Source organism: Solenopsis invicta, chromosome 3, assembly GCF_016802725.1.
Source record: "Solenopsis invicta isolate M01_SB chromosome 3, UNIL_Sinv_3.0, whole genome shotgun sequence".
Taxonomy (NCBI): Eukaryota; Metazoa; Arthropoda; class Insecta; order Hymenoptera; family Formicidae; genus Solenopsis; species Solenopsis invicta.
The window spans coordinates 28176997-28388334 of NC_052666.1; the positions used below are offsets into that span (position 1 = coordinate 28176997).

Consider the following 211338-nt stretch of genomic DNA (forward strand, 5'->3'; position numbering starts at 1 on the left):
ATATGTTCATTTAATAATGACCGAAACAAAAGATCTGCCAAGTACGTCAACATTTTTAATAATTACTGAGCGACAAAATAAAATATTAAAGTGCAGATTTGATATTTGTTACACAAAGAGAATGTACCCTCATGATAGTATTGGGACAATTTAAATTTCGAAAAATTTTGTTATACTTAAGGTAAAATTTAACTAAATTCAATTTATAATATTAACTAGTTTGGTAAAATTTCACTAAAATTATAAAATTCTTCAAAGGTCACGTTGCTCCATGACTACCATAATTTTGAAGATAATTTCTGAAAGAAAATTCTTTCCATGTACATTGAAAAAAATTGGTCGAAAAACTGAAAAAATTTAGTTCGATACATTCAATTAAATATTGAGTTAGTTTAGTTAATTCTTGATTAAAAAATAATTAATAGTTGACATAAATAAACTATACTTTTTTGTGCAACAATTGTTAAATCAATCTAATGTGTAATTGAACGCATCAAACAAAATATTTTGTCATTTCTCTCAACAAATTCTTTTTTGAGCGTTTACAATTAAGATAAAGCGCGAGATAAGATAAAAAAGTAAGAGACGTTGAATTATTAGTAGCCATCATATTTAAGCTCTACGTGAAAAATACGTTGAAGATAGAGGCATCGTTCACCAATTTACAAATCTAGTTGTAGTGATTACAGTAAGCGCTTGTAAAGACTGCAATTCTCAGGGTGATTCCGCACAAAAAAAGACATTGTTGCACGCAACATTGAATATATACATCTGTTCGATGCATCCAGCAGCGAGAACAAAATGTATTCCGAAACAAGAACGATACATTTTACGACAAAAAAGAACAAAAAAAAAAAAAAATGAGAACGCATCTCCTTCCCGCGTAAAATTACTCCAAGAAAGCTTTTGTGCGGAGATACTTTTTTCCAGCCACTGTATATCTGAATATATTCCTCCAGCCTCCGTCCGGACGGAACTGGTCAATCCTGTCTTGCGGGGCGAAACACCGGGAGGACGAAGGACGAAGGACCTTCGTTCGAGGCGAGTATCGAGCCGCGCTGCGCTGCGCCGCGCAGCGCCGCATGATGCAGTTGCACCTCGTAGTGCAGCGCAGCGCAGTGCAGCGCAATGCAGCGGCAGGAGGGGCGACACGTTGGCGAGCAATCGGCATGCGGGAGCCACAGAGAGAGACAGAGAGAGAGAGAGAGAGAGAGAATGAAGGAGAGCGAGGGAGAGAGACGAAGGGGGGGAAAAGGGACACTATACCCTGCGATTCACGCACTACACACCCATGAAGCCTATCCCCGCCCATCGCCTAGACCATACCGGCCAATGACTGGCATGCGCTCGTTCTATTAGAGAGGTCGTAGGCACGGCCTAGGCCCGGCAGCCGGCACATACGCACGCACGCACGCACGCACACGCACCGGCGGCACGCGTTCTTCCCTCTGCCGTCCCGATGATTCGCGCCGCGATCTACGATTTACCAGCTCGCGACCGCCGATTTAACCTGCCCTTGCCTGCTAGATCGCCACGTATAATTCCCTCGGTCCTTGCTCGAACGAGCTGCTCGCAGGGCCGATCTGCGTTGCTCGGCCCTGCGCCAGCTGCATGATGCATCTACTGCTAAATACCGATAGCTCGGGCTTCTACGATTTCGTCGATATCGAAGCCAGGTCAGGGCACGTATTGTGGAATTCTTTGGAATGGATTCCGATAAGAATTATTTCGTTTCCCTTAGAAGACACAATAGATAGTCAGGGAATAATTGAATAATTTCGATCGAAATTCATTCCGAACAATCTCATAATACGTATCCCGAAGGCATCTTGGGATTAACTCTCGTCTCCTCACCGCGCTCTCATGGCATTAGAATGTGAACTTTTTCTCCAGCACGTCGAAGTGAATTGCTTTATGCAATGTCAATTCATGTTTAATACACTGAGAAAAAAAATCTTAAATTTTAATATTTATTTGAATAATACTAATAAAATATTTATTTATTATACAGTACATAAATATTAATTCTATAAGAAAAAAATGATACTTAAACCAGTGATTCTTGTACTAAATAAATATATATTTACATTTAATAAATATTTCATTAATACTATTCGAATAAATATTTATTTAAATTTCGCAATTTTTTTCTCAGCGTACTTGTATCGCTAAAATGCACCGGCGACTCCCTTCTTTAATTGTCTTCTATGTTAACGGATGCACGTACGTAATTCGATCTGCGCGAGTTCCATGTGTAACGGAAATAGTATTCGTAAGCTTGATAACGCGGACAGTGCGAGAGCGCGCGAGACGGAATCGCCAAACTTTCAATGCGAAGGAATATATTCGGACAAGCCACTCTGGCTGAAAAAAATTATCTCCGTACAAAGGCTCCGCTTTCCTCGGAGTATTTTATACATGGGAAGAAGCTGACTTTTTTCCATTACAAAGAGTTTCGGAATATATTTTGTTCTCGTTGCTGGTGACACATAGAGTAAATGTTTATTTAATGATACGCGTAACAAATCTTTTTTCCCGTGCTAAACAAAACGCACAAGAATATTTAAGACTGCAAGTTAACGTTCTTTTTTTTTTCAACTGACGTGTGTGTGGTGCTAACTTTATACAAAAGGTCTGTTCTTTATAGCCGCATTACGTTGCTGTTCTCGCATTAAAAATGAAATAGTCGTACAATTAGCCGTTGGAGAGAAAATGAGAAGAGCGGTAAAAAATGCAAAAAGTTCAGCTGTAAAGAACAGTTCTAAGATTGGAGTTGCGCAAACAAAAGAGGTAATTGGTGTACGATGAAACGACCGTTAATAAAACAAAACAAAAAATAAATAAATGCGCACGATGGAACTGATAGCTGGAATGGTTCCGAGGACGCGAGATCCCAATTGTTTTATTATCACGCTCTTCTCGGAAGTTCGAGAACGCTTCGCGACCACGGTGTCAATGCTCGGCGCGTTTTGATGGTCACAATAATAGCCACAGATGTTCAGTGCCGACATGCAGAGATTTTACAAGCGAGAGTTATTGATCGTCATCGTTTCTCTGTCTCATAAGTTTGTCAAAGATGAGTGGTTCCTAAGAGGGAGCACCGAGACAATTGAAAATCGAGAGAACAGTCAACTCCGTTTGACAGGGGCTATGAACTGCTAAATGATTAGCACCTAATGAACTTTGAATTTCGAAAAATAGGCTTTATAGTAAATAATAATAAGTGAAACTAGATCGATATGTGAATAACATAAGTTGTACACGATCAGAGTTGAATTTTAGTATCTAATTCCATTATATTATGAATTATTAGTGTGTAATAATATTTCTATGTAAATTTTATATATTCATTTCCCATTTTTGCGAACTGCGTGCCGAACATAACCGATCTTGAAAGGCAGTCAGCTCCTAAATTGTAGCTGGAATAGCAATACCACTAATGAAATTGATAATTTAATAATAATGATTCTAATGAACATTTTGAAACGCGAGAAAAACGCGAGAAGAATCTATTGCGAGTAATATTATTTTATTCAAGGTTCGAATCTGGAGTTTTAAAATTAGCTTTATAACCATTTGACTGAGATCTTTTTATTCAATCGCATACCGAGAAAAAAGCGTCACCGATATATTTCAGTAATTTACACGGTCGGAGGTGCGTGTACCGACATGCGAATTAATTTATTTCGACGTGTATTGCAAGGGAAAAGTTCACCTTTCTCGTTTCCAACGTCATAATTCAATGCGACTGCAGCGAGGAAATAGAAGTCTTAAGACTTTGCGATTTACGACCGCGGGAGAAGGCGCATTCTCGACTTGAGTTAACAGTCAGACGCGTTACCGCAATTCTGAATTATATTCCTGCAAATATTCTGTCGAGTATCGGATGACGGCGACGTCAACGGAAAGTAAAATCGCAAGCTGCGCCTTCTAGCATTTTATTATTTACATTTGACCGCTATAAATAGCGTTCTGATAAATCAGCGATATGAAACATACTTGGAAAGAACGATTTTTCGAAAGTATCTAAAAATTTAACTGCACTGAGAAAAAATTTCTTTAGTTGAAAAACTATTAGTTTCTTCAAATTATACAATTTGATGCAAGCATCTGTTTTTTCTGTTTAAGTAAAAATATTTACCTTTAAGTAAATAGACATATCCTCAAGTATATAATTTTGTATTTTTTATTTTTTAAATAATGATTTTACAAATAAACTAATAATAGTAAATATTTTCTAGAACTACAAAAAAAAATTACTTGATTAAAAATTCTTCATTTTAGTCACATAAATACTTTAGTTAAGAAATTTGTAACTTGACTGCAAGTAAATAAGTTATTAGGGCTCGAGTAAACAATTTCTCCTGTTAAGTAAAATTATTTTGTTTTAGGATATTTTTCTCTCAATGTACATATAAAACTGTAAAAGAGAAAGAAAATTATTTTACTGGTCTATCGAAATAATTATGTGGAAAACTCAAGCAATGATGAGTAATGTCAACAAAAAGTTTTGACATTCGACACTCAAAAAAATGTTCTTTCAAGCACAGGCGCAATTTTTTGGCTGCAAGAAATTAATTAAGGTAGATAAATGATAAACAAATATTGTGATGTCGCATATGTTTGATACTTGACCAATCTAACAATAAGTAAGAGATAGAGTTTATATCTGTTTGTGGAATTTAGAAAGGAAATTTTTCTGTGGCACCTGTTCGTATTAAGGTCAAGCATATTTGATATAAAATTTGATTATGTAATTGACAATAAGACCTACTACATTTTCTATATAGGATTGCTATAATAAATTCTATATGTAACAAATATTTTAGCAGATACAAAAAGTAGCGATACATTTTTTGTTGTAATACAGAAATCTATCTACACCAGCAAAACATTTCTCGAGTATTCAAGCTAAGATTTATCTAACAATAAAAAAAGAATTTAATATTATTAGCTTATTTATTTAAGTATAAAAACATTATTTAAGTATAAAAAAAATGTAAAGATATACAATTATATATTTAAGCTAATATGTCTATTTAAAAGTGAATGTTTTCTGAGCTTAAGCGTTTGACATAATTATTTTTACATTTGTATCTACGTAAGTTCTTAGATACTTTAGCAACAGCCGTTTTTTCACATAGAAGAAACGCGCACCAAGTTTTCGTATCGTATCGTATCGTATGTATATTTATAATCCGTAACTTTTCACGAAAGCCTCAGAGAAATAACAACTATAATTCGCAGCAAAAGTCACGAAACTTTTCGTCGGCGTGCCACCAGCCCGACTTTCGTAGAAATAAATCCTGTTCCAAATACATATTTTTACCGTATCTTATAAATATATTATACATGTAAACGAACAGCCTTTCGAATCTTATAAATATATTATACATGTAAACGAATATTTCATTGTACCTATCGTTCCTAAACGATCACGATCGCGCGATCTGCGGGTGATCGAAAGCGATCGAAGCTTCATCGAAAGAGAAACAATCGCCGGAAAAGCGACCGCGTCACCGCGACTTCCATGTGACGTTCGCGTTCACGTTTACAAATTCGCGGGATGACTCACAATCAGACGAAACGTCGACGGTTCTCCTCCGGAGGACTGTCGCCCGCCCGCCCGTCCGTCCGTCCGTCCAGATACGTACATCGTTATCCGTGGGCCCTCCTTTATCGCGCGACGACGATGAGGAACGACCACGAAATATCTGCGATACGCAGGGGGATCATTAGCGGGCGCGACCCGATGACACTCGACGACAAGTTATGCAAATGCGATCGCGCATACGAAATGCCAATGTCTCGGACCCGGGCTCGACGATAACGAGCGCGATAGTGCGATATCCGAGACGATGCGAAGCGGGAAGACCGCGCCGGCACGTACATACATACGCGTTGTACCGATCTCACTGACCTAGGCAACGCGAGCACGGTCGGTCGGTCGGTCGGTCGGTCGGTCGGTCGGTCGATCGACCGACCGGTCGGTCGGTCGCGGCCACGCCGGCCGGCCGGCGCGGCATGGCGCGGCGCGGCGCGAGGCGAATCGCGCGGCCGAGCGTCATGCGCCGTGCCCGTGACACAGGGCGATATCGGTGGCATTGCACGTTGCGTTGCGCGGAGTCGTTGCACCGAGCGCGGTGGGTATACCTACGATCGCACACGCGAGCGATTCGTCTCGCGCCGGCCGCCGCGGTGCCCCGGTCTTGTTTGCACAACTTGAGTATTGATCTTAAGCGAGCGCGCGGAACTAGTTTCCGTCTCCGTCCTCGTCCCTCCCGCGCGCCTAACTCCTTCCCCGCGAACCGCCTGCCACTCTCTGTTTTCGCGATCGAATTTCGCAAATAAGCGCGTGGCGGCCTCGCGTCTCCTCCTCCTCCTTCTCTTACACCCCTTTGCCGCCTCGCCCTATTTAAAGAGAAACGTCAGCGGAATGCAGCGAGAGAGCGAGAGGGACAATTCGCGCGAATCACGAATCCAATTTCGGGGCGACGCGGGGAGGAGAGATCTTCTGGATGCGTGATAATTTTTCCTTATCTGCCATTTATCCTAAGCCAAGTTGAATCTTCGACCTTTTACAATATCGTCCTCGGTGAGACCTTCGAGCGAGCGAAGCGAGAGAGGGAGCGGCGACGGGGAGGAGGGGGTGGCGACGACGGGGAGGGTTCACGCGCGATAAAAGAACGAAAAAGGCGAAACCTCTATATTTAGAGCTGGCTTGCAATTTATTGCGGGTGTTTGTCCTTTTCGCTCCTCGCAATCGCCACCGATAGCTTATCGACGTGCACAGTTAGTGACAATGTGTGCGACGCGCAGTACGTTCTGTGCGAGAGCCCCGGTGATAAATCCCGAATTTTCGAACGTTCCTCTCTTTCTGCGAATTCACAGTCGAATTACACGGGTCTTCTCGTCCCCTCCTCGCACTTTTCTCGCTTACGATCGATCGATCCAACCGCGCGTCCTACGCGCTACTCTCTCGCGCGTTTCCGATAAAATACTGAGGATTCTCGTCACCTCCTTCCCCCTCCTGCCTTACGTGCGATTATTTTTCTCCTAATTTACATGATAAATGACATGTGACTCTTAAGGAACATCTCGCTGTACCACGTAATATATCACCCATTATCTTTCGCCTCTTCCTCTTCTCCGCTCTCCTGGTCTTTCTTTCTTTCTTTCTTTTCTCTTTTCTCATTCTCCGCGATATGTTGCCGAGAGCATTATGCTTTTCATTGGGTGAAATGTCGAACAAAACAGTGGTAGAGTGCCGCTGCTCGGCAAGGCGCGCGCGGTCCAAGTTCAATGATTATTTACGCATGCGTTATCGAGCCGGAGAAAGAAAAGAATGTGCGTGTTAATTTGCGTACAAAGATCTGCGCAGTATTGTGGAACGTATAAAAGAATTTCCCGATTAACGACACGGCAACCGCTATGAATCACGATAGGCACATTTATCGCTATTCGATAATATCGAATGTTTGAAATTTTTTCTTGATCGATATAAAAGATAGAGAACAAAAAAGCTTTGATAGAAAATCAAATAGATATTTTGCGACTAATCATGCTCATTTTCAATTTTGATGAATATTTTTAATAAATGCTTATTTTATTAGATTACAAATAAGTGATGATTATAAGTTGTTGTTTTGTAAATTTTATATATACAATATGTAATGTATATTATACACTGAGAGAAAAAAATTCTAAATTATAATAAATATTTATTCGAATATTAGTATTAATAAAATATTTACTTACGATATATAAAGCGTTTACTCTATAAGAAAAAATGGTACTTAAAACCAGTAGTTCTTGTACTAAATAAATACATGTTTATATTTAGTGTAAATATTTTATTAGTACTATTCGAATAAATATTTTTTAAAATTCAGTAATTTTTCCCTCAATGTATGATAAACACTTTATAATTTTTAATTTAATTAATTTTATTTTCAATAATAAATAATTACATTTTGAAGTTTTACTATTATTTTAGATTTTTTAATTAATGGCCGTATTTAAACTGTTGCAAATATATATTGTAAAACAGTGTCTTATTCAGTTAGAGAATCAAACGTAAAAGATTTGCTACTTTATTATAATTTTAGTTTTTTAAAACTTTACTGTTCCATATACATTCGATATAATTAATGCCTATTCATTCAAGGTAAATATAAATCGTTTTTTAATTGATGAACGTATTCATACTCGATATACTATTTTGCTCGATATCGACAAGTCTAAATCGAGGTAGTTTACTCCACATACGTTTTCAAGATCACGATAAACGATCGGTCGGCTCGACACCTTCGGCGAATGTTATCGAGATGTAATTTTGCCTAAACTGTCATTCACGTATCTCTTCGAATGACCAGCTCGATCGATCTGCTCACGGCTATTCGTCTTTCTTCCGTTTTAATACATTCGTCCGTATAATTTTACCGTTCTCCGTCTCTCTCTCTCTCTCTCTCTTTCCCTTTGCCTAATCGTACCTTGGATCAGGTCCACGTACGACGATACGAAGAGCACACAGGGATGCTAAACTAAAATCCAGCAACGTCAACGTCTCTCGTTCCTGTCTTCTTTCCCCTCATCCTCCTCGGGGAATGTCTCACTGAACGTAACGTCTCTCTCGCACTCTCCCGCACTCCGGAGCCGCGCACACCGGAAACCGATCATTGTTCCGTATTAACGAGCAAAACAGCATCGTCGCGTCGGCGAGCGTGTCCTATGCTCCTAGAATCCTCCTTTCGCTCCGCGAAACTGTCAAAACCATGCGCATGCGCGAGAGGGGAAACGAGACAACAGGGTGTCATTGACCCCGGACGTATGTATTCACCGAGGTTAAGGGTAATTTTATCGTCCGTCTCTCTCTCTCTCTCTTTCTCCTAGCAGCGAAAAATCCTTCCTTCCTTTCGTGCTCTCCTCGAGACAAAGGCTTCGATTGAAGTCACCTTCGACTACAATCCGTCGATACATTTCGCCATACCGTAGAGAAAATAGGAAAATATCGTTTCGGATATACGCGCTCCCAGGTCAAAGTCGACAACTCTCGGAATAGACACGTCCCTAACTAAATGTTCTCCCCGCGGACAGCCCGATTTCCATGCATGTCTGATCGCAACACAGCTGGCAAATATGATCGCGAGATAAATCGCGAAGACGGACGCGCAGAAAGCTCGAGCCAGTAGCGCGTATATGCCGCTCGTTAACTCGAACTGAATGGGATAGAGCGTGATGCGAGAACGACGCGATAACGTGGCGGATCGAACGCGAGCTCCAAATCGTCCAAAGTAAAATAAAAAAGGAAGAAGAAAAAAAAATATCGTCCCGCGATATTTTTTACGATCGCTCTCCGACGACGCGAGACGGCGTAAACTGCAACGTCGCTGCGTGAGCCTTAAACCCAATGCACATTCGAAAAATGCGTTCTCGCCTACCTTCGGTCGACGAGCGAGATCCGTTCTCGTCTGGACGCGATCGCCTCGCGGCGCGACACTCGATATTTCCCCGGCGTAGCGTCGGATTCTATCAGGCAGGATCGGCTCGGAGAAGATTCCTCAAATTCGCGAGTCAAACGACGTCTCGTCTCGTATAGCGGAACTCAATCGACCGTACGGGCAACGCGATACGTTTGCGAGACGTTCGAGCGCGAACGTATCTGACGCCTGTCTTTTCCTTCTTCACTATCGAACTCTGCCGTCCACGCCGAGTCATCGTCACCTCGCACCACGTGCGTCGCGGAGCTCTGAGAATAGAAGCGCGAGAAGCACTAATCTAATTTTCGTCGACCGGCCAAATTAAATTGCGATCGTCGATCGCCGGGAGGCGAAGGAGTAGGAGAGAGGAGAGAGGAGGAGGCGGAGGAGGAGGAGCAGGAGAAGGAGAAGTAGGAGGGGGAGGGGGAGTAAAGAGAGAGAGAGAGAGAGAGAGAGAGTGCTGTAGTCGGGCGCGACCGCGGAATGCGAAAAATGATTTTCGCGAAACATCGACGCGGGTGACCGCGGAAAACGCACGCCAGCCATATGCGAGAAACGTCGAAAAGGGGGAGGAGGGTGGGTTCGATCGCTCGGTGAGTAGAGCTAGCCAGACAAGAGAGAGATAGAGAGCGAGAGGGAGATAGATAGATAAAGAGAAGCGCAAGCATCATCGATAATGCAGCGCGCGGTCACCGAGACCTCTCTCTCTCTCTCTCTCTTCCTGTATTTCTCTTTCTTCTCGTTTTACTCGCATTTTCGTTCCTCTCTCGCCGAGTCGAGTTCAACACAACACGATCCCACGTATCGACGCGCGTAACTCCCAAAGTGCGCACATTCCCACTGGTTCACGCACTTCGCGGAAACGGAGGCCCCCCGCCCGGCGCGCGAGCGCGCGGGGGAGGAAGAAAGATGCACTCGCGCACTCGCACTTGAGAGGAAAAGAACACTCTTTTCTCGTTTCACACGGCTCGCACGGCGGGGCTCCTCGTCCGTTCATAATGCGATGACGCGTAAGACGACGCATCCGCCGTCCGTCGCATCGATGCGTCGTACGTCGTTTGATGCACACAACGCGACGTCGTCGTCGTCGTCATCGTCATCGCCGCCGCGGCCATTCAGCCAGCCAGCCAGCCAGCCAGCCACTGAGTAAGACGTATGACTCTCGTTCTCCCTCGCGTTCTCCGCCGCGCGGATGCATATGTCGCTCGGTCGTCGCACGGTGCACACGTATCATCTGGGGGGGAGTGGAACCGCGCGCGCGGTGGAGGAGCATCGATTGGGCGGACGACGTCGGCACACTTTGCGTCGCGAAATCTCCGCATCTTTCTCTCTCTCTCTCTCTCTCTCTTTCTCTCTCGCGGAAACGCACGACGCAATTTTATTTAGACGGGGGAGGAGAACGGAAAATCGGTGGAAGAAAGAGAGAGGAAGCAGCCTTCGGCGGTGACAGCGACGGACTGTGCGCGCCCGGGCGCACCACTCGCGGACGAACGAACGAATGAACGAACGAACGAACGAACGAACGAACGGACGGACACAGACGCCGCCGCTGCGCTGCACTGCGATGGACGGGAGGAACGCGACGACTGAGGGGAACGGAGGAACTGGCAAAACTGTCGCGGCGCGTTGCGTTTCTCGCCGCGCCGTTCTATCCTTCGCTCGTCTAGCTTAATACGCGAGCGGAGTGGAGCTCTCTCCTCGATGGTCACCTTGTCCGTGGCGACGCGCCGCACGGCCGCTCGCTCGCATTCGACGCATCTGTGTGCCTCGGTGTCACGGACGAGGATCCGTCCGTCCGTCCGTTCATCGCCGCGCCGTGCCTTCTCGAGGGTTTTCCTCGCGGGGGGAGAGTAGGGGTGGCGCGAGACGCGCGAGAGGGGGTAAGCGAAAGCGGAAAGAGCGGGAGAGTGTCGCTTACCCGATAGAGAGAGGGATTTTATTGGCTCCCGCCGAGGCCAATGTCCCGCGAGGCCTTCCTCGCGGTCGCGAGGTGCGCGACGGCCAAACGAGAGAGCGCCGATAATCTCGAACGGTCGGCGAAGGGCCGACCGTCGACCGTTCGAGGGTGGCCTTTTGTGGAGCACCGACGGTCCAGAGTCAACCCATAGGTACGAGCGATCGACGAGAACGCGAGTGATCTGTACAGTGGGACGTCGACGGCGAAGATGTCGCTATTCAAGTTCCCAAGTTTCTCGAGTGGACTCGAGGAAACGATCGCCAAGTGTGCGGGGGGTGGGGGAAGGGGGGAACATCGTCATCTAGCTCGCATGTCTTTCGCATGTCACGCGACTTGAAAGCCGCGACGTTAACAGTATTGCGTTGCAGAAGTTTGGACGCGTCACGTCAGAGATACACTACATAATACATACATAATATAGCCTAATGGCCTCACGGAAGAAACGTTCGCACCTTTGCTCTTCGCGACGACTCAATTCGATTTATCGGCACAGCGATACGTGGCACGAGGTCGAAAGAGTGGAAGAGAAAGAGAGAGAAAGAAAGGCAACTCCATTCCACCACATTCGTCGAGGAGGGACGAGGTCGAGGCGCGCACCTTGTGCGGAAAAACGACGGGGTCAGACGACCAGCGAGTTCAGTGACACGGAAGAGAATTTGCTTTTCCGCGGACTTGAAGGAGCGAAAGAGAAACAGAGGAAGAGAGAGAGAGAGAGAGAGAGAGAAAGGGAGGGAGGGAAAGAGAGGACGATCGCAACGAATTCCGCGTGAAGGCGAGCCGAAGAGAACGCATTCGGAGTAGTTTCGCGCACATGGCCTGCCTTCCGCCCCTCGCTCCTCCTCCCCTCTGCCGATCCCGCTGCTTTCGCTTCCTTCGACCCTACCTCTCCGCATAGCCCTTTTTCGACGGTGCGAAATTCAGTGCCAGCGGCGTAGGGAACGAGGGACCCTAGGCAGGCGAGGTACCGAACGGAACGAGACGATTCCCCACTCCGCCGCGCGCGCCGTGTACCTTCCCCGTTTATCCCTCCTACGATCGAACGGCCAGCGTTGCCGTTTGCCAATGGCGTTGCCAGCTCCGTTGCAACGAGTGGGAGAGAGGATAGCCCGTTATCCCGCCTAAGGTCTTTCGCTCTTCGAAAATCGACCGGCGCGTTACGGTGATCGAAAATCCCTGTCGTCGTAGGCGACGACGTACGTCGCTGGTACATGTCGAGGCAGCAGGCGTCATTGATGCGATTTCGGGGTCGCAGTCGCGCGTCCTGCCGCGCGTCTCGCGCCGACCCGTTCGCGTCGATCGGACCCTCCGATCGTTAACGTTAATCGCGATACTCGCGTTTCTCAACTCGCACTTCCGCGGATCCGATTATAACCCCGCTGTAATTTGCAGCGACCGCTCGAAGCTGAGCCCAGCTGATCGAATCAAATCCGCGCTACTGCGCTGCTCCATCGTCGTCTCGTCGTCGTCGTCGATCAAAGGTCGCGAACGAGAGCGAGTGGTGCGAAGGCCGCGTCTCTCTCTCTCTCTCTCTCTCTCTCTCTCTCTTTCGGTCGGTCGTCTCGTAGCCCTCGTTCGCGACAACATCGCACAACGGGATGAGCGTCGCTTAACGATTTTGTTTTCCCTCGCGCGCCGGACGGACCATGGCTTTCTATCCTCCCTTTCCTCTCTTTCTCCTTCTTTCGTTGCACCTCTCGCCAATTCTCTCTTCGCTCCTTCCTCCTTCTACGCACTCGTGCGCGAGCTTGAAAAGTGCAACGGACGATATCTCGTGATGGCGCGGTGCATACAGTCGGTGGCATTGACGGAGAAAAGGGAGCAGGGAGAGAGGGATGGAGAGGGAGAGGAAGAGAGACGGGAGTCGACATGGCGACCAGTTTTCTGGAACGTGCACCGGCAACCTCCCTCCCCATCGGTTTTCTCCTCTCCGCTGCGCGCGTCTTCCTCGCGCACTTCACTTCCTCTTTCTCCTTCGTCCCACCCGTCTTCCTTGGTCTTCGAAAGAAAAAGGGAAACGCTCGAGGTCGCGCGCAAGAGTGGTGAGTCAAAATCGTCATTGTTCCGAAATTATACAATTAAACTCGATTAATAAACAATTAATAAACCCGTTCTCAGTTCTTCCTCTGCCCACTTTCTTGCCGCAGCGATTGAATATATCGTCGTCGCAATTGCATTCGCGGGGTTTCGATATCACGATGTTTCTACAGAGCTACAGAGAAATTGAGAAAATCAAAATTGCCAATAACTATTTTGATCTCGAATCGACATTGAATTGGCTCACATTTTTTACAAAGTATCACGAATAATATACTGAAAAAAATTATTTCATTGTATTATCAAATAAATATTTTTATTTTCTAGTATTTCATTTCTTTAATTTTTTAATAAAATATTTATAAATTTGTAAATAAATTATGTTATACCTGCTACTAAAATTTAGAAAATGATGGTACAGTAAATATATTTATTTTGTTAACAAAAATATTTTTTTTCCAAGTACCTACACGTGTAAAAAGAGAGCAACAGAGACACATCGAATGAATGAAAGAGATAAATACATATTTCGTTTATTAGTGCGGGCAGAGAAATTAAATCGCTTGCGTTTCGCTTCATTTTTAATCGTGCTCGTGTCGATATCAGATTAATCGGACATGACGCGCGTTCCGAGTTTCGACAGAAATAATCAGAGTGTAAATATTGAACTCGGTTTGGTAGCACTTTGTACTTATTCGCGTGAGAGTAAGAGAAAGAGATGTACAGCACGCGTGTCATCGTTTAATTTCTTTCGCGGATTTCTACGCAAATAGCGTGTACGCTGAAACATCCCTCCGCGCGGGAGGAGGGGGGGGGGTGGAAGGTGGGGGTTAAGGGGCAGGTCTAACTTCGCAGAAATGAAATTACAGTTGCATCCTTTATCCTCCGTTTTATGTATAATGTAATTTCAGGTTGGGAGAGCAAAATAAGATCTCACGCTTTTATCGTGATGAATGAAATTTCGTTTAGGTATGCGAGAGGCGAGGATTCGCTAACGCGCGCGTCGAGGAATTTCAAAGCCCAGCTCGAGTGTCTCGCGAACCTTTACGTGTAGTAGGGTTCGAACGAAGATTGTTACGTCCGCCGCCGTCGATCGAGTGCGGATCGAGCGAGGACAGTGGCGCGATCCTTAATACCGTTTAGACGATCCTCGACAGATTATGCATTCATTCCTCCCAGCTCCCTGCGCTTTACAGCGGATTCACTCTCCCTCCCGGCTTTCATTGTCATGGATAATCGAGGGAGAATTTGAGAGAGAGGGGGGAAGAGAAGAGAGAGAGAGAGAAAGAGGGAGATGCGGTTTTCTCGTGCGTTGCGATCCGGCGTGCGTTGCACTCCTCGTGAAAAAAGCACCGGTAGAGAGGAGCGGGCGGCTGCTCCGAGAAGGAAGGAAGAGGAGGAGGAAGAAGAGGAGGATGAGGATGAGGAGGTGGTGGGTCTTCGTGCATCTCCGGCTCGCGTCGGGGCTTATATCGATCACGAGAGAGTGTACGATATTCGAGAATACATTATACGCGGACTCTAGCCTCTAGCCGGACCGCCTATAGTCACGCGGAATATAGACGGCCAGGCCGCTGCACTCGCTCTCCCTCCCCCCCTTCCCTCCGGCCTCCCTCCCCGCCGAGCTCCCTCTCTTCCTTCGGAAGTCCCCCCCTCCCCTTCTCTCTTTCTCTCTCGCTCCGACGGCTGCGAGCTGCTTCCTCCGCAACCGATGCCACCCCCGCCAACGTCGTGGGATGCTGCGGCTGCATCCGCTACTCCTCTTCTTCTTCGTCTCCTTCTCTTCTATTTATCGCGGCACGCAGAATGTAGTCGATTTACCGGAAAATAGCGAGGGATGTTTCGCGTGTAGGATAAGGTACCGATGCTTTGAGATGCATATGCAATAACGCGTGGTAGGCACCGAAAAGAAATAGGTACGTATCCCCAGTCCGGAAACATCCCCATTACAGAACGGAACGTCGACGCGACTGAGCGAGAGGTCCCCCCCTTGTCCCCTTCGTAATCGGGATCTTAAATCGCGAGTCTCGTCGCGCTCGTAAGAAAGCCGTTCGTCTGGTTTCGCCGTCGCCGGGAGTAAATCTCCGCTGTGATAAATGGCAGCGACGACGAGAGACACACACAGAGCCACGGTCGCTCTGTCACGCGATGCTCCCCGGGGGACCGCGGGATCTTCTCCGGGATCCGATCGAAACGTACGTACTCTTCTCTCTCTCTCGCTAGGCGCGGGGACATTAATCCAGAAGCGTCCCCGTAACATCCCTCGGGATCCAACTCGTGGGACTGTCGCCGTCGCCGTCGCCGTCGTCGTCGTCGTCGTCGTCGTCGACGTCGTCGTCGTTGGGGCGCCGTGAGCGCGACCGAAGGGGGCTACTACTACTCGCCGGCGCGACGGAAGGCTGAAAGGCTGAGAGACTGCGAGACTGAGAGAGGCTGGGAACAGGGAGCAGGGAGGGGCCCCCCTTGAGTACGCACGGTAGGGGCAAGAGAGGACCTTGGCCTTTTCGCGGGGCAAAAATAAAACCTGTTGACACCGAAGCCCCGCGGACGCAAGGGACTCTCTCTCTTTCTCTCTCTCTCTCTCTCGTTCGTTCGTTCTCTTTCTCCCTTTCTTTCTCTTTCGCTCTCTTTCTCTGCCCCTCGGAGGCGCATATATTCGTAAAAGCGCGTACGGTGCGCGCGCAAGTTGACGATTGGAGAGAGAGAGAGAGAGAGAGAGAGAGAGAGAGAGAGAGAGAGAGAGAATAGAGAAAGGGAGAGAATAGAAAAGACGCACGCAGCGTATGAATTTTCGCATTCTCCAGCGGGATGCGCAAACGATATTTGTTAAAGATCGCAAATCTACCCTTTTAGTTTCACACGATTACTTGATCAATTCAATAATTCGAGATATGCAATTGCGATCACGAATGACGATCGTTTTACGTCTGTCACGTTATGGCCGTATCACACAAGCGACTCGCGGCTGCGACTGCGACTGCGATCGCGACTGGCTGTTTCCCAATCACGCTTTCGATTTCCGAATTATTCTTGTTCCGATTTGGGATAAAATGTAACAGAGCTGAGGAAAGTTGTAATAACCCAGTGAAAAATGGTAAATCAAATCGATATCGAATCAATGTTGATTCAATGATTTCGATATCGATTTGACGTTAATTCAAACAGTTATTTAAATATTAATATGGATACAAATTTCCAACGATTGAGAAATCAAAAGAAAATATTTGTACTTTGGCTTTATAATTATTCATAATGGAATTCTCGATTTACTTTATTAAGAAATTTTAGAAAATTAGGATACATCAAAATAATTTAAATTAAAGATCAGCACGTAACGTATAGAGCTCATTGTCAGTTAGGCAGAGATATAAAAAGATAATTACGAAACGTATTGTTTTTAAACATAGCAACGACACATTTTCCTCAATTCATACAGAACAAACTCTTTAACTTTATACTTACTAGATTATACTAATCCTAACAATTCAGAAATATTACTTTCTATATACTTTACTTTTTTAAATATAATAAAATTGAAAAATTAGTATATCATAGTATCGTACATTTTATTTTATCCTGTGTTATAAAGAATTAATTGTACTAGATATGAATTAAAGCCATTTATCATCAAGTGAGATATACCTATAAAATTTGGGCACAACTGCTTCGCTATTTCGTCCCATGCTGCAATCTTTCTTTAAATCATTTCATCTATAAATTTTACTCGTACAATTCCAAAGAAAGGGTTTGGATTCCACGAAATCAATTTCTTTAGTAAAAAATGTTTCGATTCATTTTGTATATTTATTTCAATCGCTACTTCCAAACACCGCATGACCAATATAATTGGCTGCGATTGCGCGACTCGGAAAAATGAATGGTCGGCCAAATATAGCAGTCGCAAGTCGCCGTTTTCTGATTGGCCGAGAAGGAATCGCAATCGCAGCCGCAAGTCGCTAGTGTGATACGGCCATTACACGAAACGTCGTGCATTCTGCAGCGCGGAATGCAGGGCGAGACAGGACACGCGTTGCGTAGACGAGGCGCAGACAACAAGAAGCAGCCTCCGGTGATCTTACTCCGATGATTGCACACGTGCGCGCGCATCGAGCAGGCGGCACACACACACACACACACACACACACACACACACACACACACACACACACACACACGCACGCACGCACGCACGCACGCACGCACGCACGCACGCACGCACGCACGCACGCACACGCACGCACGCACGCACACGCACGCACACATACGTGCGTTCACATCGTGCACATGCGTATGCACATATACGTGCGCATCCTTTCTGCGATCGAACGGATAGCCCGCGCACATACTCCCACGCTACACGATAACCTCTTCTCGCTTGTTTATTAAGATCCTCCTCTTAGCGAGCTAAGGATACGCGTAAGTCATCCCCGCAATTATTTCAACTTTGACTTGAAATATCTCGTCATTAACGGCAGAGTGCCCGCGCGTGTGTACGTGTCTGTGTGCAGACGCTGATAAATCGGATATTATACAATGTACCGCAAGTGCATAAAGAAAGTAATCTTATCCAAGTTTTATCCAATCTTAGAGAAAAGAAAAAGAGAAAGAGAGAGAGAGAGAAAGAGAGAGATGAAATATGTGCGTGCAATGCGTTACACACGCAGGCTTTTTGAACTCTAGTAATTGCACACAGGGAGAGTTCCTACACTGTTAAATTCATCACATTGTATCACATTGCATCCATATCGAGTTATTTTTAATTATTTCTATAGGTCATCATTCCAAGTATTCAACAAGTCGTTAATTTAACTAAAAAAAAAAAGTTAATTTGACTCTTTAAAATTTAATTTAAAAGAACAATTTTACTGCAGTATCTAAACATTTAGCTAAATTCAAATTAAAAAATAATTTTATATTGGGCCAAAATAATTACTCAGACGAGTACTTCGAGTAAAGTTGCGTTTAAACTGAAGAAATTGTTTCTTTAACTTCGTTTTTTAAGTTGAAGTGAAAATATTTTGTAGAAAATAAAAATTTATTTAATTTCCAGAAATGACGTTATTAGTCTTTTTAAAATAAATAAATTATTTGTTTAATTTAAACAAATAATTTTTTTAATTATTTAAAGAGAATATACTGACAGAAATGTAAGAAATAATTTAGAATTGTTTTGATTTTGAAAGTATATTTTTTCATTTAAAGAAAAGATTTGCGTTATATAACCAAACTATTTCCTTAATTCTAATAAAAGGAAAACCAAAAAATGTCTTCAAATCAAAGAAACTTTTCTTTAACCGTATATATAACAATGCACAAGTTTCTTTGATTCAAACAAATATTTTTTGATTCGAAGAAAGTTTTCTCTGAATGATGTATAATGTATAGGACATCCAAGCATGATAATGTTGCTGGCAAATTGATATTTTAGTAACTATAAGTTAAACATCCGATACAATGTTTTAAATGGTTCAATTTAATTGTTTTCAGATCTGTATTTTAGCAAAATTGGTCTTTCTGTATAGATACGTTAATTATGGATACCGCTTATTATACTTTGAAACTAAGCAGCTCAACAACAAATTGATTATATTATAAAATTGTTCTTTTAATTACACGTTTTGTGTAAAAATGATAGATTTCGACACATATAAAAGTTAAAAATATTATTTAACTCGAGGAATTGGTTTGAATTTGATTCTTTAATATTCAATAGTGTAGATTTTTAATAATTTGCGAAAGTGCGTATACGCAAAGTTACCAGTGATCGGAATACTACCGCTCTTGTTCTTGGCGGCGAAGGCGCACGCTTTAAGCGCGGAAGACGGATGGACGGACGTACGGACGGACAAACGAACGATTTGTATGCAACGTGCGTATGGGAAGAAGAATCGCGCACACCTGCACACGCGATCGGCCGACCAATCTCACACGCACTCTCACGTACGGGTGAACACGCGCAGATGTGCACGCATCGTGTCGTCGTTGTCATCGTCGTTGTCGCCGCCGCGACGCGTACCTAACTCACGCACGCGTGCGTCCGAGCGTGCATGCGTGCGCGCACCGCTTGTGCGGAAAGGATCGCGCCGTGGCACGCGGGGACACGGGATATTCCGTGCGTCCCTGGTCTGTCTCGTCCTCGGCTAGACAGCCCATAGACGGAGAATGGCTTTCGCGTCGACTTTCGCGCCTTGGATTCCGACCGCGCCGCGCCGGTGAGGTAAGGTAACGAGAGACGTCATTCTCGAGCGATATGAAAAGATCATGATCGCGATCGGTTTGAGCGCACGGTGCGCGGAATAGGAAAACGGGGGACTCTGAAAGAGCGCGCCGATCAAGTGGCGAGAAGCGTCGTTCTCGGGTGATATGAAAGATCGCGATCATCCTCCGGAGTGTGTTATCGGAAGTCCGAACGACCGAATATCCCTTCGGCGACAAATCTTGGCGAGTTCGAATTTCTCCTCGGCGGAAATGAAACGCCGCTAATTTCCAAGATGAATGGTAGTAAAGAATTTTTAGTAAATTAAATATCAGAGATTAAAATGGGTACACTGTAAAAAAATTTTCTGAAAATTACCCACTATAATAGATGTAAAGTTACACTAAACAGTTGTAAATTTCCACGCATAAATTTCCATTTGTAAATTTGCAATATACAGGATAAGATTGATTTTGTAATTTGTAATTAAGCAGAAATAAATTTACAACGTGTATGGAAAGTTGTAAAAATGATAAGATCAATACGTATTGCAATTATGTTACATATTATACATTCAAATATTGTTTCTCTATCATACATGTTGTAAACAATAGAATGACTATTTACTATGCCCGCACAGTGATATATAGGAATATTGTTGTAGTACGTAATGTTACAAAAATTTAGATAATTACATTTAAATATCCTATTGTATATGTAATTTTCTGTATAAAATAAGATATATTTACTGAATAAAAGCAAATTACATATTTTTGTGAAATTACATAATTTCTATAAAATTACATGATTTTTTTTATATTTACGAGACTAATCGTGTAATTCCTACATCTATTATATGTAAATTTACTGAATTTTGAACAGTGTATACAAGAAGAATCACACAGTTTTCAGCCGATTTTAGGGAACTTCGCTTTAACGTAATTTCAATGTGAAATTCATATGTATGGAAGAACGTTTTTTTTGTAATGTTAAAGTATTTAAAAATTTAGTTGAATACAGATCTGAAAATAATTTTGTTGGACCATCAAAATAATTATGAAAAAGATTAAGCATGATGAGTAATGTTGCGAAACAATTTGATACTGATTCATTAGTAATCAGTTTGAGCGTTCAACATTTTGATGATCCGGCACAATTATTTTCAGATTTGCAACCAGCTAATTTTTAGATGCTTCAGCAAAACCATTTCTATTAGTGTAAATATGATAGAAATTGAAAATTGATACATATCTGTTACAACAACGACATAACTCAACTTATCATTTCTGAGTTATCTGCAAAAAAAAAGAATTCTGATACATAGTAAGAACAGTTTGGTGAAATGCAGATCTAAAAATAATTATGTTGAACCATTAAAAAAATTATATTGAACGTTTAAGAACAGGTTGTTAGAATATTAAAACTTTCTGTAGTTGTGTCATCACGTTTGAACATCTTAATTTTGATATAACATAAAATTATCCACACAACATAAAATTATTTACTGATCTGTATACAAGTAGTTAAATTTTTAACTACTGCAATAAAATTTCTCTTTCCGTGTGAGAATTCAATATACTGAATAAAGAGCTAGTGATATTTTTATTAATCTATAACTAGTAAATGAAATTGTTACACCAAAGTTGCATTTAAAAATAATATTATAAAATTTTGCTGATTTAAAACATTTAAACTAGAAAATTATTTTTTGGCATTATGCCGTTGTTGCAAATGAGCGATCTGACGATTAAGTTTTCTTTGTGATATTTTTTATATTAATTAAAAATTGGAGTCTTTAAATCTTTTTAGAGCATTTCTTGTAAGAAATATTTGAGAATCGTCATTTGTGTAAATTGTGAAAAAAGATGAACGTTAATTTCAGAATATTATTACGTATTGTATCCTATGCAATGTTCAATTCTATTGACATATATGTCAATGTCTTAAGAAATATTGGAAGAATTCGACATTTACTCAACATATATGTCTATAAATTTGTCAAAAAATTAAATTTAATGGTTGACAGGAGTGAGATATACCTTTATTTTACTTTTTTAATTGTTGAATTAAGCCAGTGTTTAATTTAATGGTTGACAGGAGATATACCTTTATTTTACTTTTTTAATTGTTGAATTAAGCCAGTGTTTAATTGAATGTATCGGACCTAGATGCATCGATGTTATTTTGACTCTATATAACCGAGACTTAAATACGTCTGTCTTTACTTATTTATAAAGAAAGATAAAGACAGATATACATGTTTAAATTTTGCTTAAAGCGAAAGTAACGTTGGTGCAACCTAAATATTTTAATTTTTCAACAAATTTTTTTCTGACAATGAATGTATTTGATAAATTCATTATTTATAGATATTTTTTACTTATTTATATTTTTAGATTGCGTTAATATTTCTTATAAGTACTCTATAATATAAAATATAACAGAATACTTATAATATTATATTACTATAAGAAATAAATTTATAATATGATATAATTGTACGAATGTATTATAAGAAATATATAAGTTAGTAATATGATATTTCTAGATATAATTTTTACATAGATATCCCTTAATAATTCCAAGTATTGTATTCACTCTTTTAAAATAAAGTCACAAGCATACACATAAAGTTACTTAGTCATTTTCTTTCGGGAGTGCAGCCACATACTCCAGATGATTGCCGAGCGTGGCGGGAAAGGGAGACAAGGGAAAAGAAAGAAAGACGGTGGACCGGGGGAGATCAAAGCGAAAAGTGCTTGTTGCACCGCGTTTCGGCGGACGTTGCGGCACCATCGGTGCATCGGTGCATCGGTGCCGCCATTTGGAAAGGAAACGCTGTTGGCTCGAAGGGGGCAGGGCCAAACGGTCGGGTCGGAAAAATTCTCATTTGGGTCCCGACCAATGGTGGGACACTCGGGGCAAGGGTCGAACGAGGGTAAGAGGACTCGTGTCGAAGAGACGGGACGTGGTTGCATCCGATGCATCACGCCGGCTGTTAGATTTGGAAGAGAGAGAGAGAGAGAGAGAGAGAGAGAGGAAGGGAGACCCTTCTTTCCGGAAAAGTTGCCTGTGGTCGCCTGTTCATCGAGGCTCCGCCTCGACGATCAGCTTGGAAACGCGATGAGAGGCTGATGCTCGCTCAAGACGGTAGTAAAAGGAAGATGAAGGATTGAATGAAGGATTCGTGCGGTTCATGGAAATTGAAGTACGAGGGCTCCATTATCGCGGCGATAAATATTACGTCTCAATTAGTGCAATCGCGAGGTCGTCCCAGCATAAACCCGCGCGAGCTGTTTACAATAGAAACTGGGGAACGGGATTGACTGATATTCTTCCCGGCTCTCGACTGCCGGAGCTCCACCCCGCGGAATGCAAGGGCACGCGAGGGAGGGGTTACGATGGAACGCAGTCAGATTAATTCGGGAATCACTGATTGACGCTGACGTTGCGAACGGCAATTCGCCGAGTGAACTGTCCGATTTTTCATCACTTGGTTAACCTGTAATTAAACTTAATCGTAAGTTAATTAGGTAATGAAAAACCGAACTTCAATGGGCTTCACCTGGGATGACGCTATTTAATTATCTAAGTTAACCAGATGATGAAAAATCGGACTTAAGAGAAGGCTCGGAGGCAGACCGAGATCGCTAATATTAGCAAGATGATATTTAAGATCTGGTTAGACCTAAAACACGCAGGATCCTGCTCTTCGAATTTCTCTAGTCTCTAAATAGGATCCAGACGACAGTATCCTATACTTACAAGGGGAACCCGCCGGTACATCACCGATTTTAATAAAATTTTATGGACGCGTAGTATTCACTCGAACATTTACTACAATATGCCGTAAGTTGCGATATTTAGGCATTTTTGAGAAAATGACGATTAAATATTTTCAGCACTCCCCTAAGTACCGTTACAGAAGAAATGCTCGTTCCTCTTCTTCATTCGCACTAGTGCTCATTGACGGAATATCCATGTTATCAATAACTGAACAATGATATCTTTTGCAAAATACACGTTCGTGGAAACACGTCTAACTCGAACGACGACTGTGTCGAGACTGTATCGTTATTATCGATTTCTCCGTTAGACAAGGAGTTTCGTGTACAGTATAAGCTAACAATAAAGTCTTATAGAAAAAAACCAATAAAACCGTTTTACTTGGAGATCATTGCAGATATAACGATTTATAGAAGCACTTATTTTTACTTAACGGTAAAGTCTTATAGTATACCGTTTTTCCGTAACGGTATTATAGACGTACGCTGAAAATATTTATCATTTCTTGAAAATGCCTAATTATCGCAACTTACGGCTTTGCTGTAATGAACGTTTGAGTGAACACTACACATCCATAAAATTTGATCAAAATCGTTGATGCACTGATGGCGGGTTTCCCTTACGACGACAAAATATTCTGACTCGAGTTGCTCATCGACACAATACTTTTTTTTTCTAATGTTTTCAATATCATTATTTTTCTCATCTTAATCAGGCTCGCGCCAAGATTTCAGGTCGCACTTTCCTGTGACTGGAAATAAATGGACCCGCATTTCCCTCTGCTTCGCAGGTGGCTCTCCGAACGAGCGGACGATTAATTTGAATTAAAGCGAGTAAGTGCCGGAGAGATCGCGTGAGTCGAGGATCGCATCAACGAAATCGGTAACTCGAATCGGGCTTAACTCGGATTTCCGGACTACCGGAGATCCGAGCTTGTCACCTTGGCGCTCTTCACCCCGCTGATCTCGCGGGTTCGCGTAATTTCGCAAATTTCACCCCGGATTTCACGCTGTAAATCGCGCGAGCGCTTGGGTCTCGCGGAGAGACAGATTGTGAGTAATTTCCTTTACCTCGGCACGCGTCCACCGTCCTCGGGATGGAACGTTCCGCCTCGACGATGGCACCTACGTCGCTCCAAATCCGCAGGGCAAATCCGCGAGCGGACACAAGGCCGAGGGAAGACAGCGTCGTCGACGTATATATATATCCATATATATATATATAATATGATATATATATATATATATATATATAATATGTGTATACACGTACATATATATATATATATATTTCTATCGGGCACCGTCGGTTCCACTCGTACCGTCGTCAGGTCGCCGCTCTCCGAGAGAGATCACTGCCCTCACGCACACCCGACGAGGCTTTCTCTCGTTCCTCCGTGCCAGACCGCCGGGGGCCAGTAACGTATCGCGAAACGACCGAACCACTAACCGATTCGTGCGCTTGACGACGACGACGACAGCGGCGACGAGACGGCACACGTAATCAGTTCGCCGGCCGAAGATGACAGTCCGTGCGGCCGTACGCGCGATTTCCGGTCTACCGCGAGTCTCGCGCTCGGCAACAGAGAAAGGAAAAAAGAGAGAGAGAGCGAGAGAGAGAGAAAGAGTGGGGGGAGAGAGAAAGAGAACTCGGAGCAATGGACGAGATCGTGTTGAACGGGTTGAACGGAGACGTCGGGCAAAGAACGAGGGAGAACGAGGGAGAACGACGACGTAGTGGAGGAGGAGACAGGGGGATGGAAGGGGGAAAGAGAGAGAGAGAGAGAGAGAGGAGAGAAACGCGCGCGACGCAGCGTCCGGGAAAAGTAGTCGCGCACAGCGACGGCAGCCTCCTCCGTCCGACGAATTTCTTTTTGCGAACCCTTTTGGCGTACCGCGTTGTCACACGGGATTTCCGGCGGCGTGTAACGTGCGCGATTCGCATGCATGGAGACCGGACACAGGGGCAGTCGCGACTACTACTACTACTATTACTACTACTACTCGGCAACGGCGGCGACGTTCTTCCGCGGGTGGTCGCCCTCACCGATGGCCGCCGGCGACCACGCACTGGAAATGTTTTACGCGAATATATCTCGCGACGCTCTTAACACGCGAGAAAAGAGACGCACGAAACACGACGTCGTCGACGACGACGACGACGACGACGACGACGACGACGACAACGACGACGACAGCGATGACGACGACGACGACGACGACGACGGCGACAGCGACGGTGACGGCGACGACGACGGCGGCGGTGGCGGCGGCAGCACGTCGACTCAGGCCGACTCCGACCGACTCGGCTTTGCTGGCCGTCCATTCCCGTCCGTCTCCTCTTCCACCTCCTCCTCCTCCTCCTCCTCCCGATCCCCTCCCAACGATTCTCGGCACGTGTGTTCGTAAGTGCACCGCGCGCGTGTGTGCCGTTGCGAATTCGCCGGTAGGCCGATTCACGACTCGTTCGCGTTACTCCGGATTTCTCCGGTGGAGCGAGGAGAAGGAAAGAAGATGGAACGAAGGAAAACAGAAGTTATGTCGGAACTCGAACCGCGTATGCACGCACATACATACGTATATACGCGCATATGTGTGCATGCTGCATAAGCCTACCTTCGCGGCAGCCCGAAATTCGCAAGGATGTTCGAACGACAGCGAACGATTCGCGACTTGTGTGCGCGGCCGGCTGCCGCCATCTGTACGATCGCGCGAGAACGCGGTTTCGCGAATCGATTGAACCGCGACGGCGCGTGCGTGGCATAGCGAATCGAAGGACGGAGGATTCTAGTTTCCTCTCAGATTTTGTGGTATTTTTGCGCGAAATTTTATCTCGTGCAAGAATATAAAATCTTTCTTTACTTTATCGTAAACCCCGGTGAAAATTTTTCTTAACATTTTTTTTTCAATTTCTGGATAACCTTTTAGAAAATTTCTCATAAGTATTCAGAAGCCGAGAACGCTTGTATCTTTTCTAGATTTCTTTGCATGTGAATTCTGCAACATTTTCAACTTTTTCATCCTTATGATTTCTAATAGGTTTAAAAAAAATTTTTTTTTTATTTTAGGATAAAAAACCTTGTAATGTTTCAGAATTCAGATATATGGAAAATTTCAAAAAAAAAGAAAGATGCAGACTTTCTTAGTATTTCTAAAGTGTTCCAATTTATATGATGGTTCCAAAAAAAAGTTTTTACCAGGAAAGCTCATACAATATTTCGTTCATTTGATGTATTTTTGTCGTCTATTTTTATTGGAATATAATATATATGTATAATAATATATATATTATATCTGTGTCAATATCGAATATATTATTTTATTTTCTCTTTTCATAAATTATAATAAATAACTCTTGACTGTGATTATATATATTAAACAAAATATTTTACAAAAGTAAATAGCTGTATGTCGCCATGTGTTCAATGAAGTGTGAGAGAAAGAGACAGAGAGATGTGTTACTACTTGTCTATTCAAAAGTAACTAGACATCTGAAGCAATTGCGTGTGTGTGATCTTTGGCGACCCCGTACCTTCGTATTCTCTTCTAGATAAAAACATTCCCAATGTACATTTCAAATAATAAAGAAATAGATCGTCTTCTATTTTAAATACGATTACAACATATAAAAATTAGGTCTCGCAAAAACATTACGTAAAAAAATAATTTTCATATAGATCAAACATGATTCGCGGAAATAATTTTCCACTCTGAAAGCACGTGTACATATTAATTACGTTTAATCAATTATGTCGATTTACGTATGCGTAATCTCTTTATGAAGGGGCATATGCCACGCTATGTCAAGACGCGTATTTTGCGGGAAGAGACACGATTATCGCCAATAAGGTCACATTGGACTCACCTAGGAGGATGGGTCATGAAACGATCCCCTCCTCTAGTTTCTTTCAGTGTTTAGTCGCTTTTCAATACATCAGAAGACAGAGTTTTACTAGGCTGAGCTGAGGTATCGAGAGAGGCAAGATGGTTGTTTACTCTCTAGGTATGGCGTAAGGTTACAAGTGAGAACTATGAGACTGTTGTTCGTAAAACAGTACGTAGGCTTCACTGGAAACGACCGATCGTGATGACACGACTGACACTCGGCTGTCGTTATACTCATGCCATTCCCCCGAGTACGGATGCTTGCAATATGCGGTGTAGTGACCGGAATACGTGGTGCCCGAGTGATTGGCGACCCCGTATAGATTGTACGTGCAGCCCGGAACTCTCGGGGCGGCAAAGGCACTGAGATCCAAACCCGTCAATGGAAAGTCCACCATCACGTTAAGCTTGCCGCGAAAGCGCTCCATTGGAGAGAAACGTTTCAAATCTAGCGGATGGTATTAAGAAAAATATCCCTTTTCTTCTAATTCTAACTACATTTATGTACTAATTAATAATATTTTGAGTTATACCAATAAGATTCGTTGGAAGTACCACATAGCGATGTAACTCTTGGCTAGTTTTATATGTAAATGTACGCGCTAGATTGATGAAAAAAAGGATACGAATAACCAAAATTTTCGGAAATTTCTGTATGCTGAAGCTTTTGGTGCACTTTCTTCTCATCTGACATTTGGAACATGTTGGTTTTTCGTCGCCGTCCAACACCTCCTCTCGAGTGAAGTGCTCCAAGCATTGGCTCAGCTTTACCGTGCCACTTCTAGCTGGTATTGGCAAGCTCAGATCCCAGAACGGATCGAGGGTGACCGACACGTGGTCGCAGGAAGTGCAACGTAAAGACGAACGTAACTGTCCGACGAAAACATCGACTATCGTACTGTCTTCGCTGCGAAGATACCGTTTCCAACTCTCCACCGCTTTTTGCATATCCCTGTATGAAGTAATAATATAAATATATGTGTTGCAAACTAAATGCGCGTTTATCTTTTGAACAGCTTCCTCACGTGTAACTGTCAGGTATGTCACCATGTATGGGTGGTAGCTTTGTGGTGACTCTGTTGACATCCTCGTGCAAACCCTCCAGTAAGTATCTGAGAAACTCTTGAGCGTCCTGTTGACTGTAGCCCATGAAACGCGGCGCGAATCTCTGTATCTGAGACTTGAGTGCGGTCGTGTTCACCACATGATCACCGCCCACCTCCCACAATTCGTGAATCACTTGGCTGAACGCTTTGATCAGGGCGCCTTTCATGCTGGATGTCGTAGTATTTATGTCGGCTAAATATTGTTCGTTCAGCAGATACTCTAACAGAGGTCTCGTGTTGCTCAAGCATTGAATCACGCTGTTCATAAAACACTAAAAGTCGCGCAAAATTAATGTGAGGCCATACGTAAAAATTTCTGAGGAACAAGTGTCTTAAAGATGTACTCACTGTATTTCCAATATTCCGTAAGCCGTTCAGACCACATCGTTCATCGCGTAAAGCTTGCAGACGGCTACGCGCCGACCTGTTAGTCGGGCTCCCTTCCTGAAAATCATTAGACATATTAAATTAAATTTCTACATAGATAAATAGCTATTATTAATTAAATGGTTTTGCTTAGAGTTTGTAACATCGTTGCAAATACTGTGTCGTCTTTGTCTGTTAAAGTATTCCGAGCATACATTCATTCATTCTGATCGGCGAAGGTATCGCAAGTCGCTCGATGAGAGGGGGAGGGGGGAGTGGAGGACTTAAGCGTCTCGCGATAGCAAACAAACTTGCGTTATACAAACTATGCAAACTAATAACGCGTTAGATTTAGTGACACTTTGTACTTAATTGTTAGGCACACATGTAGATTTAATAAACACGGTTTTCGTCAGGATGTGTTTATTAAAATACACACATTTAAGTGGATAGATAAATGCTGCGGTGCTTAATTTAGGCGATTGACGAGGACAAAACTGACTGTGATCGACAATCGAGAATCTGCAGGAAAGCATCGCAATTGCACGGGTACTCACCTGTGAATAGGTAAACGAGGAACGGACGACACGTGGCACGGCGGGTGTGATTGACGCCGAATTATTGACGCGTATCGAACTGATTCTCGAGGAGATACGTTTGGGAGATGTCAAGGGTGCCGCGATACCGAGGAAGAAGGCGTAAGCGAGCACGAGGGCTGTCACCGTCCACAGACACCACAAAGCCCATCCTATCGCTTGAGCGTGAGCCAGTTTACACACGACTTTTGTCTTAACGGAATTCGCGAGTGATACGACGCTGAATTAAAACTTGTGTGCGTTATGCATACAATCTATCGCTTGCGCAACACGTTCAAGTGAAAAAAAAGCAACGTCATTTATCTACGTCACGCTCGTCAACGTGCATGTTAATTATACAACGACCGTGATATCTTGCGATATCATTTTCGGCCGAACGCCAAAAGTAGAGGATTCTTAGAGAAGTGTTTCTTGTCGTCAAGATATGACGTGAGAAATTTCGATTCTTTTCCTCCAAAATGCGGAGATAAACTTGCAAGCTCCATTCTATCAGAGATAATTCGAGTATACAGTTTACAAGGAGAACGCGAATATTCGTCCGAATCGATGCATTCCTGACGAAGTCATCGGAGAATTTTCGCGCGAAGAAGAAGCGGGCAAAGTCGGTCGGTTACCGTAAATCACCACGGCACACTGTGGCGCGAGTCGACAACGTGTGCCTCTATCTCCCGGAAAGTTCGAGAAGGAGAAAGAGAGAGAGAGAGAGAGAAAGAGCTCTGAACTATTAATAAAATGCAAGCGCGACCGACTCCAAAGTGGCTCTAGTTGGAGACGACGAGAGGGCAAAGAGAAGATTTCGCAATGAGACTGGGTGGGAAGTAAACGAATCGCGTGGGGCAACGGCACAGATCCTCTTCTCTCATGACGTACGCTCTGTGCATCAATAAATGTACAATGAACATCCTTGTAGAATCTCTTCCTTCTACCGAAGATCACTCTTCTTTTACCGTAACGTAAGCACTTTGTACGCCGATTCGATCGAAACATGTGCGCTTCTTATGAGGATCTCTTTTCACGCGACATTGCAATTACAAATGTATAAGCTCACACGTACATACGTAGAGGAACGCGTAGAAGAACGTGCCCTGTTCACTCTAACTATATTCGACAGTGTTTACTTCTCAAGTAATTTGATAGTATATGTTGATCCATGCGAATGTTATACTCACGTCTTGATACTACCTTCGTAAAGTGGTAGTCAATTTAGAAAATCCTTTCAAAAATGTAGTCACGGCACAGCAATGATTGAACAATTACGAAAATAACTGACGGCAAAGAAACAGAGAGACAGAGAAAGAGAAAGAGAGAGAAATTGTCGTAGACGTAGAGATTACGGGGACGTTTGTTAACTAACGATCGATTAATAAACACCGAGAGGTAAACGCAGTCTATGCTGCTCCGCGTCAGAGCATATTACTTTCTTTGTAAGCGCACTCACGTATTGCTCGTTGACTCCGCGATAGATACTTTGATGCGCCGTGGATGGATTCGTCGGCGACGAAGTCAGATTGCCGCTCGCGGTACTCGAAGAGAAGATACCGGGCTGATCCATTCTCCTCGACGTCGACGGGACGGACGGGTCGTCGCCGTGCGTGATGGATGGCCTACCCGCAACGCTGTCAATCGTTCCGCCAAAGCCGCTCTCGTCCGGTGTGCTGCTAGACACGTGGTTCTCTTCCTCGCCATCTTCGGGAATGTCGCGATCGTTGATGCGATCGCGTTGCAGAAATGTGACAATCGACGTGACATTGTCGGTGCCGCGCGTTACCTCGTCGTCGCTCGTCGCAATGTCGGCCTCTTCCTTCCCACCTGTCACCTTGTTCTGAGCGTTGTTATTGATCAGCAGCTCGGTGTTACGAGGATTAGTAGCGAGGTTAGTCAACAGGTCAAGGCTACTAACACCGATCAAACCACTACCACCACCAGCGGTAGCAACGGGTGAGAGAACTTTATGCTTAGCGGGCGAGACCTTGTCTGGCCGGTGGCGACGCTGCTGGTGGAAGCGGTGATGACAATTGTTGAGATTATCGTCGTCGTTCGCGTCGTCGCCGTTTCTGTCCTCGTCCCCGTCGCCGTTTTCGTCCACGTCGTTGTCGTCGTCGCGCTCGTCGTCGTTGTTGTTAACACCGTATCCACAAACAATATCCTCGTCGTTGCCGTCACGCCTCGTATTGTTGCCGTTGTTGTTATGCCGATCGTCGACGTCGTCGTCGTCGTCGTTGTCCCTGATGTCGTCGTTTTCGTCGTCGTCGTCGCCGTCGTCGTTGTTCAGTTTACGGATAACGTGATCGTCGACGATGGATGTTACCTCGACGAGAGACTCCGGCGTGCGCGCATGTCCGACGGTGGTGAGCACCGTCGTGCTGTTCGTAGGTGGTCTTCTCTTGCCGGACTTGGACCATAGACCGGCCGCGGTGGGCGCGGACGAGGAAGAGGAGGAGGAGGGCGAGGATAGCGAGGACTCCAGACGGAGATCCTTGCGCTCGACCTCGCGCTCGTCACCGCCGAACAACTCGCTCACGGACGACGTCGACGAACGGTGCCTCCAGTGATGCGCGCTGCCACCGCTCGCTGCCTGTTGTTGACGTTGAATACTGGGCACGTAGCCGGCTGGCGAGTACTTGCTGATAATGTCGGCGGCCGCGGCGGACGCGTCGGGGACGCTGCCGCGTTCCCTCGAGGACGTGGAGCTGACCGTGGCGCTCGACGTCGGCGAAACGTATCTGCCACTACCGCTGCCGCTGGTGCCGTTAACGATCGTTGTCGCTAATGCAACGCCGCTGCTGCTGCTGCTGCTGCCGCCCGTTTCGCCGTACGACGACGACGAGACTGACCTGCAAAATTCGCCCGACATGAGAATATTGCGGTCATCGCGTTTCGCCGGACCGGGCCTGTGGCCAAGGTCCTCTGCTCCCCTACCGCGCGATCGCGTTACGCAACAACAACCGTTCCTCGCTACGTATCTGGCGGAGGGATTCGCGCGCGCGTGCTGCTGAGGTTGCACGCCCACAAGCGTTTCCGTCGCTAGCAACCGGGCGAGTAACTACTTCTACTTCGAGGTTTGGAGGTCACTAAATCGGACACCGTTCGCGAAGGCGCGCGTGACAGCAGCCTCGAAACGCCGCCGACGCGCTCGTACCAGATATTTAAATATACATAAACGCGGCCGCGAGAGCGAAAATCTATGGTGGGAGTGATAAGTGTCGTCGTCGTCGTCGGAGCCTGAGAGAAGAGAGAAATTCTGCAGCAAGGATATCCGAAACGCGAACGCGCGCGCACACACAAGTTGGATAATCTCGCGAGGTCAAGGTCCACGACTACATTCCGTAGCGCGAGCGTGCTTATTTAAAATCGATAAATGCGGCTATGTGCTCTCTCTCTTTCTCTCCCCCTTGACATAACACGCGCGAATTTCAATGATGCTTTATACCCCACGCCGCTTCGACGGGAAATCGGAACGACGCGGCAAGACGCTTTGATTAACGACACCGAGATAGGGACAGAGCTATCCGAGCCGGAATAACAGGTAGCCAGACCTAGCGCGACCAGTTTACGCGCGACCTCGACCTTTAACGTCGGACTAATACCAGTTACCCAGGTCACGTACGAGCCAGGGGGATGTACATATCGCGTCTGCCTTCGTAATTGAATTATAGTGACGTGAACATGAGGGTAAGTAACGCGCGAAACTTTCGGACGTAGGTACGCAGCAGCAAACAGGTGCGACGTCCGTCGTTTAGAAAAGATACGGTAGAATGCATTACCACGCACCATCATTAAGGGAATAAAAAATGAAACGACATATTCACTTTACGCAATTAGAAAGTTATCTCAAGGATACGAGCGGTTCGATATCGATTAACGTCACGCGGCTATTGTGAATGTTCGACGTGCCCGTTGTCCGTACGTGGGACGATGTCGCTATCTCCCTCTAAGGTCTACATCCTACTCCTAAGATCGCTCACCTTGCGGGTGAGCAGTTGGATCGACTGTACTCCGATGAGTAGTTCCTGCGGACGCTCGTGCCGGTAGAGGCCGACGAGTAGTAGCTGCGGGGCCGATTGAATGTATAAAACACCTTGATAAATTCTAGTTTAACTCGATTCTAGTCTACATTTGTCTATCAGAGCTACTGTACCGAAAAAAAGAACAAACGTTTCAGCCTCCTGCATTTAACTTTTCACTGCGACGTTCAAGTCCAACGAGATCCGTCGAGCCGAGAAGGAGAGCATTACGACAACGCTCGCGTGATGCTTCATCTCTTGCGTATCTAATTGAAGACTTTAATCACTGGGATTTCATGTAGATCACGGTAGGGAGGAAAAAGCATTTAGCGTGATTGCAAGGTACGCTCCTCGGCTCGGCGGAACCTGCCGTTCAAGCGTGTCTACTTTCTCTACTTGCTGTTAACTCGCGCGATAAATACTGCAAACGATTATACAGCTAAACGAGAGATGCACTCTCTTCCCGATCAGCATGAGAATACGAAAGTTTAATTTTAGACGTCAAAACAAGAATCACGTGTGCACATTGTAATCTCGAATATAATCAGTTTCATGTCTACATTAGATTCTATCAAAGTTACATGTTGCACGTTGCTCTGCAAACAATTTTGTACGTTCAAGTCGCGATATATAAAGGTGGCAAACTGACTCGCTGACTCGCGCACACCTCTCTTTACTGTCGAGCCGTCTCTGAGATTTCACCGATAATTGTCAATACGCACGAGAAAATATTAACGAGATAGTGTTCTCTAACCATCTCGTTAATGTTTCCTCTTGTGTATCGATATTAACCTTCCTGGCGCGCAATAGGACCGCCTGTACTCCGAGGAGATGTAGTTGGAGCGCAAGCCCGAGCTCGTGGACGACGTGTAGAAGCTGGTGGGCCGGTCCAGGAGCGAGGACGTGCCGGTGGAACGGTAGGCGTTGAACTTGGATGTCGTGCTGCCGATCCCAGAGGTGGTGGTGCTACCGCTGCTGGTGCCGCTCGAGTACCTCCGGCTGGGCGAGTGCGGTGCCATCGGGCTGGTGCTGTACGAGACCGCTACGGCGCCCGCCTGTCCGCTACGATGATACGACATGCTGCGCTGCGGGTCGTCGATCTCCTCGAGCTTCTCCGTCGAGTGCCTGAAAGTCATTTTACTGCACTATTCTCTCACGCGAACTCTAAAAAAAAAGAATAAATATAAAAGTAAAAATGGATATTTGCGTATAAAAAGAGCGAGAGAAAGAAAAAAAAGAGAGAGAAAGAGACAGAGACGAGAACTTCGTTAATAATGTTAATTCGACTTTGAAGAGGAACTCGGATCTAACACTGTTAAATTCGTAGTGTTGAATTATATATCTAACTCAAATTATTTTTAATCATTTCTATAGATTGCCATTACTCCTATCGACATTTCACCAATTTAACTAAAACAATAAAATTAAATAATTTAATAACAAACATATTAAATTTGATTCAAATTTAATTTGTTATTTACTAGATGCATACATTAATATGAATATTGTTTGTTTCAAAACCAAATAATTTAATCATAGAAACAATTAACTTGTCCTTTTAATTACATGTTTTGTATCAAAGTTTTATCAATAAACAATTTGCCAGTTTGTTAACTAAATTCAGAATTATTTATTACACGTTTTGTGTTAAAACAACAAATTTCGACACACATAAAAGTTAAAAATATATGTTATTTAATTAAAAAGTCACAATAACGTCAAAAAGACATAAAAATAAATCGTAATTGATTAAAAGGTGACTTTTAATAGGATTGTCACCAAGTCTTTGTCATCAATTCTCTTAGAGTTACAATTAGAGAACCTAAAGAAATTTCGGAGGTAAATATTGTAAACATAAATATTAGAATTTTTCTCTCAAGTCGGTCACAGAAGCCCCCGGACTGCGGTGCGCATAATAGACCTTTCTCGAGAAACGAAACGAAGATAATCATGACAAACCATTTATACTCCTCAATTCTATTGCTAAGAAAAGTATTTACTCAATTTATTTCTTTTCAAGTGTAAGCAACGATTATTTTTAACGAAGAATATTTTCTTGACAATTTCTCGAAATATACTCATCATAAATTTGAAAAAATTCATTATATATTAAAAAGAATTTATACTGTTTTAAAGAATATTATAAAATTATATCGAAGAAAAGTCGGAATAACAAGCAAATCGAATTTTTATTTCAACTAATATTCTTAATTGAAGTAATAAATTATTAAGATTCAGAATATACTCTGAATTTTGATGATTATGATGAATTTATGAAGTATTCGAAATAAATATCTAATATTTACTTAATTCAAATATATATTTTTCTATATGTACACCAAAATCTATTTTAAATAAATATTACTTCCTTTAAGAAACTGACAAGTGTATTTCAAGATTATTATTAGTAGTAAAAAGAATAATCTTTGCAAAGATAATTTAAAAGAATGAAACTAAAAATTGAGTAAACACTTTTCTTTGCAGGAAAATGATATTTTTCTTGTGTGTACGTCGAAGAAGCGACATCCTCGAAGATCGACGACTTCTCAAAGAACGACAAGATGAACTCGATGAACGGAGCACGTGCGACGTTTTCTCGCCAATGCGATTCTGATTAAATCACTGGAACTTGCGCGCATCGTTTCGCGCGGGTCAGGAGACTCATTATCAGTCAGCGAGTACGTGCGTTAACGTAACGAGTGCCATTATCGATAATTGCCACGCGCGGTGATATAACGTGACCTTCGTGGCGCGATTGAAAATCATGCGTGTCCGTGTAACGAACAAGAGTATCGCTCTCGGTGCGACGCGCGGCGGGCTTAATTCGGGCTTCACCTCCGACCTCGTCCCTATCGCGTTACCTTGCCCTCCTTTTCCACTTCTCCGGATTTCTCCGGAGATTGCTGTATCCAGCAAGGAGAGCCTCGACGAACGGTCCATCGAGAGCTAATCGCGTCCTCCTCTCGGTGGCTGTTTTCCAACACGAGATACGCAGGTGACACAGTGTTACATTGCGCGACACTGTAAAAAGCTAACCACGAGCGTCTAAAATATGCCAGTGTCATCAACTTCTCAAGATATTTCGTTTCACTCGCGGTACACTGAGAAAACAAATTTATTTAAAAAATTAAAATATTTAGTCCGATACGATAAACTAAACATTGGATTGATTCAACAATTATTTAGTTGCACAAAAAAGATACACTATTGTTTATGTCAACTATTCAAATTTTTTTAACCAATAATCAATTAAATCAACTGAATGTTTAATTGCACGTATCGAACTAAATATTTTAGTTTTTCAACAAACTTTTTTCTTAGTGTAATTACGTTCATTTATAATATAAACGTGATTCAAGTTGTTTAAAGGATGAAGATTATTGTATAGTCATTGGCGTATCAGAAATTAAGTCTAAAGGTTCTAATTGTATTACAATAGAAACCTTACACAACGGAACACGGTCAGTGTAGGATCAGTGTATCACATATTCAAAAAAACTATTTTGCTTCTATTGTGATTCTGGAAAATCTACGAATAAAATATAAATTCTTAAAGAAATGCATTCTTTAATTCGAGAATATATTTTATGCTTAGAATAGCGCCAAGAATAAATAATTTCCGATAAAGAATAAATTATTCTTAAGTCAAGGTGAAAAGATATTCTTATTGAAAACAAATTTTACTTTATTTAAAGTTTTAAAGAATAGGAGTTGCGCCCGCGTTCAACGTTAAACATGCTTGTATTTAGTAGATCCGCTGCGGCAGATATTGCTGTACTCGCAAGACCATTTTTTGAATGTAAGCTGGAAAACAGCCGGTAAATTGTTTCTTAATAAAAAGACGTCTGCGTTTATGACCGCGGTTCACCGATCATACGTCGTCTTCGTGAGTAATCGTAGTTGGAGGGGACGAGGAAGCGTTTTTTGACATTGCAAACGCAAGAGACGCGCTCTCTCGCGAAATCCTCGCCAAACGACGGCGTCGATAGGACGCGGATCTGACGCCCGGGACGATTTTTCTCCTCGCGATCTGGCAACCGTCCCGCTTTTCCGCCGGAGTCCGACGCGCAATTTAGAACGCCGGAGAATCCAATATAAACCGCGTAGTTTCGGATTTCGTTGCGAAGCGCCAACGCGCGTCCGCTCCGCGACTCCGGAGCGACGGAGAACTATCGCAGCACGTGCAGGGTATGGTATGACGTGAGATATCGCGCATGGGGTATCGAGAAGTGAATTCGATGTCGAGGGGAGGAGGAGAGAGATGTATTGATACACAGAACAATTCATTGTTTCATATATAAGCAAGAATATAAAATCTTGAAACAATTTGGATTAAGAATAAAATAAAAATAATAATAATAATAAATATGAGCAAGAATATAAAATCTTGAAAGGATTTGATCATCTTAAACAGACATAATTTGCTTACACAAAGAAATTTTGTTCAAATTTTTTCAAGCAGATTTCATATTCTTGCTTATATTTATTATTAATATTAATATTTATTATTATTGTATTTTATTCTTAATCCATGTGCTTCGCGACTTAAGATGATTCCCGGTTACAATCTCCTTTCCATTTACACTTATTCCGTTTTATATTACTTGTTCTATATAGTGTCACGTACGTGTCACGTGAAGTATGATTCAACAAAGTTGATATACTTATATTCTTGCTTATATACGAAACGATGAATTGTTCATTTGATACTAATTTTTTTTTCTCTCTGTATACGCTACCGCTTATAAGTTTGCAGCATTTTAGAAACTTTTAAAAGAAGTTTATGTACTGATATTGCAAATGTGTGAAATTTAATGTTGTTCCAATCATAAGTTTTATTCATATTTACTCAAAAATTTTGGGAAAGAATTGTCGGATTTTCCAGGAATTTTATTCCAGATAAGAATGCAGAATTTTTTAACGCAGCCTTGAAATAAATTTATTTTATTCCAAGCACTTTTTAATGCTACTTGCACATACGATCGTAAAGAACAATCGTTTAAGCTTTAAATATTAAATTTGAGAAGATCCTAGAAAAAAATATGAGCACGTAACAATCTGTTAACAATAACTCATCGAAAGTACAAAAATCGAAAGGCAGTTAAACACACAATGTCAATTTAGAACGATGCATCGTCTTCTATCGCCACTCATTTTTTTATAAAAACTCACAAGTCGTAGAGAATGTAATGGACGTGGATGTGTACGTCATATTGACTGCCAATCGATTATCGACATTTTGCATTATTAAATAACAAATGAGCAAGAGGCAATTTTTTCAGACAAAGAGAGAGGGAGAGATATAAAATTTAAATATAAAAGTGAAATTCTAAAAAATTACCCGAGTACTAATAAAATCCCATGAAAATCCATACAATTTTGTCAGGTATATTAAAAAATAATCTTCTGAAAATTCCAGGCTTCCTCGATTTTCCCCGGGCATAAACGTTCTCTTTGTTCCAACTACTGTGCACAAAAATGAAAATTGATATTTTCAATAAAATAATAGTATCTGTAAAGAATCGTGATTTTAAATTACAAGATAGACGCTGAACTTATAAGCGGTAATCGTTTGAATCCATGTATCATGAGCGATGAACACTCCAAAGCCTCGAAAGATTAATATCTCTTGGGTGACTACACAACAATTACGGGAATCGCGTTAATGTGTTTCGCAACGAGACCCGAACAGACCGTGGCCTTCTTCTTCCGTGTAAATTGTGTCATCCGAGGATTAAACGGGATATTAACGAAGGATGGAAGCGGCGCGGTGCAGGGGGAGCGGCGAATCCGCGCGAGCGGATTCCACGCCTCGGATGGATTACGATTCAATTAGCTTACGTAAGACGCGGCACGCGGGTCGTGACATAACTCGGGGCGGAGTACGTCGGCGCATTATTAATTAATTTCAACGGCGAGCCACCGCGACCGGACGAAGAGCCGCTGGTCAGCCGCGCGTCCGTTTACCGCGAGGAAAATCGCTGATGGGAAAGAGCGGCGCGATCGCGACGTGTGTACCTTCGTATTTAGATACGTTCTTTCGATACGTATCTCCAAGGATTTAGCTTTGCTCTCGCGCAGATGCCGAGCAATGTCACGCGAATTATCGAAAACCGTATGACGCACGAAGGCTCACACGTACCGTCCAAGGTTCAATATATCTTTAATGCCCAATTTCTTCACCTCTAGATAACCTTTTCCACGAGATATCTCCCACGGAATACAATTTCTAGTAAAACTCTAGTACCTCGTGCAACAACAATATTTGTGATTTTGTATACATTTTCTGGGTTTTTTTGAACTATGCGCCTATTACTTCTTTGGAACGCTATTCTTGAATTAAATTATATTATCTAATTATATTAATGCTAATAAATATCTTAAAATACTGCAAAGAACTCAATACAGTATTATATTATTGGGCCATTAAGTATGAAACTTTACACATGTGAATATCAAGATATTCACATGTGTAAAGTTTCATATTTAATGACCCAATATTATAATACTTATGTTAGTAGTACGCGCGAAGAATAGTCATCTATCAGACACGTAACCAGAGATTCCAGTGAAAAAACGAATTTTTAGTTAATCGACAAATATCTTTATCTGGAAGATAGCTATCGAGAGCTATAAAAAAATCTCATAAGGAAAAAAAAAAAAACGACTCGCTCCGATACGAGAACGATAACGCCGAAGACCGAAACTCGATTTACGTTTTACAAGATAGATTCGCGCGCGCACGTGATGTGCGTATTGATGACCTTAAGGTTTCATCGAGAGAGTGTACGTAGACACAGCTAATCGATATCCATCCTCCGAGGGCATAAAAAAAAAAAACGGAAAAACCTTCGCTCGCGTATCCATTACTGCTATCTATTTTTGCCAAAGTAGATTAACTTGAATCTCGACCTAACTTGTTTTTTATCTTACTCTAACTCTTACGAGTAGAGAAAGATGAAGAATAAATTAAAGATTAAATCGAAAGAAAAGATTCTAATAGTATTTTGGTATTCAATAATATTTCTGATGTGATTTTATGTGAATTTTCTAGTTCTTTAAACTGCTTGTCGTTATTTTCTTGAAACGTAATTCTTGAACTGAATCAGAACAGTAATATCACAATATTAAATTAATAATTCATTTAATAATGCTGAAGTTCATAGGCATCTCTAATTATATTAATAAGTATCTTAAAATACTGTGCAGAGAACTTATTCTGACAAATATTCGTAAAAGGTATACTTCAGTCAGGATTTTTCGCAACAAGTTCTTTGTAATTTCTTAAGCTATTTATCAACGTCAGTACAATTACAGATGCTTATTAGCAGCAATATTAATTTAATTACTTTATAACCATTCTGATTTAATTCAAGAATGGCATTTCTAAAAAGTAATGGTGTTGTGTTTGAAGAACTATGTACAAAATTACAAATATCATTGTTGCAATAAGATCTTGCTGATCATTCGTTAGCCTTCCTCCAACTTTAAAATTGCATTATACAGATCTTACATTAATTACTGTTGAAGATTAAAGTTAGTCTACATGAGTCTGGTACAAGCAAACTCGGAAGAGTTCTTTTCTTTTTTTTCTTTTCTCTTTTTTTTCGAGAAAGAGCGATGCTATGCGGATCGATAGTCTTGCGCAACGGTCGTATTGAAAAGGCAAACAAAGCCGACAAATGCACGCACAAACGGCGTTTCCGTTTTCCCCCGTGGCCCTCGAGGTCGCGAGTCGTACAATGCGTTAAAATTTAAGTACGCGGTCCAGCGCGCCGGCCCGCGATACGTAAATAACTTTACGGCAACACGCGTCTCTCCCACGTGTACACCTCTCTCCGCTTTCTTTTTATATCTCCTCCTGCGATCTCGGAAAGGGTGTATTAATAGTGCGCAGGAACTATGAAAATTTTTGGCCATCGTCATCATCGTCGTCGTCGTCGTCGTCGTTGTTTGGACATTATTTCGCCTTGATGAGAATTCTCGTGCACGTACGTCGCTGCATAACAAGAAATCGCGCGGTCACGATCCGGCCTTCGGCCTCGCCGAAGCCCGTGCGGTGCGGATCGTCGCGGCGAGAAGGCAGTCCGGCGATTTGCTGCGCGTCACGATCGCGAATCCCTGAGAGATTTTTCCGATCTGCTTTCTCTTCCTGGGAATCCCTCCTGGCTACATGGGGAAGAGTTCCTCTCATCTCTGGCGCCAGGAATTCCGCACGCCTGCGCGAAAAACACTCTGGTTTTGTAAATTGAAATTCTGGTAGATCCAACTATTGTAGAAGGAAAACAAATCAGATACTTATTGTTTTATCGTTCATTGTTAAATTTATTATCGAACGTACTAGCTGAAGAACCGATTACAGTAACAAAAAATTCTGAATGGTATGATTGGAATTTTTGTGTGTGTTGTGCTTGGTGTAATCAAAACATGTTATTCAGCGCGCATTAGAAAAATAAATTTACTGTCTTTGATAAGACAGCTGCTTAAGGATTTTTTTAACAGTAACTAAATATTTTGTTATATATAATAAAAAATTTAATCGCCTCTGCAAAATACATGTAAATAAAAAAAAAACATTTGTTTGCACTGCTCGTACTAATATATTGAAAAAAGATCACTGAAATGAGATACATTTGACAGAAATGACAAGTTTTTTTAAAACTAATAAAATTAATTTCTAATTTAACTCTTATTAAATTAATTTAATCTTAACGTTAATTTTTAATTTAATTATTTGTTCATATAATTTTTACACGTAACTAAATTAATTTTCTAATATTTATTTTATTAACGTCAACTTAATTTACTAAAAAATATATATATTAACTTACTCATTCCTGCAAATTACATAGTTTTCGGAGAAAGCACTGCATTGTTTAAAGGAATGACTTATATGCAAGTGTACGAAAGTCTATTGACAGTTTTCACAAACGTTCCAACAGTAGGTACACCCAAGGACTTTGATTCTGTCCATGGGGAAATTTTCCAAACTGAGAAGTCACCACTTTCTACATACTTGCAGTTCATGATTAATAAAATGACTAGAGCTTATTGGTCGTTACGTTAATCAAGAACTGTAAGTATGTAGAAAGATAGCGACTTCTCAGTTTGGAAAATTTCCCCATGGACAGAATCAAAGTCCTTGGGTGTACATACAAAATGCGTTCTGCGTCTCTAATCATACCGATTAGAATTTTTCGTTATTGAAATTGAATCTCTCTGGTTATTTCGATATTTCAGCTAGATTGTTTAATAAATTTAACACTAAGGCCCGGTTTTTCATTATCTGGTTAACTTGTAGTTAAACTTAACCCGGTGTTTCAACCAATGAGCTTCACTTATGGCATCATCATGAGTGAAGCTCATTGGATAAAACATCGGGTTAAGTTTAACCACAAGTTAACCGGATAATGAAAAATCGGGCCTAGGTCTGATTTGTACCTTTCAGGTTGAATCTACCAGAACTCCAATTTATGCATCCAGATTCTTTCCAGTGTATGCACGCGGCGTCACGTTGACATCGGGCCGATTACCCTCGCGGGCGTGCGAACCTTGCTTCCGTGATCTCGTTATCCTCTTCCCTCTTACGCAGCGTGATAATTAATTGTGTAAAGTCCGATGATGGGTTCTCCCGTCTCTTCCCTTTCTCCTTTCTGACGTGCGAAATCACGTCGAGTGTTCTCGACGACGAGTATTCACTTCCCTTTTTTTTTATAACTAATTCGTTTCGGACGCACTTTAGGGATGAGAGGGGGAGGGCGAGGTGGCCGTCGCGCGCGCGTATCGATATCCATGAATATTTTTATCGAACGCACCGACGAACGCCTGGGTAACCTAACCCTCCGTCGGGGTCGAGGAGAGCGATGTAGCTCGCCTCCACGGGGTCAAAAAAAAAAAGAGGAGAGCAAGAGCAAACGTGAAAATCATGCGATTTACATACAAACACATATACATCGCGCGAATTGTCTCGCTAACCCTCGCTACCGATGTTCCTCGCAAGGCGCGAGCACCTATGCGGCAAAAGTCAATCAGTCGAAGAGGTCGAAGATAAAGGGAGAGACGGGGGAGGGGGAGTAGAAGGAGGGTAATTCGACGGGGAGATACTCACGACGAGGCCGGCGGTGACGTAGAGCGACGACGAAGGGGAAGGTGCGGCGAGTTCCTCTCGGCAGCCTGGCGGGAGGGGAAGAAGATTCGCGCGATAAGGCCGGCTCTGTCGCGGTTCTCACCAGTCTCACCACCACCCGTGACCGTGACTCCTAGCAACCGCTCGTCGCGTTATTTCGCTCATGTTCGTCGCGAGTGAGCGCACGACTCCAGCGAGAAAGCGGGAGGAACGGGAGGCCAACGGAAAAGAAGGCGGAAAAAAAAATGGAAAAGAAACGTACTGCCGGGAGGCGGAGCGCGGCTGATGACGAGCGACTCGGGACGCGGATCGGAGTGGCGAGACTGGCACACATCGTCTCGAGGTCGGACGGGGAGAAGAAGAAGAGGGTACGGGGAAGGGCGCGAGACGCGCGCGCGCCCGTTTGAGCGGGTCATCCCGACGGTGGTGCCGACGCGGTGACGTCACCCCTCCGGGAACGTACATACACGCTCCGCTCCGAATTCCAACGTAAGGTCGGTAAGGCGCGGGAGAGACGGCGAGACGACGACGACGCGGCGATCGATTCTCCGGGGCGCGAACACGCCTCGAATCGCTCCTGTCTCGCCGTTTCGCTCGCGATCGCTCTCGGGTGTGCGTGGGCGTTACGTGTAAAAGGGAACGGTGACGTCGTCGTCGTCGTCGTCGTTGTCGTTGTCGTGGTCGTGGTCGTGGTCGTAGTCACGCGTCACGTCACACTCCGCTCGTGATGTCTTCTTGTCGCTCGCGACGATGGCACGAAGGGGGTTCCGGCGTATTTACCTTTCGTCGACACTTCCTGGCGCGATGCACACTTCGATGCTCGTCGTACCGCGAGATTATCGGCACTGATACGCCAACAATGCACGCGCGAACAAAATGGCGATACGTGGTTGCCGATTTCCGCGTTGACAGTCATCGGCATCCTTCGCGCGTGCGACAGCGGCGACGACGGCGGCGCGACGGCGACGACAGCAGCAGTGGCGGACGGCGGCGGCGGCGGCGGCAGCGGCGACGTCGGTGACCAGCGACCAAGCGACTGCCAGCGACGTCTGACGGTGGCGGTAGTGGCGCGGAACCATAGAACTTATAGTATATATATATAAGTTCTATGCGCGGAACACACTCGCCTCTTGCGATAGCGCACGAGCAGAGACGCAGAGAGCGACTTGAGTTCTGAGAGTGGCCATCCTGGCCATGCCGGCCTTTTTCTTATAACGTTAAAATTTTCGGCGCACTAACGACGCACATCCATTTAGGCCGGAATATGAACTAAAATTACATCCATTTTGCGACACTGTCGATAAAATGGTTCAAGTCTATGCTAAAATTATCTACGGGAGGGGTGGTATGTACTAACAAATTCGACAATGTTGCAAAATGGATGTAATTTTAGTTCATATTCCGGCCTAAATAGATGTGCGTCGTTAGTGCGCCGGAAATTTTAGCGTTATAAGAAAAAAGCCGACACGGCCGCTCTCAGGTTCCTATCTGATAGTACTTACCTCGTTTTAGTCACTTTCTACTTTACCGATTCGCGATGACGGCGCCGTAAATAATCATAACATAGGCTACGGTCCACTTAACGCTACAAATGCTTCTAAGTATTTTTCGATTGGTCAATTTGCAAAATTCATTGTTCCGATTGGTTAATCAAACGCTTCGAAGCATTTGTAGCGTCAAGTGGACCGCAGCCACACGCGATATATTGCAATGCCCGGAGAATGATTGCACAAACGATAGGCCGTGATCAATAAAACAGTAAATCACTTTACCGACTATAGACAACTGATGGTGCCTATTAACGACATCTACTTTGCGATCGTAGTTGTCATCCGGCTTGTCGATGGTGTGAGAATTGTGAGATAGAAGCAAATGTCAACGAAAACAAAACTGGGAAAGATGTGTGATCGTAACGCGACGTTTGTCGTGCTCTCGTTATTTCTTCTGATAATGTTCTGTGACACAACGTCGTCGGAGTGCACGCAGCTGGCACCATGCATCTGCTCGTTACCGGACGGCCACTATTACAATTTGACCGGCCTCGCTGATGCAGAGTTGGTAGATCATGAGCTATTAACCTCCGTCCTTCGGCTTCTCTTTGTTTTTTTGCGCCGTTAAATGTCCGTTGTTTCAATCCTAGAAAGAAAAGAAGAGTATTAGTATAAATTTATCTTTTTGTTGCAAGAAGACTCGTGAAGAATTGATGAAGCAAACAATGAACAATGCATTTCATTTTTAAAAGGTCGGTTTGCATCAATGAATAGAAATAGATTAATTTTAGTCTCTATTTAATTTTCTTTTTCTAATTTTTAAAACTAGAAAAAGGTAGAAAGTTAAATCGAGAACTGAAGTTAATCTACATTGGTGCAAACAAACCTAAATCTATGTTCAATATTGTAAAATTTTGTTTGAGTGTTTCTTTTTTATTTCTGTACACATGGCAATTTTCTGCATCTTTGATATTTAAATATCAAATATTCACATTTATCATACACCTAAATATGTACGATATCTATTTGAAGTAATCTAATATTTTAGAACAATCCATTATGAGTCATTGATTACTTAATTTGCAGGCCATTTATGGATGCTAAATTTAATTGGACTGTGTATTTTCATCCATGTACAAATCGACCAATAGTGATAGGCAATGATAATAAAACGTGTACTGCTGGAAATGGAGTATCAGTAAGTTTTAAAGCAGTTTGGATCAATTAAAAAAGTGCAATGTTCCATTACTTACATTGTGTATTGATACTCTTGCAATATCTAAGTTAAATATTATATCTTTGCAGCTTTGTATGAGCAATAACAATAAAAAAGTATTAGTAGGAGGCAAAATAGAAAATACACACATGAAATTGTCAACGGAGGGCAACTTTCCAATTTTTGAAATATATAATAATGGTATTAGGTCAACGATAAATATTGTATGTTTCTCGGACAACAAAACAAATTTTGCATTAGATCCTCCGAGTTCTGACTCTAAAAATTTTGTAAGTATAAACAGCAATTATTATTGTGCTTATTATGATTATCAAATTGTTTATTATCATGATGGATGCATGTAAAAATTAATTTATTACTAATATTTGCAGTATTTTAAGCTAGTAACGCCATACGGGTGTAAGATACAACCAGAAAAGGGATTGTCTACGGGTTCAGTTTTGGTTATTCTATTCTTTGTCTGCTTTGGAGTATATTTCATCGGCGGCATTATTGCGCTGAAAACATTGAGGGGGGCGACAGGCTGGGAAATGGTGCCAAACCATGATATTTGGTTCATGCTTCCTTCGTTAGTCAGAGTAAGTGGCTGTGATGTTTCTTTGAAAATGGTAACAGCTGTTTTATCTGATCAAGAATATTATCCTTCCATCTTTTTGCAGGATGGCGTCGTCTTCACTTTCAACTGTTGCCGAGCAGACAGTTACGAAAGAATTTAATGCGATATCTTTCTGTTAAACCAGTTTTATTTGATATTTATTAAGTGTGTGATTTAGTGTACTATAAATAGTCTATTTGTATTCAAAATTTTTTTTTATTCCCACTCTCGTTTGTATTATTGCAATGCTTTCTATAATTTATCCAGTAGATTTTATAACAAGTATATTCTTCCGTCATGTACATTATTTTTGTAAATTGCTTTCAGTTAATTTAGTCATACCGTATCTTTAATGTTGGTATTACTATTTTTTTCATTATTCGTTTGCCATGTTAAAGAGCACAATGTATATATGTTGAAAAATGTGATATTCCATTACACTATGTCACGTGCCAATGTTATTTTTTTCTTTTTCACAAGACAGACATTTCAATTAATTTGAACAATTTACATAACTGCAAGCTGTAATGGACACCTGAAAACATGATTACATACCAAAGAAAATGATTGTTTCGAACATTGTGTGGCTTGTTTCAAGTCGATTTATATTGGGCTAACAAAAAACAACAGTAAAAGCATGAATCATGTAAGTTACTATAATAAACGATGTATGTTTGTAGGATAACATATTTTAACATTGCAAGGGTCTAGACGCTGAAATCGGCTATTCTCTTGCGGATATGCTATTTTTTTCTCCATAGATATATTTTTTTACAAAACTTTACCAAGATTAATGAAGACACATGAGACTCTTTCTACAATTAGAGTAGCTTTTGTCTCTTTTATATAGCAAACTATTCATTTATATCCAGGCGCTTAGACCCTTACAGTGGATACAATAACGACAGGAATGGTGATTTGATAATGTGATGTTTTATTAACAAAGTTCTCTAATAATACAAAAATATAAATACCTATATAGACATTTTATATACCTTTTTTACATTTCTACGTGCGTTACGTGTGTAAGAAATGCGACTTGTTAATGATTAATACGTCGCTACATTTAACGAGAATATTTTGCTATCTATATTTTTCCTAGCTTCCAGCCTAAAAAAAATACTTATTGTAATGTATATTAATAATATTGATTTACCTTGTTTTCCTTATCTTCTACTTTGACAATCAGATAATAAATAATGATATAACAAATGCGATTTATATAATTTAAAAAAATTCGTATTTCTATAGTAGCACAAGAACTCCTTGCATATTCGTAACAATCAGACAATACTGGATTTTTCAAAATTCAAGCCTCCGCATTCCCATCTCTTTCGCTTATTGTCAATGACGTTTCTCTCTTTGAAAGCATGCGGATCAACGCGCTCAAAAGCTCTCAATCTCGTCCACTTGGATCGAGACTTCCCGATCGGTTTGAATGATGACCCAGCTGCCGTTGGCGTTCAAATTATGGATGTTGATGCTCTTTGACGAAAAAACGTTCACGATGCTTGCGAGATCTTGCACTCGGTTTGCGCGATACAAGCAAATGTAATCCCTCAGTACGATACCGTTTGTAAAGACGGCGTCGTCCAAAGCGAGCAACAACGACTGATTGTCACGCACGGTACCTGTAATTTACACAAAGTATTAGTAACGTAATGTTCAATTGTAAATATATTAGAACATATATATATTTGTAACTTTTCAATGGATACTATAATGCAAATATTTAATATACAATAAATACAGATTTTGTTAACATTTTTAATCTACAGGAATTTGAAAAAAATTTTACCTCGACTGAAATTCTAGATAGCTCTTCAAGAATTCTAACGAATTATGCTTAACATTTTAAATAATACAATAAAAAAATACAATGTAATAAAAACAATAGTTAACAAATAATAATCGCGTTTTAAAAATGCGGCATATTCGTAACTTAATATATTCGTGAGTTTGAAATTCAATTTATACATGATATTAAATTATAATAATACCTTTAATGACATGTTCTCCAACTTTCACGACGACTGCTCTGTTATCATCCTCGATGTGACCCTCTTGCAACTCCACGCCGATATCTTGCGCCAGGGTGGGAGCATTAACTAGATTCAAACCATTCTTTGTCTGGCCGGTTAATATGCCGACCAGAACGGCCGTGTGTATAAACTGTTTGTCCTGCATGCCGTTTCCTACGGTGTGACTGTGTACGACGGTGTTTAGCTTGCCCTTGAGGAAGCGACCGGCTAATTGACCCAATTTCTTCGACAATTCTATCCAAGGTTCATTTTCACTCGTCATAGCGGCAGATAAGACCGGAGCGTTTACGATACCGGTGACGTCGAATTCCGTCGATTTGCCGGACAAGGCCAAGAATTGCTGGGCAATTTCTACCGCTACTCGTTGTTGAGCTTCCGCCGTGCTGGCACCTGTAATCGAATAAAGTAAAACGTTATCTCCATAATTGAGACGTTCAAAGTTGAAAGCTACAAGAAAGAATATGTTCAGTTATTTCACTGTAATATTTGAACAAGCTAGCGAAATATAAAGGACGAAATACTATACAAATTAATTTTGAAATAATAGTTACAACTGTAAACTTTATTTTAATTTAATATTCGATATGACATATAAATTGAATAAAGTTTAAGACATACCGAGATGAGGTGTCGGGACGACTTTTGGATGTTTAATGAGCTCTAAAGTAATCGGATTCTTCGGCGGCTCCTCCACGAAGACGTCCAAAGCTGCTCCGCCGCAATGGCCGGATTTCAACGAGTTTAAGAGAGCCTCCTCATCAACAATACCACCACGTGCGACATTAACGATGTATACTCCTTTTTTGCATTTTGCCAAGGTCGTTGCGTTGATCAAATCTACAAACAATGCGCTATTAAGCAAGCGTTCTTCATTCCATCCGATTGCGTAATGCAACTCTATAAAGCTATTATTGAATTGAAATTGCAACTAAAAAATTCATATAATTTAAAATTATTAATTCAAAAAATATAGTGAAAATATATAAAATTGTTTTCTACTAAATGGTAATAATTTTTAATAACTTTCTTTGTTTGGCGCAAAAGATTTGTCGTCTTTTTTCAATTAAACATTTATCTATCCCACTCTCTTTGAAATAAAGTTTCTGAATTTCTTTTAGGAAGGCATTTGAGGAACTTTTTTTCAGATAGAAAAAATGTGTCGAAACTTTGTATAATTTTCTTTTCCGCTTCGACAAATCTGTTGCGCCCAATCAATAGATTCAGACCGAACGATTCGTACTTCTGGTTTGAGGTATGAGCGGCGTGTGCACGGTGATATAGTCGGCGATGGGCCATATCTCCGCCAAATTAAGCTTCCTGATGCCGAGCTCGGCGGCGGTCTCGGCCTTCAAGATTGGATCAAAGGCAACGATGTTCATGCCGAAGCTCTGCATTCTGTGGGCGACCTCGCGGCCTATGCGGCCCATTCCGAGGATCGCGAGGGTCTTGCCGGACAACTCGTATCCGGAGTACAGTTTCCGGTCCCATCGTCCCTCCTTCAGCGATTGTGCGGCCTGTGCGACGTTGCGTGCGAGCGAGGAGATCAGAGCGCACGTTAGCTCGCAAGCGCTGATGCTGTTGCCTCCCGGGGTGCTGCAATTATCAAAAGAAACGATTAAATTACGTGGCAAATAATGTAATTGTTATCTGTGGGCGCTCAATCACGAAATACATTGCGAAATACAATAAATCTTTTTATAGTCGTTTTATAGTCACTCATTTTTTTGCTATTCGAGCCTCGATTAGAGACACAATTCAAGATTCCATTAATTAAACAATTCCAGTGACATTAATTAAGTAAAATTGATCGTAAAGTGAAAGAAAATTTCTTTTATTCATGCTTGACTAAATTCTAGCAAACCCGTTATATCATTAAATTTTGGAGAGCCGTTCTGAAAGTCTTTCAGGCGAGAAAGAAGTAGCTTCGATTAAAAAGAAATTTTGAACCATAGGTCTTCTCACATCGACTTTCGTCGTTTTTCGAGTAAAACGCCTAATGAAAACTCTTCGCTCAAGATTAATACGCTTGAGAAGAGCTGTTACGTCAAACTGCCTCGTAATAAAAAATCCAATCTACTTTTCAACTTCTTTATGGACAAGATAGAAGTATATGTGATCGCGCATACGTACTTCAATACGATTACTCCTTTTCGTGTGGCAGCTTGAAGATCTATGTTGTCGACGCCGGTACCAGCTCGTCCGACCACGCGGAGATTTGGGCAAGCGGCAAAAACGTCCGCCGTAACTTTGGTCTCGGATCGGACGATGAGAGCATCGTGATTCTGTTGAACAGAGAAAGAGAGAATATACACATTTTTCATCTTCTCTTCAAGAATCATTAAAAAGTTGATCAAATTTTATTTTTTATTAAAATTAAATTGTAATTTAGTTTAATGAATATACTTGACAAGCCAGAAGTGATAAATTCGGAATTATCACTTTGACAATACACATACGCATATCTACTCTATTATGTCATCATTTTTTAAAATTCGATAACAAATTCTGTAATTTATTTACGTGTTATTTAATCTGAGTTCAAATTTCAAGTCGCAATCATTTAAAAATATTAATGGCACAAAAATGCAGCCTGCAAATCAGGATGGAAAGTCATCTTGCATATTTTTTAAAAGGAAATATTCATATAAATATTATGTCACATATGCACGGAAAAAATATTAGTATCAAATTAACAATTTTTGTTTCATATATAAGCAAGAATATAAAATCTTCTTAGACAAATTTATAATCTTAAACAGACATAATTTGCTTACATGAAAAGGAAAATTTTTTTCATGTAAGTAAATTATGTCTGTTTAAGATTATAAATTCTTTCAAGAAGCTTTTATATTCTTGCTTACACATAAAACAATAATTGTTGATTTGATACAAATTTTTTTTCTGTGTAAGTTCTGATCGAATTAACTTATCCCTTTCGATATATATTACGAAAGTAAAATTATGTTACAAATTATCTTGTCCTAGATCTTTCTGGGTTTCTTGAAAAATAAAATTCTGAATTCATGTGCTTCTATTTATATCGAGTGCCGAGTAAGTGAAAAGTGATGCATAAATGCGAGTTACACATCTGCGGCTCTATGATTAAGAAATATGATTCAGCTCATTGCCTACGGAGACTACTGTTTGTGAACTTGTGCAAACTGGTTACTACGCAAAGTGGAGCGAAATGTACTTCATGCCTAATCAGTTCAGGCTTCAGTTTAATTATCCGCGTAAAAATGCACAGATAACGATAATGCGCGATTGCATGGGCGCCTATCGAAGTTATTTTCTTCGAATCGCCTCACATCGGTTCTATCGTACGAATTCGTAGATCCGACGTGAGCTACAACGTACAAAAACAAAGTATCGAAACGATGTTATGTAATGTACGTAGAACTCGTTTAAATGACACTTCACGCACTGATTAACGTTTGCGACATCAAGAAAATTTTTCTTCAATTCTCGTCTATCTCCCACGAGAAAAAATTAGTTCCAACAAATAGAAAATATAGATTCGAGGAAATGAAAACGAGGAAAAATGTCGGCAATCGCATAACGCTGCGTTCTCCAATTTCAATATTTTAATAATCAAACATTCACAGCTTAGAAAAATAAATTTCTATCAGTCTCTTTCAATCGATTGATTTTTCATGTTTTTTCATGTTCGTTGTCATGTTTTCTCTTTGAGAAGCTATCGAAACACGTCTAGAAAATTTCCTTTCCTTTTCCATCTGCATAGCACGTATCTTGGAGAAACCACTCTCTGTAATCTCCAATTTCCTCGCCTCTAATTATCGACGCGGCTCCTGCATGCGCAAGAGTTCTTTTTATCTTTGTAAGCTTACGTTACAACGAATGAGTTTGCGATGCCGAAGCGACACAGGGACTTTTTAATTTTTTTACAATCGCGTTTGGATTTTTAGTAAAATGAAAACGTGGGCGGCAACGTGGTTCAGGCCAGAGAGAAGAAAGTGAAGTAGAAGGCGCGCGTAAATCTAACAGTTCTATCCAGAAATGCGAATGGGCGAAAGGACAGAGCAAATCTTCGTGTACGGGCGCCTATGCGTGTGCAGCGAACCGGTGGTACAACGACCCGTCGCAGCTAACCGGTATCCGAGCCAGCCAAGTTAACTGGATACAACCGGATCGCCGACTCGAGCGCGGGTAATTAAGAGGAAAAAAAAAACAAATTGACAGAAACGGCATGGAAAGAAACTGGCAGGAGCGAGACAGAGAGGGAGAGGAAAAGAGAGCAAGACGCGCACGTCCCACATGCTGCTTGCACACACATTAACGCCCGTACAAAACGGTTGCATTACGTCGAGAATGTCCCGCTTTAAGATGGATTGGGAGATACCGAGCGACACAGAGCGAAATTCGCTCGACCTAGGAGAATGGAAATATTCTCTACGTGATTATTCTTACTTTGGACGGATTAATCTAAAATTCTGATTTTGATCGCCAGAAAATTTACGTATGTGCATCTCATGTATACGCACGGAATTAGAAAATCATTAGAAAATCTGGAAGATGAGGATGAGACCGAGTTATTTGGAAAGGAATTCACATGAGAGGCCACTTCGATCCTTTCGACCCGTTCTCCAAATTCCACAACGCTCCGATTCTAAATTCTTAAAAACTAGAAAAATATGGTCTTCCTGTCTTAAGTTAATGTTTAAAATATTAATTTCCTATTATTAACTTTTTTAAGCACACAATATTCATAGAATGTGTTATTAAAAATGAAAATAATATAGTACTATCAATATTCCGAGAATATTATTCAATATTTTTTAATATTATAAAACATTGCGTTTAACGTCTGTTTTTACATAATATTCGTGATGTATTTTAGGAGTAATATTGTGGTAAAAAAGTAATGTGAATTATTACGTGTAAAGCAAACTAATTATAAACATTATAATTATTATATTTAAAAGTTATAATATCCTCGATAATTTGAAATACTAATAAATAATATTATGTACTTTTTCATGTAATATAATCAAGATTGGACATATAACCATGTTTATTAATATTACGCGCTTATTGAGTATGTTTTATAAAGTGTAAACTGTTTATATAAACTTATCATTTAAAAAAAAAAATAATTTTTTAAATTTAATATGGATTTGCCAATCTGAAAACGAAATTTTATTTAATACTTTTTTGGCACTCAAAAGTAAGATGATTGTGTTAATTTGTTGAAAAAGATTTAAAATTCCGTTATTATGTAAGTTTAATCGACTTATCAAGATTAATGCGTAAACTACAAAAAAAAAATGTTTGCAGATATTATTTAATTGGCAGAATCGGCTTAGCGCACAAAAATAGTCTATTTATTTATCTATGATAAAAGCATATTTTTTTTCAGCATTTGTTTCTCCGTAAAAATATATAATTTGCGTATCTGTCTCTATAACCATAAAAAAAAAACAAATTATCTGGTTCATACACAGAGACTTGCGTTTAAAAAGCATCTCCGTATTTATCGGAGATTCCTTTTTAAAGTTCTTTTAAAAGTCGTTTAAAAAGAATGACTACGTATCTTTCTCGTATAACTTCTTGACGGGGGGTCCCGCTGTCGTAACTGTGTTTATCTTCCGCGCGAATTCCAACGTTATCTAATATTATCGATGATACGCGCTCCTCTCATCTGACACGTGATATTTTTTATTTGATAGATCACATCGATAACAACATCGATTTCAATTGTCGGCAAACTCCTACTCTCGTGGCGAGGGCTAAATCACACGATCTTTTGCCGATTAAATCGTCATTGTCCATAATTTTATCCGCAAATGTGGATACACTTTACCTATCGATATCTGATAATGAGATGAAAAGCACAATGGATCGTCTTGTAGCGATTGCATCCTCATCGTACTGTTGATTCTGATGTTTATCCATTTTGTTTCTGCTTATCATTCTATCACGTTAAACTGTGCCCCTTATCATTCTATCACGAAACGAATAAATATTGAGAAAGCTCTTCAGATTATTATTCGATAATAAATGGATACAAGTGACAACAAATTTTCCTTAATTTACGCAGATTAATTATTCCTTCGATCGCTACGATTCAATAAATCATTGAAATAGAATGATCATTGCGAGCCCACGAAATCAATGACTCGAAAAAGCCCGCTTCTGAAATAAATTCGACATAAAATTGAATTCACAAGTTCCGAAATATTACCAAAGAAAACTTATGATAGGAGCGATATCTCCAAATGAAAACAATCAATGCTGTCTCACGATTAAAATTCAGAATAGTTTTTAAGAATTTAGAATCGGAGCGTTGTGGAATTTGGAGAACGGGTCGAAAGGATCGAAGTAGCCTCTCAAGTGAATTCCTTTCCAAGTTTCAGACTTTAAATCACCGTTCTCTTTCCACACAGCGGGCGGCTTCCCGGGTTTTTTTTTTGTTTTTTTTTTTACAACCGGTCTACGACGTCGGATATTGAGCGGAATTTATAACTTCGCAAGATGAACTCCCATCAGGATTCGCTTTGGCTCGGTAAAGCACGGAAATTGCTCGCAATCTTACAGCAATTCTGCCATTCTGGCATTAAAGCCCACCTACCTGCAGCTCGTTGATCAGCTCATCCTTCGGTAGCTTGTATTTCGTGGTAACTGGAATACCGTACTCGGCGAGCAGCGCCCCACAGGACTCGTCCACGGGATCGCTTATGAGAACGCTCCTGAAGTTGACCGACATGTTATCCTTGAACAAACGGAGCCCTTGAACACCTTGTTTATCCGAATGGAAAGAGAGACTTGCTGCTCGCGAACATATTTCCGCGCGGCATAAATCGTTCGATTGAATTGTTATTTTTGTTATCGATTGCTAATAATGACTATGTTTTCCAAAGATTCTACACGTGTTTCATTTTTTTTTTTTTTTTCTGGAAAATTACAGAGGGAGAGCGCTTACGATCGATCGACAATCAATATACACGTATAACAAGCGACAAGCATCGCAAATATATTCTTTGACTTTTGTCAGATATAAATCGATATTGATAGCAAATAAATATCGATTAGGCCGAATACATCATAAATATGATTGCCGACATGAATGCGACAGTCACTATTCATGTGAATCTCGATAATTAATTACTTAACTAATTATCAATTTAAATCTTGGTAAATTCTTAGTCTCGCCGATCTCTAATATGATAATAACAAAAAAGTGATTGCATCTCTATTCAAAGAGCACATCACGGAGAATTGATAGGCAAAATTAATGTGTCATGAAAAAGCTTCTTCAGCTTCTTAAGTTACAGTTTCTATTTTCAAAGTTTTAACATTTAATAAATTAGTAAAAAAAAGAGTAAAATAAAAAAACATTCATAAAAATTCTTATGAAAACCTCTCCAATAAAATACTAAATAATACTCATAATTTATCTTGAAGACTTGATTGATGAGAGGTCTGATGTTTTCAACAATTTACGTTAAATAATCATTAGCACAGCGAGATTTTCGTTAATAGAAATTCTATTTAAATTTCATCAAGAATAATTCTGCGCTTGAATTTCCATCATCAAAATATCATTTGTAGAACAGCCAATATTTTTCATTGCGAAAATAATATTCGTATACTTTGCTTTACAAACGGAAATAATTTTATATACTTTAAGAACGCGGTGAGAAAATACTGTATTTGCGGAACGTAATTAATCGCCATTAAAGATTTTGATTTCGTCATCTAACATCTTGATAAAGTGTTATTCAAAGAGATAACTCGAAATTGCCGATTTATTCGTTCAGGAAGTATTCACAGTTGGCGTGCTCATTGTCGCAACAGAAACAGGACGTGGCTAGTCAGTGAAAGTTATATAAGCGGAGTAGGTAGGTAGATGCCATACTTGATTCCAGCTTGGCATAATAATCAATCCTCCGCGTCAGCGAATCCATTTTAATCGAATTTTTCGCGTTAAATATCAATCCAAATGAATATTATAAATTACAATGTAACGTCTTTAGAGAGCGACGCTTGTCAGATCGTCAAGTCTACCAAAGTCCGAGGGATTACCTCGAGTTTCTACTTTTCAAAGCCTTCTGTACAATTTTAATGTAAAGATAAAAAGACGCGCGCTTGACAGCGATGCCCGCAATTTCGACGGGCAATAAGATTTTCAAAAACATCACGAAAAACTCGAAGAGCTCCATCTCGAAAATTGAATCGAATATTGCGTTACACGTTGTTTCGCGAAGATACGAGCACCGGCTCACGGTCTCCCGCAATTCGCTTCGTGAATTCCTATTATTCGACGCGTCGCGCAACGGCGAAGAAAACTCGAGGTCAGCAACAAGTGTCAGATTTCCCGCGTAGAAGACTTTTCGGGCGCGGCATGATCGACGGATCGAAATTTAAGACCTACCTCTTCGATGCTGTCTCTGCTCCTGTTCGTCGAGAAATTCGCAATATGCCGCGGCGTGGTAGCTCTCGTAGATTGATCGCGGACAAGAGGAAAACCCCTGCGATATCGTGCGTACGGTGGTCCAACCGTAAACTGACTCGTTGCACTGTCATTTATCTTCTTATAGCGGAGTCCCCACTCACTCTCTTTCTCTCTCGGGCGATCAAGTGCCGTGAGTGAATTGTTGACGGGGCTGGCGTCGTCGTCCCTCTTCCCGGCCGTCCTCTCGCCGGCGAAAACCGTTCGGGTGCGAATGTATACGCGGCATTCGCGGTGTCGCGAACGCCCTCCTCACCTTGCTTGGATAGGCATTTTCAGACCGCGTTCAGATAATTATTACATCTGTTTATGATTTAACCCTGTTGTCGACCCGGCACTTCAGCCGCAAACTTTCCGTCAACAATGTTCAGTTTAGAGAATTCCGACACTTCGAACGTAACGGAACGTCGTGCGTCATTCTTATCGAATGTTTTCGCAGATATTTGAAAATAGGTGGAAATTGAAGTGGAGCGAGATAAATTGAAATTGAATTGCGAAATAAACTGGAGTAAACGGAAATTGAAATGAAAATGTCGGGAGATGAAATTTTGCAATGACAATTAGGCGATCAATTATAAACGTGAAAAACGTATGTATCACGTACGTAAGAAAAATTAAAGATGAAGAGCATTATTTTATTATTCGTTTTACCGTTTTATACTCTCATCGTTTCAGATTATTGTTTCAAATATCGATTTAATAGCTATCACTTTGATTAAAAAATTTATTCGAATCCAACATAATTTACAGTTACATAAACCGTGATTAAGAAAATCGTTTTATTAGATTTTATTTAATCGCTGCGATTATTAATAAATAGATTGAAATATAAAAAAAATATATATATATAGTATTATAAATACAATACATATATATATATATATATATATATATATATATATATATATATATATATATATATATATATTTTTTTAATATTCTTCTGTTACCAAAAGTTTTATCGGTCATGAATAGTACTTGACAATGACCTGATAATACTTATTTTGAAGAAATTACCTTTTAAATCAACCACGTAGAATCATGACAAAGGAATAAATCACATATTTTCTTCGAATTACATAAAAGCGATCTTGTCGGCGAGAAATGTAATTTTATTTAATTGTATAATCTAAAAGTAAGCGTAATTTAATAATAGCTCGCATGACAATTTATTTTTAAATCCATAATTTTAAACGATAGATATTACTTGTATAAGTTTGTATTCGCATTCTCATTCCGAATGAGATTAACGTAGAATGGTTCAGATACTTTATATTATATATAAATAGTAATTTATCTTTAAACACGTATCAAAGATGATAGTATAATTCTTTTAAACGTCAATGTAATTTTTTCTTGTCGCGTTTATTGCACGTAAACTTTTAATGTAAATTTAATTTTTGCCGTCATCTTGATATATGAAAAAAATATATATCTCAAAGGTGCTTTTCAAATCATTCTCGACGACCGTAATACATGAATTACATCCTACGTTCGTAATATACGGGCACTTGAAAGAATTAAATGAGGACGTAATCGAAAGAAACGAGCGTGTAATTGATTAAGAAAAAGGAAGAAATAATTCACGACCACTCGTCACATCTCGGTGCTATCGATCTGTTCGAATCGCGGAATAAGGATGACGGTGTTGCGCCGTCGTTGTCGAAATCCTGCGAACTTGCGGAAAAAAAAAGAAAAATAATAGCGTCACGTTTTTTTGTGTCGCGGACTATAAAAAGGCGCGTTATCGCGTCGCGTATTCGTTAAAGAGCGCGTGCAAGCGCAAAATATATTTTCCATCGTCGTGCAACACGGCGGGGTCACGTCGGGGCGCGCGACGCGAGAGTGATGCAACTGCTGCTGGGGGTCCGCGATTCAGCAATAATCGTATTGCAGCGCGATATCTCTACGACTCTTCGGCTGGCGCAATCGTTCGGCAATTTTTTCTCTCTCTCTCTCTCCTCGTCTCGTTCTCTTCTCGCTCCGTTCTCTCTCGCAAACAAGTCAATTCTCGCTGTGTCTCTCCGGCGACTGATAACGTCGAGATTGAGGCACGATGAAAGCACGGATCTTACGCGTGTGTTTAGAACAAAGTACCAAAGAAGAGAGAGAGAGAGAGAGTATCTAGTAATTAATTTCAAATTACTCAGACAAAATATAAATTTTCAAATTATTGAAACGTAATTAACGTAGCGATTTATCCTCGAGTGTAGGTAACGTCATTACGATGGTAATTTCTACGAGAAGAAAAAAATACATTGAGAGAAAAAATTACTAAATTTTGATAAATATTTGTTTGACAGTAGCAATGAGAAATTTACTTACGGTATATAAATATGTACTACTCAATAAAAAAACGCTGTTTAAATTAAATTAATGATTCTTGTATTAAATAAATATTTATTTAATAAACATTTCAATGCAACTATTCAAATAATATTTACTAAAATTTAGTAATTTTTTTTCTTTTAAGGTATAAGAAAACGATCCTCGAACGATAAAACCATTTTGAAAGTATCCTCCTTTCACATGTTCATTGGCCACAATTCAAACAATTGACTTGAGAATTTCAACGAGAAGCTACGCATTGAAACTTTAATTGAAAAAAGAAAGAAAGCCTTTCTTTTCTCGTGCTGCAAAAAAAAGCAATGCTTGCAACATTTCCAGCTCGACTCTGCTTTCGGTTTGACGATTTGACCTAGGTGTTATCTATGTATGTCAAATTAATAACGCAATACACGGCCCATCGCGTGTACATCTCGCAATTAACGTTCAAATTGCGTCCGCGGTAATTCTGTGTACGGTGGCTTTCCGCCGTTCTCGTATATAATTTTTTACTCGATTCGCCCGCACAGCGGAATAATAACATCTACGCAAGTAATTTTGTAATCGGCGCGATCCCACCACATCCTGTTTTCTCTCGAAATAGCGCGCGGCGGATTTCAGGGATTTCGCAAATGTAACGTGCCTCATATAAAAATTATAATGTATAAAACGGGGGATGTTATCAATTGTATATTGTTTTCGCGCATCGCGTGCCAACCAAAATAGCGCGTTGCTTTGTGCGTCACTGAACGGAGAGATATCGTCGAGCGTCATTGAGTGGCAAGAAATCATCTGACTCCGGTACCCCCAGCGGACCGCGTTATCTTATCGGCGTGGAAAATAACTTCGTCGTTAAGCGACTTGTCTTTTGCGACATGACAACGGATCGCGCGGTCTAGGAAACGTCACCGATACTTTTCCACCCAGTTTCGTCCGGAGATACTGCGAGAGCAAAAATTGATTTGTTAAAAAAAAAAAGGAAAAAAGAACAATATAGGTCGTTATCCCGCAACGCGCGCACAATGATCGAGACGATCGGGTCGTTTTAACCGGATCGAGCAGCGATTAATCTGGCTTCGAATAACAATTATGACCTCCCTCGGAAATCGACGGCTTGCGCCTGTCTAGGATGCCCCCGGTTATTTTAGTTGCATTCGCTTTCCGAGAAGCCGGCGATACCGGCACGACAAACGGCATCGTGCAGGCGGAAGACGAACTCCGCGATATTAATATGAGCTGCGGTTCTCGAGCTTCTCTTGGCCTCTTCTGCTCGCGGAAAATTCGCACTAAGTATTCACAAACGTTTTCAGCAAACGAGAACAAATTGAAATTGATATATATACATATATATATATGTATATATATATATATAACAGAAATAAACTCATTTCAATATTTTTAAATTCGCACTTTAGATTTTTCGAATCCAGTGAATCCAAAAATAATTTAAATGTAGAAATGAATACATCCAAATTCAAAATAATGAATAACTCGTGTCGTTTTTCAATTCATTTGAATAAACTTTAATGCGCGAATTCGGACAAATTAAAATAAATTGCAATTTTCAATTTATTCGAATTTTATTTTCGTTTGCTGGGTTTCACACGAGTAATTTACGCGTGCAGTTTTAAAAGAGAGAAAAAGAAAAAAAAACGAATAACGAAGCACTTTGATAATGCAGCAAGACGAAATGATTGCGCAAATCTTTTCCGTTTTCCTCTCTTCCGATTCTAGCAGAGAAAAATATAAATGTAGAGCAGACTAAACGAATATACTAAACTCGAAAGTTTTCAATCATGAAGCATTATGCACTGCAGCGCTTCAGCTTCGGTTATTTTTCAAACAATTTACAATTTTTACGTTGTGTTACATCATGTTTATTTTATACATAAATTTAAATTCGTGTTTTCTCAGAGAAGTCTTGAAGCACCGCAACGTAATAATGCTCGAGAAATGTTGATGTTATATTACGAACGGTGATTAGATCGTTATCTTAATTACTAAGTAAATTATACTTTAGATACCATGAACCTCTGCAGAATCAACAGCTTATTTATGTTTAGACTGTTTTTATAGTACAAATAAAAAGCGGAGACAAAAGTAATAAAGTGAGGTATAATAAATATGCTATTGATTTTCGATTTTAAAAGCCACTTTAACGAGGTCAAGTATGAAAAAGCTTTATTCCGCATTTTCTACTTATTTATTTTTTCACGAGGATTCATCCATTTTTAATGAAATGTAGTACATATAAAGTGCAAGATTTAATATAAGTGCTCTTAAGGAAGAAGTAATACACGAAATTATAAGTAGAAAAAGGTCACCAATTATTTGGTTCAGTGCGTGCGTCACTGGGATTTTACAGTACACGCACCTGAAGAATGCTCTCCTGTTTATCATTTTCGAAATTTGACAATTTGAATTATTGGAGACTTGAGAGGTAGCACAATATCGGAGGCGATTGCCAATATGACGCAGTAACTTAATATAAAATTTGAAGGAAGACCGGCGAGACGATAACATGACAATGTATGTATTGCTCGAGGTGTTTATTGCCCCACAATTAGTTTGTCTAATCGCTAACGACACTCGTTCCCTGACACCTATTGTCTGTCAAAATATATACGAAAGATCTCTACGCCTACCGAACGGATCCACGAATAAATATGTACCATCAATATCAATATACTACTTCGTTTTTGGATTGTATTTCTAAAACAAACTAAAAATAAAACTGTGGAAATATATACACGAGGAAACGTTAGATGATATAGCAGTTTTTACGATATCATTAAAAATTTTGCATAATTAAGTTCTTTGTAGGATAAGCAAAAGTGAGCGTCTGACAAAATGAGCTTCGAATCCGATGTATAATAGCCAGTGCCATTGCTATCAATGCTACATTTTCCTGAGTCATCTGTACAACTGTACTTATTTATAAATTAATAAATTTTATAAATTAATGTATATATAAATATTTCTTTTACTTCGATGTAAAAATGTATTTACTGCCGATTTATCAAATTCAAATATCTTATGCTGTCCTACAATGTATGTACAATGTATAATACAACGCGACATATATAAAGATTAGATTAGATTACTAATTTAATATAGATAAGTTTCTTAATGTGCTGTGTCTTTTATTCTATCCTATACGGTTTTTACTATTCTCACTGCTTATCGATTTTATGTTGGTAGAACTGTATGTTTAAAAATTTTATGTATTGTGTCTGTCTTATCGACCTTATGTTTAAAAGCGCATTATAAGAAAAATAGAAATAAGAGAAAAATATAAATAAAAAACTTTAGAATGCTATAAATATAAAATAATCTAATATTCATTATATACAATATTAATTAACAATATAGCCATTATTATTTAAACTACAATCTGCAAAAAAAGGTTGCGTATGTTTTATTTTTGCTTTTAAAAAGTACGTTTTAACGGATTTTAGAGAGAAAATACAGAAAAAAGCCATAAATGTATTATGGGTTTTTATTTTTTATCAAGCAATGTCGATAAGATATATTATCGACTTTATGTCAGTAGGACTTTAGATTTAAAAACATTATGTACTATGTCTGTCTTATCATCTTTGTTTAAAAACGCATCGTGAGACAAATAAGAATAAGAAAAATAAAACCGTTTTAGAGTACTAAAAACTTGCAAAATATTATCAAATATTATCATCAATAAAAAAACCTAACAATTTGCAAAAGAAAATTACGTCAATTTTATTTTTGCTTTAAAAAAAAAAAATTTTAGCAGATTTTATATAGAAAAAAAGTTATGAATGGATTTTTACTTTTTCAATTATCTAAATATAATAGATCATCTTTTAATCAAAATTAAGCAAGTTTGCAATGTTTAGTATTAGAGAAATAAGGAACGTCGAAATTCTACATTACAAAAAAAAGCTGTTAATTTGACTAAATTTTTCAATTTGATTGAATCTCTTCAGTTCAAGTATTTATGTATTTAAGTTAAATATATATGTAGTTAAATATGCTTAAACTAAAGTTCGAGTATTTTATGTATTCAAGTCAAATGTAACATAAATACTTGAATTTAAAAAATTTAATCAAATTGAAAAATTTAGTCAGGTTAACTACTTTTTTTCAGTGTTTATCAATACAGACAATTTTTTTCTATTTATTAATAAAAAAAAAGATTTGCAAGTGTTCTTGAGAGAGAAATAATGCATTGTAATTATTATACAAAAAAGGAAAAAAAAATACAATATCCCCAAGTTGACGTTATTTGTCGTCAAACACGTTATTTTGACGTTAAAAAGACGAATAACGTCAGCTTGCTACCTAGATATTTCCTTTGCAGAAGAGAGTCTGCAGAAAGAATAAATATCGGACGAAAGATATTAATAGGATATTTTATGAGGATCAGTTTCCGGTCTGCTAAAAACGTCACTCTTGCCCACATAGATGATATCGCGAAATGTTTTGCGTTTCTTACGCCACGAATCGATCGTATTTGCGATATTCTACCGCAGTAGTTCGCAATTCTCCAGGGGCAGATCCTGTCGTTTCGTTCAGAAATCCTGATTCCTTCTCTTTCGCCGATCATGACGCGAGACCGATATAGTTATTGAACGTTCCGCGTGTTCTAAATTTAAAACGCCGCGGTTTCAAACGTCATCCGTCAATCTCCAGAATGATTAATGCCCTTGCGTTTCATTTTGGAAAACTATATATTTACGTTATTAAATATGGAATTTATTTAACGCCATAAAATACAGAAGAACGGAGCACATTTTATTGCTTGATTAGACGTAGATTATTTTAACATCGACCGTCGTATCAACGTTAAAATAGTTCAACATTCGTAAGTAAACTTTAAAGTGAAGTCCCGAGATAGAACACAAAATATAGACGTCATTATGATGTCTTGTGACTTGATTTATTTGTCATTTGTAAGTCATTTACAAGTCCATAAATATATTACTCTTTTGACGTCATCATGTCATCGAATAACGAATGAATGATACGTGTTATCATTTTTTTTTTATAGAATTTAAAAATTAAGCAAGTAAATGATCAAGGCTCGTGTGAATACAATTCAAAATTACACCCAAGAAATAGGCTTCGAACCGTGCTGGGTATTGTACACGCAAGGGGGTCAATAAACGAAAACGTTAGAATAGAATTTATTTTCTTCAGCACACAAATAGCCAATAGAATGGATTGGCCACCTTGGTTTACATAATCGATTTAAATTTACACGTCCATTCATACCGTTTCGTGCTTGATATTATAATTTCTGTGTTCTACCTGGGTCACTGAAAGGCGAGTACCTTGCGAAACATTTTATTTCGACACGTGCGACACAAAACATTTTGTGAAATATTTTGATAACCTTGCCTTACGCAATACTGATATTTTTCGAACGACGGAAAAAAAATCTCTCTTCCCCGCCCCTCTCTCTTCTCGAACGTATGTACACGATGTAAATCTGTTAAAGTATGACGCTCATTATTCGCAATTGATTACACTCAAATGACGATTACGTTTTAATCGTCGCATAATCATTTGGTTCGAGCGATTTTTGGGGAGTTCAAATAAAAGAAAAAGGAATGCAAATATCGTGATGAATCAAAATTGCTCGGTTGTGCAGTCCAACTCCCACGGAACATGTCAATATCGGCGCATTCAGCTGCGACCGACAAAAGTACGCAAACATCTTGTTAAATGAGGATAGATAAGAGCTGTTAGCTGAACGGGGGGAGAGAGCGGAGACGTCGGTATACCGGAGTTAACTGGTTAGGCGTATGTGAACTCGGGACCCCACCGAGATGGCGGGGGAGAGCGAAAAGAAAAACACGAGATAACGCTCTCACATGATTAGAGGGAGACGGAAAGAGAAAGAAAAAGAGAGAGAGAGAGAGGGGGGAGGGAGTGTATTGGATCACCAAAGACCGGTCCCACTCTTAGGACATTTCAAAATGATCCGATGTTAATTTATTGCCGAGTAAACCCAGTTCCAGTTGCAACCAGTTGCAATTTCAGTTTTTAGCGTTTTTAAATGCGCTAAGCTTAAATTAACGGCTTTTTTCTTCGATTCAGGCGCGATAGGGACAAATTTTCATAATCCCACGTTGAGTCACAAATCGTTATGTTTGTCACGAACGGTAATGGTAATCGACGAGGAGAACGTTGTTAAGGAACGAGAATAATTTACGCAAATTTTTCTTACGTATGACTCTCTGGTCTCTCTGGAAAAACGATAACGCCGCGCTCCTTGTTTGCGAAACGGTAACAATAACATCATCCGATAATATCTCTCTTTTCCTGTCAATAGAGCAAACGTTTAAATGTATTTTTCTTCTCCCCGCAAGTATATCTCAGCGCGTTATCTTAACGTTGCACGTTGCACATTTTCACACGATTCGCGCTGTTGCACGTCCACTGCAGCTGTACGAATTTATCACGGAGAATCCTCCCTGTCTTACATTTCTAACAATAAGCTGTACGCTTCTTCTGTTGTACACAAGGCATCGCGATTAGAGAAAATACTTGCACAATAACGTATCTCGTTTAGAATATTTCTATATAGAGTAGGAAAAAATATTATTAAAAAATTATTTTCGATGGAATACATTCAATTCGATTAACGCAATAAATATAGCAAACTGAGCAACAATTTCTCTTTTTATGCAAAAATATAAAAAAAAAAAATATATATAGGACGTACAAATAATTCTTTTATTCGTTGTTAGTACGAAATTATTGTATCAGAAAATGTCTGCTTTCGTGCTCAAGCTCGAAAACGAAATTGAGATTACTTTCTAATTATTATCGCATTTAAATATTATTTTATCTTCGGAAATAAATTTCAAATATTTGTGTCCTGTATTTTGATAATCACAATGAACTGAGAACCGATACATATGTTTAATTTGCATTTTTTTTGCAACAAAACAAGACCTTGTTTTATATTCTCTCGAATTTTATCTTTTGACAGATTCCATGGAAAGCAGCAGCAGAGTTTCAAATATTCTTTTTCAGTTTTTAATCCGGAATACAACTCTGATTCGCATTTCAATCGAAACGTGCCTCGATAAAAATTGTGCTCATAACGACTGTACAAACAGAAAACGTAAAAACAATTTTGTACCAAATATAGTTTATTTGAAGTTAAATAGGATATAACGAAATTATGTTGTCGTTCAGTTTTATAAGTTTGCTTATTTACTCAAACTTTTCAATTTTTCTTATTAAAAGCCTTCTACTATTCTTCCGGATATACATGTATTTTTGTACGTTCGCGTACAAAGTTTTACACCTTGTTCATTCATTTTTCGTGTCGTGTTAGCTAGATTATTGTACAAGTTTCGTCTCAATTCCTTTATGTAAACGCGCATAGTAGAGATTTTATCATCCCTATAGAAACTCTGATACATTAGCCTTTGCAAAATTTCATGTTGCAGACATCGGTGTTCACGGCAATATCCAGGAACAAAGTATATAGACGTAAAACTGTGGTAAAAATAATGGTTTAAATACAAATTTTAATGAACTAGTTATTAACGAGCAGACTTTATACAACGACCTAATTTTATCGAACATGTATGAAGACGTGCAATGTTAACATCAACGCGATAATTAAGTTCCTACTATAACAAGAAGATATAAGGCTTTTGTAGATACTTGTTATATTATTACCTCCACGCTATACTCCTTGTGCTTTATACTGTCCAGGATCATCTTACCCATTGCAACGCAATTTTGCACGCAGTCGTTAGATCTAAATAATTTAATGTGCCATTATTTGACGCTAGTCGGATATCCTTAGCTAGACTTAAACGAAATATGAAACGTGCTGTTTCGCAAAATATTGCAGTTGTATCATAAGAAACATAGCTAAAACGAATTTAAATTGTTCGAGCAGTAAAATAAAAATAATAAACTCTAATGAAAGAAATGAACTCTCTTTATTAAATGTTGGATTATTCATTTTAATTAGTTAACTATTAAATTTAATTAATTCAAGAAAGTGATTATTGTTAATAATTTCGTGAAGCCTACGAGGCTTCTGCATGTTTCTAACTTTGCGATAATTCTCTAACATTTACAAAAATTATTATAAATATATTTATATATATATTACAAAGGTAAATTATTAATTATAAGATATTCTATATTATTATTTTTATTTTTTGCCACATGCTAATTTTATGAAATCGGTTGATATGTGAGAACGACATTTTCTTTGTGACACATATTAGTGTCATAAAAATTTTTAATTTAGTAAACACGCGAAGAGTTGATAGTTAATTGGTAGCGCTAATTGGTATCAAGTGCAGAAGTACACGTTATCGTACACAAGAAGGTTAAATAATACGTGCACATTATCACATCGTATGCTTTATGTTTAGATCTTAGCACGACGACTTATAAAAAGACAGCTTCGAGTCTATAAATCATTCGGAAACGTGTGCAAATTATAATTATCGGCCTGTCTCGTGAGTTGGATAAAAAATATAACGCGGAAAAAATAGCAAAGTTCTGTCGGATCAATTGTTGGTCAAGCAGATGATTCACACGATTTGTCGAGTCGAGTCTAGTTAATTCTTCTTTACCGGAAATGTTGAAGGAGAATTCTGCACTGTTTTCAGAGTTAAAAATTTTTAAAGTTAATATAAAACATTTAAATTTAAATTTAAACATTAAATACTTAAAGAGAACACTTGAAATTATTTTTGAATAATTAGATAAAACTAGATCATTTGTTTGCGTTTTTAAATTTTTTATACATAAAAAAAATTTATATTTATTATTTACAATTCAACAATCGTTGCTACTGCAACGTTTTTGCTAATAAATCCAAATCAAATTTATCAATTCTGCTATCGATAATTGATCCGTTGATTAAAATGATACATAATATTGCCAAAATTTAAAGCACCGGAAATGTATATTTCAAAATTAATACAAAAGATAAAGCGACTAGCTTTAGGAAGACGAGCTTTGACACGCGCGCATAAGTAGCGCAAATCAATTTTTAAGACTTAATTGTCAAGATATACCACATGTTGAGATTTCGAAAGTAACATATGATCATTCGTAAAGTTTCATTCAGAGAAAACTGACTGCGGATCTCGGAAGAAATATCTGTTTTCAAGAGAAACTTGTGTGAGAAATGGAGCGAGAAGTTATTCACAAAGACTGTGCTAGAAATGATCTCTTTTTGCACGAGAATATAAAACGATTCGCGCACTGTACTATACATTCTGTCTTTTAAAAAAATTCTTAATAATGATTCGATTTTTATGGCAATCGAGATCCGTCGAATTAACAGCATTTCCACATTAGTTTACAAACTGCAATGTAAAGCACATTTAGCTTCAGATTCGATGATATGTAATATTTTTTATTGCCAGCCTCACGCGCTTGTTGTCGCGTGAGACAAGCATTTTTTATTCTCACGCGATAACAAGCGCGCGAGAAATTATTCAATGTAATCAAAGTTTCATATTGACATTATTGTCTCAATATTTTAATAATATTTATTCAATATCGTCGATTCAATATCGTTTCTAGAATAATATTGTTACACTAATATTATTCCAGAAAAATAATTGCTCTGATATAACTAACGTATGTAACTTTGTTGGAAATTATTATATTTTAAAATCAATACTTCCATTGATGGTAATATAATCAATAAAGAAGAGATATTTATTTTATATAAAAGTTACTTTAACTATTTTGTGAAAACTCGTTTTTACACGTGAGCACTATGAAAAATAAAATTTCAAAATCGTGAAATAATCGGCAGTTCAATATGGAATAACAACGATATTGATCGAAGCAGAATGTGGAAAAGCAGCTTTCTCAAATGCAAATTGAGGAAATTTAAGAAATTAATTTTTTCTCAGCAAAACTTCAATGAACGTCACCGTCTTCAGTTTCCAATCTTAAATATTCTGTTAATTAAAACCTAAATAAAGATTCAATCAAGAAATGAAATTAACCATATAATTTTAAATCGTTTCATGTTGATTTATTGAATTTTAATTTTCAATTCGCAATTCGCAATTCTCAAACTTTAATGAGTCGTTTGACATAAGCTTAAGTCTGATCTTGCAATTGTGTTTTATCATTTACACGAGGATGTTAAGCGAAGCGATTTAGGCTAGACGCTCCTTCGCCTCTTCATCCTGAATACGAAATATGCGGAGAGATGTTTCGTGCATACGAATATGCGCTCGCTTTAGGATTGAAATGGAGATCAAAAAAAAAAAAAAAGAGAAAATTCCCTCCTTTCGCCAAATTTTTGTTATCCCATTTGCAAACTCCCCCCCAAAAAAAATATACTATGTTGTCATAAAAGCAACATTGCGAGCGTCTAATAAAAGTCTAATAATCGAGACATATACATTGCACAGAAAATTATTAAATCGAAAAAGCTCTCTTTAGTGATCCGTAAACATGAACAGGATCGAATGTTTATTGGAAGTTGCAAACGTGATCTGGATGATACGATGCGATGCGGTGGAAAGCCAAGTCTATACCGTAGCGAGGCTTCGAGAGAAAATTCGTGGCACGAATTGGCCATTTGTCAGTCGATGTGATTTTAATTTCCCGTCCAAACTGCGGTCGGTTCATTGAAAAAAATTAATCGGCGGTCGTGTCTGAAGGTCGATGCACCGCAACGCGGTCGCAGCATCGATATTTTTATGCCGCATGCAACGTACAGCCTCTCCACTTGCATCTCGATAATGATCTCGTTGAGACGCATTTGTGTAACATTTCTTTAACTTATTTATTTGTAATAGAAAGTACCGCAAGAGTACGGACTCAACAGCGCAACGATCGATGATTGATCCGCCAAATTGAGGCAAAAGTGGAAGTTACATGCCCGTGTGTAGCAGCTGTGCTTACACCGTTTCGGGCGAGTTTTGTGTGTGATTGGTTACCTGTTTTTCGACGCGTTTCGCGTTTTCGGTTTTGCCTCATTTGCGCTCTTACTTGGGCTACTCTAGTTTGTACATTTCTTCAGTTGTTTTTTTAAGATAACTGATTATTTCAAACATAAGAGAAAGAGAAGAACGTATTTACGTTATAACATTGAGTTTGCAGTAAAATCAGTAAATTATTTTTAAATAGGAAGAATGAAAAATATTTTATTAATGGCGAAGAAAGATAGCAGTAAAAACAAATTAATTTTCACGATCTACCTTAGAGCAACGTTTGCTCATTTAACAAATTTAATTATTCGATTACTTTTAAATAATACGGAAGATTTTAAAGCAGTCAGATAACGTTTAGTTAAATATCAAAATCTTTCTAAGACTCAAAAATAAATAAAAACTTAAATTATTAATTAATATCTATTGATATCAAGATAAATCTACTAAATTTTAAAATAATAAATAAAAGTAATCTGCGATATAAAACATATAAGTTATGTTACTTATTTAGAATAGAACCATGCAAGCTACTTCGATTCCGGATAAATTACTTAAAAGCATTGCTCCAAAAACAGATAGCTTAAATTTCCGGGATAATACTTTGTATTAAATCTAAATACCAACGACGAAAGGTAACTCAAGATGAGAAAGTTTGACTACCGTTTATATATTTATCTTCGTTCTGTATAGTTAAATAAACGTATAAAGAAGAAACATTTTACTTTAGGGAATATTATATAAATGCTATTACACAAATGTTTAGATTCGCCCATATAAAGTTTTGAATGTTTAGTCATAATGTTAATTATATCCGCAGGCTACAGTTTTGCCTGAAATAAATTAATGCACTGTCGTGTATTACTAATTTATTTCAGGCAAAGCTGTAGCTCGCAGATATAATTAACATTAGCTTTATAATAAGGACCTTTTATTTAATGTCCCGTTCAATAATAAAATTTTTAATGACAAAAGGATTTGCGGTATGTTGCAGAAGTTGCAGAGAAATAAAAAAAACTTTTTTTATAACTATATAATTAGTTATACGCTTTTTCTGTGTATTTATAACTTTTAATTTTTAATGTTAAATTTAATATTAAATTATATACCAGTAATATAAGTTGTTTTATGTGCAAATCCAAGATCGGAAAATTTTGATAAAAAATATCGTAAAAATATCGAAAACAGAGAATAAATTTTTGAAATTTTATGCTAGAAAAAACGATTATAAAAATTCATTAATCTTTACTGATATTTTCTTATCAAATTCGTGCGTTTTATTAAAATTGAAAAACAATCCAAATTTCGAATGCACTATACACTTTTCTCATTTACTTCTTCTTTGTGACTTGTAACTAACGTCACTTGAATTTCACTTGACAAGCGTTATATGAATGAAAAATGGAATATGGCGAGAGGAGTAAATAACGGACCACTGAGGAAAATTTATTTTTGTATCTCTCAACTTGGAGGACATGCGCCCACATTTCACCGCTTTTCCAGTCTGTTTCCTCGTACAAGGATCAAGAGCGTTTTCATATGTTTAAGAAAATTACCTGTAAATAGAAAGATGAATTTTTTCGTGATTTCAGACAATAATTTTATATATTTGTTTAAAAAAAAAATTATCACAAAAAGGAAATTATTCCAAAGAAATCTTTATTGCATATTCTAACGACTTACTCAACTAAGTCAATTAATAATCCAAACATTTAAAAATAAGATAAACGAGCTTTCTGCTGATATCCATATAGATTTACGTCTAAAAAAGTTCGACGTGTACAAATTAAAAGAATTAAATACCAAATAAAACAAGTAATTCTTTCTGAAAAAAAAAAATCCTTTTACCTTTTTTTTAAAATTGAAAATTTTCTGATTTTTTTAAACATAAAAAAAATAATAAAATTTCAAATTATAAATTAATACCAATTAAATTGAAAAATTTATTTTCAAAAATTTAAGCCGTTCGTTCGGTTGTAGTTTTAACAAGATTACAATTTTTCTTAATATTTGGCGTTTCGGCACTCCTCTATGTACAAATAATTGCACGTACAAAACAGTAATAGATATAATTTGCGTCACGTTGCAACTAAAAAATTTAAGCCTTTATTTGTTTTTGCTAGTAAATTCGGTTGTAGTTTTTAAACGTTTTACTTGGGATTGCGCACGGAATTGAATAAAAAATAAATGTTTCGATTCCGTGCGTAATCTCGGGTAAAATGTTTACTAAAAATTACAACCAAATTTACTACCAAAAACAAACGGCTTAAATTTTGTGAGTTGAAACGTGACGCAAATTATATCTATTACTGTACTTTTTACGTGCAATTATTTGTACATAGAGGAATACCGGAACGCCAAATATGAACAAAAATAGCAATTTTATTTCGTAACATAAAACCGGGCTATAAATCCCTCTCGTTTTATCCCTGCAGAAAATTATATCTCGCCGCAAAAATGAGCCGAACATTAAAATCTAGGGAAAAATCCCTTTATTAACGGAAGGCTAACAGGAGATTTAAAACGAAGCGAGAGGAAAGTTGACAAGAGATAAAAAAAAAAAAAAATGTCGGGATCTCGACAAAGTGCCCCTCCGCGAACAATTCGCGCGAAGCAACCCCATGCGAATTAAGCAAGCTGACGATACAGTTTGGCGTCGCATAGAACCGCATACCGAATACAGTTATACGTGACTGCGGCATTTAAACGTGGATTATATACCCCTTTTCTGTCCTTCATCATTTCCGGGAATCTGTGACGTTCAACCGTTTCCTCGGCAAGTCGTAATTATTTCGCGTTGTCGTCGTTACCACGACTCTCACCTCGAATACCCACGATGATAAATACGGAATTGTATCTATTAAAGGGTTAGACCACTTCGTTCGGATGCTAAAATAAGCATGAATTTAAGATTTTTTTTTTAATTAACTACTGCGTATAATTAAGTAATACTTTACAGATACAATATACATAATATGTACTGCAAAATATGAACTACACCTAATTATACACTGTAGTTAATTTTTTCAAAAATCTTGAATCTATTTGTTCATTTTAGATCCGGTCAGGGTGGTTCGACCCCTTAACCCGCATTACAATTTTCTAATCATCATCTGAACCGAAAGGTCAAATTCCGAATCTAAACAATAATCAGCGCGACATCTGCCTGTCAAAGCGACGTATTTCAAATAAATTGGATTTACTTTTTTTACGCGGAGAGCGGTCGTAAACAGACGACGCGGTATCAAGTATATTTCCACTTTTAAAATGAAATTCTTCTTGACGACTCCGCGATCTAGCTTTGCGTGGGTGTTTATAACTTTTGCCTCGGTTGCGGTTACATCGGGATGCACGGCGGCCGTTTCGCGGTTATCATCATTCAAGCGTTATCGCCGTTTTTGCAGTTGTCGTAATTGCGCCAATAAAACTTCATTCATCGAGGGGGCATGCTTAAAAAAAAATCTCACCCGAGACTGCAGATAGTTAATTTACCAACGAAATTACCCGCTTATTCTCTTTATGCGCCGTAATATTTCGTTCAAATTTTAATAATCCGAATATTTTGTACGTGCTAAAAGAAAAAAATTCCTAAATTTTATTAAATATTTATTCGAATAGTGCTAATGAAATATTTATTGTATAAGAAAAAAGATATTAAAATTAAATTAATGATTCTTGCGCTAAATAAATATATACTTACATTTAACAAATATTTCATTAGTACTATTCGAATATTTATTAAAACTCAGTAATTTTTCCCTCAGTGTACATATCATTCACTTCGAATTTCCGCTAGGAGCCTGCGAACGTTCCAATTATTGTAGTTTGAAATATTGATCTTCGCAATGAGAGCTGCCCAATTCGACAGTTGCCAATAAGTTCCGTTGTTAATGTCACGCGTTTGTAACTTCGTCTAAGAACTATACACGATCTTGATTATATATAACCGCCGCGTATTGTATTTGCTACCTTCCGATGTTGGGGAAACGTCTGCATTATTCGGGTTGCTAGATAATTCATGGAGATCCGAATTCTGATGAGAAGACGAAGTTTTGCTTCGCCGCATACGAGAAACCAAATTAATTCTTAAAATTACACGAGATAATAGAGAGCGAATGAATACGTGGAAAAAAACACGGTTTTGCTGGTTACAGAATCTAAAAATTTAATTGAAAATACGTATTGAACAATTATTAGTGCTCAATCTGATAACTGAAACATCAAAATGTTTTGCAATATTGCTTGAACTTCCTTCATAATTATTTTGATGATTCAACAGAATTATTTTCAGATCTAGCTAAATGTTAAAGTATTTCATCAAAAAATCGTTCTTTCCGTAAAAAATGTAACGCTTTCACCTCAATTTTGTTCTAATCTGATAGAAAGATATAAACGAAACCAATTTAGAAAATAGAACGACGCAGCAGGATAAATCGCGATATGCTGGTGATTCGTTAAATCTCACAGGTTTCACGAGTGGACGGCGAGATTCTGGCGTGTTTACCCAATATGTATAATTTAAACTGAGCTTTAGCTAAGCCTGATGGGAAAGCTCGGTTTAACGGTCAGCTTCCTTTTCATCTTTTAAGAACCGTTCTTCCGTTCCGCTTACCAGCGCGCGTTTCATATCAGTTTTCGGTCAGTAACGTAAATACGTCCACAGCTACATAGACAAATTTAATTTACGTAATGAACGCGGCAGAATTTTCTGTGGACCTCTTGCGGCATGCGATAGCACGAATTGCAGTTAGATGATCGCACGTTAAGTTTTCCACGCTGAATAATTATAAATGATCGAGTAGTTTGCCCGTTTTGCTTCAGCCATTAAAAAGAAATTAAATTAAAAAAAAGAAAAAATAATAAGCTGTCTGAATTTCACCAAAATTTCAAATTGAGCGTCACTAAGTTAAAATTTCAATTATCGACAAAATCTTTTTTTTTTTTTTTTTTTTTTTTGAGACGAGACCTCCGATTTATCAAGATGACTCTGGTACAGTCGGCGAATACCTTCTTAAGAAGGAGATCGATCAATATCGCTCGAAAGACGACAACTCGACTTTAGACGACTTTTCTGTGCTCTCTTCAACGTCGCGGAGTCGCCTTGTCGCTCACGACGTTTGTCTGCTTGCGATTGCACTTTATTTGGGTCGATGCCTTTGAGAGAGGAACGAAAGGAGCAGAGCCGTGGAGCTGGACGCAAAGTCACACTATTACAAAAACAGGATACGAAGCTTCCCTCCGCTTTATCTCATGCAATTCTCCCCCGAGCGCTTCTCATGCAGTCACGTTCCTCTCCGTTTTGCCGTTCCTAAGGCTCAGACAACGCTTTACTCTTGAGTGGACAAGTGTATATTACATTTCTCTTGTTACGAAACAACATGCATTAATCATAAGGGTCATTTACTACATCGCATACATAATTGTCATCCTTGTCATCTCAAATTGTCATCTTTGAGTTGTCTACAAAAAAAAAAAAGAATTTAGATGAGAATTGAATACATTGAATGAAGATTAAAATGGTAATTTCATTCCTTTACAATTAAAGTAAACCAAATTGCATTTAAAATTGCAAGTTAAGTCAAAAGTGAATTTAAAAGTTATTAAATACAAAATTTTGATAATTCCAAACATTTATACTAAAAAAATTTGATTTGATTTGTCATTTTGTAATTTATGTCATTGATTGCTGTTGCAATAAATGAGCGATATGCACTTTAACTTTAATAAATGTATTTTCTACAGATGCTTTTCAGACATTGCTTGAAAAAGTCATTAAAAAATAAATTCTCTAATAAATAATAAATTTTTAATAAAAAAAAATTATATATAGACAGAATGTGATAAAGTATAATAATATCTATTAAATTCTGATAAAAAAATTATAATCTCCATTAAAACTTTTATTGAAAAATTGAAATCGGTTAAATAATACGAGTATAATTATGTTATTCCTTTTTAATGAGATGTTATCATGTTCCTATCGATTTTCGCAAGTCTAATTATTAAACATCTAGGATCTAGATGATTAAGGGTATCGTATCAGTGACACAGGCACGTATCTGAAAAATTAAACTTTGTTAGCTTTTACCTCATGAAGCTTATCGTAGCATCATAATCCCTTATTTTTCAATATCGAGTAACTTCGTAATTATCTTTTGATATAAACTTGCACTTTTAAAAATAAGAGATTACAAATTAGATCGAAATAATGACTTTATCGCATTTCTCCTTCCTTTTTTCAAATATCTGCCCGATATTGCGTAGGAGTACACTAAATATCGAAGAAAATATTTTGTAAAAAAGTTATCTCCGAAAATATTCTGTTTACTTGCAGAAAATGTAAATGACATTCATATAATCGGCGCATTTCGAGAAAATCGTTTCCCCGGCGAAAAATAAAGACACAATTTTCTCGAAATATGTCGCTTATAGCATTCTCTTGTACCAATTTTACACTCGTGCAGCACGAAAATGTTTTCAACTGGAGATGTTGTTCATGGAGTATAAATTGTTACGCGAGAAACTTGTACATTACAAATACTTTCAAGGTTCATAGCGTGACAGGAGCGATAGAAAGGAATGATTAATGACGCGTTGCGGTTAGCAGCGATAATGACAAAATTCACAGTAGACAGAACGTGTGTTCCAAATGATCGAATGTCGTTTGCAATTTGAAATAATGAGTTTGTGCAAAAATATCTCGGGGATTACAGCTGAAATAAATTTCTCTCATAATTCCTATCAATCTCAACGTTACAACGCAAACATTGTGACAAAATTTTCATAGCACAAAATAAAACATAACGCGATGCTATAATTGCGCAATTGTCCTTTTTCCTAAAGTAAATATGTATTTTTCGATAAGTTCAATGAGTTGCGTTATTCTAAAAGTTCTGTGAAAACTTGTCTAACGCATGTTTATATCTGATATTAAAATTTCGATTATTAAATCTGCAAAATTAATAAATGATTGATTCATGATACTTAAAATATTTTTGAAATAAGCTGAGATAATATCGCATTATTTACAACGCGCAGTTAAAGTTATCATTTTATTATCTTCAGTTATCATTATTAATGCTGCACGAATTCCTTTGCGTTGCTTCGCAAAAAATTTGACGAACTGATTATGGGGCGGCGAAACATTCTACCAAGTTAAAGTGGAAAACGACGACTCTGAAACACCTTGCACCACGCCCCGTAATCTCGCGCCATCGTTTTTCGGTCGATCTGGAAATTTCTTGCATCACTGCCAAATGCCCGTGACGTCTCCACATTAATGCGAAATCCGTGTTATCTGTGAAGCAACCGGCCGAACCTTTCCCCACGAAACGTATGCATCGTTGTCTTTTTATCATTTTCTCGCTGGACCTAATGTGTTTCCCGGTTTCAGTTTTCAATCAACTTTTCACGCGTCATAATTAAAGTTCATCGTGCAATGCAGATTGACTTCAGAAAAGAAAAATTTTTGTATACAGAAGTATAGAATATAATAAACAGATGTAAAAAAAATTATAAATAATCGCAATAGAATATAATTTTCATTGTAAAAAAAAAATTATTTTTTTAAATGAATCAAAAAGATTATGTAGATAAAATTTAGTTTCAAAACACGACACACCTGCCAGAAAATTACGCGAGTAATTTATTGAAATCGTCGATATTTTACCTGAAGCCAAAAATTTAATTTATTGGGAACAAAGAGAAGACATATGTACAATAAAATTTTCTCGCGAATTTTGTACAGAAAATCACGCGCAATGCATGCGTTGGCAACACGTCCAAAGAATGTGACAATTGCGAGAATAATGCAGAAAGACAATGAGAGGATGCGTCGAAAGAGAATATAAACGCTCATTCGCGAAGAAACTTTTCTTCCCGAGCAAATTACGTGGCATCGCGATGAAGTGGTGCTTATATTTCTAAAGGTATTTTACTTCGGAAACCATTCTAGACTTTTGCCACTTACGAAGCCGTACTCGGAATTTCGCATTTACACGATATTTCATGAACTTGCTGCATACAATCCTTCCAATAAAACAGAGATTAAAGATGTCTATGTAAGATGTCTCAGAATCATCGACGTTTTCTCATTACGGACAAAATTCATTATAAACTCATTAAAAATACCATTAATTCTTTTTACGATTATTTGATAATTAACATTGAATTCTAAAAATTAAAATTTAAGCTTTGTCATATTATTCATATATGAAAACCAATTATTGCAATTTATATTCGTTTAAAATTAATAAGAGAGAGTTAAAACATTGTCCTTTTTCTGAAAATTAAATTTGGTGGCACGAGACGTGAATTACTATTTGAATATGCAATTAAACCTTTTTAATTCCAATAATTCCGTATTACGCGAAAATAGGATACTGATATTGGTTTTAATTCCATTTTACATAGTGTGCATTTAATGAGGTGTAAAGAGAGCATTGATAAATACCAAAAACCGAAGGCGGTAATGTCAACTGGTCATTCCAATACGGTCGGATAAATTATCTTTCCCAATGGAATCCGGTCTCTGTTGAGATTGCGTCTCTGTTTTCGCGTCACATGAATTAACTTTTTGCCAGAGTGCAGTGAATTTTATCTCTACATTTCATTTATTATCGTGCTATTTTTAAAAAGCATGCATCAATCGTTAGAACACATTATTGAGTAGTCATAATTATATTTAATTAATTTAAATATAAATATAATACTTTTTCATACAAAATCAAAGCATAAATTTTCTAATATTACAATAATTTGAGCATATCCGTATTTTCAATAAAATTTGAGAGTTTCAATGATAATGATATCTTGAACACATTTGGAGTTTTTAATACGTATTTGATATACTCAGATACACTAATGAATATATTCTGAATAAAATACAAAATTTCTAATGTATTTATAATGTTCGATACTATGTTTAGTCCACGTGTTAAAAATAAATCTCTCGAAATAAAAAAAATGCAGTGTAAAAAATTACATTGCACTTCCCTTTTTATAATTTTCTTTTTATTTGTTAATTACTTGACATTAACATAATCGGGTTATAAGTTCCCAACTTACAATGTTCATTTACACGTACCATTTGATTCTCCCTTTTCACGCACTTTCGAAAGATACGAACTTCTCAGTAAATACGATTGCCAATTTGTTTAATGACGCGCGTAATTCGAGCAAGCTTCTTCGCGGAGAAGTAATTTTGTGATAATTTTAGCAATTGTGTAATTTCTCACTTGAAAATTGAGAGACATTTCTAAATAGTATAGCATAATTTTGGAAGAGTTGTCAGCATGACACTTGTACGTAATAAAATGAGATGCAAAATCGGCGAAAGAAAATTTATATTTTGAGAATTCTACGATGTTAAAAAAATATCAAAAATTTTACGATATTCAAGTTTGGAAAATCTAACATGCGATGTTCTAAATTACAAATACAGATATCGACCATACCTCGTATAACGCAGTTTCTTCTTGCCACTTTGCGAGCGAATACGAGCGAAACCCACAATAGTTTCAGTTCGTATTGTTTATGCGCCTAGGGACAAAGAACGGGAGTGGAAATGGGAGTACGTAATATGCTCTGAATAAGCTCCGATTAAGCTCGCCGTACTTCGTCGTTCACACACGCGTTACACACACCTTGACGAAGTTGTGGATGCCACTGACACCATTTGACCACAACCAAAACTTGCTGTCCTCTCTCTCTCTCTCTCTTTCTCGTGCAATGAAAACTATCACTAACAAGGTTTGTTCCCAAAACACGGCAATTCCTGCGATTGCATAATATGAGTGGTCAGCATAATTTAAAATTATAAGATTATAGCACGTAAGAAATTGAGCTGCGAGTTCTTTCAAAACGATACAATTTGCGATTCAAAGATTGAAAAGCTCATTTTCGAAGTTAGATCTGAATTTTGTAACAAGTCTATTTTATTGTAACTAAGATTTAAAAAAAAAAAGGGATTTTGGTACTAGAAATTCGAGATACTTTGAAAATAATCTTCTTAATATAGGATATGATAAGTCTTTCAAAAGGAGAATAGTTCGTTGCCATAAAACATTCAGCTCTAAACTAGACAAGGTACGCCAAACTTTCTACCCCTAATACCAGCAAACTCTTCGACTAATTCAAATTTACAGTCTCGAGGCGTGTAGCGTTCCTGTAGCAACGCAACGCTTCATTCATACTCATCAAAATAAATAAATAAAATAAACTACGAGTTAAAATAGACCTAAAAATATTTCACAGGCGCTCGCGCACTTCCCTGAGGATTCTGCCAGCTCCCGTCCTGTATATATTTATAATACCCTGTAAAGAATCACTTCGCGATTTAGTTCCGTCGCGTGGACAATGATAGTTCATTGAATTTTTCTTGTCTTTAGCTCTATCGAATGATGGTCCGTCGGGCGGTGGACAGCCTGTTGTGAACGGAGTTTAGTCGTACGACCGAGCTCTCAGGTACATGGAAGCTGACGCCATTCTCGTGGCGATTGTGGTCGCCGCTGGGACACGCCATCGCCAGAGTACCGCCATCGTTCCTCGAGTGCTCGCAGTGCAATAGTTCGTGCATACCCTTGCGAAAGTTGCGCGAGAGGAAGGCGTACAGCAACGGATCCAGACAAGAGGTCGTATACGAGATGAGGAAGGTCGACACGGTCAGCAGAGTGCTGAAGTCCGATGTGTTATCATAATTCGGGCCCCAATGTCGCCAGAGAATACGCGCCTGTTGAGGCAGGTTGCACACGGCAAACATCATCACCACCGCGATCAACATTCTGGAAAACAGCGGCAAAACTTTGGTAGCTAGCCACGAGCGCCTGAGCTTCTGAGAGATTATAGCGACGGAAATACGATCATTAGCGATCGTGATCGCATATTGCGATTTTGTTTCAAAAATTTTTTTTTGAAACAATTTATTTCAAAACCAAGTATTTAATATTAAAAAAAACGCAATTAATTAAAAATTAATTTCTATCATTTGGGGGAGAGAAATTTAGCAATTTATCTTCGGCAAGCAAGTTATGCAGTTAAATTGCAAGCATAGAATTTAACTCTAATAAACAGAATTATTATTTAACTGTCTCATCGTGGCGATATATTCGCTGAATTCTCGGACGCAACCGCTCCAACGGATATTAATTTCAGCGAAACGGAAATCGAAGGCACTATCGTGCAACGCGTCCTGGAAATGGACATACCTGATAACACCGCGTCGCGCCTTCAGAACGTTCCTGCTGGACGTGTGCACGTGATGTACCCGACCGTTTTTGGTACTGGCGACTAGACCGGGTCCTGCGAGGGTCGCGCTGCTTTTCCAAAGACCTATGGCGATCCTGGTATAGAGATAACTCATGAGGAACAGCGGCAGGAGGTAGAGGAAAATGAGATTCACCACGTCCAGAACGTTCTTGTTGTGCTTCTTGATATTGGCTATGCAGATGATGTCGACGTCGCCGTTGCTGAGCCGATTGCTGATGGTTTCAACGTAGAAAAATCTAGGCGAGGCGTACACCGCCGCCAGGATCCATACCACACCTATCACCAACCTGAGGCGTCTTCTGGTCAGCATGGACCGGCACTTGATAGGATGGCAGATGGCCAGGTAACGCTCAGTGCACACTACCACGAGAATTAGTATGCTGGCGGTGTATGAGAGCGCGTGCACGAACATGTACACCTTGCAAAAGAAATCGCCAAACTGCCAGCTGTTCATCAAGTAGTTGGTGAGCGTCTGGTAGACGCAGAAGATGCCTACGCAAAAATCCGCCACCGCCAGATTTGCCAGGAAGAAATTTGTGATGCTGCGCAACCGACGGGAGAACGTCACCACAAAAATCACCATAAGATTGCCTGAAACATAAAAATTGAAGTATCTCGTTATTAAAGTATGGATATAAATTCATAAATTTATCGAAAAATTAAATACATTAAATATTTTAAACATTTTTTAAATTTAGAATCAAAGAAATAATTACAATAGCAAAAGTAAACATATTTAATGACAATATTTCATATTGTAATTCTATATAATTGTAATTTCAATTCTTTTTACAATCTATTGGCATTTTCTGCAGAACAGAATCTGTGTGCAGTTATATGCAGCAAAATTGAGTCAGATATGCAAAAGATTAGTCTCAATATGGCCCTGCTGTCTGTCTGTCAGCAAGATTTGTGCAATGTACATGCAAATAAACTGTGTCCAGATACTTGCTGCAGAAACTCAAACTTTGACTGGTCCACGTGATGCTATAGATGCTTCAAAACATTCTTTAATTTGTCAATTTGTAAAATTCTTTGTTTCAATTGGTCAATGAAACATTTCGATGCATTTGTAGCATCAAGTGGAACGCAGCCTAAATTAAAGCAGACTCTTCCCCTAACTGCAGTTTGTAAACAGAATGCTGCAATTCTTGCAGTAGATACGTGTAAGCTTCTTGCAAGAATCTGCTTTTAGGAGGACTTGAACAGGATAAGATCATAACATACTGCCGGCAGAATTTATTAAGATCTACTTGCAAGATTTTTACAGGCATTCTTGCAGCAAATTGCTAGTAAGGCACATAAATATTACATACTATTTTATTTATTTTATCAAACGTCAGAATAAAAATTTAATTTAATTTTTACATTCAAATTTAGAAAATTCAAATGCAAAAACATGCAGACATATCAGTTAATAAAGTAGTACACTTACCGAGTTATTCCATGGCTGTCGTCTTCTGCTGACATCTCGTTTTGCTGTTCTTGAATCGCACGTTAATAACCGCCCGATTCTTTATTCGGTATTCCCGATATTGCTTAAACATCACTCATGAACACGAACGCGAATGAAACGAGAAACGCGCGCGAAAGTAACATCGCGATGCAACAGGTGCTAACTTCGACTAAAAGACATATCAGAAACGCGATTATTTCTGTGTTTCGCTCTACTTGCGATCGTCTGCTATTGCTCTCGTCACTTTTGACACTTATTGAAGTCACGCACGCCGAGTAACGATACGTTGCCTGATCGGAGAAGAGAGCCGTTGAATAAATGCACGCGTATGTACAACACATTTGCACTTCTAGAGGCGAGACGACCCGGCTTTTATAGCTAACAGTCAACTAACACCGGACGATGTCTACTCACGTATCACTCGACACATTACTCGACACCACGACGTTTTACTGCGCAATGAGGCGCTCGAGCACGCTCGAGGAGAGTACTAACGCAGAGACAGCACTCCCGAGCGAATATTCTCGAGCAAGTAACTTGCGGCAACGCGACAAGGTTATCAAAGATACTGGGTATCACGAACGAGCACAATGTTCTAAGTACGATACAGTCACAACACGATCCATTATCACATTCAGTACTCTCCATCATCTGCGTATAATTCGACATACACGGGAGCATGTAACAACAAAATGGCGGACGACTACCGACGACGCTAGCTAACAAAGAGGGCACTGGTAGTAATGCCGTAGTGATGACGTGGCGTAGTACGTAGTAGGGGCCGACCGGCCGGCGGCGCCTGCGCGGCGACGACTGTTGCCGAGTAACGGCGGAGACGACCGAGCGGCCGAGACGGCGAGACGGCGGTGGTTGCCATTATAATCGTGCTTGAACTGGCTCGTACTCACTCATAACGTTCGTTCGTGATACGCAGTACATTTGATGACTGTTTGATGACTTTGTCACGTCGTCGTGTGTTGTCACAAGTCACGTTTTCGAAAACATTTGCTCGAGAATGCCTTCCCTGCGTATGTATTCGCCTCGAACGTCTCATCTGCGCAGTAAAACATCGTGGACGTGTCGAGTGATATTCGTTAACTCAATTAGATATAAAAGCCGAATTGTCTCGTCTCTAACAATGCGAGTAACGCGTAGTACGTACGCGTGCATTTATCAAACTCCTCTCGCCACCGTTCAGGTAACCTAACCTAACCTCACTCGGCGTGCATGACATGTGCCGGCTGCTCTACTTCCTCCGGTATCGTTGCTTGCTTTTCCGTGGTCGGGTTTTCCGCGTTTTTCGAGTTTAAATTGTGCACGAATACGGTGTCAAAAGTTACGAGTTTTGTATCGATCATAATCATAGCGTCAAAATAATCGTATTTGTAGCATGCTTCTTCACGCGACGTGTTGTGTTGCGACAAGTTACTTTCGTTTCGCGTGCGTTTCATATTTCATGCGCTTTCGTGTGTGATACAAGTAATATCGGGAGTGGCGAATAAAGAATCGGCTATTTATTATTAACGGACGATTCAACAAAAGCAGCATAGCGAAATGTCAGCAGAAGACGACAGCCGTGGAGTAACTCGGTAAGTGTATTTTATTAACTAATTTATCTTTGCGTATTTTTGCATTTGAATATAATCATAATCTCAATTTTTTTTACACTCTAGTAGCATTTTCTGCAGAGCTGCGTGCAGTTAAATGCAGCAAAATTGAGTGCAAAAGATTATTCTCAATATGGTTGTACTGACAGTCTGTCAACAAGATTTGTGCAATGTATATATAAATAATTTATTTCCAGATACTTACTGCAGAAATCAAACTTTGATTATGGTCCACTTGATGCTATAGATGCTTTGAAGCATTCTTTAGTTGAACAAATCGCAAAATTGTTTTGATTGGTCCATGAAACGTTTTGAAACATTTGTAGCATCAAGTGGACTACAGCTTAAATTGAAGAAGATTTTTTTCCTAACTGTAGTGTGTAAATCAAATGCTGCAATTCTTGCAGCAGTTACGTGCAAGTTTCTTGCACGAAGAGAGTAAGTATCTGTTTTACAGAATTCTTCGGAAAATTTGAGCAGGATGAGGAAGATCATAACTTCCTGTTGGCAAAATTTGTCAAAATCTGCTGCAGGATTTGACAATATGAGTAAAAATAAAAGTAATTCTTATTCTTACGTTTGCTAAAATTAATAAAATATAATATGTTTCATTTATGTGCCCTAGCAATTTGTTGCAAGAATGCTGTAAATCTTGCAGTAGATCTTAATAAATTCTGCTAGCAGGACGTTATGATCTTCCTCATCTTGCTTAAATTCTCCAAAGGATTTTGTGAAGTAGATACTTGCTCTCTTTGTGCAAGAAACTTGTACATACATAACTGCTGCAAAAATTGCAGCATTTGGTTAACACACTGCAATTAGGAGAAGAATCTGCTTTAATTTAGGCTGTGGTCCACTTGATAGTACAAATGTTTTAAAATGTTTCATTGACCAATTGAAACAAAAAATTTTGTGATTTAATCAATTAAAGAATGCTTCAAAACATCTGTAGCATTAAGTGGACCATAGTCAAAGTTTGATTTCTGCAGTAAGATCTGGAAACAAATTGTTTTCATATACATTGTACAAATCTTACTGACAGGCTGTCAGCAGGATCATATTGAAAATAATCTTTTGCACTCAATTTTGCTACATTTAATTGCACACAGATTCTGCTCTGCAGAAAGTGCTTCTATAGTGTAGAAAGAAGAATTGAGATTACTATTATATGGAATTACGATATGAAATATTTTCATTAAATATTTACTTTTGTTATTGTAATAATTACTTCAATTCTAAATTTAAAAAATGTTTAAAATATTATTTAATGTGTTTTATTATATTCGGAAATTAAAAGAATGCAAAAAATCTGTATTATATAAAAATATATTATTAATCTCATTTGTTTGTAAATTAAAATGTTAGAATCAATAATATTCTATTTCTGTCCTGAAATAATATCTTATTTCTACTCTGTATTTATATTTATAAATAAATATATTTATTATATTTTTAGAATTTGGAAAGAAAATGCAGTAACAACAATAGTAGCAGCGCAGTAACAACAAGAACGACAATTGGTGAGTGAATTAATGTCATTGCACATAAAAAAGTTTTAGTTGTAACTCTAAAGCTGTAGTTATAAAGTTTAAAGGAATATTGTTAAATATGGGTACAAAATCTGATGCAATCTGTTTTAAACAAATAAGGTATATGATATTTTAACTTTTTTGTTTCTCTTCTTTCAGCGATAAATTTCTTTTTGAAATTTAAAGATAATTGGGTTATGTGTAGCTCTTTGTTCATATTGGTTGAACATAAGTGTTAACTGTGATTTGTTGACGTAACGAAAGATTATGATTATTTGAGCTGTCTTATAATCTAGCCATAATGTAGCCTTTAAGCTACAAAACGAAATTTATCACTGAAAGAGAAGACACAAAAAAGTCAGAATTGTATACTTATGCTATTATTTTAAAATAGTATTAGATTTTGTATCCTTAGTTAATAATATCACTTCAAACTTTATTATTACAGCCTTATTGTTACGACTAAAATCTTTTTACATGCAATGGCCTTTAGAATAAATAATATAAAAGCACATAGTAAAATATATAGTATGTGTATATATATATATATATATATATATATATATATATATATATATATATAAGGAATTAATTGATTATTGCATAATATTAATTAGATAGTTAAAATAACAAATATAAATATAAAATAACAATGAAATATTGTTTCTTATATGAGAATATATTTTTTTCTTTTATAATTTTTTTTATATAAATTTTTAACTTAAAAATATTAATAAATTGAAATTTCAAAAATTACTAGTTAAAATTAAAAATAAATTTAAAAATTAAATAAGTTATTAACTTTTTAACTATCTAATTAATATTATGCAATAAAATAAATAAAAATGCATATAAATAGTATAAAATGTAAATCACTTTGTACATAATATCAGAGGTTTTTAACTTCTAAGTTAAAAAAGTTAAAAGTGAAATAATAAAGTTATTATAACTATAAAATAGTTATAAATATAAAATAACAAAGAACATTTCAACCCCACCCACGTAAGTACTTTCATAACGCGTTCTATCCACGTGTAATTTATTGATATGATAAGATTTAATTCTCACACGCGATGCGAGATATATCAAGTATGACTAATGCAGTAGGAAATAAAAGTGTTTTGATATTAGATATCTGTTGTTAACTCTCAATTTTAGATTTCTGTGATATTTATCTCAATTGATAATTTTAAATAAATATGAAAAAGATTAAGATTTGTTAATTAAGTTTTGTTAATTAAATAGATTAAGATTTTACTTTACTTACTTAATTTTTTTAATCTCTTTTTCTTTATCAATTGATTACAGCTCAAAAATTACTCGTGCCAGATATTTTTTTCTTAAACCTTGAGAAGGGACATGCACCAATTGTATCTCGTACAATCTGTTATTGATCATTCGGTGTGATCTTTTTCAAATTTTACTTTTTAACACGTGTAATTTTAATAATGTTTACTACCATTTTTTTTATATTGTTTTCGTATTTCATTGTAAAAAAAAAAACGATAGTGGTCATCGCGTTTCATCTCTTCGCAAATTTTTGTATAAAATGTCATCCTTTGTTCTTCATTCACGTAATCGAGGCAAGCGTTGCTGCGGTTAAAGAAGCACACGCCACGAGGGTTGCATGAAATGCAGAAAATGAGACGGCATAGAGATGAGAGACGCAGGGTTGTTGTCACTGTTTTAATATGCTTAGCACGAACGCTCCACGCGCACCTTGTTATTTTCTAAAGAAGAGGGAGCGAAAGCGAAATATTGATAATAAAATTTATCGCAACTACGTTGCGGTAAATTGAAAAGTTGTTCATATTTGCTTTGCTTATTCGAGTCTTTGTCCGCCAACGAAATAATTCGCGCGTCGATATACCTTTTTCGCGCGGACCACGGCCGTTTGAACTCCACCCTTTAAGTCGTAATATTGTCGAGAAATGATAATGGCAATCTGCCAGCCGCCGAGTTCGAGGAAACTAAGTGGCTGCGACGAAATAGCTCATTATGAAGAGGCGAAGGAACACGGACGATCCAAGTGAAAAGTTTTTGACGTAATCCCAGTTGAAAATTTATATACCGGACGAAAAGGACTGTCAACTTCTATATTCCTTCGCTCGTCCTCCCCTTTCTTGGCTTCCACAAAATTGTTCGTTTTTTTCCCTCTAAAGGTTTTCTTATGAAAGTCCATTCATAAAATAAGACAGTGAATAATGTGTAATGAATGATCGAAGGATTTTGGAACAGAGATTGTTGGCGATCTGCGGGAATAAATTATAAAGGATTTATGGTCATTTTCCGACAGTCTTGAAAATGGACTTGGCATGCTGACGTTATTTTGTCGATTTTATTTTCATCACATAATTTGCATTTTCCGAAACATTAAGAAAATTACGAAAAAAAATTTACAGATTGCTTTATATTGCATTTGAAAGTAGTAAAAAAAATTTGGCGGTGATATTTTATCTGGATGCTGGAAAATTATTTTAATAAAAAGTAGACGTGTGCTCTAATGAAAATATAATTAATAATGAAAAAAAATCTGAATCTTTTTTATTTAACCACTTTAAATATTCGAGATATGATTTACGTAATTATATTGCAATGCAGAAATTGATTCTGTAAAATAAATAAAATTTATTTATTTACAAAATAACTGATTAATTACAATAAAACTTCGTATAAATCATCTTGAATACTCAAGTACTTGCAAAATTAACATGCAAATTTACATGCAAAAATTAAAACTTTTCTTAATGTTGTAAAAAATAATTTAATTTTTAATATATACAGAAAATAAATTATAAAAATATGTTATTAAATAAAAATATCTTACTCACACAACTTTCTTATGTTTAGAGTTCATTTGAGGTGTTAATATTAAACATATTTCCAAATTTTATTTATTTTATACAGGGACTGTATGTCCGCTACATCTTTAATACGAGTCTTCTTCGGAATGTAATTCGATATTCGCAGAATTCACGTTCTACGTCCGCGATCTTATCGGCATTTTTTTGTGTTCGAACATTTTAATTTCAAATCTATGCCGGATTTATCATATCACGGATCGTTTGATCGTGGTCGCTCAAATTTGCATATTGGTATCGTGGGAATACGATGATCAACATCAGCCGGGAGTTGATGTTGCTCGAGAAACATAAATGTTTTTCTTTTCGTCTAGTCTTAATATTACGTGAAAAAAAGATCGAGACGGAATATAACTTATGTTGGGAAAAAGCTCGTTATTCACACGAAAGATATATCGCTTAAAGAGTTAAAAGTGTTCATTACGTCGATCACATCGATCGATAACAGATCATCTTTATGATCACACTTCGCTCGCGAGATTTTATAAATTACGCTCGTAAACCGCGCTTGACGCTAAAAAATGATTATCGATCATTTCTTCCAAGTTTAACAAACTGATTTAATTTTGCGACAATCTTGAAAATGGACTCGGCGTCCTGGCTCTATCGATTTTATTTTTCATCACATAAGAACTGCATTTTCTGTTTTAACGTAAGACCTAAACTCAATGGCTCCTATTGAAAAGCATTTTTTTAGGGGGAGAGGGTAAATTCCTCTTATTATCGATTGACGAAGACGCATAGATCCGGATGAAAAAGTATTACGACGAAAATTCTTAGTTGCGATTCATTGAGCGTTCCTCTTGTCTGAAGTGTTCTCGATTCACAAACCTTTTGAACGCTGAGTGTTTAATTTACTCGAGATCGATATTTTTAGCGGAAATACGACGACAAGTTTGTTCCGTAAATTTGATCAAAGCTAATTTTTCTTTAGGGAAATATTAACCCCCATAATTTTCCAACTTTTTCAAGCCTTCAAGCTTACAAATTTTGATTTTTTAATCGCTTTGAAAAATAAAGTACGCTTCGTGGATGAACTTTGTGTTTGTCTCGTCAGACGTGTCCAGAGTCACATCAGTGCGTTGTCACGTCTCTGAAAACAAGATCGACGTAGGTAGGCGAATTTAATTAATGCGAAGGAACGGGAGCGAGAAATTTGTTTTTCAAAAAGTCCACTTCGTTTGCAGAGGAACTGAAATTTGGAAATTAATTTTTACATGATTTTGCGCAGCGCCCTTCGATTGTAAAATTTATATCCCTGCAAATTTGTAAATGAAAGACGAGACAAGATTCTTTAATTGAAAAATTATTTGAACACGCCAAAAAATAAATTTTGGGGTTACAACAATCTAACAACGAAGTTTGCGAGATTTTTTGACGATTTATTACAAATCGACTTTATAAAATTAAAAAGACACAAAAAGTTTAGATGATTAAATTACAAACAAAATTTGCGAATTTTATTTCAGGGCAAGGAATAAATGGTCGCTAAGTTATTTGTTTAGGCATTATGTACTGTGTGTTATATTTGAGACGTAGTAAAATTAATTTGTTATTGCAAAACTCTTATTAAAAAATATGGGAGCTTTCTGTTATTAAAGATAAGTCTGCATAAATTTCGCATTTAATTGAGAGAGAATTATGTCGTAAATTTCATTAGTCATATGTGCGTTTAAAAATAGACATTGCTGCAATAAATGCGCTGTATTAAGAACTCCACATAACTTTCCTGATGGGACTTTTCACGGAAATTATACTCATTAAGAAAGAAATTATACTCATTAAGTCTCTCATTAAGATATTTTTTCCCCATTGTATAATTACGCAATGTAACTGCCGCTATGTAGCGAATTAATCGAGCGTTTTTCGGTTTCGTAACTTTTGACGTTGAAATTTATTAACACTATGTGTCAACGAGCTTTTTTGTCTTTCAGTAATCGACCTATTTATTCAAGTTACCTTCGTCGAAGAGTCTTTGAACTTCTTTATCTTTTCACAAATTAAAAAAAAAAACAAAAAAATGAAGTGCTTTTAAAGTGTGATTTATTCTTCCTGATCGCTCGTGTGTATAAAGTTTGGAAAAATCTTTGGCATATATGTAAAATGTATTTTTAACCTTTTTATTTGCGGGTTTAATAAAAATTTCTTATTAAAATTGATATCAGATGTATTCAAGAATACTCAATATAACGGCATGCATATTATTTTTATATTCACTAGACACAAGACTGCCTAAGTAAACGGAAAGACATACCCGTGCATTTTTTTTTTCTCAATTGGGGCGTCACACCAATTAATGGTTAACGACCTACCGATGAATATTCATTGCAATTTGGTAGTTAGGCGTTGTACACACACTTTAGACTCGACCTTTTGTTAGCGTAATATATTCTCTTTTTTGCCGCAAAACTTTTGAAACGAACTTTGCCTTCGCTCGATTACACATCTGCGTCGCTTTTAACGACTATTACATGCCGAAAGAGGATAATAATCGCGATTGGAATCGAGTCGATTTCCAATTTTAATATGAAATCAGAATGTGAGAGCGAAGCGTGGAAGTTACATCTTTTGGGAAAAGTTTAAAAGATTTAAAAGATTAACAATTTAATTTTCACGAGTAATTAACCGCATCGTTATAATCTACACGCATGCGGCTTAAAATTACGTAATTGAGCACGTGAAATACTAGATTGAAAATTATTTTGGCTTGTAATTCGTAATTATTGAGCCATTAATTGTTTCCGACAGCATGCATAATTCATTATTAAATTGTAGTTTATTTCTTGCCTCTATATGAGTTTCTGTTCGAAATTATTGTCTGGTTCACGGTTTATTGTTAGTCTCTGTTTGGATTTTTAGGTTGCACATACATTTGCTTTGCTGTTCACTTTTTAATGAATTTTTCAATGCATCTTCGGTGCACCATTGAATGACAAATATTTGACTAACGCGCGTTTCGCCTAATGTTTGCGTGTAATGCAAACAGTATTCGAATTCTCGCGTTTAGTTGGATTTTGCGGGGCAGTTCGATTTCATGCAGTTTACACCGATCCTTTAAGTGGATTCCGTCGCAAACGAAGAGTTCGCAACAAGGTCGTTTACGTACCCCGTGAGCTACAATATCCACTTAGTCGTCGAGCAGTTTCCATCAATTAATTTGTTGATAGAAGGAGACTTTAATTAAAGGGATTAGGCAGGGATTAAAATAAAGCTCTTTATGAGACAGTTGCACAGAAATGAAAGCACATCTAGATCCCTTTTTATACAATGTTTATTGCTAGCATGTAGATAAAAAAAATTAGTATTGAATATATATATATAAAAGATAAATTATATATACATATAATTATACAAATATATATATATATATATATATATATAAGATAAATTTGGATGAGCTTTTATTTCTTTTCAATTGACTCGTAAAGAAGAGCTTTATTTTTAAGCGATTTGACTGCCTAATCCGTTTAAGCCGACTATTTCGGAAAAATAGCCAGCCGAAAAGACGATTGTAATAATTAACAATAATTTATATATTATACAAAGTTAATAAATAATACAATATATTTTTACTTCTCATGTATTCCGTTTTTCAAACAGAAGATTTTAGTTTGAGAGACGCGCGGTAAGTAGACTCATTACCGTTATCACATAGACGATATTTCAACGCTCGGAAAACTTCGCGAAAAGCATTTCCTTATCGCATTCTATGCCGAGACTTTTACTTTCCAATGGTCCCTTCCATCACGTTGTCGGCTTGTACGCACGCAATTTAGATCCGCGAAAAAGCTTTGAGCATCCTTCCGTTCGATAACGTGACCTCCTTCCTCGCGTTCTCGCTGGAAGTGTCGCGCGAGATATTTATTTATTCACGTATATCTCTACGAGCACACGCAGCTGTTAAAGCGAACATATCGAGTTTGCGGTTAACCATCACGTAAAAAAAAAAAAAAAATTGTAACGAAACGTAAAAAGTGTAAAATATTAATAATTTATAACAACATTAAAAAGAGATTAAAGGTCGATTTCAGCGGCTTTAATGTGTAGCGTCCTAATACAGTCCAATCGAATATTTTTGTAATTCTTCACTTGGATATTTGATCAAATCAATTTTATATTTCATAAGAAACGAATTTTTATTTAATTCGCACTTTTAAATTTATTTGCTCAAATATCTTTAATTTTTCAATTGCTCGAAATTTAAAAGCTATCGGTCCCTTGATATCTTTGTTAAAGGAAAATCGATTCCGAATTAATTAAGGGGTTTTTTTTTTAGGTAAAAGATGACTCATTACTCTGAGACACTCAATCACCTTAACGCGTTTATAATTAATGCAATAAAAAATAATTATCCATATATTAAATATTATTATCTTACTGCGTATTAAATCATGGAGAGAGTTTAGACAAGTTTTATTGCGTTTTCGTTACATTATAACCAAAATTGCGATACTACCAATCTTAATTTATTTGTACAATGTATAACTAGGAATTCTCTATCAATAACTCTCTGAGTTGTTCGAATATGAGCCTTTGGTTCCATCGTTTCATCATATATATCTATGTACTGCTATCTATATGAGAACTTTGCTCGAGGCTAGCTGCATTTCACTGAGGAAACTACAGATGTTCGCCAATTAAATTTGGCGAAAGAGATAGAAATAGAGATAGAGAGAGAGAGAGAGAGAGAGAGAGAGAGAGTGTGGGGGAAAGTGGAAGGCAGTGTACTTGGTGTTTTCATCGCATTTCGTCTAAAACGACGTATTTGCCGAGTCGCGAAATCGCAATATATGGGACCGCAACGTATGGTTTGAGAGTGCTTGAATGTATGCATCACATTGTTGGCTATTTCAAAGTAAAATCTCAAAGTAAATTTTCTGTAAATTTATCGAATAGCATAACTTTTAGAGAAAATGTTTAGAGATCATGTCAAAGAGGAGAAATTCATAACAGAAAGACAAAGAGCCTTTGTTACAGAAATTACATCACATGACAGGGACGACTTTATGAAGAGAGTCTGAACAATTGTGTTTTGGGATCGTGTAAACGCTGCCCTTTTACGCGAACACGTGAATGTAAAACTTCAGAAATGCAACGACAATGCAACGAAGTAGCACCTACACGGTTCTTTCATTGAAAACTTCCGGCGCAGAAACTTCAATTTCCCGACTCTTGGTATCATGTGAGATATGCAAGGATGATTTATCCATGGGACCGTAAAATATTCTTCTCTCGCGTGGAAAAACGTTTTAACAATCTGACGTTCAACAATATTGCGTGGAATATCGTGATACCGAAATCTCGTAAATAGCTTGCATGTACCTGTTGCTATAGCGGCACGCGTCGTTGTTTCACATGGAAGTTAATTTCTACGTTGTTACGTACGGGCTTATGTAAAGAGAGTAATTTGTATTTTTTTATCCTGACGTCGTTTTTTATCCTGAGCGTCAATTTGTTCGATGACAATGCATTCTAATATTTTATTTCTATGTGCAGATGCTGCAGCATTATTAAACGCACACGTTAATACATAAATAGTAAATTTCAATTGTTTAATATAGTTGAATTCTCATTTATATGAAAGTCTGCGCGATTTAAAAAATTGCTCTATGTAAAAAGAATTGTTCGAATGTGTCATTAAACCTAAATTTGGAAATAAAAATTCAGCCTTCAGTTTTGTGATCGAAAAATGAAAATTAATTTTGCATCATTATATTATTCAAAAATTTCTTTATACATTGTTTTGTTCCGTAGCCTCGTTACAAATCATCTGTATTTGATATATCTCAAGTATTACAATAAGTAATTATAGTTTTGTCCAATTAAAAGTTCAAATCAATTAATTGTATCGATGCAATTAACAGTCGCTTATTAAAGCAGATATTTCGCATGATTTATTCTTTTATTTCATCTCATTTGCAAAACGGTATAGAATGATAGTTATTCTTACGATAAATCTCGAGATAAATACGAACGATAATTATATTTTATATATAATGATGCTTTCTCCAAAACATCCAAAAACATCTAGCCTCCTCTCGGCATCGAGAGAAAAATGTTCGTCAGAGATAAAATTTCGCAATATTATTATGATACTTACAATTTTTTATAACATGAAATAATATTATAGAAAGTGTCATGCTATACGTTTTTAAATTAAATCAAATTGATATAACGAGATGATTATGAAAAAGTAAAATAAATTTATCTTGTCTTTCATTTATAATTAAAATTAAATTTTAATTTAATTTATAATTACAATTTAAATAAATTACTTTTATATTTTTAATATATTAATTTGTATTAAAAATACAAATGTATGTCCTTCGTGTTTTCTTTAATTTAAGGTATATTCTCTCGAACACCTCCTTTCTCTTTTCCCCTTTTATTTGAACACAATATCTGTCAGTTATCATGTCTAGAGAAATACCGTAATGTCCTAGATATTCTCTATCGGAAATTACGGGTCGGTGCCCCATTTCGCAGGATATCGCTAACGCGATATCCTAGACAGATACCGGAGAATACGCACGAGCTCTTTCTGTCAAATAGAACATTCCTGGCAGCTTCCGAATGCTTTAGCATTTCTCTGCCGACAACAATTGCATCTCGTTAATTCGACTAGTTTCAATCGGATGCCAGTAACAAAAAGGAGTGATGTGTAACACCGACAAACCTGCATACTTTCGTAGACATGAATGAGACCGTTAAACTGTACTCATGAAAATTAGAAATCTAAAAAATTGACTTATCGTAATTAAATTATCAAGTATCATAGCATTAAATCATTAAAACATTCTTTTTTTTGTCGATCTTCTATATACATCAACTTTTTTTAAATAAATAAAATTTCATGTTTTGAAGAAGCAAACGATTGTTTTATCATCAAAAACTTTTCTTTCCTAAATCCAAATAGACCATTTACATTTAATGAGTGTTTAAGAAACGTTTAGCTGATACGCTTTCGTGATGTATAAAAACGTTTATTAAACATTTTAAACGTCTGCTTAACACTCATTAAATCGTCAAATGTACAAAAATGATCTTTTAAATTAATAAAAAAACAAACGTTACACTGAAATATATGTTATGAAGTCTTACAAAACGTTTTTATCACGTTTATTAGACAGTTTCAGAAACGCATGACATTTTAAACGTTCATTTTTTTCAGTTTAAACGTTTAAAATTGATTTCCAACATTTATCAAACGTATTTGATTAAACATATATGACTCTACTGCACTAATTGGGAATGCCCTTCTGTCTACTTGTAAATTTTTATTATAAAAGTGTTACATTATTATTTAAAGCTCGCGCAAATAAGCATAATTAGCAATTATCCTGTCTGAAATTCTTGTTAAGTCTCTATTAGCTTCTTCCCTTTATTGTATTAATGGCAAGTTTGCAGAAAAACAAGCGAGTAGATATCAAGCTGAGCAAGCAACGTTTAGTTTAATGAACTATCCATAATGGAAGCGTTGATGCTTCACTGGTTTTATGAAAAAGATGAAATTATAGCATCATTTTCCAATCCGGTCGAAAATGTGCGCCGAAAGAGAGAGTGGAATATTTGCGTCGGATGACAAATTTTTACCGTTATTCCTGTGTTTATTACCATATCGTCCAGAGGGATATTGCAAGCGCGCGATATTAGTCCCCACGCTGTCATTTGCACCGATGACATCTGTTAGTTTTTTCGACATGAAGAGATTTCGCATCTTTAATCTCGATTGCAGGATCATTCTGACGTTTTTTGAAAATAAATTCATTGTTTTCCAACAGAGAATGATTTTACCACATCAATCTTTAGAAAATAGTGCAATAAATTCATAGAAAATAATGTACGAAAAATGGGATAGAAGATTTTTCAAGAATACTGAATTACGAGTAGAGCGATCGACGATGTCGGAAATGGTTACGATTATTCGTTAAACGTTATTTGTTTTTTCATTGTTTTTATAATCGAATTACTTTGTAGGTTAATTGATGTCAATTTACTGATAACTGTAAACGCGAATTCAATTAAATTTAACAGGTTATTTTCAGGTAATAAATATTCTTCGCTTGTATTTTATATAACCTATTAAAAAACAATAACTAAAAATTGAACAATAATAAATGCTGGATAATGATAGATTCTTCGAATAGCAGTAAGAATAAAAAAATCGCGGATCTTTCAAGGCCCTTTAACGATCAATAAATACAAACATAATTCTAATTTATATATGTGTATACATATTTTATATGTACATGGAGTGCTCATGAAAAAATAAGTTGGACTAACAATTGGCTCGTCAGTTAAATTGATTAGTTCGCTAGGATAAACCGCAAATGTCAGGATGTAAATTTAGGATATCCTTTCAGTAAACTCTCTCATTGACAACTAATCAATTGCTTTCACGCTCCTCACCGCTGTACATCTACAGACAACGTGCTTTTCTCGAAATTAGAAGATCTATATCCGTCATAAATGCTTCGAGAATGTTGATCTAATGAAGAGAGAAGCTACGAAGTAGAAAACAAATGACAATTTCGAGTGACATAATTTACTCGTGACACGCCAGCGTTAAGTAAATTAAATTAAAAGTTTCTTAATCTAAAATCCGACTTATACGCCTTCTGATTTCATTTGACCGCCGTTAAGCTAAATTTATTGTAGAGTTCATCTCTTTGGAATATATATCAAGTTGAGATTTAACATATACTCCCTTAGGATTCTTTGCGTGTTAAAAAATTGTGTAACAAGTAAATAGAAGAAAAATAAATATTGTACGATAAATGCATAAACTATTAAAAGTTGCACTAGACAAAAATATATGTGCATCAATCTTTGTTTCTAAAATATCTGTGTCGCGTTTTCAGATTACATTTTATATGTAAAAGCGGTGGAGAGACTGAGGAGAGAGAGGGAGGGAATTGAAAATATTAAATCGAATTGGCACTGTTATTACTTATAATCTTGCGGTCAAACAGTACTAATGCAATTTAAGATATAAAAGTCTTCCACTAGAAAGAAAGAAAAAAGAAATGACAAAGATTGTCGTGATTTAATGCCTCTTGGTAAAAATAAAGAAAATCAGATTTATTATTATACATTACTCGCTTTATTCGCACAATTCAATTTTTCTTTAATAAAATTTCTTTTTTCTTTCCTCGCTGTTTAATTTTTTTATTTCTCATATCGCGCACCGCCATTGTGTCCCTTCGATCGATCACTTTCTCACCTCGTTTACTTTCTCCAAGAATAAGAAAGAAGGTAAAACAGAAAGAAAATGGGGATAAGAAAGAGAGATAAAGGAGATGGCGGAATTCAGAAGGAACAATGATTAATGTACGTGTGTTTGTGCGTGAAGTTATTATCGATTTGTTCTGAACTCTTTACTTGCGAACAGTCAACATTATAAGTAATTTCACCAACTGGTCACAAAGTTTGCGATTGTTGAGTGCATTTTTTACGCGCTCGCATATAAACACGGGCAAATATATGTATATATGTAGGAAAAGCAAAGTTTCACCTACGGAATGCACCGATCGTGTTTTCCAATAAGTTATTCGTTTGCGCAAAACTGCATGTCCATATTTTACGAACTCTCTGGTTTCAGTTGTCACTTCTCTTTATTTCTTCCTCCACTTTTGCCTCTTTTTGCCTTTATCTTCATTCCATATTGTCAGATTTAAAGTCATATTTTTAAGGATTTGATAAAAGTATTTTGTCATAAATTAATATTATATTAAACTATTTACTTAGTGCAATTTTCAAATGTTCTATTCAAGTAAAATTCATTCTATTGTATTGTCATTATGTATCATTAGTTTTTTCAATTTTAGCTTTTGAATATTTATACGAAATAATTAGGCTAACCAACATACTTATATTAAAGCATATTTCAGTCGCCCTAGTAATGATATTTCCTATAAAAAATTGAATGTTGTAAACGTAAATCAAGTTTAAAATTATAAAAGCATTTGTTACAGAAATCAAGTGCGGTAAAAATGAAATATTTTTTTATTTGACAACATATAAATTTTTCTACCATAAATAAATTTACTTTATCGATTATAATTTTTTTTATTACATTTCTATTTTTCTTTGAATTTTTTTCTCGCTTTCATTTCAGTCAAATTTTACGACATGTCAGGATGCAAATCAATAAAAATATTTTCTCAATGCGTCATGGAAATTACTACCTATTTGCATTGCGTCTACTGGTGAGTTGCAAATTTATTCACAGATCAATAAACCGATAGACAAGTTTTGCGTCGGCCAAATTGTCGAGAAAGTTGAAAGGATAAAGATTCGTAACAACAAAGAAAACACACCGCGAATTCAATTTGCGAAATGGAGCAGTCTCGTGAGCCTGTTAAATGTGAAATATAAAACAGGCGATATTACAACAAAAATCGAAAGAAGCGATTTTAGAATAAAAAATGATCATTACGCGATATTTTACGAATAATAAATTATGATTATTATTACGATAATGTAGTGTTTCCTCCTTTCCTTCCTTCCTTTTATTCTTTATATTAAGCGTTTGAAAACAAATGGTGCAAAGAAATTCAATTATTTAGGAGAAATTGTGAATTTTAATAAGAGTACAATTTTTCTCACATAGATATTTGCATCTTCAAATATATACGACTATACTTATTAAATATCTGTTAAGAATTACGTTTTCTTTTGTGAGAGGGGACATCGTTTCATATTTTTCTTGTAATTCCCATTGAATTAATCTTAAAGCTTAGCGATTATACAAACTTTTCGACGAGTAATGTAGTAACTTTGCCCGATAGTCGTGTACGTGACATTAATCGGAAATCGTTTTTCGTGTTTTACACCCGCTGCGCGCCGCCGGATGGCTCTTATATTCGAGCGAAATTTCGCTGAAGCAATCGGTTGAATTTGCGCAGGGCTATCGTAAAATTGGCCGAAAACATTTACACAAACAGAGAATAATTTAAATCCCGCTACTGTTCGACCTCTTTCATTGCGCACCTGGGAACGCTGCGATTATTCAATTTATAACATCCCCTCCTCCTCGGCATCCTCAGCCTCAACCAATCTGTTTCTCGCTTGGAAAATCGGAGATAATCGGGTCGTGAGAACCGGCAGATAACGAAAATATAAATTTTCGGGGCAACAGGAATAAATAATTTATTATTGTTTAATGTACATAAATCGATGAATAAATAACCTTTGTCGATCTTTGGAGTTACAAGACTCTCGTTGAGGTATAAAATGCAGAAAAACAATGAAAAAAGGCAAATGTACATAACAGTTATATAGTTTTTAATATAAAGCTTTTTCAATAATACATTATATCGGACTGACGAAATTGAAACGCGAGAATAGAAGGCCTATGTCAGTCACAGCGCCGATTAATAATTTGAATAATTAAAGTTTTTTGTAACGCTAATGCAAAGCTAAAAAATTAAAAGTTTAATAATCTTTATAAATCATTTAACTTCATATTCTAATGACATTTTATTTTTGTAGGGTAAAATGCAGTAAAAGAAAATACAAATAAAATAAATTTTAAAAGTGCAATTTAAGGAAAAAAGCTACGCTATTTTTTTCGCGGAAGTCTCCACCCATTCGTTTTTATATTATGCGTAACATAGCTTCTGTGCACGCTATGTAATAAAACAATCGTGCGTCACGTATGTATTCGTTACGGTAGAAATAATATTCGCATTAAGTTTTCCATATTTAGTTTCAATTCGTGCATAAGCAAAGTAGACAAGGAAAACTTCTCAGTATCGATAAAGTAAATCAATAGAAAATTTTTTAGACAATATTTTCTATTAAAACTATACTAGGGTTTGCAAAGTTTTCATAGGCATTTCAATAGCTTATTTCGTATCCTGTTATCGTAGTTTTACTAAATATGCTCAAGTTATTTTCCAATTTTGTTAATTAAATCGGATGCGTTTATATTTAAAATCGATGTAACGCTTTTATAAAATGGTCCAAATGATAAAAAAAGAAATTCACCTCTTCGATTTTATAATTTAAACTTGATTTGCACAAAAACAAAATAATATGTAAATTCTTTTATGCTCCGAAGAAAAATTTGTAGACTTTATAAAAAATTAATTACTCTGTTACCTAGCTGTGTGTTTAATTATCAGCCAAACAATTTCATTTCAATAGTTCGTATGTAAATGATGCGCATCTTATTAGCAAATTTACACTTTTTGTGCGTCGCAATTTACGCAGTATTTATATTCGCCTCCAATTTAATACTACAATATTTTAACTGTATAATTTAAATTAATATCAAAATATTCTATAAACTGAGCAGAATTCGTCGAATCAAATAAACGAATGCTGAAGAAAAAACAATTTCTTGGGGGGAAAAAAATGAATAATCAAATTAGAAATTGTCAACTAAATAGAAACGCTATAAATAACTCGCATTTTTCGCAATAATAAATATTATTATTTAAAAATCAACGAGCAGAAATTTCAATATTTCACGGAAAATAATCAGTCAATTTTTCTTTCCTATCGCGCAGGAAAAGAACTGAAGCATGCACGTATGTCTGATAAGCGTCTATACTCGTCCAATAAGTGTCTCCTGTTTGGTAGATCACCTATTTCCGTCTCCGGCATTACAAGCGCCTTCTTCGTAGGCATGATAGCACGTCGTGGCATAGAGATTCATTCAAGAAATTGATTTTTCCCAATAGGAGATAGTGCTGTATCCTCTATATCGAGTTACGTGTTGCGCTACGTGTATCATGTAACGTATATATTTTACGATCGATAGACATCACGGAACTGCACACTGAGCGTTATTAAAGTCTCCTACTTCCGGATTGAGCGTTTCTAGGTCGCTCATATCGTGCTTAGATATTCATTTCTGATATGACTGTTGATTAAAAAAAAAAAACATAAGGCTTTATTCGTTATTCTACACAGCTTGTCATTTGATTTTTGACAATGTGCTTGATCTACTTATGTCTGTTAAGTTGGCGTTCTCAGATTGTCAGATCACGATTTCGAGAATTGAAAATGTCTGGCGTATAAAAGCCGAGAATGCTCAGCTTCTCGTGCGTCCTCGTAATAGAATATTGCACAGGGATTTGCACGCAATATTATATTTGCATCAGTACTTCCTCAAGAAAGCTTTCTCATATCAATAATGGTTATCGAACAAACAGTCACAGATCTGCTCTATTTCATTTCGTGTCGATTCAAATTTTTGTGAATGCGACGTGTTATCGACGCGATTTCAGCAAATGCGGATTTAGTCGAAAGTTGGGATTCGCAAACCCTGTTCGTTTCTCACGACGCCATTTCCAGCTTCTCTCTTCGAAATACGAATCGTATATACAAGATGATTTAGAAGAAAGTATGTTGACAGAAGTACCGATTATCATGAGAAAAAAAAGAAGAAAAAAATATGTCAAATATTTTGAATTTATAAAATAAGTTAATGTAATAACATTAAATAAAAACATATTTGCTACTGTTTTCAATATTCGTAATTTTAATCCTCATATTTCAATATATTATGATTTGCAAATAAATACACATTCAATATGTTCTAATATCCTTTTATCGGATTATTTTTCGAGTCTGCGAAAAGCTTTATATTTTTGATCGTGAGAGAAGAAAGTTTATTATATTCCAACTTTTAACCGGTTTGATTTTAAAATGTACATTCTAACCAAGACATTTTTCGAGAGAGAGAGAGAGAGAGAGAGAGCATAGAGAAGGTAAAAAATATAAAAAGTTACCGGCGACTGAAAAGGTTAAATATCCCAACTTTAAAGCGTGCACTGTTCGCGTCAGAAACCTGACTTGAAGCCGCGTCGTAGTCGGCAGAACATGGCAGTGACAGGTGAACAGATTTATCGCAAAATATCCTTCGGATTCACTGCACTTTTTTTCTTTTATTAGACCAGAGAATGGAGGGAATTTTTGAACACTATGAGAAACGACCCATCCCTTGCAATTTATTTTGCAACTGCGTATTGCGCGAATGTTTCGATAGAGATTAACCTGGGGCAAGTTAAACTCCATCTCGCGACAGAGATATCATTTTGCATGAATATATGAGATGGTACGTGTGGCAGTGTAGTCTCTTCCAAATTCGAAACGTGAATCTGATTATTCCGTCGCGCGATAATTAGAGGCGTTCGCATGACTTAAGTGTTATTTACTTACGCGAGAGGAGCTAAAATTATATTTTGGATATAATACAAAAACGTTAACGTATTTTACGTATATTCGAGGATTACATTGTCAATCAAAAAGATAAGGAAGGACAAGTCGGTCCGTTTTCTAAAAGCATAAATATTATAATTAATTTGCGAAATTCTCATGATTTTATTTTTGATGAAAAATATTTGAAAGAACGGTTTAATTTTCTGAATTAAATATAATTATATAACTCTCTCATGCAGGAGCGAAAATTTCAAGAAATATGTGATTACACAAAAGTTAGTAATTTTTGCGAAATGCAACACTTGAAAAATATTTTTCAGTAATGGTAGTTTGAAATTTAAAATAAAAAACAAAGATAACGTAAAATATAAAACACCACGTCTTTTCCATTAGAGAAACATGATGAATCTTTGAATTACGAGATTGCAGCGAAAGAAAGTTGTTGCTGGAATGAATATTGTAAAATATGTTGTTCAACTTATTTATTGCTTTTATTTGCCTTTGGATTTGTCGTCTACTTCGTACATTCTTTCATGAAATAACGCATCGTTGATCTTAAATTTTCATTAAAGTTTCAACAAATATTAGATAAACTTTGTTTTACCTTGTTAATTTTCTTTAAGCACTTTGGCACGTGCGTCTTTTGCATTTTGTAATAAAAAGTCAATTTGATACGCATATATTAAATAAAAAATTTATATGTATATATTCATATATTTAAATTTTTGCAATTTGTTCCTATACTATTTTATTTTTTGTTGAACACATTGACAATTTTCGTGAAAAAATAGTGCAGGAATAAATCGTAGAGCATTTTCTTTGAAAAATTTAATGGTCTTTTATGCCAATAGACAACAAAGAGAAAGAGCGTTTGGGATAAAAGTAACGATGAATTTCTTAGGAGATTGAGACTGAACGAGATTGTTAAAGAAGTTTATAATGTGGACAAAGCTGCTTTGAAACGGCACTCTAACGATTGACATTAATTTTTATCATTTTCATAGAAGGTACGTCGTTACGATTCAGTTTCAAAATTAAATATTCGCGAGTTGAATGAATTTTCTTCAAGATTTTATTATTGAATTACAAATTTTCTTTATCGCGACTTTATCGAATTCTAGAAAATCAATTTCTTGTTTCCTTCACTTATAACACATTCTCCAGAAGTTGTGAATTCTAATACGATTTATCTTTCAATCGCATCTTCTCGCCACCGATGCAAATTACGCAAGTTTCGCTTATGTCCTCAGACGCAAGATATTTCGACAATCGTATATTGGCCGTCGTATTCTATTCCAGCCTTCCGTTGAATCGAAAACTACAATCGGGTCTTGCGAGTACAAAGCAGCGGGGTCCCGCAAACGAAGGGTTCTCCACTCGCAAGGTGGACACGAACCATACGGATGCTATAGTAACCGCGTTCGAAATCGCGGCGTTCGAAATCGCGGATGAACGTGATTGAACTCGACCGGTGGAAAATAGATTATTTTCGATTGTTGTACGGAGAGCGAATTTCTATTTTCTGCAGTGGGTATTATACAAGAGAGTCCCGATCGAATGAAGAAATATTCGAGGCTGGTTTCATAACATCTCAAACACGATTATCCAACACGATTATCCAACACGGTTATCATTTTAATCAAGTCGCGACCACGAGAGTTATTACGCGTGTATGGGTACGTAATGGTTCATTGTCGAATTAAATTGAAATTGAAAAAGTTTATGCAGTTTCTATTAGTTCGAGCATTGTTACAGACATTTTTAATTAGAATCTCATCGTAGTTTAGCATTGTAATTGCTCACAAAAGTATTTTAAAATTGGTCTGCAAAATGCATTTTTTATTTCCACGCATATTGGAAAAAATGCAATTTTTTAATACATACACATTTACTCTCTCATCTACGTTACTTTTTTATTTTAAAAAATATTAGTTTTTGAGTTTTAAGTGATCTTTATCCTTGCGATGAAGAAGTGAGTAATTTTTGAAAACCAACGATTACCCATAGAGTTTTAAGTGATCCAGCCACTGCCAGCGAAAGGTAATAAGTATCTATTAATTTCTAAAATCTCTTTAAAGCGACCCTAATAACTTCTAAAATACAACTGCAATTATAACTTACTCTCTAAATCTGAATCAGTGGATAATCGCTGATCATCAGTGCCAAGTATACCACTGGTAATCAGTGATTATCTGAATTGAAAAATCAATGAATTTATCGTGTATTTATTAGTAGTATTTACGAGTGTATTTATTAATACACTGATCAATCAGAACTTTTCAATGATTACCAATAACTTTTTATTGACTTTTAGGTTAAAAAAAATCACTGATTTATCAGTGCCACATATGCCATTGGATAATCGGTGATTACCCACTGATTCAGATTTAGAGAGTATGTTTGTTAAAAAAAAATATCTTTTTTTTTTCCTTCTCTTACAAGGTAACAAAAACCCTTGCTTATGCAAAAACTCTTGGCTCAAGGAAAGCTAATCCATTTGTAAGTCCAAAATAAAAGCCTCTTTAAACAGTAGTTGCGGGGGGCGTTTAAAATAAAACAAAGTAGAAAGTAACTTTGAGTAGATACGAGTACTTTCGACATAGGTAAAAAGTAAATAAAATCGGGCGCATTTAAATGTATATTTCAACTTTCTTTCTTTATACTTGATCGTGATCATTTTTATTCTTTTATTCAATGATTAAGTTAGCTTAAAAGGGCGGTAGTGAAGTTTGCATAATTAAATGACATTTTATTATTTCATAAACAATGTGAGTGTCTTAGAAAGCATAACAGATACTATTTTTACGTTAAAATATGTTTGTATTCTCTCTACAAACTTTTCATCATATTTTTGTAATTAATTACATACAAAAGTAAATTTAATATTTATTATAGAGAAAGATGAATAAATAATTACAAGAACATTAATAATTTTGATTGCGCACCTATACTCGCGCTGACTGTCATTGGCCTTATTCTCAATTGTTTGTTGTTTTTATTACAGAGACTCAGGCAATATTTAATTGTTAAATAATCCATCAAGGGATTAAGTGAGATATTGTAAATGTTATTTAATGAAGTATATCAAAAGTTAATAATGTTCTGCATATTCATCAACACTCATAATAATTAACAAATGATATAAAATTACAATAATACAATGCGTACACAAAATATAATAATCTTTGATAGCAATTTTGAAGCAGTTGAGTAATAAAGATATATTACGTGTGAGCATTATTGATATAATAATTTAAGAGATTTCCAGAAGAGTTAATATTCATAATATTCAATTAATACATACGTACAAGTATCATTAAATATTATTCTCATATCATTTATATTAAATATTAAATGTCCTTTCAAAAATAATTACAAATAAATCAATTGCGTTTATAAATACTAATACAACTTGTGGAGCTAATTTTTGTCGTTAAATGTCAAAATCTACGTAATATTAAATATTCAAATCTATTTAAAATTAAATTAAAAAATTTTTGAAGGAATTCAAAAGGAATAATTTTGATAGTATACGTAATAAACGTAACAATTAAATAACACGTAACTACGTCCTACGTATGTACATAGTTAAACAATAAAGAATTAGGACTATCGATAGATGTGCAAATTTACTGAATATAACAAATTTATTTCGAGATTTAACTGCATCAAACTTATTATATATTATTTTCACGTCTCCTTATTTTTTTTAATTATATTATTTATAGTGGAAAATTATTTCACATATGCAACAGAATAAAGCGTACAGCATTATTATTGGTCACTCGGATTTATGATATGCCAATTAAGTTAATGCGTTCGTTTATGTTGCATTTCATTTTTAATTCACATTTTCGCAATTGATAGCAGATTACGTATATCTGTGAAGCAAATTGTAAATCATAAACTCACATGACAAATCTGCAGAATAATTGGTAATCCGGGTAAATTTCCACTTATTATTTGTAAATAAGAGAATAATTGCAAATATATAATGTAATAACAAACAAATCTTCAACAATTTACAATAAATTAATTAAAGCTTTTATAAAAACACAAAGTTACATTAAATGTATAATATTTTAATGTTCAACACAAAAAACTTCTCTGTTTTTATTCCACCAGAAATGTGTTTATAGTGAATCCTGTATATTTTCTTTCATTTATCCAATATGTCAATATGATATAAAATTTTTGATTATATCTCGATTATTTATCAAATGTACTATTTTCATGAGACGAGTAATAGTATCATGTATGATCGCGATTGAGGTAACATGTCGTTTGATAAGACTTCAATGATGTTAGAACTATCAGTTTAGAAAAATTCGTTTCGGTTGAGGCAGCTCGATTTTATTTGTTTTGTCGTCATGCGATTTTACGAAACAAAAAGGAAGCCCGAGAAGTCGGCGCTTGGCGAGTATACTACCGGGATAAAACGACTCGAGGAGAGGGAAAAACAAATTGAAATTTCAACGTATAACGATCACGCGCGCGCACCGTCCGGGATTTATCGCATCAACGACCGGTATTTGCATTTCCGGTTGTAGTAGAACGCATACAAGATGATACATCCAGGCATTGAGCCAGGAATAATTAAACTCAAGAATAATTGTTGAGCATTAAACGCGGAGATTTGAAATAATTATAGATAACAATCGGGATCTAATGTTTATCTGATGTTCAAATTATCCGTTACGTTCCTCTTCGTTATATATATTTTTTTTTATTTTTATTTTATTTTATTTTTTATTTTAAAGTGTTACTAATATTCGATGTATCTGTTGGAAAAAGTTGACTCTAGATTATTCATAGAATAATAATAAAAAAATTTAAAAATTTTTATATATTAAAAACATTATTATTTTTTTTTTTAATCAGATAAATCAATGACAGTGTAATTTGTAATATGAATATAATCTGAACATAATAAAAAATAATATTAATTCGAATATTGCTGAGACACGATTGTATTGAGCAATTTAATTATCGATTATCGTCGATGGCGGTTTTATCTGTTTTAGGAACGCGACAGCTATGTGGAAAGTAAATAGTTAGCATGTCCGTAATTTGATGGACGATATTTAATTATTTAACGGTGGGCAGACAGTGTGACACGTGTTTGATATTTCTCGCTGTCGAAGTTGCGTGTTCGGAAAGCGCTATCGTGATTCGGATATTGAGCGCTTTAAAATTTGAGCTGCAACACTTTTAATTCGTCGCGCAAAATCACTTTTCACAATTAACAATAAAAAAAAAACAATCAAAAATTGAATAAATCAACCTTGTGTCGAATTGGCCAATTGGACTCTTTTACGCATTTTAATAGTTCCAAGATGAAAGGAAGATATTCGCGAATGATATCTTACATGCCACCGAAACGCAGGGGTTAGATATTTTACAGGATCTTATTAAAATTTTTCCCGTAAAGATGATTGATGCGCAGAATCGTTTGAGCTTAGCGAAACCACGGACTCGAGTTTAATACATCACAAACGTTTACCTACATTTACACAGTTTCTGTGAGAGATAATTATTTGAAGAGAAATTAAAAAATAATAAGAAAAAAAAAAAATATATATATATACAAGAATTTTAGATTCATACGTATGTTTGAAGCGGAATATCGAAAGCTCCCCTTAAATTTTTCCACTCTTTAATTTAAAAAAAAAAAACTTGTTAAAATTTATCTCTCGCTTGAGCTTCGAAACCGCGATCATATCGAACATGCTGACGTTTATTGAGAGCATAAATTCCAACCGGTAGCGAAAGAAATCTCCGTTTAAAGAATTGAATCGACGTTTCGCTCAACTTCGCTATTGTCCTATCTAGCGAACTGTAGCTATGTTATTTACGAGTGAGCAGGAAGAGGTACGGCGTATAACGTTGAATTCGCTACAGATCGCGTCAAAGATGATCTCGCGCGCGTTGTATTTCACCTCTATTAGCTTACAGCCTACTCTTCCCGATTTCTATAACGCAAATCTATCTCTAAATAATTATAGATCCACGTTTTTTTTTTTTACTTTGTTTTTAGATTTTTCGTTATTCCCAGTAGGTAACTTGCCTCGCGTTGCATTTCACCTGTTTGCACGCTATGAATCGTGTTTACCTGAGGTTCATTGATATGCACACGATCATGCAACCGTATCGTCGTGATTCTCGTTTATGTTTTATATCAAATCATACAGATGATTAATCAGCAAATCGAAAACAACGCCATGTAGCGAATTTGAGATCCGACTGTAAATATTCTCATTTTAATTTTATGTTTGTAATTACCGTGCAGTGCATTTACATTTTTATTAAGGTTTTGTAATAATACTTAGCATAGATCACGATAACGTTTTCAAACGCAATTTCGAAACGATCGACGATTATAATCGAATCCCAATAACATTTCCGAAATGCTCGAAATACGACTTGTTATCGTGAATTCGAAATAAATTCATTAGTTAAAGTCATACCGTAATCAGCGTTAGATTTCATCAGAGAAGTATAAAATAGAATTATCAGACGCTCTTGGATATTCTTCTTTATATAGATTCAAGGATTAATTGAAAATTGATATATTTTTAAATGAAAAATCAAATCATTGTGGATAGCAAATTCTTAAAATCGGTATCAAATATAAATTAAATATTAAACGGCGATCGAGTCTTTAATGAAATTTCTGTTGACACTGAATTCTCAGCGCCATCTCACAATGTCGGGTCAAATTCTTAGAGATAAGAATTTGCATTGTCCGGATAATTGAATGCCATTCTCATCTTACACTTAACCCGTAAATGCATCGACGACTCTGGTTAGGACTGGCAAATTACGAAATCTTCCTCCATGCAATCTTACGGAATCTCCCTCTTTTAAAAGTGATCAACTAATATCTCACGTTGATTACACCCGCGAAGTGAAAACGACTGTCTAACGAACGACTGTCTAACGACGCTTATATGGTAATCCGCAACGGAGGTTGTTACTCGTGTTCGAGGAAATGAAATCGTCTCAACAGTGACACATGAGTTCTATATCTCGTTACGCGAAAAGACGTCGCAAATTGCAGCCCCGTTTTGCATGAAACGCCATGTCCTTTGCTTTGGTTCAAGATAGACGTTGATTAAACCCTTCGTGAATTAAAAGCGTGGATCAACCCTTCAACGCGCGATGCGCGCGATGCGTCGGAACGCTGTCACCGCGATTTTGTAACTAAATTTCTTATAAATGTAAAAACAGAAGGCACTTAAAGCGTAATAAATTAGTATCTTTGGGAAAAACGTAATACAAGTAAGCCAAATGAAATTTACTCGCGAACAAAATTACATAATAATTATTTGGTAATATAAAAATTTATTTTCCTATTTTTCCTTCATCGTAGATCAAAGTAGAAGCATGTCAACACTTCTCGGTTAGATATCAAGCATTCCTTTTAAACTTGAATTAGAGCATGAAAATTTTTACATTACTTTCTTTACTGCATACACCGTCAAAAAAATTAAATTTCTCTCTCTCTCTCTTTCTCATCAATTATTATTCGTTTCTTTACGAGATAAATGTCAAGAAAATTTATGATGTTTATATTTGTAAAAATATTCCTAATTTAACAATTTAAATTTATAAGTTGTTGAATAAAAAGAATTTTTCATTCGTGAGGCATTTACTATTTAATTTTCTTAAATATAACTGATGGTAGTTATACTTTTTTGTAAAATAAATATAGTTATTGTATGTACATTTCATATATCGAAAATATTGACCAGAGACTAATTATTAAATATGTAAAAACATCGAATGTCTTACCGAAGAAACAGCAGACGAATACGATGGTGTATAAAGTGATGAAGATTACTTTCACGTCGGTTCTGTCAAAGATGTAATCTTCATTCAACGACACGTTGTAAAGCAGAGTTTCGTTGTTTATGTAGCTTTCGTTGTTACTGATTTCGTAAGGAACCATATTCCGATCGTTGAGAGTTCTGGAACAGAGAAAGTAGAATCTTTAATGGCATTAAACCCTATTATAACATCCTTTTTTTATAAATAGATTAAGTTAGAAAAATTGTGAACGCATCAATAGATCAATTCAAATAAAAAAAAAACACTATAAAAAGAAAACGCAAAGTGTTACGTGAGTTACTCCACGTGACGATTCTGATTCTTTATTTAACCTAAATGTTAAATCTCAGATTTAAGAAGCTACAGTAGAAGGAAAATCAAATTTCTCCTCCCTCTTTCTGTCTTTATCTAATCGATCATCTTGTCGTTCGTTTCTTTTGTCGAAAATCGAAATAGATGTCAAAGTGTCACAAAATTTGTAATTTATAATCTCTACGTAATCACATGGCAAGATGAGTACCAAGCACTTAGTTATTGAATAGAAACTTTCTTTACGTTATTTAACAAGTACATCATGAAGGACATCAGACATCGATACGATGCAAATTAAAAAAAAAAAAAAAAATTTGAGGACAATACTTGTAAAATAAAAATAAAGCGATTTACTTTCTTACAGAAAATAAAATTTCAAATTTTTCATGAGAAACTAAACTTGAGAAATTTAACATGACAACGAAACACTATAAACGCATATATTTTTCAAGTTTATGAAAGATATAAAACGTTTAATGCGTTTATAGTATTATATAACGTTCCATAATAAAAAGTTCTTGAGCTCTAAAAAATTACGATTCAATCGTTGTTACAACGATATCGTTACATCATTAATTCCATTCTTAGTTTACGACTTTTATGTAAAAATAAATTGAAAAACATGGCGCACGATTTTTCTTTTCAAGTCTTTATATTTTCTTAGAATTTTACGGCAAATATTATAAGTGCTGATTATGATTTCTAATCATACGATAGCATACGGCACACGAATAAATTTGCCGAAAGGGAAAAAGTATTAACAGATTTATAGGGACGTCCTGAAACGAATCGAAAGATAAAATGTTTTATAGTACCCCGATAATACATCGATGTGTTAGTGATACGCATGTACGTGAATCTTTCGCGATGAATTTCACAGAATCGCAAGGTTGCACAGATAGTGAAAATATGGTATACGATTGACGATTTTTCACGTCAGTTTTGACACGCCACGTGTCGACAGAAATCCGGAAATTTTACAGTTCGATACGACCTATAAATAAGGTCAAGCGCCACTACACTTCGTCCGTCTACAATTGATACCAGTGAATCAAATCAACCCATTAATTACGCGGATAGATGGACATGTGATCGATTCCTGAACAATCAAACGATTTTTATCTACAAATCTATGAGCAATTAACAAAATAGTGAAGGAATGTTAAGAAATGTAATGTGTATAGGATTTGATAATGTTTAAATCATATGAATTACACTGTATAATTGAAGAGTTTTAAAGTACATACAAATTTTTATTATTTAAAGGAGTTTTTAAATATAATTTTAAAAAATGAAAAATCTTTATTTCTCTACTTGCTATTATTTTAAAATTTAAAAAGATATATACTAAATAAAAATAAACTAAAACACAAATCTCTCTCTCTTTCTCTTTCTCTCTTTCTTTTTCTCTACTTCTACCTCACAAGACCTTCAAAGTATCAATTCTGAATACTTTTTGGATTCGGAATAAAGATTGAGCAGCGTCAGGAAAAATCCTTGGAGCATAACTTTGGATCTGCGACAGAATTTGCGGCCGAGAGACTATGGTGCACGTGCATACGCGAAACGCATGTTCGTCAGGCACATTCTTTCCTTTTTTGTAGTACGCAGCTCAACGCAGATTTACCACGTAGAAGGACGCGGAAGCAACGTAGCGTAGTTGTACTTGTTTCGTGTTTATTACGAGCTCGCGTTATGTGGAAGGCGTAACTGAAAGATACGATACGACGGGCTACCGTTACAAGGCAAATGCGATCGTTCAATCCTATAAGCGAGAATCACAAGCGTGGATCGAGCGGAAAGGGTTATCTCGTCCGAATGTTTCGGACAAGGACGTGCGATACAATGTTATTGGTTAAAGTGTGCGTCGATAAAGGGCTAAAATTGAACGCAATGATAGTGGGACATGCGTTGTTCAACATGCCACGCTGGCGTTTTCGCGTAATGATCGAATTGCAAACGCAATATAACATCGATTTTTAATTTAACGTTTTTCTTATTTAACGAAATATTCGACAATTTTTACGCGAGCAAAATTATGCGCGCAAATTAAAACAAATTTTATTGCAACACCTCTATGCGTGTTGCTTCATTGAACTCGTACACTGAGAGAAGAATTTTTTTGAATGAAAAAAATATATTTTTTTAAAACCATATATTTTGATGTAAGCATTTATTTGTTCTATTTAAAAGTAAAAATATTTACTTTTAAGTAAATAGACACATTACTTTAAATATATAACTTTGTACTTTTCATTTTTTTTTTACATTTAAATAATGAAATATTATAATGATTAATGACAAATAGACTAATAACATTACTAAACTTAGTAGTCAAACAGTAAACATTTTCTAAAAGTGTAAAAAAATTACTTGACTAAAAAAAATTTCTTCATTTTACTTATATAAATATTTTAATTAGAAAATTTTTAACTGCTAAGGTAGTAAATAAGTTATTAGACACCACCGAGTAAATAATTTTCTTGTATTAAGTAAAATTTTTTTTTTTCTGCCAGGGTATAAATTGTACGTGAAAGAATAAAATGTGTCAAGCTCGCAACTTTGTAGAATTTTTGCGACAAACTTGGATGTAATATTTTCTACTTTTTAAACGAAATTCTTTTTACTGATTCTAGCATCAAGCAAGTTAAATTTTTCTTCCTCTTTCATATTCGCTTTTTGAGTGCAACCTTTCCTCGTAGCTCGTGACAAAGACATTCAAGATACATGCGCTTTAAGTTATAAAAAATTCGAGTTCTTTCTTTTCCTTCGCGAGATAAAACGCAGAAGTCGCTACTGAAAATGTACTTAGATTGCAATTAATTATATAGTATATTTCGCAAACTTGCCTCGCAAGTTGTCAAAAACGAAGAGTTGGAGTTGTAAACAGAACATAACTGAATTCGCGACTTGTTTTATTAGTGTATAACGTAGCTTGTAAACGCGTGTTTGTTAATTGCAAGAGAGACTATTCAAATACATATTTTACGCTATCGCTATAAGCGCATTTATAAATTATATATTTATACACTTTATGTCACTATTTATTATTTATTAAATTCACTGAATTTCTTTTAGGGCACGGACTTCTCAATTTAAAATTGACATTTTCAAAACACTATTATTAGATAATTCCGAAGATATAGGCGATGAAAAATTTCGGTATTTTTTAAACATTAAATTAGTACATAAATAACTTTTTTAAATAACGAGAAAAGGCTATATTGGTCGAAAATAAAATCTTTGTTCTCAATAATGTTCCAGGAAAATTTACACACATTTACAAAATTCTTTGAACTGCGCGCCGCATGTTTGCCAGATTTTTTTATAATTTGCGTATGACACACGTGCGGCATTAATATGAAAAAGGAAATATCGATAGAGGACCAATAAACGCGATTTAAAATTTCAATTTTTGTTATACATGTAAACAGTAAGGTTGAAAGAGTTTGTGAGATTAATGAATTTTATCATGATCCTGCTCTGCGTTTGGCAATCTTTTTCCCAAGGTTGGTCTCATTAACAGTGCAAAAGGAAAACTATATTTTTCGTAGAGAAAAGCGTGCCACCATTAATGGCTCCAATTACGCCAACAAGAATCGCAGCACTTATTCGGTTATTTATCGTCATGCATAATTCACTCGGAAAATTAACGCTCAAGAATATAAATGCACAATAAAACCTGGTTTTTCGGTTAATTTCAAGAGAAGTTTATCTTGGCATAAACGTATTCAGCGTAAAAAGTTAATATATGGTTAAAAGTTAAAATATCGCGTTTGTCTTTGTTACCTCCGGGCGAATTCCTTTAATTCAATTTTATTCATTTTTGGATTTTATGATTTTATTTAAAGGGATCTCAAACTTTCATGTGCGGCGCATTAGCAGTTATCGCGCACAACCATCGTTTGATACTCGTTTATTAATTAATGAAAAGAAATGCTATAAAAAGAAGAGTTATAATTTATAATGTGCGAAACGTGTAATATTTCTATTCTACTAATTATTCAGCTAATTCTATTTTTAGTTATAGTATTCATTTATATTCTTTATTTTAAAATCGATTAATTTTTATAGAATTTATACTTATTTTCTTATTATTTCCGTCTGCACCATTTAAAGGGATTTAATGCGGCTTTATTAACCCGTAATGGTCATACTTCCAAATAAGAACATAACGGTCACATGGAGTACATTGGACCCCCTCTGCACAAAATCAGTCGCCATTTGCCAGCTTTTTAATATTTTATCGCAAAATTTTACTGGACATACCTTGAGGTCTGTTCCTTATCATCCAACAATTTTTTAAAAATTAGAATTTAACATAATAAAAAAATTCAAATAAAAACTGCAAAATTTGACTTTTTTACAAAAATATTCATAAAATTTCTAATTTTTGAGATAATTTATCCAAAATTTAGGGGTGTATTCTCAAGTACACTTTCAGATAAAAATTAGTTTCATAGAAGGTTGTTCGATTTTTAATGGTCTGTGTGCCCTTAAAGTTAGCATGGGACCCCATGTGACCATTACGAGTTAATGAAAAATGGTAGACGCGAAAAAGAAAAGGAAATAAAATTTTGGAGCGCCGGACGTCTTAATTAATCAAATTTTTATACGGACAACTGTTTCTTATATAAATTCGTTTTATAAAAATATTTTTTAGAATCATTGCGTATCGTATACTCTTTGCAAGTTCTTTTTTATTGAGTTTTGAAAAGAGCTTTCCCGTGCTTTCCTATTGAGTATTTGCTTGTTCAGAAACGTGACATGCGGCGAAACATTCCATTTGCAGCGCTTTATAGGAAGAAAAATCCTGGATAGAATCACTTTCATGTCATATCTATATCGCAAAACGATACAGCTAATATTACTACTGAATTCTCGAAGCTTTATTTTGTATAAACATTTTTTTAAAATTGAAATCAGAAAAAAGATTGCAAGAGCCACGACAAAACTCCAAACGCCCATCGTTGCGCCTGAATGCGTTCCGCTGAAAAGATCGTGTTCATAATAAAGCTGTCCGTATCGTCAACGTATCGTGACAATAATCCAAGCTTCTTTTCATTTTGCTCATCCGAAGCTTACGTGTTATCGCTGAATATGTAATAGCAATGACATGCACAACGTTGAACGCATACGTAACGTTGAACTTATTTTACATAACTCTGGTGTATACGCTACATAAAGATAACTTGATTTATCAAGTATTATTTGTTATGTTTAAGAAAAAATGAATTAAATTACCTGGAATTATAATTGAAACTTTTACACTATTACTATTAAAAAAAAAAAATTAAAAATGTGAAAATTTTTTTTCTTACATTTGAAAGAGAAACCTTTGCATTTTTGTCATGTATCCCATAGGGGCGAGACAGAATGGGGTCGAAATAACCATTAAGCCTTTTACACTCCCTACAGTAATCATTTTAAGCAGATTGTAACACACGATTGTGCTACTTATTACACTGAGAAATCGATTCAACCGACGAGGGTTTCTTTAATATTAACAATAAAAAAACTAAAATCATACTTTCGATGGGTGATTGCGGCTGTTACTCATTTGTCATGCGTCTTTCGAACAGCAATTTGAATATTTTTCTATAGATATAAATTTCCAACAACTGAGAAATCGAAAGAAATATATGTACTTTTGGCTTTATGATTATTCAGAAAGATTACAAAACTCTTTCTTGCAAAAAAATATGCATAAAATGGTAGCAAGAAGGCAGGAAAAAGGTTGTCATCACAATCTTTTCTTATTTATGTATTTTTTAAATTACTCTTATATTGTTTTATTTTGGAGTCCTGCATATTTAGTTTTTTATTTTTAATATCTTATTTTATATATTTTACTTTTTTAAATATAATGAAAATTAAACATTTTAATTATATCATAGTATTATACATTTTGTTTAGTCCAGTGTTATAAAGAATTAATTAATTGTAAATACTAAATATAAATTAATGCCATTTATTATCAAGTGAGATATACCTATAAAATTTGGGTCCAACTGCTTCGCTATTTCGTCCCATGCTGCAGTCTTTAAATAATTTCGTCTATAAATTTCACTCATACAATCTCAAAGAAGGGGTTTGGATTCCACAAAATTAATTAGACGATTATCAATTTCTTTAGTAAAAAAAGTTTTGACATTTTGTATATTTGTTTTAATCACTGTTTTCATGCATCACGTGACCAATATAATTGGCTGCAACTGCGATTGCTATTCGGGCGAAAATGGGCGGTCGGCCAAATAACAGTCGCGAGTCGCAGTCACAAATCGCTATTGATTGGCCGAAAAGGAATCGCAATCGCAATCACAATCGCAGCCGCGAGTTGCTAGTGTGATGCGGCCATACGTCGTCATGTCTGAAGTTTGGACAGTTTGGACAGTAAAGAAGATTGGAAATGACAAGCGTGGAAACGTAATGTGCATTGGAAACAAAGGAACAATTCACGATTTTGTTCTTTTCTACACTGAGGTATTCAGAACGCGCTTATCAATAGCGTTTTCGAGTACAGTGGGTTCTAATCCAGTTCATGGCTAATTAATGACGTCACATGCTCTATTTTAAGTTCTCATTGGATGATTCCAGCATATGGCGTCATTAATCTGACTCGAGTTGGGTCGTAAAACCCACTCCACTCGAAAACGCTATAAGATGTTAACGTGCTTTTTTGTCATTTTATCTTTGTTTTACGTCTAATGACAATAAAAAATAAAATGGCGAAAAAGTGCGCTAACTTCGCTGTAAGCGAAGCGGATTTTGAATACGGGCTTTATATTTAAAATTATATTCGAACTATAGTAGTTTCGAACTTTCGGATCTGAAGTTAGTTCCAACAGTTTGAACTGTATTCGTGGTTCGATGTTCGTGAGATATGAACTATTTAATTGAAGTTTTCAAACGTTAATCTTAATCGAGAAAAATTAAATTGGGAAAACCAGATGGCGACATTATGAGTGTCTTATTCTATTGCAAGATAAACATGATACGATCTGCGAGAATGTGATAAGATTAAATGCAAAACTAAATATTATTTTGCGCGATTGATGTTACGATTAAAAAATGAGATTATCGATACAACGGACTTTATTATCATTAATAATCTCCGTCAAGCAATGATTTACAGCTTGCGTGTGTCCTACACATTAGAAAATAAATAGATTAGAATAGAAATTTCTTTCTCAATTGTATGAGAGAGAACTTCTCGTTTAATAATTTTTTGCGAACGTGCGGAATATTTCCATTTTTATGCGGGATAAAAATGGAAAAATCTTCATTCATAAAAGCAATTATCTTCCTGTTTTATTCGCGTTGTTGAGAGGTCGACCGAGGCGAATTCAAAGGACGCAACGAATATTTTAACGAGAACGAAAGTCTCTTACTTCATTTAATTAGGGAGATGCTCATTTACTGATGAATTAAGCTAATTAAACTATCTTAACTTTTGGCACTTGAGAATGTAATAAAAAATTTTTATTATATTCTTTTTGGCATTACTTTAATGAGTAGACGATGTCAAATTCTTTTAATTGCGAACGAATTTCAAACCATCACCTTTCAAAGATCTCAGTTAATTTTTTTACCTATCAGGATTCATGCGCCTTGTATTGTTAATCTTATCAACGCTTTCATAGAGTTGCGCTTTCATTACAGCGCGGGGGTTTATTGTCAGTCCATATGTACGTAAAATCCTTTATTAAGCATAATTGTGTGCACTGTCATTAGTGCGACTGTTAATGTTGATAGCGATCATTAAGCCACGGAAATTGCGCTCCATTTTGTTTACCATTACGTGCAGCTGTGTATGCATATGGATGTGTTGATTTTGTGGCCCTAAGTACTTTAGATCTTTCCTGCAAAATCTGTACCGCAAACAAGATTTCAAGAGGAGGGCGAGGGAGAAAAGAGAAATTACGCGATAAATCCACCGTGTCTTCGACGAGAACGGAATGTTACTCAATATTCGTAGCTGCGATCGGTAAGCTGATGCGATTTGTCAGGGATGCATGCTGCGCGTGCAACCTCCGCGAAATATATGCGTTAACGCGACAAATATACGTATCTTTCCTTTCCCTCGCTAAGGAAATTCACCCTCGAGAAAACGTGGCGGGAACTTGTGCAGTTGGTAACTTCCAGTATTGAGTGTTCTTTGGATTAAATTCGTGACTCCTGCGAGCTATACGATACCGCCGCGAGCGATTCAGAGTTTCTTATGACGCAAATAATTAAACCGATACCATTACCTATCTTTGAAATTTAATTTGTGAGATGCTGTATAGTTTTTCAGTCGCTTATAACTCAAGGTTGATTTCTCGACGTGTTTTCGCTAAAGTTTTCTTCAAAATTTTAAACAATAGGGAAATTTGGAATAATAGAATTCTAACATTACAAGAGATCGTTTTTAAATAGTGTTATTCAATTCAGTCAGTTGCAACTTCAGTTGTAATTCCGTGCACTTCACTCACATTGCTGATGATTCCTGCTAAAAATGTTTGACACGTATCTACGATAATCTTCAGTAACTCAATTTAGCTTTATTACTTCGGAAAATTATTTCGCGTTTCATTATTTTTATTGCAATATTGCGTAATATGTTTATTATTTTTATAATAATATTTATAGATTATATTGTATTTTATTGCGAGAGTATTTATAATCTTCTTATTATCGCTACGCGCGATAAAGCATCACTTAATTTCTCGTTGAATTTTTCATTAGGTTCATGAAATTCTTTGGAACGTAAGAGAGATACTCAAGAGAGATTTGCTCTCTTCTTTCTAGTGATGGCCTTAGTTCCGTATTTAAACAGTGTAAATCTGTTGAACTTGTTATAGAATTTCATCTAAAATACTTTCTGAAATTACTCTTCTAGTTTCACCCTAACAGATATTTTGAATGTTATGTACAGTGTCGCAATTTAGATAAATTAATTCGTTTAATAAAAGAATTTCTTGTAAATTTCAAGTAGAATTTTTATTTAATAATAATGTCGGTTTCTTCATAACTCTTTAATTTTTGATGATATTAAAACTAACAAGTAAATTAAATTTTTAAAAAATTTTTTATATTATTTTATTTCCTAATTAAGTAATAAACTGTAGTTAATTTTTATTTCAAAAATTTAATTATTGTAAAGCCTTTTTCACTTTTGCATGTTTATGATTAAAAAGCGATTAACGCTTTAATCTTTTTGCGAAGACTTTAAATTATAAAAGATACAACACATTCTGTACATGTATTAAAAGTTCATAACGATAGATAATTTCAGAGAAATAAGTTCCGAGTAAAAAATTATCTTTTTTGTACAGTTTAGTATTTTAAAAAGATTCTAATTATAATAATATTAATAATAATATTAGTAATAATATTTAATACTTAAATATTATTTTCTCAGGTAATATAAGCTCATACTTATTTTTCTCGGAAATTATATTTTCGAAATTTCTATATTTTATTTTAACGCATATATGCAGTGGTTAAAAAAAAACATATAAAATGCAGGACATGTATATTCCAAATTGCACAAACAAGTTCTCGAAAGTTTATGTATGTTGATTTTTGCCTTCTATCACTGGTAAATAAATTTTATTTTTGCAAAACATACGTGTTTTTTAAATTTAAAATATAATGTTTTTTATTTTTTCTCGTAATAAAATAGAATTAGTATTTGTCAACGAAAAATTGAAAAAATACAAGATATTAAATACACGTAAACTATTCATAAACGTTGAATACACTCAGCATTATCAATTGTATTCATTTTTTCACTTTATTGTGCGTTTGCACGAAACAACTTGATAAACAAGGAAAGACCTTGCAAATATTTATCAATGAAATTCGACATTCATTAATAATAATTAATTCGTACATCTAGTATAAAAATTTTTTATATTCAAAGTATTATACACGTTCTTCCTCAGTCGAAAAATATATTAGATATGTTAATTATAAGAATTTTACAATTTAATATCTTTGTAAAATCTGCTATAAAACGAGAAAAAAAATTATTGATTAGAGACCATAAGAGATATCTACAGGCGAAGAATGTTATGCTCGCAACGGTTATGCTCGCAACGGGTGTAAATTTTTCTCGGAAACTAATAGTCCGATTGACTTCATTTTTGGCAGGAATATTTTTAGGAAGATTATTTATCGCGTAACGTACGAATTTTTTGTTATGTTAATCCATTTGTTTATAATCAATTTTTTTAATTCGACATTTTAAGGCGATAAGTTAAACTGCTTTTTTTAAATCGATCTCTTTTCCACAATTTTCAAGAAAAGAAATCCGCACATTACACGATAAATAATCTTCCTAAGAATATTCCTGCTGAAAATAAAGTTAATCGGATTAGTTTCCAAGAAAAAAATTACATTCATTGCAGCGAAAGAGATTTGTAAGAATTATTTGTGCAACCTTTATTTTGAGCTCAATCACTTAAAAAATTTATAATTTTGCAGTACATATTGTGTATATTGTATCTGTAAAATATTACTTAATTATACACAATAGTCAATTTTTTCAAAAATCTTGAATTTATGTTTATTTTAAACATAGTCAAGGTGATCTGACCCCTTAATGACGTAGTATATTTTTAAATGTACGATGTGACGAATAATGCTTGTGCGCGGCTCTTTGTCGCCAGTTTTGATCGCGCCCGCGAGAACTCAACATCGTGAAAATCTATGAGTAGTATTTTGTTATAAAAACAAAATGTGGATTCCAATCAACCAGAAAAAGGAAGAGAATAATTTTCTTTGCAATTTCTTCATTTATCTTATTTGTATGTTCCTGCAAGCTTTGGTGTTTTACTTTTTCTCATTTTCAATAAATGATAATTTAACGCAGTACGTTAATGTCATGGTCCTTGTAAACGAGAGAAATATCCGATATTCCGAAGACGAGAGTGAGGAAGACGAAAGATATTAGTGTTAACATTAGTGTTAGTCGTGATGGTAGTAATGGTGGTTTTTATTTTGGGTGTCACATCCTCGGGAAGGACGACAAAGTGAGTACAAAAAAATTTATATACATGGACGAGACATTCCGGATCTTTTGCCCATCCGCGTTGTGGCGTGTATTATTCCATTTCTCTTCGATAAAAATTATCGAAAGAGATACATTTTCCCCCATCCCCTCGGAGGTTAGAACTCGTCTACACTGAGAAAAAAATCACATGAAAGAAAAAAATGTTACTTCAAGTTTCTTGCTTCAAGAAAATAATTTCGGCTCAACTTTAGGAGGCTGCTCAAATCCGATTTCGATGAATTTTTACAGATGCACAGTATTAACTAAATGTAGTTGAATTTAAAAAATGCAAAATTGCGGAAGTGCTTAATTCTCAAAATATTTAAATTTTATTTATACTTAATTAACATTTTTTAGGATTTTGAGATATTTTATATTATTAATACATTAATAAATTGTATGTGTGTGTAAATTGTATGTTGATAAAATGTTATAATATAGAAAAGAAAAAAATACTAAAGTTTTATTTTTTTTTACATTTCATTATATTGTCAGCATAATAAAAAAAGATAAAATGTAATATTTTTAATTTTCTGTTGCGTGATTAATAATTTGTACGAAAAAATTATTTTTTAATTTCATGAAATTTTTCACCTTACGTTGGAGCCTTTGCTAATCTTTACAAGTTCAATTTTAGAATATGGTAGACTTATTATTGTAGGAAGGCGAAAAATTCATTTACTAGAGCTCAAAAAATATTTTATCGTAATTTAGTAAATCTGTTTTAGATTTTAATATTTCTCAACAAGAAAACATTTTTTTTATTTTTAATGGGATGGTTTTAGTATAATTAAGAAAAAAGTTTTATAATTTAAACATTATTTTCTTTATTTAAGTAAAGAACGATGGCACTTTAGGGCCGAAATTTGCCCATAACGGGGAACCTGTGAATTTGATATATTTTTATGTTTTTGGGTGTGCTGAATTCGAATATAAAATTTAAAATTGTCTAAAATGCAGGGAACTTTATGAAAATACGATATTTTTACACAAAAACCTAGTTTTGCGATACATATTTTCTAATAGTAATTTTGAACTCAAAGACCTTTTTTTTATGAATTTCTTTAAAAATGGATCTTTTAAATCACTATATCACTAAATCACTATATACTTTATAATTATGCATACACACATATTCATATACATATGTATATATGTCTGTTTATACGTAGATACATGCAGGGTATTCTATTGTATTTTTATTTTCTTTTTTTATATTTTTTTATATTCTTTTTTCACATTTTTTACATTTTTTTATATTTTTTTAAATATTTTTATATTTTTTATATATTTTTATTTTACTTTATTTTTTTTTATTTTTTTGTGTGTGCGCGTGCGAATATATGATATGGTGATTTAAAAGATCCATTTTTAAAGAAATTCATAAAAAAAGAGATCTTTGAGTTCAAAATTACTATTAGAAAACATGTATCGCAAAACTAGGTTTTTGTGTAGAAATATCGTATTTTCATAAAGTTCCCTGCATTTTAGACAATTTTAAATTTTATATTCGAATTCAGCAGACTCAAAAACATAAAAATATACCAAATTCACAGGTTCCCCGTTATGGGCAAATTTCGTCTCTAAAGTGCCATCGTTCTTTAAATTCAGTAGACTTACTAAAATTGAGACAATTTTTTTCTCAGTGTAGTATACCTACTCTAAGCAGATAAAATTCGCATAAATAAATTATCCACCATCGTACCTACCGATGCATGTCTCATCTGATTCGTGATATTTTATCACTATTAGAACTGATGTTTCTCACACGAGTTTTAGCTTCACATGTTTCATACATCGTTAGTTCTTTTTGCGTCGGAGCTGTGTAGGTCAACGAAGATAGCCCTTTGGTAACATTGCCATTAACTCTTTTTTCTTAGTTAATTAAGTGAAGCGTAAGGTGACCTTTAACTGTCTATTAAATAGGTAAAAAGAGCGACACACAGGACACGGAAGCGAAGACTTTGTTCCGTAGGTTTCCTACGCATCGCTCTTTGACTATCTAATAAAGAGTCAAAGGTCGCCCTACATTTCACTTAATTAACGCGACATTGTTGCAACATCGCGTTTGACGAGTTCGACGCCCTCCTCGATAAATTTATGTAAAGAATTTGAAAGATCGTTTTCGACCGTATGCGCTTGCATTAATTTATGTGTTTCATGTGTCGTCATTTAAATCAATAACGTAACCAACGTTTCTAACACAGGAGGATGTGTAAAAGTAGCCGATTTTGGTAGCCCTCACTTGAAAAGAAAAATTTGTATGTTTCTTTATAGTTTTTAAGTTGCAAATTCACGTGATAAGTGAGTTCCATGAACACGATGGAAGCATACGTAAAAATGCGGAAGAAGTGAGCAAATAAGCCATAAAATAAGCCATAAAAATGAGATATATTTTTATTACAAAAAGTTTCACCCCTTGAAAACCATTAAATGGATGACATTTTGTTGCAATAGAGGTAAAATAGAGAAGAAAACAAACTCAAACTCATTTCTCATTACTTCGCGAACGCGCGCACGCGTGCGTATTACGTACTTTTACACATTCTTCGTATTTTTATTCACTATATGTGCATCTAATGGTTTGCAGCTTTAATAAAAATTATTATATCGTGCCCTTATATTGAAACGATTATTACTTTTTCAATGTGGTCTCGATTCTTTTCAATTTCAAGTAAATAAACGCAATACTCCCAGTCATTTTATACGCAGTCTTTCCCTATTGTTCCCCAATATTGCATCAGCCTTCTTATGACCGGCTTGTACAATAGAATTCCAACATCCTCTATCGTTCGAAAATATGTATTGATTTATCTTCTTCTTCCCTCTCTCTCCACAATGGAAACGGCATTGTTATGGAAAAGGGATAGTATTGTTATGGAGATATCGTTCTCCATCTTTGATCGAATGTATCATTGGCGAGTGGAGAAAACAAATCTTATTCGCGGCCGGACTACTCTCTATAAAGTGAGGCGATGATTTTTCTATTCTTTTCTTCGGGGCACTTGTGTATCTATGTCACTAAATCTTACGAAGTGTCTCCATCCCGGGATTGGGATCTGGAGTTATTTTCCCAGTGACAGATGGGGGATGTTGCGTTGTCTTAAAGCTTCGTCATGGTACTCGATCGCTTCAAGTATCGTGTCGTTTCAGAATGGATCACCGAACCTTAAAGTCGTATCGACCTTCCAATGTCCTTTTCTAGTGCGATTTTTCTCTCCTTGTGTATCTGTACCAAGCGATAGGAGAGATAACTGTTTCCTCTTTTGAAACGTGCAAAGATAATAACTGATATTTCTGTTTTCAACAAAATGTTTCATCAAATATATAATTTTTTTTCATAAAGATATTGAGATATTATGTAAAGTCTGTGAAAATAAATGCGACAATCGTGTTTGTAGAAAATTCTTTGTTTATTGACGATTTGTATAACAAAATTAAGTAATTTTGCAAAATAAAAAAATACAGACTCTATAAGAAAATTATAATAAACGAATTATAAAAATCTCCCTTCTATTACTTTCTCTCTGTGTTTTCCAAACAAATAATATTATATATAACATAAAAAAAAGAAAATGCTTCTTTGACAGTAATACAGAATTTACATTTATAAATAATAAATATATCCCAGCAATTTTTTATATTATTTAAAGTTATATTTTTTTAATAATAATTAATTTTCGCGAAAAATACTCTAATGAATTTTGTAAAGAAATTCTTTATTTGATGATGTATTTCCTTGAAAACAAGATCATTAGCAATCTCCCTGGACATTTCACTCTCTCAAGGCAGTAACCCCAAAAGACAAGCCCCTAAAAATACAGCTCATCGAAAGCTTGCAGAGGCTGATTTAACTTGTTTTCTACCTGTGTTGCGTGTGATAGCCAAGCTGCCCACATGACTGCCTACGCGTAACGCGGGAATAATTAATACGTCGTAAAAAGTTCATATCACGTCTCCCACGTAACAGTTGAATTAATTAAAAGTGGAGGGCGGAAAGATGATATGTTTATCAGACACATCAGATATTTCAGTTTATTGCAGGATTAATTTTCCGTTTCACGAAATCAAGAGGACATAAAACATTTGAAAAGAGTAGGCGTTTCATTATCCCGGTAAACGTGAAAATTACCACTTCAATAGCGATGTAATGAACCCGTTTGAAGCAAGTGCACTATATCGATGAGAAATTGACTCGCTAGTGCAGCACATATAAGTATTTGCATAGACGTTATATGTGGTCTGCATAGACGTTATATGTGGTCATTATGCAGAATGTTTCCTAAATAGATACAATAAATTTAAAGGGATATCTCTTAGCTTTATTTTATGAAGAAAAAAGATGAACATATGAATTTAAATAAAATATCTCTAAGCGTTTTCTAGATTTAAAATTTTAATTGTTCTCTTAACTTTGACACCTTGTACTTTGAAAACAAAGAATCTTAGGCTATATATTCATAGAACTGTTTTTTTTTCCAAAATAAATGAAGGAAAATCTTAAATTTTTTGTAATGTAGGAATCACACACATTCCGTGTATGTGTGCATGTGCGTTTGCCTGCGTACGTGCGTTCGTTCGTTTGTGTGTAATTTCCTATAATGTCGATTCATTAATATTCTAATGTTCCGCTTGATCAAGTTCATGCAGTTTGTATAAACCAATGGAACCAATGTAATTATACAGTCCGTTCGTCAATGTAATACCTAAATGAATTTACAGATAACGAATATATAACATCAATACGTCAAATGGACATTGAACTAACTTTAAATTCGATTTACTATCGAAATCGGAATGTAAACATTTTCAATTTGAATAAACTCGTGCGTGGGTAACACCTGATATCTGACACATTATATATCTTCTTTAGTGACAGCCTTTCTGTACAAAACAGATCGATAATAAGTTAACGAGTTAATGAGCTTTTAAAGCTTCCATCTTATCTTAAAGAATATTTAGAAACAATCGTATTATCAGCTGATATAGCTTGCTTCCAATTATTCTCTAACATTAAGCAAAAATTTAAAATTTTCTAAAAATGTATTTTTTTCATTTTGAAATGTATTTTTTTAATTTACTATCTTAATTACATCCAACTAATTAGACTTAAGACTGAATCTTTTTAAATCTCGAGTTGATATCTACGGGAAAAAAAAATTACGAAGTTCGTTATAATAATTTTTAATTCTGGTCAGTTCCAGAAGCTGCAAAACATCCGCCGAAGGTCCCTTATCCTTTTTATACTTTCTGTCCTCTCGTGGGATTGAGACGTTAACTTTGTCCATAACTTTTCCGCGGGTTAAAGATTCTCTTCTTTCAGATTTTTAAGAGAAACGGAAGAAGAAGTGAAGCAGGAAAAAAAACTGATTCAAACAGCTGGAGAAACCGAGTTCGGGCTCGAGCTTTAATAAATAGTCGATCGCGCTGTAACAGCAAGTAACTTTAATTAATCTGATATGTACTCCGATAACAATACCATTATACTTTGACCGGATAACAATACTTTGGCCGTACGATTGTACTAGTGTTGATTTTTCCCAAGATTGCAGCGCGTTTTTGCTGAGAACGATATTCAACGGTTAATTTATTTTCCACGTATATAAGAAAGCTGTTTCGCCGCAACGTCGCTTATTTGCAGCTGACTTATCGAGATTTTAAAGTCGAGATTGTCCAGCGAATAAGATTTACGTACGTTTTCTGGTTTCAGGTAGTAGATTAATCGTCGTTTTAATTTCGTAACAAGATATATCGAGAATTTGAAAACGGATAGTTCTAGAAAAATATTTTTAGAATCAATTGCCGTTATAAATCAAGTCTACGAATGTATTATCGTGAGGTAATAGAACCCGAAAAGAGAAATGCAGAGGTATTTGGGCTAATTGACAATTGAATTGATTGTACAAAAATGTGATTATAATAAAAGATAATCACACTTTAATCACAATTAAAGAAGCGTGATAAGCTTTTTCGCGATTGCTTCTTTAATAGCGATTATATCTCATCGAAGCAAGCAAATACTTATCAAGCAAACAAATTGATCGGCATCATCGATTACGATTATTCGCTGACATTACAGATACCAATATTGCTCATGATCGATATAACCGTAAACCTAATTTCGTGACTGCAGGCTACAAAACGGAGAATTTATGGCACAACAGATCACCGGTTATAAATTACGCAGGCCTTGATCTTGATCCGATTATTTGCATCAAAATTTAATATTAAATACAAATGTCAAATATTTATACGAGAGTAATTATACTAAATTTTATTAATTTAATTATCTCTTTCATTTTTGACGCTATATTTCAATCACTATATTAACAAACTTTTTTTATCTCGTTTACTAAAATGATAGATACTATTATATCTATTATACCTATCATGAGATAGTAATAAGATTAATATTCTAAAGATCGAATATTTTTTAAATAGTCGATAATAAGATAATTATATTTTCACCTTTCTTGCGGCAAACGCACACTTGTCTAAATATCACGTGGAGTTAATACAGATACTCGCAGTATCATAAATCATATGCCTGCGTGGCATATGTTTGCGTATGTTGAAACGAGCGCGATTGATGCGAGCAAATCAATCGTTACCAATTTGCATACTAATCGAAGATTCTGTACATACTTTCAAGATTTCTCAATTACGCTCGATGGCGCAGATTGAGAACGTGTCGTTGCATGGCATACGAAATCCTCTCCATTGCAAAAAGTGATTGGAGAGGTACGGGCAGAATTAATTGCGGTCTACATCAAGATAATCAGCCCAGGGGTGGTGTCCCGCTCTTTGAATTCTAATTGTTCCACCAACATGCAGTAATTAAATTCATCTAGCGGAAAACCGGTGTAAGTGAAGTTGGGAAAGCGAGGACTGACACGGCAGAAGCATATTAGCCGTAGTAATTAATTCTAAACTCAAGTGATTCGGCAAGGAGCATAACAAAGCCAAAAAACGGCATGACGTATCGTATAACATGCATAAAGGGAAGGCACTTTGCAGCGCAAAGTGCATTTTTTTTATAAGCATTTCTTTCGTGTAACATTTCTTTTATGTTCCAATTTGATAGCTTTTATGTTACATAAAAAAATTGAATGTTCTGACATATTACACGATGCTCCAACATTTTTGAGATTGATAAAATATTTTCTCATTAAGATTAAATTCGGAATAAATTTATATAATAACAGAAATAATTTGTAATTCGTTTTTAATTAAAATTTATTGGTGAATAAAAATCCGAAGTATTGAACTTTTATTCAAAATATAATTTCAAATAATCAAGAAATGTGTTAAGTTATGATAAAAATAAAGAGGAAATAAATTTAAAAAAAAATTACAAATACTGAGAATTTTTATTCTAACAGAGAACAATAATTGTTTCTCATAAAGCGACGAGTAAATCCGCGTTTTTTCAATAAATTTATGTTATTAAGCGCGAACAATGTTTACGTCTTTCTTTCATTCTGTTTGTCTTTCTTACTAAAATACCTAATTTGCATTTTAGTTGATATGGTATCTTTTTCAGATGTTTTTATTTTTTATAAATACCGTATAATATTTCTGACAAGTGGATGCTTAGAGTTTTCAGATTTGATGAATCTATTTTATCCTACGGAGTGTTTTTATAGATTTTTAAATATTCACATGGCTCTTAAGTATATAATTTTAGACATAAATTAGCTCAAATATTTGGATTCTTAAATCCTTGAACATTTTTTCTGGAATTCAAACAAAATTAGTAAAAACTTATTACATGATTAATGTTGGGAAGCAAGAATCATACCGCTAATCAATGTCGCGTATTAATCTTCAGGTTTAATAGCGCAAGTAATTAATAATAGCTATGTAATTACTAACAATTATTGTCATGAAACACTAGTTAACTAGTTGTAAAAGTTTGACAACAAACTCATCCTTAATTTAACTCTATTGGCTGAGGATTGAAATTGACTACATAGTTGTGTATCTTTCTTTGATAACTCAATAAAACTCCGTCTCTATACACAGCTGTCTCCTAAAAAGTAAATCAGTGTGATATCTTGTTGCGTAGAAAAAAAAAATAATAGCTATCATTTCTATCCATTCATTCGAAACGTCAAAAATTATTCACAGCTTACGCTGAACAAATTCGATAAACTTTACTACTATTGCGTAGCAACAGTAGTGCTGGTACTGTTATTTGACATAATTTTTGACGTCAGACAAAAATGTGTTCTTATATTTATTCATGAAAAATTTCATGGGCAAACACTAAAGCGAATGTAAAAATAAATACATAAACACACTAAAAAAGCGAATGTAAAAATAAATAGATAAATATACGTTGTATATTTTCATTCATGTTTAATTTTAAAAGGATCGAAGAACATCGTTTATAAATAAAAGTTCGCATTTGCTAAGCAATTTCAGTTGTATGCAAATTTACTTCGTAGAAAAGTTTTGAAAAGTAGTATGAAAAGTGATGAAGAGGTAAAAGTTGGAATACTATTGGATAACCATATTTCGCGGTTTCTTGGAATTAAATTTAGAGTCTAGCGAAAAAAATGCATGACGTTTGATGAAACAGATAAACAAAATATTGAATCGGATCAGCATGGATGATTTTATAAAAATAATCGGTTAATATGACAGATACAAGTACATAAAGAATGCATTAATAAGTGTAAAACATGTAATAATTAAAATATATTTTAAGTATTTGATATTAAAAAAATGAAATATGTTATGATTAGAGAAATTTATTATTTATTTAATATTAATAATTATTAATAATAAAATAATATAATACAATGAAAAGTACAAAATTATTTTATCTTTAAGTTATATTTTTAATCGTATAATTGAAGAATACATTTTCCGATTTGATAATTTATTATACAGATGTTTAACATTAAAAACTTGATAATTGATATTTTGTTAATTTTAAGAAAAACCCGACATTAGATTAAATAATAAAAAATCCAAGGATTAGAGAATTCTCAGATGATTTGCTATACAGATAATTAATATTTCATAAATCATTTTTGAATCTATACGGATAATATATGTGAAAGATATAAGAGTACTTCAGATGTAGTGCATATTAATTAATACATATATAATGTATTGCTTTCTCTTCTATATTTTAAATTAACATCTTAGTACTTTATTTCAGGAAATCATTGTCATTTATAGTTAAGTGACGATAATGTATAATATTTCGGTAAAATTGTAATAAATTGCGGGAAAGTAGATGTGACAATAATTATTCTGATACCGTGAGATTAAAATGAAATATGTATGGCTATCTTAAACTCTGTCTACTCTAGTTCCCGGATTATCTTAATCTCTCACGAAATCTGCGAATTAACGTTAGAAATTTTAGGATTATCCCATTCTGAAAATTATGATCCCTACAGCTCCATAAATTTCATGCAAAAAAATCCTCATTTTGTTTGTAACATATTTCGAGTTTTTGTTATGAATTATCACGATACAAATACAATATGAATTGATGAAATCAGAAGTTAACAAAAAAAAAATCCGAAATTTTAGGAATAGTTATAAAATTGGTTTTTACCGATTCGATAGTTAAAATATTCCGTTAATTAAAATGCTCAATCTCATACTATGGAATGCATAATTAAAAATATCTTGTATGATTATCGTTATTTTTTTATTATTCGTTTCAATCTAACAAATTTTTATGTTATCACATTCAATATTTATGCAATTTAAATATCATTTGCTTTGAGAGACGATGTATCTCGAATTGTGAAACGGAAAAAAAAAATAAAATGACAGAATCTTCATATTTATTGTAAAATGTATTTATGGCATTCAGAAAAATGAAAATTGAAAGAAACAATCGCATTTATATTCTTTTTTATCATTACTTTATTTTTAATTATTGATGACAATGGTCATTCACGTTTGAATAAAAAATCAAATATATGTAAAATTTTGCAATATAAATGTTTACGAGGTCTCCTAAATTTTAATATGACAAATTTTAATCAAAGCCATAAAAGTTTAATACAAAAGAATTGATAGAAAAAATTATGATACTGCACCGCGCGTTCAATAACAGAACGGCGAGAGCTCTGATAGTTTTCTATAAAATAACATTGCTTCAGCACATGTGACAATATTTTTATAACTTTATGTTCTCAGATAAATATACGAAGATAAGAAAGAACGAAAAATCACCTTCGTGGGTTACTGTGCCGATAATTCGTATCTTTTTATTATCTTTAAATTATCCTTTTATTATTCTATATTATCTTTAACCTTTTTGTAATATACTAGCTGTGCCACGTCACGCATTGCTGTGGCTCAGTCTGATTAAATGGAAAAGTAAGAAAAGAGAAAGCACGCTATGCAATTTTTGCGGGTATACATTTTTATATAAAAACACGCGCGTATTCGAATGCAACGTGTCAAAATTTCAAAGTATTCGTTGAAGAACTTTCGGAGATTTGAGATTTTGAACAAACGTACATTTACATTTTTATTTATACTATATTTTAGATAGATTTATGAATTTATTTATTTATTTTACGGAGAAAATCTGTGTGAAGTAAAAGCAAAACTAATATTTTCTTTTCTAAAGGTTGTGGTACGGGTGAATGAACCTCTCACATGTGTGCAAATATTCAATGCTAGTTTAAGGCGTCTATTATCTCTCATGTCTGAAGTCGTAATTTAATATGCGGTGAGGCAACAGGAATCTTTTACCACTACTAAGTTAAACGCCACGCATTTTTGTTTAGAAATATCGTACAATAAAATAGAAAACGGGAATTGCATTTGTGACTCTAATATTGAAAAAAAATTCAATATTAAAAAAAAATTTATGATGCGGTAAATTCTTATGCAAAGAGAACAATAGAAGTCAAACACATAGTACGTCGTTACTCTCTAAGAGGTTGCTTCATGGGATTAAAAGATTAGAAATCTCATTTTTTAATGAGATTTCATCTGCAAATACGGTTTAACGCAATTACAGCTTAATTAATGTAAATATCGGATAATTATATTACGATAGATGTAACTATAAAAGATCGAATTAAATTCCACAATATCTCAATAATAGGAAATGTAGACGCAGAAAACAAATTAAAGTCAATAATTAGTCTGCGTGACAGTATCAATTCCAATTACGAGTTGTTCCAAATATCTCTGGCTCACCTCGTCGCATCCTGGTCGACAAAATCGATTTGCGTACGTGCCATTACAGCGTTTTGCTTCGCGGTCTCCCCCGGCGATTCCTCGCTCCGGACAATGTACATTAGGATGCTCATGACGAGGAATTTCGGAGTACAGAAGGACGAGAGACACGGCACACGGCACACGACACGACAGCCAGCCAGCCACCAAACAAAGATGTTTTGCCTATTTTGCACCACCCGTCCCCCGCTAATTCGTCACCGGTGCTGTTCCGCCGCGACGACGACGGACGTACGGAATAATGATGGACGAAGTCGCCTTTAATGAATTTCTTCCGTCGACAAATAGCACGGCGAGTGAAATAAGGCGGGCACGCCACTCGCCAAGATTAAAATCTCCTCGTTTCTCTTCGACTGTCTTATTAGCGCGTCGAGGCCCGCGTCGAATGCACGGAGCATTGGCGCATAATGCGTCAACGCGCACTGCGGTAACGAACTCGATTACTTAATTGTCCGCCGCGTGCAAATTTATTCGCGCAATCACGGTAGAGCGAATCACGGTAGAGCGGTGTCGTTATTAATTGTCGGACACCGATCTTTGTTATTATCACCGTTGCGATGAAAACTCCGCATTAATTCGTCGGCTACTTTATGATCCTCTTCTTCTCCTTTCTTACTTAGCGATCGCATGTAAGAAAGACGTCTCGCTTCGCACAGAATTTTCCTGTCGGCGACGAACCATTAACGACGCAGGAACGATTAACGACGTAATACGAAATTACGTCCGCGCATTGTCCTTCGAACGTGATTATTTTCTCGAACGTAAGCATTCCTTAATCATCTCTTTTGCGCACTTTGCATCCGCGACGCGGTTAGCCTTGCAGCCACTGTAAATTCGTAGAGAATAATTTTTCCTTAGCACAATACGACTCGAGACGAGACGGGTCTTAAGTAACGTCTCTTCCATCCACTTTGTGCAGGTAGTTTAGAAATTCAATGACGTGGAACGTGGCGTAACATTTTCGTGAGTTAAATCTTTTGAAAATGCCGACACATTCTTTCCTTACTTTCTATTACTTTCTTACTGAACTTACACGTGATCGAAGAACATTATTAATATTAAAGTCAATATCACCAATGTTTCTCAAAGTTTTTATTACTCATGAATTATTGAATTTTATTGCGTATTAAACTGTCAAAACTTTCACGACAACATTTAGCGACGTAGAAAAGATGTATTATTTTATTAAAAGTCATAAAATAGTGATTTATAAATGTCTAAATAACAACATCGAATATAATAATAATAATAACAGTTATGTACAAAAAATTAAAATCTTGTAATCTTTGTAAAAGTTTATTACACATTCCCAGTAAAGATGGAAAATGATCTTATTGCTTACATCAATTAAAAATTTCTATGCGATTAGATAAATGTTACAAATTTATAAAAAAAATAACGTGTTTTTTCACAATTTTGTCAAATATTAAGATTAGATTTCAAAACGTTCTTTCCGAGGAAAACTTTACTCGAAATCCATAGTAACGTATGATCTGTATTATATCGAGTAAAATTTTCCTCAGAGAGGATGTTTGGAAATATAGCCTAAGTCAATGTAAATTAATGATTGTATCATCATTAAATTTCTCACGTATCAATTAAAAGACGTGACAAGATAAACGTAACGATTATCGGTTATTATAACATACATCTTATTGATAAAAACTGTATATGTGTATAGCGTCGCAATAATTATAATAATTAAAATCTCAAAAAGTAACAAGAAAAAGAAAGAGCTTTTATAAAAGAGTAAATCATTTATTGATTTAATTTATTAATAAAATATTAATAAATTTGGTTAGCTAAAGCAATTGAATTCAAATGAAATTCCTAGACTTTTATACATTTTATTGTTATGATTTCGTTAGTTTTGTCACGTAATAGTGTCGACGAATTAACAGTCCAGCGCGACCGTGTGACAAACAACAAAGGCAATTTATATTTTCGCGATTTATCAAATCGGTTAAATTTGTCTTAGAAAGGTTTCGTATCGATGGTAAAATCACGCTCGTAGAATAAAAAAATGCGGACAGCGGCTATATAAAACGAACTGAATAAAGAAGGCAATTTATACCTCTGTCGCATGTCAAGCTAGCTATATATAATTTTCTTTTCGTATGATCTCAGAGATAATCTCGTCGATGGCACAGTGGTCTCGAACTTTGCGCTCATCGATGAAAATATCAGTAGGTACGATTGAAGCGGTCGAGCAGGATCGCAGTTTCGAAATGCTCACGACGTTTTCTCTCGGCGCGATAGGTAACGTTGATATATATTTTATTTTACGTGCAGAGAGCGTCGCGACGACGAGTTTCGCTGTTTCGCGCGGCACTGAGGAGCGCCGGTGGCTCATTCATCGTCGGCACCCCCGTGTACGCACGCCAACGGGGTGTCGCGCAGGCGTTGCACCCTCGTCGTTGTCGTCGTTGCTCGTCCTTCGGTCCCCGCTGGCGTCGCGACGCATCCTCGCCGCTGTGAGAAGGAGGACACCACTTCGCGAAAAAAAAAAGTCGAGAGCTCTCGAGCTCACGCGCGTGAGTTCTATGGAGTGATGCGAAACGACGCGATTGAGGTGGCGGCAAGCCGTGATGATTTATCGCCGCCCCGTCCCCACGGGGAAAAAGGCGAAGCGGAACGGTATTCGGCCACGATTTATGGAATCCAAGCCGGGGGCAGAGCTTTTCCGCCGCAACAACTCGGCGCGAAGCGTCATGTTTTGTTTCGCGTCACAAATGTAAAAGACTGAAGTGAAGTGTTAATAAGAAGAGAAGCGGCGGAAGAGAGTCGGGAATCCTCTTCGCGCGAGCGCAAGTTCGAAACGGAAATAAAAACCGATGCGATATTGGTGTGATATTTACACTTGATTTTTATATGTGGAAAAACTTGGCGTTGGTTGTCAAGAATAAAAAATTCAGAACGTGTGATTTTCCTCTAAGCACACAATATTCTAGGAATATTACACAATTATTATTAAAAGTTAAAATAATATTACTATCAATATACCGAGAGTGTTATTCAATATTTTCTAATGTTACGGGAATATTGTGTTAAATGTTATATGTCCGTTTTTACATAATATTCGTGATATTACTTCGACATTTGTGGAATATTATGAAAATGTTCTACAAACTTTATTATGGTCAAAGATCAATGTGGACTATTATGTATAAAATATTCATCAAACTTTATAATTGCATTTAAAGGTGTAGTATTCACGACAATTTAAAATATTGAAATAAATAATATTATTTACTTCTTCATATAATATTATTCAATATTAAATAATATTACGCCCTTACAAGATTCCGAAAAAGAAATTCGATTGTTTTATCTTTATGTAAACAAGAAAAGAGAGTTCCGACAAGAAATTTTCTCTAATATGTTTCTAATTCACTCAAAAAATCGTCTTGTAAGTACAGCCACAATTTTTTGGCTGCAAAAAATTAACCAAGATAGATAATAATTAGCAAATACTGTGATATCGTATATGTTTGGTGCTTAATCAATCAACAAAATAACAGAGACAGAATTTATATCTGAACTGTTTGTGAAATTTAAATGGAAAATTTTTTTGCGATTCCTATTCACATGTCAGGACCAATCATACTTGATATAAAATTTGACTGTATAATTGACAGTGGGACCTAAATTTTCTAGGAAAGCTAAAATGTTGCAACTATAAATTCTGTGTGTAATAATATTTTAGCAGACAAAAATAAATAAATTTTTTGTCGTGATCCACGGAAATCTACTTGCATCAACAAAACATTTCGTTCGTGTTGTGCTAATCGTCTTTTGATTATCTCAAAATTAGTAAAAAAGAATCACGAGATAGTACAGTTATATCACAAACAGATTAAATGTACTTGTCAGCGTTGCTATTACATAATGAATAATCGAAATTTAGTAATCTCTTAGCGCGTGACGAAGTCTTGCGTGAATTTCGTTTCATACTGTAACGGATCTCCCCTCCCTTGACAGCAATGCGCTCCCATTCACAGTCGAAGGGGGAAGGAAGGAGAAACGGAGCCATCGTTCACGAGGAGCCCGCACGCGATATCGCAAGTTTCCATAATCAGCTGTTACACGTTTGTGACGTGGATATAGCTCTGATGGGCATTCGCGTATTTAGACAGCGTGAGTTTAGGTAAAGCCAGTTTCATATCGGCCATGTCAATTGCGGTTGAACGACTTCCTTTTCGGCAAGAGCGATCCGATCGGAATCGACTAGGTCGCGCGATTCGCGAGTGAGTATTTTCATTCAGGAAAGCGTACTCGGAGCCATTGTGTTTACGTGTTTCTCAGTTTATACATTTTTACTTCGGTCACCGTCCACGGAATTTAATGTGTGCGATTCTCTCTCCGCTTTTAAGACCCGAAGAAAAAAAACCGGATTTAGATATTTTTATGTGTTGCAACATAATTTTACAACCGCGTTGTGAAACGGACTTAGAGATAAGTTCCGGTGACTTTCTGTGTGTCCGGTTGTGATTATAATCGACATTGAGTTATTTTCATTTAATAAGAGATAATGTCCGGTGACAGTGATATAAGCTGTTTATATAATTTATGACAGTGTAGCGATACACTGTTACTTCGGGACTCAAGCCGGCCGGGAGCGCAGTGAGTCGACATGAAGCATCTGTCAACGGAATCGCACATTCAGTACTGAATGTGCGTTGCGTGCGCTCTGTGTAGAATGAAGAACCGGTTCAGTCAACGCCGTTCCATTAAATCAGCGCGCACCCGACTTCTCCTAAATCATACAATATATACGGAGAAATAAATATTTTTTATTAATCGCCTCGAAGATTTTTATAGCTCGTGAAAGACGTGTGAGAATTATATCTTTTGTAAAGTAATGCTTTAATTCAAAATAGTAAAGCAATCCAAACTGAAATTGTGAAATCGATAATCGTTTGAAATTTTTTGTTTTATCTACTGAATTAAATTAAATTAATTGATTTATTGTATTGAAATCAATTTTTTGATCACACTGAAGTCTCTTAATGTGTCAAACATTAACGCATAAAAATAATTACATTTTTTTCATGTCTTTCCTTTTGTCTAGTTTTTTTTTAAATACTTTGCGCCAATCTCTTTAATTCATATATTGTTAATAATTTAATAATAATTTCTTTGTCACATGCTGTGACGGATCGACATTAAATTTTTTTTTACTACAATATACATAATTATAAAACTTGCCGCAAGTTAAATGTTATCAGCAAGTTTGTTATGAGCGATTTTAATATTCTTTCAGAAGTCGTTTTAGTCTCTTGCAACAAACTTAAACGAATACGCTTGTTTATTGCACAATACTGTGATTAGGAAGAGTTACTTGATATTAACGCTAATCGATGTTAAAAGGGAACGGTTAGAAGGAATTTGCTTATCATTCGTTTTCAGAGCAAACTGAAATAGCAAAACTGTCGCGACAACAAGTGTAATTTTTCTGTATGTGGCCGAAAGCGAATAAATTATTGAAACAAAGTAAAGTGATTTAGTGCAAAAGTGAGTGAGCAAAGAATTCAAATCGTATCGAACGAGATCGAATAGAGCGGTTCATACTTCTTTCCTTTGTCGCTTGCATTTTTTCTTCTCAAAAGTGGATTACGTCGCTCTGCACGTATAGATTTGGAAAGTATTTCGTTAGTGAGTCTCGAGGGATCCGTGTTACCCTCGCTATTTCATATCAAGATCTCAATTGAAGAAGCGAGTGAGTAAGTGATAAGTATGCCGTAAAATCAATTAACAATATTTACGAAAAATTAAAAATAGAGAAAAAATTTCAAATATATAATTCAGAATCGGTTTGTCGTCTTTCAAATTTACAGAATTACACGATCGAAGTGCTACAGCGATTTCTTGTTGCAAAGTATATAATTAAAATAATGATCTCAAGTGAGATTATTATAATTATTTGAGAAATTATTAGGCCAAGTGCGCAATAGAGATAATTTAAATATTCGCCGATAAAAAAGTAGACAATAGCGATATTAAGGTAAGCGATGATGTAAAAAAAGAAACTATTCGCGCATTTGTGTGTGTGACTATAGAAGCAACCGATCTTTACTTCATACTCAAGAGACGAAACTGTATCATTGGTTCGGAAAACAAGTCACGCAAGTTCACGTTCGAGGGGAGTACTAAGATAAATACATTTCTTAGTATGTTTACTAGACCAATCCGGATTCATTGTATGATTTATCGTCTTATAAGGAAACGATCGGTTAGCCGAGAGGAAGGAATTTGTCCTTCGAAACTATTTGAAGCGTTTTAAATATACGCGGGAGAATTCCTAACACTGAGAAATTAATCTTTATTGTTTATAAAAGAAATAAGTATGCAATTAATTAAATAATTAATTTTACGCAAAAAAACAAAGACATCAAAAAATTAATAAAAGAAACAACCTCCTTATAATAATATTCGCGAATAAAATTGATTTGATATTCACGACAGATCAATTTTTGACAAATTAATTTTGTTTAATCCTATGAAGAGCGCTTCGCATAAGAACATGTCGAAAAAAGAAAAAAAAAACGACACGGTCTGATTACACCTCGACTCACTCGTCGACGTCACGAGTAGTCGCTTGATAAAGTCGCTTGTATCGCGAAAAAATAAGGCCGAATCTGCTTTTAGTGGCCAAGTGGTACGAGAAAGGTAAATGCAGGAAGTATGTTGTACGAAGACTTCCGATTCTCAACTGGCTACCGAGATACAGACCCACGTGGATTCTGCAGGATGCATTGGCCGGCATCACGGTCGGTCTCACTGCCGTGCCGCAAGGTATCGCTTATGGTACTGTCGCTGATTTGAGTCCCGAGGTAAAGATTACGAAGAAGATTGTGTGACCGCCGCATAATCCTGTATTGCACCATTCCGTAGCATATAGAGATAACGCTTTTGTGTCATAAATTTCAGAGGGACAAAACGAAATTTCTAAGAGTAACTCTGATCGTGAAAGCAAATCGACAAGTGACAAGATACATAAGTTTGTTTTTAGCACGACTCAAGAATAATTTACGATTTACGTCAAAGTATTATTTCAAACAGCATAAAAAAGTAACATTAGAAATTATAAAAATGTATAAATTATATGAAAAAAAATATATTTTTCTTAAATACAACGTTTTCGATATCGATAATGCCGTTTGAACAGTGTCGATTAATTTATACAATTATTATAACGATATATGCACAATTCTTAATTTAAATGATATATCTTTTTAAATAATTATACTTAATTTCTCTGTTATGATCTTATAGTATGGATTGTACTCGGCATTTATGGCATCATTCATATATATCATTTTTGGGTCATGTGAAAACATCACTATTGGTCCAACAGCCATTATGGCCACCATGGTTCAACCGTTAGTCGCCAAATATGGTCCTGATATGGCTGTACTTATTGCCTTTTTGAAAGGATGCATCATTGCACTTTTAGGAATTTTTCATTTAGGTACGTTTGTTTACACATTTAAAATAAGAGACATATGCCATAAATGTATCACAATTTAAAAGCAAAAGGGTTTATTTTAAGGATTTTTACTGGACTTTATATCGCTTCCGGTAATTACTGGCTTCACATCAGCCGCGGCGATCAACATTGCGTCTTCCCAGTTTAAGTCACTCCTGGGTATTCCCGGTAGAGCCGAGAGCTTTCTCGATGCCCTGATTGCGATCTTTAAGAATATCCATCTGACGCGGTATCAAGATGCGTCGTTGGGAATTGGTACAATCGTTGTGTTAGTGTTGCTCAAGGTATAAATTCCATCAACAGCAAAAGTTCTCTTGCAACTAAAAATTTAACTCGTCGAAAATTTATTTTTCTTGTTTCCAATTGCAGAAATTACCAGGACGGCGTACAGGGTCAATCTTTGAAAAAATAGGATGGCTTCTTGGTCTGTCTCGCAACGCATTAGTCGTAATTATAGGCACTGTTATGGCGTATATTTTTTACACCAACAATCTGGAGCCTTTTACATTAACGGGTGAGTAGAAATCAGTAGATGTCATTTAGTGTTTTTTTAAAATCATATTATATCGAAATTAATATTTGATCTAAAATAGGCTTTGGCAATCGCATGCAGCAATTAATCATCAGACAATTTGATTTATCTTTTGAGTTTCTCTATGGATTCCATTTGTGGAATCGAGATTTATTGCATTATCGGCACGCATTGTGGAATAAATCTGCGATAATGCATTTTGTTGCTGCTGATTAATTACCTTCAATATTTTCTTTCGAGAATTCGTATTGAGATTGACTTTTAAAATACATATGCTTATTGACGTTAAAATTTCTCGAAGTTAATTTACTGACTTGTAAATTATTTACTTTTTTTACATTTATCAATTATAATTTTTTTCTGTTTTTTTTTTTTTACAATATTCATCAATATTAATACAATGAGAATAATTATCTTTTTACGTTTGAATCGTGAAATGAGATAATGACTTGTTCTCGTCTCAAGTTTTGATGCATTGTCAAAAAAATACATCTTACTCTATATGGGCAGATATCACGAGAAAATTACAGTTTTTACATCGAGTTACGTGAAACGCGAATAATATATAAATAAAACGTTTCAGGCAAAATGGGGCAGGGCTTGCCACCGTTCGCGCCCCCGCCGTTCTCCACGATCTATAAGAATGAAACGTACAACTTTGTGGAAATGGCTAGCGCAATGGGAACGACGCTGTTCACGATACCGGTTGTATCAACTATCGAGCACATAGCCATCGCGAAAGCCTTCGGTAATTAAGTTTTCATCATTAAATTATTCTGCTATCGCTCTCGTACAATTTTGGAGTGTAAAAGCTCTGCAACAAATTTTTCATTCGAAACATCGTGTTTCTACGTTTAAAACATGTAGTTTTACTATTATTATTTTTTTTTTTCCAATATAAGAGCATTGCTATTTTTGTTTGTACGAAACGGAATTCAAACCAAGCAAACAAGCGCGAATGAACACAGTTTGTGAAACCGTTCGCAACATTCATTGAAACAAGTGATTCGTTCATGTTTTTTTCCGCTCGTTTCTTTGGTGTCTGGATTTCTTCTTTTTTTACATATTGCCTCCAAAAAACAAAAGTCGAAACTACTCGCTCGAGCAGAGAGTTTAATAGACTAGTTATTTCAGCAAAGGGTAAATCTTTGGACGCCACTCAGGAGATGATCGCTCTAGGAATCTGTAATATTTTTGGATCATTCGTTCGCTCGATGCCAGTTACAGGATCTTTCACACGAACGGCCGTCAATCATGCGTCGGGAGTTGTAACTCCATTGGGTGGAATATTTACAGGTACGTGAGTGAAAGAGAGTTGTATCATTTTTTAATTCAACGCAATTTAATAAAGTTCGATTAATATATTTCAGATGTGTGTGTACCTGATAGCTGCTATATAAAATAATTGAATTTTAAAAACACACTGTATATAAAATAATTAAACCTTTGATAAAAATGATTTTACTTTATATTAACATTTTCCAATATTTTTAACATTTATTAATATGTTAATAAATGTTAAAAAATTTAAAAATATTGGAAAAAATATTTGAAAAAAAAAAATGATATAATAAAATTAAAAAATAAATATCAGAAAATATTTTCCAATATTTTCAATATTTTTAAATATTGAATTTTCGGTTTTACATCATAAAATTAAAAAGTCAAATACTTTTGGTTTTTAGGGAGATTACAGAAGTAACTTGATTTTTTAGCGAAGTACGAAGATATTTCTCTTTAGGTTTTTCGATGCGTTGTCTAATCACGATGGAAACATTTCAGGCGCTTTGGTACTGCTTGCGGTCGGTCTCTTGACCTCTACTTTCCGCTTCATACCAAAGGCGACGCTCGCTGGCCTTATCATGTGCGCCATGTACTACATGCTCGATTTCGAAACGTATGTCTTGCTGTGGCGCGCCAGAAGTAAGTTTTACAAATCTCTCCTCCTCTTTACCTCTCTTTTTTTTCTCTTTCTCTTATTCCGGTTCACCCGCGATCTATCTAGCCGTGGCGTCAATGGTTCACGCTGCACAAAAGGAGCTGGGGTGTCAGCGAGAGCTCACCCACGCCCGAGATGCATTTCGCGGGTGCATTTGTTGTCTCGAAAAGCACACGTGAAACAATAATGCTCAAGCGCACCCTTGGTGGCATTTGTTGTTAACACGGAGCCAGTACGCCCAGTACCACCCGTTTCCGTTAACTTTTGTCACGGGTTTCATCTGCAGCTTCGCAGTAGATTCGCCGATATCGGTACGCGCTTATTTGCGAATCAATGTGCCCACTCTGTATGGGTAGATAATTTCGCGTGTATTGAAGTAGGATATTAGAAGAGAGTAAATTTTTTGTTGTTAATTTGTTATTAATTAAAATTGAAACTTCATTATTGCCGAACTTCTTATGACTACGCGCCTTTAACAACGCGTTTTCATACAAGAAAAACAACTAAAATAAAATAAATTAGATATAGATATTATTAGTGTGAATACACAGATGCAAAAGTAATTATTTTTATTTCGAAAGATTGTAATACGGAGGTGTCTGTAAATTTTTTAGAGGTCGATTTCTGTGTGATGATGTTGACATTGATCCCATGCGTCTTTCTTGGTCTGGAGTACGGTATCTTAATTGGCATTGTTGTCAATCTTATAGCATTGCTATACTTCTCAGCGAAGCCTTCCGTTCAGACGAAAATTGAACAGGTACAGTGATACTTAATAAAGTGATTAATTAATAAATCCTTTAGTATTAAATTTTAATACTAAAATTTAGTATACTTAGTTAATTTAGTCTTGAAATTATATCACATTTCAACTCGCAAAAATTTTTGAATTTTTTTATTATCAAACAAACTTATACAAATTTTATTTCATTATAACACATCGTTCAATAAGTCCCGAGACTAACCCAGAGATAACGCTAGTAGTACCAAGCTGGCCACGTTTCCCTAGAATGCGAACCTTCACATGAAACGTGTACAAATTTCACGTCGATCGGACCACAAACAGCTGAGTTATTGAGGTTAGAGCAAAGTCACTTTGTAATTTGTTTGAAAAATGGAAAAAAATTTAGTTTCGCGTGTTGATAAAGCATTGTTTTTTAATGGGTAAATTCCATCTAAATCAACGATTTGTCGTTGGTATGCTGAGTTTAAACGTGGTCGTACGGACACAAACGATGCGGAACGTTCGGGTAGGCCATTGGAAGCCGTTTACAAATTACAAAGTGACTTTGCTCTAACCTCAATAACTCAGCTGTTTGTGGTCCGATCGACGTGAAATTTGTACACGTTTCATGTGAAGGTTCGCATTCTAGGGAAACGTGGCCAGCTTGGTACTACTAGCGTTATCTCTGGGTTAGTCTCGGGACTTATTGAACGATGTGTTAAGTATGAAAAAAATAATTTTATTGAGTCACGCTGAAATATTTTTTTATGTTCTAATAAATTCAAAAAATAGTATTTATACATCAGATATGTGATAATTTTAATATCTAGAATTAAGACTTATTTTCTTGATAAGTATATGTAAAAGAGAAAAAATATCTTCAATGAATATTGTTGCGACTCACAAATGGCTCTATTCTCTTTTCGCTTATAATTTCAGTTTAATCCAATTTAATCTATACCATTAGTTTTTAATTGAGAACTTTTAATTATCATCTCCCTTGTTAGACTGATTTGCTGTATTACGTGAAATCAATACAATCCTCGATACTGATACTTTTCCCTTTTCTCAGCCTTTCTGGGATAACACAAATTATCTTTAGTTTTAAAAATGTCTTAAAATTTTTGTTACATATTTTTTATGTAAAGCAAGCGTATTCTACCGAATTATTTGGCATATACTTTTTTTAAATTTACAATACTCCATTCTTGTGTATACTTAAATAGTAGATCTTTTTAAACTGGCAGAGAGCCAGTTCGAAAATATCACTACTGAATGTACGTATTTTCTCAATGATCTCAATGTTTACCTATTATAACGATAATTTGTTATTGGTATAAGAGCCGGCGTAATATTGTTTTCTATTTCTATGTCTCAAATGCAGATCGAAGGGGAAACGGTAATAATCGTCATACCCGAAGAAGCAATAGCTTTTCCAGCGGCAGAGCGCTTACGTGCTAACATAATGAAAATTTCCGGGAATAGTGAATGCAACGTGATACTCGACTGTAAGAATCTGAAGAGGCTTGATGTTACAGTCGCTAAGGTAATGAGATCTCGATGAGCCTGTCAACCTATGTCGACACAAGGCATTTTTTCAAATAGAGTCGAAGAAAAAAACGCGAGAGAACAATGATAATCATCGGACAGTATCGATGACTTGTATTTCTTTAGGCCAGTTTTGTTAACACTAATTCTCCTAAAATCAACCGATTAAAGTAATGAATTGCCAACTGCAAAATTTAAAACTGAACTTAAAATTATATTAATTTGTTTTCCTTTTCCATTTTCTGCAAAGTATCATTTATAATTTTTATCTTTTAATTAATTTTTAAAGTAATCATAATTTTAAAAGTAATCAAATAATTTTATTTGCGGTAAAAAAATCTATAGACTTATGGTTTAAAAAGATTTGTTACTTACACTGAGGGAAAAATTACTAAATATTTATTCGAATAGTACTAATGAAACATTTACTAAATGTAAATATACATTTATTTAGTGCAAGAACCGCTAATTTAATTTAAGTATTATTTTTTGGTTGTAAAGTAATCAAATAATTTTGAAATTGAAAAAATCAAGCTAGGAACGATCAGTTTTAAGTTTAGCAATTCATAAATTTAAACGGTTAATTTTTTTATATAGATTAATTGAAGATTAGTTTTTTATCTTGATTAAAATGAGACGATTAAATTTAATCCTCTTACCCTCAGAGTAGCCATCGAGCACTCTATTTATCATATATTTGGATCATTGGATAAATGATTTAGAATTAGAGAATGCAATAGCATTAGGGAAAAAAAAAAAAAATATATATATATATATTGCTACGTTTATTGAGATATGTAAATAAGAATAATTAAAATTAATATTATATATTTTCAATGTAACTATATAATATAAAATTGTATTATGAACAATTTTATTAAAAAGTTACTTTGATTTTTCAGAGATTACTGTCTAGAAAATTTATGAAAAAATAATATTGAAAAATGCTAAATTACACATAGATCAACTCTTCAACCAGTTGCAGAAATGGATTGAGAATTTATAAAGTCACTTGGGAAAATTATGAAGATTGCAGAATTTAAATATACATTCTACATTAAAATACTTCAACGACGCCCAAAATAATCTATCTGTAAAATCATTTGCATAAGCGCAGTGTAGCTGGAAGGCAGGATCGATTTGATACCGAACCGCGGGGTTTACTCGGCAAATAGCATGTGCACACTGCACGTGGTAACATGCTATTATCATTGTTCTCCAAATTCGTACAATCACGGGTGTTTGAACGTTACAAAGCAAATTTTCCAGCCAGCCGAGAGACACGTGTATGTTTAAAAAAAGTTTCAAAGAATAATATGTCTTTAAATTCCTAGAAAAACGCGCTCGTCGACGCCGGTATCATATTTTCCGCCGTGCAAGCTCATCTCTAATTTCGTACGTGTTTATTATCGCGGTCGCGTATTTCATTTGCACGGGGAGATCAAATTTGCGCACTCTTGCCGCGTTGTGTTGTAATTAACATAAGATCGATCGTCTTGCAGAACATCAAGCTTCTAGGGAGGGACCTTTCAGTACGTGGACAAACAATTGTCTGCAGTAATTGCTGCGAGAACGTGAATGCCACTCTGAAGGCTGTGGCGCCGGAATTGTTAAACATCAAGGAAGATAGACGCTGAAGGGGAAGAGCGTTTCCTTTACATCATCACCAATCTAAATGCGACCGTCTAGGCGTGTACAGATATCATGCGAGACTTTTTAATAAACATAGTTAATTAATTTTTAATAAATATAGTTAATTTAGTAAGCGCGACTGCCAAAGATTGAACCTTGTACGCAACTTCTTTCCTTTCCTGGGAACAACAAAATCGGCGAATCATAAAATTTATTTGCCCATTACACTGACAATGAATAAAAGTTTTTATGTTTAAGTAAATATATTTATTTCAACATAATTTCCTTGATTTAAATAAATATTAGCTAAAGTATGAAATTATTTTTAAACTTTTTAGAGAAATATTTTTTTGAATCATAAGGAAACGATATTAAATTTACTTGAATATAAAAACGTTTTTTCAATATATTTGTAAACAAAACAAGCGATGCGATTGAAAAAAGAAAGAAAATGAATAAATACTCAAACAAGTGTATGCAAGTACGAGAGATTACACTTTTCCTCTTATTTTTATCAGTTCTGAATTGTTAAACATCAAGGAAGATAAACGAGGCGGAAGCGTTTCCCTCGCTCATAAATCTGAATAATGCGACTGTCTAGGTTTATGTAGATACCACGTGCGACTTTTTAATAAATATAATCAATTTAGTAAGCGCGACTGCGAATATTAAACCTTACACGACTTCTTTCCTGGAAACTTCTTGCGCGCTATACTAAAAAAAGTTTTTTTATGATCACGTAAGTATATTTATTTTAATATCAGTTTTTTTCTTATTTAAATAAATATTATAACTTAGAAAATACCTTTTTTAATGAAGAAAATGATATTAAAATAAATAAATTTATTTGAACATAACATTTTTTTTCAGTATATTTATGTACTTGATTACAAAACAAGCATAAAATCGTAGTTTGATCGAAAAAAGAAAGACTCAATAAGTAGACAATATTTTTCAAATATTTTTTTTAAATAAAATTTTAATAAAAAAAACATTAAAAAATATTGTTTGCTCATTGGGGAGAGATTGAAATGTTCCTCTTATTTTCATCACGCAGTCTTGCTGCATTCGTCAATTTTTAAAGTTAATCTATTTTCTTAATATTTCATGGGCGTATTAATATTTTTGGCTTTGTCTTTCGATGTGACGTAGCCAGTCGTGCTACATGCGATCACGTGGAATGCACTTGACGAGTTTGCCTCGCGTTTTGTATCATCGTTTGATTTAAATGTATTTTAGTTATGTCATCATTAAACAGACACTCGTATATTAAATATTAATGTTCCTTCTTTTCAAGCGCACTCTCTCGTGATTACTATACCTTCCCGATCGAACCCCGAATATTATTTTAGTCTGGAGTGCTGAAAAGAAATCTTCTGACGCGGTTTCACGAGAAATTATTAAGTAAACATTTTCTTTGCAGAACGAAACAGGACAAAAGCGCAGAGATACCATCTCCACCGGGTTATACACCCACCGGTTCCCTTTTTCATAGTGTGGAATACATGAGGGAGTCTGACTTCAATTACCTGATAATAAAGAAATCCTGAGACCTGGTTGGAACCCCTGAAGCAAGTGACCATGAACTTGTTCATCCTGTAAACGTGACATTCGCATGCAATTGAGATTCTACTTTGAACGACAATGAGTATATTTGTGTAAATATAATTAAATTGACTCACCGAAAAGTTGTGCGGCGCCGCCATTGTTCACCTGCCGACTGCTCCGCTGCTCCAGACGCTCACTCGCGTGAACACGATCACGCTAGTTAATGTAACGCGATAATTCATACTCCCAGCACTTTGTACGGTACATTCGATTCTTATTGCGTACACGAAGCGCGCGCGAAACGAGTAAGAAACACGCGAAACGCACACGAAACGTACGCGAAACACGATTGTCCCGTCCGTCTTCCCAGTATGTCGAGTGAATGAAGTTGCCGCGTTTCGATGGAAAGGACGCGCCGGCAATTTCACACCGAACGGTTCCCTGCGCGACTACGACGCATATTTGACCGTAGATTAGAATATTGTTAAAAGCCATTTCATAACTATCACGTACTTTTATTGATCCGAATATCTCTCAGAAAGGCATTCGGAGAAAAAGAGAAAGGGAGGAAGAGTGCGAAAATAATATCTTAATAGTCCGTTAATTGAAACCGTCTCGTTCTCTTCATGCAGGATGTTTCGTTCATACGCTCGTTCGTTTTCCTTCTCTCTCCCTCTTTTCCTCATCTCTCTCTCTCTCTCTCTCTTTCTTTCTTCTCGCAATTTTTGAACGAATTTTTGGATTAATGGAGATAATGACGAAATATTCTTTTATAAAATATGTTCATAGACTTACAATCAACGTACGCAATGGAAGGTGACGGCCATGACACAATGTGAAGTTGTTCGCGCGTCATTTCGAATTCTTGCATCCGAGCGCTATCTATCTAATCCATAGATGTAAAAGAACTAGATGCGACACATGCTATGAATTTTCTGTGATGCATACAGAGAATCGAATCTCGGAGAAATAAAAGAACAAAAGAAAACGAAAAAAAGGCGCGAGATATCGGATTCTTTTCCTTTTATTTAAAAAAATTCTTAATTTGAAGCTTTACTAAAGGCTCTTTAGTTTTAATCCAATTCGAGCCGGGTCAATGACGTCACATGCTTTACTTTGAGCTCTGATTGGACGATTCCAGCATATGGCGTCATTAACCCGATTTGGATTGGTTTCCAAACCCACCGCACTCGAAAGCGCTAATAAATGAATTGCAGCTTAAAGGGAATGTTTAAATTTTTCGTGTCAAATCGCATACAACCTACTAAATTATTTTTCTCTTTTTCTTTTTGAAATACATTAATTTCTCAAGTTTTTTTCGATAAAAGATGTTTGCACATCGCGCAAGATTATTATCGATATTTTACTTGCGACTCTCATTTTTAATTTGGTTTCAATTGTAAATTTGCATATCTTTCGTCTCTCAACAACGTGGCGTGCCTCATAATGGCCCCCTTACGTCTATTACCTGCAGGCCACTAGGTGCGCGCACAGGCCATTCATGTTTTCCACGTCCGTGAGTGGTGCACGGACCGAGACTACCGAGAGCGTTTCGCGGCGGCGCCTTCGTCAGCCGGGCATGCGGAGGAGCGCGAAAGCGGAGCGGCGAAAGCGCGCGCGACGCCGTGAGATTTCACCCCCGTTTCCGTCGCCGTTGTCGTCGTCGTCGTCCTCCACCTCGCCTTCGCCTTCTCGTGCCTCCCGGCGAGTCATCATTCTCGCCCGTCACCGTCATCGGTTTTTCGGCGCGGCGGCAGTGGAGTAGAGTCTCGATCGACGATTTCGTCGACGTGACGCGCGTGCGACGCTCCGAATCCGAAATCCGGCGCGCCGACGTTCATCAATAAGCGAGCTCTCGCGTACACTCGCGTGCACGCACGCACGCATTCCGAACGTGCGTTCGAATTCACGCACGCACGCATGCCTGCACTCCTAGTGCTTCGTGATCGTACACTCTTTCGTTCGCTCATTCGTTTGCTGGTTTGCTCGTTCATTCGTTCGTTCGTTCGTTCGGTGCTTTCGCTCGCGATCAAGAATGACGCGTGACGACCACGCACGCACCTGGAGGAGCGTCGTCGAGCAGCGCGACCGCGACGGTTGAAGAAGGTTGAGAATCCAGAGCAGGTCTCTCGCGCGGATTGCCTAGCCAGGACGCCCTGGCGGACGGACAATGGCAATCTCGAGTTGGATGATTTGGGGTAGGAGCCTACGCACCGGCCGTTCCCGTCGAAGTACGTTCAATTTACGTTCAATTACAATTGAAACTCGATCGCGACAATGCGCCCGGCGAATCATATGTCCCCTCTTCCCTCGCATCTCTTGATTTTTCTGATTGCAGGTCGCCAAGACGAGGACAACTGCGTGCAGCTTGACCTGTCAAGAGGTTAGTAACTTAACCTACATGTCCGCGCGGATCGCTCCCTCCCTCGACGCTTTCACCGACAACGTTCGTTTCGAAGAGCTTTCCGTGTATTTATTTACCTTTCACCTGGCGAGCACGGTGTTGCGCAACATTGCTACGTCTTGGCGCCGCCGTGACCGGTTTGCTGCGCGTTCTCGACGGCGAAAAATGCGGATACCTTTCAACGATTTTCAATGATACAGATCTCTTGCCATTCGAAGGATTTGGAACGTATTCATACATTCAATCTGATTTAAAAAGATGGAGAGGATATCTAGGACCAGCCATTTGACTGTACTCTAGACTTTATTATCCTATTCAGCTCAGCCTATATGAGAATATTGCAATCACTTTAACCTCTAGTCCTTTCCTGGCTCAAAAATGTACCATGAGGCATGATCGTTATTCTCTTTTTTTTTTATTATGAACTGTTCATAAATTACAGAAAGAATTGATTTATGTTTCATAGGATTAAAGGAGAACGTCAAGGAGGTCTTAACTAATCTTTGCCAGCGGCACAATGTTCCAATCGTAAAGAAGCTAGCGTATCTCAATGCTATTGTCAAGTTGATTAGCGAAACCGATTTTCAAGATTATGGCTACTCCGCGGAAGATCTGTTCTGTTGGTAAGAATTCATTGACTCAATTACAAAATCTTAGAGTAGCAATTGTCAGTCATTGATCACAAAAATGTTTCTTTTTATAGTTTACGCGTGGCGCTGGTCCACGAGGCGACGCAGGTGCGCGCCGCCGCGCTACGGGCGGTGCGTTACATGCTCAAAAAGGAGCAGGATGTCATCGCGATCAACAAGCTACAGTACCCATACTTCTTGGCGCGCAGCATGGACGTTAATTTGCGTAACGAGATGGAAAGGATACAAGCTCTCCGGCTCGTCAGGAGGATCCTAGTATTAGCCCCTAAGCATTTCAGTTCCGTGCTAGCGAGATCGCTGATCAGTTTAACGAACGGTGGCGTCGAGGAGAGGGATCGCGCATTTAAAGCATTTCTAGCAGTTGTATGCGAGTTAGGCGTCCTGAACTCGAATCTGCTGATAAGCTGCGGCGGCGTCGGCGCGCTTGCCAGGGCTGCGATGACCGGTCAGAGCGCTGCCGCGGTCGAGTCCGTCGTCGGGGTGCTGCTACGACTGCTGAACAATCCCGATACGCGCGGCAGCGTCTCTCTCCTGTGCTTCGCCGCGCCTTACTGCGAACTCCATTCTTTGAGCATGGAGAGAACCAAGGAGGAGCGTGAGCAGAGATTCGCCGCGAGTAAACTGGCTTTGCTGAGCATCCTGCGCTCGTATCCGGGTGTCCTGCATTTTTGCCGATCAGACAATAATTCAGGTCTCAAGGCTATCGCGGATATTTTATACGTGGATCAACTGGAGGTGCGCGGCGCCGTTCTAGAACTGCTCTATGAGCTTCTGGACCTGCCACTGCCCACGTGGACTGACGAGCCAGACGTTGCGCTAGCCGCAGTGGATCCTAGTAGAGCGCGAGACTCGTGGAAGTTGTCGGAAGGTTTTGTTGCCGCCGAGGGAAAATCCATACTGCCATCCTTGTCGTCGCACTGTCCCAACATCACGGAGATACATTCGGCGTTGTTGGTCTACGTTCTTTTGGAGTGCGGCCTACACCGAGCCCTCGCGGAAACTATCGTCACCAGCGACACATTCATTTCGGTGCGCGCGGCAGTACTTCTGGGAGCATTACTGCACCTCGCGCATTCACTCCTACCATCCGAGCTTTGTGACCTTACGCCACCATTGCCTAATCTACTGGAGCACGCGAGTGCCGGTAAACATCAGGCACTAGCGGCAGTCACTATTCTCGAGCGAATGCATACTATGATGCGACGTAGACCGACCCCGGCGAGTCTCTTCCTTGATCGTATTCTCCAAGCGGGCACCTGGCTACGTCCAACTCTGCCACGACGTCAGCGGCCTTCAGGTAGACACTGGCTGCGAATCGGCAGGGAGTCACCAATCACGCCTCTGCTGAAGGATGCGCAAGTACTCAGCTCGAAGGATGCTCTCGCTTGGAACTGGCCAGTGGTGCGAGCGATTCTACGATCGCGTGAAGATGCAACGCGAATCTTACATGACTCCGATCATCGGTTGTTCATGAAACGACTCGTACGTTATTTTAAACCGTCGTGGAATGGCTATAGTAGAGTCGAGCTGGGCACGAACGCAACGTTGGCGCGAGAGGCGACTCTCGCCGGTTGCGATCTATTGAATTGTCTGTTGGAACTGCATGAACCAGAAAGCGCGCGACTACTCAACGAGTTGATCGGGGATATTGCCGAGCAAATCGGCAACATCCGTACCGCCGAGTCCGCGCATGATTGTCTGTTTTCACCGCGTCATATGTCTACCACGTGTTGTCAGAAGTACTTCCTATTTCTCGGTCAGCTGAGTCATTCAGCTAAAGGTACGGTGGTTCTCAAGAGCTTCAATCTGCTGGAGAAGCTACAGGACCTCGCGCTGGCCACTAATCACGACTGCTATGTCAAACTAATCATCTCCAGCTTGGATTATTCCCGAGACGGCCCCAACAGAAAGGTACTCAGCAAGATCATCTCTGAGGCGACGTTATGGAGCACGCGTCTCTACGCCACACAATTCCTACGGTTGATTCTTCGTGCCAGAATGACGGACGCCGTACACTGGGCAATGGCCTTGCTGGCGGATCGATTATCGGACAGTTACACAGCCGTGGCATTGGCCGCTTTGGAGGCGCTACATGAGGCCTGCGACGAAATTGAGTATCTAGAGGCATTGTTGCAGCAAGGTGGACAGTCACGCGACTGGGACAAATGGCTGCAACACCTGGGCGACAAGGGTTATCTGTTGAAGATTCGACTGTACTCTCTTGAGCAGGGTTTCGCGAGTCTCACCGCACCTTCCGAAGAATTAGAGAAGTGGATCGGCCCCGGCGGTTTCGCCGAGCGATACGTGGGCCTTATAGAAGGAGAGATACATGATGCATTGACATGTCGTCAACGCGACGAGACCGGGAGCTACCAGAGAAGACACTCGAGCGATGTCGTGATAATGCCGCGAGACATCTACGTGCCCCCGCATCTGATCGGCCAGTTGGCACAGCACGATCATGGGATGCAATTATTGTTACGCCGCAACGTGATACAACGTTTCGCCCGAGTGTTACAACGATTCAAATCGGAGTTTGGCGGTCGCGACTCGGAGTGCAACTCGCGATGTACCAGAGCGAGTCGTCTCGCTGCTATGGCAGCAGCAACAGCAGCTTCCGCTGCTGCCGACGATATCTGCATCATGTCAGAGGAGTCCGGCACAGATGAAGCTGTGGAGCAGTGTAGTCGCCTCGAAACCATCCCCGATTATGAAACAGTGGAAATTGAGGTTCGTGACACGGCGAGTCAACCGCGAACGGACTCGCTGATGGAGATCCGTCGCAAGACCAGCATGGACGACTCTAGGCACACTACTCCGGAGCGAAGTTGGAGACTGGAGACCGAGTCATCGCGTGACGATCACTTTGCCGGTCCAAACGGCGGCATTCTCAAAGTCAAATCGGCTCTTTGGGCTCTCGGTCACGCGGGCACGTCTGTTGCGGGTGTTGAGCACCTAAATCACCTGGGTATCATCGAGATGATTACGTCCATGGCGGAAACATGTCCGTATTATTCGGTACGCGCTACCGCAATGTACGCGCTCAGCTTGCTCGGTACTACGCGAGCTGGAGCCGACATTCTGGTGAACTTTAACTGGCCGTGCGTCAGGCATCGACGCGGTGATAATTGGCCCGTAGTCCCACCCTCAAGCAGGTATCCTATGCCAAGCCCAATTCCCGTGCAGCGGCATCATCGTAGTCTCAGCGACGGCAAACCAGAACTGCTTGAGCCAATTGTGCGTCGCACTAGGAATAGATCCGAAAGCGCGGCTACAGATCTCGAAGCGCGACGATACTTCCTTTTGTAAGTAAACCGATTAAAGACGAAAATACATATTGAAAGAAGATTAAAACCATTTTGAATTTGAAAATGAGTTTTTTAAATAAAAATTTAATTGTTGAAATATTATAGCTTACGGATTGTTTAACTTTGTTTTACAATTTAAATTTAAAGAAAAAGATGGATTTGAATATATTTTGATCTATGTATCGTTCTGCGTTTTAATATTAATTTTGTGTTTTATTTTTCAGAGAGAGAGGCGAAACTCCAAGTCCTGTTTCAAGTATTCAAAGACTAAGCCAACAAGATGCTGAAGGATATGCGCGACTACGTAGTTTACAACGCCATCGCAGGCCGAGTTATTCTCAAAGTAGTTTAGAAGTATGTAAAAAATTACATGTACACTTTTAAACATAATTCAGCGGAATCTTTAAACAACATAACAATCGAGTCCTTTTCTTTACAGATGTATAGCTTAGACGGCCGTCTTTCACTGCAAAGTTTGTCAGAGTACGATTCGTCCCGCAGCTGGATTGCGGAAAATGCGGTTCTTACACCGACGCCACCTCCTCCGGAAGACGATAATGAGAATTCGTTCTACATGGGTGTCTGCTTGCCGAGAAGGTTACTCACGATCTTCCCCGAACCTCCTCAGCCGTCCCAACCAACCATTCTCGAAGATAGCATCAGGTCCGAGTTGGAGACAACGGAGATCGATGAAGAATCCAGTTCGGAGTGCGACGCCGATACCGAACATTGTCGTACGTGTCTCGTTTGTTATCACGGCAAGAGTGGTAAGGACACTGGTTCGGAACAGGATATGAAATTGCGAAGGTATCGAAAACATGATCTTTTGATAGATTACACATATGATAAAAATAAAGATAAATATAATATAATAAAATATAAAATTGTTCATTGACGCATTAAAATTAGAAATTTGAAATTATAGTTCTTAATTTAAACTAGAATAAAATACTTTTTTGTTAATGACATTTATAAAGATAAATGATAAAAATTTATGATGTACGTTATGTGTAATTCGATCGTGTTTGTATAGAGAAATACTTAGACACACTCAACGACTTGCAAATCCAGTATGGTATCGTCACAGTCGTCAATCGTTACTTAGACTGAGGCAGCGGTATCCAGAAAAATTTCAGGTATTGTATTTTTTATTTCAGCAATGTTTTAGCATATAAGAGTGTCCTTTACATATGTTCACTTTTTTTGCAGGATACCTGTTTGTTTTCGGACGTATCCGCTCGTCTTGGCAGCGGTACGTACAGAATGCCAGCGCGACGATTTCTGCAAGAACTGTTTCTGGATTCTCCATTCGATGCGGTAAGTTCTCTCTGATTCACGCTTCTATGTGCCGACTCTCGCGTAATCGTATGACTCAAGTAACTGTCAGCGTTTACGTCAACATTATTTTATAGTTAGTGCAACACGTAATCGGTCGAAGAAATCGTTAAAAATAAAAGCTCGTTGAAGTATAATCATGCGAAGAATTCATTTCTAAATTTATCATTAATGTGACAATATTTATGAGTTAATAACTATATACAAGCTGTTTATTATCGGCTTTTTATCCGCCCTCTAAATTCGTTACTTACATAAATATTATTTACTTAAAAAATTTTAAATACGCATTCCACTTAGCATGAGTACTTTTTTTTTTTATTGTAAAATAATTTCTGACTTTATAGCTCTACGTCGAACCAATCAACATTCTGAAGATAGCAATCGGCACAGAGGAGAATCCCCTGCAATCACCTGTTCCTAGCTCCGAGGCTAGCCCTCGGCAGCAATCTGTAAGTCCTGTGGAGGGCAAGATTAACGGAAGACTTACTCTGACTGAGATACAAACGGCGCAATTGGCATCGGTCGCCGAGGAAAATTCCTCGACCGGTGGCGGTGGCGGAGGCGGCGGCAGTGGTGGCAACGAATCGTGCAACGCGGGGCATCAATGTAAGAAGAAGCCCCCGGAGATCGTGCGTCCGTCGCAAGAGCGGCGCACCGACGAGAAGATCATAGCCGAAATCTTGAAACCGGAAGAGCGAATACGTTTGTCAAAGAATTCCGATAGGTCGTTAAAAGTATCAGGTACAAACACTGCCATCAGCCTTGATTCGTAGTTTTTCAAATTCTTGATCACGACTGCGCGCGTGTGCGTACGTGCGTGTATGCATATGCATATGCATGTCGTGCGTACGTCATATGCTGTGTGTACATATTTTGTATTAAAATGATAATGATATATAAAAGTAATAAATTACACACAACATATATACATACATTCACACACTGCCGGAAATTAGACGTACCCTTACGCGTATTTCAATGTTTCCTATTTCTTGTACACCTCTACACATAATTATTCATTAACCTTAGGATTACACACGCTTTCAAATACACTGGGTCTCGTTGAGACTTACCGAATACTTTCGCCACACAAGACTGTTAAAACTGCAGATTTCTGAACGAATGCTTTTGCCAAGAGGATGCTAGAAGATTTTAGATTATAAAATCAAAATTTAATCTGCTTGCTGAATTGTAAAATACAAACGTTTCAGGAAAAATGTTTGAGTGATAGTAAAGAATTGGAAACTTGCCAGGTCTCGCAGGCTTTATGTGTGTAGTCCGCGGGTTGATAACCGGTTAATTCGTATTTTATATCTATATTGTACACCACATTGTAATCTGTCGCATCATTTTTTTTAATGTCGACTTTTTTTCTTTGCGAAGATGCGACGAAACCGTTGTTAGTTTTATACTTACTATTATAATTTCATTTCTATTTATACGCATTAATTTATGTATTATGTATACGATGAAAAAAAAGATGGAAAAAAAGGAGCAGAATGTGTGAAATATCAACAAACGTTTACGTATCTCACACGGAAAACCTTTTTTCCCCTCCAGCTTATCACGTCCCTGATATCTTCGATGTCTGCTCAAGGCACCGCGTCGTCGATGACGCTACCGCTCTGAAATCAAGAAATCCGCCGCGCCGTTAGTCGGCGCAGCGATCGTCGTCACGAATCCCTGCTCCGAATGTCACCGATCATTCGCGTCATTGCGCATCGTCCATAATTATTTATCGAGAGGACAAAACTACACAAGTTCGCCAGCGCGCAGTAATCCGTAAACGATGACGATGACGGCGAGTTCGAAGCAAGGCTCCAAGCGGTCGAAGTGGGCCCTAGACTTTGCGCACAGGTGCGTAACCTAATCGGCGCAATTTTGGAGTCCCGGTACACGTGTCGACTTAAACGTATTTCAATCGCGTCGACGTTGCACAGGCACTCGTATATTAAATATTAACGTCCCTTCTTTGCAGCTGCACCTTCTCGCGATCACTGTACCTTCTCGATCGAATCGATATTATTTAGCTTCAATTATAGTACGCCGCTGAAAAGAACGGAAGTTCGCCTTTTGGCGCAGTTTCACGAAAGATTATCAAGTAAACATTTTCTTTGCAGAACGAAACAGGACAAAAGCGTGGAGATACCGTCTCCGCCAGGATATACACCCACCGGTTCCCTCTTTCACAATGTGGAATACATGAGAGAGTCCGACTCCAATCACCTGATAATAAAGAAATCTTGGGATCTGGCGTTGGGACCTCTGAAGCAAGTGCCCATGAATCTGTTCATCCTGTACATGGCCGGTAGCTCCGTCTCGATATTCCCCATCATGATGGTCGGTATGCTTATCATCAAGCCAGTCAAAGCGCTGTTCACCCTTCAACAAAGTGAGTTGATCTAAAATTGTCAGGCGTAAACGCCTCGATAGCTGCTCTATATAAATCATATGCTTCCTCTGTGCCTCAGCGTTCAAAGTGATCGAAGGTACGCACGCGTGTGGACAAAAGTTCGTGTACTTCCTAGGACAGTTAGTGAATATCGCGTTAGCTCTGTACAAGTGTCAGTCGATGGGCTTGCTGCCGACGCACGCGTCCGACTGGCTGGCGTTTGTCGAGCCCCAGACGAGAGTGGAGTACTCCGGTGGGGGTTTCATGTACATTTGATGCAAAAAGATCGGTCAGGCGGCATTGTAAGTATTCGGCATACGCGCCCACGTGAATTATAGCTAAATTATACTCTACAAGGACATGCGTGTCATGCATTTAAATATTGTTTATTAAAATAAAATTATGAAAAAATAAGAGTGGCTTGTCTTTGTACATTGCATCGAGTGCATGTATATATATACAGGTATATCGTCGTTTCCTCGAGAGATATAGCTAAGTGTTACATTGTATATCGATAATGGCATATGCAATCCATCTTCTAGTTCTGGAAGAAATTCGGGAAAGATACGCGCCGTGATTATGCTATTTCTTTTTATTCTCTTCTAGAAAATCAAGTACTCGCTGATACAGTTTCGCCGGTTCATCTACTCGTGGCACCTGTGGCAAAAATCAATCAGTTTCAAAATGTTGCAAAGTACTTATCAGAAATTTTCCAGGTAGTACGAAACATTGCAGCAATGTTGTAACATTCCTGTGTTATTGCTTCATAGTCCCAGGTTTACAACATCGTACACTCTACGTAATTTTTAATTCAGAGTAATTTAAAGAGGAGAATGTACGAATAACAGAACAAAATTTAAATGTTGTTTACTTAAAGGAAATTTGTTTTTGTCACATACTAATCCAATCAAAGTTGCAAGAAATCTCTTATCTTATCGAGTGTCCATACCTCATAATTTTGGGCTATGTATATTCCGGCGTATACCCCAATGCTTAGACTGACCTGCAGATCATTAAAATGTTACGACTCCAAACTTGGAGATTACGAGAATTCTATGTGTTTACATACCAGAAATCGGATCATGTTGAGGGTTCTCAAAGCAGACTTATTTAACCCGACAATCTCGTCCGCTGACACTCGCGAAATACCGCTGAACACTCGAAGCTGAGATAGAAATGCACCGAGGTATATATACGCTCGAACGTCCAGCATAAAATACGCGCGATCGTGATATGAAACACAGCTGTGCACAGCTGATCAGATTCGTTGGTTATTTTCTCATGACAGGAAGTACGCAGTCTGGTTAGCTTTGTCACTAGGTCTAGTTATTTCTACTGCTCGTTTAACCAGGAGAGAGGCAGCGCGCGATTTCTTTTTTAACTTATATATGAAATTTTAAATTTTTACTTTTTTTCTTATTATTTTAATATTTTATAAATTTTTTACTTTAATATTTATTAATGACAAAGATTGAATAATATATTCGATTGATAAATCGAATTATATATATTTCTATTAATTTCACATTTAAGTAATGAAAATTACTATAAAATTTGAGGTAATAATTAGTGATATTTTATTAAGAAAATGTTGCATATAACAGTTATTATTGGACTTTATTACGTACAATTTGCCTTCAAAATATATGTTTAATATTATGTCAAAGAGTAATAACATGATCACATCACAAAGAGACAGAGAAGAATCCTTATAGCTTGTTCTAATAAATTTGCAAGGATTTTTCATAGAGATAATATAGAATATAGTACATATATACATATATATATATATATATATATATATATATATATATGTATATATGTATGTATATGTATATATAATAATCTACTCCTTAAAAAAAAAATTATTTCTCGAGAGAGTTTCGTTAAAAGGTATTCAAAGTCAATATCTTAATAAACTATGAAAGTAAGACTTTTATCGTCTAAGAGATTTTTGCAAGTATTATTAGTGACTGACAATCACAGAAATTCTAAAGTAGTATTTAAAATAGATATAACTGAATTGTAATGGAAATCAGGATAGTATGAAGATTCAAGGTTTGAAGATTAAGAATTGCAAATATAAATTCATGTATGTGTGTATCTGTGTATGTGTGTCACACGTAAGTGATCTAATAGATATCTTCGTCATCTTCATCCATAGCGAAGTCGCTACCAACCCCAGAATCCGGCACGTAGAGAGGGCTGCAAAGTAAAACGGATTAATCGTATTACAAAGTTAAAAGAGGAAAAAAACAATGTGTTCGCTTTTTTCTAGAACCTACTTTATCGCTCTGCATGTGAAAAAGACGATGCGCTTCAGCTTTTTGTTATAAAAGAAATAATTGAAGGACCACAGGCATCCGTCTTCCCCAAAAGGATCTGACGCGAAGTCCGGATTGTAACTGTAAAATGTTCTTTTATGTAATTTCACATCATTCTTACTTAAATAACTCTACAATTGTGTACATATATTTTTGTTTACATAAGCAAAAGATCATAAAGTCACGCGTGTACCTATAAATATCGCATCCTTGCAACGATATTTCTTTGTCAACGGCCGCCCAAAGTGCAGAACGTAATGAACGATAGTGGTCACCCGCAGTAGCGTTAAGATTACCGTCCACTGCATTCATTACCCATTGTAAGCTCGGTTCTTTGCTGAACTCGTGGCTCTTGGCGTCCGAGAAATCGTAGTCTGGATTAAAGGTTGAATTCAAAGTTGCGATTAGATAAAACAATGTCTTCCTGCTAATCGTGTCGCACAATGGACCCTCTTCGTCACCGGAAACGCTACGACTGCATAAGAAAAACGAAATGAGATTAAAGTGCAATGTTGTCAAAGTGCATGTAATGAAATCTTATCTCGAAAAAAGCTCAAATCAGTCAAATCGACCAAACATTTGTAAATTTCAGTGAGTACAGATTAACGACAGATATCCTTCAAAGATCTCAAAGATACCTCAAGCAACCCTGAGCAGGAGATGTTCCTAAAGATGTCTGCGGTGGTGATAAAGCTTGCAGATCGTGCGGCGTGCCTCCCTGCTCCGCGTTATACCGTTTGTACATTTGCTTGTCGTTGGCTGTCATCTTACAAGAGTAACTCTCAATCCTAAAACGATAAAGACACAACGTAAATAATGATTCGAGATAAATTGTGCTTGATTTAAGATAAAGTGTTTGCATTACCTTCCGATTATCTTGCTATCTCCGGTCTTGATGGACAAGGCACTGTTTATAGCTTCCAAATGCGTATTCTCCAGCAGCTTCATCTTGTTGCTAATGTTGCGATTTCTCGGATTACGCGAAGAATCTGCGACTTCTACCTTGAAGAGCTGGGAAACTACGTTGTGTCGGTGATTCACCCCCACGGTCGGGCCTACCCGACTTACAACGTTGACATCTCTATCTCTCTCTGTTGATCCCAGAGCTCTTATTACTCGCTGTTCAGGCGAATCTAGATACGTTTGTTCAGAATTCCCAACAGTCCGGTCGTTCAGTACAAGCGAAACGTAAGGAAGCTTCTTTGACTACGTGGACTTATCAGGTTGTTGTTGGGCATCTCTTTTATGTGTATGAAAATTCCTTTCCTCTTCGAGTGTACGAGATTAATTGTCGACGTAGTGGTCTTCCCGGTCTCCTTACTGTACTTGCACATTACAGATAGCTAGTTAAGGATTTGGGGGAAGGTGATCGAGTTCCAGAGCAGGCTTGGTGAGCGCGAGAGTCAAGGTCCTCTACTTCCCCGAGGAGTCGCAGGCGAGTATACTTGTCCTACGTGCGCGCTGCCCGCTACTTATAGAATCGAAAGAGGGAGGGAAAGAGAGAGAGAGAGAGACAGATACGAAAGAGCGAGAGACCGAGCAATGACGCGACGCGACGCGACGCGACGAATCCCACCGATAAACAAAGGTGCGCTCGCCTCTTCTGGCGAGACTGGGGGCTCGAAGGAAAATATTTATCGTCTTTCTGGTTAGGGCCGCGCGAAAAAACGCAGCAAATGAACGCACACACGCGCGCACACACACGCACACAACAAAACACAGCGACGAAGCGCAACTTCGCGTTTTGTTCTCGAATTGACAGGAGACGTCAAGATCTCAGTCACGGATGCCTGGCCTTTCTTCTCGCGCGAACGAGCGAAAGAGAGGGAGATATATATATATACGTATATGCCGCAAAGACACAGTGCCTCACGCGTAGCGCCCGCTACTGACGATAACAATCCATAATCACGGACATTGTCGTTCTTTGATACGATCGCTGTCGGAATTCCACTTGATCGAGCTTCTCTTCACTCAAAATCGCGCGATGGCACTTGTCACGATCTCACCAAATCACCCGTCCTGCACTCAACCCGACGACGCAACGCACTCGACCTTCCTCGACGCGCGCGAGCTCTGACCAGTTTACCAACTCCAATTGCGACTCGGTGTCAAGCCCGCGTTCACCGCGCACGTAGAGAGACGCAACGACCTGTGTACATGTGTGTGTGTGTATGTATGTGGCTGTGTATGCCTATACGCGCGCGAAAGTATGTACGTGCACGCAGGGGCGTCTGTGTGAGTGTGCGGAGTATCACACGTACGTGACAGAAATAGCAATAGTCGGGTGAGTCTCACGGCGTCGTATCGTTATATCGCTCTCTTGCTCGCGCACGCATCCGCAGCCTACTTCGGTCTCACTCACGCACTCTGGCGGCCCTCGTCGCGTAAGTGGTAGGGGGAGAGGCACGCGTACGCGCAAACGGTCAGTGTTGCGCGCATGTGCATGACGTGCGTCGCGGGAGGCGCGTGCGTGCATGTGTATGTGTGTGCGTACGAGACACGAGACCGTGACCGACCAGGAGCAGGAGCTCGTCTCTCTTTTTGTCCGAAGCGGAATCGTATGTTGAGTCTTTCGGCCTCGGTCTCTCGCACTCCCTGCGCTTAAAACGAGACACTGTGTCAAAATATCATTGGGTGGGAGGGGAAAGGGGATAAGGTTAAAGACGCGTACGAAGTTCACAGTCTATTGACGCAACTTGAAATCCATTTAAATCAACAACGTTCTTTCTTTATCTCACGCTCCGTTGAATTTAATTGAATTTTTCAAATTAACGTGAGCATAATGTATATGCAATGGGATTATACTATAAATGATACGCCATCAATGAAAACCATACAGTAAAGGATGTAAAATAATTATTAAATGTTAATTGATAAATGATTGAACAAGTTGATTATTAAACGCTATTATTATTTAACAATTTCTTTGACGCTATTTTAAAACATCTTTTATGTATATAGATGTTCTATATGCATCGTGTGTGTGTGTGTATATGTGTGTATATGTGTGTGCATACATATATGAGTATGAATTAAATAGCTGTGGCGCGCGCATCGCCCTGTATTTATTTGGTACGAACCTAACCTCACCTAACCTCGCAGGACCAGCGCAGGATAACATGACGAGAAATGGTGCGATAGCTTATCGTTGAGGGTTTAAAAGTTCTTTTAATCAAAATGTCGAAACGAAACAGCGACTATGTGGTCACGGAGCACCGTGATTTACAGGTTAGTCAAAAGAACGTCATGTAGTTACTCTTGTCAGAATAATGGCTCCTGTTGCACTGGAGAAATAAGTATTCATCCCCTTTTTCATTTACTCTAGGCTAACACTATGGCAGTGGATGCGACCGGTAACTACGTCCTTCTGGCCGGGTAAGTAGCCCTTAAAATCAACGATTATCTGCTGCAAATATAATATTTATAATTTAAAATATTAATTAACATTATTATTTAACGCTTATTAATTTGTAATTATCATCCTCAGTCTTTAATAGAGATTAAAATAATCCTCAAAGATAATCTTGAAACTCACGCATTTTATGTAAGAAAAAAAATTTCAATTTGTATGTACTACTGTGCTTTAAATAATTTGTTACTACTGATTGTATGTAAATGCAAAAATTGTCTATATTTCTTTTCTGTCTTCTCTGTAGACGCAGATATTTAGCAGTGAAACATCTGGATGAGGATGTGAACACAGTGAAGAAGTTTCAGCGACAGAGTAAATATGAGGTTGGCTCTGCCGAATGGAATCCATGTGACTTGAATTGCCACTTGTGTGCTATTTCTGTAAGACCCTGTTCATATATGTATTGCCAGTTAAAATTATTATTAGATAAACAACAAAAAAAAGAATTTATAAAAAAATACTTGTATTTTATTGTACACTGCTTTAAAATGATTTTCTTTTAGAGCAATACACGAATTGAAATATTGAATTTCAATGGTGCAGGAGGGTACGAATTACAAACTACACAGAGCCTGAAAGCCCACACGCGGGTGGTCAGCGATCTGAACTGGCATCCCAAGGAGCCAGATATTATTGCTTCTTGTAGCATCGACACATTTATACATATCTGGGACATACGAGATCAAAGAAAACCATGCTTGTCTTTGTCTGCAGTTGGTAAGAAGACATACTAAAAGAAGACGTACTTGATTCTGTCTTAACTAATAAAATAAACTTTCTTATATCTTTTTTATAGCGGGATCGTCTCAAGTACGTTGGAATCCATTGTCATCCCACACCTTGGCTACTGCACATGATGGAGATGTCAAGATATGGGACCAGCGAAAGGCAGCGAGCCCTGTGCAGTATATAACAGCCCATCTGACAAAAGTATAACACAGCTTCGTTGCGCCAGTTAGAATAATTTTGTAAGAAAGTATTCAAGTCAAAGTCAAATTTTAGATACATGGTTTAGATTGGTGTCCTTTTCAACAAAATCAATTGGCAACCTCGAGTCAAGACTGTACCGTCAAGATCTTCGATATTGTCAATCCGCGCAGGGCTGAGAGTATCTTGACGACTAATTCTCCTGTGTGGAGAGCAAGATACACAGTAAGAATACAAATTTAATGTTTTTACAACTGTTTCTCATATGATGGGTTATTCTTAAATCTTTTTTACAGCCCTTTGGGGAAGGTTTAGTGACGATAGTGGTGCCGCAATTACGACGTGGAGAAAATAGTCTTTTATTGTGGAACACGTCAAACTTCAGCACGCCGATATATACGTTCGTAGGCCATACGGATGTCGTACTGGAGTTTCAATGGCGTCATCAAAAATTAGGTTGTTATATTGAAATTATTGAAAACATGTTATAGAAAGAAATTATAGGAAATGCATTGCTATATGTACAATTGTATTTTTTGTATTTGCTTACAGAAAATAGCGAATTTGAACTTGTTACATGGTCCAAAGATCAGTGTCTGAGGATTTTTAAAATTAGTCCTTTTATAAAGAAAGTAATAAACGATTTATCTCTCTTACAATTTTATGAATTATCAAAATTACGAGCAATAGAAATATCCATTATCATTTTCAGTTATGCAGCAACGGTATGGATGATGGCCTGTCAGTCTACAGCCAGTATTCTGAAGAGAGTAATCTAAGTATGCAGGATACGTCGAGGAATTTATCTCTGAGATGAAATTTTTTATATAGAGAAATATATATCTTTATAGGAACTCTGCAGTCCGTTCAAGAACTGCAGCTGAACACTTCTCAGAGCGAACCTGAGATCAATTACATTACAACCAAAGTGGACGAGCCTGTGCCGCAGTCTGAAACGATCAGCCTGCCAGACAATTCTAAAAAAGTTTCATCTCCTACACAACCAAAGAGTTTGCAGCAAGAATTTTCCCTGATAAATATGAATATACCAAATATAGAGGTAACGTCGCTTCAGACACGCGAAATGATAATTTGAAACTAATGTTTGCAGTTTTTATTCAGGTAAACGCGATGGATGTGGTGGAGAGGAGTTGTACGATAACTGCGTGTACAAAGAACTATAATGTGATATTAAAAGTAAATTTCCCTGTGAATTATCCGTGCAGTGCACAACCGACATTCCAATTCTGCCCCGGCACGACAATCGACAACGCAATGATGACGAAGCTGCTGAAGGTTCTTGTGCAGACCGCTCAGTATCGCGTCAAAAAGAATAGATCGTGCCTGGAGCCGTGTCTCCGACAACTGAATATAACTTTAGAGCAAGTAAGCGGATATTTTCTTCGAATTAATATAACTTGTAATATTTCTTCGAAATTGAATAAAAATTTCTAATTCGTATTCGATAGATGTGCAAAAAGGACGAAGATGAGAGCAATCATTTGGTGTACCACATGCAAGATAACAGCAATTTTCTAAACTCTGCTAATATCTGCGCGAATTATCAAGATTCGTATATACCATTCCCTAGAACATCCGGTGCCAAATTTTGTTGCGTAGGTGCGTATATACGCTCGTCTTTTAATTTTGTGTTTTTAATGCGTCTTCTCTCTCTGAATAGGTATTCTTGTTTGTTTTGGACGTCCTTCTTACACGAGAAGATCATCGATGAAACCGGGAGACGCGACACCCAGAGCATTGTCCGCTTTGGACAATAGCATCGGTAACGGCGAACCTTTCATTATGTACCGAAGTTCTTATGTGCCAACTAATGATAACATATCTATCAGCTCGTACTACTTTCAAGATCGTGTAAGGAATATTTGAATCGATAAAAATGAAAATAGTATAAATGCAATTGTATGATTATAATATATGTATTATCTATATATAATTCTATTCGGCAGAAGGATCTCCGACGTGGATTACATGGTACGAGTAGAATGCACGATCGATCGTATTTCAAGAATTGTCACCCGATGGTTATGATATATGACGTTTCACCATTATTCTTTGTCAATAAGGAACTCGCCGAAAAGTACACGTGAGTATTTCACATGATAATTATATGCATTTATATTGTTCAAGCGTCGTTTTAAAAATCTATAAAAATATTTAAATTTTTTTTTAGAATCAACACTGCTGATATTTCGGCCATGTATCAGCATAATGCAAATGTGGCTGCTGCACTGGAAAGGCCTGACTTAATTCAGACTTGGTGCTTAGCTGGTTTAATTATTTCACAGTCACCATCCAATACTGAGCAGAACTCTAGCCAGTCAGGTCATTCTCCTGATATCAATGTTCCATGGCCTCTCCATCCTTGGGGGCAAAACTTAATTCATTTCTTGTAAGCATTGCTTTTAATTTTGTTATGTGTATTAATTAAAATTATATTTGGAAAGAAGAAGGAAATAATACTGAATTTAAATATTAAATCAAATAATAAAATAATTTTTTTAAAATAATATATACTTTTTATTAATGAACATTATGGGTGTTAATTTTTTAAACATAGACTGAGGTTTATTTTGAAAAATTCTAAATATGTGATTCTTTAGATTATCAATAAAATGATTATCAATTGCTTGTGATGTATTTATTCCATATATAATTGCTCTTTATTTAGAATACAGCATTACGCTAAGCAGTCTGACGTTCAGATGGCTGGCATGCTGAGCTGTGCACTTAGCTATCGATCTGAGAACACGGACGCTTCGCAAACTAGGCTGACTAGTAAATCCGTGAACGTTAGTGTAAGTATGCAATTTGTATGAAAGAGCAGGAAGCGCAGGTTGTGTGTCACTTGAAAATTTCTCCTCACTAACGCGGCATTGACACTATTTGCTCCGCAAAGTCGACGGCAGAAATTATATGTACATCACATGTTCATCGATCACATTTTCACATTTTATTCCGCGTTCCTTAGCATTAATAAGAATGGATTTTTATGCACAGCACAATGTCTCTTTCTTCCGATGCATGAGGGAACATATGATGTTTTTTTGAGAGTGATGTGTAGCTTGTTTAACGTTTGATGCGAATACAACGGTACATTATGCATTTTTAATCATAAATATTAATAGATTCGTTGTACGTTAACTGTGGACACTATTCAATAAATCTTAAGAAAATTTTATGAATTTTATGTATGATAGTTAAAATTTCAATCTTCTGTGTATTAATAGATGTAATATACTGTACCGGTGTATATCATTTTTATATTTTCTAATTATATGTAATTGTATATCACAGCTAATGATGTAATGTTACGTTTGTTATAGAGGCTTTCCATAGGAAAATGGTGGTTAAAGGTAAGATTTTTGAGTTTCGTGGAACAAGGTAGAAGAGAAGGTGGAATTTTGGATTTGGTTTTTAGGATTGTTTGTTATACAATCGATATTTGGTATTTGTCTCTCAGCATCGGAATGATACCACCAAGTGGATTTGTTCATTGCAACTAATTAGAATATAGATACAAATTCTACATTTATACATAATTAATAAAATAAAATAACGCATTTTTTTTTTAAGTAGCAAATCGCTGTTAGTGGTCAAACGACATGTGCTGTTTGCTCAATAAATCAATTACATTTCATACAAATAAGTAATTGTTATTTCTCTATGGAGAGAATTCACAATAGTAATTTTTCATTAATAATAACTCATTACGACCGATTTATATAAATACTAACGTTTATTATCATGCGTGTGTTGTGTATATCGTGTGCGTGTGTATTATAATATATTATTTGTAGTTTATGATGTGTGTATATGTATATATATTCTATATGTTCTATTCAATATTTTCTTGCAGCCCGGCGGTTCGCCTTATCACACGATACATCTAGCAGATATCACAGAAGGATGGAATTTCCAAAATTTGAAACAACACCGTTCAAATTCATGGTCAGAGTCGTTGGATGATTTAAAAGTCATTCAAGGCAGCTTTGGGGACTCGGCAAAAAACATTAAGTACGTTCTAAGAGTACAAAGTTCAGTATTGACATGTTTGAAAAGCATCATAGAAAAAAAGATGAAAGATATTTGAAGGATCTCTTTCACCAATCTTTGATAAGCTAACTAATCGGTTAATTCTACGATTGAATTGATCATTCGGATTTGTCATTTCACATAATAGGCAATGCGAATGGTCAATTGCAATGGACTGTTGATTAACTAAATCAAAATTAGTGAAAGAAACCCTAAATGTCTTTTAAAATTTCTGTGAGTTATGTACGTTTCAGACTATAATACAAATATTGAATATCATACGCAGATTGTTTGACGAGAAATACACGGCGTTATACGACGGTTACAAGAAAGCATACGCCGAGGCGTTGCACAGATGGGAGCTATTGGACGCTCGCGCGCAGGTATTGAAACACTTGAGTGCGTCCTCGTTCGACGTGCAAAAGGACGTCGAATTGCAGAATGAATGTCGGATCTGCGGCAAGATTAGTCCAGGTCCGCAATGCGCTAACTGCAAGGGGTTGAGCTTCCAATGTATTGTTTGTCATGTTACAGTTAGAGGTTTGTAATCTTTTGTATAAATTCAATTAGCTTTCATAAGTATTTTAATTGTGATTTAAAACAAAGCTAAAAATTTTTCTGTTGAAAAATCTAGGTGCAAGTAACTCTTGTATGTTTTGCGGTCATGGTGGACACATTGAGCACTTAGCGGCGTGGTTCGCTAAAGAGGCAGTATGTCCCACGGGTTGCGGCTGTCATTGCTTGCAGGAAAATTCAATGCTATTTAAAATGTAGGTAATGTAGATGAAATTTGTACCTAATCATGATCTGTGATAGTTAATATTACGAGAAAAGAATAAATTTCTTTTTATTTTACGTAATGTTAAGAACTTTATGTAGAATATTCCGACAGCGAAAAATTAATAAATCAAAGATAATAAAAAATTAAATGATTTTACGATAATAAGACATAATTAAGTGACTCGAATTAAACATTTACAAATTATTATCGTTGTCTGAGAATGTTATATGACACTGGTATATAAAAGAGAACATTTTTAATGTTTCATCAATCAAATGTTATATAAAATTACATAATTACAATTTCGTAATTACAGTAAGAACAATAACTGTGATGTTAAGTATTGCAAATTTTCACGATCAAGTTGTAACGACTAGTATCGATAATGATCGGGTTTGTAAGGTCCTTCCACAGGTATGTCCAAATATTTGGCCTGTTCTGACGTGAGAGTCGTCAATTTTACACCTAAGTGATTCAAGTGTAACGCTGCGACTTCTTCGTCCAGCTTCTTAGGCAGCATATGTACGCCAATCGAATACTTGTCTGATTGTGTCCAGAGTTCGATTTGTGCGAGCACTTGATTCGTAAAGGAATTGCTCATGACGAAACTCGGGTGACCCATTGCGCAACCCAAATTCACCAAACGACCCTCCGCGAGAAGAATAATATGCCTGAAATATACAAGTGAATTAATTCCCTATAAAGTATAATCCATTTGATTCAGCAGTCACACGCAGTATACGAAACACACCTGCCGTTCGATAATCGGTATCTATCTACTTGGGGCTTTATATTGGTCTTCTCGGCGTTCTTTTCCAGCCACGCGACATCTATCTCACAATCAAAGTGTCCTATGTTGCAAACGATAGCATCGTTCGGCATATTCATGAAGTGCCGGTCCACAATGATGTTCTTGCATCCCGTAGTAGTCACATATATCTGACCCTTTGTGCTCGCTTCTTCCATCGTTGTTACCTGTAGATTACAGGTATTCATTAACTCTTGTAAGATCACGACTGTACGCGACCACACCTATTAATTCTAATTTGCCATATGTGGCGTAATAACGCACAACTAGTAATCAAAATGACAATTTAACGCGATTTTACAAATGATTAATTTCTTTTCTGATGGTACCTCGTATCCTTCCATGGCCGCTTGAAGCGCATTGATGGGGTCGATCTCTGTGATGATAACGCGACCTCCAAGAGCTCTGAGACTTTGCGCGGATCCCTTACCTACGTCTCCATATCCGGCCACCACGCACACCTTACCGGCGATCATGATATCAGTCGCTCTCTTGATACCATCTATCAATGATTCCCTGCATCCGTACAAATTGTCGAATTTACTCTGTCAAAAAAAGAAAGTAAAGCCAAATTAGCTTCGTTATTACCTAATACATTATTTAGATATTAATAGATTTTTTTGTTAATATAATCTCTTATTTTAACTGTGAGAAACATGGTGCAAAGTCATTATATTAACTATTCATTTTTAAAAGTACAGTGTCATGCATTACATATTGATATTTTTGCATAAGTTTGCAACACGTTTATGAGTCACTCATTCGTTTATCAGTTTCGTCATTATCATACAGTTATCTTCGCACAAACAATGACTTAGACAAATTGTATCATTAACAATTATGAACGATATTTTATTCTAATCTCTTAATACACTCTAGTCATCAATTTCGTACCGGTAGCTTATCCATAATTTCATAAACCTGTTTACTCATGACCTTGCTACTGTTGCACAAACCTTTGTGACGGAATCATTGACGTTAATCGCCGGAACTTTGAGCGTACCCTCCTTTAGCATGCGGTAGAGATTGTGCACTCCGGTGGTGGTCTCCTCAGATAGTCCGCGACATTCCTTGAGATACTGTGGATATTTAGTATGCACGAGATTGGTCAGGTCGCCGCCGTCATCGAGGATCAGGTTGAATGGCTTGCCGTCCCGAAACACGAGGGTCTGCTCAATGCACCAGATGTACTCCTCCTCTGTTTCGCCTTTCCATGCGTACACTGGGACTTCAGTTTTCGCTATCGCTGCCGCCGCGTGGTCCTGCGTGCTGAATATGTTGCAGGACGACCATTGCACCTGCAATACATGAATAACTTTATTAAAATTTGGTTTCAAATATTAAATTTCTATGATTGGATATTTTTACACACAAATTTGTTTTTAAAATAAGTGGAGGGATTATTTTGGATAAATAATATTCTGACACACAATATTATATTTAAAAATATCATCAAATGTTATCATATATTTGCTATATGTAAAGGCATGAGTGACGAAAACTTTTTTTTTCAATCTTAATGACATTGTCAAATACGTTAAATTATCAAAATATGATGATCTTAATACAAAATTCACGCAAGTTAAAAAACAGTTATGAAATCGCTTTTTTTCGACAACAAGTAGTATTATATATGATCCGGATTTTTTAAATAAATAATTTTCACGATTAGAATTAGATAATAATTCAAGAAAAAAATATTTGAAATATAAAGAATGAACCTCAAGACATGTCTTGCAGAATCCTTATTAGGTTTGTAAATATTTCCAAGTTGAATGCGAAACCTTTGAAATGTAAATAAATTTTTTTTTCTCATAATTTTATTCATATTCGTTTCGTTGTCAAGTACTACAATGCAAATCTACTATGATTAGAATAGCGTATAACGTAAAGAAAAAAAAAAAACTGTTTTTGACTGAATGTGATGAAGTCAGATTTACAGGAGAGGCCACAAGGTCAACGACGATAGCATTGATGTGTAAATCACGAGTTTATCTTCACATGTTTTTTTCATTGATAAGTAAATAGTCGCGTGAAATTCTATCGGCCTTGCTGTTAATTATCGCCAAAATCTATCAAATTATATGCATGTGAATTAAGCTCGTTAGAACCATTAGGCTTTCTAATGCTCACCTCTGCACCAAGTTCTACTAGAGTTTCGATCAGTACTGCAGTTTGTACGGTCATGTGAAGACAGCCGGCGATCCGTGCGCCCTTCAATATTTTGGACGGTCCATATTTTTTTCTAATTGACATAAGCCCTGGCATCTCATTCTCCGCCAGGGTGATCTCCTTGCGACCCCATTCCGCCAAGGAGAGATCAGCTATTGAAAAATTTATTCCAATTAAGTCACAGAAGAATTATTGTTGAAACTAAGAAGTGACAGTTTCATGTAATTATAAATACGTATTTAAAAAATATAAAAATAATTTATGAATTTAAATATAAGTTATTTTATATATAGGATCAAATATAATAAATATATATTAGCATTTTATGATATTGATACATGTAACATTTTAATATAAATTTATTTTAGATAAAATTATATATATTATAAAATTATAAAATTATATATCTTTTCAGTGTTTGATTATCAGAGGAATAAGGACAATTATTAAATAATATAATATTATCAAAGAAATTGTATCTTTTTGTGTATTATTATACACAAAAAGATATAATTGTATGATTCTATAATGTTGTAAAATATGCAGAACAATCTGCAGATGTTATTACAACAAAATTATTTTATGAAATAATTATTTTGAAGTAGTAATTTCATTTTAGCGTTGTAAAAATTTTAAGGAGAATATCGGGTGTAATCTCGCTTAGCCTAAACCCAAAGAGTTGTACGAAAAGATGAAACTCCAAATTTTCATGTTTTTAGTATTCGTGTAATTTACATTTAGTTACGTCCAATTACGTTCTCGGCACGCTTGAGTAAATATCGCGTATCGAACATTCGCGCGCATTGCTCGTGCATTGTGGAGCGGCGAACACTTCACGTCGCTTCGAAACGCGGGTGTCGCGAGCACGTGCTCCGTTTCGCGTTGGCATTACTTCGCACTACTGCGCGTTCGTCGCACGGTGTTCGACGTGTGTGTCACTTACCGACTTTGTACGGAGGTTTGCCGGACATGGTGCGTTGCGTTCGGGTCGGTGCGTAGAAAGCAAATGGGAGAGCCGGGACTGCCGGGAGAGCGATCGTTCGATGCAATCGGATAACCTGTACAACCCCAGATACATATACCGTGATATCACGTGATATGCCGGCTCCACCACCACCAGGCACCACGCGAGAACGAAGGCGCGATTATCGCTGATTATCGCGGCGGACCGCACGCGATCGATTCTTCGAGATTCGACTATCGACCGCAGCGATCACGTGACAGCGCTCTCGAATCTCCGTTGTCGCGCCGCGGCGCGCCGTCCAGTTCTCGTCGTGCGCGCGCGCGTCGCCGTTTGTGAGAATGCGGGAATTTGGAGGGTCCGAAAACGAGAAAGAAACTTCCGTCCGCAGGTACGTTTACGCACTTATTGTCGACTTTCGACGAACAACGTTGACGTCGAGGTCAGCGTAAGACATGATCCGCCGCTCTCTCCGCGTCCACGATTTCGTTGCGATTACTTTGAACGAGACCGTTGGATCGAGCGGCCATGTTTCATTCCCGAAATTAGCAATGAAAAAACGATTCCCCGATTTTAGTTAGATCTGTCGTTACGTATATGCAACGATTAAGAAAGAGCGATTATGTAGGATTTCTCGAAGCGTAGCCACTTTTAATTTACACTTGTCCTCTCGAATGATTTATTGGGATAAATTTCGCGGGATGAATTGGGATAATTGGTGGAGAGAACGGGGACAAGAAATCGCGAACGCGCGCGTTGCAACGGTTGCGTTCGGTTTTTCAAATCGGAAGCATACGTTTGCTCTTTCATCTCAAAAATCGCTCGGCGAGATGCACATCCCGAAATTAATGTCGGCGCTCAGATTGGTTGAAGCTCATGTTGCTAGTTCGCATCTCGCATCTCAGAATTGCAATGCCGCAGAATGCAGCAAACGGTTGAAATGACATTCAATTGTAATTGATATTTGTCAGTTAATTAAACGTTAATTGACAATAATAGATTTAACATTGTATATTGTATTATAATAATTATATGAAAATAGTTATTATAATTACAAAAATTTACGAATTAGTCGTTCCAAAATGAACCTTGAAAATGTATTGGTACTACATACTAGCACCGCGAGATGGCGCGACCTGGTAGTATCACGAATTACAAAGGGTGTCGTAGAAATATCAGATATTTCTCAAACTGTAAATTATCTCAGTATTTCGTAATTTTATTGAAAAAAAAACCCACTGGCTTTAAAATAATGTTTATTATTTATTAAATCGAGGTTTGTTGTAGCAATGACATTGAATTAAATTAATGTAACTCATTTTCGATATAGTTAAGTTTGAAAAGAAAATTAGTTATTTATCTATTTTAATTATCTCTACCAAAATTTGTGGAATGTGATGCTTAATATAATTAGAATTAATAATACAAAAATTGGGAGTGATGTTAATTAAAATTGTAATTTGAAAATTTTAATTAATCAACATTTTCTTTAAATAAATAATCGATTAAAATTTTTAGATACGTAACGCTATATAATTGACTAAAAAAATTTGACTCTGATTTTTCTACAATCAAGAAATTATGTAAAGAAAGTATTTGGTAAAAAAATCCAAGTTTCTTCGAGTCCAATAATCAACGTGTAATCTTTTTAATCTTTTAAATCTTCAAAATTAAATTCGCTTTTCTGGATTTTTCTTAGCAACGTTTTTGCCTCGTTTCTCTCTTGACCTAGCACAGGTTCCTTATCGATCCTCTTCAATTTCGGAAGCATCGTCAGAACGATCTGTCTGTATTTCTTCCCTTCTTCCTCCTCCATCTCTTCTCTTAGAAGACGATTCCCCAAGATGACAAGCGTTTCTAGGTTCGGTAGACAATTTAACTTTCTCAGCTCTGAAAGCTTGGGGATCTCGTTATCGCGCAAATTCACGTAGCTTAAGCTGCGACATCGCTCGCTGAAGCCGTCCAGGTTCGCGAGCCTGTTACTTCGCAGGTGTAACGTCTTTAGATTCACGAGGGCTTCGAGACCCTCGATCTTCTCGATTTGGTTCTCGGCCAGAAAGAGCTGCGTCAGGTTGGGACAACAGATTCCTGTGAGAAGCAAATATAACGTTATTTAGAAAAAATCCATTTTGCGAAGTTTCTGCAAATTTCTATTCCTCTCGTTTCACCGAGTTCTTACCCTACTAAGTGCACAATATTTCTAGAATATTATGTAAATATTATTTAAAATTAAAATAATACTACTACACTAAGAGAAAAAAAATTACTAAGTTTTAATAATTTGTTTGAATAGTTGCAATGAAATATTTACTAAATGTAAATAAATATTTATTTAGTACAAGAACGACTAATTTAATTTAACTATGACTTTTTCATTTGATAAATATTTATGTACCGTAAGTAAATATTTCACTGCAACTATTCAAACAAATATTTATTTAGTAATGCAGTAATTTTTTTCTCTCAGTATTCCGAGGATATTATAAAAATATTATATAGCTTTGAGATTTGAACGAATAAACATTTTTTTAAATACATTACAAAATTGTTAATGATAAATGGCACGTTTAAATTCAATTTCATGCATAAATTTCATTCTACTTTAATAAAAATTATATTTATATTAATATTTCAAGAATACTGTTTAATATTATATTAACTGGAATACATTTTTTTTATATTCTAAGAATATACCCACAATTTAATATTAAATAATGTTACGCTCTTATAGGGTAACCGTTTGGGAGACTTAGCGTTTCTCATCCAGATTTTTACGATCACCCTCGGCTAACGGTTAATCCCGAGAGATAAGTAATGGCCCTCTCTGGTCTCATCTTCGCGCGTCTCACCTGTGGTACTGACCAGCGCGTTGCCGCGCAGCTCCAGAGTTCTCAAGCTCACGAGGATCTCAGGGTCCAGCGTCACAGCGCGAATATCGTTGTGATTCAACTCCAGGCGCTCGAGCAATCTGTGACGGATGCCGGACGTGTCCGTCAACTTGTTTCGGTTCAGAGCGAGCTCCTGCATTTTCGAAATCGTCTTACTAGCGCGGATCTGTCGTTAGGCGCGGGGATCTCTCGACGAGAGTCGGACCCCGTTGCTCAACGGACGACGATGCAATGGTCACCTGCAAATAGGGCATCGGGTTTAACTCCGCGCTGGTCAGACGATTTCGGTCCGCCCGCAGCGTTTGCAAGTAAGGTACCGCCTCGAGCGCACGCAGTGCTTCCGACGTTAATCTGTTCCCCGACACGTTCACGTAACGAACGTGTCTGAAAAACGGTATCACGCTGACATCTGTAAGATCCTTGTCCGAGGCGTCCAGACTGAGATAGGCGTACTCGCATTGCGCGACACATTTTCCTAAATTGTAAAGACACTCGCCGACCTCGGCGTGTGTCAACGCACGTGTGTCATACTCGGTTTCCTCTAATGAAATTGTTGATTCGTATGCAGGTTGGTCCTCTTCGTCGTAGTCTTTCTCTTCTGCGAGATCCTCCTCAGCTTTCTCCTCTTCGTAACTTTCTCCTTCCATTTGCTTTCAATCGAATCGAGAGGTAAGAATATACGAATGGATTTATTGTGTGTGCGCAGCCACCATTTGTAGCATTATAACAGAAACATTAATATTTGTATTAGCATGATTAATATTGTTAACGAAGATTACTAAATTAGCAGGAGATTATTCAGCATTTATGCTGATTATGAAATTTGTATGTTGCTCAGCTCGTAATATATCACGAGTATATTTGTAAAATTTTTAATAACTAGAAACGTATATATAATATTATATATGATATAATAATTTATAATAATATATTATATAATATATATTTTTAAATATATATATAATAATTAAAAACATACATACAATTTTGTGTTAATTGTAAGAGTTACTTACATTAGTGTCAAAAGAATGCGGCATTTATGAAAATCTAGTCTCTTTCGTTGACGCGTTAATTACGATATATCGAATGATACGTATCGATTAGAGTTCCAAACAAAAGAGAAATAAATCGGCATCAATTTTCCGGCAACAATTTTATAACTTGATTTAATTTAGCAAATTTACGGGCAATTAAAATATGAATAAAAATAATTCAACTAAAAGTGATATATTGATAGAAAAAAGATATAGTTTAAATATTATATTCCAATAATAAGAAAACATTATACAATTTATTTTTGGAATAATGAAGGTATATAAATATTAAATATTGTAATGCAAATTACGTTACTGATCCAGATGGTTTAAATCGATCATTTCGCGATTTCGAGACAGTAGGACCAGACAAAAATGCAGTTTCGGAAATATTGATAAAAGAATTTATTAAAAATCCATGCAGCAGATAAATACGACAGTCAAGATAGAAAGAAGTTCATTAAAGATCAATGTAAAATCGTACAAATAGAATTGTATACGCTACCCGTCCATTGCAGATGAAATACAAAAGATATGTGCACACATATAAATTGCGAATGACGTAATGGCGAAGGGATATTCGAGGCTCCGTTTTCTCTAACGAACCCTGACGCATCTAGTTTCCTGCCATTGGACCCGTTGGGAATCCTCCACGACGCGTCGTTTCCGATGCATGATCTCGCGGAGTTTCTTGAGCAGAATGAAATTGTCCCTGAGGATCCGCGCCTGCCGTTCGCGTTCTAGCTGCAGTCTCTTTGCGTTGAACGAAACGTGAGGTCTGCCCTCCGGAGGGTTCACATCTACCGTCGGTCTGGCTGTCTTTACCTACAAACACGAATAAGTACGATCATAAATTCTGTGACGACGTCACGCGGCGTGAAACCTATAAACTTTGAGGAAAAGAATATTTAACCCCGGAGCAAACCTTGAAGTGTCAAAAAGTCCTTACTAATACAACTGTTTTTATAACGGCATAATTATTTAAAATTTCTTAAATTTAACATAAATTATGAAAATAATGCATATAAATTATATTTGATATACAAGTGATTTTTATAGATAATTATAATTTCACGCAAGCACGTTATTTATTATAGTTTTAAAAAAATTCTGAAAAGAATCAGAGCTTTCAATTTTTCCGCGGATTTTCTCAATTCCTTTCCCAAGAGAAGCAAAATATCTATGATCGAGAAAATCCGCGAAAAATTTGAAAAAAAAAACAATTTTTTTCCATGTTTTCAAAACTACATTATTTATTTCATTGCTTCTTTATCTCTACGAGAAATATCATTGGCATTGAAATTTTCGTTCTCAAGATCCTCAGAGCTTTCATCGAGAAAGAGAGACACAGACGCGCGTTTGAAAGAGACATTGCACGGTAAAATATTAAACAGAGCCGAATTAAGAGCAACGTTTATAATTCATGAGTGCTCACCCTAGAACGGTGACGCTCGTACGCCCTTCGTTGCCAGGAAGGATCGTCCTCGCTTCGTATCCTTCCGCGGTTCGACATCCTGCATGCTCGATAACGTGGGTGTTTGCCGTACGTGGCGCGAGTACTCAAGTTTCTCTGGCAACGGAAACGTCCGCGATATTGATCTATGTCGGCTTCCGAGGAGCGTGCGGATTCACAAGTGTTTGTGAATCGTTACCTTAATATTATTCAGAAAATTTTATTTTTTTTTTTAGATTTATATAATGGTAAAATTTTACGGTTTTGCACAAATAGACATTTAAATACGATTAGTAATATTTAAATAAATAAAGCGTATAAAATGGGGGAAGTTGCAAAGTGTATTGCTTTATATAACAAATTGAATATTATAGAGGGATGTTAACAGACGTCCAAGTTTACAAGTGTAAATCGGGTAGTTGAGTGAAATTTTTCCGTTTGTACATTGCGATTATAAAATTTAAACGCGTGCTAAATTAAAATTTTGTAATTGCGGCTGCGCGTACAAAGTCTGACAGACCACAAATTTAATTACGGATTCTTGAAATTTGCATAAGTTTCCGAAGAAGATGAATAAATCTACATTTATTTTAAATTCCCTAAAGCGCCTGCGAGTAGAATTGCGAAATTAAGATGTAATTTTAGACGTTACACGTACGTACATCTCCATAGAAAATGGATGGAGATCTCTAATCTCTCGAGACGACGTAGGAATATGAATCCGTGCCGAGCCATGTTTCTTTGCTCCTCTTGCGCGAGCGTATATGCAGCTAACAATATGTCATACGCACGTGCGCGCGTGTGCGCCCGTGTGCATCGTGCGTGCACTTCCTCCCTTCGCGGATGCAGGAGGATGCTGCGATTGGTGGAGGCTGCTGGACCAATGGTGCGCGGCAAGGGGCGGAGATTCGCTCATCTCGATCCGTAGATGCGCGTGAAATTTCTCTTTCGCCACGCTTAGATATTCATGCGAGCGATGTGCGAAAGAAAACGAAGCACGATAACTCGCGCTCGCGACGTTAATTTTATTATTTTATAACAATTTTACAACTTTTGCTTTTGTGTGTCAATAATTACATGTACTTTAAAAGATTTTAAAGGATGCTTCTCGGACACTTTTAATATCGATATTTCAAGAGAGAGCAAAAGGATTTTATATTTTATGCGCGATATTGTATATAAAAAAGTGCTGGGGAAAAATCGAAGTAGATTTTGTTTCTTTAAGAAATAGAAAGTACAGAAACTTATTTAACTAAAACTTATTTAGACATATCAAAAAATAAATGAAATCTTATTTTTACTATCAAATATTATAAATAAATAAATATATAAATAAATGAATTATATATATATTTAGTTATTTATAATATTTGAAATAAGATTTTATTTATTTTTTTATATGCTTAAGTATTAAATAAATATTTAAATAAGTATTTTTATACATATATATAAAACATTGTTTGCTTGTTTTATATTTACTACACAAAATACTTATTTCAAATAGTATTGTTTAGAATTTTACATACATTTTTCAAATAAATATTTCTATTTCCTTCGGTCTTTTGATCTTGACATTGCTTTCTTAATTTCATATTGAATTTTTTTAATTCCGTATAAAAATATAACGATGAATTTCTTTTACATGTATGTAATAAGTTTATTTATATTCTTATGAGTACAATGTAATAACATTAAGATTGCAGTTTACTTCTAGATTGAAATGTATCTGTGCAAAGTAGAAAAAATAAGTCAATTCTCTCTCTCTTTCTGAGAAACCAATACAACAAAAGAACGGAACGAGGAAACCCTAATTTTTTTTTTATATGCTTTTGCGGTCTACGGTGTTATCTTTTATTGCTTCAAATTCTCTGGGAAAAATGGGGAAGACTTCATAAAATGGTACAAAGCTGCTACAAAGAAAAGTGATAAAATTTGTCGTGATCAATGGATTAGTCCCGCTGTTTATCTTAGCATTTTGTTTGCAATACTAAAATGCTTTGTCGAACAAACGCGCTTTATCATGATTACAATTAAAATACCTGGACGTCTATTCGTTTGAACGTACCAAACGTACGGGAGCTGAACGGAACGGTGGGATTAATCGGAGAATCGAAGCTGTAAAATATCGTCGGCGCTCAAGAGGAGGGATGGGGAAAACAAGAAGGGAGGAAAGAAGGATAAATGGGTATCCATGACCGGTAACGCCATGGATCGCGCGCCCGCCAGAGGGTCGTTGATCTTAATCGCGCGCGGATCTTCGACAATGATCCTCTCAAATGGATGAGCCCCGCCACTCGAGAGAGAGACGATGAAGATCTCTTCCCTCGAGGGGATGCACGCGGTGTTATACTATCTAAGCAGGCATCCGGCGACCGAAAATGGGCATTCCCCTCTCCGTTTTGTCCAACACGTCCGTACTTCCCGTATCCTTGCGAGGGACACTGTAACCAATCCGGATACCCTTGCCGATCCCGCTGCAGTATATCGCTCTCGCTCTGTAAACCAGCGGTATATATCCCTTCGTACCGTCAAGAGCGCAAAAAATTTTTATGGCTGTCTTTCGAGGGTATAGCGAGAGATCACGTTCCCATTCTTCTATGTTAGTTTAAGAAAATTGAAAATATTCTATTTCTTCCTTGTTGCAAAAAACGCCAAGTTTTTGAAAATGAATGGTTCGGAAATGAATGGAATTTTATTGCCTTACGGCACAATCCGTAGGAATGCGAACAGATAACAGAACTTTGTCCTACTGAGCTTAAGAGGGTATCTCGCTTTTGAGTTTTAAAGAATCGATTATTATTTTTTAAATATTTTTTAACAGTTTGAATCTTGAAAGAGAAAGTAGAGTAAAAGAAACAGGACAAGATAAAGTAAGGGTAAGAGATTTGTAAAAAAGTTTATTAACATTTTGTTAACATTTTTTGAAACTATTTAAACATTTTATTAACATTTTTATAAACCATTTGAAAAATTTTTAACGCATTTTTTTCGAAATAATGTTTATCAAAATTGTTGCCATGATAACTTATTATTTAATTTTAATGATTAATTGGATTAACTCAAAATTTTTTTAGAAGATATTGACAATACTTTTATTCTCTCGTATAAACTACAATAAAAATAAAAATTTTAACTTTTTGATTTTTCTGGTAACAAAGTCTCGAAAAAAACTTTTTTAATTAATTCTTTTTTCAAAACTGTTATTTTTGTAAAAATTTTTTTTTTAACTTGATTATCGTGTGAATGAAAACTACATTTACATTATTATACTTTTTTTTTAATTTTTGTATTTCTGAACTTTGTGTTCATCTTGAATCACGGCAAAAGAGTGAGACAGTATTTTTTTACATTTTTATATAGATTTGCAAATAATTAGTGGAAATACTTCTTCTAATGCTTGAAAAAATTTTGTAAAAGACATTTAAATACCAAAAAAGAAATATACCAAGTTTTAAGTTTACAGCTTTCATTTTTTTTCTGAAAAAGTTTTTAAAAATAGATATAAAAATGTTACCAAGAGCGAGAATACTTTGTTAACACGAATAAATTTTATGCAGATTGCATGGATTTTGTTTGTTAGATTGATTTAGAAAAGATTTTCTTCAAAATTATTTATAGCACTAGATCTAAAAGATTATTTTATGTTTATAAAAAGAATCTATTTTCTTCCTTCTTTAAACTTTTAGTTTTTGTTTTGTGATCCCTTGATATATTAATTTGAATCACCAAAAGAGTGTTATATGATCACAGTTAGCATTGTTAGTCTATAAAATGATTATTAATGTTTATTATTTTGTTAATGAAATTTTTGTACAATTTAATTAATAGCATTGTCAAAAAAATTGCAATATCGCGTTCAAATTTTAATAAGATCTCTCGTACGGCGCAGACTATCCCGAACTCTTCGCACCATTCGAGCTTTTTCATTAAAGCTCGCACATTTCCGATCTTAACCCCGTTCTTCCCATTCGAAAAAAAAATAGGACACGTTTTCAAAGCACTGTGAAAATAAACGGCTCGCAAGTTGTCGAGTTTCGGAGTCGTAACAACGTTCATCCGTCCATTTATAAAATCGTGAAATCAGATTGCCGGGCACAGTTCCCTCCTTTTCGCACCCTCGACGTCGGGGTGCAAGCTCGCCGGGGTGTACGATATCGGCCCCGGAGGGTTGTTGAATCCGGGTGCCGGGCTGGCTGGCTAGAAAGGCCCGTGATTCAGCGTCCGAGAGAGGGAGAACCGGAGGGCGGTCCATAGGCGTGTCGGATGCCCGGGTGTGCGAGCGCGACCCGGCGCGTGGGGGATACTCCGCGCGCTTTTCGTCCCAGTCTTCACTGAGGCACCACGTCGTGCGTGTCGTCGCTGGCGAGAGTGTCATCTCGAGATTATCCGGTGGATCGAGCGTGGTGAATCACGCTCGCCGCGGAGGATACAAAATACATCTCTTGTCTCGTCATCTGAATACTTTCGGAGCGTCTCTCTGTTTTCATTCGAAAAGCTCTCGTTTATACCGCGGGAGGTAGTATCGGTAGTGACGTATAACCGCGATCCCGTTGATCTCACCGCGAGAGGAAGGAGGAAGAGAGAGTGTCAGCCAGGAGGCCCGGTTAACCCGCGGCGACGAAGATGATGCACGCAATGAGCGAGCACGCGGGGGTGGGCGTGCTGCCGTTCGACGGTATGGGTCTGTACGAACAACCCCGGCCGCCCCGGCTCGTCTTTAAGATGCCGCGCGTCGTGCCCGATCAGAAAACGAAATTCGAGGGCGACGAATTGTTTCGAAGACTGAGCCGCGAGAGCGAGGTGAGTTTGTCACGGAGAAAGATTGTCACCGAACTCACCGGCGTTGAAAAAGATCACGCTCGGATACGGAAGAGTTGCGATTCAATTTGTATAAGAGATCTGTATCAATTGCCGTCTTTACCCAGAGAAATTTCAATTTGATAAGTAGGAAAGAAGAGTAAATGTGAGTCAAGTGCAAATAAATTGTAAACGTAATATTAAAATAAGTCGACATATTAAAATCCGTACGCGGTTCGACACATTTTTCGACATCTCTGTGCAAAAAGAACTATCTTGTTAAAGTATCTAAATATTTAGCCGGATACAAACCTGAAAATTAATTTATTGTACCATCACGAAATAATTGTGCAAAAAATGTTGACATTCCAGCGATTCAGTTTGAAGTCCAATATAATTATTTTGATGACTTAACAAAATTACTTTACAGATCTGTATCCAGTTTCCTTAAATTTTTAGGTACTTTAGCAGAATCGTGTTTTTCATGTTTTTCATAGAATAAAAAAAAATCTCCGTCAGTTAATTAATAAAATACATTCGAATCCGCGCGCGCGTGCGAGGGCGAGGATCAAATTATTACGGTAATATTTTTAATCCGAAGAGTGGGCGCGCGCGTTGCGCCGGAAGGATGTGTGAAGTACGCACGTATTGAATACGTAAGAGACCATTAACGTTTTCAAGAGGAAACACTCTCATCGTGATAAGCATGCGGGTAACGTTGCACGATATACCGTTAAAAGTATAAATGTATGTGCACGCGAAGAAACGGAAAAAGGCATCACGAGTATCCTTATATCGAGATAACTGGCAAGTTTTTGTCCTTGATGTCCTACATCGCACGGTTATCGTCCTTGACGTCACGAATAGGATTCTGTTTGTAAACGCCAGGTACGAGCGTCTCGGCAGCTCTACGTAACGGCCCTCGAACTTTATTTTCAAAATTATTTCAAAGAACATCGGTGAGAAGATGAATAAATAATAATGCGAAACGGAGAAGTTTATATCGACGTTTAATCGTAATTGCATCGTGTAATCACGCTATGAAATCAATTCCAGGAACTAGTCGATCGTTTCGTTTTGAAATCGACGATTTAATTTGTTTATTATTACTCGCTGATTAATCTCGATCGGATAGCTCGATCGAGGAATGTCTTTCGAGTTACGTGGCGCAATGCGCGGTGACAGAGACGGTAAAAGGTTTTCCCGTCGCTCGCCGACAAATGCGCGATGCGATGCCGTAGGAATGTCGTCCTTTCCTCGAATTTGTCCAACCTGCGGATCACCCACAGGCAGCGAATTAGTATTCTACGTTCATTTTGCCTTTTAACAATCTCCGTGAATCAGGAGAAACTTTCGAAGTGAGAAAGAATCCGGTCGGAGAATTTGTTGCGTTACCTCCACGAATATTCGCGTCAAGATGACTCAATTGGTTCGATTAATTATCGAGGCAACAATAAAGCGGCATTCAGATTTTTGTTGGCATTCTGATAGCGACGAGCTTCCATCTGATAATCGTTAGGAAATTATTGAAAATTAAAAATATTAGCCACTATTTTTATCGTCGATAAATTACAACGTTTGATCCGCACTCGTGACGTTTACGATATCGTATAATCGATTATCCGTATTTTATTTATTTATTTTTTTTTTTTACAAAATTAGCCGTTCGCGGAAACATTACGCAAATGGTGCGCGTATCTTTTAAAATTCAAATTAATTTGCTTTAATGCACCTTGATAATCTTGTTATTTGCACTTTGCTATTCCTTATGGATATAAAAAATTCTTTACACCACGCGTGTAGCTAATAGATACTTTTGCTTTTTCTTTTGTAGGTGAGATACACTGGTTACAGAGACCGACCGCTCGAAGAGCGTCAAGTACGTTTCCAAAATGGCTGTCGAGAAGGCCACACGGAGATCGCGTTTGCGGCGACGGGCACCAATCTCCAGCTTGTTTTTGGCAATGCATCCGGAAACTACCCCGTCGATCCCAACGACTGTGACTTCGACAAGGAGCACGGCAAGGTAAGTGGACACCGTTTTTCGAGATCATCCTCGATTATCATCGTGGACTTTATCCCGATCACCCTATAAGCGCTACAATATTCCTAGAATATTATACGAATATTATTAAAAATTAAAATAATATTCCGAGAATATTATTCAATATTTTTTAATATTATTGGAATATTGTATTAATGTTATATGGAAGATTGTATGGAACATTATGAAAATGTTTTACAAATATTATTGTGGTAAAAAATGAATGTAAATTATTATGCATAAAATGATCATAAACTTTAAAGTTATAAATATATTTAAAAAAGTTACAATATTTCCGTTAATTTAAAATATTCAAGTAAATAATATTATTTATTTCTCATGTAATATTTAATTATCAGGAGCAGACATGTAACTATTTTTTATTAATATTAAATAATATTAATAAAATTTCAGGAATATTATTTAATATTAAATTATATTGTAGCGCTTGTAGGGGATTATCATCGTGAACTTTATTCCGATCACATCCTCCCAATGAAGCACGACCGATTTTCAATCATTCGCCCATTAGAACCTAAAACTAATTCTAATTCCATTATAAATATTTTTATAAAAAATTAAATGCAGTTTAAAATAAATACAAATTTATATCGCGCGAAAGCCTGCAGCAAAAGAGTTTCTTAAAAAACAAAAAGCGTCGGCTTCGAACTTAAAAGACCGAGAATTTTAGAGCGGCGTGCTTTTTTATTTAATAACTATCTCAATCGCTTCGGACAATTGGATTACTTTCGCGAAAAATTCATAGATACTGTCGAATTCCGCAAACTTGACAAAAGAACGGACTCCCTGTATTGAATAGTTTCTCTTATTGTGAGACTCAAACTTCGACAGCTTGAATCTCGAAACGGTGGTTTCCGAAAGCAATTGTGCGGTCGTAATTGGTTCTTCCTATGGGCAAATTAGGAGCCGTTAGGCGTAGCTGCTACGCAACCTTTTGCGTAATTTAGTATCCGCCAGTATCTGGCCGCCACTTCTCGAACAATGGCGCCGACGTGTCACCCTCACATCCGGTCCCCAGAAATTCTGGGCCCCCTCCGCGGGGGTCCGGTCTCGTTAAAGTCACAGGCCCAATTTATCTTCGTATCGAAAATACGAATTGGTCGCCATGAAGCGAGTTGAAAATCAGTCAAAAATCGAAGGTCGATTCAAACGATGGTTACGTATACGTAGCGCTTAGAACGATCGCATGGAAAAATAACTTAAATCGTTATATCAGATGTCAGATCCAAAATTTTTCAATCGTGCTAATTTAACTCTACAGCTACAAAAGCGAGCTTTAGGTCGCCGATTATATCAATCTCGTATACGCCGGCGCCGCGGCCGACGCCTCTCGGCGTCGCCATCGCGATCGATAGCGGCGTCGTTGCGACGCCATTTTGCAAAATGCGCGCGCTGACCTTTTCGCGAACGTCTAAAAACATTCTAGATTTTTCGCTACTCTTTTTATTATTTTGAAAAGTCAATTTTTCTATTTTTGAAGAAACAATTAAATTATTGGTATTTTATATATTATAAATTTGTACTTCTCATACAATTCGTATTATGAAAAATTATGAAAAATCCATCTTCAGATATAAAATTTGTACATTATTTTTCGAAACTTCTGCGCTTCCAGTACAAGTGATTCGTTTCGATTCCTGTTAAATGAGAAGTAAAGGAAGTCCTACATTCAAAGCTTAATTATTCATCATCGCGTATCACAAATCGAGGGGATAAAATAAATCTCGCGCTTCCGACTCGAATTATCCTTCGAAACCGAGGGACGTCCCTTCGCGTCACTTTGTCATAACTCGTAAAACGATAGAAAACTAAAAGCCGCGTTACTATTAGTGGGCATCAGCGTCAATTAGCGCTCTAGAAATCCGTTGAACGCTGCCAGATGCCTCGAAGCCGCTCCGCCAGTCACATGGTATATAATGGCTCGTAAATCTTCCTGTTTCTCGCAAAGGTCGACCGAAAAGTCCTAGTAACCTGCTGAATCTGCGTGGTTGCCACGTTCTTTTCCAGGTTTTTCCAGTTCCTGCGTTTATGCGCATATTTCTTTCCACAGTTTATCCATCTTATGTAAATGAAATTCTAGTTATTGAGAGAACATTTCCATTTTTCTAAAATTGGAATTCTCACAGAATAATTTCTTCTTTTTTGCCATCTTTTTTTCTCGGAATTTTTTATTACAGCATTGAAAATATTTCATGCTGAATGCAATCCTCGTTTATCGTATCTCTGTATTTACTACATTATTCCGTTACGACTCCCGTATTTTTTTAGCATTTTGCTCTACTTTCGGTCTCTTCTGTCTCTCTCCTTCTGCGAGTGGAATGAAATGGAACGGAAGCGATTCATTAGATCCTGCGCACACGTTGTTTACGGGACGCCCGCGGCCTCCGTTTTGTTTTAAATCGACAATGAGTGAAGGAATAAAGAGCCGGCGCGCGACCACACGTGCCCGCGTTGCATTGTGTGTCCACCGGCGTGCCTCGCCGGGCGACGTAATAATTAAGGGAGAGAGAGAGAGAGAGAGAGAGAGAGAGATTTCATTCGCGATCGAGATAAACGCGCGATAGAGAGAACGCGTGCGGTGCCCGATAATGACGACGCTTTTATTAACCCTTTGCCCATCGAACTGAGAAAGAGAGAAAGAGAGGCTTGATCCGCGTAATAACAAAGCTATGAAATAGATACGAATCTTAGCGTTAGATCGAGAAAGAAGAAAATTAATATTATCGCGACGTTAGCTTCGATCGATCTGGCATCGACTCCAAAATTGCGTTTTCCGAGATAGAAAAATAATCTTGTGAACTTCGAGCAGAAAAATTAGCTACTAAAGAGAGCAAAGAGACGTTTAACTGGAATCATAGAGAACGCTGTGAGGAAAAGTAAGCAATTTTACAGAATTTCAAAAGCTCGAATTATCTTTCGGTTACTTTTAGACCTCCTGACGAGGTAGTCCGACGGTTTGTAATCCTTTAGCTTTAGAGACCGGCAGCGGTCGGCCTCTTCCTCTTCGTCCAGGCACACTGCCTTAAGGATCGTAGAATTTATAGCTCGGAAAGTGTTGCACATATTGTGCGCATCCTGCTCGTAAAAATTAAACGTTAGTAGAACTGGACCCGAGCGAGAGACAAAGGATGCTGACCGTATGCTCCTGACGCGTCGCGTCCTTTTTACCGCAGTACCATTGACGGATGTTCCCGGGGCTTTCACGGGCCCCGCTGGTGCGTAGTGGACGTGGCGCAAAAAGGCGCCGTTGGCGACGCCCATCGAGAAACAAAAGGACCGGCGGAATAGCCGGTCGTTTGTCTCCGGGCATTTAGGTGTTCTCCGCTCGCCCTTGCCGCCGATTTTTCACCCCTTTTCTCGGGGCGCCGCGCCACGTCGCTTTCTTTCTCTTTCCCCGCACTCTTGCGTTTTTTTCCCCGCTCGCTAATGCAAATCAGAAAGGGTTACGCGGCTGGCGGCGCGTTACAGTTTAAATATCGCCTATTACGACCATTATGCGACGATAATGATCGTCACGCCCGTGCGCAGAAGGAGAAAAACAAATGTTTCCGACTGTTCTTTCCTCGTGAGAACGAGGAAGGCGACACGGCGATGACTAATGACGACGTAGTATAACGTCGTCCACTCCTCTCCTCGCCGACGATCCTCGTCGTGACGACTTTTTGCGCGTCTCGTTGCTGCCGCTCGGAATATACATGTCCCGACGATTCGTTCCGCGATGCCAGAGAGATTCAAAGCTGAGATATCATCCGCGATGACGAAAGCGCAGAGCACGTTACTGCGATCTGAAGCACGCGATTTATAAGGAAACCAATTGTGCACGCTCTTTTTGTCGATTTCAATTTAATTGCTGAAAGAATACCCGTGAGAATTTTACATAAAGTAATGTTTTTTTAAAATTTTATAGTATATCACAAATAATAAATATAAATAAATATATTAATATATTATATATATGAATAAATATATTACTATTTAAATGTTATATAAATAATTCTTGAAATTGTGTTACATAAATAACGTTTAGTACAAATGAGTTTCGCTATATTGAAGAAAGCGTTTGGTAATAGCTACCAAATGCTGAATGAAATAACGCGAATTAAATGTTTGATTAATATAACCGAAAATAAATTACTTTTCTAAATCTTTTGTAAATATTATTAAATTTGTTAATACTTGCTAAAAATTCAGGAAAGTAAAACTGTTTCTGATTATTAACCAAACTCAATAGGCATTGTTAATATTTGGTAACTATTCTTTTTTTCACTGTATTTAAAATAGAAAGAATAAACAAGATTGCGGTCTGAAAATTAATGTGATGCGAGTAGAGCCCGCGATGTCCTTACGAGGAAACGGGAAAGGACACGTGCGTTATGGAATATTCTTGCGTCGAGAGACCAGACGTTTTTCCCGCTTGTGTTTCATACTTATGTTAATACGCGTGGCGCGTAACGTTTAACGCGTAATAAGTCCGCTTCGCCTTATCTGGAAGCGCATTAATATGCATAAGATTGCGCGAAAGAGGAACACTCTGCCTCGGGACTGCCAGGAACTGCTCTTATCGCCTCGCGCTCGCCGCGAGATAAGAACGTTAAGAACGTCCTGAGATCATGAAAGTATGCAGGAGGTTCAGTTTGTTAACGCAGTTAATTTGTTATGTACTGCAATTTTTTAAATTTCAATGTACAAACGGTTGCTCCGTTCCTGACACGTCAGTTTTTCAAAAGACACGGAAACGCGGGGACTCGAGTTCTCTTTGAGAGCAGCGCGGCCGCGAGCGATTCGATTACGGGAAGCGTTTAAGACCCCGCGTGGTCGCACCCCGCGGCTCGATTATTACTGCATAAAAATGCGCCCCGCGGAGCATTGTCGACGACGCAGCTGTAAGCGCTGTGCCAAAGAATGTAACGAGATGTAACGTCGATCTGTACCACCGCCGGAGCATTCATTCGTTCGTTCGCGTGCGCGCGCGAATCTCACTCCGAAGTAATTGCGTTATAAATAAAATCTATCATTGTACTAAATCATTATACAAAAATTCAACACCTCAGGACGTAGGAGAAAAGAAAATAGTAGACAATAAGACTTCCCTATAAAACTTGTCATTCGGAGACTTTATTTTTTACAAAATTAAAAATGTATAAATATATATTTTTATTAAAAATTTATATATTATAAATGTAATTTATTGCGTAATAATATTGAAATACGATACACAACATATTTTAGCTGACAGTGAGAGAAAAAATTGTTTTAATAAAAAAAATACATTTTCTTAAAACCATTTATTTTTATGCAAGTATTTGTTTGTTCAGTTTAAGTTAAAAATATTTACTTTTAAGTAAATAAACATATTACTTAGGTATATAATTTTTACATTTAAATAACGATTTTACAATAAGCTAAATATTGAACTTAATTCAGTTGTTCTCTTAAATTTAAAAATTTGGGTTATCTTGAATATAAAAGAAACATTCTAACAATAAATATTTCCTAAGCTGCAAGAAAAAAAATTACTTGATTAAAAATTATTTCTTCATTTTATTTACATAAATATTTTAATTCAGTTTTAACTTGACTACAAATCAATCAGCTATTTACCTACCGAGTAAATCATTTTTTTTGTTTTACGATATTTTTTCTCTCAGTGTGTATGTACATCAGTGATATAAATTTCTGCGTAACGTCATCTCCATAACGTCATTTATCGAATTTCGTAGTAAAATACTTGATTGTAAATATGGAAATGAGATATCACACACGCGGAGTCTAGATCGTTTAGATCTTTGACTCATTTCGTTGATTGCGTGTCGCCGTTACGTCGGGATCGCACAAGCACTGGTCTCGACTGGTTTTCCCCGAGCGTTCTTGACCTCGTAATAATATCTGGGCTCCGTGGCGGGACCGGAAGTCGGGTCGTTTGCCAGAAAATAAAATAACACCGTGTTGCATCGTCGGCGCAGAACCCGGTAATCGTCAGCTTTTCGAGAGCCCCCCATTAGACTTTACTCGGAAAAATACCGCCTAGCAGAATCCCCGGATTAATTAGTGGACATAAATAAAGCCAGGAAAATAACGCAGGTAGACACGCCCAGAAGATCGAGATCGTATGATTTTATATTTTTATAATTTTTCTCTCTTCCCTCTTTTCTTTTCATTTCTGATAAATAAATTTGTCCAAACAATTTTTATATTATGTTAACATTGTATGCATTATGTTAAATTGCATGTAAAATAACTTTCGGCATTTATTGTATTGTATTATCTTTTTATTCGTCACGTTGCGATATAAATACATATAACGAGGATGATAAAATGATAAAAAAGGAATTAATACGACTATGTGTTAAACGAAATTTCTGCAATTTCTTCAACATTATATCTTAAGATTCATTACGCACGATTAGCAAAATTTTCCAATCTCCCATAAAGATTGCAACGAGTCGAAATATGCGAGATAATAATAGACGGTTTTTACGGCGAGGATTGTGCAAGCGCCGTCGACGCGAGAGTTACTTCTGCTCGTAATTGACTTCTTACGAGGAACGTAGTCTGGCCTCTCTCTCAATCTCGTTTCTCCCTTCATCTCGGAACGGACCGCGAGGCCTCCTCGTACCTTCCAATCTGCGTAATCGTTCTCCGGAAATAAGGAACGTTCGCCGTTGTCGGACACGGTGGAGGAAGGGGGACGGAAAGAACGAGGAGGCGCGCGCGTGATTGAAACTTGCGGGTCGTGGCACGGTAATGGAGCCCTCCTGCAACCCACGCCGACATGGATATTTCGCAAAAAAGAAGATCCAAAGATTGCCGTGAGCGAAACGAGCGGCCGATGACGGTTTTTGGGAGGCTATCGAGACGCGCCTCGTCATTTTTTCTCGTACTTATTAGAGCCGTCTCTGACTACGTTCTTCGGGGAAGAGCAACACGTTCGATCAGCAACACTCTATTTCCGTCTCGACAAAGATTTGTATTTCTGTTACATTGGAAACTTTAATATCGGTTTAATCAATTACGTTGGCGAAAAATGCTGAATTATTTAAATATTATTACACTCAGAATCGGGTAGTAATTAAAAAGTAAAGAGTTTAATAATAAAGTTAGAAAAAGTTAAAAACGTTTAACTTTATTTAATTAATATTAAATTATTTAATTTTTAATTTTAACTAGTTATTTTTGAAAAACAAAAACTTTAATTTATTAACATTTTTTTTAAATTAAAAGTTTATTTATGTAAAAGGAAAAAATTTATTCTCACGTACAAATGTATTTCTTTGTTACTTCATGTAACCTTAATTTACAAAGAAAATATTAAGTTTGTTTGATGATCCATATGATAATTGTTTTGAGTATAGATAAACTATAATTAATTAGTTTATAATTTTTTTTACATAGATAAATTTTTAACTTTTTTAATTAGTCACTACCTAACCCTGAGTGTAATATTTAATTAAATTGAACATTTTTCGCCAATGTATTTAATTGACTATATATACGACGTCGCGCAACTGAGAACAAAACTGCTAATTATTTTCTATTTGTTATAATACACGCGATAGCGATCTTGCTCTCATTTCCACGCAATCCTACGTCCTACAAAAGACGTTGAACGCAAAACGATTTTCTCTTGCGCTCTTAGCTTCGCCAAACCATCGAAACCTTAAATCAAGCTCTCCACCGATCCCATCCAAGAACATCCAAGAGCATCCCGAGCGTTCATCAGGATCCATAATAGCGATGTTCGATATGTGACGTGTGACGTGTGACGATGTCAGCAACGATACGCCATAACATTACGTTCGCCCCGACGGCGATGTTCCAGGTACACTTGCGCTCGCACTTGATCATGAACGGCGTGTGCGTGAGGTGGCGTGGTTGGATCGATCTGGAACGGCTGGACGGCGTCGGCTGCCTCGAGTACGACGAGGAGCACGCCGCCGAGGAGGACGCACTGCTGCGCGACCAGCTCGAGCGTTACAACCAACGGCTGCGCGACTTCGAGGAGAAGCAACGGACCTACCGGGGTGGGCCGGCGTCGGCCGCGCAGCCACCCCACCTAAATCATCATTATCATCACGACACGCACCACGCGGCCAGCCACCATCATCACCATCACGGCCACCACAGCCGGCACGTGGGCGGTGCGGGCGCCACGGGTGCCACCGCGACCGGCATCGAGCCCCACTTGCCGCACCGCCAGGATCCCGAGATGGAGGTGCGACTGCGGGCCTACTGAGGCTCATTGCGCAGATCCTCCGACTGCCTGCGATGATGGTAAACGACGACGAGATTGTCTCTCTTGACGATAGGTCTCTTTTGATCTTTTGTGATGATATCGTTAGCGCGAATACGAGATTGCGGCACGATTTCTTGAGGAACGATATCGACGTTGATACCGATGCCAGTTTATTCGTTTGTTCTGCGACGTGAATTCGTTGCTCTGCGAGCGTGTCGTGAATTCGTTGCTCTGCGAGCGTGTCGCGGTACGCCAATTCTGCCTGATCCGCGATGAAAAGATTGCTAATCAAATTCAAGTGATATTAATCGTGGAAAATCATTTTTCTCGCAGTTCTCGCTATTAATCTGCGTTACGTCGAACCACCTGCGGCAACAAATTCGAAAGTTGCGAAAATTGCATTTTCACAACTTGTTTATTTGCTTGGCGCGTCGCGCAGCTTATGGCTTGAATATCCGTTATCGTCGCCGGATTCGTGGTACGCGGACATTACTCTAAGGATCGGCAGGTTTTCGAAAAAAAAAAGACTACGTGACACTTCCTACCATCTCGATACTCGCTTTTCACAGCGTGCTTTCAACACGGTTGTGTTAGCGCAGCGTTAACCAGCCTTCACCGAGGTCCACAGTCAATTTTAAATACATTTCTATATAATTGCAAAATACCGTCTCGCGAAAGGCAAAGGGGATTTCGTTTCCTGTCGTCAAGCGAATCGACTGACGAAATCGATTTCCGCATTGTCGCAGAGAAAATGGGATCCCAGAATCCCCTCTTGCACGATAGGAAAATTATTCGGGACCGCGCGGAGCGTTATTACGGATTGCTCCATAAATTCGGACTCGCGTGGATCCGGCACTTTCCATCGGTTGACATTATTTATTTAATCGTTCGTCGAGTAAACTGTTCGCCTATACTCTTGCTACGGTTTTGATCCACCCGCATTATCATACATTCGATCGGGCGGCTGATGCACGGTCATTATTTCGATGGGTGTTGCTGATGTTAGTCGATTTGTATTTAACTGGATTTTAGTATGGAAGAAGTCGTATTTTCGCGAAGTTACATATAGATATATTTAAAATTGACCTACAGTTACACAAAAAAAAACTATTATATACTTATGGATATATAATAGTATATAATTATGGATTTATATATTTTCATATAAAGCTGTAATTATATATTTAACTTGTATACTTTGTGTAACTATAATTTAATAACTACATTTAATGTATTTCGAATCCGATTCTTTCCGGCCGTTTTTTACCACATTTAATATCGTATGTATAACCGATACTGAATCGTCTCGGTTATCGAATGCTCCACGCGTGTTAAACTCCGAAATGAAGGAGGCTCAAGGGCATTGGCACGCATCACTTTGCGACGATAAAACGATACGCATTTGATCTGTCATATAATCGCTCGATGATTAAAGCGCTTGTAACACGTGCATTTTACAATTTGATCATGCAAATTCGTCGGCCGCATGAACGGCCGATTTAACGTGATTTTCATTGCGTCGCGTCGTAGAACGACAATAACAGCGCTGATTCTGTCGCAAAACAGGTATCTTCGCGTCAGAAATTTTGGATATTGGCATGTCTTTGAGATCAAGTGTTAAATTCACTTTTTTTTTATTGATCTTGATATTGATGTTCTTTACCACAAATTTATCTTTTCGTGTATAGACATATTAAATTTTTCTTTAATTTAATATTTAATTACGGAAATTTTAACATGTGATAATCCAAGCAGAACAAAACACCATCATGGCATCAAAATGATTGTAAACTGATTGTTGAAAGTCAATCATTTTCGGTCAATCACAATTCACTTTGATCTCATTTTGACGTTATTGCGACTCTTTTTGTTCTACTTGAGAACACTCTGTGTTGAAGAAATGTAAATTTTGTAACTACTGGAACACACAAAAAGAAAATTAAAAGTATCGCAGAGATCTTGAAGCAAGAGACACCGGGTGTAAATATAACGGACAAAGATGCATCTCATTCTATCTAATGCATTATACCTCATTTTATCTTAACATCGCGTCTTGAACATCAGTTAGCGCATCAATCAAAAGTTGTCTAATTGTAAGCAGTGTCCAATCTCTTACTTGAAGATCTCTCTGGATTAATCTACAATGGGTGCACCCCGTTTGGCTACGTTGCGATGGACCACAGTCATTCACAGTGATCAGTGCTTGGAGTTTTCCATTGGATCCACCAATTAGGAAATTTTATATTAAATTAGTCAATCGGCGACATGAGTAATTGGCCACTCATCTATAATAGCTTTAGCAAGAAGCTTGAGCCGTAAGAAATTGACTAATCACAGTCGAACGGCTGATTACACCTATTGTAGATCGACTCGTAGGTATCGTATCTTCAATCGTCTTCCACTGCGAGAAGGCGAAATCGCCGCGTCCGCTTTTGCTCGTGCGAGAATGATCATCGTGAATTTCGTATGTGTCTGCAGGCATAATGAGCCTTAAGAAATCAACCAATCACAATCGAATGCGAAAAGAATAATCGATTGGTCAGTTTCTTATAGCTCAAGGCTTACTACACCTATTGTAAACCAATCGCGGAAGCACCAACGGTAATAATGAGTGCTTCCCATTTAAATTAAAGCGAACACGAGCGTCGTCTCATCTTTTTTGATATTTAACGAGTAACGAAGATAGAAGGGCGCTCGTGTCACTAAATGGAAAGCATCCGATGTCATCGGACATTGAACGATGAACGGCAGTGACGAATACGTGAATCACGATGATTCCCGTGCGTACGGCTAACGAGTATGATGAATCACTGTCGAATCGTTACGTCTGCTTGCACTTCACGTTTAAGTTGAATACGCAATACGTCGTAAGGAGGAAACTTTTTTTTGTTACATTGTACATATTTGTAAAGAGTTTATATATTAAAGATATCATTTGCGTCGCATTCCCCGGCTGTTTCGACCTGCCTCTCCGCTAACACCGTTATATCCTGTGTGTAATCGTGAAGAATATATTAAGATTATGGAATGATACGCGCGTATAGTTTATAACGCATTTTCCCCGGTCACATCGGTAGTTGTTAATTTTACCCGTCAGATTTTGATCGGTATTAACCGATACGAAGTAATAATTGCCGTAATTCTAATCGTCCCGTTATTCTACGAGTTCTCATTATGTATTATAATTAATACAAATAATATTAAGAAGATTTCTAAAGACCAGTACGATTTAATCTATTCCCGTATTTTTCTTTCAACTTAATATTTCTTTCACGTGCAGAAATAAATACTTTTTAGGGAGCTCGCTCGTAAGAGATCGTAGCGTCATTCATGTAACTCGATTTCCGAGGAAATACCTCTGTGAAGTTGTTTTGTTTTTTGAATGTTCAAGAACTATTTTGTTTTTAACTTTAGCGCTTCCGTTATTATCGTTAGAACTTTTTAGGGGGCTATCAGAACTCGTGGCCGAATACCAGTTTTTCGAAAAATTGGGAATTGAAAATTAAAAAAACAATTTTTTTTTGCAAATTCTGCAATTTCTTTAGAGTTCTGATAGCCCGCCAAAGAGTTCTATCGAAAACGTGCTAAAGTTGACAACAAAAAAGTTGTAACCCTTTAAAGTTGCAAAATTGTGAAGTTGGCCTCCCCCCCCGTTTTTTCAAATGGTATTTTTATTGGTTTAATCAACGGAACTCTTTTTTTAATCGATCAAGAACTCTAGAACTCTTTGAGGGGCAACTGGAACTGTGCTTATTTTTTTCAAATTTTGAAAAGGGGGAGAGAGTCAACTTCACAGAGGTCAAGGAAATCTACGATCAGCTTCATCGAATTGTTGCTACGAGGAAAGGCAAAGCGGACACCCTGAGTTGGTCAGTCAGCCAATGACCCATTAAAGCATGACGAAACATTTTAGCCTGTTCTTGTATGGTACTGTTGAAAATAATTTACCTTGACGCAAAAATGGCACGCCTTTGTACCTTTTTCCGGAAGTAGATAGCGAGGAGAAACGTCGAAGATCCCGAAGGAAAGCACCACGCGTGCAACGGAGTGAAACGATTTCAGAATCGTTCATTTATCATCCCCGTGTCCTTTCCCTCAAGTGCCCTTGGTTGCTACTGAAAATATGCTTCGAGAAATTGGAAAGTCTCGGAATAAAGGGACCTCCAGCTCCGAAAAAGCAAAATCATTGTTGAGCCTGCTAATCGAAGCGTGAACTTTTTATGAATACAGCGCGACCTCGAATAAAATGATTCTAAATATCTCTCGCTCAGTCATGTGATGTTTCTGCATTCTAGAACGAACTTGTCGTAACTTGTAAAAATAATCAACTGCTTAAAACACATTTTTGTTAAAAATATGTTCGTAACGAAGTGGAACGGTCCTAGATTCCATTTGTCGTCTCCCTGTGTGCTTTCTATTAAGTGTCCTTGGATACCACTCAAAGTATGACCGAGAAATTCAAGTCCTTGTACCTTGACATATTTAAGAGAATAACTCAAAAGGACTTTCGAAACCTATAAAATTATTTTCAACGATAGTTTAGTAGCCTCCGGTAATAGACACATGAAAAACATCAAGGTTTCCGATGCACAATCTCGGATAGCATGAAATATTTGTGGATGCAATGTTTTATTCTACCTGAGCAGAGCCATAGCTAGAACGAATTTTGTGAGGGTGTCTGGGGGAAAAGTAGAGGGTGCTTACAATTTAATCGAAATAACATTTTAGAATATCAATTTAAAGCCTTTTTAAAAAACTAAAAAATAAAATATATTAATATAAAAATTACAAAAACAAAATAACAATGCATTATATCTATGTATAAACAAAAAAACGTTTTCCATTGCATTTATGCATACAAATACAATAATAAACTCTTAACATTAAAAAATGCGACAGATTGTGTAAAGACACATTAGTCGTTATTCGTTCTGTTTAAAGGGTGCCAAAAGAAGGTGTTAGAGGGTGCCGGGCATCCTCTGGCACCTCCCTGACTACGGTCTTATACCTAGGAATGTTCGTAACGAAGTGAAACGATCCTAGATTCCATTAATTATTTCTCGGTGTACTTTCCCTTAAGTGTTGGCTGCTACTCGAAGTACGGCCGAGAAATTGAAGTCCCTGTAACAATTGGCCTATTTAAAAGGCTGACTCAAAAGGGCTTTCATATCTCCCAAAAAGCAAAATCATTGTTGAACCTATTAGTGTGAACTATTTATGTATATAGTAACCTCAAACATCTGACACCTTTCAATCGGAGAATATTACTTGTCGGTCTCGAGTTAAAGTGAAAATTTTCAAAGTTCCGGAAAAGAGAGAATCATGTTAAAATCTTATTCTTCCGAAATATATATTTGGAAGTGTTCGGAAGTATTTAAAGCTTTCACAAAATCGATTGGTGTCTATGTACAGATGAAAACGATCCAGACTGATAATTCTCGGGAATTGATCTCACCGTTTGATTAATTCGGGACTGTCGGTCGTCCGTGATGATTAAATCGCGACACGATTGAAACATACGACGCGATCGTCGACGTTAATGCACCTTAATCCTGTGCGTATTTGCGTAACGCGAGAGCGGGAGAGGGATCCCTTCCGTCGTCCTTGCAGGAATAACGCCGTGGGCGTCGAAGCGTGGCGCAATCCGGGATCATTATCCTGACCCTGCTAAATCGGATCTGCGAATCTCCCTGTCGAATCGGCTTTATTGTTTCAAACGACGCGGGATCGTTCGATAAACGGAGGAGACGAAAGGGCGAAACACGCGCATCAACTCGCGCGATTTAAGGACGAATAGAAACCGGTTCGACGGGAGAAACGAGACGGGCTCTCTCTCTCTCTCTCTCTCTCTCTCTCTCTCTTTCTCTTACATTTGCGCGAAACTCGGAGCAAGTGTAACACGATGACGACGTGCATTCCGGCGCGAATGAATTCTTATAAGAAGCCCTACGAAGGGCAGCCCCATCCTCTCTCTCTCTCTCGCCTTCAGCATCTTCGTCTCGTTCGTTGACAGTATCGTGTGACCCTGCGAAGGGTGTAACCTTTCGCGATTATTCGATACGAAAGACTTTACTCGATACGACACAGCAACGGGAAAATTGAAATTTATTGCGTCGAGTCAAATTGACGGAGCGGCGAGAGAATCAAAACCACTGGTAAATTTAGGCACTGCAATTTGAGAAACAAGAAATCAGAGTCGTCTATTGGAAGTAGCGTCATTTTCAATACTTGCTATTATTGTATACTTATCTTTTTTTTGGAATTGAATAACTCAAGACGCTACCTTTCCGAAACGAAAAGATTTGATCTTTTAAGCCCTTTGGAGGATCTAAATCCTGTATAATGAGAATAATATCTCCGACATTTATATCCCTTTGTGTTACGTGATTCTTTTATCCATGACAGATAAAAATATCTCACGAGTGTAGCTTAACGCGTTAAATCGACAACATTCTCACGTCTCGCTGGGCTTCGCGAAGGATTTTTATCGTTGGACCCGCTACCGGCTTCCTGTGGTCTGCAGATAAAAGCTATCGCGTACCTCGTTACGATGTACTAACACGAGTAGCCGATTATTTTTTATTAAGTTGTCAAAGCAACTGCACAGGAACCACACTCGACAGATAAGCCCCGGCCTGATAATTTTCAACCGCCTCTCGCAATTAATTTTAGTGTTGCCGAAGTAAGAATCGACCTTTGCGATTTATATGAAAGAATCAATTAATTCTGTAACGAGAGTTAATTCGAAATTATTTAAAAAATTAATTAAAAAAAAAAATAAAATGCATGTATCTCGTTATTATCTATTTAATAATAATTGGCAAGTAACGAGATTCGAACTTTAGGATTCCATCCACACGGAATAATTTTGCTAAAAATGCATGTCGATTTTTTTTAGTTGAACGTTGAATATAAAATTTCCTTCAATTTGTCGAATCCCCGAAGAGTTATATACCGACACGTTTCACACGCTGCTTTCAACTAAATATAATTAAAAATTATTTGCGACAAAATTAAGACACTTGGAAGGAAATTGTCACATGCTACCGCCTCGAAAGCTACCGCCTCGAAAGAAATAGTTGTCACTTGGAAAGAAATCCATGTTGAAGGCATCGCAATGAAACGAGAACGAATCTGAAATTCGCGCGTCGGAGGGTGACACTCGTATTCGGGCTCGTGTATCGCTTTATACTTGCCGAAAACAGACGTATTGTCCACAGGGGGGGTCACGAGGAACCGGTCACCCGCCGCGAGGAACGGGCCCTACCGGCAATCGCCGCATCTGCCTTCGATTTATTCCCAATCGTAATTGATGACTCTCTCTCGCCCTTCTCGGAAGCCTCTTCGGGGCCCGACGAGAGGAGCCGACCGACTTTCAAGTGGGCAAAGCGACCCCGTCGTTGTTGTGATTTTGCATAATAGGGAGGGCACGGAGTCGCATTTTCGACTTGATAATTTATAGCGACACCGATCGGCCCGTTCGTCGAACTGTGATAATCGAATGTGTCATCGTTGCTCTGAAAGAGCATATCTACGAACGTCACGCATATCTCATGCAAAAGAAATTGCAATTAAAGGCTATCTTCATTTCTGCACAATTTTATTTTTAGGAAGAAAATAAAATATTAAGATGAAAAATGATCCAGTTAAATATGCTAAATGATTCTTTAAATATAAAAAGAAATAAATAAATATTATGGGGCTAAATTTGGAAAATTAAAAATGTTAAAAAAAGTCCCCGAAATTTTGGGAAATTCAAATTACTTAAACAATTTCTTTATTTTTGCAAGAATATTGAACGTGATAAAATATCGAAACAGGAAATATAACAAACCGTCGAATTTCGATGCAGGAAGTGATTTATTACTGGCCCGTTCGTACGGGAGGCTCTAATTTCTCGTACTTTTCACAGCGATGAGAAGCACGCGTCGCTCGATAAATATAAATTAAGCTTCTGGGCACGAAGAGGAAAACACTTCTGCTTTTCTCTCCATTCTTCATGCTCTCGCGCACACCGTTCGCCACGTTACGCTATACCTATAAACGTCGTCCGTGTTTTGACAGAACAAGTCGAGAATAGAGGCTCGCATCTGCTGTCGATTCTGTTTTCTCTCCACTCCACGACTCGGTCTCATTGTCAGATCCTGAAGGATCGCCTTCGAGAAGAGCTCATGGGGGACTTCGAGTGGAATTTGATCTCTTTGCCGGCAAAAGAGCAGATAGAAAGAGAGCGAGAGAGAAAGAGAAGGGGCGGGAGGGAGGGAAAAAGGGAAAAAGGTTATGGGATTGTATCCTTCACGTGGAGGACGCGCATGATACATTCGTAATCGTCTAATGACATAAAACGCAGGTGCCAGATTACGCGAGTCCTTTCTTGCTCCATTGGAGTAGAAAGGAGCGGCAAACAGATGGAAGGACGGAATTTCAAGTCACTTAAAAATAATCTTTTCTTCTTCTTTCTTTGTACAACAAAACAAACAAGAATTATTAAGAAAGTAAATTTTAATCGTTTTATGTAACTTGCTTTCACTTTGTACAATTCTCTTGCATCTTTCAATTTAATTCCGTATTTCTCACTCTTTGCTACGTTGAAATATAATATCGTCTACACTTTTACATGGCTGTAAATTTGCCGTCTGCGTTTATCTCATTCTATTTGTTACGACATAAATTTATTTCTCTCGTTTTCGGGAAAACGATTTCCAAAAATGACGGGCGGCTTCTCGACGATCGTGACACGCACTTGCACACGTCCTATCGTCGGTGCAATAATGCGTCCGTACAATGCACAGAGCGCCGGGACACGGCATCACTCGCCCGTCGTGTTCTGTGTACCAACAAGCTAAATGCGTTTCACAGACGACCGCCTTCGCTCAATGCGTCATCGTCTCCGCTTGATGGTGCGATTTGCCGAGCGCACGCACTTATGGCGGACCCCACTGCGCGGAGCCCGCGGGAGAATCCGAGATTCAAGTCGGCGCGTATCCTTCTAATAAGGATCGCGAGGGGTTGCGTCCTCAAGTGAAACAACGGGTTGATCCGCAGAACATGGGCGAATAAAAAAGCGAATTTAATCTTTTTAAATAAATGACAGTAGTATTTTAGTAATAATAATTGTACTATTTGTAATGATAGTAGTTATTAATACTTTCTATATTATAATAATAGTTATTAATAGTATAATAACTATTAATATATTTTACAAAAATTATATAATTACTAATATTTTTAATAATTTTTTAGTGATAGAATCCTAAAAGCACACAATAAGCCTAGAATATTATACGAACATTATTAAAAATTAAAATAATATTAAAATAATATTCCGAGAATATTATTGAGTATTTTTTAATATTATGGGAATATTATACGTCCGTTTTTACATAATATTTGTGGTATATTCGTGGAATAATATGAAATTTTCTACGAATACTATTGTAATCAAAAATTAATGTGTATTATTATGCATAAAGTATTCATAATTATAACTTTATAATTATTACATGTCAAAGTTATAATATTTCCGATAATTTAAAATATTAAAGTAAATAATATATTATTTACTTTTTCAAATATTATTAAGAGTGGACATATAACCATTTTTGATATTTCAGAAATATTATTTAATATCAAATAAATTTCTTTACATTTATAGTTTTTTTTAATAAACAAACCAATTTTTATTTGTCTTATTAAAAAAATTACGCTTATTGTAATTTTTTTTAAGTAGCGAATTAAATGATACTAATGCACCGATTCCATTACGGATGACAGCTCGCAACGATGTCGATTTAGCGTGAGATCGAGGCTCGCACGAGCGCACACTCGTTCGCGAGTTAAAGAAGTCGTTTAGCGACAGATTTACGCGTGTCATCGCGCAGCAGCGAAGGGCGTCGCGTCGCTACGAAGGAACGATTAATGGCAGCCCAGATTTTTCGAATCTGCGATCTCACGCGGCGCGCTGGTAGGTGACGAGACCTTTTTTCTTCCACCCGGTTGCATTGTGTCGCTTCTGTACGAGCCCCGGTACGAGCCTCGGGTCGCAGAAAAAAAAGCTGTCGTCGCGCATTGTGCCGACACTGCATTATATTTAATGAACACGATCGCGTCAGTTTTCGTTGATGAAATTCAATTTTTTTCTATAAACTCCCCATTCGCTGCGATTTGACGGAAAATTTCAACGTAATGAGAGATCTTTCCTCTTTCGCAACAGAAACACGCAATTATTTCTCGTTTAATTTACATCATAATGAATGACAAACACTTTCATGCTTTTAATTAATAACAATTCCTTTAATTTAATAAAAATAAAATTACGTGGCAAGAAGAATGGTGGCAAGAAGAATGAAACCAATTATCTGATTAACGACAAATGTTGATAATAAAATCGGAAAGATTTATTAATCAAGAATAAATCAAAATTATATACACAGAAAATAAAATTAAAGCTAAAGGCTATTCTCGATTTTGTCACGACAAGACTAAGGGGTTGCACGTTTTGTCATAATAAACTATTACTTAGTTATATTATTAAGGTGTGTGTTAATCAGCAGGTACTATACGAATTATATAAAGATTCCGATTGACATCTTCTCAGAAGGAACGCGGATTAATTACCTCCGGAGCTAAGGAAACGCGGGCGTTTTATCAACATCTCCTGTCAGCCTTTACACGGACGGTGGTCCTCGCCGAGGAGGAATGCAATATCCCCGCGCGTTGATTGTTCAGGGCATGCAAACTATTCCATTAACCCCCTCGGCAATAAAATAAAAGAAACGCGCCCTTCGGCGTGCGCGCGCGCCGCGCGGAGGGGCACATCTGCGCGGCGAGGCGCGCGCACACATTTACGTGGACGTCGCACGTACGCAGCCGGGGGTCGTTTTATTAATTCACTCCTCTGTCGATTTCAACGAGCACGACGTGGCGAAACGCGATGGAGGGGTAGGCGTACGGGGTGCCTGGCTGGGTGTTCCGACTATTTATTACCTAATTGTCGAGCCTCTATTTCCATGAATTATTCCGTCAGGTGCTTCCAGGACCAACGCGTTCTCCATACGCCGAAGCATTTCTCCTTTAACGCGCTTAATTCGCCATATGGTGATTCCCGATGATTAGCACTAACTTGCTGATACATTTCGTTAATTTATTTTTAATGTTCGATCAATCGTATGCACATCGCAATACACGCTAACAAGCTTTCTCAGAAGATTCCATTTATTGTTTTGCGATAAACTTTTGCCGCGAATTTTTAGTTGCTCAATTTTTTCAAAAGTTTATTTACTTATATCGCTACATAAATTATTATTCTTTTGGTTACAAACTGTTCTCTCTCATTTCAATATCGGTATGCTTTTAAATAGCTAATCGAACATAGAGCTCGAGCTTCGGTAACACATGCAAGCCTCATTTGAATCGCGTATCTCGTCCCTTTAATCCCTTGTCTCTACGCGCGTTACAGGGTGTTAATAGTTTTCCTAGTCGGTTTCTCGCGCGGGAGAGACTGCACGTGCGGCCCCTTTATCGTGATTTATGGTTTTTCGCGGACGCGCAGCCCTCGATGCAACCCGCGCGTTTTGTTTTGCATTTAACGGGGGCGGGATTGCGCGCGGAATTTGAATACGCGCGAGCGGAAATTATGCGCCTTACCGCGACGAGTGTAACACGTGACGCTGTAAAAAAACGAGTGGAGAGAAACAGGGTGGAAACGTAAAGCAGGTGGAAACGGGATTGTCTGTAGGGATCAAATATGTTCTAAATAATATCGATATATCAGTGAAATATGTTTATTATGAGAGTTACAAACGAGAAATAACTTTTAAAATGTAACACCGAAATTTTTTAAAGCGTACCAAGAACTTTCCAATTCGAATCTTTTATGCCAAACTTTTATTTCAAGAGATACTATGAGGTTAATTTCTTTTACCTTGCAATAATGTTACTCTACACTTTTTATCTTGTCTTTTTTTTTCAAAATTAAATGATGCGGTAGCATCGCGACGCCAAGTACATAAAAAAGATTTAAGTTAATATTTTGTAATTATGTACACTGACATTGTCGAGACGCTACCTTTATCTCAAGTTCTTGTAGCTTTATCTCAAGTTTTCAAATTTCTGATTTAAATATCTTGGAAATGAAGGTTATGAAGAAATATCTATAGATTTTTCTTATAATAGATATTATAATCTTATCCATTAACGAAAGACTTAATCTATTTTAATACATTATGTTATAAAAGCATCATTAATGATCATCATTATAAGAAAAATCTATAAATTAATCTATAAGCAGTCTTAAACCAGCGTTAGAAGAGACAGTTGCTAAACGAATCATGTTCCTGGCTAATAACATAGTTAAGCATTTTATTTACAACGAGCTCTTTCCTGATCGAACATAAATTAATGGATATTATAAAATCTTATAATCTTATCCATTAACGAAAGACTTAATCTATTTTAATACATTATGTTATTAAAGCATCATTAATGATCATCATTATAAAAAAAATCTATAGATTTAATTTATAGATTTAATCTATAGATTTTTCTTATAATGATGATCATTAATGATGCTTTAATAACATAATGTATTAAAATAGATTAAGTCTTTCGTTAATGGATAAAATTATAAAATTTTATAATATCCATTAATTTATGTTCGATCAGGAAAGAGCTCGTTGTAAATAAAATGCTTAACTACGTTATTAGCCAGGAATATGATTAGTTTAGCAACTGTCTCTTCTAACGCTGGTTTAAGACTGCTTATAAATTAATCTATAGATTTTTCTTATAATGATGATCATTAATGATGCTTTTATAACATAGTGTATTAAAATAGATTAAGTCTTTCGTTAATGGATAAGATTATAAGATTTTATAATATCCATTAATTTATGTTCGATCGGGAAAGAGCTCGTCGTAAGTAAAATGTTTAACTATGTTACTAGCTAGGAATATGATTCGTTTAGCAATTGTCTCTTCTAACGCTGGTTTAAGACTGCTTATAATCTCTTCTTGATTCCTCCCAATAAAGTCACGAATAATTTTATGCAATTGATCATTAGCTTGCTCGTCTTCCGGATCGTATTTGGCGACGTATCCTTTTACGTCAAGATTTATTTTTATCTTTCTCAAGTACGTATATTTTTGGTCTTCTTTGGTTATTATATTGAAGTCTAATGTTACGTTTGCTTTTACATTATCTATAAAAATACACAACTAAATAATTTTGAAATTATATTCACTGTTGTATCATTTGTATTGAAATAAGTTTTTTTTAATATTTTATTTTAATAAAGAATCGATTTTTTTTGTTGCATACCTGAAGTAATGTAAAGCTGTCCCCGATGTGCTACGGGAACTAATAAACGTATATTAAAGTCATAAGTAGTGTTTGCTCGTAACTGGTCAAATACCATTTCAAAATTGTAATGAAGAATATCAAAGTTCAGATTAAAATCATTTATCTCGAAATCACAGAGACCAAATATTTGCACATTTCTGATATATAATTTTATGTCAGGTGTATCGGTAAGAGCTAGTTCGTCAATCACAAATGGATCATTTGATGGAACATCTAATTCTGGTATTCCTTTGCAGATTTTACTTTTCAAATTATCAATGTTGTTCAAAATGCATTGATCGATTTTCGGGTTTCTGCGACCGCATACGTGAATGAAGGAAGCTGCAAAGAGGTTTCATCATAATGAAATAGTATATTTAATAAAATTGTCAGTGAAAGTAGTTCTAACTTAATACGTCAAATAATGTTTTTAAATAACGACAATATTTTCTTAAATATATTAATTCATCAATGTTTGCTAAATATTTCTCTCTTTACACACATACATAAACACAATATGTATTGTATGTGTGCGTGCGTGTGCGTGTGCGTGTGCATGCGTGCGTGCGTGCGTGCGTGCGTGCGTGCGTGCGTGCGTGCGTGTGTGTGTGTGTGTGTGTAAGAGAGAGAAAGCGAGAATTACTTATTTTAATAGCTTTGTGAAATATAGCTGCTTTAAACATGTTTGTAGAAAAATTTAATTAATTTTTAAAAGATTTTAAACTTTTATAATTAAAGCTGACATAAGCCATTAGGTCAATATTAAGTACGCAAATAAATTTAGTGCCTTTATCTTCAATCAATCATAACTTTGGATTAAATACAAATATCTTCTCACTGTTTTTTCCGAGATTTGAAGTGTTAATCTTAAGATTTAAAATACATTAATAGCTTGACAAAGCTAACAACATAACATCACAAAAGTATAATTGAATTTGGTAAATTTGATCAGACATTCCATTTTTTTTTTGCTTTCCAATTAAATGCTGCCGAGGCTGCAAATATAATTCGCTAAGCTTTGGAGAAAGATATCGTAACATTTAAGAAGTTAACTGTAAAAAGTGGTACCAAAAGTTTCGAAGTGGCAATTTCTGTTTTACTGATAAAGAATATTCAAGTACGTCCAAAGAATTTGAAGACGGGAAGTTTTAGAAATTCTAGGATGAAAATCTCGCTCAGATTGAAGATGAGCTTGCCTTACGACTAGGAGTACTCGGCAATTAATTTCCATTTTTTAATATAAACTGAAAAAAAATACAAAAGCTGAATCTATAGATTCAGCACGAATTCAGCCCGGAGAACAAGCAGAAGATAATCTCTAAACATTTTCTAAATTCTTTGGCGTAAAAATCCAGCCAAAAATGGCCGGATTTTCAATTTTTTAGAGTGAGATTCTACTCCAAAAGAATGAGATTTCATTCCAAAGATTTTAGCGAGCACGATGATTATCTTGCTAACAAGATACAGAGAAAAGGAATTTTACAGAATTATACTAGCAATGAATAATGATTTTTGTATGACAAACCTAAAAGGACAAAATCGTACATTGATCCTGGTCAATCACCGACATCGATTGTAAAACCAAATATTTATGAAAAAAAGTTTTAACGTCTTTTGGTAGGATATAAAAGACGTGATAGATACAATATATTGCTATAACATGCAAAATAATTAATGCTAAATATTACTAATAACTCAGTTTGAGCGACGAAGTAGAGAGGAAAAGACTGTTTACTAGCCATGAAACGTGACATGTCATCTTGGAAAACGACAACGTTGCGCGTCGCAAAAGGAGTGAAGGACACTATTTATTTGTTAGAATTTCTTTTTCATGCGGTTATTCTCCGAACTTAGCCTTTCTGATTACTATCTATTTTGTTCCAGTATCACATGGCTGATACATTCTTTAAAAGTGTGAAAAAAGTTCAAAACCGCACCGATAACTTTATGCATTTAAAATCACTATTTTCGAGAAAAAATTTATCAGCTGCCCAACAGATGGAATAAAGTAATAAAAAATAATACAGAATATTTTGAAAATTGACGTTTATTATTATTAATTTTTTTTTAAATAAAGACTTAATTTTGTAAAAAAAAGGCCAAATTTATTTGCATATTTAATAAATAAAAAATATCCATGTCTTTAGAGTAAACTAAAGTAGAATCTTTTAAGTCGAGTAGGAAGAATCGTTATCATATAATAATAGAAAATTATATGTATACTTTTTATTTACTTACGTATTTCCGCTGTGACAGCTACAAATGCAAAAGCAAATATACAAATATAAAGCTTTTGCATTTTTACACTATTAGAGAATAATATGATGTTAACAGCGCTGTGGAACGATCTAAATGTGTATCAAGACTGATGCATGCGAACGTAAACGAGCTTATATATACGCATCTTCTCTTTCATTTAAATTGCTAATTTTTTTTATAACTATAATTACATTCCGTATTCATGGCCATTTGTGTATATAGGCTATAATCGAAAACGTTCAAATGACCGAGATATACTTTATTCGGGCTTTCTCGCGTTATAAATTTCATTCTATCTTCCTTCCACATATAACAAGCGATAAAGAATCAAGTTTACCACGCGTGAGCGTTCAAATGGAACACGTTTATATCCTTTATTTTTATCAAAAAAGAAGAACAGGATGTCAA

At 37.0% G+C, this 211338-nt stretch overlaps 15 protein-coding genes and 1 long non-coding RNA gene across 46 annotated transcripts in view; 6 read left to right on the forward strand and 10 right to left on the reverse strand.

Annotated features, from left to right (window-relative positions):
• LOC120357107 overlaps positions 1-13811 on the reverse strand; it is a 23877-nt gene extending 10066 nt beyond the window's left edge. The window contains exon 1 of the long non-coding RNA XR_005574319.1: positions 8493-13811. This is a non-coding gene — a long non-coding RNA (uncharacterized LOC120357107). The remainder of the gene's footprint in view (positions 1-8492) is intronic.
• Positions 13812-26746: 12935 nt separating this feature from the next.
• Positions 26747-44691, reverse strand: LOC105204939 (ubiquitin carboxyl-terminal hydrolase Usp2). Of its 5 annotated transcripts, XM_026133955.2 has the most exons (9): positions 44315-44689; positions 43517-43581; positions 34201-34533; positions 33370-33453; positions 30843-32238; positions 28791-28886; positions 28362-28714; positions 27963-28288; positions 26747-27784 (listed from the first exon to the last, which is right to left on the reverse strand). In XM_026133955.2, exons 3-9 carry the CDS (start codon positions 34485-34487, stop codon positions 27468-27470), a joined length of 2859 nt encoding a protein of 952 aa, XP_025989740.2. In that variant the 5' UTR covers positions 34488-34533; positions 43517-43581; positions 44315-44689; the 3' UTR covers positions 26747-27467. The 5 variants fall into 5 exon arrangements, with proteins under 5 accessions (XP_025989740.2, XP_025989737.2, XP_025989739.2 ...); XM_026133952.2 differs by lacking the exon at positions 43517-43581 and having other exon boundaries at positions 34201-34572; positions 44315-44691; XM_026133954.2 differs by lacking the exon at positions 43517-43581.
• LOC105204930 (cation-dependent mannose-6-phosphate receptor) lies at positions 43892-47831 on the forward strand. Of its 2 annotated transcripts, XM_039446813.1 has the most exons (6): positions 43892-44028; positions 45360-45588; positions 46111-46222; positions 46330-46530; positions 46633-46839; positions 46921-46977. In XM_039446813.1, exons 2-6 carry the CDS (start codon positions 45407-45409, stop codon positions 46975-46977), a joined length of 759 nt encoding a protein of 252 aa, XP_039302747.1. In that variant the 5' UTR covers positions 43892-44028; positions 45360-45406. The 2 variants fall into 2 exon arrangements, with proteins under 2 accessions (XP_039302747.1, XP_011172517.2); XM_011174215.3 differs by lacking the exon at positions 43892-44028 and having other exon boundaries at positions 44967-45588; positions 46921-47831.
• LOC105204921 (hydroxypyruvate reductase) lies at positions 47771-57489 on the reverse strand. The gene is made up of 7 exons (XM_011174206.3): positions 57291-57489; positions 55488-55628; positions 51029-51180; positions 50139-50491; positions 49517-49735; positions 48857-49288; positions 47771-48487 (listed from the first exon to the last, which is right to left on the reverse strand). Exons 2-7 carry the CDS (start codon positions 55620-55622, stop codon positions 48243-48245), a joined length of 1536 nt encoding a protein of 511 aa, XP_011172508.2. The 5' UTR covers positions 55623-55628; positions 57291-57489; the 3' UTR covers positions 47771-48242.
• A 19071-nt stretch (positions 57490-76560) lies between these two features.
• LOC105204861 (trissin receptor) lies at positions 76561-150755 on the reverse strand. Of its 2 annotated transcripts, XM_039447087.1 has the most exons (5): positions 149464-150755; positions 149311-149377; positions 111306-111481; positions 81826-82477; positions 76561-81402 (listed from the first exon to the last, which is right to left on the reverse strand). In XM_039447087.1, exons 3-5 carry the CDS (start codon positions 111460-111462, stop codon positions 81012-81014), a joined length of 1200 nt encoding a protein of 399 aa, XP_039303021.1. In that variant the 5' UTR covers positions 111463-111481; positions 149311-149377; positions 149464-150755; the 3' UTR covers positions 76561-81011. The 2 variants fall into 2 exon arrangements, with proteins under 2 accessions (XP_039303021.1, XP_011172409.1); XM_011174107.3 differs by lacking the exons at positions 149311-149377; positions 149464-150755 and adding an exon at positions 133879-134403.
• LOC105204868 (sodium-independent sulfate anion transporter) lies at positions 84264-148038 on the forward strand. 17 transcript variants are annotated; one of them, XM_011174182.3, is made up of 12 exons: positions 84264-84931; positions 86406-86469; positions 140566-140712; positions 141193-141388; positions 141470-141690; positions 141776-141920; positions 142522-142686; positions 143073-143234; positions 143721-143861; positions 144492-144637; positions 145986-146147; positions 147652-148038. In XM_011174182.3, the coding sequence occupies exons 3-12, from the start codon at positions 140602-140604 to the stop codon at positions 147784-147786; spliced, it is 1584 nt and encodes a 527-aa protein (XP_011172484.1). In that variant the 5' UTR covers positions 84264-84931; positions 86406-86469; positions 140566-140601; the 3' UTR covers positions 147787-148038. The 17 variants fall into 17 exon arrangements, with proteins under 17 accessions (XP_011172484.1, XP_011172422.2, XP_011172481.1 ...); XM_026133889.2 differs by lacking the exons at positions 84264-84931; positions 86406-86469 and adding exons at positions 137194-138752; positions 139181-139636; XM_039447081.1 differs by lacking the exons at positions 84264-84931; positions 86406-86469 and adding exons at positions 137195-138775; positions 139181-139640 and having other exon boundaries at positions 140566-140750.
• Positions 150756-150886: 131 nt separating the features above from the next.
• On the forward strand, positions 150887-158868 carry LOC105204839 (rapamycin-insensitive companion of mTOR). 3 transcript variants are annotated; one of them, XM_039447079.1, is made up of 10 exons: positions 150887-151560; positions 151668-151712; positions 152200-152356; positions 152437-155688; positions 155916-156045; positions 156131-156498; positions 156725-156827; positions 156901-157008; positions 157374-157770; positions 158627-158868. In XM_039447079.1, exons 1-10 carry the CDS (start codon positions 151500-151502, stop codon positions 158656-158658), a joined length of 4653 nt encoding a protein of 1550 aa, XP_039303013.1. In that variant the 5' UTR covers positions 150887-151499; the 3' UTR covers positions 158659-158868. The 3 variants fall into 3 exon arrangements, with proteins under 3 accessions (XP_039303013.1, XP_039303012.1, XP_025989643.2); XM_039447078.1 differs by having other exon boundaries at positions 158590-158730; XM_026133858.2 differs by lacking the exon at positions 158627-158868 and having other exon boundaries at positions 150888-151560; positions 157374-158558.
• LOC105204847 (ER membrane protein complex subunit 4) lies at positions 158673-159837 on the forward strand. Its single transcript, XM_011174087.3, has 3 exons — positions 158673-158886; positions 159150-159421; positions 159501-159837. Exons 1-3 carry the CDS (start codon positions 158819-158821, stop codon positions 159695-159697), a joined length of 537 nt encoding a protein of 178 aa, XP_011172389.1. The 5' UTR covers positions 158673-158818; the 3' UTR covers positions 159698-159837.
• Positions 159792-160805, reverse strand: LOC105204856. The gene is made up of 3 exons (XM_026133859.2): positions 160491-160805; positions 160371-160424; positions 159792-160078 (listed from the first exon to the last, which is right to left on the reverse strand). The coding sequence occupies exons 1-3, from the start codon at positions 160632-160634 to the stop codon at positions 160004-160006; spliced, it is 273 nt and encodes a 90-aa protein (XP_025989644.1). The 5' UTR covers positions 160635-160805; the 3' UTR covers positions 159792-160003.
• Positions 160806-161019: 214 nt separating this feature from the next.
• Positions 161020-163833, reverse strand: LOC105205925 (repressor of RNA polymerase III transcription MAF1 homolog). The gene is made up of 5 exons (XM_026133865.2): positions 162611-163833; positions 162384-162533; positions 161939-162220; positions 161707-161826; positions 161020-161626 (listed from the first exon to the last, which is right to left on the reverse strand). Exons 1-5 carry the CDS (start codon positions 162691-162693, stop codon positions 161554-161556), a joined length of 708 nt encoding a protein of 235 aa, XP_025989650.1. The 5' UTR covers positions 162694-163833; the 3' UTR covers positions 161020-161553.
• Positions 163834-163899: 66 nt separating this feature from the next.
• LOC105204817 (GATOR complex protein WDR59) lies at positions 163900-171056 on the forward strand. 5 transcript variants are annotated; one of them, XM_011174043.3, is made up of 21 exons: positions 163900-164032; positions 164851-164976; positions 165074-165123; positions 165405-165540; positions 165664-165877; positions 165957-166090; positions 166163-166312; positions 166384-166543; positions 166640-166719; positions 166800-166866; positions 166939-167147; positions 167210-167473; positions 167557-167707; positions 167769-167959; positions 168055-168191; positions 168279-168497; positions 168777-168903; positions 169432-169461; positions 169965-170122; positions 170427-170680; positions 170775-170914. In XM_011174043.3, exons 2-21 carry the CDS (start codon positions 164926-164928, stop codon positions 170912-170914), a joined length of 2922 nt encoding a protein of 973 aa, XP_011172345.1. In that variant the 5' UTR covers positions 163900-164032; positions 164851-164925. The 5 variants fall into 5 exon arrangements, with proteins under 5 accessions (XP_011172345.1, XP_011172355.1, XP_025989647.1 ...); XM_011174053.3 differs by lacking the exon at positions 163900-164032 and adding an exon at positions 164164-164306; XM_039447080.1 differs by lacking the exon at positions 163900-164032 and having other exon boundaries at positions 164926-164976; positions 170775-171056.
• A 104-nt stretch (positions 171057-171160) lies between these two features.
• LOC105204797 (adenosylhomocysteinase) lies at positions 171161-174999 on the reverse strand. The gene is made up of 6 exons (XM_011174014.3): positions 174845-174999; positions 173863-174053; positions 172686-173027; positions 172059-172274; positions 171673-171896; positions 171161-171592 (listed from the first exon to the last, which is right to left on the reverse strand). The coding sequence occupies exons 1-6, from the start codon at positions 174870-174872 to the stop codon at positions 171295-171297; spliced, it is 1299 nt and encodes a 432-aa protein (XP_011172316.1). The 5' UTR covers positions 174873-174999; the 3' UTR covers positions 171161-171294.
• Positions 175000-175597: 598 nt separating this feature from the next.
• LOC105205442 (leucine-rich repeat-containing protein 23) lies at positions 175598-178397 on the reverse strand. The gene is made up of 3 exons (XM_011174812.3): positions 177990-178397; positions 177712-177883; positions 175598-176950 (listed from the first exon to the last, which is right to left on the reverse strand). The coding sequence occupies exons 1-3, from the start codon at positions 178395-178397 to the stop codon at positions 176511-176513; spliced, it is 1020 nt and encodes a 339-aa protein (XP_011173114.2). The 3' UTR covers positions 175598-176510.
• On the reverse strand, positions 178268-181018 carry LOC105205435 (uncharacterized protein CFAP97D2). Of its 3 annotated transcripts, XR_005574373.1 has the most exons (4): positions 180900-181018; positions 180220-180436; positions 179290-179609; positions 178268-178400 (listed from the first exon to the last, which is right to left on the reverse strand). XR_005574373.1 is itself a non-coding variant. In XM_011174803.3 (3 exons), exons 2-3 carry the CDS (start codon positions 180295-180297, stop codon positions 179382-179384), a joined length of 306 nt encoding a protein of 101 aa, XP_011173105.1. In that variant the 5' UTR covers positions 180298-180436; positions 180900-181018; the 3' UTR covers positions 179175-179381. The 3 variants fall into 3 exon arrangements, 2 of the variants coding, with proteins under 2 accessions (XP_011173105.1, XP_039303022.1); XM_011174803.3 differs by lacking the exon at positions 178268-178400 and having other exon boundaries at positions 179175-179609; XM_039447088.1 differs by lacking the exon at positions 178268-178400 and having other exon boundaries at positions 179175-179609; positions 180890-180991.
• A 3522-nt stretch (positions 181019-184540) lies between these two features.
• Positions 184541-195546, forward strand: LOC105204807 (protein big brother). The gene is made up of 3 exons (XM_011174024.3): positions 184541-185037; positions 186869-187060; positions 194919-195546. Exons 1-3 carry the CDS (start codon positions 184861-184863, stop codon positions 195330-195332), a joined length of 783 nt encoding a protein of 260 aa, XP_011172326.1. The 5' UTR covers positions 184541-184860; the 3' UTR covers positions 195333-195546.
• An 11551-nt stretch (positions 195547-207097) lies between these two features.
• Positions 207098-211041, reverse strand: LOC105193627. The gene is made up of 3 exons (XM_011158152.3): positions 210910-211041; positions 208651-209013; positions 207098-208531 (listed from the first exon to the last, which is right to left on the reverse strand). The coding sequence occupies exons 1-3, from the start codon at positions 210968-210970 to the stop codon at positions 208221-208223; spliced, it is 735 nt and encodes a 244-aa protein (XP_011156454.2). The 5' UTR covers positions 210971-211041; the 3' UTR covers positions 207098-208220.
• Positions 211042-211338: the final 297 nt, after the last annotated feature.

Bases quoted from the DNA above. Each gene is read 5' to 3' on its own strand.
- LOC105204939 (XM_026133952.2), bottom strand. From the start codon at position 34,544: ATGACTTTCAGGCACTCGACGGAGAAGCTCGAGGAGATCGACGACCCG. The intron at 32,239-33,369 runs GTGAGCGATCTT...CGAATTTTGCAG, and splicing joins TCCAACTGCTCACCCGCAAG to GTCAGTCTCGTCGTCGTCGT. The intron at 28,289-28,361 runs GTGAGGAAGCTG...TACTTCATACAG, and splicing joins GACATACCTGACAGTTACAC to GGATATGCAAAAAGCGGTGG.
- LOC105204930 (XM_039446813.1), top strand. From the start codon at position 45,407: ATGTCAACGAAAACAAAACTGGGAAAGATGTGTGATCGTAACGCGACG. The intron at 46,531-46,632 runs GTAAGTATAAAC...TAATATTTGCAG, and splicing joins GTTCTGACTCTAAAAATTTT to TATTTTAAGCTAGTAACGCC. The intron at 46,840-46,920 runs GTAAGTGGCTGT...ATCTTTTTGCAG, and splicing joins TGCTTCCTTCGTTAGTCAGA to GATGGCGTCGTCTTCACTTT.
- LOC105204921 (XM_011174206.3), bottom strand. From the start codon at position 55,622: ATGTCGGTCAACTTCAGGAGCGTTCTCATAAGCGATCCCGTGGACGAG. The intron at 51,181-55,487 runs GTAGGTGGGCTT...TCTGTTCAACAG, and splicing joins AGCTGATCAACGAGCTGCAG to AATCACGATGCTCTCATCGT. The intron at 49,289-49,516 runs GTATGTCTTAAA...ATTCGATTACAG, and splicing joins CGTCCCGACACCTCATCTCG to GTGCCAGCACGGCGGAAGCT.
- LOC105204861 (XM_011174107.3), bottom strand. From the start codon at position 133,991: ATGAGCATCCTAATGTACATTGTCCGGAGCGAGGAATCGCCGGGGGAG. The intron at 111,482-133,878 runs GTGAGCCAGAGA...TCTCTGTTCCAG, and splicing joins GTCGACCAGGATGCGACGAG to AACTCTCAACGATCGGAATA. The intron at 81,403-81,825 runs GTATGTCCATTT...GCTGTTTTCCAG, and splicing joins GCGCGACGCGGTGTTATCAG to AATGTTGATCGCGGTGGTGA.
- LOC105204868 (XM_011174120.3), top strand. From the start codon at position 136,035: ATGATCTCAGAGATAATCTCGTCGATGGCACAGTGGTCTCGAACTTTG. The intron at 141,389-141,469 runs GTACGTTTGTTT...GTTTATTTTAAG, and splicing joins TTTAGGAATTTTTCATTTAG to GATTTTTACTGGACTTTATA. The intron at 144,638-145,985 runs GTACAGTGATAC...TCTCAAATGCAG, and splicing joins TTCAGACGAAAATTGAACAG to ATCGAAGGGGAAACGGTAAT.
- LOC105204839 (XM_039447078.1), top strand. From the start codon at position 151,500: ATGGCAATCTCGAGTTGGATGATTTGGGGTAGGAGCCTACGCACCGGC. The intron at 155,689-155,915 runs GTAAGTAAACCG...TTTATTTTTCAG, and splicing joins GCGCGACGATACTTCCTTTT to AGAGAGAGGCGAAACTCCAA. The intron at 156,046-156,130 runs GTATGTAAAAAA...TTTTCTTTACAG, and splicing joins ATTCTCAAAGTAGTTTAGAA to ATGTATAGCTTAGACGGCCG.
- LOC105204847 (XM_011174087.3), top strand. From the start codon at position 158,819: ATGACGATGACGGCGAGTTCGAAGCAAGGCTCCAAGCGGTCGAAGTGG. The intron at 158,887-159,149 runs GTGCGTAACCTA...TTTTCTTTGCAG, and splicing joins GCCCTAGACTTTGCGCACAG to AACGAAACAGGACAAAAGCG. The intron at 159,422-159,500 runs GTGAGTTGATCT...TCTGTGCCTCAG, and splicing joins GCTGTTCACCCTTCAACAAA to CGTTCAAAGTGATCGAAGGT.
- LOC105204856 (XM_026133859.2), bottom strand. From the start codon at position 160,634: ATGCTGGACGTTCGAGCGTATATATACCTCGGTGCATTTCTATCTCAG. The intron at 160,425-160,490 runs GTATGTAAACAC...AATGATCTGCAG, and splicing joins TCAACATGATCCGATTTCTG to GTCAGTCTAAGCATTGGGGT. The intron at 160,079-160,370 runs GTATGGACACTC...TTTTTGCCACAG, and splicing joins ACATAGCCCAAAATTATGAG to GTGCCACGAGTAGATGAACC.
- LOC105205925 (XM_026133865.2), bottom strand. From the start codon at position 162,693: ATGAAGCTGCTGGAGAATACGCATTTGGAAGCTATAAACAGTGCCTTG. The intron at 162,534-162,610 runs GTAATGCAAACA...TTATCGTTTTAG, and splicing joins GATAGCAAGATAATCGGAAG to GATTGAGAGTTACTCTTGTA. The intron at 161,827-161,938 runs GTACACGCGTGA...AACATTTTACAG, and splicing joins CAAGGATGCGATATTTATAG to TTACAATCCGGACTTCGCGT.
- LOC105204817 (XM_011174043.3), top strand. From the start codon at position 164,926: ATGTCGAAACGAAACAGCGACTATGTGGTCACGGAGCACCGTGATTTA. The intron at 164,977-165,073 runs GTTAGTCAAAAG...CATTTACTCTAG, and splicing joins CGGAGCACCGTGATTTACAG to GCTAACACTATGGCAGTGGA. The intron at 167,708-167,768 runs GTGCGTATATAC...CTCTCTGAATAG, and splicing joins TGCCAAATTTTGTTGCGTAG to GTATTCTTGTTTGTTTTGGA.
- LOC105204797 (XM_011174014.3), bottom strand. From the start codon at position 174,872: ATGTCCGGCAAACCTCCGTACAAAGTCG. The intron at 173,028-173,862 runs GTGAGCATTAGA...CATGTATTGCAG, and splicing joins TAGTAGAACTTGGTGCAGAG to GTGCAATGGTCGTCCTGCAA. The intron at 172,275-172,685 runs GTTTGTGCAACA...TTTTTTTGACAG, and splicing joins TCAATGATTCCGTCACAAAG to AGTAAATTCGACAATTTGTA.
- LOC105205442 (XM_011174812.3), bottom strand. From the start codon at position 178,397: ATGGAAGGAGAAAGTTACGAAGAGGAGAAAGCTGAGGAGGATCTCGCA. The intron at 177,884-177,989 runs GTGACCATTGCA...TCGAAAATGCAG, and splicing joins ACCCGATGCCCTATTTGCAG to GAGCTCGCTCTGAACCGAAA. The intron at 176,951-177,711 runs GTGAGACGCGCG...TGCTTCTCACAG, and splicing joins CGCGCTGGTCAGTACCACAG to GAATCTGTTGTCCCAACCTG.
- LOC105205435 (XM_011174803.3), bottom strand. From the start codon at position 180,297: ATGTCGAACCGCGGAAGGATACGAAGCGAGGACGATCCTTCCTGGCAA. The intron at 179,610-180,219 runs GTGAGCACTCAT...TCGTGTTTGTAG, and splicing joins ACGAGCGTCACCGTTCTAGG to GTAAAGACAGCCAGACCGAC.
- LOC105204807 (XM_011174024.3), top strand. From the start codon at position 184,861: ATGATGCACGCAATGAGCGAGCACGCGGGGGTGGGCGTGCTGCCGTTC. The intron at 185,038-186,868 runs GTGAGTTTGTCA...TTTCTTTTGTAG, and splicing joins GACTGAGCCGCGAGAGCGAG to GTGAGATACACTGGTTACAG. The intron at 187,061-194,918 runs GTAAGTGGACAC...GCGATGTTCCAG, and splicing joins TCGACAAGGAGCACGGCAAG to GTACACTTGCGCTCGCACTT.
- LOC105193627 (XM_011158152.3), bottom strand. From the start codon at position 210,970: ATGCAAAAGCTTTATATTTGTATATTTGCTTTTGCATTTGTAGCTGTC. The intron at 209,014-210,909 runs GTAAGTAAATAA...ACCTCTTTGCAG, and splicing joins AGCTGTCACAGCGGAAATAC to CTTCCTTCATTCACGTATGC. The intron at 208,532-208,650 runs GTATGCAACAAA...GTATTTTTATAG, and splicing joins ACAGCTTTACATTACTTCAG to ATAATGTAAAAGCAAACGTA.